A 285,109-nucleotide genomic window follows, 5' to 3' on the forward strand; every position below is an offset into this window, starting at 1 on the left:
CTGAGTGTAAAAATATCTAACATTGGATAGTTGTAACTATCTGGTCAAATGCAAACACAAATATGCAGAAATTATGAATACAAAATGCTTAGAGGATTTACATTAAAGTTTTAGAGAGGAGCAAATATTTTTACACTCTCAGGTATTTTGAAACAATTTTCATTCCACACTGAACTGATTTAAAGAGAAGCTGTTTGTGTTTATTATTCATGTGATAAATCTGTAGATTAGAAACAACCAAGGAAAGGAGGGAATACTTTGTTTACCTCACATTTATTCACATCTTGGAAAATATTTACATATTTTCAGATAATTGACTTAAATTGATGCTGCTGTATTAAAATGTAACTGTTTCTGTTGGACTGAGCTCTAATATTTCAGTTCAGATTCATTTTAAATGTCAAACTGATTCCTGATGTTTCTACATCTGTTCATCTTTACAGGTTAATAAAGTTTGTGGTTTTATCAATGATGGTTTATTGATCATTTATGATCAGAAGGTCAGAGATGTGGATGAACATCATTATTTAGTGAATTCAGCCTCAGTCTGTCTTGGACATAAAGACATTTTATCAGATTTTATATCTGATTGTTTGTAAATATTAAGACATTTAATGATCCTAATATCAGAGTTTTATCAGCCTTTAGTCTCCAATCTGACCTTTGACCTTCTCTCTGCAGGTGTGGTTGGTGTCTGTGAAATGAAGGCTGTGATTGGTTGGATGTGATGGTGGGAGGAGGAACTGCTGGTGCTTTTATAAAACACAGAAACTTTAACTGGACCAAACCATAGAAGAAGAAAGCAGACTTTACCATGAAGATCCTCAGAGTGGATCAGTAGAATATCAGCATCTGTCTGCAGTTTAGTGGCAACACAACTTTCACACCACAAACATCAGATCCACAATAAAACATGGTTTCTTACATTAATCGTTGTATTCTGCATTCAGGATCCTGTAGTAAACCACAGAGCTCCTTCACTCCAGAATCTTTCAGGTCGTTTCCACTCAGGTCCAGTTCAGTCAGATGTTGGTTGGACTTCAGAGCTGAGGCCAGAGAAGAACAGCTGATCTCTGACAAACTGCAGTCCCTCAATCTGAATAAAGAATAAAAGATGTGAGCTGAAGCAACAGGATGCAGGTTAAAACTGAAATATGAACAAATTAATAATAAAAATGTAGAAAATTAATTTCACTGAATGTAAAAGAAACATGATGAACTGATGTTTAATATCTGATCCAGTAAAACTGGTTTATAGAGTCCAAACCAGCAGAACCAGAACATGTTATTATGACGTGTTGTTAGAATATTTCAGTCGGGCCTTCAGTGGTTCTGGTCGGGAATTAAAATGGACTTTTAAATATTAACATAGTTTCCTATCAGAATCAAAGTGAAGGTTGGTTTATCTCAGGTATCTGGTAGAAACCTATGACTCTGTTGATCCACCAGGTGGCGCTGCTCTGCTGGTGATCAGGTTCTCAGTTCTTTGTTCTAAAGTCAAAGTATTTACTGAACTATGGGGACAGTAAATACTTGGAGAACTTATTCTGGTTCGGTCCAGATCAGGGATCTTCACCTCAAGGCCTTGATGACCGTCGTCCTGCAACCTTCAAACCCCTGAGTCCCATCATGAGGTCAAAGTTCAGCAGGACTCTGGAGAACCTGACTGCGTCCTGAGGGACAATTCATCACTTCATTCAGGTGTTGAAGCAGAAACATCTAAAGGCTGCAGGACACCAAACCTGGAGGCCTGGATTTGAAGAGTCCTGGTCTAGAAGCTGCTATGCTGCCTTCTGGCTACCTGCATGTTGCCATGACAACAGCTCAGCCAATCACCAACAAGCAGACGTTGTGGTCCATCTACCTGCTGACATCCCAGCAGAGGATGGACAGCAGAGACAGAGGACAGCTGGAGACGAGGACCAGATGTTTGCTGCAGTGAGACACAGGCCTCCTTTACCACTGATCACATCTGATCATTATTGATCATCAGAAACACGATGGATTAACTCTGAATCAGCTCTAAAGTTTCTGATCAGTGACCTGATGAAGCGTCTCTGAGGCTCCAACCGACTGACAGACTGAAGAGACGGTTCTTCTCTGACCCGGTCCAACAGAACCACAGCTTCAGGACAAAGCTGAGCTGGAGGAACCGGCTGCTGCTGCCAGCCGGTTCCGGGGTCACCCTGGACAGGTCGCCAGTCTGTCGCAGGGCAACACAGAGACACACAGGACACACAACCATGCACACACACACTCATACCTAGGGGCAATTTGGTGAGGCCAATTAACCTGACAGTCATGTTTTTGGACTGTGGGAGGAAACCAGAGAACCCAGAGAAAACCCACGCATGCACAGGGAGAACATGCAAACTCCATGCAGAAAGACCGGGAATCGAACCCAGAACCTTCTTGCTGCAAGGCAACAGCTCTACCAACTGCGCCACTGTGCAGCCTACACAAGGTAAAATGTTTTAGAAATTATATTCTGACATTTTCAGAGCAGATTGTTTTTAAAGGAAACAGAAAAAATGTGAAGATAAATAAATATTAAAGCATCAATGAAATATTTTATAGGATAAATAGAGAAAACAAACCTCAGACTTTTCACTTTACTGACTGAACTCTGCAGGATCTCACACACATGATTCAGTCCAGAGTCCGTAATGGTGTCATCTATGTTGATATGACTTATTTCCAGTTCAGTCAGATGTTGGTTGGACTTCAGAGCTGAAGCCACAACTTCACATTCAGCCTCTCTGAGTTTACAGCCACCAAGTCTGTGATTAAAGAAATAAAGTCAGTTCTAATTAAACCAGATTATCTATATAAACACATGATAACATTGATATCATCTGATGAACATCTGGTCTTCACATCAATTTACTGAGTTTGATCATTTCATAACTAACATCCTGGTTCTGGTTCTGTTCAAAGATCCATTTAATAGAGAAGCTGAGCAACAGATTCAAATAGTTCAGGCTTCATGTTCTCAGAACAACTGAAGGTTTTAGCGGCGGCCATCTTGGCTGCCTGTTAGCAAACCTCCCTGTTTCTTCATGCTGAGCTCTGACTGCTGCAGCAACAATCTGGATCAGAAGCTCTTCATCACATGACTTTAAAACAGGATTTTCATTTTTTTAATTTTTTTAATAACTTTATTTTTATTTTTGTTAATGTTATTAGAACACAATCAAGAAAAAAGATCAAACAATAGAAATTATAAATCAATAAAGAGAATAGAAAATATAAGAAACAAAAAATACAGAATAAAAACAAAAATCACATCAGGGGGGACTCATTTTTGTAACATAAAAAACAAAAACACAAGGGGACCATTACCATCCAAAATTAGTCCTGTCTCGATGTGAAGTTTGTCCATTTTTCCCATTTGTCCATGCATTGCTGTTCCTGTGTCCTCAGTCTATATGTTAGAATCTCCATCTCAAATAATGAGTTCACAGTCTGTATCCATTCCTTTGTGGTAGGAGGTTCAGGTTTGCACCACTTCCTGGTTATGACCTTTTTGGCTGCCACCAACAGAATTTTTAACAAATAACAATCATAATTAAGTACAGCATTGTCCAAATAACCAAGATATAAGACCAGGCCAGACATGGGTATTGAGTAACCCAAAATGTTACAATCTTATTGTGTATTTTGTTCCAGAACTGTGTAATTCTAGGGCAAAGCCAGAAAATATGCGTGTGATTAACATTAAGAGCTCCACAATCTCTCCAACTTGGTTGGTCTCTAGATTTGATTTTACTAGTAATTTGGGGTGTTCTAAAAAATCTAATTATATTTTTCCAACAATGTTCTCTCCAAACTCTGGAAGAGGATGTTGTAATTTGAGTCTTCCAAATATTCAGCCAGCCATCTTCAGTTAGCTGAATACCAAATTCCTTCCCCCATTTTGTTTTAATATTCAATGTATTAGTGCCTCTATTTTCTAACAAATATTTATAGAGTAAAGACACTATTCTATGTTTTTTACCCTTATAGGTCTCTATCAGGATTTTGACAATCCCATTTTCATTTGGGTCTATTTTTTGTTTTATTTCTTTTGTTATAAAAGTCCCTTAATTGTAAGTATCTAAAATGATCTTGAGCAAACTCTTGCTGTAGTTCATGGAAACTTTTAAAGTGCCCATCTTTAAGGACTACGCATAATGCTGTTAAGTCTCTTTCTAGCCATTGTTTAAATTGTGGGTCCTGAATAAAATATTTATTGTAGGCTGGCCACTGGATCAAACATAATTGTTTCTCTAATTTGTATTTTTGGATTATATATAACCATTTACCCAGTGAAAACCTAGTAATAGCATTAACATTCTTAAGTATATTCTTAATGGTCTCAATATCTCCAATAATACTTCGCAATTCTCTTCCATTGGACTTTTTGTTCAATATTTTTCCATTTCGCTTCATAATTTTTGGCACTTATATTTATTATGGGAGCTATTTGGGCAGTGTGGTAATATTTTCTAAAGTCTGGTAACGCCATACCTCCTTTCTCTTTTGGTATTTGTAAAGTTTCAAATTTTATTCTGGGTTTTTTAGCGTTCCATATGAATCTAGATACAATCTGGTTCCATGTTTTAAACTGTCTATCCGGGATTTCTATAGGTAATGCCAAGAAGAGATACAATAACCTTGGTGACACGTTCATTTTTATCGCTTCAATTCTGGAGCTGAAGTCTAGTGTTAGGACATCCCACCTTCTAATGTCCTTCCTAATTTCTTGATCCACTTTAGTAAAGTTAGCTTTATATAGATCACCTCTGTCTTTCGTTAATTGTACTCCTAGGTATGTCATCATAGTAGAGCTCCAATTTAAGTTATATTTTCTACATATCATTTCAGATGGAGTATAACCAAATGTCAAAACCTGTGTCTTTTTCAAATTTAATTTGTATCCTGAATAAAAGCCAAATATCTCTAACTGGTTGATTAGACAAGGCAGTGAGTTTTCAGGGTCTGATAAATAGCAAATTACATCATCTGCAAACAAACCTATTGTATGGGACTCATTATGTATATCAATACCCTTGAGATCCTTATGTTGTCTTATATGTTGTGTGAGTGGTTCAGTATAAATTGCAAATAAAGTTGGTGATAAACAGCAACCCTGATGTGTAGAACGTTCTAGTTTTATATTGTCAGTTAGATTTCCATTAATCTTGATTCTGGCCACTGGTGATTGGTATAAAGTCCTCACACATTGTACAGCTTTTTCATTAAAACCAAATTTTTCGAGTGCTTTATATAAGAAGTTCCAGCCTACGCTGTCAAAAGCTTTCTCTGCATCGAGACCAATTAAGATAGCTGTTATTTTTTTATTTTGAATATGATCTATTATGTGAAGTGCCCTCCTGATGTTATCTCGCGTTTGGCGACCTTTAATAAATCCTGTTTGGTCCTCGTCTATGATATCTCCAATGAATTGCTCAAATCGTTTTGCTAAAATAGAGGTATAAATTTTATAATCCATGTTTAGAATAGATATAGGTCTATAATCAGAGCATGTTTCACTCCTCCTCTTTTTTGGAATGGCTGTTATAATCGCTTCTCTCCAAGATGGCGGAAGCACTGCATGTTCCAATGTATAATTAAATGATTTTTCTAGTAATGGTAGAAAATCTTCACTAAAGGATTTGTACCACTCAGATGGCAATCCATCACTTCCTGGTGTTTTACCATTTTTTAACCTATAAATTGCCTTTTGTATTTCTATTTTTGTTATATAGGAAGTGACATGTTTGTTTTGAGTTTCTCCAATTAAGGGCAGGTCCAGTGACTCCAAGAAGGTTTCTATCTGTCCATCTTTAGCAGAGGGGGGTTGACTGTATAATCTCTGGTAGTATGTCCTAAACCTGTCCTCAATAGTTGCTGGGTCATGTATCATTTGATTTGTTTCATCATCTTTTAATTTATATATATTTCTCTCTGACTGTTGCTTTTTCAGTTTCTTTGCCAACAGTTTTGTTCCTTTAGATCCCACCTCATGATATGATTGTTTAATAAACTTTGATTTCTTCTCGATTTCATATGTAAGCATTTTATCAATGTCGTTTCTAAGTTCTTTTATTTTTATAAACAGGTTGGGATTTTGGGTTAGTTTATGTTGTTTCTCTAGATCTATTAGTTGAGCTCTTTCTTTTTCATAGGCTTCGATTCTGGATTTCTTAAAGGCCGCAGTTTTTGAAATCAATTTTCCTCTTAATACAGCCTTGAATGCGTCCCATAATATCACCGGATTAACCTGTCCGTCATCATTCTCTTCTATGTAGGTTTTTATGTCATGGGAAATTTCAGCTTTGATTGTTTTGGAGTTCAACAAGCCTACATTTAATCGCCATGCTGTTTTGCGTTTTTCAGAGGATAAATTTAGTTTTAATGTTAGTGACGAATGGTCAGATATATTTGTTTCTTCTATTTTACATTCCTTTACCTTATATATATCACATTTATCCATGAAAAAGTAATCAATTCTGTAATAACTTTTATTAGGCGCCGAGTTAAAACAGGATTTTCATTGGAAGATGAAGGAACGGATGAAACCAGTGGAGCTGATATCCTAACAGACCCAACATGGTGGAGCAGATGGTGATGATCAGAAAATAGTTTCAATTCATCCATTTTCTAGACAAACTTCAGCTTCTCTAGTTTGTCTGTGGCTCATTACAGCTGCTGTAGTTTCTGAACGTTCAATAAACGACAGAATTGGACTAATTACCTCGTTCATTTGTGAGTATTAGTCATTCACAACAAACATCAAATAGGACAAATATATTTTATTAAGTATTTAACAAACAAATGGCTCCTACTTCAATAATTATGTGGAATTAAATTAATTTTCTAATATAAAATATTAGTTTGGTTCTCTGGCATCTCACTTTGAGCTCAGAGTCTGAGAGGCTTTTCCTCCATCAAACATGATATTTATTTTTGTCTCTTATTTTGTGGAAATATTGATATTGATGAGATTTTCTCCAAAATAATAACCTTTTTCAAGCTTTATAGCTCCACTGTTAAAAATGAGGCTCTAACATTCACAAATGACATTGAAATAAAATCCAGTCCAACATCTGGTTTGATTCCTCTGGATCCTGTTGGAGGAAAAATATCCCAACTTCACAAGATTTTAACTCAACTCTTTGGTTCCTCCTATCAGTCTGTAACTTCTCATATTGAGGTCAAAGTTCACATCTGCCATAACTGATTGATACCTGCTGGCCTCAGGTTTACAACCAGCTTCTGACTGAGAAACCAGTAACCTCCTCCCAGTGTCAGAATCTCACTGAGGAAGAAACTGCATCAGGTTTTCTATCACTTCCATATGTCTGCTATAACTGATGTATATTTACATATTAAGTTTAATTTACAGTTTCTGTGGGTGAGTGGTAGATCTCAGCCGGCTGGTGAGAGAAAAAGTAGATCCTGGTCTCCAACAGTTTGGTCAGCTGCTCTAGAGTTGCAGCTCATGTCTCTCCAGGTCTTTATGGACATTAACAGATTCATAAAGGCTGCAGATGAAGAGTTGATGAGGAAAATGGTTCCAGCTCTGCAAGCAGATTCTCAGAGCTTTGGGAGGATCTGACAGAAACCAGGACTCCTCCAGAAATTACTTTTTATGACAGCAGACAACAATCACTAATTTATTTATTTAACCTTCATTTAACCAGGAAAATCCCACTGAGACTGAAAATCTCTTTTGCAAGAGAATCCTGACCAAGACTGGCAGCACACAGAGGTTACAGAACAATCCATTCATTTATAAACTCAGAGGAAACTAGTAGGCAGAAGAAAAGTTGGTTCACAAAGTTTCCAACTAGATTAAAGTGCAACAACTTTGATGCAGGAGTTTATTTTAATGGTCCAAGTTTCCATCAAACCTAAACAGAGATTTTTTTTATTTTTTAAAAAAGAGCCAAAGATCTAAAGATGTGAATTATGGGGAAGCAGCCCAATGAGTGAAACTTAAAAAATTGTCTGATTGATTGGATCTTTCAGAAAAACAGTTTTATAGAATTTTATACATGAAGACTGATAAAAAGTGGAATATGTTTAAATACCTCTAAATATTAAAAGCTGCAGCAATGCTGTCCTGGAGAAGCTGAATGTTTAGATCAGTGGTTCTTAACCTGGGTTCGATCGAACCCCAGGGATTCGATGAGTCGGTCTCGGCGGAGCCTCTGCCATGGAGGTAAAGACACACTTGTGTAAAGTCGTGATGATGCCCCGCTTTGCCATCACTTGCTGCAGAGGATCACGTTACATTGCTGAGCCAATCAGAGGATCACGTTACATTGCTTAGCCAATCAGAGGATCACGTTACATTGCTTAGCCAATCAGAGCTGCGGAGGAGCCCTGATTGAAGGAGCTCCACTCTCAGCATGGATTTTAACTTGTGTCTTTATTTACTTCAGCAAAGCTCAGTTTTTACCAAATTCTGTAGCTTTAGGTGAACTTCTAAATCTGCTCCTTAGTCGCATCTTTTCGGGGTTGGTACTGCCTCTAGTGGCGTGGAGGTGATAACACAACTAATATAATTACATTACTAAATCAGAATACCGCAAAGTCTTTATTATTAATTTTTCATTCTCTTAAGAATGTTGAGCTAATTAAATGATCTAAAGACCTTAAAGTGGTTCCAGTTTCTCTCGATGGCCAACCTGTTGAAACTGTGGCACATTTTAAATACCTTGGGTCGTTCCTGGACAGTCAGCTCAACTTTGCTGAAAACACTGAATATATTTTGAAGAACTGTTCTCAGAGACTCTACCTTTTAAGAAGACTTGGTGATCATGGGGTTACCCACCTAAAGTCGCTTACAAATTTAATGATTCACTGGTTGCAGTTTTTTAGGTTTGTTTCTGAACGTGAAGTTTCTCATTTGGGTTTGGAAATAAGCAGAAACGCATAATAAACCCCAGAATTTGTCTGACATCCAGTTAGTTTTAGTCAGACTCTCCCTGTCCATCATTTCAAAGATGATCCGTCCTGCCGTGTCTTTGTTAATGTCAAGTTAATATTTGCTGTGAATGACGTTGAGCTTCACGTTGAGCTCCAGAAAACTGCAAACATTGAGACTAATATGAACAGCAATAAACGTGAAAACAGCCATGAATGAATGAGTCTATAAAGTTGTGCAACTAAACACCATTATAATCATTAATATTAAGATAAGTGTCACTAATCTGTGTGCAGCAGGAAAAGCTATGTGCGCTGCACTATGTCAGCAAACACAGGGCCGTAACACAGAACCTGGAGACTGGGGCAGGGAGGGCTGGGGCGCAAAATACTATTTAGAGTTTCCAGACAATAGAGGAAAACACAAAGATTACTGCAGTTTTTTATGTTGTTGTAACCATTAAACAATCTGCCCTTCAGTGGAGACACATTGTTGATGTTACATTATAAAATAACTTACAATTAAGTTTTGGCAAAGTGTAATGTAATTTTCACAGGTGGTGGAGCGTTGTTGTTAGCAGCTGCTGAAATAACTAAAGAAGTTACTTTTAATGTAAATTAGTTAGTTTCCAAATAAGGTAATCAATAAACTAAGTTACTTTTTCAAGGAGTAATCAGTAATCTGATTAAAGTTACTTTTTCAAAGTATCTATGCCATCACTGATCTGTACTCACCGAGCCTTTCTGCAGTTCTTCACAGCTGGAACCAGTCTCAGTCGCCCCGATTCTGAAGTGTTGTACTTCTCCAGGTCCAACTCGTCCAGAACCTCTGACATCTGCAGCATGAAGGCCAGAGCTGAACACTGGATCTCTGACAGTTCATTCCCTGTTTTCAGGAACTGTTGGATCTCCTGAAAAACTGAGAGGTCGTTCATCTCCATCAGACATTGGAAGATGTTGATGCTTCTGTCAGGAGAGATTCTATCAGAGTTCATCTCCTTCAGATTGTTGGTGATTCTCTGGATGGTTTCTGGACTGATCTCTGTCTGACCCAGCAGGCCTTCTAACAGTCTCTGGTTGGACTCCAGAGTGAGACCATGAAGGAAGCGAACAAACAGGTCCAGGTGGCCATTTTTACTGAAGAAGGATTTAGACATAACTCTGTTCATGAAATCCTCCAGAGATGTTTCACTGTGTTTTTCTCCCAGGAACTTCTCCATCTCTTCTGTTTTCCTGGTGGTGAAACAGTGGAACATGCAAACTGCAGCCAGAAACTCCTGGATGCTCAGGTGAACAAAGCAGTAAACTGGTTTCTGGAAGATCACACTCTCTCTTTTGAAGATCTCTGTACAAACTCCTGAGTACACTGAGGCCTCTGTGACATCCAGACCACACTGCTCCAGGTCTTCTTGGTAGAACATGATGTTTCCTTTCTCCAGATGTTCAAACGCCAGCCTCCCCAGCTTCAGAAGAACTTCCCTGTCAGCCTCCATCAGCTCCTGTGAACGTGTCTCATGTCCTCCATGGTACTTGTTCTTCTTCCTCTTTGTCTGCACCAGCAGGAAGTGTGAGTACATGTCAGTCATGGTCTTGGGCAGCTCTCCTCTCTGCTCTGAGTTCAACATGTTCTCCAGAACCGTAGCAGTGATCCAACAGAAGACTGGGATTCCACACATGATGTGGAGGCTCCTGCAGGTCTGGATGTGGGAGATGATTCTGCTGGACAGCTCTTCATCACTGAACCTCCTCCTGAAGTACTCCTCCTTCTGGGTGTCGGTGAAGCCTCGTACTTCTGTTGCCCTGGAAACACATGAAGGAGGGATCTGATTGGCCACTGCAGGTCTGGTAGTTATCCAGATGAAAGCTGAGGGAAGCAGGTTCCCCTTGATGAGGTTTGTCAGCAGAACGTTGACTGATGACTTCTGTGTGACGTCAGAAACCAGCTGACTGCTGTTGAAGTCCAGTGAAAGTCTGCTTTCATCCAGGCCATCAAAGATGAAGAGCAGTTTGCAGACAGCCAGCTGCTCTGCTGGGAGCTTCTGGAGTGTTGGATGGAAAACATGGAGCAGCGAGAGAAGACTGTGCTGCTGATCTCTGATCAGGTTCAGCTCCCTGAACGACAGCAGAACCACCACACTGACATCTTGGTTCTCCAAGCCCTCGGCCCAGTCCAGAGTGAACTTCTGCACTGAGAAGGTTTTTCCAACACCAGCGACGCCATTGGTCAGAACCACTCTGATGGCTCCATGTTGGCCAGGGAAGGATTTAACGATGTCATGGCACCTGATTGGAGAGTCATGGAGGTTCTGGATCTTGGAAGCTCTCTCCAGCTGCTTCACCTCATGTTGGGTATTAACCTCTTCACTCTGACCCTCTGTGATGTAGAGATCAGTGTAGATCCTGTTGAGGAGGGTTCTACTTCCTGTTTCATCGCTTCCTTCAGTCACACATTCACATCTCCTCCTCAGACTGATCTTATGTTCCTTTAGAACCTCCTGCAGAACAACATCTGCTGAAACAAAGAAACAACAACTGAATTAAAAACATGACTTTGTGTTCAAGTTAAAACAAAACCATCTGGATCAGATTAGAAAGTTTTATACGGTCTCTGACGTCACATGATCTGAAGATAAATTATTGGATCCATTCTTTGAAACAGAATGTTGTTCTCTGTCAGGATCTGATTCACAAAGCAGATCAGATTAAAAAAACCTTACAGAACAGAAACATGTTCATTAAATGCTTTAAGCAACATGAACTCTTCTGCATCATGTCACCATGTCCTCATTTTACAGTTTCTATCTGAGCTTCTCCCACAAACAGCTGCTGCAGAAGAGGCAGAGAAAAAGAATAATGTTTTCTCTTTTTCCAGTCTAAATGAAGGAAATCTATCGAAAAAAACTTTAATCTGCCAAAGAAACTGCTTGTTCATCTGATAACGTTCACATTTAAAATGGTTTTTCTCTATCAGATCTCTGGATCGGATGTTTTTGAAAAAACATTATAGTTTGAAAACGACATGGATTTGATTTGGTCCGTTAGAGGTAAACAACAAATTGTCAGAATTATTACATAAATTACATGGAAACATATAAACTGTAATCTGTGATATATAATCAGAGTAAATAAAGGTTTCTGTCTCAGACTTTCCTTCCCTCTTTCTGTAAAAGCAGCAGGTTGCTTTTTCCACCTTCTTGTCTCCATGCACTGCAGGAGCCAAATATGTGATATATTTCCTCTTTGGTCACTAGATGGCGCTGTAGGGTCAAGAATCTGAGTCAGGGGGCAACAGGTAGCAGGCAGGTGTTGAACTCAGAAGGGCAGCAAGTTTTTTCAGTGCTGTGTGAAGTTAATGTGTGTGGAGTTAATGATTCTGTGCCCTTCATCTAGTCAGAGTTTAATAAAGTGGTGAATTTTTATAAAGATCCTGGGACTGACTTTTACACACCATAATAGGAACAACATTAGCTGACCAGCATGTCACCAGTGCAGAACTAGGCTGCCTAGTTTATACATCAAAATGATCATCAGATTTAATGAAATGTTCAGTTTTAATGCAATTAGAACAAAGAGCTGAGAACAGAGTCACTTATAGTAAAACTATTTACACCAGCTTGAAATACACAGATTTAGTCAACAGGAAGATTTATAAAACCTTAAATGTCCAAATCCCAACTAAAGACATTGAATTGGTCCAACAGACGACAGAAGAAGCTCTGATTGGACGTGTTCAGTCTCACCTGGAGCACAGCTGCTCTGATTGGCTGTCAGCAGTCCAGCTCCTGTTCTGGGTCTTTTCCCGCACTGGGGGCAGGAAGAGGGTCCAGATGGAGCAGACTGGTCCCAGTAGGACCTTATGCACTGTCTGCAGAACCAGTGACCACAGCTGGTAGAGACCGGATCCACCAGAACCTCCTGACACAAAGCACAGCAGGACGGCTGCTCCTCCTCACCAACGCTGCTCCTCTTCCTCCCTCTGTGAAGACATTTCTTCATCACTGAAATAGTTCACTAACAACAGGCTGGAGCCGTCCTGGTACCAGAAGCTGAGTCAGAACAGAACCTCAGAACATTGATGATCTCTGGTTTGAAGTTTTTCATTATATCTGGTGTTATGATGGATCTTTCTCTGGTTGTTTTTGTCCGTCTGAAATCTTTATTCTGTCTGAGTAGAAAACTGTTTCCATCAGAGGCTCAGAGACCAAAATCTGATTCTGATCTGGATTCCAGTGTAGAAACATGGATCGTTATTTAATGGTGGAGCTCCAGTACTTGGAGCACTTGGTTCTGATTTCCATCTGGTTTGTGTAAATAGCTAAAAATATGCAGAAATTTGGTTTTACACAATCTTCTCTGATTAGGCCAAGATGTTAAAAGTCTAATACTTCAGTTTAAAAAATATAAATATTATAAATATAATTGTGTTTTTTTAAAGGATTTTCACATTTTTACATCTCAAAATGTCTGAATTTAATGGTGACTTTACAGAAGAGATTTTAGCTCAGAACCAGTACCAAGGACCAGAATTTGACTCAAATGTCTAAATAAATATATTAAACATAAAATGTGTTATTCAGGTGTTACACTGGCTGTTAACCATTTGAATATATTTTTGGCTTTAATGGAAATATATGATGTATGAGGCCATCAGGTCTCATACATCATAGAACGGGAAGATTTGCAGCAAATGATCCAAAACCGGGACTCAAACCCAGAACCTTCACATCAAGGACTAATGACCTGACCTTTGACCTCCACTTTACCTTCTGAACCAGGGATACTTGAAAGTTGACCAAAGGATTTTTCAAATAATCAAAGGTCCTTTTAATATAAATGGTCAACCCACAAGTCAGAAAGTCTTATATTCAAAGTTTCTTTTCACACAAAAGATAAACATATGGAAATAAAATGTGCTTATTTTATTTCATTTTAAATTATATATAATGAAAACAATGTGGGAAGGGGGCTTAATTATTTTTAAAAAATTAACATAAAAGTCCAAAAAGGGGGAGGAACTCAGGAGCTTAAATAATAAAAGTCTTCTTGTGCCGACCCAACATCACTCTGAGTGAGAACTCCTTTGCTTTCTGTTGGTGAGGAAATTATTTTTTTAAATTCCACAGGAAATTAAAGGATTTCTCAGAAATGTATGAAATAAAAAATTCAGGGTTGTTTTTGATGAACAGCCCTGAATTTGTCTTGAACATTTTTAATGACATTTTGTGGGATTTAATATTTGAGCCGTTTAAGAGATTGTTTTACTTGTTATTAGCAAAATATCAAAATTTTATTAAACTTTAGTCTCTCCTATCTTAACTGTTATTGTTCCCACAGACACAAGACCTCAGTAGAACATGAAGCTGCTAGAGATTCATAAAGACACAAAGGAAACTATTTAGTTTTTCCTCCAGTTTGTTCTGTTCTCTCAAAGATCACAACTGAAATAAGAACTAAAATGATTTAAATGATGTTTTGGTTTCCATGAATCAGCTTCTAAGCTGAAATCAAAGTTAAATCCTGGTTGGTCTCTGCAGAGTCAGTTAGAAACTGGTTTCTTACTCTGATGGTTCTGGTTCAGTACTGAAGTCTGGAGGTTTTGGCATGGACCAGTCACTCCTCATAGAGGGACAGACGGATCCTGCAGGTTCTGCTCTCAGTCTGAGGTTCTGATCTCTGAAACACAAAATGTTATTCAGATCAATCACTGAGAAACTCTGAGATAAAAACACTGAAGAAGATCTGAAGACAAACTGCTGCAGAGAAGCAGAAGGTTTAAAGTTCTGGATCGTCAACCTGGATCACGTGGTCCCAGTGTTCCCAGTATATAAACTGGGCCCAGTGTTCCCAGTATATAAACTGGCCCCAGTGTTCCCAGTATATAAACTGGTCCCAGTGTTCCCAGTAAAGAGGTTTCCCTCTCTCAGTGGGTTTATCTCTGAATTGTTGCTCTTTAAAGTTCTGGTTGTTTCTGTTTCCATGGATCATTTCCATCCATCTCTGACTCACTGAAGCCTCATTAAAACTCCTCTGATTGGCTGACATTCCTCATGTCTACTCAGCTTTAAGTTGGCAGAAAAATTAAGTTTCTTTTTATTTATTTGCTGAAGATAAACAAGTTCATATTAAATAAATCTGTGTGGAGTCACATGAATCATTTAGAAACTGGTTTCTTACTTCCTGTCTGAGGGTCCAGGTTCATTACTGAAGAATGGAGGTTCTTCCTTGGAGAAGTCACTCCTCATAGAGGGACAGACGGATCCCGCAGGTTCTGCTCTGTCCTGCTTTAGGTCCAAATCTTCCATCTTCTGTCACATTTTAGGATTTAAATAATCAGGTAAAGCAGTTTAACAGGATGGAGTATTATGGACACACTAAGAAAATATAAAAAGAAGAAAAGGATAAAGTCTCAAAATTGCAAGAATTAAGTTATAATATCGCAACTTTATTCTGGTAATATTATCCGTATAATATTACCAGAATATTGCCATATGAGTTTATTCTTGTAATATTATGACTTTATTTTCTTCTGCTTTTTTTAAGAAAATAAAGCATCCTCCTAGTTTACAACTTTAATACCTTTTTCGTAAAGTTCTGCTCTATAAAAGATGAATTAATTCCTTAGTTTATTTAGTTTTTATTTTTAAAGTTCATTATTGCACACAAACAGATCACCTACTGTCATGGCGGATCCCACAGTTGATCATTTTCTAGCTGAACTAAGTTCTGCCCACTTGGTGAAATATTTCTCTCGTGAAACATAAATTCATCTGTAGCCTCATATAGCAGCAATTTATAAGCAGCAACGTTTCACAATAAAGTTTTGATTTCAAAATGTATTTTGTGTGAATCTAAACACTTTCTTGAGAAAGTAAATTCAGTAAAATGAAACCCAACTGCTAAGGAACCCGATGAGAAACGGCCGATAGAGCCGTGGAGCCCCGACAAGCCGCTGTGGGCGTCACTTTTATCCGATAGGAAAAGTAGAAAAAGCTCCAGAGACCCGAAAGAGACACGGAGGAACATGGAGCTGCAACACTTACCTCTATTAACAAGACGACAAGTTATTCCCTTCCTCCGTCTCAAAATGGACTCTGAGCTGAAGGAGAACAAAGTTAGTTTCAGTTTCTATTCCAAAGTCACGTGACTTGTGAGTTTTCATGACTAACCGGAAGTGTCTAAATCAAAATTCGTGTGAATAAATATTTATTGTTAACAGTTCAGATAGATTTTATAGGCCTAAAGCAAACAAAGCGAAAGTTTAAAAACCTTCAGATTTTCCATAGTCAGAAGAGTTAAACTACAGTTCCCATGAGCCTCTACGGCAGCACCACATTTATGAAGATATTGTTGTAAACTTCATCTCTAATACAAATTTGACAGACTGCTGGAGAAATAGACATCCTAATACCAGACAATCTTTCAGAAATCCTGAACCTCATTAAGGATATTTCAGTAATCAGATCTGGACCATCTGGACCCGTCAGAGAGCTGCTGATGTCATAAAGCTTCTCCTCAGTCTGATGGACTGTGGTTCTGTTCTGCAGAGCCGTGTTGGATGGAGGCTCAGTGGACCAGGTGAGTTCAGGTTGAGGGTAGATCCCCTCTGAGCTGCAGGTGATCCTGTTTCCATCCTGATGGATCCTGATGTCAGAGATTGGAGCTGAAAACAACATGAGAAAATAAAAAACAAGAATTTCTCAGAAGAAATGGCTCATAGAACCAAAATAAAAACTCAAAACATGATTTGAATGAAATATTTTCAAATGAAGATGTTCTACCTTCTACTGCAAAGTGAACAACATGTCTATAAGAGACGCCAGCTGTTAATGCATCACACCTACAACTGCCCTCATCATCAACCTTCACTCCGTTTCCTCTGGAGATCTGATCCTCAGACAGAGACGCTTTGGATCTGAAGCTCTCAGAGTAGCTGGAGCCACGATGGTCAAACTGTACAATCAGAGATGATTCACGTTTCCATATCATGGCCACATTCTTGTTCTTGAACAGCCCTGGTAAAATGCAGCCCTGGTTCAGAACACGCTGGTTTCAGAATCTGCAATCAGAGATAAAATCAGAGGAAAGTTGAGTTGAATGGTGTTGAGGAGGAAACCCAGATCCTCTGGAGGATCAGAGAAAAACCTGCCTGGAAACAAGATCTCAGCAAATAATCTCCATGATCCACATGATGTTCACTGAACCAAAAGTTCTGGTTCTGATGGGAAAACAGGAAGGCATTGTGTAGCAAAGTGGCCTTTTGAGTTATTTTCATGTTTTTTACATTTGCTATTTTGGATTTATTCAATTTGGCTGTGACATATTGACATTATTTAATTTTGCTGTGTCATCTGTGTTTTGGATTTATTTTGGGTTGCTGAGTTGCTGTGTGCTGATCTCTTTTGCGTATACATATTTTTGTATATATCATTAAAAGTCTAGTTTATTTATAGTTTTGTTTAAAAATAGCAAGTAGATTTATTCTATTGGCTTTTCAACAATTAATTGAAAAAGATTTCTTGACATTAGGAAGGTTCCCATTAGGAAGCAGGAAACCAAATGGCAGTAAAGTGGAAATAAGCCAATTCACTTTAAACCTTGTTAAGGGGTTTTGTTGATATTCACTGACACAAGTCAGTTTTAAGGACATTTTGATTTTGGTGTGGCTTTAAAGCAAAATGATCTTGAATGTTTTTGCATTTTATGTTGAAAAAATAAGTCATTTATAAATGTTTTTTCTCTTTCTCAGCAGGAGGAAATGGCGCCAGCAGCAGGGGGACCATGCTGACTCATCACTTCTGACTTCTCAGCTCTTAAAGCAGAATCAGTGGAAGATATCACTGCATGATTCATACAATCATGTCACATCTATAATCAGTTCAGTTCATAGGTTTCCTCACAAACAGGATAGAAAACCTTCAGCATCTCCTGAAGAACAATTATTGAAATCAAATTGTGTAATAGGAAAAATAATAACTCTTTTAACAAACAGTGGACTGAAGATGATGTGAAATAACAAGTGAATAATGAAAAGAGCTTTTGCAACAGGTAATCAAGGAAGGTGAACACTAACAAACTACGTCTTCTCTTACAGGAGGCTCTCCCCACACAGAAAGTGTGTTTAGTGTGGAGATGAAGGACAATTATAGATCCATGAAAGATGAAGACTGACATGAACTTTACAGATTCAACAGTGAAGAAGACGACGTCTTCCAGACGGGACAGATTTGACAGACTGAGCCTTTATAAGAGTCATGATTAAAAACTGGCCGCCCTGTAACTCACAGCTCACATTAAAAATAAGATTGAATGAATAAATGTAAGTATTTAAAGCAGAATTGGTGAAAACAAAACAATATTAGAATTATTTGAAAATAATGTTTATTTAAACAGCAAAATATAAAGAGTGAAATATTTTAAAAAGTGAGGCAAAATATGTGATTCAAGAAATGAATTTTTGGTTATTTGGTGAACAAAATCAACACAAAATGGGAAACTCCAAATTTACAGTTAACAAATGTTTACCTCAAACATCAGAGTGACAAACAAAATGACTCCGACAGGAATAATGAGAACCTCCTTAAAATGCTGTAAAACCAGTGAATGAATCGATGCTTCTGGGTGATGTAATGCAGACGGATTATTTTAAAACCAAAGATCAACTGATGTGAAAACATATCTTCCATTTCTGGGAATAACGATGTTTCTTTCTGGCACAAGGGGGTCGAGGGCCCAATAAAACCAGCAGCACCCAGTTTCAGTCAGAAACTGGTTACATTGTTAACAGAGTCAATCTTTACTAGTGGATCAGCTCCACAGGGGGACGACCGAGCCATGAATCTATGCCCCCCATCGCCCAGAGCCAAGGCTGGGAGACGGGGCAGAAGAAGACAATGAATGAATACAGAGACCTTCTACACATTCACTGATCCTGCATGTGGTGCAGCTCATTTCACTGCTGACAGGTTTTCCTCTTTACAAATTTTTCCTTCACAGCTACTTTCTCTACCACTTTGTCCTCTTTTTATTTTACATTACTAAATATTTTCAACATGTTTCAGCAATCTTAGTTTAGGATCACAATCACTGGGAAATGTTTCACTGATTTTTATTAAACATGCCATATTTTTGAGATGTTTGATCACCTTAATCTTAGTAAACACATCAGTTTGCTGACACAGGTGGGATGAGACACTTTGGGGTGTTTCTGGAGACATGGCGTTCCTGTTAATTTGGGGGGGACTACGGTTCCACATGACCGCTAGACGGAACGGTCCGTCATGTTATACCTTAGGATCCAATGCACCACTGAGTTCTTGTTCTGGGCTGGGATTTCTACAACCCCAGCAGGGGGTCTGTTGGGAATAAATGATTCTGTGTTTTCCTGTATCTCTTTTAGCTGGTTCCATGATCTTATGCACACACACACACACACACACACACACACACACACACACACACACACACACACACACACACACACACACACACACACACACACACACACACACACACACACACACACACACTCTGAGACAACGCCGAGAGGCTAACACCGTGTGAAGGAAGCTGCATCCTGTCCTGCCAGCTGTTACCTTCCAGCCACACCAGACAGAAAGAAAAAACTAAATCTTAACAAGCATTTCTGTTTAATTTCTACTGCAAATAATTTAGTACGCTAAAAATAAGAAAATAAATTACTTTTCGGCAAGATGTAGGAGCTTGGTTTAACTCAATAATTCCTTAAAATAGATGAAAAAGTTCTGCTTTTACAGGCAAATTATTTGGCTTTTAATATAGGAAAAAATGTCTTGTAATAAATTTACAGGTAATTTTTCATCAATATATTTTGATCAACCTGCTATATTTAGCTAAAAAAATAACTTGTTAGTTAGTTTTGTCTAATATTTCAAGTTGGGAGAGTCAAGTGGCAGTGGGTCTGACACAATAGCTGACTGTGTAGCTCGATGGTTATGTCACCAGGGTTCGAATTCAGGTGGAGGCAAAAATGAAAGATACAACAGTGACGTCAGAGAGAGAGACTCTCTCTTCTCTGTTGCTGCCCTCTAGATTTCAAGACACTCTCGGACCATCCTCGCCAGAGGCTGGGACGAGACTCTCGGACCATCCTCGCAGAGGCTGGGACGAGAGGCTCTCGGACAGTCTAAGAGGCTCTCGGACCATCCTCGCAGAGGCTGGGATCGCCCTAGCCCTAACCCTACCCCTACCCCTATCCTAACCCTAACCCTTTCACCTGGGAGACCAGGGTTCGAATCCAGGCTGAGGCAAAAGTAAAAGATAAAACTTTTATATTGAGCTATCCAGAGAGAGAGAGAGACTCTCTTCCCTACTGCCGCCCTCTGGATCCCAGCAGGACGGCGAGGGCGGGACTCTCTCTTTCAGAGAGAGAGAGACTCTCTTCCCTACTGCCGCCCTCTGGATCCCAGCAGGACGGTGAGGGCGGGACTCTCTCTCTTTCAGAGAGAGAGAGACTCTCTTCCCTACTGCCACCCTCTGGATCCCAGCAGGACGGTGAGGGCGGGACTCTCTCTTTTAGAGAGAGAGAGACTCTCTTCCCTACTACCGCCTTCTGGATCCCAGCAGGACGGCGAGGGCGAGACTTCCTATTGCCGCCCTCTGGAGCCCAGGCGGACGGCGAGGGCGGGACTGGCCATGGAGAAGAAAGTTGCTTATACGTGTGAAAATACTATCACAAATCATTCAACTAGCACTGAAGACATATTTGAAGTATATGTCAAGTTGTAGTACAGGGTTACATTATAGTTGAAAACAAGATGTGGACAGGCAAATACAGTAGGTGGACTTTTTTTTCATTCTTCTCAATAGAGGGAGGACTGTTTTCTACATTGGGAAGAAACTCACATTTAGTGAGTGTTCTTTACATTTCACCAGCCTGACACATGCACTGTGTCAGGCTAGTGACGTGGATGCATGCGGATACTGTTCAACCAACCCTCCAGAGGTAATTTTTGTCTCAATCGACCAACTTATTCTCTAAAATAAATTAAATGAAATGATATTAAGTACTGTTCAAACACATAGGTGTTGTGTAATGCTAAATATATTAGCTGCATAAAAAAGGGGGACTGAGTTTTGAAATTACAAGTATAGAACAATGATAATTACATTTAGAAGCACACATACACACAGGTCCTGTGTAATACTCAAAACGTAAGGAGCAGGAATCGGAGGACTGGGTCATTTAGTGAGTGTTCTTTACATTTCAGATTTCCAAAGATGAACCGTGTCAGGCTGGTGACGTGGATGCATGCAGATCCTGTTCAACCAACCCTCCTGAGGCAATTTTGGTCTCCAATGACCAACTTATTTTCTAAGGTAAAGTCTTTGAAATTATATTAAGTACCAGTGGTCTCCAACCTTTTTATCACCGCGGACCAGTCAAGACTTGGCAATTTTTCTGTGGCTGGGGGTTTTTTTACCCCGAATTTCCCCTTACAACAATCTTACAACGTTGCTCGCGATAATCGTAACCGTTCATCCTGCCGTCTGTGGCATGCTAAGACTGATCGCATCCAGTCGTTGCAACATTGGGACTGCTCCGATCTAAAATCTGGCATATTCTTACAGCTTGTAGGGTTTTCCTTGATTGGGAGATAGAACTCAACCTGTTGAATTTGACAGGTAGCCAATCACAAAGCGCAGTGACATAGCTCATGGAGGGGAATCCCAAACAGCTGAGCTGTCATGTCCAAATGAGTCCGGTAGACATCAGAGATATGTCAAAACAGCATGCATATTTATTCAGCATTTCGTACAAAGAATATCCACAGAAATGATGAGTGGAGTTGGAGAAAAATTGCTACAACAGTTGTTAAATCCGGTAACTTTTCAGCTATCCATCATTAAATTAACGTGACACAAGGTTATTCATTCAGTCAAGGCTTGACGCTTACACTAGCTATATGCATTGCAGGTAGATTGTGACATTATTTTGTACTAAAGCCTGCTCACATGGCAAGATTTGCTCCTGTTATGTGGCTGAACACACACACCTGTTGTACTTTTATCAGCTCTGTGGTCACAGAAGTTTGGAAAATCGTCCGACAATCCTAAAATCATGCTGTGTGAACCAGACTTAAGACTTACAAGCTCTACTCCTGTTGTCTCCATCACTGCCATAACGCTCTCTGACTCTGTTCGCTATGGTAACGTTCACACATCCCTTAAAATAAGATTTGAATATGCCACAAAAACATTTATTTTCATGAAAATTTTAACTCACGACAACGACAAATTAATGGGAGCCCTGAGCTTGTTTCTCTGCAATGAGATGATCCTACCTGGGAAACGATGACACCCAATGCAGAGGGTGCTTGGTCTGTAATGGCAAAGCAGTTTGAAGCTTCATTGCCTCATTAGTAAACCGGTACATATTATGCAGAGTGGGCTTGGAACATGGGAGTCACCTACAGGTCCAGCATAAATACACTCTCCTGTCTCTGGTCCTTCTCACCTTTTCCAAAGAAACTTTCCAAAGATATCGCTTTCTTACTCATTGTGGGCTCAATGTTGATGCACAAGACGTAACCTAGAGAATCCGGTTAAAGGGTTTTCAAAATAAACGATCCTCCAGACTCAGACTATACGTAACATGAAAATATTTTTTTTTGTGCAACCCGGTACCAATTGGTCCACGGACTAGTACTGGTCCACGGCCCTGTGGTTGGGGATGACTTTTAAGTATGGTTCAAACACACAGGTCTTGTGTAATACTTGATATGTAAGCTGCATAAAAAGGAAGGACTGAGTTTTGAAATTACATGTACAAATGAATGAAAGTTACATTTAGAAGTGCACATACACACAGGTCCTGCATAATACTCAAAATGTAAGGTGCAGGAATAAGGAGGACTAAGTTTTGAAATTACAAGTACAAAAGAATGAAAGTTGCATTTAGAAGCGCTCATACACACAGGTTCTGTGTAATACTCAAAATGGAAGGGGCAGGAATAGGGAGGACTGTTTTCTAGATTGGGAACAAACTCATATTCAGTGAGTGTTCTTTACATTTCAGATTTCCAAAGATGAACCGTGGCAGGCTGGTGACGTGGATTCATGCGGATCCTGTTCAACCAACCCTCCAGAGGTAATTTTGGTCTCCAACGACCAACTTATTTTCTGAAATACAGTTTTTGATATGATATTAAGTACTGTTCAAACACACAGTCTTGTGTAACACTTGATATGTAAGCTGCATAAAAGGGGAGAACTGAGGTTTGAAATTACAAGTACAAAAGAATGAAAGTCACATTTAGGAGTGCACATACACACAGGTCTTGTGTAATACTCAAATTGTAAGGTGCAGGAATAGGGAGCACTGACACATTTAGTGAGTGTTCTATACATTTCAGATTTCCAAAGATGAACTGTGTCAGGCTGGTGACGTGGATGTATGCGGATCCTGCTCAACCAACCCTCCAGAGGTAATTTTTGTCTCCAACAACAAACTTAGTTTCTTATATAAAGTCACTCAAATAATATTAAGTCCTCATCAAACACACAGGTCTTGTGTAATACTTATCATGTAAGGTGCAGAAATTTGGAGGACTGAGTTTTGAAATTAGAGATACAAAAGAATGAAAGTTAAATTTAGATGCACACAGACACATGGATCCTGTGTAATACTCAACTGGACAGGTACATACATAAAGGAGGACATTGTTTATTTCTATTTTTTTTTTAGAAACAACCATTCAGCGTTCATCCCTTCATTTTAGCTCTCCATAGAGATGCCTTGTCAGGCTGCTGAGCTGGATGCATGCAAATTATTTTCTGGCAACTCACCTGACATAAGTTTTATCTCATTGACCTTTTTATTTTCTAAAATAGTCATGAGAATATTAAGTACTGTTCAAAAACATGGTTATTACGATTCAAAAACAAAGAATCATAATGATTCATTGGTTTTTATACTCTGCACTACACACGTGTCAAGATCAAATTCTTATCTAAAGATTACACTTTTTTTGGTTAACTGTGTGTGTGTGTGTGTGTGATCATGATCTCATCCATGATGAAATGTCAAGTTTAGAAAAATGTGTTTTATGTGAAGGACTTTTTTCGCCTCTGAAATGGAGTGGTGTGTGATGTAAAGGTAATTTTTTTGAGAATGGGAATTGGGTTCATCTTTTGAATATGATCCCACAGGAACACTTCTAAAAAAGTGTTCCATGTGTAGCTGTGCTGTATGTTGAAAGTGAGTCATAGTGTGGCACCTACATTTTAAATATTTATCATGCTACCTCCCTTTGTCAATTCTTATTTTTGTCTAGTTTACAAGCAGTCCCGGCACAAAAAGTGTTATCGTAAATAAAAGAAGGACATCACTGAACTTCAAGTGGTAAGTTTTTAGTAGAAATATTCTTGCTGAAATGCTTTCAATGTATACAAAATCTGTTTTTAATCAACAGGTCTGTCCAGAACAAAGTTCAAGTAAGGTGACATCATAAAAAGAGGAGTATGTTCCTGATTCCATAGATGATTCAGACATCTCATGGGATGACAGATGCACTCCACAGAAATATGGGCTAGTTATAGTCCATATTTCCATGTTTGGAATTCCTAGTGCACATAAATTGTATGTTTTCTGTATGTGTATGCCGTGGTCCTGATAAATAAAATTGGCCCTGACAATTACTGTTGGTGCCATGTGCGGAGCCAAGCACCTCATTATTGTTTGTCCCTTTAATACAGCATTGCGTCAGGTTCTTTTATTTTGAGTTCTGATGTGTGTATCTAAATTTTTAAGTGAGATCTATGTTGTGTAGCTCAACAAGATTTTTGACAACTTACTACATCTTTCTAGCATAAGTGGAAAGGGGTGTCCGTTTAGTGTTGCAAAAAACTGGTTTGAAAAAGTGTCCCGCTAATACACCAAAACCCGTATAGGTATGTGTTTGTATGTGTGTGTGTGTGTGTGTGTGTGTGTGTGTGTGTGTGTGTGTGTGTGTGTGTGTGTGTGTGTGTGTGTGTGTGTGTGTGTGTGTGTGTGTGTGTGTGTGTGTGTGTGTGTGTGTGTGCGTGTGTGTGTCTGTGTGTTTGGGGGGATGTTTGTATAAGCTACAGAATCAGTTGGAAAGAAAAAAAAGGCAGAAAAGTTCCCCATGTTGTCCAGAATGAAATGAGGGAATTCAAGTTGAGGAACCGGTCAAACCATCGTGTCATTGGCAGGAATCAGACATGAAGTGAATCAAACAGTCAGCAGCAGCAGAGTGAAGCGCTTTTAAACAGTAAAACATTTTAAAAATCACGCTGCACCGTCGCTTGCCTGAGGCGTGAGCGTGTTTGCGAAACCACGAGGGTTCGTGCTGTTCTTGACTTTGTCCACAAGAGGGCGGTGTTGGCAGCGGTATTTCGTCCGCTGCATATCAGGTGTCAGGCTTAGTTTTTGTTTTTTCATGGGGGGGAAACGAGGCGGATCAGTGGAGCGCAGCTGAACTGCAGAGTCTTTTACCCGCTTTCAGTTCAACACGCATAAATATTTCCAGTTTCTTTCTCTTGTGACGCCTTAACGCAGGGTGGCAAACTCAGTTCCGTTTGGGGCCAAATCAAGATCATAAAAGCTTTTTAAAGCACCAGAATGTATTGATAAAACATGTTCACAAACTATTAAAATACCAGCGAATTTTTAAAATTAAATAATATTATTGAGCATCTTTTTTGCAATAAGAATCAAAGTGTTTGTGGTACTAATTTGGAAACATTTGCTATATTTCCTAAATGTAACTGTTACTATTTGCTGTATATTTCATGGACCACAATCTGACATCAATTAAAGTTAAAGCAGCAGTTTAATGCAGGGAAGAAAGTTTTTGACAATTTTTGAGAAAAATCTGAAATAAAGTTTGGGGGATTTGTTGATTTTGCGTGAATTTCCTTGATAATTCTCAAGAAACTGGAAGGACAGATAAAAACTGCGTTGATTTGATTCAAAACATAATATTTAAGCACATTTAGTGTTTAGTATAGAATCTTAATGGAAGTCAGAAGTTTTCTGTTAGTTTTTCCCAGATTTGTGGTACTTCTGGTTTTAACTGAATATCTTTTGATAGATTGAAGATTTGAGGAAAGTTGCTCATTCTGCCTCCACCATGTTTGACTGAATCATTTTCTTTTTCTTAAATTATCCCTCTGCACCAGATCTAACATGACATACCTTTGAAAACATTCCACTTTTGCCTCGGAAATTAAAATATTTTCAAAGACGTTGCAGATAATCCAGAGCTGGAATAGCTGGAAAACAAACTATTATGAATGTTGATTTTGAAAAACACTAGAATTTCTCAAATCTTCGTTAAGATCAATTAAGTTGTTCTTAATCTATGAAAACTAAACAGTGTGTGTGTTAGGCTGACAGACCTGAACACAGATAACCACTGGCTCTACTCTGCCCTCTAGCGTCCAAATAAAAAACCTTCTGTGCAGCATGTCGGAAACATTCAGGAACTCTGTCAGAAATAATAAAATGCAGAGTGAGTGATTGGTTGATTTATCCAGTTCACTCATTCCTTTCTTTAGTCTGACCACCAGGTGGCGCTGGAACACCATCTGCTATGATTTCGGGTTTTTCTTCTTTCTCCCAAGTCTTTCTGTTCTTGGTTGTTGAGTCGTTATTTGCTCTGATTCTGGTGTCAGCTGTTCTTCTGATAAGATATTAAAAATATTCATATCTGCTTGAAGCAGTTTATATTGTGTGGAAAATTGTCACAGTCCATGGGGAGCAAATGCAGGACAAGGGAGTAGACAACTGAACTGGTAATTAAAGTTAAAACAAGGTTAAGCAATCTTTAACTGAAGACATTTTGAATTCCAGCTCATGGCTATAAACTAGTTTATACTGAATCTAAATTCATCAAGACGACGACAGGAAAACTGACAATAATCACAGAGATCTGCAAAGTGCAGCTCAGCTGCTCTGATGTTGAGTTAGTGGTGAAGCACAGAGTAGGAATATTTTACTGGCATGATGCTGAAAAACATGTAAGCGATAATTCAGGGTATTATAAGCCTGGCGGGCCTCCAGGCTTATAATACAGAAGCTACGCCCCACAGAGGGCGCTCTCTCATTTCCTTATTTGTGAATATGTGAGCATTCAAGCAGCTAAATGAGAAGAAAACACAGAATCATTTATTCCTAACAGGTTGAAATATAAAATCAAATTTAGCAGCATTGATATTTTAAATCAAGAAATTATATATTTCTACATCTATGATCTGTATTAAAATATTTCATATTTTAATAAAGCCTGAGTGACCTTAAGGAGTTGATGAATTAATAGGGATTTAACAGAAGTGCAAATAATTGATATTTATTTTAATTGTATTTTTTTTTATTTGTTGTTTTTAAGATTCCGTTGTTTTGGGTTTAGGGATCATCAGCAATGTCTTCCAGTAACATAATTATCCAGTAGTAGTTTTATTTTTTTGTTAACTTTACATATTTTAATACAAAAGCCCAGTGGACCGACCAACGGCAAGTTTTCTAGGGGAAACCTGCTGAGTCACATCACATTAGCTGGAACCAGATATAACTTTACTTGCTGACAGAAATAAAACGGATCTTTCATGAAAACTGTTTAAAGATAATTGTAAGCAAATAGTTCATGTCCCACAGTAAAAGGTTGTTGAGCGTAACTGCTGCACAAAACTGCACCGTCTTCTTCTCCTTCGTCGTCAGTCAGTCATGCATTTATGAATGTTCAGAATGTTGTTTTCCATCGTCTCTAAAACCTTTAACCAGTTTCTGAGTGGCTGTGGTGCATTTCTCAGAACAGAATCTAAATTCTTAAAACTACTTGTTTAATCTTCAAAGCATTGTGTTGCTACTGTATATTAAAAAACACAGTTCTTACTTCTTTCAGCAAGTTGCAAATACTTTTGTACATCAGGCAAGTTATGTACGATTCTCAACTTTTTCTTACATTTTTAGTTGCTTTTGTCATGTTTATCAAAATGTATTCTATTCTTTGAGTCTGTCAACAAATTAAAGTATAAATCTGTATCCTGTCTAGTCTCTTGGTATTGATCTTCCACAGTTACAACTTATTATTCTTGCCATCAATACTTATTTTAGATCATGCATCCCTACAGAATACAATGTTATATTGACAACATGACTAATAAATGTAACTGTTTTATCTTAACATAATGATGAAACAAGGACTTGTCATTCTGAGAGGCATATGTGTTCGTTGACACATATTTGAGAAATGAACCAGTGATTTTCAGAACCTGGATTTTGCAGGTAATACAGGCTGTTTTGTTGCTTGTATGAAGCAACTGAGAAAAATGTAAAGACAAGAAAGAAGAAGTGAGAAAATCTACAGTTAATGTCCTGAACAAGGAGATAAAACTCTTAGCCTCCATCAAACTAGATTTAGCTTGTTTTTTATTCATCAGACTGTTTTTCTGATTAACTGATTGAAAAACAGCGGGCTGCACAGTGGCGCAGTTGGTAGAGCTGTTGCCTTGCAGCAAGAAGGTTCTGGGTTCGATTCCCGGCCTGGGGTCTTTCTGCATGGAGTCTCCATGTTCTCCCTGTGCATGGTGGGTTTTCTCCAGGTACTCCGGTTTCCTCCCACAGTCCAAAAAACATGGCTGTCAGGTTAATTGGCCTCTCCAAATTGCCCCTAGGTGTGAGTGTGTGTGTGCATGGTTGTGTGTCTCTGTGTTGCCCTGCGACAGACTGGTGACCTGTCCAGGTGACCCTGCCTCTCGCCCAGAACGCCAGCTGGAGATAGGCACCAGCAACCCTCCTGACCCCACTGAGGGACAAGAGTGAAAGAAAATGGATGGATGATTGAAAAACAGTGAAATGAAAACAGTCTGTGGCCAAAGGTTGACTGAGTATTAGGTCATTCACAGACAGCTGAGTGAGTCACTTAAAATAGCTTTTCATTGTTTCTTTCATGTTACTGATCCATCTCAGATCCAGTCTTTCACTGGATACAAATAACTAAAAGATGCCGAGTAAACTCTGATGAAAATTGGATCCCTGAAGGCTTGTTCTGCCTCCCATCTGGGCCCTCAGTAGGTCCTGCTGCAACCCCACCCAACCTGTAGGTGAGGAATGCAGCAGGATTTCTAAATCAACACCAGACTGAGTTACTGTTGGTGTTAATTTATAAATCAACACTGGACTGGATTGCTTTTTGTTTAACTCTTTGGAGCTCTTTAGGAAAACTAACACTAACACTCATGTTGTTGAATTAACACTGTATTTTTATCATACAACACTTACACTGGAAATCTAACACTTTTGAATTTGCTGTGCATCTGAACTAAGGTTTGTTTTCAAAGTAACTCTCTTGGCAGTGCAGCTACTTTCCTCTTTTTAATAATTGTTGATCTGAAATCAACCTTCAATAAGCTCAAGTATTAAAATGAAAGTTTGAGACTGTCTCCACTCAGCTCTTCATGGGTGTGCCCAAAGCTTTTATTTTCAATTACGTGACAAACTTGTTTCCAGAAATGAGGCGGGGCTATTAGGAAGTTTAATTACACTGTGAGGAACAAACAAATTCTCTTCTGGTTGCCTGCACAGGAATATGAGCACGATAAAGACCAAGTGCTTCATATTCCTGGCTGTCCTGAGTCTCACCTGGACTCTGTCAGAAGGAGGTGAGTAAAAAAAATACTGAACCTTCATTTGATGTATTCTAATATCAGCATCAATATGTTACATTTTACTTTATGGCACTTTTGAATCCACAAAACATAACCATACAGTAACCCAGTGGTTTCCAAACATTTTCTGGACACCCCCTGTCCCTGCCCCCAGGGGGCTGGGGGCGGGGAGATCGACTTTTTGGGGGGCAAAATGAATGTATGTAGCTGAACATAGACAACAACATCAGTAGCCTACAGGCTACTTGTTAAGTTTAAGGTGATGTATTGATATTAGCTAGTCATCTTTTAGCTAACTTTACCTGCATCCAGCAACTTTACTCAACTCAGTCGGTTAGTTTGGGGGAAAAACTGTGGAAAGTTCTTTGCGTTTTGCTGGTTTGCTGCCATGATCCTAACACACCTGTGTAGCTCTGCACAGCAGCAGCAGGTCCCCTTCACTGCCCCACAGGTGTGAACCCAGCTCGAGCGTCGTAGCATTTAAAGGCGGCTTGGAAAAACAAGTTAAGGCATGTTAACAACGGATTAAACAGTTTTAACTGCTGATAAAAGTGACAGAAGAATAACAGAGAGTTGGTCATTCTAAGGTAAAAACCGAGCGCATACAGCGTTCATGTTTTTTTTCTTCATCCAGACGGCTTCCCGCGCCCTGTCCCCCCAGGGGGCACGCCCCACAGTTTGGGAACCTCTGCAGTAACCTATAAAAACATCTCAAGAGACACAATTGTTTTTAAAATTACGCCTTTAACATTTTTTGTTGTTCTCAGTTATTTAAAGTGAAACTAGAAATAATTACTTTGTAATATTATGAAAAGGTATTTTAAGAATAAATTAAACCATTTTAAACAGGACAAAACAAACAGAGGGCTTTTAACAAGCAGAGGCAGGCAAAGAGAAACTAAAACTTAAGAAAATTAAAAACAAAGCATTAAACTAACCGAATGACATCAGAAAAATGGAAAACAGGAAGAACCAGTACAACAGGAACAATAACAAGGAAACCTTTGTTTTAAAGCCAGTAGGAGCAGGACTCACTGTAAATGACTTACAGACACTGAGGACATCTGGAGGCAGAAAATGTAGAAACAACAACATTATGGTATTGTTTTATTATGTAAAGCACTTAGAACTGCCTTGCTGCTGAAATGTTCTATACTAACTTGACAATAAAATAACAGCCAGTCATGACATTTATATCAAAATCTTTTTCTCTTTCTGTTGATTCAATGTCACATGCTGTTTTTATTTTTTCTTTAATTATGTAAAGCACCTTGAAATGCCTTGCTGCTGAATTGTGCTGAAAAAAATTGATTGATTGATTGATACTTGATGGGTATTTTTCTCGAACCTTCATTAAAAGAACCACAGACAACGTATATGAATTTTATGACCAAGCTTTTGCAAAAGGAGAAAACTCAGCAAGCTGCTCCTCCAAGCCGTTCACTGAGCATCTGAAGACCTTTGGTTTCAGCTTGTCTTTTATTATCAAGCAGAAACAGGGAGGATAGCTAAAGAAGACAGCAGAGATAAATTATTACTGCACACAGGCAGTTTCTAAAATAGGGAGTATTCCGGTTGATAAGGAGGCACCTGTGGAAACGTAATTTAAGGTCTGGGAAACACACAGTTAACTGTTTCACATGAAGACAAACAGGCAGATGGGGCCTCCAGGTCAGTTTATACACACAGAGGAAGAGAACGCTTTAACTGAACATTAGACTGAATATGAACTAAAGTAATAAAATGATAATACCAAAATATCTCTAACAATACTGGGTCATATAGAGATTTTATTTTCTAAATAAATAAATTTTTCATGTGTTTAATGTTTATTTGTTTCACATTGCAGGTGCTGTGGTGAGCTGTGTCTTAAATGAGAGCTGCATTTTACCATGTGAGATCCAGGCTGGCTCAGATCCTCTCATCCACTGGATTCATGTGTCAACCAGGGAAACTTTTGTCCATTCCTTCTACAACAATCAAACCCAGTTGAAACACCAGTTCCATTGGTTCAGAGGCAGAACGTCTCTGTTCACAGATCAGATCCCCAGAAGAAACGCCTCCCTGCTGCTCACAGCGGTGAAGATTCAAGATGAAGGACGATACATGTGCCGCACCAGTACCTCTGAAGGCAACAAAAAAGCATTTGTTGACCTAAAAATAGAAGGTAAATTAGTGTTTTATGCTGCACGGGGGAACAGTTGTCAGTACTGTTGACTCCTGGGTTCAAATCCCAGTGGAGCCTTTCAGTGTGGAGTTTCTCCCCGTGCATGTATGAGTTTGTACTGGTTAAACCCACGAGTCCAGGCATGCATGTTAGGTTAACTGGTGACTCTAAATTACCCGGAATGTGTGTATGATGATTCTTCTATGACGTCCTGTGTGGACCAGGAAGCAGTACAGGGAGAACGCTGCTTCTCAGCGGTTAACCACTGGACGAAGACACCAGGCCTCCCCTTGAACAGGAGTATAAATAAAACAGGATGGCATTTTTTTCTCGCAGAACTGTTTTTGTTCTTAAATATGACATATATTTTGTTATTAATTTCTTCCATGTTTTTCTGTTTTCAGCTCCAGTTTCTGACATCAGGATCCATCAGGATGGAAACAGGATCACCTGCAGCTCAGAGGGGATCTACCCTCAACCTGAACTCACCTGGTCCACTGAGCCTCCATCCAACACGGCTCTGCAGAACAGAACCACAGTCCATCAGACTGAGGAGAAGCTTTACAACATCACCAGCTGTCTGATGGACCATGACCCTAACTTGACCTACTACTGCACTGTCAAAACTCAGACGAACCAAAAGACAGGTTTGGTTAAACCTGGTAAGAACAAGTTAAATAAAAAAGAAATAGATTTTTCTCCATTTCAAGGCTGGATTCACTTTTCATGATGCATCAGCTGCTGAGTCTCCACATGCTCCATTGTGAAAAGCTTTTGGACAGTATTTTCCTTTAGAAAACAAGGGATTTTGTTGATGGAAATTGTGATGAATGTTGGGAAATTGTGTGCAGTTTTTTTTTTAAAAAGTGTGTTTTAGAAGTGCAATTTGAGTGTAAAGCAGAAAATGTGCCTGTAGTTCATCAGAAGTGGTTCAGGGTTAAGTTGTACTGTGTAGGACAGAGACAGGAAATCATTAGACCTGTTATAGTCTACCTGCTCAGTCTTTAACAAATGGAGTGAAAATGTATATTTTAATATAAAATATGTACATTTCTCAGAGACAATGCTAAACCTGATTTATCTTGTTTGGACTTATGCTTAGTAAAAGTGCTAACGTTAAATCTTTGCCTGTAATTCTTGAATACATGACAAATACTAAAATGCTTCCTTCCCTTATCTGCCATCATCCAGATACATCTAATGACGACCGCTTCTTCTTGCTTCACAGAAATGTCAAATAATGTTCAGAAGTTCTTTAGAAAGGGGATTGGGTTTCCACTTGCAGCAGTAATCCTGGTGGTTGTGACAATCGCTATAATTTTAACGATAAAAGGTAAATTACTTTTCATTTTCTTTCTTGTCGATTTCTTGATTTTGTTCTTTTTTATTAATGTTTTCTGAACTCAAACTTTTCCCAGGCTGCACAGCAAACAACACAGAGACACCAAACAATCCTGAAAATCATGAGTAAGTCCAGAACTAAATATATTTACATAGTTTCTGCACTCTAGTATAAAACCAACTAAAAAATGGTTACATCATTTCCAGTTTAAGTTTGATATTTTCTTCAAGACAAAATAATTCTAACTTCTAATTTGAAATTATTTTGATTTCTGTTGCAGGAACTCAGTGAAAACTGTGGACTGCCTGGATGAATTAGACTCTGCTGTTATTGAAGAAATTAATCAAGATACTGTGAACTCCACTGCTGGTCTTTTAGCCGCTGGTCTCTCCTAAAGTCCTACAAACCAGACAAAGTTTCCACGACCACAACAACAATGTCCTCAAGGCAGTTACTATCTTAAGGTTTTAAGATGTTAAAATACTTTCCATTAAATTGATAATAATTATATTGAAATATCCTAAAAGATATAGAACATTTACACATCAGTTGTAATGAATTTTGAAAGTGTCATAGTAGCAGAAATGACTGTACACACGTATTTTTCAGAGTTTTTTTTTTATTTTAAGGAAATAAAATGAACAGACTGGGGAGAGTCTCTGTTCACATACTTAAAAAATTTAAATAGCACAGATTGGCCAATTTTTATTTCTATAGCATGTAGTATCATGGCCCCCCAGTGGGGTTTGATCTGCTGTCCAATCAACCCCCCACATTAAACCCCCACTCTTAATTTGGCCCCTGCATTCTGAGCAGGTCTGGGCCCCACTTAATGTGGAAGATCTCCGTTTTATTTAGAAAAGTGATCAGTGCAGCTAGCCTTCCTAGTTGGTTAAATCATAACTGATGAATGCAATATCATCAATTATGTAATGCAGAGGTGCCCAAACTGTGGGGCTGGCTGTGCCATTGCAGGGGGCCGTCTGAATGAAAAAAAAACAAAAAAACATGAACGCTGTATACGCTGGGTTTTTACATTAGAATGACCAACTCTCTGTTATTCCTCTGTCAGCTTGATACAGTCGGGGCTACATATCCCATATTTGTGTCCTCTGTCACTTTTATCAGTAGTTTAAAACGGTTTAATCCGTTGTTAACATGTGGTAATCTGTTTTTCCGAGCCGCCTTTAAACGCAACATGAGCGCTACGACGCTCGCGCTGGGTTTACACCTGTGTGGCAGTGAAGGAGACCTGCTGCTGCTGTGCGGAGAACCACTGATATAGTGCAATACCAGAATGAAAAATTGTATATATTTATAAATCACAAACCAGAGACTGTGGACTTCAGAGCAATTCCATAGCATATGGAACAAATAATGTAGATTTTAATAATAAATAATTGGTCTATTATATAATAAATGTGTATGCCTCATTTAGAATATAATTTATTGATCCCCAAAGGGAAATGATCTATAAATGAGTGCAGAGAAACTCAGATTTAAGTTACTCAGGCATTGTAGATCCTAATGGCTACAGACAGAAATGATGTTGTTTTGATTGATCTGTGGAGCAAATAAAATGTATTGTTTTATTGATTAATTGATTGATTTTCTGTGCTGCTCTGTGGTGCAATTTGGCCAAATGAGTCTCTGGCTGAAGATGCTCCTGAATCTCATAAAGTGGATATTCGTTGTCGTCCTTTAGGTGACTGTCTGAGACGTCCTCTGTGTGACCTATGACCTAAGATACACCTCATTCAAAGCCTCAATCTTTATGAATTGACTTCATAGAAGAAGCTCTGAAATATTTTCACCTTAAACATCTTAAAGCAAATTTTTATGAAATAAAAAAGTGGTTTAATTAGTGCTGCTGCTGGGGGCCAAGTGCAAACAATGTCATAAAAAATCAATTATTACATATAAAAACAAATGAATGTTGTGTGATTTAACTTGACAAATTATTTAGTTTACTTCAAATAAAGAAGTAAACCAATAAAGCATATTTCTTTTGAAATGACAGCAGCCTGTATTTAGACAGGAAAGTGGCTCATGACAGAGGGAAGACATGCATCAGAGGTCATGAAGCCAGAATCTCTTCTACAGGGTTTGACCAGAAACCAAAGAAAAAGTCTCCAACCTGCTTTCACTGATGTTCTGGGTCCAAACCGTTAAACACAGACAAACTTAAATTACAGACTTTCATTTCAGGGGAAACTTACTATTAGGATCAAAACTCTGATTCCAGCATTTTTAACTTTTTATTTTAAATGTTTGTTTGCAGTTCAACAGGAAATGTGACTCCACCACATTCACATGGAAACGACTAAACTAAGTTTAATTCATTGAATTATTGTTAATCATTGTAAATATATTGATCAATTATTCCAAATAACACAAAGAGTTTAGATTATTTTAAGTTACAATACGGATGTTTTTCTGTGTCTTTACTCTCCATCCATATCTGACTGTTCCTCACCTTTTATCCACATCAGCAGATTATCACAAACTCTCAAGTCTTCCTTCTCCACCCTCGTTAACAATCAGGCTTTTTCATTTTGAACAGAATAAGGAGAAGTTTCTCTGCCTTTACTGTTGACCTGCACCAAACAGAAATGTTTTCACTTTTGATTTAAAGAAAAATTTCTGCTCTGACTGGATTTTGTGCAAACTTTCTTTTCACCATGAATCTCCTCCTGTCTCATGTTTCTGCTGCACCTTTGGCAAACAGCAACTTTTAAAAAAAACTATTAACCGGAGCAATCATGTAGAAAACAAGACATGAGGATCCGACATTTTCTCCGTCTTGCAGATATGGCTGCCAGAGAAAAACTAAAAACAAAGAAAAAGATTCACACAAACAAAAACGGATCTTTTCCCCAGAGATTCCAGATAATTGAAATGTTTTAGTTTTTAGCTGAAAATGTATCTCAACAAATAATTTCATATTTGCTGAAGTTTATCTTGAGTCGTTGCTTCCTGCTGGGTTCTTCATGTTGTCCATCTTGTTGTTCTTCATCTTGGACCAGAACGGCGCCCACTGGGCACTGGGCAGAAATCACATCGCGTCATCACCCAGCGCAGGCCGTCGCGATGCTTTGTTTTAATTAAACAGTCGGATTCCCCTGGTCCGCACCAGTTCTAAGTCAGCTGCTAGGCGCCATCCGAGGACACCCGGCTGGGTGTCGTTAATATATAACTGTTATATATTACTGTTATATATTACTAACAGTAATATATTACTGTTAGTAATATATTACTAAAAGTCTATATTAGTAATATAGACTGTTACTAATGAAGGAAAAGTTTGTTTTTTTGCTTTATAAAACATTTGGTCTTGTATAATTTAGTAAAATAAATGAGATTTAAAATTTAAAAAGACTTTAAAACAACATTTCTTGAGGATTTTCTTACTGTTGGTTTGCAGCTCTGTTTGACCTGAGAAAAATAAAAATAAATGTAAAACATGTGACAAAATGTTTTACATTAAGCTATTTTTCATGCATTTCCTTTACTTCCAAGATAAATATTAACTACATGTTGTTTTTTAGTCACTTACTGTTGATGCGTCGCTGTTTTGGACATGGCTATGAATCGTGAACAACAAAAACCTGAAAAATAGTTTGAATCAGATGACGAAAATAATAAAAAATGTTGATTAAATTACTTAAAAACCAACGTTGGGATCTTATCTTACCTAAAATAATTACAAATATCAGTACCCACAGACCGAATCCTCCAATTATTATTGGAATTACTTTACTCGCCTCCATAACTTTCTCTGGGAAGAAAAAAGTCAGATGTAAACTCCTGTGACTGTAGAGGATCTAGTTTTATACACCCTGAGCAGTGGTGTTAATCTGCCTGTTACTGAAAAATAATGCAGTAATAAAAATATCATCTGTGAACCAAATCAAAGCAAAATCATGTGATGCTGCATTACGTCCTTTGATTCACACCAGATGTTGCCTAAAAAGAAAGATGCAGCTGAATGAAGCTAATATTTAGAAAATGTTAAAAATGAAGTTACTAACTTTTACAGAAAGAGGCTCTCTTCCTGTTTCTGCTGCTGCTGACGGTGCAGCTGTATATCTGGTCTTTGAGACTGTCTGAGACCAGCAGAGAGCTGCTGATGCTGTAAAGCTGCTCTGCAGTCTGATGGACCATCGTTGGGCTGTGGAGATCCAGTTCAGACGGAGGATCAGTGGACCAGCTGAGTTCAGGTTTAGGGTAGATCCCCTCTGAGCTGCAGATGAGCCTGTTCTCTACCAGCTTTATACTGACTTTTATTAAAACTGCAAACCAAGAAAATAAATACATCAAGAATAGAGAAGATAAATCTCACTAACTAAAATCTACCACAGTGTTAGGTATTTTCTGAAACCTACATGGAAAAAGAGAACCACAGACAACGTATATGAGTTTTTAACCAAACTTCTGCAGAAGGAGAAGGCACAGTGAACTGCTCCTCCAAGCCGCTCACCATGTGTTCTGAAAATCTTTGGGAACAGCTTGTCTTTTATTATCAAACTTCAAAGAGGGAGGATAGGCAAGATAGACAGCAGAGGAAAAACAGCAGAGGTCGTAAAACATTTTACCTAAACACAGCAAAGGTCGTAAAACAATTTAACATCTGACCTACGATCTGAGCCCGGTTCAAATCTCGGTCAAACTGTTTCACATGAAGATGAACAGGCAGCTGTGACCTCCAGGTTAGTTCATACACACACTAAAGAAGAGAACACTTTAAACTGACTAACATTAGACTGAATATGAACTAAAGTAACAACAAAATGATAATACCAAAAAATCCCTATCACACAGTAAAGCCAGTCTACCTTGAACCTTCAGCTGAATGAATGTTTTCCTGCTTCCTCTCTCTGTGCTGCTGTAGCATCTGTATCTTCCTTCATCCTGGATCTTCACTCCTCTCAGTTTTAAGGAGGCGTTTCCTCTGGAGATCTGGTCCTTAAACAGAGACGTCCGACCTTTGAACTGCTGGTCCTGCCGTCCCAGCTGGTCCTCAGTATCATAGTAGGAGTGGACATTATGTCCTCCTGATGTTATGAGATCCCAGTGGACGATCGTATCTGAACTGGGATCAACATTACAGGGTAAAATGCAGTTCTGTCTGAAAACACACGTCACTGTGGGATCTGCAGGAGGAAAAGGAGTAAAACCACATATTTACAAAGAGATGTTTGCATTTATTTTCTCTGTCTGGAGTTAAATCAGAATAAACTTTTCTTGTTTCAGCTCAGTTAAAATGACCCACTTTATTTCTATTATTTCTCTGTTAGATCCACTAAAATCTAACGTGTTTGTTTGTCAGAGGTTCATTCAGTGCAGCAACTTTTCTGTGGCATCATGACAGTCAGCAAACATTTGGTGGGACTGATCATCATCTGAGCTCATCAGAACATCTGCAGGTCAAAACTCTTATGAACTTTGTTAAAGCTAAACGTTGTGATGACCTGCTGAAGGCAGAGTATCAGAAAGAGCAGCAACAAAACAGGCCCAATTTCAATAAACTGCTAAATAAAACTTCATATATTCAGCATTTCTATAACAACTGAAGGTAGCAGTTTCTTGACCGTGCTATAAAATGGTATTAAATACGCAACATATTAACTTTTATTCAAAATCTTAGCTTATAAAATTTCAGCTTAGGAAAAAATTCATCTATTTTATCACACACAAAAGAATCTTCACATTTTTGTCAAGAAAAGTTAACTTAATGAATGATTACCTCAGACTCAGTACTGGGTTTTTCTCCACAGGGAAGAAAAACTAAAAGACAACAGTGTTTTTTAGATTTTCATATTACAAAAGCAAAGCCCTGTTTTGATGGCTGGATGTGACGGTTCAGGTTCTGTAATGATTCTGTTTCACTTTGAACACAAAGTTGTGATCTGTGGCTCTCAAACACGAACAGCAGATAAATGTTAAACATTCAGTGCATTTTGACTGAACAGTTATTAAAACAGACATTTCAAACAACATGGTTTCAGTTTGTAGAAGCATTGAGCTTTTAATAAACCTGATGAAACTCAAACTGATTACATAAAATATTCATCACTTCTGGCCATGTTTGCTTCATTCTTAGGTAAAAACATCTCACTCACATTATGCTGGATCTCTGATATTAGAGCTAAATCATTTACTCACCTCCTCTTGAAAGTGGCCAAGTCAAAGTCTGGACCATTAAAAACATGAAGCAGAACATTTTCACCATGAAAAAACACTGATTAAAAATCCTGACACCTAAAAATCTACTCTTAGTTTTAGCTGTGAAGGTGTTCAACCTAAAACTGTCCTGTTTATTTACATTAAAGTTCAGTTCCGCCTTGTAGGTGTGGCAGATGGACCCAAGTCAACCTGTCAGGTTCCATAGAGGATTAAATCCACCTGTTATTATTAGAAACCAACCAGAATGTGGAGATAAAGGAGCAAATACATGACAGTATATGCCACTTTGATTCATCAACGTTTTAAATGATTATCAACCATAATTTAACTGTATTTTAAGCATATTTATGTCTATTAATTCATGGGTATTATTTGTTGTTACAGAAACCTAAACCAGGGAAGACGGAAACACTCTGATTTTCTCATGGAGTATTTAGTTTCACTTTGTCACTTTGTTGTTTCCATTCAACAGAAAGTGAAAGTTTGTTCATAAACCCGTCAGATTGGTTTTTGTCTGGCGAGACAAAAAAAGGTTTGAGAATCCTTGTAAGATGTCGCTCTGCTAAAACTGTCTGAGGAGAAACCATGAGGGCAGGTGGATCCATGTTTTTAATGTTTTTATCTTTTTAAAATCTCTTTCAAAGTCTCTTTCTCACTGTTTATTCAATGTCACATGTTAATTATGTAAAGCACTTTGAAATGCCTTGCTGCTGAAATGTGCTATACAAATAAAATTAGATTTTATCTACAATCAACCTCCAAAGATAAATGCACATTTCAGGGTCCAATCTGTTCTAAAAGACATTGTTTTACCGTTTTACTGCATCTCAGGGAGATGAAGATCTAACAAGACCCATCACTTTCTTTTTTATAATTTATTTATTGATATTATTTTATTTTAAATATCTAAAACAGACAGTTCTCACTATTTAACTTGTAGTTTATGTTGTAAATGTGAAACTTTTAGCAACAGAGCCCAATTTTCATCTGGACTCCCAGGCAGGATGAAATTATTTAGGAAAAAGATGGAAAAATACTGTAAATGACATGTTTGTCATTTGTTTAAATACACTGTAAATTATCCACATATAATAACACATTTAATTTGTCACCAGCCTCTGTTTCATAGACAGGAAGCTGTTCATAAAGATGTTCAGCTGAAACAGCATCCAGAATAAAATCCCACATAAGAGAAGAATGACTGACTGAATTTGTCCTTCTTAGATTTATTTGTTCTTCTTTAGTTAAAGATCTTGTCTACATATTTAGAGTTGGTTGCATTAAATTGTTTCAGGGTTTTTGGAGGCTTTTTTAATCTTCTGCTTGTTTTAGGACGAACATATTCAGACAGACAGACTCAGGCTTGTTAGCAGCTGTTTCTACTTTTCTCCATTAGTGTGATTAAAATTGTTTCTTCCTTTTCGTTCAGGACTTTTTTTTAAAATTCGTCACCAGAACATCAAGCTGTTATAATCTTCTTCCTGAAGGCCTCAGATGACCTTTAGTTATCGCCACGGCGACCACTCTCACCAAGATAAACTCATGGAGAGCTTTAAAACATATTTTCTTCAGTTATGAGCTCGGTCTTTATAAAATTTATATTACATTTCCAAATGTACAAAGATGATAGAAAAAACAAAACCAGGGTGTCCTTACTTTCTCACATGATTTTCAGATGAAAATATTTCCTCCCAAACTGTTAAACTACAGAAACAAAATTATTTCAGTCAAACAGTTTCCATCCCCACTGAGGTGAACATGAGGAAAGTCATAAAAACATTAATTCCTTTGTGTTCATGTGTGGCTGAACTGGCAACATTTCAAAACTAATTTCAACATTTCATTCCTAAAGACTGTATATATTTATTTTATCCATCCATCCATCCATCCATTTTCTTGCACCCTTTTTCCCTCAGTGGGGTCAGGAGGTGGTGGTGCCTCTCCAGCCAACATTTCGGGCGAGAGGCGGGGTCACCTGGACAGGTCGCCAGTCTGTCGCAGGGCAACACAGAGACACACAACCATGCACACACACACTCACACCTAGGGGCAATTTGGAGAGGCCAATTAACCTGACAGTCATGTTTTTGGACTGTGGGAGGAAACCGGAGTACCTGGAGAAAACCCACCATGCACAGGGAGAACATGGAGACTCCATGCAGAAAGACCCCAGGCCGGGAATCAAACCCAGAACCTTCTTGCTGCAAGGCAACAGCTCTACCAACTGCGCCACTGTGCAGCCCTATTTATTTATTTTATTTATCTTTAAATATATTTGTACAGTTGAAAACAATCTAATATTTAAGGATGATATCAATCATTACAACATGATGACTCCTCTAAGACACAGTGATGAAGAAAACTGTTAAAAATAAATGTTTATCTTATTCTCAGTGGATTAAAGTGAAACTATTAACCCTCAACAACTGAAGCAACATTTATATTTGAACGTCATTAATTTAGTAAATCTAAATTTATAGTGAATGTTTGGAGTTTGCAGTCAGGACTACATAGTTCTGTTTTGTTGGAAAATAAATTTTGGGCATGTTTTTCTTTGGACACTTTATTAAACTTAAAATAATACTGTAGATATAACTCAAACAGATTGTACTGGATCTGGAAGATAATCTCTAACTGAGCTGCACTGAAGAAAGCTTTGAAAATGTATTTATTTTATTTTTTCGGAGGGAAACTGGAAGTAAACTCATGAGTGTAACTTCATGATAACAAGTTAAATCCTACAGGATGAGTTTTACTCAATGAAGGACTGTAGAAAAATTTGATGAAGACAAACTGATGAGGCCATTAGTGACGTTTGTCTTACTGTTTGAACATATCATCTGATTGTTTGCTGCACTTTGTGTCATCATGTTTTGTTTTCTGCGCAGATCCATGTTTATAATTGTTAGAGATTTTTTGATATTATCATTTTGTTATTACTTTAGTTCATATTCAGTCTAATGTTCAGTTAAAGTGTTCTCTTCCTCTGTGTGTATAAACTGACCTGGAGGCGCCATCTGCCTGTTTGTCTTCATGTGAAACAGTAAACTGTGTTTCCCAGACCTTAAATTACGTTTCCACAGGTGCCTCCTTATAAACCGGAATACTCCCTATTTTAGAAACTGCCTGTGTGCAGTAATAATTTATCTCTGCTGTCTCCTTTAGCCATCCTCCCTGTTTCTGCTTGATAATAAAAGACAAGCTGTAACCAAAGATCTTCAGGCGCTCAGTGAACGGCTTGGAGGAGCAGCTTGCTGAGTTTTCTCCTTTTGCAAAAGCTTGGTCATAAAATTCATATACGTTGTCTGTGGTTCTTTTAATGAAGGTTTCAGAAAAATACCTATCAATAATCTTATCTGTTGTTGTTATATGACTTTTGAATAAAATATTTCTCCTGTTTTTGCTGCTGTCTTTGACGCTAACATTTCCCTCATTTACTCAGCAGAAACCAGTCTGATGAATCCGAATGACATTCCTGTAGCAAAATATTACACAATGTAAAAGGTTTTATCATTTCATTCAGAACAGAAACAAAAACCAGCCTCATGTATTTTGGTGATCAATGTTATAAAGATGGAGAAGGCATTTACATTTTAGTTGCTTTATTTAAAGAACAAAGTATTTATACAATAACAAAACATTATGTAAAAATCTTTCTACAGAAATGAAAATCATGGTATCAATAAAGATTCTGAGAAAGTTTAGCTGGTAGAATATAAATGCGATGTTTCATCTTCTGCCGCCTGCTGGGCAGAAGATGAAACATACGGTAAAATCTTCATTTAGGAAAAAAATCTGAAATACATGCAAATATGAGAAAGAATTAAAAAATATGAACATATCAAAGTTCATAAATCATGTTGACGGTAAAATGTGAGAATTAAAACATTTTACCATGAATGAATGAAAGGTTTAAAGCTGCAGAGCTTCACTTTCCTCCACTTTCTTCTTGTAGAGCATCATGAATCCAGCAGCTGCTGCTGCTGCAATCACAACACAAACCACCGTCCGTCTGATGAGTTCAGAAACCACCAGATTCTCTGAAACCAAAGAAGTTCAGGAGTTTAGCTTAGAGACTCATTTGTAGTTTAGAACATTAGATTTTTCCCATCTAATGGAGCTTAAATTCTGAATCCCGTTACCTCCAGTCCTCCTCAGATAGAGCTGAGTTATAATGGTCTCCTCATCGTCACTGAGCTCACAGCTGTAAACTCCCTCCTGATCTGAGGTCAGATCCTGTAACGTGAGGCTGCCGGACGCTGAAACGTCCCTCACATGTTTCCTCCAGTCCTCTGAGACGTTGTAGATGTTTCTGTCAGTCTTGGTCAGGATGATCTGAATGTGGTTGAACCTCCAGACCAAACTGGAGGCAGAAATGTTGAAGGAAGAGCAGCAGATTGAGACCTGAGAACCTGAGAAACCCACAGAGACTGAAATGGAAAATAGAGATGAGTTCATGGTTTCTAGACTTTAATGAGAAAGATTGAAGCTTTAACAACATTTAGACAGAAATCAGCAGAGAAATCTTTAATGAATAAAGTGTTGCATGAACATCAACAATAAAAACATCTGCAGAGGAATAAACTACAAATATTATATAAATCAGCATCAATGTAAAAATGTTTCTGTCAATAAATTATATTGACAGATATTAAAGTATGATGAAGTAAATATTGAAGCAATCTGCATGTTTCATGATGAGGTTTACAGTAAAAGTCAAATTAAGTTCATTAAATGTTATCAGAACTTTCTGGACCTGGAATATCTAAAGTTGCTCTCCTCTGGTTCCTCCTGGTTCTGATGCTGCAGCTGTAGATCAGATCTGGACCCGTCAGAGAGCTGCTGATGTCATAAAGCTGATCTTCAGTCTGATGGATCCTGGTAGTTTCATTCAGAGCCGTGTTGGATGGAGGCTCAGTGGACCAGGTGAGTTCAGGTTGAGGGTAGATCCCCTCTGAGCTGCAGGTGATCCTGTTTCCATCCTGATGGATCCTGATGTCAGAAACTGGAGCTGAAAACAAAATGAGAAAATAAAAAAGAGCAACTTTACAGAAAAAAGTATCTGGGAATCCCAAAATAAAAGTGCAACTCTCAGAATCTTATCATTTGAAAGTAATGTTTTCAAATGAATGTGTCCTACCTTCTACTGTAAGGTCAACAAAATGTCCGTCATAGGTGCCATTTATATTTGCAATACACAAATATTTTCTCTCATCATCAACCTTCACTCCTCTCAGCAGCAGATCACCGTTTCCTCTAGAGATCTGATCCTCTGACAGAGACGCTCAGGATCTGAAGCTCTCAGAGTAGCTGAAGTTGCCCTGGTCATACGATACAATCTGAGACTGTTGATTTTCACGTTTCCATGTGATGGAGTCGATCCCGTCATCGATCCGACATGGTAAAATGCAGTCCTGGTTGTGAAGACAGGACACGGTTCCAGTGGCTGCAATAAGAGATAAAAACAGGTGAGAGTTGAGTTGAATGTTGTTGAGGAGGAAACCCAGATCCTCCGAAGGATCAGAGAAAAACCTGCCTGGAAACAAGATCTCAGCAAATAATCTCCATGATCCAGATGATGTTCACTGAACCAAAAGTTCTGGTTCTGGTTCAGCCACTAGTGACACAGTGTGACATTATCCAAAATTTCTCAAGTTAAACGCAATTTGATAAACAACAACTTGAGTGAAGTTAGCCTTCCTGTGTTTATTCTATAGACTCCGGTACATAACAGACCAAACCGCGTCATCATCCGAGCAGGAGAAAACATGGCAACCTCCATGGGTGAAAAATGTAACAAAAGATGTTTATTTTTGAAGTAATTATAAGTTTTAGTGTATCACAAGCAGCAATATTTTATTTAATAGGAAAATCGTGACATATTTAGACCAACATGTTCAACTAATCCTGGTTCCCTTTAAAAGCTGTAGTTTGATGCTAACATCTGAATAATAATAAAATAAAAGCAGCAATAAATGTTTTACTCACCAAAAGTCCACAGAACAGGTAAAAACACTAAAAACAAGAATCTCCTGGTTCTGATCATTTTACTTCTAGTTATCAAGTATTTGCTGCAAAACTATGAAGAAACAAATTATTAACCTGCACCTCAGCTTTATTAAGAATTTACTGTATTCCTAATAATATAATTAATATTCAATCCAGAGTAACTGATGACGTGAAGCTTCATTTATCTCAGAGTTTCTTCTGGTTGTAAGGAGAAAGTTTGTTCTGTTAATTTGTTCTGATCAGCTTTATGATAAAACCACCGGAGGAGAGAAAACATGTCAGGTTGGTGTTTGATGTTTGTGGTTTTCAGAGGAAATCTCACTTTGATAACCGAACAGAGAGAAGCTGCATGTTGGCCTTCATGTTCTGTGATTTCCTGAATATTAAATGCAACAAACTTGTCAGTTTAAACCTGCCTCAGTTTTAGTTTTGTATTATTTAAAACTGTTCAGGTCAAGTAAAGATTAAAACGTTAAAATAATGTTTAGTTAATCTCCTCATTCATCAGTGAGGAGCTTCATGCTGCAGTCCAGCTGCACAGAGTCACAGTTATAAAGATAAAACAATAATCACTCTGATTTCATTTTTTCATTCACAAATTAAGAGTTAACTCAGGTGTTTTCCTGATTTACCTTAAAATAGATTTTAAATCACTTCAGGTTTGATCTTTAAAGTCTGTATCTAAAGAATGTCATGATCTGACAACCAATAAGTGCTTTGCAATTTAATGAGGTTGTTCTGTTACTTCTGTATAAAAAATTTACAATTTAAAATGGCGAAACCATAAATGTGAATTATAGATGTAAATTTACCACCATCTTCAGTGAAACCAGCTGCTGACGTCACGACTTCCTCCTGAAACCATCAAATTTAAAGAGTGAAGCTCAGAGGAGCAGCAGATGATCAGATCTCTTTACTAACAGCAGATGAACCATCGGATGAAGACGTTCCACTGATACTTTGTGATGAATAAATAGTTTCTGCTGCAGGCCTGAAGTTAACATTTGGTCCAATCTGACCTCTGAACCTTCCTGTTCGCTGTCTTCTGCACACAACTTGTTGAAACAGCAGATGTTTCCTTACAGCTGCATTTAGAGTTTCACTGACCTTGGATTTTGTTGTTCTTTTAAATTTCTACAATAAAAAACTGATTTTATTGAATGAAGCCACTGGATGGTTCATCTGCTGACATGCAGCTGCTGTGCTGCATGTTATCATGTGTATTAGTGGCATTACGACACATTTCCTGCTAAAAACCTGTTTGGATTCAGAACCACAGTTTGACAGTGGAGAAGCTGGAGGCGTTCAGAGACCCGTTGAGACATGAATGATTAAAATCCTAGTGAAAATCTTGTTCCATCTCATTTTAACCTCCTGGGTGATCTTCAACTGGATCCTCCTGCAGTTCAAAAGTTATTTGCCGACAGTTGACTGGCCGACTGGTTGGGTGAGAAATAACTACATTTCACATCAAGCTAACAAATAGATTCATGAACACAACAACAAATATTCTAAAGTCTTAGTTTTAAACTCACAGTGTGATTTTATTTAGTTGTAGTTTTTCCCTCATTAATTACAACGTATTAATTAATGGGGAATAATTTTTAGATGCATTTTAAGATTTACAGCCACCTCTGTGGTATTGGTGCATAAAGATGCTTCCTTTTGCTGAACCATCTAATTTCAAAACTCTTTCGAGTTTTTTTTTTTTTTTTTTTTACATCCTCCCCTGCAGCTCTTTACTTTATTTCTTTCAGTAAAGGAAAATGTTTTCTCAATTTCAGTTTTCATTATTTTAGTTAGTTTTATAAAACTATAACCTTGCTGCTCGCAGTGGTTCCTTCCAGGTGCAGCTCTTCCTGCCCTCTGTCCAGAAACGTGGCTGTTTGGTTAATTCGTTTCTCTAATTTGGTCAGAAACACCTCAAGGATCTGGACTTGGATCTTCTTCTCATGTTTCCCAGTGATGGACTGGTGACCTGACCTCCGCCTCTCACTGTTGGAGATAAAGACTGATAAATGTCACACATCGGCCAGAAACTGCAACATTAGAATTGGTGCAGGAGACGATGAAAACCTGCATGATATGAACACAGTCAGAAATGCGTGTTCATTACTGAGGCAATTGGAAATCTTTTGCAATTTTCACAAACATATTCTCTATACTTTGCAATTTTTTTAAAATTAACTCTTAAAATCATAGTCTTTCCAAATATTAAAGATTTGTAAAATACTTGATAAATGGGAAAAATTAAAAAAGGTATTTTTACTTGTTTTTTTTTTGTTAAGTTAGGCTTCAAGATAAAATATACAGGACAGATTTCTGACTTTGATCAGGTGATCTGATCAAAGTGATTTGATCTGCAGTGCATGTATGATGAGAGACTTGAACTTTGACCAGTAAACATCTCTCCTCTGTTTGTAGGTCATGTGATATTTATTCTGCCTGACAAGCAGTTGAGAAGCAGGAATACTTTAGAATCAGAGCGAATGTCATAAATATTACCGTGATGCTCAGAGAAAACTCAGTAGGATCTTTTGTACCAGAACATAAGTTATACAATAACCATGAAAGTAATAATCAAACTTTAGAAATTGTCTTTTTATTAGCTTACCTACTGAACTCAAATTGCTGATTGAAAACACCTTGTCAGCACTGTTCATGGGCGCGCTTCCATGGCAACACATGACCAGGTGACCTCAAAGAAAGAATGATTACAACAAGTAAATAAATCAAGTTACTTCCCCCAAACACAAAATACATGTACCAAATAAATTAGAATATATAAAGTACACAAAAACCATCAGCTGTAAGGGAGAGGGTAAATCCCTCACAAGTATTTATTGGAGTAAAAGTCAAAAGTAGTTCTCAAATCTAAAAGTATTTGGTGAAAAGTCTGGAATGCTGAGAAACTGATCAGAACTTATGATTTAATTTGAGAATAAATTTGAACAAAACAGGTACAGTGAATAAAAATACATTTCCAAATATAACTGTTCACAGCATAAAGCTTCTGATAATACTTTCAGTAGATAACAGGAAATGATAGCAGAACTTGTTTCCAGTCAATTTTAACTTTAAGTGATTTTATGGTTTGAGTTAAACATGTAAAATACCAGGAGGCAGAAAATCAACACAGTACTGAGTCTGTTGGGTTTTAGTTTAACTCTTTCTACACATGTTACACCAATACCTCTGAGCCATTAAACTGTATATTTACTGTGTGGTTACTGACCACCTATTTTAAACCAGCAGCCAGATGAAATGATGTAAAAATATGATTGAAATGATGATGCAGCTTGTTGTCCTCAGTGGATTCTGCACTGAAATCTTTTAAATGAACTAAATGCATTAAAATTCAGGATTTCTGAATGTAATTTTACTGGACTTACAAGGAATAACAGACACATAAAACACTCTGAATGTTTAATATTTAGTAACCATGTGATCCATGTTATAAACGCTCATACAGATTCATTATTGCACATAAAAGTCCCAGTTTTCCCTTCCTGGTTCCAGTTTCAGCTGAGAGCAGCAGAATCCAGTCTGCAGGTTTCAACATGTTCAGATCATTTCAAGCTCGTTCATGTTTTCACATTCAGAGGATCCGGTTGGCTGATCAGAACATTTTTACCATTAAATGACTTCAAGTTTAACAGATTCTGCTGCTGCAAACAAAGCAGGAAATTATAAAACTTTTATTCACTGATTTCAGGGAGATTTTGGTTTTTATGATCATGTTTTTACTCCATAATCTCTATCCATCCATCCATTTTCTTTCACCCTTGTCCCTCAGTGGGGTCGGGAGGGTTGCTGGTTCCTCTCCAGCTAACGTTCCGGGCGAGAGGCGGGGTCACCTGGACAGGTCGCCAGTCTGTCGCAGGGCAACACAGAGACACACAACCATGCACAGACACTCTCACACCTAGGGGCAATTTGTAGAGGCCAATTAACCTGACAGTCATGTTTTTGGACTGTGGGAGGAAACCGGAGTACCCGGAGAAAACCCACCATGCACAGGGAGAACATGGAGACTCCATGCAGAAAGACCCCAGGCCGGGAATCGAACCCAGAACCTTCGTGCTGCAAGGCAACAGCTCTACCAACTGCACCACTGTGTAGCCCCCATAATCTCTAATAGACACTAATTGCATGTTTTAAATGTGTAATTTACAACAGTAAGTTTGTTTTGTTTCTGATGTGACTGAAGCTGTTCACTGATCAGCATTTTTGATTTGATCAAACTTTGTTTTTTATCTGTATTTGGGTTTTTATCCAGGGTGTTAAAGGGAAACAGCTGATCAGTCTAAATGTCTGTAAACACAGGTCTTCAAGTTTTCAAACTTATAAGGTTTAAGTATGAATGTTTAACATGTTTTGTTTTTCTACATATAAAATCTGACCTGGGTCTGATTTTCTCATCATTTGATTTGTGTTTTTCTTAAGTGATGAAAGAATAAAAGTATCTCTTGTTGTCCTGAAGGCGATGTTCATGTGTCATAACAGCAAGTTGTCAAGAAAATGAAGCACGTAGCTTCATAAAAAATTAAAGTACTAAAATATAAAAATTAAAAATTAAGTTTAACATACTGGAGAGTAAAGTTAAAATTGTAACATAAAATACAGATTTTAATGTAATTTCTACACTTTACTCTTTTTTTTGTCTTTTTACTTTCATTAAACTCTTTGATCTGCATTTATGATTCAGAACCAAAGTCTCTGAATTACAGGCTGCAATGATGTGTTTTAAACTGCAGTTTCTAATATAAATGTTGAAAATGTTTGTTTTATTATGTAGATTTAAATAAAGTTTATTTTTCATCATCTCTCCTGTTTTAATTATTTCAATGAACTATAAAAATGGCCCATATTTTAAATACGGAGTATCATTTTATTATTTTACAAAGTAAAGCCATAATGTCTCTTTGTTGTTACTGAGGGAAACTTGATCTAAATGGTTTAAATCCAGATTTGTTTCCATTCCATTCAAGTCTCAGCATGTCGAAGGAGCAGCCGATTTGATGAAGAGATGGAAAAGAAGGAAGTAGATTTTTCTGCTCCTCTTTTCTTCCAGCACATGAAATGCGTCGGGAACATTATGGAGTGAAAATCTTTGTGATTCTTGCGATCACAGAGTGTCTTTTCTTTTCTTTCTCCTCATCAGGTGAGTGTTTTCGGTTCTACTTCCAGTTTTAGACGATTATGATCCTCAGTGAAGGATTAACATGTTTTCTCAGACATCATGGAGCCTGATAACTCTGCACGGTGCAACATGGTGAAGAGTCTATCTGGACCTTCCCTTCATGTGTGCATTACATTTTATTTAAATGCAAACATGGTTTGTTCATGCGAAGATATTCTATTTATTTTAGCTGAGATCCTTTCTTTGTATTTAGATCAGGGGTCCCCAAACTTTTTCCTGTGAGGGCCACATAGCTTTTCCCTTCTCTGGTCGGGGGCCGGAGTCAGTTTGTGACAGAAAAAGTGTAACACGTTTATCACCTGCGCTGCTGGAAATTGTTGACGGTGGGATGGTTGAGGGGGGTTTGCAGCAAAGTAATTTTAACATATGAATTCCTCCTCATATGTTAACATAAAGGCTCGTTTTGAAGTATAAGACACGTGTGTTTATCTGCTCTACCGCTAGCAAACAACCGTACTGATTAAATAACATGAAAGTCCAGCAGTTCCCCAAAAGTCCAACAGATGGCAGCAGCAATGCGCCAAGCAAAACAAAACACCCACAGTTTACAGGACACACCTCCTGCTAAAGAGCCCCCTGGTGGTTGAAGAAAAATCCACATATAAACCGGAAAATACAATATATGAAAAAAAATCTGAATGCTCTCTGGTATTGTTCAGGGGGCCGGACCAAATGTGGCGGCGGGCCGGATCCGGCCCGCGGGCCGTAGTTTGGGGACCACTGATTTAGAGATTTAGGAGGGAAACTAAACTCACATTTTGCACCAACAGCAGTTTTTATTCATGATCTGTTTCCCTTCAGTCAAACTGAATAAATCCTGATTTTTCCTGATTCTCTTCTTTACTGTCTTTCAGATTCAGAGATGTCCTGTCATTTCATGCAGAGCTGCATCCTCCCCTGTAGTTTAGATAATGGAGATGAATTAATCATCCACTGGTTTTATATGAAAGGAGACCTAAATGTTCACTCCTTCTACCAAAACCAAGACCAGCTGGGAAACCAGAACCAGCGCTTTAGAAACAGAACCTCACTATTCAAGGACCAGATTCCCAGAAATAACTTCTCACTGAAACTAACAGGAGTGAAGCTTCAGGATGAAGGCAGATATAAGTGTCTCAAGAGCTCCACCAAAGGATTCAATGAGTTATTTATCAACCTGAAAGTTGATGGTAGGCCAGACTGGATTTAACCAGCAGAATTAAATGTTTTCATTCATCTGTTTCTGTTTCTAATTAATTCACATGTTATTTTCCTATTTGACCTGAATGACTATAAATAAACCTTTTGATCAGCTTCAGATTTACTGAGATGAATTTCTTTATAAGCTGAAATACTGAAGCTAAGATGGAGACCCATCAACTTATGTTAAACACTGGAAAATACAATTTTACCAAGTGTTTGTGTCTTAGTTGAGCTGAAATAAAACAAAACTGACAAGTAACTTTCCAGCAAGATAGGAGATTAAGTCAATAAAGACTTAATCTAGATTTTTAAAGTACTAACTCCACAGGCAGATTATTTAACTTACACCATGTAAAAATGTCTTGTAGTCAGTTGTAATATGACTTGTTATAAGTTAAATAACCTGACAGTTGAATTGTACTTAATATTCAAAAGTTATTGACTTAAAACCAGCTCCTATTTCTTGCTGAAACTTTTCTTGTTAGTTTTGTCTCATTTCAAGTGTCCTAAGATATTTGTGCTAAAAATCAAACCAAAAATACTTTTGATTTTGTGTTTTTGCAGTGCAGCAGCATTATTTACTGACAGTATCTTCATCCATTGAGATGCAGAGATAAATGCTGGTGAGGTTTAATCAATTGTTTCTCCTGCAGCTCCAGTTTCTGACATCAGGATCCATCAGGATGGAAACAGGATCACCTGCAGCTCAGAGGGGATCTACCCTCAACCTGAACTCACCTGGTCCACTGAGCCTCCATCCAGCACGACTCTGAATGAAACTACCAGGATCCAGAAAACTGAAGATCAACTTTACAACGTCAGCAGCTCTCTGACGGGTCCAGATGGTCCAGATCGGATCTACAGCTGCAGCATCAGAACCAGGAGGAACCAGAGGAGAGCAACGTTCAGGGAACAATGTGAGTGTTTTGTCTCTTTAATAAATTACCTCCATGTTAGCTTTAATTTTAGAGAAAAATACTCACAATAACTTTAACCGAATCCTTTCATGGCATCAGAACAAGCAGCAATGAGCTGCATTAAAACTTTTCTGTCTCTAAACTTTATTGTCCCACCTGTCTGCTTCCCTGCAGCAGTGACCAGCGCCCCCTACAGGACAACAACCCTCCACTGCTCTGACTCCAACTCGTCTGCAGCCAGCCTGGTCTGGAGGTTCAACGATCAGATCATCCTGAGTCAGACGGAGCCCAGCGTCTCCCCCAGAGTCTCAGAGGCCTGGAGGAAACATGTGAAGGTCGAGTCAAGGTCAGGAAGCCTCACCTTACAGGATATGACATCACAGCGGGAGGGGGTCTACACCTGCGAACTCAGCAACAAAGATGAGACGATTATTACAAAGACCTGTGTGAGGATCAACCAAGGTGAGGTCAAAGGTCATGGCTGTCTGAACGACAGTTAGGAAATGACAAACACTTTTTATTAAAAGTTATTAATTCAGAAAAACTTTCCTGTTTTTTATTTCAGAGAGTCGAACTCATCATCAGATCAGCATCATCATCGGTGTTGTTGTTGTTGTTGGTGTTTTTATTGTTGCAGCAATAATCATATGGAAGAAATGCTGTAGAAATGGTAAAATAGCAAATTGATTGATTTCTGTATTTCAATAATCTGTTTCTCACTAATAGTATTTTCTCATCTCCACAGCAGGAGGAGCTTAAGCTGCAAAGTGAGTAAAGATTTATGTCCAGATGATGAAAATATATTAGATATATTTTAACATTACATCTCATGTTAAAAATGTTCTTAGGTTGAAACTCACCTTAACATAAATTGAATCATGAATTTTTGGAAACCTGTTATTAATCAGAGAATAATTTTAATATTTTGATCTTAAATTTCAGAGATGTTGAACTTCAGAGTCCTGAAAGTTCACATGAAGCTGCAGCTGAATGACGACTCTGCTGTCCTGGATTTTAATAAGTGATGTTTTGTCAAAATAAGACAATAATTTTTACCAAAATAATTACCATGGATCTTTGGCTTAATCTATAAAGAGGGAAGGAGGAAGCAACAGTCGATTGTTCACAATAAAAATTCAGATTTAGTGTTTTGGATAGAACTATCCTGACGTGTCCTATCAGAGAAATGAGCTGCGCAGTGGAGCAGAGGGTAGAAATGTTGCCTCCCATCAGGAAGGTTCTGGGTTTGAATCCTGAGTCTGTTCTCCCTGTCAGGTTCTTCCTGGGTACTCCAGCTTCCTCCCACTGACCAGAAACATGAGGTGGTGTGTGTCTCCGTGTGTGTGTGTGTGTGTGTGTGTGTGTGTGTGTGTGTGTGTGTGTGTGTGTAGTTGCCCTGTACTATGATGAACTGCTGACCTAAAACCAATGTTTTCTTTATATCACGTCAGTATTAAACCAGTTGGGTTTAAAAAGGAAAACTTAACATGTTTTAAATTTTAAAACAATTTAAATATTTCAACATTATGAGTAAAATAAAAACTTGGCAAAATGTTGACAAAGTTGCATTAAATTCACTGATTCAATTTATACCCAAAACCGCAATAAATTTCTTTGTAAAATCTAGTTGAAGTTTTTATAATTTGTTGAATTATTTTCTTTTCCTGAAATGTTGTGATTATTTTCTCATTAATGTGTTTTAATATCAAGTTGTTTTGTCCTGTTACTGAAGATTTGATGAATGTAGCTTTTAATTTAGAACAAATGATCGACTCCTGAAGTACAAATGGTGCAAATATTTTCTTTTATTATTCTGTACATGTAAAATGATATGTGGCTTTAACTAAAGTGTATTTTTCTTCATCTCTGCTGTTTTATTTAGTGCAGTAAAAATAAAACTTTCAGTTAGATTTTAAAGTGCAGACCAGCATGATTTAACACAGATAAATGTTTTTAATCATTTTCCTTTTTCAAATTAATTTTAAAACATTTTGTCTTTTGTCATCAACCAAACTTTAGGAACACATTTCTGCTGCAGGTCAGTTATTAACTCATCAACCACAGAGACCAAACTTCTGGTCAGGATCAGTTTGAAGCAAAGGTTTCACTGAAGCAACATCAGGATTTTCACTTTAGTCCAAACAGATCCTCTTATTTACGCTGCAGGAGTTTTTTCTGCGCCGGCAGGCGACCGACCAGCACGATGTTCAAACAGGAACTGAACCAGGAGGAACGAGGAGCAAAGCAAAGTGAAGAACTGGTTTCATTTCTGGTTTTACTGTGAAGATCCGTTTGTTCATCAGATCAACATGGAGAAGTTTTGTTTTGATTCTGATTATTGTTTTTCTCACTAAAAAACTTCCTCACTGAAAAAATGACTTCTTGGTTCTGTAAATTTTACCTTCAGTTATTATTGAAATTTTACAACAAATTTTTATGTTATGTTTATTTTAAAATTTCACATTATATTTATTGTGTTACTTGAATTAGCTTGTCATGTTATAAACTTAATCTGTCACACCAAGTATTCTGAACTATTTTAATATTTCTAATTTAACAAATGCATAAAATGTGGTTAGGCAGCAGGAGGGAACCTGATGTAACAGGTTTATGTCCAATAACATTTTATTTGCAAAGTAAGAGAACATTTTGCTTAAATGTGTAAGTAAAATTGACAAACATCTTATTACAGAGTAAAATTAATTCAGAGTTTTTCAAGTGAAAGTTATAAAACATTTCTGAGTGCAAAGTAAATATTACTCCAAATGAACTGGAGCAGTTATTTTTTTATGTTTGATGTTCATCTTTAAGAATAATTCATTCAATAACGTGATGGGTAAAAAAATGAATCAAAATTTCAGATTTATTTTCTAAAATCATTGCATTTATAGTTTCAGCTAATAAAAATAAATCTGTTTTAAAATGTAACAGATCAAACAAACAGTTTCTGAGCTGAGCTGCTGTTTCTGTTTGCAGAGCGACGAACGTCACACAGCAGATGGTTGTTGACTCAACTCCTGTTTGTCCTCTGCGGCTTCCCATAAGGAAAACTTAGACGCAAACATGTCATGTATTTGATATTGATCAGGAAAAACCAGTCAGTCCTCGGAGACAAACTGTTTCTTCCCGTTGAATCTGGTTCATTTGTTCCAATCAGGTCTTTGATGACATGAAGCTGGAAAATGTTGAGCTGCTCCGTCTTTCTGCTGAATCTGCTGTTTCTGTGGCTGAAGGCCGTTTGGCCTGCAGGTCAGTAAACGATTCACTGATGGAGGAATATGATGCAGATTTCTAGGATCGTCACCATCCTGTTATTTATCATTATGAAATCTTAGCTGACGATGTCTTTGTTTTAGTTAAACGTCTAAATGGGTTTTATATGATATAAACTGAACTTAACCTGAATTTGTGACACAAACAGGAACAATAGACCTGATTTTACATTGTTTTACTGTTCATTAATCTGAACCTGTGTAATTATAAATCTACACTACAGGCAGTAACAAAAAGAGCAAAATCAATAATCAATAAGTTCAGATGTTTAACAGACTATTTTTAAAATCCAAGTTATTAAATTAATTTTCATAGTAAAGCTACAGACAGCTGTAATTCTTTACAAAATCAGAAATAAACAATTACCAGAAAATATGCAGGAATTGTTTAATATTAAAGATAATTTTTTTATTAGAATTAAATCAGTTTAAAATATTTAAATTCAGAGTTGAAGCTTCTGTGTATCAGTAAAGATATGAATAATAAACTGTTTATCACATTAACATGTTCTTATTGCTGAATATAATATATAATAACAGTAAATTATTGTTGAAATTTTTTTATTGATGCTAGTTTAGATATTTTTGCTGAAATTTAATGAAATAATTGTTCATCCATGTAAGTAAAATTAAATATATCCTCTAAAATATGGATTTAGTTGTTTTATGTCTGAATTATACATGTAATAAATGTGATATTATGTAAGTGGTTGAAGGGTTGAAACATTGATAAGTTTATTTTTCCTCAAACTAAAATTAATTTATAAAAATAAACATTTTTGATGTTATGCTTCGCTATGTAAATATTTTATTTTCATATTCAAAACAAACATTTGACTCATTGCTGTCAGATTATGTTTAGTTTTTATCACTATATTAATGTAACCGAATTGCTAACATTTAGTTAAAATCTGATATTATTTATTTTCTACAGCTCTGCTTCTCTCTAAAAATGAAATCTTAACCACTGCTGTCCAAACGTTTTGTACATGAACCAAAATCTTCAACTCAGAATTAGTTATTAAATATTTTTATAAAATAAATTACCTGCTTAACAATAAACAAAGCATTTATTTTTTAAAATAAAGATTTATTTTGTGAGCAGGAGAAGTTTGTGTCTTTCTTAAATTGCAGTTTGGATCGTTTAAATTTACATTAATTTAATCTCCTGATAATATCATGAAGAGATAAAAAGATAATTTTATTAATATGTTTATTATAATAACATTGTAAAAGGCTTTATAACTTTACATTTGGTAACTCCATATGAAACAACAGATTATCCTGTATGTCTAATCACCAGTATATGAATAAATAACGATCAGTTATTGAGTAAATCTGATCATTTATCTGTTTCAGATGATTATTGTTTCAGAATCTCCTCAGTTCGTCTCCAGCTGTTCGATTGGTCCGTTTACATCCAGAACAGATTAAATATCCTCCTGATGTCTGACATTATTGATTATTGTTTAATCAATAAGAAAAGATTCACCACATTAAGATGAAGCTGATGCTCTATTTAACATTTGTTTAGTGGTTTGGATTAAAAATCTCCAACCTATAAGGTAAAACTAACTGGTTACTTTCTCTCCCTTCCTGGAGCGACCAGGTTCCTTCCAGGCGTTTAAAGGTTCAGTTCTCAGAACTCGCTGCTCGTTTCCTGACACTTTACTTTGTTTGACTTTCTGAGAAACGTGCAGGATTCCTTCTGCTTCTTATTTTCTTAAAGATTACTTTGCCACTTCCAAGAACCGGACATTTTGAAACATGAAACATTTCATTTCATTGTCAAGCTTCCATTTTTCCCTCAAAGTCTCAGAAACTACAAGTTATTTCTGGATCTCACCTCTAAAGTAGCATTTCAGAACTTAAACATTATTTTGATACATTTACTGAACGCCTGAAATCAGATTTTCACACAGAAACGTTGATATTAAACTCCAGTTTCAGGTCCAAAGCTAACCAGGGTTAGCATCCTGGGAAAGCCCCAGTTTGACTTCCTGATGGTTGAATGTCGACACACCTGAGTTTATCACAGTCAGATCAGCTCAAATTAATTTCTGCAGGACGTTTTAAAACAACCAGCTGAAAAAGATTCGATCCGAGTTTCATAGTTTAAGGGTATAAAAATGTCTAAAACATTAAAACATACATAAAATATATACCTTCTTGTTCTGTACATAGAAATAATTGAGCTAATTATAACTGACAGGAACATTTTAGTCTGATTTAAGTTTTTTATACAGTGTATAAAAATAAATGTGTGAAACACTAGTTTATAGTTTCATACATTTGTTTACTTTTTCATATTTTTATTCAGAATTATTTACTCATATCCTTGTCAATAAATTATTTTTCATGATTTATGCTTAATATTTTTTAATTTAATGTTATTAACATGATAATATCTGATGTATCTAATATCTATTTTTGCTGATTCCACATGTTTGTTGCTCTTCAGCAGTTTTCTAACGTTTAACTTCAAAAACTTAAAAGTATTTTTGTTGAGTTTCTGGTTTAAATATTTTGAGCACTAGAAATAAAACAAAACTAATAATAGATTCACTTATCTTTTTATTTATCTTGGGAACATATCTGTGCAGTGGAACTAATAGTTTTTCATCAACATTAAAGTTTTATTTATTTGTGTTAGTTGCTTTAAATGTTAGTTTTGTTGTATTTTAAGTGAATCAAAAATATTTACACTAGAAACTAGACAAAGTACTTGTTAAGATTTTGTGTTTTTGCAGTGTAGATCATGTTTTTCTTGGTATTTAAGTGTTTTGACATGTTCTAATATGTGTATTTCTATCATGTATTTGCTTTATTTTGTTGTATATTTTAGTTTCATGTCTCCATGTTGTGTTTCAGACGTCGATGTTTCCTGTGTCTACATGGAGAGCTGCGTCCTGCCGTGTCGCTTCCACAGCAGCAGAGAGATCCACATCCACTGGGCTCAGCTGAAAGCCCGGCCGGTTCCGGTCCGCTCATTTCACAGCGATCAGAGTGAGCCGGGTCAGCAGGACCAGCCGGGTCAGCAGGACCAGCCGGGTCAGCAGGACCAGCGCTTCAGAGGCAGAGCGTCTCTCTTCTGGGATCAGATCTCCAGAGGAAACGCCTCTCTGCTGCTCAGAGGGGTCAGAGTTCAGGACGAGGGGCGATATGAGTGCTTCACCAGCAGCTCTGCTGCTAACAGTCACTCATTCATCAACCTGATGGTGGACGGTAGGAGAAACACTCACTGCTGCAGGAAACATTTACAGATCCTCACTTTTCTCTTTCCTTTTTTCTCGCAGCTCCGGTGACTGAACTGAAAATGGAAGCGATGGGGAACAGGATGAGCTGCAGCTCAGAGGGGATCTACCCCAGTCCGGAGCACAGCTGGTCCGTTAGGGCTTCGTCCAACACCAGCGTACAGAGCGCCATCATAGTGAGCCGCACCGCAGAGCAGCGCTACGACATCAACAGCTCCCTGACGCTGTCGGAGGGCGTTTCCTTCCTGACCTTCAGCTGCAGCTTCAGCACCAGGAGGAGCAGCAGGAAGGTCACCGTCTTCACACCAGGTGATCTGACTGCAAATCACCAAATATTAACAAGGATTTATGTCGATTTTTAGTGCAAATATCTCGGCAGACCTGAAATAAGGCAAACAAATTATTATAAGTATATTTTCAACAAGATATAGCAACTTATTTATGTGAATAATTCCTTAATATTGATTTTTAAAAGTACTAGTTTTACTTGCAGATTGTTTTACCTTCAATTCTGGGAAAATATCTTGTGTGGAACAATTACTTTTTAATCAATATTAAGGAAAACGAAACTAACTTTTCAGGAGGAGCTTATTTCAGGTCAATAATTCCTTAATATTGATTGAAAAAACCTTTTAAATCCACTGACAGATTATTTCTTTATTAGACATTTTTCTCTTGTTATAAGTGAAATAAAATGGAAACATGGTGAAATATTTGCACTACAACTAGATACAAATATTTTGTGTTTTTACAGTGTAAATTTGCACACCTGATTTTGGGTCCTGGTTTAAGTTTCTGTCAGCGTGCCGGAAGCGGAAGTGACCATCAACTGCTCGGCCTGGAACCTGACCGTGACGCGGCTCGTTTGGAGGTTCAACCGCAGCCGGATCGTCCTGAGCAGCAACCGGACGGACGGCGGCCACAGCGTGACGGAGGCCTGGAGGAAACACGTGAAGGCCGTGACGGCGTGGGGCGGCCTGACGCTGCGGGGTCTGACCGCCCAGCAGGAGGGGCTGTACAGCTGCGAGATGAGCAACGAGGAGGAGGCGGTGATCAGCGGCACGGTGCTGAGGATACGGAAACACCCGGGTACGAACCCAACCTGGCAACCCGGGAAACACGGAATCACCTTAAAAACAGCGAATAAAACAAACTGAGTGAATTAATGAGGGTCGCAGGCTCAGATGTCTACATACACCCCATTAATATTACAATACTTCAAAAACCTGAAGAAATTTACATTTATTAAATTCGGTTAAGTGACGTTAACTCAAATCCAATTGAACTGAAGCAAATGTAACTGGAAAAATTAAATTGACTTGAACAGATTTAAATTAAATTACACTGAACTGAATTAAAAATATATTGAGTTCAGTTACTTGAGTTTAACTGAAGTAAAACACATTTTATTAAATTAATTTGAGTAAATCAAATCGAATTGAGCTGAATAGTTTGTCAGGATTTATGCTGAAAATCCTTCAATTTTTTCCAAAATTAAAATGTTTCATCTGCAGAAACTCAACAGGAAATAAAACAACAGCATCATATAATATTAATATAATTTACAAACAGCAATTAAAACATAAATATAACCAGAAGACTGACTGAGGACAATAATCAAACTGAATAATAAACAAAGAAGAAAAATGCTAAAAAATACCAACATATAGTAATAATATTCAAGCATATAATTAAATGTTCAGATGAGAAAATGTAAATGTTTCATATTTATGATGCAGATCAAAGTATTTACTGTTATGGTGTCAATCTAATTACATATTTGTCATAGTAATGATGAGGGTATGTAAACTTCCGGCCACAAACGGTTCTTCTGTGACAGAGTGTCTTCAGTCAGAGGTCTCCTTCAAACCGCTGCAATACTGACTGCTACAGTCTTTGAAGAAGCTTGTCTTCAGAGCTAAAGCCTTTACTTTGAAAGGGTTTTTGTTGATGTAGTTGCAGGTTCCTCCTGGGTTCCTGCTGCTGTCGGCGCTGCGGCTGCTGTGGCTTTACTCACAGGAACAGCTGCCCTCCTGCTGCTGCGCTTCCTCAAATCACAAAGGTCATTTCACTCATCATTACCTCCAACATGCTGTGACGTCAGATACAACGTTCAATAAACATGCAAAAATTACTTTTAAACATTCATTGCACTTATTCCAATCATTGGAAATGTCACACAGACAGAAACGTGGGAATATGTAAGAATCGTGATACTGAAGTTTTAAACACAGAATCTAATTTGTCTCCCGTTCTTTTCCTCTCCAGGAGAGTTTAGGAAGCAGCAGCAGCAGCAGCGGCAGCGGCAGCGGCAGCAGCAGCAGCAGCAGCAGCAGCGGCAGCAGCAGCAGCAGCAGCAGCAGCGGCAGCAGCAGCAGCAGCGGCAGCGGCAGCGGCAGCAGCGGCAGCGGCAGCGGCAGCAGCGGCAGCGGCAGCAGCAGCAGCAGCAGCGGCAGCAGCAGCAGCAGCAGCGGCAGCGGCAGCAGCGGCAGCGGCAGCAGCGGCAGCGGCAGCAGCAGCAGCGGCAGCAGCAGCAGCGGCAGCGGCAGCAGCAGCGGCAGCAGCGGCAGCAGCAGCAGCAGCGGCGGCAGCAGCAGCGACGTCCTGACGTTCCTGCTGCTCCTCTGAGGAGGAAAACATTTCATCTCCCAACCGGGAGGTAAAACCCATGGGCTGGTTGAGCAAACAGAAAAAGTCCAACCTCAGCACCAAAACCAGGGCGGCTTCTGACGGTGAACAAAGATCTCTGGGATTTTAATCTTCATGTGAAAAACTGATGGAAACGTGACGACAGACTGACTGATCGTCCTTCTGCTCCAAACTCAACGGTTTCCTGTGGATTTAAGTTTTTATTGTCTGTTTCTGTAAATAAACTTTTGGATAAAACAAATTTAACCTGAGAATCACATGACCTGAGCTCTGTTTTTACAAAAGATGTCTAACAAACTGGAAAATTTAGAGTTGATTAGAAAGATTCAGAGCAGCCGGTTCAGTCAAACCCTGATTTAACATCAAAGAAACTGATCATTTTAAAAGGTGAAAAAATCTGAGAGAAGAAAAGAAGAAAATCTTACAGAATCGTTTTTGTTGAGTTTCTGGTGAAAACATTGTTTAACACATAAAACCACAGAATAACTTTTAGTGTCATTGTGCATATAAAGCACAACCCAATTTAAAAGTAGCAGCTCTGAAAGACGTGTCAAACAACTGAATAAAATAATAATAAAAAATATACTTAAATAAAACAAAACTAACTTATTAGGAACTTGAATAAAATATAGAAGCTTGTATCATGTCAATAATGAAAAAGTATTTGTTACAAGTAAAATAATCTGCCAGTAAATACAATATATACTTTTTCATCGATATTAAGGAATATCAAGTCAGTCTGGGTGAAAAGTTACTTCTAAGTTAGTTTTATTAAGATATTTAAACTGGAAATAAAGACCAAAATATTTGGTAACATTTTGTGTTTTTTCAGTGTAAAATTCAGTACAAATAAAAACTCCCTTAGTTCGTTTGGGTTCGGTAGATTCACTTTGGCTTCCTGCCGGTTTGGTTCCGGTCCCGGAAGCTTCACCTCCACGCCGCCGCCTCTCCGTTCATGGCGAAGCGGCGCCACGTCTGCAGCGTCTTCCTGGACCAGACCCAGAATCCAGACCCGATCCCCACCGTGAAGGTCGACAGGTACTTGATCATGAAGACCGTGAAGTTCGGCGAGGCCGGCGGTGAGTTTCGGGTCGGACATGGAGTAGCGAAGTGTTTGCAGGTCTGCATCCGCCAGGCGGCGTCCCACTGCGGCCGAAACGCCTGTTCATACACCAGGCAGGCGATGGCGGTCGCTTTGGAGGCCGTGTAGACCGAGCCGAAGACGCCGATCCGCACCATCAGCCTCTCCAGCTTCTCCGTCTCGGTTCCGTTGTGCTTCATGATGGACCGAACCCGGAGCAGCGACACGAAGCCGGTCAGCAGGAAGGAGGCGCCGATGAGGAGGGAGACGCAGAGCGGCGCCAGGATGAAGCCCCGCAGGCCCTCCAGGCTGTGGACTCCCACAGAGCAGGCGCCGCTGAGCAGGTCGCCCTCCACCCGGCCCACCGCCAGCACCAGGACGGTCTTCAGCGCCGGAACCACCCAGGCTGCCAGGTGGAAGTACTGGGAGCTGGCCTGGATGGCCTCATGGCCCCACTTCATCCCGGCGGACAGGAACCAGCTGAGGCCCAGGACGACCCACCACATGGAGCCGGACATGCTGAAAAAGTAGAGGACGACGAACAGGACAGTGCAGACGTCCTTCTCTGTCCCTTGGACCACCAGCCGGTACCCCTCCTTCCTGAACCGGGCCACACACACCGCCTTGTCCTCCAGCAGGAAGGCGGCGCTGTAGGCCAGCCCCACCATGAAGCAGCAGCCAGACAGGAAGATGATGGGTCGCTCCGGGTAGACGAACCTCCTTCTGTCCAGTAAATACGTCAGGATGGTGAAGAGCGTGCTGACGCAGCACAAAATGGACCAGAACCCGACCCAGACCCGGCTGAACTTTAATTCCTCCTGGCTGAAGTGCATCAGTCCGCCGGGTTTGTCGGACTCGCAGGGGGCGCCGCAGTCTTCCTCCCCCAGGAAGCGGTAGCTGAGGCGGGACGGAACCTGGAGCTGCGGGGGGCAGGAGAACCGCTGGCCGCTCCAGAGGAGCGGAGGCCGGGCGGTCGGGTTCGGCTCGGCCGGACCTGCAGAATCGCTCCTGTTCTGACCCACGCAGATTTCTCCGGCTCCGTGGGGCGGGAAGTTCTGGCAGCGCAGCCGGTCCGGCCACTGGAAGCCGAACTTGTTCATGAGCTCCTCGCAGCCGTTCCGGGCCTGTTCGCACAGAGACCTGCAGGGCGGGATGGCCCGGTCCAACACCGTGCACACCGGCGCGTACAGGGTGCAGAGGAAGAACCGCAGCTCCGCCGAGCACTGGACCTGGACCAGAGGGTAGAACTGGTGGACCTCCAGCCCCGCGTCCTCCTGGCTGCTGTGACCCAGCAGGTTGGGCATGATGGTCCGGTTGTAGGCGATGTCGGTGCAGAGCGGGATGGAGATGGGCTGGCAGAAGCCGGGCTCCAGAACCGAATTCCCGTCTTCATGCTGAGCCGATCCGGGCGGGATGAGGAGCGTCAGGCAGAAGGTGGACCTCCAGAACCAGCTGCAGGTTCTCATCACAGGTGTGTATTAATGTTCAGAGAAGAGAAGGAGAGACTTTCTGAGACCTGCAGAAACTCGGATCATTTCAGGAAGCAGCCGGTTTTCCTGGTTTCATCCTGAATGACAGAATTTGGATCAAACATCCAGATTTCAGCTGCTGCTCCTTCCACTCAGCAGGGGGTCGGTGCCGCTCCATCCTCCAATCAGAAGCTGTCTCTTCTCTGATTGGTCCATGCAGATATGGAGGTGAGATGTTTCAGGTTTTTCCTGCAGATAAATCCTGAACTTGTTTCACACAAAGTTACTGCATCACGTCCAGTTCTGTGAATTATTTTGAGACAGCAGCTGTCACTGAGAGAAAAAAAGATCTAATAGTTTTATTTCACTACTTTAATCATTTTATGTAATTTATTTATAAATATTTGGAAAACATTGGGTTTTGCAAATAAACCTTTTTTTTTTCTTAATATTAATTTTCAGGTGTCCAAACCAGTTGACAAGAATGATTTCTCAAAATATTAACAAAAAATTAACTAAACTTTTTTTTGTAAAATAAAAGTAATTTAATATGAATATAGATAAACTGTAGAAGTTTATCCATAATAAACTGAATAAACTTCAGTGTATTGTGGATAATAAACTGTGATTTAATGGAGAAAAAATAACTTTCAAAAAAAGACAATAATAAACTGTTTGCTATCATATAAACAATAAAAGGCAACAATAATTAAAAAAAGAATAGCAACAAAAATAAAAGAAAATAAATAAATTTTCCAGACGTTGAACTGAAATAAAATTTAATGTTTTCACACTGGAATTAAACCATAAATAAAAGATAAACTCCTTTTTGGTTCAGTTTTTAAATAATCTTTTTGTTAAAATTAAAATTCCTGTTTTTAGCATGAGCATTTTTCTGTTCAGAAATATATTATTTCTGCTGTATTTCACATATATGTCATATTAATATTTGAACATAAACAATATATTTACATTTTTAAAATAAAGAAATGTGTGTATATATATATATATATATATATATATATATATATATATATATATAATGTGTGTGTGTGGAAAACAAAAATTAAAAACCGTTTTAAAAAATAAAATGCAACAGGGAAACATTATGTAAAAGTCAACATATTTTTATTTTTAATCTTTGTTTCTGCTGATGAGGAGGAAAAGGACGAACCGTCTCTGCACACCTTCACCTCCTTAAACTCATTTTTATTATCAAAATGTATCTGAGTTTTAATACAGACTGGTGGATGTTGCTGGATGTTGAGAAACTTTACATTTAGATTTTCTTGTTCAAATAAACAAAAAGAATAACAGGAACAAGGAAAACTGTTGTTAAAATAAAATTAGCATCTCAAAGTTCTCAACTCTAACAGTTCAGATGCTGCAAATCAAAGACTTCAGAGCGTTTTGGTTTATTAATTACTCCAGTCATTGATGCATTTTCTCCCCAGAAACTCAGAAAAACACAAACAGATTAAAATATGCACCAAACTTGTTTGGTCTCTTTCATCTCTGCGATCAATCAAACGTCGTCAGTAGATCTGATTTTCTGTCAGTCACAAGGATCTAAGAGTTCTGCTGCCAGATACTGAATTATACATTTATTATGCATGAACTGTTCAAAACAAAGAGAAAAAACTTCTGAAACTTTTGTTTTTGAGCACAAACATGAACATTTGACTCCTTTGATAAATCAAAACTACAAAGAAATGAAAGGAAACTGATTAATTACAAAATCAGTTGTTACAAACAGAAGGTTGAATGTGAGAGAGAGAAAAATGTTTTTACTCTGGAGATTAGAAATATCACAACAAATAAAAATAAATGTTACAGAAGTCTGAGGAACAAAACTTTTACACTTATAAATTAAACTTTTTTCAGAAAACTCATCTGAAAATAATGAGCTATAGTGAGCAAAGTTTAGAAATAAACGCATCATGAACTCACCTGCGTTGCTCCACATGGAGACGAACACGGAGCATTTTCGTAAATGATTTTTTTAAGTGTCCATAAAACAGGATCACTGAAAACTCTGTAGTACACACCCAGACCATTTGGTGGCGCTGTAATACTGCCACAAAACACTACAAACACCGGACAATACAAAACGGCGCAATGTTTGTTTGTGAGAGTGAGGGAAACATGCGGGTTTCAGAGAAACGCAAAAAGATTAAAAGATTTTTTTTTTTAAACGCAGCTAGTGTGCAAATAAAATCATGAAATCAACTTTTTTAAATTCTCCAGTCAGGGACTCTGTTTCATAAATGATCGTTTCTGGATTCTCAAAATGCAAAGCAACAAAAACCTTTACAGATAATCCTAAAATGACCCTGAGGCCGAAATCTGTTTTTACTCCTTGGTTCAAGATTCATGGATTAAAACACAGCAGGCGTCAAAATTTCAACAAAAGAAACGTCTCTAGCAAAGTTGGAAATAAATACAGATGGTCCAAGTTGTTTCTCCACAAGGAAACAACGTTTATCATTATTATACAAACTGGAGTCTGTAGTTTCAAATTACAACAATTTTTTATTTAAGTGAGAATTAGACAAAGTTTCATTTTAGAGTTAGAAAGATCTGCCTTGATTTGTGTTGGTAGATTTGGACCCGACTGAAGAACTTCTTTATTTAGAGAAAAGACAACAAACCAAATGAGACGAGAGGAAAATGAAGAACAGCGGAAAGTATTTTCACCAAAACCCTCAAAACGAAAAGCAGAAAGACGACCAGAGGATCTGGAAAGGAAACAAGCGAGTGAAGGAGTATTAAAACTCAGGAGGCTGATTATTGAAACCAGGACATAAACCAGGGCAGCAGAGGGAGGATAATAACTTTGGGATCAGGAAAACTCAATAAATATAATTATATTGTAAGATAAAGTAGAGAAACGCAAAACTAAACATCAAAATGATTAAAACTCCAATCAGATTGTTTTTTTCCTTAAACATGAACAAATCAAATGGATTCATCACTGATAACTTCATTTATTCATCCAGTATTTATTAGGAAATGTGAAATGAGAGGCACCTTCAGACTGCCATCAAGTATTTAAAAAAAGTTTGGCTGAATTAGTAACGTTGCACTGAAACTCAGTCAACTGAAACTCTGCTGTGAGTGAGAATCTGAAGGGAACTTTAATAAATCATCTGCATTTATTCATGAAGCCGTTCAGAGACAAACATGCTCATTAATCTGCTGAATGCTAATGAATGCTAACAGGAAGTCCGGCGGGAGCAGAGAGCAGATTTACATGCAGGAGCGTTTTGTTTGTTTGTGTCTGCAGGGATTGTTTTGCCCCTCAGCTTGTCTGCTCAGGCTCAGTCTGCAGAAAACTTTAAAATAAATGTGTGGAGGTTCACATGTCTCATGTGTTCATGCAACTCGAATTATTTCCTAATTAGGCCCGAGCAGCTAAGTGCTGCGAAGGCCTATTGTAATTTTCCTTGTTACAACTGTTACTGCACATTTTAACAACTCAAAAAGTCAGTTTTGCCTTCAGTCCAGCAAAATAAAAAACTTATGGAGGCATTAATGTTACATAACCTGTTGGGGGGGGGAGGGGAAGACACTTTGATCAACATGGAGCAGGAAATGTTGACATTCCCAAAGAAGAACAATTTAATTCCAATTTTATGAGTTTTAAAAAATCAAAAGCATAAACCTTTTGCAAAAGCAGGATGGATACATTTTCTTCAGTGAGATTTTGTGGATATTTTGAGAAAAAATATAATAAAACTAGTTTTTAAAATCAAAACTTGAGATGAAAACATGTTGCTGTCTTAGTGTCATTCTGTTGTGGGAATTATTCCATGACAAAAATGACTAAAACCAACATTTTCTAAATGGAGGCATATTTAAAAATATTAGCTGGTTCTTCATTATTTTTATATATCTTAATTAGAGTCATTGGGGAAAATAAAACTGAGTTCTGGTGGATTATTACAATAACATTGAACACAAATTAGTTTCTCCTTCGGCAAAAGATTCAACAATTACCTTTTAACTTCTAATAATAGACGTTATAATTAACTCAGGGAAGTATATATTCACTTGATTTAACTGTGTGTATATATATATTAATATTGGTTCTGTTCTGTCCTTTATACTGCTGTAACAATGTTAATTTCCTCACTGCGGGATTAATAAAGGAATATCTTAACATTTAAGTGAAAAATATTCCAGCTAAATGTATTTTGAGCTGTTTTTATGGGTGATAATAAATATTGTGTTGCTGATGTCATGATGATCCTGACTTTTGAATAATTCTCTCCATTGAATATGATTTATGTTTATTTTTGTCATTTATCTAAAATGATTTATGGTGTGCCTCACATATTAGCTTTGTGTTTTAGCAATAAAGGTAATTTCTCATTTTTGTATGTAAAAAAACAAACTAAGCTTAAGTGGAAATGCTTTGAACAGCCGAGTTCAGTCGGGATTAAAGTCAGAACCTCTTCATGTGGTTTGTGGGAATGTGGAGGTTTAGAGGCATCGTGTGCATAAGTTTGCACATTTACACAATGAAGATTATTTCTTTTCATCAAAACGGATTCACAAACCTGAATGGCTCGACTGAAGGACGACTGTCTGACCTGCAGCAGCTCCAGCTGGACCGGTACCGGTACCATTCAGGCCCTTCTTTAAGTTCTGCTCAGAGCTCCAGGATTATCAGTCTGGATTAATCTAAACGCTGTTAAACCATGAGATCAATCTGATCTCTGAATCCATCACATGTTCTCCATCAGAGCCAAAGCTCCTCAGGTAGCTGCTCACCTGGATGCAGCTACTGATGGACCTGAGATTGTCTCCACACCTGATCACCTTAAATAATCTGACCTGTTTGGAGTTAATCTGCTGATCCAACCAGTTTTCTTTTGTAGTGAGAATGAAATTACCCTGCAGGTAATGTCATGTCATGCGCTTCAGAGTTACATATTTATATGACAAAACTGAGGAAATGCAACATTTATATTTGAGTCAGGGTTTCACATCTTTTATTTTATTCTGTGTTCTCTGAGGATATATGTGGTTCAGTTTCATTTATGTTTAAACAAAAGATTAAAATCATAATAAACATCGGGTTGCATTAGATTGAACACTGAATGGACTCAGATTTCAGTGTGTTCAGGTCAGTTGTTGCGGTTTGTAATTTAATATCCATAAAAACATTTGTGTGTCTGCTGCACATCTTCAGGTAAAACGTTTTCCTGTAAGTAAACTTTCACCTCATGTTCTTTGTTATTCTTGTCGACTTGTGTGTAAAATATGGCGCCACATGTTATTTATATGTACGCTTTACACATGAGGGCCCTGATCCTGGAGCAGTGATGTCCGGCTCTTTAAGTTCTGGTTCTGGAAACCCAGTGATCTCAGAGTGAAGCTCAGAGTTTCCAGCTGAAACTTTGATCCACTGATGATCAGAGTCAAACAGGAAGTGACAGAGAAACGAGCAGCTCTCTGGAAACAGCAGACCTGTCTGCAGCATGGCAGCATCACATTAAAGACTTTTTAACGCATTTGTAAATATTGTTTATAATATTTGATTCTTATGTGTTGCTGAGGAAGTTCCATGTGTTTTTACTGAGATTCAGTTTAATTGAAATACAACCTGAAAAAACTAAAATCCTGCTAAATGCAGCATGATTTGGTTTGTAACTTAACATAAAACTTATTGGATAAAACTAACACAAAATGTAATATAAATGTAATATATACATGATTGAACAACTTTTCAAGAACATTTTCTTTAACGTGTGAATAAAACATAAACTTAGTAAAGCAACTGATAGAAATAAGCTGAGAAAAGAAACAGATTATACAGTAAAAGTTTTTATCACCTCCATCAGACGGTCAGAAACACGCAGAACTTTATGTCAGATTTTATAAACACAAATCAACAAAATGTCAGGAAACAGAAACTTTTATTTCTTCTTCTACCCAGAAAGTTTTACATTCATATCAACCAAATTAAGCTAAAAGCTACTTTTAATCTGATAACTCTGTGGTTCGGACAGCGACCCATTATCAGTAGAACCAGCGTCCTGAGAGGCGTCCAAACTCCTCTGATCTGAATCTGTAAAACTTTGAGGTTTCAGGAGGAAGTCAGAGCTGCAGCTGCAATTAAAATTTCCTCTAAAACAAGAGAAAACATGTTGATATATGTGTAGCAACTGTAGAAATGTGTAAATTGCTGCAATCAATAACTCCACGTATTTAGAAACGTCTGAATAATCTGTAACATATTTCTGAGGCAGTGTGTGTGTGTGTGTGTGCGTGTGTGTGCGTGTGTGTGTGTGCGTGTGTGTGCGTGTGTGTGTGCGTGTGTGTGCGTGTGTGTGCGTGTGTGTGTGTGTGTGTGTGTGTGTGTGTGTGTGTGTGTGTGGTCGTCTATTCTCTGTGAAGGACTGGTGGTCGGTCTGGGATGGACCCAGCCTCTCACACTGACCACTGGGATCCATCTGTGAAATCTCCCAGAACCTCGAGTCCGACCAGAACCAGCCTCAGCTGGATTCTCAGGACGGTTAACTTCCAGCTCCACCACCATCATCGCTGTAGCTCCTGTCACCCAATGAGCTAAAAATGTTTTTCTTCCTCCGGTGGTTTTATCATCAAGCTGATCAGAACATTTAGCAGAACAAACTTCCTCCTTACAACCAGAAGAAACTGAGATAAATGAAGCTTCATGTCATCAGAGTTACTCTGGATTAAAGACATTTTATAGGAATAATTTAAATTTTTAATAAAACTGAGGAGCAGGATCTATTTATAGTTCAGTGTTTTAACAGTTAATAATTTGTTTCTTCATAGTTTTGCAGTAAAATGATCAGAATCAGGAAATTCTTAGTTTTAGTACTTTTACCTTTTGTGTGGACTGCTACTCTTAGAAGTGAGTAAAACATTTATTGTCAACTTTATTATGATTATTATTATTCTGATGTAAAAATGTAGAATACTACTTTCAAAGTGAGGATAAAATAGAATTTTTTTTTTTAAATAATGAAGTTATTTTTCATAATCCGTGTGATTTCTGATCTCCTATATTAGTGATAATTTAATCACCAACACGTCTCACTCTGAGTAATAAACAGAAAATTAAAAATTTGTTTGAGAGAAGATTTAGAAAACTAAAAACCTAAAACACGTTTTTGTTGCCATATTCTGGAAATGTAACCTTTTTATTTGATGTTTTCACTGATGAATTCAAAATTACTCTTCGGAGTTTGAGGTGAAAAATTTTATTTTAGAAAATGAGTCTTTTCTATCTCATTACAAAGAAGAGTGTATAGTGTTTTTAATCAAAATATAAATAAACCATGATTCCTTCCTGATTTCCCATCAGAACCAGAACTTTTGGTTCAGTGAACATCATCTGGATCATGGAGATTATTTGCTGAGATCTTGTTTCCAGGCAGGTTTTTCTCTGATCCTTCAGAGGATCTGGGTTTCCTCCTCAACACCATTCAACTCAACTTTCCTCTGATTTTATCTCTTATTTCAGGGCGTGATCCCAGGGGTCCTGATGCCAGCGTGTCCTGTGTTCACAACCAGGACTGCATTTTACCATGTCGGATCGATGACAGGATCGACTCCATAGATTGGTCGTATGGAATTCAACGGTCTCAGATTGTAAAGTATAAGGACGGTAACTTCAGCTACTCTGAGAGCTTCAGATCCAGAGCGTCTCTGTCTGAGGATCAGATCTCCAGAGGAAACGGCGATCTGCTGCTGAGAGGAGTGAAGGTTGATGATGAGGGCAGTTATAGGTCTGATGTACTTGAATATGAGCAGCACAGGGATCTGGAAACAGTTCAATTTATAAGATATGTTCCACCTCGCTTCTATTATACATGTGTTGTTCACCTTGCAGTAGAAGGTATGACGCCTTTATTTAAAAACATTTTGTTCAAATCATATTTTGAGGGTTGTATTCTTTGATTTTAGGATATTTCTTCTGACAAATTGTGCATTTATGTAATGTTTCTCCTGCAGCTCCAGTTTCTGACATCAGGATCCATCAGGATGGAAACAGGATCACCTGCAGCTCAGAGGGGATCTACCCTCAACCTGAACTCACCTGGTCCACTGAGCCTCCATCCAACACGGCTCTGAATGAAACTACCAGGATCCATCAGACTGAGGAGAAGCTTTACAACATCAGCAGCTCTCTGACGGGTCCAGATCTGATCTACAGCTGCAGCATCAGAACCTGGGGCAACCAGAGGAGAGCAACTTTAGATATTCCAGGTCCAGAAAGTTCTGATAACATTTAATGAACTTAGTTTGACTTTTACTGTAAACCTCATCATGAAACATGCAGATTGCTTCAATATTTACTTCATCATACTTTAATATCTGTCAATATAATTTATTGACAGAAACATTTTTTACATTGATGCTGATTTATATAATATTTGTAGTTTATTCCTCTGCAGATGTTTTTATTGTTGATGTTCATGCAACACTTTATTCATTAAAGATTTCTCTGCTGATTTCTGTCTAAATGTTGTTAAAGCTTCAATCTTTCTCATTAAAGTCTAGAAACCTTGAACTCATCTCTATTTTCCATTTCAGTCTCTGTGGGTTTCTCAGGTTCTCAGGTCTCAATCTGCTGCTCTTCCTTCAACATTTCTGCCTCCAGTTTGGTCTGGAGGTTCAACCACATTCAGATCATCCTGACCAAGACTGACAGAAACATCTACAACGTCTCAGAGGACTGGAGGAAACATGTGAGGAACATTTCAGCGTCCGGCAGCCTCACGTTACAGGATCTGACCTCAGATCAGGAGGGAGTTTACAGCTGTGAGCTCAGTGACGATGAGGAGACCATTATAACTCAGCTCTATCTGAGGAGGACTGGAGGTAACGGGATTCAGGATTTAAGCTCCATTAGATGGTAAAAATCTAATGTTCTAAACTACAAATGAGTCTCTAAGCTAAACTCCTGAACTTCTTTGGTTTCAGAGAATCTGGTGGTTTCTGAACTCATCAGACGGACGGTGGTTTGTGTTGTGATTGCAGCAGCAGCAGCTGGATTCATGATGCTCTACAAGAAGAAAGTGGAGGAAAGTGAAGCTCTGCAGCTTTAAACCTTTCATTCATTCAGAGACTGGTTTGGTTTTAATTCTCCCATTTTACCGTCAACATGATTCATGAACTTTGATGTAGTTTCACTAAATGATCAGATCTTCATGTCATCTGAGGTGATTCTCAGATTTGGAGATATTTCTGTTGTTTCATTTTCTGCCCAGTAAAAAATATTCTTTATATTTTCATCCATTCATCCTTTTTCTTACACCTTGTCCCTAATGAGGTCGGGAGGGTTACTGGTGTCCACCTCCAGCTAACGTTCCGGGCGAGATTCTTTATATCTTATCAGATACATTTTCTCATAACTTTGTCAATAAAATGTTTATTTCTCTAAAAAATATATTTTTATTACATAAATAGCTGATTATGATGTATCTTATGATGTATCTTTACAATATTTGTTCACACTGGAACCTGAAGTGACCTAATTCCGAGGTTTTTAACGTAATGCGACGTGTATCCGATCTTTTTATGACAGTCTGAACGACAGAGGTCGGATTCTTTTCAAATGGCCACTTGCATGTCCGATACGTATCGGATTCAAATGCGACCCAGGTAACTTGCATGTCCGATACGTATCGGATTCAAATGCGACCTAACGTCCGCGTCGCCTTCATCCGACCTGAACGTCACTGATACTCGACAAGCGTCACTATTCTGCGTCCTGATGCGCAAGCAGGAAGAAAAACAACAACCATGACGAAGTGTAGCGAGGATTAAGTTGTTAATATGTTGCTGCGGCCGGACAACAACTTCAAATGTGTAAGCTAAGCTCCACCGTTAGCCTCCATGTTTACTTCCGCAAACTCTGAGCACTTCTTGTTTTTATGGCGGTTGGCAGAACGCTGACGCTATTGCGCCCTCTAGTGTGGATGCGGGACACTTTCAGGTCGTTTCTCCGTTCACACTGGAGAACACAGACAGGTCACATTTATTTAAGGTATGAACGACCACGGCAAAAAAAGGAAAGAAATCGGGATTAGGTCACTTCAGGCTGCAGTGTGATCGCAGTGTGTTCTTACTTGTTTCTCATATTTGTAGATATTTCTGTTTTCTTCTCGAAATGTAAAGATTTTTACTGTGGTTTCCATTTCTGTCCAGCAGATGGCGCAGTTAAGCATTTATACGAGCTCAAAAATGTTTTTCTGCCAAATGACTGATGTCATCACAAATATTTTGTTCTTCAATAAATAATAAATGGTCACTAAATATTGCCAAAGATTCTTTGTTATTCAGGTCAGGGCTTTGACTAGGCCATTCTAAGCCCAAGTTCAGTCCTTGAGAGTAAAACCCTGAAAGGTTTTGGATGCAGCCCTGCAGCAACACGCCTACGTTCCTCCATCAGCCGTCAGTGTTTCAGCTCTGAAGAGCCGATCATCTAATAAAATGTTAATATTGATGTTTATCTTTCTGTCACTTTTTCCATCCCATTAATAAATCTGTGATGCATCACAATATTTCTTTATTTGAATATTGATGTTCAAATAAACTATTTCCTGACCCTTTTTTATATATCTTCTGAGGAACAATTATTACACTCAGTTAAACATTAAACCTGCTTTAATTAAAACTCTCAGGCCTTTCTTTGATAATTTTTTTGTTTCTTTGACAAAAGGTTATAAATATTTTTATGAACTAGCTCACAGAAATTTGATCCCTCTGACGCAGCGCGTCTGTTTACTTTGAGTCTCTGCGTTCAGGTCCCTCCTCTCCATGTCTCTTGGGGGGAGAACGGTTTTACTTTGACTTCATGTGACTGATTGGTTTGGTTTCCATCTGCAGCACTTCCACTTCAACCGTCTCTTAGCTACGCTGGTTGATGAAACGCGACACCTTCCTGCTTCTCCTTTCAGTTCATCTTCATGAGACAAAGAGCCAACATGCTGCAGGATGAATTCATCTGTTTTTACTGATCATTTATAAATCCATCATATCAGCTGATGAGGACAGAGGTTATGATCCACCCCAACAAGTAAGCAAAGTTTATTTACTGATATAATTTAACATTTAAATAAAGTGACTCAAAGCTGTGGAGTGTTTCATATTTCATTAATAAAGTAGGAGTGTTATTCCATGTTTCCTCGTCTCAGATTGTGAAACTAAACCCAGTTTCTCCTCCAGTTGCAGCTTTTCTCTACAGACACACAGAGGACAAACAGCAGGATGTCTGGATTTAACTCCTCTGTGTTTTTAACGTTTGTTTTTGTGCTTTTGACGGTTCAGGCTAAACCAGGTGAGTTTGGAGGAGAAGAAGCTTCTGTTCTCTTTTTGAAATGTCAAAATGATTAGCATCTTTACGTTGTAAAACTTGGATCTACCCAGAACAGTGAATGTAGTTATATAGACATTAAATAATTTTCTCCTGCAATATAAAAATAGTTATGCACCTTCAGTGTGAATTAAATGTTTCTGTTGTTCAGGGACTGAAAAGTGACTCAACGCCTCCCAAAGAGGAGAAACAATGTTGTGTTTAACAGCAGCAGCTGCTTCACTGAATGAGATTTAAAAAAACTGTTTTCATGGAGCAGCTGTTTGTTGTTGTGTTGGATCATAAAGATCATTTATTTTTCCAGTTCCCTCATTTTGGTTTCTTTTTACTTTCATTTAAATGAACCATTTTCTAACCTTGTTCTTAAAACATTGAAAATAATTTTATTTCTCTTAGTAGTGAGATATTTTATGAATATTAGAGATGATCATAGAAGTTTTTTAGAGCAAAGTGTAGAGATCCTCACCTTCACCAGTAAAAGGGAAGTAGAGAAACCAGTTAACCAAACTGGTTCTGATGTGAAACCAGAGAACCGATTCAACAAAACTTCATATAAAGTCACATCCTGGATTTCAACCCAGAACCTTCTTCATGTTTTTAACAATCTGCTGCATAAGTTCTGCCTGCTTTTAGCTTCAACATCACAGCTGTGTTTAAAATTTGAATGTTTTTTTGCTCATGCAAATATTCCCCTCTCTGTCTGCACCAGTCTGCTGGAGGCAGTTTCATTTTATGATTCACTCAGCAGATTATTTTTAACTCTGCAGTTTAATTCTGTGAAGCCACAGCAGACACTGAGAACTGGGTAAAATTCAAATGTTTGTTGTTCAAAATGATCCAGTTTATTTTAATCCTCATGGCTTTCAGCTTCCAATAAATTCTCAGAAATTATTTACAACAAAAACAGATTTTTATTATGGAAACATGGACCTACTGGAAGCTTTGCATCAGCTCCCTGTTCCTGGTTTGGGCTCCTTTTGTTTTTATCTATTACTGCATCAATGCAGCGTAGCATGGAGACCAGCCCAGGTTTAAATATCTGCCTTCAGGTCTTCGTCTTTCATCTTTTTATAAGGGACATTTATTTTTAAAGCACATTTTCAGCAACAAGGTGCTTTACATGAATTAAAAGGAAATACAAAGAACATAACAAACCAAAGGAAAGAAAAAGAAGAAAAATAATCTATTGCTTATATAGTATGTAAACAAGGTGCTTCTGCTCAGGATTTGTAAATAAGTATAACTGAGTTTCCTCTGGTCTAATTCCTTTTCTGGTTTAGACAAATGTCCATTTTCCAGCAGCTGTTGGTTCTATTAGCTGTGTGGGTCAGTACTTAGTCCAACTGTGAAATGAAATCAGCATCTCCATAAAGCTGGGCAGCAGAAGGAAGCATGAATTTCTCTAGAATATTCTGGTAGATGATTCTTTTAACTGTGAAGTAGCAACAGAGCAGAACATTCATTCAGTCTGCAAAATAAAATAAAAAAATCCCTGCAGACAGTTCAGAAATGTTTTAGATGAAATATTACTGTGAAGATAATTCAAAGTAATTATTTTGTGTGTTTTGTTACCATCCGCTTGGGAAATTCAACCCAGCTAACGATGATCAGGCCAATCAGTCTGATCTGCTTCAGATAAATGAAGTGTAGGAGCCATTTATTCTTTCTTGGGTTTATCGCCACCAGGGGGCGTATTTATTTTGAGTTCTGAGTGTCTGATGGGGGGGATGGGTTATTTAAGGTCAACCATGATTCTGTTCAGGTGTGGTTAATAGGTAGAGGCAAACAGTTTTCTATTGTGCTTGATTTTGGATGTATGTCGAATTTATGTGGATCTAAATGGAAACAGTGAGACAATGGACATTTGTACTGGCAATAAATGACTTTATTTATGTCAAACGAAAGATCGGCATCCTGAATCTTAATTGAGCGCACGTAAAACCAACGCCTTTCAACAACAACCACCAGTAGCCTGAAATATAGGATTTTAGCCGCTACATTTAGGTAGAAAACTACCTCGTTTGGAAGATCCACCGATCCTTCTGCATTGGGATTCTACGTGGCGGTAAAGTAACGCCGCACAGAACCAGGCTATTGGCGCCGCCGGATAAAGTAACGCCACGCCAGACCCGCAGAGGAGCGATCGGGACACCTGACATCGGAACCGAGCCGCACAGGAGCGATCGACACCGCACGCTTGAACAGAGCTGCATGGATCGAGCTATTGGAGCTACTGAGTTTCGTAGCAGCCGACATCAGAGCGCAGATCATCAATGCCGGCCAACGCATCATTGGGGTATGTGAGTCAGCGCTGATATCTATGAATGGCCATTATTATTATGTGCGCACACAAAGCTTAAATCCAATGCATTGGTAGCAGACTGAAGACTGCTTAAAACAAAGAGAGCTCTCTATAAATAAACAATCTACAATTTGCGAATAAATAAACTTATAAACTGTCGGTCATTATGGCAGAAGAGGAAAACATTGACCTGAATCAGGAGGGTCAAAATAACATTGTGGATGAAGAGGAAAATCTTCAATGGGAGTCTGAAAAAAGACAGGTGAAATTAACAGCCAAGGCTTTGTTGGTGAAAATCAGTAACTTGGAAAGTGAAAGAAAAACAAAGTTAAGACAAACTATTACAGTGTTGAAAAATGACAAAGGGTGTGTGAATGACATTGAGGGAGAATTTAAAAGGTTTTTGGGTTTGTCTGAAGAAACACAAAAGGTACACCAGGTTTTGTTGGGTTTACTGCCTGTGGATGAAGCACAGAAACATGATGTATGGTTTCAAGCTAAAATGTTGAATGTTAATGATTTTGTTGCTGCTACTCATAAGTGGTTGACTGAGGCTCAAGGTTGCTCAACTGGTGTGCCTGATATTGGAGAAAATGAGAGTAAAAATAATAAGGAAGCTGAACCAAATGCTACCAGTGGTGGCACGATGGAGGAGGAGCTACAGATTGAACCTCATGACAGCATTTTAAATGTTTCCGTAAGGTCTTCTAGGAAAAACTAGGAGTCAAAGGGGTTCTTCTGTAACAACCAGCAGATCGTCAACACTTTCTGAACAAATAAAAGCAGAAGCAGAAAATGCTGCACTCCTGGCATGTGCAGCTGCTTTAAAGGAGAAGCATGCATTGGAGGAACAGAAATACCTGTTAAAGAAAAGAAAGGAACAGCTTGAGATGGACACCAAAATAGCTGCTGCTAATGGTGCTAGAGGGCAGCACTAAAGGCAGCATTGCATCCAAGCATTCTGATGGAATGGATTCATGTTATTAAAGGTGCTAGACCCAAGATAAAGCCTACTTTACTCCTTCCACAAGCTTCACAGTTGGTTACCAAACCTGCAAAGAAGCTTCAACAAGATGCTGGACTGCTGTTGGATAAAGAGGTTGAGTCAGATCTAAACACAGCCTATAAAAAGCATGTTCCACCTCAGGTGGACAACACTGTTTTCAATACTTTGGTGTCACAAACAGTTCCCTCTGTTGTTCAAACATCTAAAGCTTCTATTATCCAATCCCAATGTTGCCACTCAAAACAGTCTGCTTCCATCAAATCAAAATCGACCTCCTGGAGATCTCTACAACGTGTTGAAACAACAGAATGACATAACGGCTCTTCTGGTTCAAATGCAATCAAGCCAGTTACTGCCACACCGAGAAATTACAATTTTGCAATCTTGCAAGATTACTTGCAAGTAATTGCAATCTTCCCATCCTGCCTGTGAAAGTGAAAAGTTCAAAGGGAACTAAAATCATTAAAACATACACTTTTCTGGATCCAGGGAGCACTGATACATTCTGTTCTGAAAGACTTCTTAATGAACTCAACATTCAAGGTCAAAAGACTCGGATTCATCTCCGGACAATGGGTCAGAGTAAAACGATGACGACCTCTGTCATTAAAGGTCTGGAGATTTCAGAAATAAATGGAGGCCATTTCTATCACCTTCCCGTTGTGTTTACACAAAAGGAAATGCCTGTCTCCACCAACAACATCATCAGTGAGGAGGAACTGTCTAAATGGTCGTATTTGAAGGACATCAACTTTCCTCGTATACATGCTGGTGTAGACCTACTAGTGGGAACCAATGCATCTAAATTAATGGAACCTTGGGAGGTGGTTAATAGTCACCTCCTGATTGCATAAGGCTTCTGATTGCCCTATGCAATCAGAAGCCTCCTAGGATGTGTTGTAAATGCTTCAGCAGAAGATTACAATGATTTTGAAAATGGCTACCCTTCAGTTCAGGTCAACAGAACTACAGTTGATAAAATTGAAGAGCTTCTGATCAGTCAATACAACTATGACTTTAATGAAAAGTCATTTACAGAACAAGAGGAAATGTCAAGAGGAACAAAAATTTCTAGACATAATGGATCGCTCTGCACAGATGGAGAATGGACATTACAAGCTGAAACTGTCTTTCAAAAGGGAAGAACTCTTTATGCCAAACATTTCTGTTGCCCTGCAGCGCTTACATGGGTTGAAAAGAAAATTCAAAAAGAACAAAAGAGTCCATAAAGAGTACACAAACTTCATGACTAATGCCATTAATAGTGGACATGCAGAAAGGGTTCCACAGCATCAGCTGACGACACCAAAAGGCAAGGTGTGGTATATACCCCATCATGGTGTATACCATCCACAAAAACATAAGCTGTGTGTAGTGTTTGATTGTGGAGCAGAGTATAAAGGGGTCTCTCTTAACAGTAAGCTTTTACAGGGCCCAAACCTAACTAGCTCATTGGTGGGGGTTCTAGTGAGGTTTCGGCAGGAACATGTGGCATTAATGGCAGACATAAAATCCATGTTCCACCAGGTTAAGGTGGCTGAGGAGCATGTGGACTTTCTACGTTTCATGTGGTGGCCTCAAGGTAATCTAGAACAAGACCTTGAGGAATACCGTATGACTGTCCACTTATTTGGTGCAGTCTCCTCACCGAGCTGTGCTTGCTATGCTCTCAGAAAGACTGCTGAGGATAATCAGTCTAACTTCTCAGCAGATGTTGTACTAACAGTCAACAAAAACTTTTACATGGATGACCTCTTAAAAGGTTTGCCATCAGAGGAAAGTGCAGTTATCATGGCCCAAGATCTTGTAGCTATTTGCAGCAGAGGAGGGTTTACGCTAACCCAATGGATTGGTAACAGCCGGGAAGTTCTCCAATGTATCCCAGGAGAGCTCAGGTCCCAGACTCTTTGTGAGCTAAATCTGGACAGTGATGAGCTACCACTAGACAGAGCACTAGGTTTACAATGGTGCACAGAGACAGACAGTTTTAAGTTCAAGCTGAAAGTCAAAGAAAAGCCTTCCACTAAAAGAGGTATGCTGTCTACCATCAGTTCCATTTATGATCCGCTAGGATTCCTAGCACCTCTTATTCTTCCTGCCAAACTGCTGTTACAAGAGTTATGCAGGATGAAATGGGGCTGGGATGATCCTATACCTCTAATTTTCCAGAAACGGTGGAACCGGTGGCTGACTGACTTGGAAAAATTGGCTGACTTCCAAGTCAGCAGATGTATCAAACCGGAAGGGTTTGGAGAAGTCATTAGTGCCCAGTTACACCACTTCTCTGACGCTAGTGAGAGTGGGTATGGTACAGCTACATATGTCAGAATGCAGAACGGCAACAAGAGAGTTCATGTATCATTCTTGTTTGGCAAAGCCAGAGTAGCTCCACTCAAATCTGTGACTATTCCTCGTTTAGAGCTCACAGCTGCTGTTATGGCCGTTAGAATGAATAACATGCTTCAGTTAGAGCTTCAGCTGCCATTGGAGAAGGCTTGCTTCTGGACTGACAGCACATCTGTTCTAAAATATATAAAAAATGAAGACAGAAGGTTTCAAACATTTGTTGCCAACAGAGTAACAATCATTAGAGACAACACAGACATTTGAGCAGTGGAGACATGTGCCTTCATCTTTAAACCCTGCTGATGATGCTTCCCGTGGATTTAAAGTTGACAGCCTTTTGAACCAAAAATGGATAGAAAGTCCTACATTTTTGTGGGAACCTGAAGATTAATGGCCCAAGTCTCCAATGGATTTCAGTATGACTGCTGATGACCCAAAACTAAAAAAGACTCCCTTGATTAACGCTACAGTCATCAATTCAAATGGAACTTGTCAGCTAATATCATTCTTCTCAGACTGGCAAAAATTGAAGTTTGCAGTTGCTTGGTTCATCAAACTAAAGGGAGTTCTACTGAAACTGAGTAAGAGAAGAAAGGAATTGCAGCTGACCAATTCATCAACACTGGAGTTGACAAAAGAAATGCAAACTCTCAAAAACTCGCAGGGAAATCAAAGTGTGTCTCTAGAAGAGCTCACACAAGCTGAGACGGCCATAATTTCCTTTTGCCAAAAGGAAAGATTCCCTGATGAGTTCGCTGCATTAACATCTCGCAACTCAGAAATACCCAGAAGCAGCCCAATTTACAAACTGGACCCTGTGCTGCAAGATGGGCTTCTGCGTGTTGGAGGCCGGTTGAGTAAAGCAGCCATCCCTGAGAACATTAAACATTCTCTCATTCTAGCAAAGGACCAGCACATCTCCTACCTTATCCTCCGACATTTTCACTTGCAGCTTGGTCATGGAGGTAGAAATCATGTCCTCTCGGTCGTAAGAAGAAAATTTTGGATAACAAATGGAGCTTCAGCTGTGAAAAGGGTAATAGCGACATGCTCTTTCTGCAGGATGTATGGAGGACAAACCGGTCAACAACAAATGGCAGACTTGCCAGAGGAAAGGGTGGTCCCTGATCTACCACCATTCACAAATGTTTGTGTAGATTATTTTGGACCCATTGATGTGAAAAGGGGACGCAGTGTTGTAAAACGCTATGGAGTAGTGTTCACATGCATGACAAGCAGGGCCGTGCACCTTGAAGTGGCTTACTCTCTAGATACCGACTCATGTATCAATTCACTGCGGCGATTCGTCTCTCGAAGAGGGTAAGTTTCACACATGAGATCAGATAACGGCACCAATTTCATAGGAGCAGAAAGAGAGCTACGAGAAGCTCTAGCCTCTCTAAATAATGGGAGAATTGAGAAGGCCATGGCACAGAAAGGGATTAAATGGAGTTTTAACCCACCAGCTGGATCACATTGTGGCGGGGTTTGGGAGCGCCTCATCCGAATGATCAGAAAGGTTCTGCACGCAGTGCTCCGTCAACAAATGTTGGACGATGAAGGATTCCACACTGTACTTTGTGAAGCAGAGGCAATACTTAATGATCGTCCCATCACAAAGTTATTGGAGGACCCCAATGACCTTGAGGCTTTAACACCCAACCACTTGCTACTCATGAAGGGAAATCCAGCTCTCCCACCAGGACTCTTTGACAAAAGATCTTTATGCTAAAAGAAGGTGGAAACAAATCCAATATATTTCAGATCTCTTTTGGAAGCGTTGGATTCGAGAATATCTACCGTTGTTACAAGAAAGACAAAAATGGATAAAGAAAAGGAGATGTTTCATTCCTGGAGATGTGGTGGTGGTCATGGACTCTACAGCACCTCGAGGCTTATGGATATTAGGGAAAGTTATTAAAACTTTTCCAGATAAAAAGGGTCTGGTACGAGTGGTTCATCTTCAAACAGAAACAAACATTATTGAAAGACCTGTAACAAAAATCTGTCTTTTATGTGAAGCTACAAACTGATAGGATAATGAATGAGTAAACCTGATTTGCCTCTTATGTATATTTTGTATATTTGTATGGAGATATGTCTTTATTTGTGGCTCCTTTTGATTTAAGTTTGATAATTGCCACACGCAATTAGGGGCTGGCTTGTAGGAGCCATTTATTCTTTCTTGGGTTTATCGCCACCAGGGGGCGTATTTATTTTGAGTTCTGAGTGTCTGATGGGGGGGATGGGTTATTTAAGGTCAACCATGATTCTGTTCAGGTGTGGTTAATGGGTAGAGGCAACAGTTTTCTACTGTGCTTGATTTTGGATGTATGTCGAATGTATGTGGATCTAAATGGAAACAGTGAGACAATGGACATTTGTACTGGCAATAAATGACTTTATTTATGTCAAACGAAAGATTGGCATCCTGAATCTTAATTGAGCGCACGTAAAACACCTTTCAACAACCACCAGTAGCCTGAAATATAGGATTTTAGCCGCTACATGAAGAGATCTGGGATCTGGACAATAATAAAATGAAAGAGAAAACTTTAAACTTGTTTCAGCTTTTTCTTAAAATAAAGTAACAAATCAGATTATTTCTAGATGTTTTTATAAAGTTTCATGAAAATCATGTTCATTATTTGTAGAAGTTCTTTATTTCATTTTTGTTCATCTTTTATATTTAGTTTTAGTTAGCTTTTTTTTTTTTACTCGGTATGTGTGTTTACTAGATTTAAGGTTTATTTTTTTGTATTTAGGTTAATTCCAAATCCATCAGATGCTTTCTGTCAGAGACAAACAACAAAACACAGAATGATCAGCCTGCAGCGCAAACTACTCGCTAAAACCAAGTTTAAAAAAAAAAAAAACATGACAGTAACATGTTGCTAACACCTCAAAACCATGTAAAACATGGAGACAAGCTAAGTGATGCTGCATAAAGATTTGACCTGTGTAATAAAAACACTAAAGCGTCTAAAATCTGCTTTTCTGTCCTCCTTGTCTATAAACACAAACATTAATAAAAATAACAACATATAGATCAACAAGATGTGTGTAAATATCTACTGTGGTTGGACATCATGTACCAAGACCATATTTAGAGACTTCCTGTCTGAAATCGTAAGACTTTGTTCATGTGATCTATTTATTAAGATAAAAACTTACTGCAGAATGCTAGAATAACTGGAGCTCAACAATAATTATGTTTAATGCAGTAAATATATTTCCCCTTCATTTTACTATGTTAATAGTAATAACTTTGTTTATGAAGTTCTTAAAAATTACAAGGAGATATAAAAACTAAAATTAAACAATACAGTGAAAAGCAATAAGACAAAGGGTATAAAAATAACGTACCGTATTTTCTGCACTATAAGGCGCATCGGATTATAAGGCTCACTGTCGGCTTTTGAGGAAATTAGAGGTTTTTACGTGCGCCTCGTAGAGCGGAAAATACGGTTCAAATGTCAGCTGTTCAGGCTTTTTATTAAAAATCCAACATAATAAAAGTACAACATTGTAAACTTTTTGATTATTCTGTGAGATAATCTGAGATATTAATAATAATTTTTCTTCAATATTCCTGCAGAAACTGAGATCTTCTGCATTTTCATGCAGCGCTGCATTTTACCGTGCAGCTTCCAAGGCGGCTCTGATGTGTACATCCACTGGTTTCAGCTGAAACCAGAACAACTTCCTGTCCACTCGTACTATAATAATATGGACCAACTGGGTCTCCAGAACCAGAACTTTAAGAACAGAACATCCCTGGTCCAGGATCAGCTGTCCAGAGGAAACGCCTCCCTGCTGCTGACTGGTGTGAAGGTGGAGGATCAGAGCAGATACCGCTGTTACTGCAGCACCGTCAGCGTAGACGAGAACACAATTCTTCAGCTGAATGTGGACGGTGAGAACAACCGATACGTTTCCTGTGTCTGTTCCTGTGGTGGTTCAGTCTGCAGCCACATACTCTGACCGCTGCACTGTAAAACATTTGAGCCGCATTTAGTTGCGTCTACTATCTTCTCTTTAAATCAAATAATTTCAGTGAGTTTTAGATTTTGAACCTAAATGTGTGAGTTTCATTTTTAAGTTAAACATCTTCAGATGTTTTACGGTGCATGTTCTTCTTCCTGTAACTTCTTGTTGTCATTTTTCTTTGTAGCTCCTCCTTTGATCACATTCCCTCATATTTGGATACCTTTTCTTTAAGGCAAGCTGTTGTATAATTAATTCTGCATTTGTATTCATCACCTTTCCTTCTGCATGTCTGCATTTGAACCACAAAGTGTCAAAATGTGGCTCTATTTTACAGAAACATTATGTAAACAAATGTTAACTAATTACATTGTTTCTTCTGCAGCTCCAGTCTCTGACATCAGGATCCATCAGGATGGAAACAGGATCACCTGCAGCTCAGAGGGGATCTACCCTCAACCTGAACTCACCTGGTCCACTGAGCCTCCATCCAACACGGCTCTGCAGAACAGAACCACAGTCCATCAGACTGAGGAGAAGCTTTATGACATCAGCAGCTCTCTGACGGGTCCAGATGGTCCAGATCTGACCTACAGCTGCAGCATCAGAACCAGGAGGAACCAGAGGAGAGCAACACTGAGACAGAAAAGTAAGTCACTCATTCAAACTGCAACAAAATGTAAATAATTTTAAACTAGTAAAAGTTAATAACTAAAGTATTGTAGTCGATATGTTTTCACAAGAAAACAGAAAACTTCACACAAAGGATCAACAGTTGTGAGTCTGTGCAGAAGAAAAGTGAGAACAATGAAAAAAGACATTTTAATTTATAAATGAAAATTGTGCACCTAACTCCAGTTTATTCTGGTTCATGGAAAGTCAGAGCTGAATTTAGCAGGAAAATAAAAATGCTGAACCACAGAATTTGATACACATCTTTCCTCTAATGCTGTGCTGTTGATTTTTGTTGTTTTGTTTTGTTCTTGCATGTCCAGCCAATGGGGGAGTAAACTTACTGGGTCAGCACTCTTACTGGGTCACCTTTAAAAGTTTTCCAATAGTGTACATTTAATCTTAATGATCCAGGCTCAGATAGATTGTAGATCTCCTCTTTACTAATCACAGACTGACAGGAAGCAGCTGCTGCTTCTTTCAGCTCATTGCTGATGTTTTTCATCTTGTTGACGCCTCAGCCGTCTGACCGAAACTAAGAAACAGTTAAAACTCCTGCTACTGTTAATAAAGAAGTGATTTACATAACTGAATCTGGAAAAGTAGAATTTGAAAGTTTTATTTACTAAAGTAAATTTTATTAGTTTTTATCAACCAGGTGTGACTGAACCCTCCTGTGATGTGATTCCAGGTGTGATCGTCTCCAGCAGACAGACGTATCTCTCCTGCTCCGACTCACAGGTTTCTGGATCAGAGCTTCTCTGGATGTTTAACCACAATCAAGTCATCCTGAGCCGGAGCAGCCAGAGCAGAGCCACGGTGACGGAGGAGTGGAAACGTCACGTGAAGAACGTCTCAGAGTCCGGCGATCTCGGTCTGCAGGATTTATCTGCAGAGCAGGACGGGATTTACACCTGTGAGCTCAGCAACGAGGAAGAAACCTTCAGAACCAGCATCTTCTTGAAGGTGGAGGACGACCCAGGTGAGTCACATGTTAGAAATGTTTTACTTTCAAATCAAAATCAGGACATACTGTGGTGTTTTTCATCCAGTAACGTCTCAGTTCATCTGTTTTTACTCAGGAGGAACAAAACGCCATCCAGTTGGTCTCATCTTTGTTGCAGCAGCAGGAATAGTTTGTGTTGCTCTGATCCTCCATTCCAGGAAGAAAAAAGGATAAAAACACTTTTCCTATTGATTCAAAGGTCGCTTTTTTAACCAGCTGTTTATGATTTTTATGAAGCAGATATTTCTCTGCTTTACAGGATTACTGCTATGAGGAGGCTACACGTTAGCATGTAAATTAGCATTGCACCTTCCTATTTCAGCCTCCCAACCTGCATTACATATCAGTTATTTTAGAAAAAACTCACAAATAGGCAGAATTTCCATAAATAATTTGGAATTTGCTCAGCTGATGCTCTACAAGTGATTAGATAAGTTTACGCTTCACTGGCCTCGGCATGCAGGATGCTTGATCCTGAGGGTGAAGCTGACGACTCGCTCCACTGTTTAATTCAGCTGATGGTTATAGTGATTATATACTAAATAATAATTTCATCATAATAATGATTTGAGTAAAGCTAAGTGGTGTCACTCGTAGAGCTTCAGCCTTACAGGTAACACACCTGGTCCAACACAGCAGAACACAGCAGAGCACTTCCTCCATCCTGGTTTTCATATTTAAAATAAGAGCAAATCAAAAGTAACTCACATATTTCAGACATAATGTAACTCCTATAGCATCTCCTTCATCTGCTCATATTTATATCCATGAAGCTCTCAGCTTTCAACAGACAGGAAACGTGATGAACCGCTAATGGATCGCTGCATTCCTTCTTCAGGCTAAATCACAGTCAAATTGTGTCACTGTTTATTTTTTTTTATCAATATTTATCAATATGAGGCTTGTTTTAATGGCTGCCTTGTCAATTTTGTCCATCTGCGAGTATTTTTTAGTTTTTAGCTGCAGATTAGCCTTAGCATGCTGCGATAACAGATCAGTTTTAAAGTGATGCTTGAAGACGCATTTGTTCAGTTTAGCTTTTAATTTTTTTACTGTTTTAGCTGATTTATTTTATCATCTGTATTTTTTATTTCTGTAAAGCTCTGATCTTTTAAAAGGTGCTGTATAAATAAAGTTTGCTTACTTTAAAGGAAACCAATCTATTTAAAAAACGAGCATTTTACTAAAATGATGTTTATAATGGACTTTCTGTCTATTATAGACTTTCTGTGTTCTCTTCCGGTCTATAATAGACTTTCTGTCTATAATTTTTCTGTGTCAGATTTCTGTGTAGATTTTCTGTGTCATGCATTAATATAATTACAGTTTTTAGTAAACTGCACTGATTACAATCAGCTTTACCTCAAGATTGTGGAGCATTTATATATTATTCAATTAACAATATTATGTGTTATTATCTTGTTTAATTATTTCACTGTGAACTTTCTAATGTGTCTGGAATAAAGACATGATGATGATCTTTATTTTTTTTGTACTTGCATTTTTTTCTTGATACAGATTTTTTGTGAAATTCTTGGTTTTTAATGCATTCTTTACTTTTCTTAGAGTCCTGCTGCCATAACATGTGAGCTTCACTTTCTGAAACGAGACAAAAAATTACTTTCACCATAATATTTGTTTTGTCTGTATCCGTTATTGATTTCTGAACAAGAAAACTGATGGAGGCTGCTGCCCTCTAGTGGACAGACTGGACTATCCTCTCCATGAGCTTATTTGAGTCTTTTTTTTTTTCATATGGAAAATTATTAAAAACCTAAAACTGAATTTGTTTCTGAAGGTGATTTTTATATTCGCATCGTTCATGTTGGATGAAATAAATGGGATTTTTTTCCCCTCACCGCTGCGTCATTTCCACATCATTCAAAACAAAGATCTGTTGGTCAGTCCCGCTCCGTTATGACCGGTTCCTCTTCTCTTCCGGTCGTGGTTCGGTCCATGAAGGTTCTGTTGAGCAGATGAACCGGGAATAAAACTGAAACCAGGATGGTGGATTAACGGGAATCGGATATGAGTCTTCAGGACTTTTCTGCTGGTTTTCCTGAGATCTGCGGCTGCAGATGGAAAAAGTGGGATCACATCCGGTGGAGCTGCTCGGATCCCAGAACAGAAACATGATCCAACATTTAAAGGATCCAATATATCAGCTGGTCATCCTGAAATAAAACACAACAGAGTTTTAGGCGGAGTGACGCTGCGTGATTTGGGCGCGTCCTTTTTATTTCTTTGTTTGTTGTTGTTTTACGTGTTTGTTTGTTTTGTTGTGTTTTTGTTTATTTTTATTGTTACGAGTGGTAAATACAGAGAAACGCCCCGAGTTCTAATTTTTAAAGTGCAGATTATAAATTACACACTAGTTTTTAAATTACATAAGTAGATAAAATTCCACTTATGCTAATATAATTTAAAAAACATTTAAATTCAGAAAATCAGAGAAATAATAAAAGCTGACTTTAATGAGAATGAGCTAAAAACATAACATGCTACTGGACATTTCATATTATAGGATCTTTTTCTCTATTTTCAGTTCAATTTGATATTCAAGCCTAAAATAGCATCTCAATGCTAAAGCTAGTAGCTAATGCTAATGTCAGCGTTCAGTTAACATTCAGTTCCTGAAACTCTGGAAAGATTAATGATGGAATAAAACTTTGCTCCAATCTGATGGTTGAAAACATAAATAACAGATTAAAAGTTATAAATATTTTCATTTTTGAGTTCATATGTTTATTCATTAAATGATTTGGCAGCAAGAATGGAAAATGTTGCTTATTTTGTCAATACATGGTTTTCAATTAAAATATAAACTAATTACAGATCCTTCATAAAATCTAAACATTTTAATCTAGTTTTAAAATATATTTTATGGTAAATTTGGGGGGAAATTAGCAGATTGATGTTCCTGAGGTCTTATTTTCAAGAGCAACAGAGAAATAAAAACGTTGAAAAAAGTATTAACTCTTTATTTGCTTGAAATTAAGAGTTAATGGATGAAATCAGAATGATTATTAAATCAATCCAGAAGGATAAATAATACAGATTATTGATGAATATTTACTGAAATAATCTGACATCTGAAAATTTATCACTAATAACTAATCTAAACTATTTCTTCCTCCTCCGGTGGTTTTATCATCAAGCTGATCAGAACATTTAGCAGAACAAACTTCCTCCTTACAACCAGAAGAAACTCTGAGATAAATGAAGCTTCATGTCATCAGAGTTACTCTGGATTAAAGACATTTTACAGGAATAATTTAAATTCTTAATAAAACTGAGAAGTAGGATCTATTTATAGTTCAGTGTTTTAACAGTTAATCATTTTTTCTTCATAGTTTTGCAGTAAATATGTGATAATTAGGAGTAAAATGATCAGAATCAGGAGATTCTTAACTTTAGTACTTTTACCTTTTGTGGACTTTTGATAGAGGAGGTGAATAAAACATTTACTGCCGCCTTCTTCTTCTTCTTCTTCTTCTTCTTCTTGTTCTTGTTCTTCTTCTTCTTGTTCTTCTTCTTGTTCTTCTTCTTCTTCTTCTTCTTCTTCTTCTTCTTATTATTATTATTATTATTATTATTATTATTATTATTATTATTATTCAGATGTTAACAGCAGATTATTGCTTTCAAAGTGTGGATGAAACTGGAAATGAAGTGAAAATAGAGATTTTGAAATTAGATTAAAAGTTAGAGTAATAACTCTGTGATCTCTGATCTCTTATTTTATGATCATTTAATCACCAACACGTCTCACTCTGAGAAATAATCATACAATTCAGGTTTTGTTGTTCCTGAGAACATGTAGAAAATTAAAACACAGAAAACACATTTACATTGGCAAAACCATCATTTTTATATATTTGTTCCTTTGCCTTGTTCAAGAAATTTGACTTTTTTGCATGTCGCTTCCCCACCATATGACAGATAAATCCACAATTACTCAAAGGAGATTGAGGATTGAGGTATTTTAGCAAATGAGACTTTTCTATCTTAAAGAAATAGTTACATTTAATATCAGAGCAGCAAAAGTTCTGACTTGAAGGTGAAAAATGGAGCTAAAGATTAGGGTGATGGCAAAGAGGCCCTCCAGCCTCCAAGATCTAGAGCTCATCACTAAAGATACATAATCAAAGTAGCAGCAGGAGCAAACAAGAGTTTCACTGCTGGAGTGTGCAGAGAATTATCCTTTGTCCATTTAAGTTCTTAATGTTTGAGGTTCAAGACGAGTCAGAGAGTTGAATTCATGAATTCAGCTCAGGTCCATTATCCTGCTGAGCAACACAACAAAATGTCTGAGCTACGCCTAAAGAGACCGCTCCCTGGTGTGTGTGTGTGTGTGTGTGTGTGTGTGTGTGTGTGTGTGTGTGTGTGTGTGTGTGTGTGTGTGTGTGTGTGTGTGTGTGTGTGTGTGTGTGTGTGTGTCAGTGTATGTGCCTGTATGTGTATGTGTGTGTGTGTGTGTGTGTGTGTAGGAGCATGGAACCAGCTAAAAAAGATGCAGGAAAACACAGAATCATTTATTCCCAACAGGCCCCCTGCTGGGGTTGTAGAAATCCCAGCCTAGAACAAGAACTCAGTGGAACTCAGAACTCAGATATGCTCCAACAAAGAACCTGGGAATCTGTAAAACATGATCATAACCAGCTGAATGCGGCGACTAAAATAAACTTTATCACCATTGAAGTTTCCAGAATTTAGCCTCCTCACTGGATGAACGAGCTTCTTGCTGAAAAAAACAATTTTTGCTCCTTACAATAAAGAAAAGTAGCCTTAAGTTTAACAATATTTTTAAACCCCTAGTATGGAGTGAAAGTAATGACAACATGAAAGAAACACAGTAGTTGTGCAAAACCTAATTTCAGGAACGATGAGCAGGAATGAGGTAACATAGCCAGTAGCAGCTGGATGGTTTAGTGCGATGGCCCTTTAAACAGATACAAACATAACATACCAGACCAGAGGGAGTAAAAGAAAAACGACACTGTAATTATTCAGGGTCCGCTCTTCGATTGTGGATCAGGTGTGCGTTTGCCTCGGCTCCTGGCTTCCTGATCCAGGGGCCACTGCTCATCCCGGGCGAGCACAAATGGAGCCCCATAACACTTTAGGTTAACTAATGCTAAGTGAATTTGAAGTATACTCATAAATAGTCTGACTTAAACTTTGCTCAAGTAAACTAACATTTAACATACTTAGTATATCAATTTTCCACCAGGGAAGTTGAAACAATAAAGATTAAAATCATGAAATGCTCCCACTGAAGCCTGTTGGGAGATCATGACCTCCATGTTGTTAAGGGACAAGGTTGTTGTGCCGTAGAGGCTCATGGGAACTGTAGTTTAACTCTTCTGACTGCGGAAATACTGAAGGTTTTTAAACTTTCGCTTTGTTTTCTTTAGATCAATAAAATCTATCTGAACAGTTAACATTAAATATTTATTTACACGAAACAAACTTTGATTTTAGACGTTTCCGGTTAATCATGAAAACTCACAAGTCACGTGACTTTGAAATAGAAACTAAAACTAACTTTGTTCTCCTTCCGCTCAGACTCCATTTTGAGACGGAGGACGGGAATAACATGTCGTCTTGTTAATAGCGGTAAATGTTGCAGCTTCATGTTCCTCCGTGTCTCTTTCGGGTCTCTGGAGCTTTTTCTACTTTTCCTATCGGATAAAAGTGACGCCCACAGCGGCTTGTCGGGGCTCCACGGCTCTATCGGCCGTTTCTCATCGGGTTCCTTAGCAGTTGGGTTTCATTTTACTGAATTTAAGGGCGGATCAAGAAAGTGTTTAGATTCACACAAAATACATTTATTTGAAATCAAGACTTTATTGCTGCTTATAAATTGCTGCTATATGAGGCTACAGATGAATTTATGTTTCACGAGAGAAATATTTCACCAAGTGGGCAGAACTTAGTTCAGCTAGAAAATGATCAACTGTGGGATCCACCATGACAGTAGGTGATCTGTTTGTGTGCAATAAGGAACTTTAAAAATATAAACTGAGAAATTAATTCATATTTTAAAGAGCAGAACTTTACGAAAAACGTATTAAAGTTGTAAACTACGAAGGAAGATGCTTTATTTTCTTAAAAATAAAAGAGAAGAAAATACAGTCATAACATTACAAGAATAAACTCGTACAATAATATTCTGGTAATATTTTACGTATAATATTCCCAGAATAAAGTTGTGATATTATAACTTAATTCCTGCAATTTTGAGACTTTATCCTTTTGTTCTTTTTATTTCCTTAGTGTGTCCATAATACTCCATCCTGTTAAACTGCTTTACCTGATTATTTAAATCCTAAAATGTGACACATCTCTCCTTCCTCTGCAGTCTGGGGTTCATCAGAAACTGATGTTTCTCTGATCTGTGGAGTCAAACCAGATTTAAACTCAACAGATTTCCCTCTCTTCCTCCTCTCTGAGTCGTTTCTTTTCCAGTTGGACTTCTTGTTTCTCCTGGCAGCAGTGAGAAACTCTTTGTCTCTCTAAGCGCTGCTGGAAACCTGAACAGATCTGCTGGAAGCTGAGAGTGATCAGATCCTCCTCATGATCTCCATGGATCACCTGATCCTGAATCTCTCTGATTGTTGGTCCGTCTGGAAAATATTCCTTCCACATATTCCTGCCTCTCTGACTGAACCGACTCTCAGCAGGAGGACTGGCAGCCCGTCTAAAGGAGGTCTGGACCCCAAAGGTTTCAGAACCGCTGCTTTAACTGAGCCCATCTGTTCAGGACCAACACATCACCACTTCATAGGAAATGTTCACTCCTTCATTCACTACATCTGACCTCACTCTGGATGTTTCTGCAGACCTGGAACATGATTCCAGTTCAAGTTTCAGGTTTTAAATGTTGTTAATAAAGTCAGAAGTTCTCCAGAAGGTTCTGGATCAGCCAGCAGACATCAGAAGGTCATGAAGAAGTGAAGGAGAGAACAATTCAAACCCAGATGGTTCCTGCTGGATCAGGTTCCTCTGATCCTCTGAACACATGATGGGATCAACTTTCTGCTGACTGGATCACTGGGAACTGACTGGTACTGGTTTCTCTTTCAGACTCACTGAAATCCAGAAGATGGAAGATTTGGACCTAAAGCAGGACAGAGCAGAACCTGCAGGATCTGTCTGTCCCTCTATGAGGAGTGACCGGTCCAAGGGACAGAATCCAAACTTCAGTAATGAACCTGGACCCTCAGACAGGAAGTAAGAAACCAGTTTCTATCTGATTCATGTGACTCCATACAGATTTATTTAATATTAACTTGTTTATCTTCAGCAAATGAATAAAAAATAAATAATTTTTTCTGCCAACTTAAAGCTGAGTAGACATGAGGAATGTCAGCCAATCAGAGGAGTTTTAATGAGGCTTCAGTGAGTCAGAGATGGATGGAAATGATCCATGGAAACAGAAACAACCAGAACTTTAGAGAGCAACAATTCAGAGATCAACCCACTGAGAGAGGGAAACCTCTTTACTGGGTCCAGTTTATATACTGGGAACACTGGGACCAGTGATCCAGGTTGACAATCCAGAACTTTAAACCTTCTGCTTCTCTGCAGCAGTTTGTTTTCAGATCTTCTTCAGTGTTTTTATCTCAGAGTTTCTCAGTGATTGATCTGAATAACATTTTGTGTTTCAGAGATCAGAACCTCAGACTTAGAGCAAAACCTGCAGGATCCGTCTGTCCCTCTATGAGGAGTGACTGGTCCAAGGAACAGAATCCAGACTTCAGTACTGAACCAGAACCAACAGACCCAGAGTAAGAAACCAGTTTCTAACTGATTCATGGAGACCAAAACATCATTTAAATCATTTTAGTTCTTTTTTCAGTTGTGATCTTTGAGAGAACAGAACAAACTGAAGGAAAAACTAAATAGTTTCCTTTGTGTCTTTATGAATCTCCAGCAGCTTCATGTTCCACTGAGGTCTGGGGCCTCATGTATAAAAGAGAGAGCAGTTTTTACTCCAACACGGAAAACTTTAGAAAAGTGTAGCGCACAAAAAATTAGGATGTATAAAACTGTACATATAAACCTGCACAACTTTACTTTATAAATAACAATTTATTGGAAATAAAGCAGCTGCTGGTCGGCCTGTCGCCTCCATAAATACATATTAATGTAAATTAGTGTAAATTCCCAGAAGTCTGCCACCTTTGAAGCAGTAACCATGGCAACGTCCTTGTTTTTAGCAGTATAAGTATTTATAATAATAATAACTATATATTTTATTTAAAAGGTGCTTTCAGGTCACATGAGGTCACTTCACAAAACATAAAAATAATAATTTTTAAATAAAATATTTCAAATAAAAAAAATAAATAAAGAGATCTAAGTGCAGCAGATCGTTCAGCTGGGATTTAAAGACAGTCAGAGAGTCTCTGAGTGGGAAAGTGGACGTCTATTCTAAATAGTAGAATCATGTTTATAAGTTTACATTTACAGAATAAAGATGTTTTATGTCCATAAGGCTCATTCACAAAGCGGCTCGACTGAAGGATGACTGCAGCTGGACCGGTACCGGTACCGCTGGGCTCCTTCTTTAAGTTCTGCTCAGAGATCCAGGATGATCTGTCTCAACAGATTAATGTATTTAATGTCTTTGGTGACAAATAAAAACCCAGAAACAGACAAAACGAGCAGAACCAGATGGAAACCAGAACCAAGTGCATTAAAGGATCCAGACCATCAATAAAGATGGACTGTAACTAAACTAAAACTTTAAACTATTAATCAGGACAATAAAACTACAAAGTGAAAACGGAACCAAAGTCCAAAGAATCATCATGATGTCAGATTTAGCAAAAAATAAGACAAATTTAAATAACTTGTTGTTGCTCTGCTAACATGTCCAAATAATGCTCAATGCTCACAATTCACGGTTCTTTATAAAGTTCTTAGATAAATGCAAACTGGACCTGAATCCTGTTTACTGGATCTCCACCATTAAATAATGATCCATGTTTCTACACTGGAATCCAGATCAGAATCAGATTTTGGTCTCTGAGCCTCTGATGGAAACAGTTTTCTACTCAGACAGAATAAAGATTTCAGACGGACAAATACAACCAGAGAAAGATCCATCATAACACCAGATATAGTGAAACACTTCAAACCAGACATCATCAATGTTCTGAGGTTCTGTTCTGACTCAGCTTCTGGTGATGAAGAAATGTCTTCACAGAAGGAGGAAGAGGAGCAGCGTTGGTGAGGAGGAGCAGCCGTCCTGCTGTGCTTTGTGTCAGGAGGTTCTGGTGGATCCGGTCTCTACCAGCTGTGGACACTGGTTCTGCAGACAGTGCATCAGGTCCTACTGGGACCAGTCTGCTCCATCTGGACCCTCCTTCTGCCCCCAGTGTGGAGAAAGACCCAGAACAGGAGCTGGACTGCTGACAGCCAATCAGAGCAGCTGTGCTCCAGGTGAGACTGAACATGTCCAATCAGAGCTTCTTCTGCCATCTGTTGGACCAATTCAACGTCTTTAGTGTGGATTTGGACATTTAAGGTTTTATAAATTTTCCTGTCAACTAAATCTGTGCATTTCCAGCTGCTGTAAATAGTTTTACTTTAGAGTGACTCTGTTATCAATGCCTTGTGCTAATTGCATTAAAACTGAACATTTTATTAAATCTGATGGTCATTTTGATGCATGAACTAGGCAGCTTAGTTCCACATTGGTGACATGCTAGGTGGGTAACCATCCGTCTCTTAAAATACTGAACCATCCCGTATTTGGCTGTTAAATGAACCGATTGAACCGATATGGGTAACGATTTGTTCCGTATTTCTGTAAATGTCTGATAGACACACCAATCACACACATCAACACTAATTATAACAATAATGACCAAAATAAAACACTGGATATATTAAGGTCAGCTATATTGTTGTGGTGGGAGCTAAAGGACCCCAGAACGCTACGGACCGACGCTGCCGTCACAGTTGCCTCGAGACGGACACTATGCAGCCACGGTGAGCCGCTATCAACCAGCATTGTTTTAAAACGTATCCAAAGTCGGTTCTAGAGGCCAGGTGTTACAGGTGTTGCACCGAGAAACGCAGGCCTGCAGAGAATTGCCTGCCTTGTCGCGGGAGCGCACGTCGCTCTAAACTCTCGCATATGGATGAGAAAACAGACTGAAATATGACCAAAGAGGAAACTTTTGAAGATATTTGAAAGATGATCATGTTTCTTAACCTTGTCAGTCTTAAAACAGTGGGTTTTATTTCAAAGATTAACTGAAATAAATATGGTTTTTACACCTTTGAGACGTGTGAGTCGAACATTTTTCAGTCAGTGTCTGATAAAAATGTTCTTCACAGATGGTTTAAAATCCCCACGTTTTCTTATAACACCATAATAGCTTAAAGCATTGCAAAACACAGGCCCATTATGTAGAACATTTTATATCATCCTGAACTGTCTAGTCCAGTGTCCCCAAACTACAACCCGCCTCCACATTTGGTCCAGCCCCTGAACAATACCAGAAAACATTCAGATTTTTTTTTATATATATACCATATTTTCCAAACTGATCATTATGAGAATTTGAGGTATAGATATTAGGATCCAGTAGATGGCAATAGAGCAACAATAATGGATGCAAGCTGCCGTTGAAATCTAAAGAAGAAGAGAAGAAAGTGCCCATTTTCATTTAGCACATGCTAGTAGCAGACATGAAGGATCAGCACTTTTACTGTTACAGTTACCATTCAGAAACTATCGTAATCAGTTCAGTTAAATTTAATCTTGGCACCTTTTTCTTTTTCAACTGTAATAAATGTGATATTCAATTGACCTGTTATGACTCAGGTTTTGGGTGTCCGCCCCCCTCTAATGTTGCTGCATCATTGTGGAAAACCTGGAGTGGCAGAGATATCTGTGGCTTAATATGTGTACGTGTATGTTTAGGCCTGTCGCGATAAACGATAAATCAATTAATCTGACGATAAATTAAACCTATTGAGCTCATTTTAATTATCGTCTTTATCGTCTCTTCCGGCCTTTTTTCTTTCTGTTGATGACAACTGAATGAAAAAAGGCTCAGCTCCGGTGCTCTCCCTACCCTCCCTTCCTCATTTCCTTAGTCTAATGTCCAGTGCACACGACACTAGTTGTCGGCCGATTGTCGGCCCATTTTCAAAACCTGAGACCACACCTTAGCCGACAAATGCTAGGTATAACGGTTCGATCGGGTTCGTAGTACCGTGTGATGTCCAGCCACAAAGGCACAAAATAATGACTACAAGTCCAGTTAACTAATTTTAAAATCAGGCATTAATCAATGCTTTACTAGAATCTACCTGTGATGCAGGTGGCTAGAGTCAGCATAAAGTCCTGACTGAATGAAAATCCTTATAACCTATTTATGTCACGTTAACAAAGAAAAGCTGAAAACGTACCGGGTTTATCAACTGCGGTAGCAATTTGGGTCCAACTCCTCCCATTGTCATTTCTATATTCTTTGCACAAAACTGTTGTTTCCACATATCATCTCCAATGTCCGCTGGATTTTGGGTTGTGCCGTGTCATTTGTTTGGGATTCCCCTCTTAATTTCCCATCAGAAAGCACGTAGGAGAATCCGCGCTTTCTGATTGGCTACCTGTCACATTCAGCGTTAAGTTCGCAGTCGGGGAAAACCACTATTTGATTGTGCTTTCTGGAAAACAATTTTTTTTTACATTTAGGCATTCCTGCAATCACACTGTCACACTTTTTCTGTTACAAACTGACTCCGGCCCCCCACCAGAGAAGGAAAAAGTTTTGTAGCCCTCACAGGAAAAAGTTTGGGGACACCTGGTCTACTCTATTAATGTAGCAGGGGATGTATTTTAATTTATGAGCCTGCTAATATTTGCATCCACAGATTTGGAACAAACTTCCAGAAAACTGTAAAACACCTGAAACACTGGGTGCCTTTAAATCTCAACTTAAAACCCACCTGTTTAGAGTTGCTTATGGCTAAAATAGGGTTAGAGTGCATGTCTTCGATGTTTTTATCTTTACTTTTTATCTATTTAATTTCTTTTTATTTCTCTTTCTCACTGTTTATGTTTTAATGATGTAAAGCCCCCCGGAGAGGCACGGGTACTGTCCCCCACTGGTAGAAAACGTGGGTAAGAGTCCCAGTTAAACGATGTTTAACTAAAGTCCTAAAAGGGGTGCGGGTTTTAATGTTTTTATCTTTTTTAAACTTTTTTTTAAATCTCTTTCTCACTGTTTATTCAATGTCACATGCTGTTTTTATTTTAATTATGTAAAACACTTTGAAATGCCCTGTCTATTGTCCTGTTGATATGAAAGTCTGAGACAAAAACCTTTATTTACTCTGATAATATACCAAACAAACAATTTGTTGTTTACCTCTAAAGGACTAAATAAAATCCATGTCATTTTTGACCTATAATGTTTCTTTAAAACATCTGATTTGATCTTATGGAAAAAACATTTTAAATGTGAACAATATCAGACAAACAAGCAGTTTCTTTGGCAGTTAAAAAAAAAATTTTCTCTAAATTTCCTACATTTAGGCTGGAAAAGGAGAAAACATTGTTTTACTCTCCCTCTTCTGGTGCTCTTTGTGGGAGATAGAGTACATGGACATGGTGACATGATGCAGAAGAATTAATGTTGCTTAAAGCATTTAATGAATATGCTTATGTAAGGTTTTTCTTCATCTGATTTGCTTTGTGAATCAGATTCTGACAGAATAAATTCTGGTCACAAAACAGACAGATATATTCTGTCTGACAACAGAACAATATTCTGTTTCAGAGAATGGATTTGATCATTTATCTTCAGATCCTGTGACGTCAGAGACCGTAAAACAATTTATAATCTGTTCCAGATGGTTTTGTTCCAACTTAAACACAGTCATGTTTTTAATTCAGTTGTTTCTTCTGTGTTTCAGCAGATGTTGTTCTGCAGCAGGTTCTAGAGGAACATAAGATCAGTCTGAGGGGGAGATGTGAATGTGTGACTGAGGGAAGTGATGAAACAGGAAGTAGAACCCTACTCAACAGGATCTATACTGATCTCTACATCACAGAGGGTCAGAGTGAAGAGGTTAATACCCAACATGAGGTGAAGCAACTGGAGAGAGCTTCCAAGTTCCAGAACCTCCAGGACTCTGCTATCAGCTGCCATGACATTTTTAAATCCTTCCCTGACCAACATGGAGCCATCAGAGTGGTTCTGACCAACGGCGTCGCTGGTGTTGGAAAAACCTTCTCAGTGCAGAAGTTCACTCTGGACTGGGCCGAGGGATTGGAGAACCAAGATGTCAGTGTGGTGGTTCTGCTTTCATTCAGGGAGCTGAACCTGATCAGAGATCAGCAGCACAGTCTTCTCTCGCTGCTCCATGTTTTCCATCCAACACTCCAAAAGCTCCCAGCAGAGCAGCTGGCTGTCTGCAAACTTCTCTTCATTTTTGATGGCCTGGATGAAAGCAGACTGTCACTGGACTTCAACAGCAGACAGTGGGTCTCTGATGTCACACAGAAGTCATCAGTCAACGTTTTGCTGACGAACCTCATCAGGGGGAACTTGCTTCCCTCGGCTCTCATCTGGATAACTACCAGACCTGCAGCGGCCAGTCAGATCCCTCCTTCATGTGTTTCCAGGGCAACAGAAGTACGAGGCTTCACCAACGCCCAGAAGGAGGAGTACTTCAGGAGGAGGTTCAGTGATGAAGAGTTGTCCAGCAGAATCATCTCCCACATCAAGACCTGCAGGAGCCTCCACATCATGTGTGGAATCCCAGTCTTCTGCTGGATCACTGCTACAGTTCTGGAGAACATGTTGAGCTCAAAGCAGAGAGGAGAGCTGCCCAAGACCATGACTGACATGTACTCACACTTCCTTCTGGTCCAGACAAAGAGGAAGAAGAACAAGTACCATGGAGGACATGAGACACGTCCACAGGAGCTGATGGAGGCTGACAGGGAAGTTCTTCTGAAGCTGGGGAGCCTGGCATTTGAACATCTGGAGAAAGGAAACATCATGTTCTACCAAGAAGACTTAGAGAAGTGTGGTCTGGATGTCACAGAGGCCTTAGTGTACTCAGGGGTTTGTACAGAGATCTTCAAAAGAGAGAGTGTGATCTGCCAGAAACCAGTCTACTGCTTTGTTCATCTGAGTATCCAGGAGTTTCTGGCTGCAGTTTACATGTTCCACTGTTTCACCAGCAGGAAAACAGAGGTGATGGAGAAGTTCCTGGGAGAAAATTACAGTGAAACATCTCTGGAGGATTTCATGAACAGAGTTATGTCTAAATCCTTTAGCAGTAAAAATGGCCACCTGGACCTCTTTGTTCGCTTCCTTCATGGCCTCACTCAGGAGTCCAACCAGAGTCTGTTAAGAGGCCTGCTGGGTCAGATAGAGATCCATCCAGAAACCATCCAGAGAGTCATTGACAATCTGAAGGAGATGAACTCTGATAGAATCTCTCCTGACAGAAGCATCAACATCTTCCAATGTCTGGTGGAGATGAAAGACCTCTCAGTGTTTCAGGAGATCCAACAGCTCCTGAAATCAGGGAAAGAGCTCTCAGAGATCCAGTGTTCAGCTCTGGCCTTCATGCTGCAGATGTCAGAGGTTCTGGATGAGTTGGACCTGGAGAAGTACAACACATCAGAATCAGGACGACTGAGACTGGTTCCAGCTGTGAGGAACTGCAGAAAGGCTCAGTGAGTCCAGAACAGTGATGCCTTAGTTACTTTGAAAAAGTTACTTTAATCAGATTATTGATTATTCCTTGAAAAAATAATTTAGTCAGATTATTGATTACCTGATTTTGAAAGTAACTAAGTTACATTAAAAGTAACTTTTTAGTTACTTTCAGCAGCTGCTAACAACAACTCTCCGCCACCTGCAAAAATTACATTAACCTTTGCCAAAACTTAATTGTAAGTTATCTTATGTTGGTAACATCAATAATGTGTCTCCACTTATAAGGTTGAACTGAAGGACATATTGTTTAATGGTTACAACCCCATAAAAAACTGCAGTAATCTCTGTGTTTTCCTCTATTGTCTATAAACTCTAAATAGTATCTTATCCCCCTCTAACCCCCCTGCCTCCAGGTTCAGTGTTATGGCCCTGTTTTTGCTGTCATAGCTCAGCACATAGAGCTTCTCCTGCTGCTCCACAGCTCAGATCACCTTCTGCACAGATTTGTGAACCTTATCTTGATATTAATGATTATAATGGTGTTTAGTTGCACAACTTTACAGACTCGTTCATTCATGGCTGTTTTCATGTTTATTGCTGTTCATATTAGTCTCGATGTTTGCAGTTTTCTGGAGCGCAACGTGAAGCTCGACGTCATTCACAGCAAATATATTAACTTGACTTTAACAAAGACACAGCAGGACGGATCATCTGGGAAATGATGGACAGGGAGAGTCTGACTAAAACTAACTGGATGTCAGATAAATTCTGGGGTTTATTATGTGTTTCTGCTTATTTCCAAACCCAAATGAGTAACTTCACGTTCAAAAACAAACCCAAAAAACCACAACCTGCGACTCATTAAATTTGCAAGCGACTTTAGAAAAACAAGCCCAGAGTCGCTTATAATAATCAGACTTGGTGACAGAAACTCAGTAGTTCCTGATTTTCCAGCAACAAAATGTGCATCTCCCTGATTTGTTTACGTTTGTGTCACTGCTGATATTGTTGCATAGAAACGGCGGTAGCTCCCCAAGACACGTAGAAGTAACTTTAGTCTGATTACTGGATTTGAAAAAGCAGTGTTACTGAACAAACTGGTTCAGATGTCTTCGTTGTATTCATTCACACAATGAATGCTGTGTGAATGCAGCATTCATTGTTTGCATTGTTGCTCTGTTTCTTATTCATTGCTCAAATTGCTTCTGGTCGTTTTTAGCCTTTACTTTCTTCATTCTTTGGACGATTTAAATCATGTAAAAATTCAGCTGCTCCAGGACAGCATTGCTGCAGCTTTTAGAATAGAATAGAATAGAAGTACTTTATTCATCCCAGACAGGAAATTACTGTGCAGTTCCAGCATACACATACACACAGATCAAGTTACCAATAAAAATAAAAAACAAAATAAAATAAAATATTAAAATTCTATAAAATGTAAAATTTAAGATGTAAGGTTCTGTACAATATGAACAGTGATTATTAATAATCTGTACAATCTGTACAATAGTGCTTTGTGAACAATCTGTACAATATGGATTTATGGACAAATCTGTACAATGGTGACTTAACGTTTATTATACAAAGTGATGGCCTGTGGCAGGAAAGATTTCCTGTATCTGTCCCTACGACAACGGAGCTGAAGCAGTCTGTGTGAGAAAGTGCTCCGCTGTCTGTCCACTGTGTGGTGGAGAGGGTGCAGCTTGTTGACCATGATAGACAACAGCTTCTTCAGTGTCCTCCTCTCCACCACATTTTCCAGGGTCTCCAGTTTCAGTCCAAGTACAAAGCCAGCTTTCCTGATGACCCTGTTCAGTTTGTTAGAGTCACTGGCTCTGATTTAATGTTTTTAACAATATTGCACTTTTTATCAGTCTTCATGTATCAAATTCTATAAAACTGTTTTTTCTGACACATGATCCAATCAATCAGAGACACATTTTTAACTTTCACTCATTGGGCCGCAACCCCATAATTCACATCTTTGGATCTTTGGCTCTTTTTTATAAAATCCCTATTTAGGTTTGATGGAAACTTGGACCATTAAAATAAACTCTTGCATTGAAGTTGTTGCCCTTTAATCCAGTTGGAAACTTTGTGAACCAACTTTTCTTCTGCCCACTAGTTTCCTCTGAGTTTATAAATGAGAGCAACATGAATGGATTGTTCTGTAACCTCTGTGTGCTGCCAGCCTGGGTCAGGATTCTCTTGCAAAACAGATTTTCAATCTCAGTGGGATTTTCCTGGTGAAATGAAGGTTAAATAAATAAATTAGTGATTGTTGTCTGCTGTCATAAAAAAGTAATTTCTGGAGGAGTCCTGGTTTCTGTCAGATCCTCCCAAAGCTCTGAGAATCTGCTTCCAGAGCTGGAACCATTTTCCTCATCAACTCTTCATCTGCAGCCTTTATGAAGCTGTTAATGTCCATAAAGACCTGGAGAGACATGAGCTTCATCACTCTAGAGCAGCTGACCAAACTGTTGGAGACCAGAATTGACTTTTTCTCTCACCAGCCGGCTGAGATCTACCACTCACCCACAGAAACTGTAAATGTAACTATTTTATATGCAGATATACATCAGTTACAGCAGACATATGGAAGTGATAGAAAACCTGATGCAGTTTCTTCCTCAGTGAAATTCTGACACTGGGAGGAGGTTACTGGTTTCTCAGTCAGAAGCTGGTTGTAAACCAGCAGGTATCAATCAGTTATGGCAGATCTGAACTTTGACCTCAATATGAGAAGTTACAGACTGATAGGAGGAACCAAAGAGTTGAGTTAAAATCTTGTGAAGTTGGGATATTTTTCCTCCAACAGGATCCAGGGGAATCAAACCAGATGTTGGACTGGATTTTATTTCAGTGTCATTTGTGAATGTTAGAGCCTCATTTTCAACTGCAGAGCTATATAGGTTCAAAAAGGTTATTATTTTTGAGAAAATATCAACATTTCCACAAAATAAGAGACAAATATAAATATCATGTTTGATGGAGAAAAAGCCTCTCAGACTCTGAGCTCAAAGCAAGATGCCAGAGAACCAAACTAATATTTTATATTAGACAATTAATTTAATTCCACATAATTATTGAAGTAGGAGCCATTTGTTTGTTAAATACTTAATGAAATATATTTGTTCTATTTGAAGTTTGTTGTGAGTGTCTTATACTCACAACTGAACGAGGTAATTAGTCCAATTCTGTCGTTTATTGAGCGTTCAGAAACTACAGCATATGGGTTAATATAGATTATCTGGTTTAATTAGAACTGACTTTATTTCTTCTCTATTCACAGACTTGGTGGCTGTAAACTCAGTGAGGCTGAATGTGAAGTTGTGGCTTCAGCTCTGAAGTCCAACCAACATCTGACTGAACTGGAAATAAGTCAGATCCACATAAATAAAACCATTAGAGACTCTGAACTGAATCATGTGTTTGAGATCCTGCAGAGTTCAGTCAGTAAAGTGACGAGTCTGAGGTTAGTTTTCTATATCTTATAAAATCTTTCATTGATACTTTAATATTTATTTATCTTCACATTTATTCTGTTTTCTTTAAAAACAATCTGATCTCGAAATGTCAGGATATAATTTCTAAAATCTTTTGCTTTCTAAATGAATTATTTTCTTTTTCAGACTTTGAGAATATTGATCTTTATTTTTTACTTTAAAATGTTTTGGGCTGATGAACAAAAATAAGTAAAATGATGATAATTAATGATGGAGATGTTTCAGTTTGTTCTGAAAAGATTCAGATGATCAGATTGATTTATTTCTCTTTTCTTTTTCACATTAATAATGAAAAGTTCCTCCGGACTAAAACCAGAACCAGAACCAGACCAGTTATGTTTTATAACCAGAAACTATAACATGAATAAAAACTGGCAGCAGCAGCCGGTTCCTCCAGCTCAGCTTTGTCCTGAAGCTGTGGTTCTGTTGGACCAGGTCAGAGAAGAACCGTCTCTTCAGTCTGTCAGTCGGTTGGAGCCTCACAGACGCTTCATCAGGTCACTGATCAGAAACTTTAGAGCTGATTCAGAGATAATCCATAATGTTTCTGATGATCAATAATGATCAGATGTGATCAGTGGTAAAGGAGGCCTGCTGAACTTTGACCTCATGATGGGACTCAGGGGTTGAAGGTTGCAGGACGTCGGCCATCGAGGCCTTGAGGTGAAGATCCCTGGTCTGGACCGAACCAGAATAAGTTCTCCAAGTATTTACTGTCCCCATAGTTCAGTAAATACTTTGACTTTAGAACAAAGAACTGAGAACCTGATCATCAGCAGAGCAGCGCCACCTGGGGGATCAACAGAGTCATAGGTTTCTACCACATACCTGAGATAAACAAACATTCACTTTGATTCTGATATGAAACTATTTTAAAACTTAAAGTCCATTTTAATTCCCGACCAGAACCACTGAAGGCCCGACTGAAATATTCTAACAACACGTCATAATAACATGTTCTGGTTCTGCTTGTTCGGACTCTATAAACCAGTTTTACTGGATCAGATATTAAACATCAGTTCATCATGTTTCTTTTACATTCAGTGAAATTAATTTTCTACATTTTTATCATTAATTTGTTCATATTTCAGTTTTAACCTGCATCCTGTTGCTTCAGCTCACATCTTTTATTCTTTATTCAGATTGAGGAGCTGCAGGTTGTCAGAGATCAGCTGTTCTTCTCTGGCCTCAACTCTGAAGTCCAACCAACATCTGACTGATCTGGACCTGAGTGGAAACAACCTGACAGATTCTGGAGTGAAGGAGCTCTGTGGTTTTCTACAGAATCCTGAATGCAGAATACAACGATTAATGTAAGAAACCATGTTTTATTGTTGATCTGATGTTTGTGGTGTGAAAGTTGTGTTGCCACTAAACTGCAGACAGATGCTGATATTCTACTGATCCACTCTGAGGATCTTCATGGTAAAGTCTACTTTCTTCTTCTATGGTTTGGTCTAGTTAAAGTTTCTGTGTTTTATAAAAGCACCAGCAGTTCCTCCTCCCACCATCACATCCAACCAATCACAGCGTTCATTTCACAGACACCAACCTCACCTGCAGAGAGAAGGTCAAAGGTCAGATTGGAGACTAAAGGCTGATAAAACTCTGACATTAGGATCATTAAATGTCTTAATATCTACAAACAATCAGATATAAAATCTGATCAAATGTCTTTATGTCCAAGACAGACTGAGGCTGAATTCACTAAATAATGATGTTCATCCACATCTCTGAGCTTCTGATCGTAAATGATCAATAAACCATCATTGATAAAACCACAAACTTTATTAACCTGTAAAGATGAACAGATGTAGAAACATCAGGAATCAGTTTGACATTTAAAATGAATCTGAACTGAAATATTAGAGCTCTAATTCCCGACCAGAACCACTGAAGGCCCGACTGAAATATTCTAACCACACGTCATAATAACATGTTCTGGTTCTGCTGGTTTGGACTCTATAAACCAGTTTTACTGGATCAGATATTTAACATCAGTTCAATCTGGAAAGTCTCAGACGGCGAAAAAGGAAATATTAAAATATTTAATGACAGGAATGAATTAACAGTTCTTTGGCGCTCGGGCCCCGGCAGCTGATTTGAGCTGAGATTTGATATGAACTCGATGAACATCCCGATAACCGGTTAGGGATGCTCTCCCCCGTAGCCTGACACTGGTGATGAAGATCAGGAAAGGGTGCTATCCTGGAAAGAAGGGGCGGTGGTAGGTTGAACGCAGCTGGGAACCGGCTGACGGCTTGGGTGTGGATCCTTTTATGCAGAGCTTGATTAATGATTGGATGCGCTGGGTGAGGTCCAGCGCTGAGGTCAGAGATGAGCATGACGTCAATGGGCAAACGGAGGGGACGGAGTCTTCCAGCTTGAACTTTTGCTCTAGTTCCATATAGCGATTTGTTCATATTTCAGTTTTAACCTGCATCCTGTTGCTTCAGCTCACATCTTTTATTCTTTATTCAGATTGAGGTTCTGCAGGTTGTCAGAGATCAGCTGTTCTTCTCTGGCCTCAGCTCCGAAGTCCAACCAACATCTGACTGAACTGGACCTGAGCTACAACAACCTGAAAGATTCTGGAGTGAAGGAGCTCTGTGGTTTACTACAGGATCCTGAATGCAGAATACAACGATTAGGGTAAGAAACCATGTTTTATTCTGGATCTGATGTTTGTGATGTGAAAGTTGTGTTGCCACTAAACTGCAGACAGATGCTGATATTCTACTGATCCACTCTGAGGATCTTCATGGTAAAGTCTGCTTTCTTCTTCTATGGTTTGGTCCAGTTAAAGTTTCTGTGTTTTATAAAAGCACCAGCAGTTCCTCCTCCCACCATCACATCCAACCAATCACAGCGTTCATTTCACAGACACCAACCACACCTGCAGAGAGAAGGTCAAAGGTCAGATTGGAGACTAAAGGCTGATAAAACTCTGATATTAGGATCATTAAATGTCTTAATATCTACAAACAATCAGATATAAAATCTGATCAAATGTCTTTATGTCCAAGACAGACTGAGGCTGAATTCACTAAATAATGATGTTCATCCACATCTCTGACCTTCTGATCATAAAGGATCAATAAACCATCATTGATAAAACCACAAACGTTATTAACCTGTAAAGATGAACAGATGTAGAAACATCAGAAATCAGTTTGACATTTAAAATTAATCTGAACTGAAATATTAGAGCTCAGTCCAACAGAAACAGTTACATTTTAATACAGCAGCATCAATTTAAGTCAATTATCTGAAATAATATGTAAATATTTTTCCAAGATGTGAATAAATGTGAGGTAAACAAAGTATTCCCTCCTTTCCTTGGTTGTTTCTAATCTCCAGTGTTTGAGGTGAAGCAGCAGGAATCCTGTGAGTTTGTGACAGATGTAGCAGGAAGTTGTGACGTTGACAGAAGGAGCTGGATGGACGACGGAGGGACAGCTGATAGCAGAGCAGCTTTATTTCTAGACAACTTTAAACCAAAGAAGACATGAAGCATCACATGATCCAATAATCAACCAATAAACCATCAATAGGAGATAAACATCAATACAACAATTCATTAATAGCTCTAATGTCTCACTTTGGTTCTTAAAGTCCATTTTAATTCCCGACCAGAACCACTGAAGGCCCGACTGAAATATTCTAACAACACGTCATAATAACATGTTCTGGTTCTGCTGGTTTGGACTCTATAAACCAGTTTTACTGGATCAGATATTAAACATCAGTTCATCATGTTTCTTTTACATTCAGTCAAATTAATTTTCTAAATTTTTATCATTAATTTGTTTATATTTCAGTTTTAACCTGCATCCTGTTGCTTCAGCTCACATCTTTTATTCTTTATTCAGATTGTGGCGCTGCAGTTTGTCAGAGATCAGCTGTTCTTCTCTGGCCTCAGCTCTGAAGTCCAACCAACATCTGACTGAACTGGACCTGAGAGGAAACAACCTGAGAGATTCAGACGTTCAGCAGCTGAAACATTTTGTAAAGGATGTAAAGTAAGTAAATGTTATCAGTGAGTCCAGCTGCTGTCAGCATGTTGAACTAAACCAGTTCCCATCAAAGCTCCAGTGTTCCCAGTAAAGCTGCAGCTTCTCAGTGGGAGGGAATGGTTCAGGCTTCCTGATTGGACACAGAGACAGCAATCAGCCAATCAGAGCAGCAGCAGCTTGCTGTGTTCCTGTGTTTGTGTTGGTGTGAAGATGAGTGTTGTTGCTGTGTCCATGTCTCCAGGACGTCCAGCTGGACTCCAGCGTCCAGCCGTCCAGCATGTCTAGAGACAGTGGTCCTCATTCATCAAACTGTGGCAGCAGCAGATCTGATCTCAGATCTGCTTGTTCTCTCAGTTCAACAGGAAACAAGTGATCAGGTTGATGTTGGTCACAGCTCTGAGATCAGTCTGACTGCAGCCTGGAAACCACTGGAAACTCTGGTTTCACAAACCATCATTCGTTTAGTCAGCAGCTGCTCTTCCTGCTCCAGTCCAGTCCTCACATGTGGACATGTGTCCTCCTGTCCTCAGTCTCATCCAGATGTGTTCAGGGACAGACAGCCTCCATGTTGCTCAGTCAGCTGATGTCCAGCAGCAGATGTTTGTTCATCAACAGCAGTTTGTGTTGAAATGCAGCAGCAAATCCATCCCTCCAGTGTTGGAGCAGCAGTGAACCTTCAGGCTCTCAGCAGTTTGTTTCCACTGTGGACTTGAGTGGAACCTGCAGAGGAAGCAGACTGGATGCTGAAAGTGTGTGTAGTTGTGTGAGCTTGGAGCTCAGTGTGTTCACTGCAACACATTAAGATGGAGCTGAGAAGAAGCTGTCTGAACACGACTAAAGGCCCTGCTGCTCTTTCTGGAAACTCACTGATCTGATCTCTGATTCTTTCTTCTCTCTGCAGGATCTGATCTCTGTAAAGCAGAAAATCGTCTCTGTTTCCTGCTGATCCTCAGAAGCTGCAACAGTTTGAGTCTAAAGAGACTCTGACTGGATCATGATGACCTTTGACCTGAATGGTTTCCATCCTGTGTATTTTCTCCTGTCTGTCATTTTGTATCTGATGTTGTTTTTCTCTTTGGATGGATGAAGATGAAATTGTAACTCGTGATGTTAGAATATAACATTATCAATTTTAAAAGCATCAGTGTGGATATCTTCCTGTTTTGTTGGGTTTCTCTGTACTAAGTTTGACATAAAGGCCTTTAATAGACCGTTGCAGTTTTTAGGGGATCAGAGAAATGGGTCATAAAGAAACTCAGGTTCTGACTTGAAGGTGAAAAATGGAGCTAAAGATTAGGGTGATGGGAAAGAGGCTCTCCAGCCTCCAAGATCTAGAGCTCATCACTAAAGATATATAATCAAAATAGCAGCAGGAGCAAACAAGAGTTTCACTGCTGGAGTGTGCAGAGAATTATCCTTTGTCCATTTAAGTTCTTAATGTTTGAGGTTCAAGACGAGTCAGAGAGTTGAATTCATGAATTCAGCTCAGGTCCATTATCCTGCTGAGCAACACAACAAAATGTCTAAGCTACGCATAAAGAGAGCGTTCCCTGGTGTGTGTGTGTGTGTGTCAGTGTATGTGCATGTATGTGTGTGTCTATAGAGACACGCATACATGCACACACGTGTGTGTGTGTGTGGGGGGGGTGCATGTGCGTGTGTGTGTGTGTGAGTCAGCATGGAACCAGCTAAAAGAGATGCAGGAAAACACAGAATCATTTATTCCCAACAGGCCCCCTGCTGGGGTTGTAGAAATCCCAGCCCAGAACAAGAACTCAGTGGTGCATTGGACCCCCCACCCCCCTCTATGCATAAAAGGTAGGTCTCGGCCTAGTTATTGAAGGGGATTTTTAGTATCGAGATTTTTTTGGGGACTTGCTTGATTTTTTTCATAGATCTAGGACGTCTAGAAAGGGTGGGCCCCACAACTCACCATTCTACTTTCTGACCCCGCAAAGTGTATAAACAAGAATGTGTGTGTGCGTGTGGAGCATGGAACCAGCTAAAAGAGATACAGGAAAACACAGAATCATTTATTCCCAACAGGCCCCCTGCTGGGGTTGTAGAAATCCCAGCCCAGAACAAGAACTCAGTGGTGTGTTAGATCCTAAGGTATAACATGGCGGACCGTTCCGTCTAGCGGTCATGTGGAACCGTAGTCTCCCCCCCCAAAGTCACAGGAACGCCATGTCTCCAGAAACGGCCCAAAGTGTCTCATCCCACCTGTGTCAGCAAACTGATGTGTTTACTAAGATTTAGGTGATCAAACATCTCAAAAATATGGCATGTTTAATAAAAACCAGTGAAACATTTCCCAGTGATTGTGATCCTAAACTAAGATTGCTGAAACATGTTGAAAATATTTGCTAATGTAAAATAAAAAGAGGACAAAGTGGTAGAGAAAGCAGCTGTGAAGGAAAAAGTTGTAAAGAGGAAAACCTGTGAGCAGTGAAATGAGCTGCACCACATGCAGGATCAGTGAATGTGTAGAAGGTCTCTGTATTCATTCATTGTCGTCTTCTGCCCCGTCTCCCAGCCTTGGCTCTGGGCGATGGGGGGCATAGATTCATGGCTGGGTCGTCCCCCTGTGGAGCTGATCCACAAGTAAAGATTGACTCTGTTAACAATGTAACTAGTTTCTGACTGAAACTGGGCGCTGCTGGTTTTATTGGGCCTTCGACCCCCTTGTGCCAGAAAGAAACATTGTTATTCCCAGAAATACAAGATATGTTTTCACATCAGTTGATCTTTGGTTTTAAAATAATCCGTCTGCATTATATCACCCAGAAGCATCGATTCTTTCACTGGTTTTACAGCATTTTTAGGAGATTCTCATTATTCCTGTCTGAGTCATTTTGTTTGTCACGCTGATGTTTGAGTTAAACATTTGTTAACTGTAAATGTGGAGTTTCCCATTTTGTGTTGATTTTGTTCACCAAATAACCAAAAATTCATTTCTTGAATCATATATTTTGCCTAATTTTTTAGGCTCAAATATTTCACTTTTTATATATTGCTGTTTAAATAAACATTATTTTCAAATAATTCTAATATTGTTTTGTTTTCACTAATTCTGCTTTAAATACTTACATTTATTCATTCAATCTTATTTTTCATGTGAGCTGTGAGTTACAGGGCGGCCAGTTTTTAATCATGACTCTTATAAAGGCTCAGTCTGTCAAATCTGTCCCGTCTGGAAGACGTCGTCTTCTTCACTGTTGAATCTGTAAAGTTCATGTCAGTCTTCATCTTTCATGGATCTATAATTGTCCTTCATCTCCACACTAAACACACTTTCTGTGTGGGGAGAGCCTCCTGTAAGGGAAGAAGTAGTTTGTTAGTGTTCACCTTCCTTGATTACCTGTTGCAAAAGCTCTTTTCATTATTCACTTGTTATTTCACATCATCTTCAGTCCACTGTTTGCTAAAAGAGTTATTATTTTTCCTATTACACGATTTGATTTCAATAATTGTTCTTCAGGAGATGCTGAAGGTTTTCTATCCTGTTTGTGAGGAAACCTATGAACTGAACTGATTATAGATGTGACATGATTGTATGAATCATGCAGTGATATCTTCCACTGATTCTGCTTTAAGAGCTGAGAAGTCAGAAGTGATGAGTCAGCATGGTCCCCCTGCTGCTGGCCCCATTTCCTCCTGCTGAGAAAGAGAAAAAACATTTATAAATGACTTATTTTTTCAACATAAAATGCAAAAACATTCAAGATCATTTTCCAAAATCAAAATGTCCTTAAAAACTGACTTGTGTCAGTGAATATCAACAGAACCCCTTAACAAGGTTTAAAGTGAATTGGCTTATTTCCACTTTACTGCCATTTGGTTTCCTGCTTCCTGATGGGAACCTCCCCTCCCCCCAACGCCCCTTCAATAGTTACTTCATTATGCAAATCAATCTCAAAGGTTATCAAGTTGAACTCAAAGGGGGAAGATCCTTTGGTCTATATAACAAAGAACATTGTGTTTATATGTGACTAACAACATAAATTTGTCAGTATAACATCCACAGATCATTTCATAGTTGTTTATTATATTTCCTGTTCACCATCCACCAAAACAACAAGATGAACAAACAAAAAGCCCAAATCAGTCAAACTTGTCAGACCAACAGCTCCACATGGATCCTCTGTGCCAGCAGAGAGGCCTGGCTCACACAAACCAGGAAATTAAAACGGTGAGGTCGGCATCTTCCAAAACACATTTTTTGTTTCCATTTATTCTTTAGATGTCCCAATAATCCTATAAATCAGAGAGACTCTTTAGAGGGTCCCACTCCTCGCACTGAACTGTTTTGCCGACACCTTGTCAGGTTTAGTCTGCTGAGGACTGCAAAGTCCAGAGACGCACTTTCCCCTTTGTTTTCTTCTTATTTCCATTAAATCCTGTATTTCACCATAAAACGAAGCTGCAGCCTTGAATTTAGGACCGTAATAATTCAGACACCAGCCTCTTAATTTGGTTACGTTCAAATACTCAGTTAAAAGTTTCTATTTACCTTTTGTTCCTGTGGGTCAACCCAGAGTTTGGCGTCTGCTGAGCTCTGCTCAGTTTCTCACTAACCTCCATACATCTCAGCAGAGCCTCCAAACTGTGGAGAATTATTCTTTCTCAGTTTAGCTTCTCAATGTTTGAGGTTCAATGAGTTGAATTCATCAACTCCATTAATTAAGACTAAAATGCAGAGCTGGTTTATTATCAGGCTGTCGTTATGGGCTGAAACAACAAAAAGGCATCTAGCAACAGTTTCTGGTTCCTTTTGTTGGCTTATTTTTAGCTTTGTGCACATGTGCACTATTACTGCACATGTATACGAGCATGGAAGCAGCTGGAAGAGATGGAGGAAAACATGGAATTATTTATTCCCAACTAATGTCAAGAAATCTTTTCAATTAATTGTTGAAAAGCCAATAGAATAAATTTACTTGCTATTTTAAAACAAAACTATAAATAAACTTGACTTTTAATGATATATGCAAAAATAGATATACGCAAAAGAGATCAGCACACAGCAACTCAGCAACCCAAAATAAATCCCAAACACAGATGACACAGCAAAATTAAATAATGTCAATATGTCACAGTCAAATTGAATAAATCCAAAATAGCAAATGTAAAAAACATGAAAATAACTCAAAAGGCCACTTTGCTACACAATGCCTTCCTGTTTTCCCATCAGAACCAGAACTTTTGGTTCAGTGAACATCATCTGGATCATGGAGATTATTTGCTGAGATCTTGTTTCCAGGCAGGTTTTTCTCTGATCCTTCAGAGGATCTGGGTTTCCTCCTCAACACCATTCAACTCAACTTTCCTCTGATTTTATCTCTGATTGCAGATTCTGAAACCAGCGTGTTCTGAACCAGGGCTGCATTTTACCAGGGCTGTTCAAGAACAAGAATGTGGCCATGATATGGAAACGTGAATCATCTCTGATTGTACAGTTTGACCATCGTGGCTCCAGCTACTCTGAGAGCTTCAGATCCAGAGCGTCTCTGTCTGAGGATCAGATCTCCAGAGGAAACGGTGATCTGCTGCTGAGAGGAGTGAAGGTTGATGATGAGGGCAGTTACAGGTGTGATGCATTTACAGCTGGCGTCTCTTATAGACGTGTTGTTCACCTGCAGTAGAAGGTGGAACATCTGGAAATATTTCATTCAAATCATGTGTTGAGTTTTTATTGTGGTTCTATGAGCCGTTTCTTCTGAGAAATTCTTCTTTTTTGTTTTCTCACGTTGTTTTCAGCTCCAGTCTCTGACATCAGGATCCATCAGGATGGAAACAGGATCACCTGCAGCTCAGAGGGGATCTACCCTCAACCTGAACTCACCTGGTCCACTGAGCCTCCATCCAACACGGCTCTGCAGAACAGAACCACAGTCCATCAGACTGAGGAGACGCTTGATGACATCAGCAGCTCTCTGACGGGTCCAGATGGTCCAGATCTGATCACTGAAATATCCTGAATGAGGTTCAGGATTTCTGAACAAAAGGTTTCATTATTCAGCAGGTTACTGTTAAACTTCCAAGCTAAGTTTGAAGCTGGTTTAGATTCATTTAGAGAGAGAAACAAGGTGACTGAACAATGATCTGTTAGAGGAGCCGCAGAGATTTCACAGCTTGAAGATTATTTACCATATTCTGAGGGATTAACCAATAATCTGGTTTAGAGCTCTGGCCATTTCCAGAAGGATTGAACCAGGAGTATTGGCTGGTTTCAGGATTTCTAATTCTCCACAGTCTGTCAAATTTGTACTAGAGATCAAGTTTACAAAAACATCATTGTAAATGTGGTGCTGCCCCCTAGAGGGGAGACGGTCGATTGATCCATCTGGAGCTACATTGAAATCTCCTCCTAAGATAACCTGATCAGTGGAATATTTTAATTTCCAATGTTTTATTATTCCCCCTGTGACACGCTGGCGACGTGTCCAGGGCGTATCCCACTCGCCTCCGAGATGTTCAACTGGCGAACTGGCATTTCGTCCGAAACGTTACCCCCTGTGGGGGCACCCCACAGGGGGATCAAGGGAAAACTGGATGAATGTGGGGGCTGCACAGTGGCGCAGTTGGTAGAGCTGTTGCCTTGCAGCAAGAAGGTTCTGGGTTCGATTCCCAGCCTGGGGTCTTTCTGCATGGAGTTTGCATGTTCTCCCTGTGCATGGTGGGTTTTCTCCAGGTACTCCAGTTTCCTCCCACAGTCCAAAAACATGACTGTCAGGTTAATTGGCCTCTCCAAATTGCCCCTAGGTGTGAGTGTGTGTGTGCATGGTTGTGTGTCCTGTGTGTCTCTGTGTTGCCCTGCGACAGACTGGCGACCTGTCCAGGTGACCCCGCCTCTCGGCCGAAACGTTGGCTGGAGAGGCACCAGCACCTCCCAACCCCACTGAGGGAAAAAGGGTGCAAGAAAATGGATGGATGTTTTATTATCACTCCGAGGTCAGCAAAAAATATACTATTTATCGCTTTATTATTGTATCCATATACATCCATATACATCAACAGGGAAGTTGAAACAATAAAAATTAAAATAATTAAAATGCTCCCCCCTGAGGCCTGTTGGGAGATTATGATCTCGATGTTGCTGAGGGACACGTTTGTTGTGCCGTAGAGGCTCATGGGAACTGTAGTTTAACTCTTCTGACTACGGGAATACTGAAGGTTTTTAAACTTTCGCTTTGTTTAGTTCAGATTATAAAATCAATCTGAACTGTTAACAGTAAATATTTATTCACACGAAACAAACTTTGATTTTAGACGCTTCCGGTTTGTCATGAAAACTCACAAGTCACGTGACTTTGAAATAGAAACTAAAACTAACTTTGTTCTCCTTCAGCTCAGACTCTGTTTTGAGATGGAGGACAGGAATAACTTGTCGTCTTGCTAATAGAGGTAAGGTTCTGGATCAGCCAGCAGACATCAGAAGGTCATGAAGAAGTGAAGGAGAGAACAATTCAAACCCAGATGGTTCCTGCTGGATCAGGTTCCTCTGATCCTCTGAACACATGATGGGATCAACTTTCTGCTGACTGGATCACTGGGAACTGACTGGTACTGGTTTCTCTTTCAGACTCACTGAACTCCAGAAGATGGAAGATTTGGACCTAAAGGAGGACAGAGCAGAACCTCCAGGATCCGTCTGTCCCTCTATGAGGAGTGACTGGTCCAAAGATATGCCTCCACATTTCAGTAATGAACCTGGACCCTCAGACAGGAAGTAAGAAATCAGTTTCTAACTGATTCATGTGACTCCACACGGATTTATTTAATATTAACTTGTTTATTTTCAGCAAATAAATAAAAAGAAACTTAATTTTTCTGCCAACTTAAAGCTGAGTAGACATGAGGAATGTCAGCCAATCAGAGGAGTTTTAATGGGGCTTCAGTGAGTCAGAGATGGATGGAAATGATCCATGGAAACAGAAACAACCAGAACTTTAAAGAGCAACAATTCAGAGATAAACCCACTGAGAGAGGGAAACTTCTTTACTGGGAACACTGGGACCAGTTTATACACTGGGAACACTGGGACCAGTTTATATACTGGGAACACTGGGACCAGTTTATACACTGGGAACACTGGGACCAGCTTATACACTGGGAACACTGGGACCAGTTTATACACTGGGAACACTGGGACCAGTTTATACACTGGGAACACTGGCTCCATGTAATCCAGGTTGATGATCCAGAACTTTAAACTTTCTGCTTCTCTGCAGCAGTTTGTCTTCAGATCTTCTTCAGTGTTTTTACCTCAGAGTTTCTCAGTAATTGATCTGAATAACATTTTGTGTTTCAGAGATCAGAACCTCAGACTGAGAGCAGAAGCTGCAGGATCCGTCTGTCCCTCTATGAGGAGTGACTGGTCCAAAGATAAACCTCCAGGCTTCAGTACTGAACCAGAACCATCAGAGTAAGAAACCAGTTTCTAACTGATTCATGTGACTCTGCAGAGACCAACCAGGATTTAAACTTTGATTTCAACTTAGAAACTGATTAATGGGACCAAAACATAATTTTAAAACATTTTAGTTCTTTTTTCAGTTGTGATCTTTAAGAGAACAGAACAAACTGGATGAAAAACTAAATAGTTTCCTTTGTGTCGTTATGAATCTCCAGCAGCTTCATGTTCCACTGAGGTCTGGAGCCTCATGTATAAAAGAGAGCAGTTTTTACTCCAACATGGACAAATTTAGAAAAGTGCATCGCACAAAATATTAGGATGTATAAAACTGTACGTACAAACCTGCTCACCTTTACTTTATAAATCACAATTTATAGGAAATAAATGGTCGGCCTGTCGCCTCCATGAATACATATTAATTTAAATTAGTATAAATACCCAGAAGTTTGCCACCACTGAAGCCATAACCATGGCAACGTCCTTGTTTGTAGTAGTGTAAGTATTTATAATAACAGTTATTTATTTTATTTAAAATGTAATTTCAGGGCACATAAGGTCACTCCACAAAAAATAAAAATAATAAATTTTGAAGAAAAAATTTCACGTACAAAAAATAAAATAAAGAAATCTAAGTTCAAATGGCTGTTTGAGCAGCAGATCGTTCAGCCGGGATTTAATGACAGTCAGAGAGTCTCTGAGTGGGAAAGTGGACGTTTATTCTAAATAGTAGAATCATGTTTATAAGTTTACATTTACAAAATAAAGATGCTTTATTCTGTAAGGCTCATTCACAAAGCGGCTTGACTGGAGGATGGCTGCAGCTGGACCGGTACCGGTACTGCTCGGCTCCTTCTTTAAGTTCTGCTCAGAGATACAGGATGATCCGTCTCAACAGATCAATTTATTTAATGTCTTGGGTGACAAATAAACCCAGAAACAGACAAAACGAGCAGAACCAGATGGAAACCAGAACCAAGTGCATTAAAGGAACCAGACCGTCTAAATAAAACAGGAACTGGACTCAATAAAATTGGACTGTAACTAAACTACAACTATACACAATTAATCAGGACAATAAAACTACAAAGTGAAAACAGAACCAAAGTCCAAAGAATCATTATGAAGTCAGATTTAGCAAAAAATAAGACAAATTTAATAAGTTGTTGTTGTTCTGCTAACATGTCCAAATAATGCTCTGTCACAGTTCAAGGCTCTTTATAAAGTTCTTAGATAAATGCAAGCTGGACCTGAATCCAGTTTACTGGATCTCCACCATTAAATAATGATCCATGTTTCTACGCTGGAATCCAGATCAGAATCAGATTTTGGACTCTGAGCCTCTGATGGAAACAGTTTTCTACTCAGACAGAATAAAGATTTCAGATGGACAAATACAACCAGAGAAAGATCCATCATAACACCAGATATAGTGAAACACTTCAAACCAGAGATCATCAATGTTCTGAGGTTCTGTTCTGACTCAGCTTCTGGTACCAGGACGGCTCCAGCCTGTTGTTAGTGAACTATTTCAGTGATGAAGAAATATCTTCACAGAGGGAGGAAGAGGAGCAGCGTTGGTGAGGAGGAGCAGCTGTCCTGCTGTGCTTTGTGTCAGGAGGTTCTGGTGGATCCGGTCTCTACCAGCTGTGCTCACTGGTTCTGCAGACAGTGCATCAGGTCCTACTGGGACCAGTCTGCTCCATCTGGACCCTCCTTCTGCCCCCAGTGTGGAGAAAGACCCAGAACAGGAGCTGGACTGCTGACAGCCAATCAGAGCAGCTGTGCTCCAGGTGAGACTAAACCAATCAGAGCTTCCTTCCTTCCTTCTGGTATAAGTTTCATATCAATAGAATAATATTTGGAGATAATATATAAGGCATGCAGATATCAGCAGGCTATTAATTTGCTATGCCATAAAATGCTTCCCCCTGCTAACATGAAGAGATGAAGAGTTAAGAGGGATTTCACCTTTTCTACATAATGACACTTGTTCTCTGAGCTTCTGCTATAAGCTTCATATCAACAGGACAACAGACAGGGGATGTAAATATTGGGAGGTTCAAAAATTAAAAGGCATCCCCTCATACATTAATAGACTAGACAGTTCAGGATGATATAAAATGTTCTACATAATGGGCCTCTGTTTTGTAATGCTTTAAGTTATTATGGTGTTAAAAGAAAAAGCAGGGATTTCAAACCATCTGTGAAGAACATTTTCATCAGACACTGACTGAAAAACGTTCAACTCATGTGTCTCAAAGGTGTAAAAACCATATTTATTTCAGTTAATCTGTGAAATAAAACCCACCGTTTTAGGGCTGACATGGTTAAGAAACGTGATAATGTTACGAATATCTTCAAAAGTTTCCTCTTTGGTCATATTTCAGACCGTTTTCTCATCAATATGCGAGAGTTTAGAGTGATGTGCGCTCCTGCGACAGGCCATGCAATTCTCGGCAGGCCTGCGTTTCTCGGTATAACACCTGTAGCACCTGGCCTCTAGGACAGACTTTGAACACCCCGGTTTTAAAACGTCCTCGACCCCATTCTCCACCGTCCTTAGAAGTAAAACCTCTTGTAAAGATACAGACGTGAAAAGAAAAACTCAAATCCCAGGCTGAACATGTTAGTCAGAATAAATAAGGTCAATTAAAACAAATGTGTCCGTCGTGGTGCAGTTTGCTGATAGACAGAATGGATCAGGACTGGAACACAAAAGATCTGGTTAGAACCTAAAGAACCAGAAATCAGCATCTCTTCCTCCTCAATCATCTCCTGAGGCTGATATGGTTCAGAACATTTTGCTATGATTAAGTTTCTTATTGTGGTTTTAGTAGACCGTTATGGTTTGATTATTAGGTAATCAATTATTTGCTTATTTAATGTATAATAACATCAGCCCAACTAATACAAATGGCGATTTAAAGAACAAATCATACTTAGAGATTAACAGTAAATACATAAATATTTCCTACTTTAAAAGGTCTGTTAGGTTTTGTGGGTTCACTCTTTGGGTTTTCTGTTTGTTTATTAAGAAATGTTGACCTTTTGTTTTATTAATTCAGTGTTTAGTGATCGTTTAATGTATTATTAATGTCAGACACAGACTTGCAGCCCAGGGGCGGTTCTAGATGGGGGCCAACAAGGTACAGAAGAAATTATGCTAAATAAATGTATTTTGTTAATATTCAGAAGTGGATTTTTTTTAACCTTCACAATTTTACTTTAACAATGACTTCAAAATTATAGTGCTGCACTTTTAGCTGCTGTACAGGATCATGGTTTCCATCTACTAGATCAGGATCTGCAACCTGAATCTCTGGAGACACAAGTGGCTCTTTGGCTTATTTATTATATCAAAGGATGAAATGTTGCTCTGTTTTTTAAGTGTCCCCATGAAATAACACTGACTATCCTGGCCCTTGTGGTAAATTTTGTCTGGAATCAGCCTCCAAACCTAACTATTTATTTGTATAAATATTTTAGTGATATTTTTTACAATACCAGAGTTTTCACATATCTTTTATACATTTGGCTGTCTGAGGATACATTTTGGTTACTAAATTAGATGTTATGATCAGTTACTCAGCATTTGAACAGTTTACCAAATACTTTTTACACTTGCTTAATTAAACTTGTTTAAGGTGTGCTACTCTGATTGGAGTACAGTTTTGGAGTACTCGAAGTATGAACGATTGCATGGATCACTTTTTAAAAACAAAAAACAAAAATATTGTCTATCACTGCAGCGACCATCCCGCCCCATGACAGTAGGATGACGCGCCGTGGGGAGCGCCCCTTATTTTATTTTCTGAAAGATGACAACACCTAACCTATTATGGTGTGTAAAAGTCACAGTCCCAGAAATCTTTATAGAAATTCACCACTTTATTCAACTCTGACTAGATGAATAGCACAGAATCAGTAACTATAAAAGTAAACAACAAAAGTGATAACACAGCGCTCAAAAAACTTGTCTGCTCTTCTGAGTTCAACACCTGCCTGCTACTTGTTGCCCCTGACTCAGATTCTTGAGCCTACAGCACCATATAGTGAGCAAAGAGGGAATATATTACATATTTGGCTCCTGCAGTGCATGGAGACAGGAAGGTGGACAAAGCAACCTGCTGCTTTTACAGAAAGAGCGAAGAAAAGTCTGAGACAGAAACCTTTATTTACTTTGATAATAAAGCAAAGATTAGAGTTTATATATTTAAATGTAATAGTTATAACAATTTGTTGTTTACCTCTAAAGTACTAAATCAAATAAATCCATGCCATTTTCAAACTATCATTTGTCTTTAAAAACATCCGATCGGATGGCGAAAAACCATTTTAAATGTGAACATTATCAGATAAACAAGCAGTTTCTTTGGCAGTTAAAAAGTTTTTCTGTAGATTTCCTAAATTAAGGCTGGAAAAGGAGAAAACATTATTCTTTTTCTCTGCCTCTTCTGCAGCTGCTGATTATGGGAGAAGCTCAGATAGAAACTGTAAAATGAGGACATGGTGACATGATGCAGAAGAGTTCATGTTGTTAAAGCATTTAATGGACATGTTTCTGTAAGGTTTTTTTTCATCTGATCTGTTTCTTGAATCAGATCCTGACAGAACAAATTCTGGTCACAAAACAGACAGAAATATTCTGTCTGACAACAGAACAACATTCTGTTCCTAAGAATGGATCAGATCATGTGACATCAGAGATCGTATAAAACTTTCTAATCTGATCCAGATGGTTTTGTTCCAACTTAATCACAAAGTCACATTTTTAATTCAGTTGTTTCTTCTGTTTCAGCAGATGTTGGTCTGCAGGAGGTTCTAGAGGATGATAAGATCAGTCTGAGGAGGAGATGTGAATGTGTGACTGAAGGAAGTGATGAAACAGGAAGTAGAACCCTCCTCAACAAGATCTACACTGATCTCTACATCACAGAGGGTCAGAGTGAAGAGGTTAATACCCAACATGAGGTGAAGCAGCTGGAGAGAGCTTCCAAGATCCAGAACCTCCATGACTCTCCAATCAGGTGCCATGACATCTTTAAATCCTTCCCTGACCAACATGGAGCCATCAGAGTGGTTCTGACCAACGGCGTCGCTGGTGTTGGAAAAACCTTCTCAGTGCAGAAGTTCACTCTGGACTGGGCCGAGGGCTTGGAGAACCAAGATGTCAGTGTGGTCTTTCTGCTGTCGTTCAGGGAGCTGAACCTGATCAGAGATCAGCAGCACAGTCTTCTCTCACTGCTCCATGTTTTCCATCCAACACTCCAGAACCTCCCAGCAGAGCAGCTGGCTGTCTGCAAACCCCTTGTCATCTTTGATGGCCTGGATGAAAGCAAACTTTCACTGGACTTCAGTGGCAGGCAGCTGGTTTCTGACATCACACAGAAGTCATCAGTCAACGTTCTGCTGACAAACCTCATCAGGGGTATCCTGCTTCCCTCGGCTCTCATCTGGATAACTACCAGACCTGCAGCGGCCAATCAGATCCCTCCTTCATGTGTTTCCAGGGCAACAGAAGTACGAGGCTTCACTGACGCCCAGAAGGAGGAGTACTTCAGGAGGAGGTTCAGTGATGAAGAGCTGTCCAGCAGAATCATCTCCCACATCCAGACCTCCAGGAGCCTCCACATCATGTGTGGAATCCCAGTCTTCTGCTGGATCACTGCTATGGTTCTGGAGAACATGTTGACCTCAGAGCAGAGAGGAGAGCTGCCCACGACCATGACTGACATGTACTCACACTTCCTGCTGGTCCAGACAAAGAGGAAGAAGAGCAAGTACCATGGAGGAAATGAGACAAGTCCACAGGAGCTGATGGAGGCTGACAGGGAAGTTCTTCTGAAACTGGGGAGGCTGGCATTTGAACATCTGGAGAAAGGAAACATCATGTTCTACCAAGAAGACCTGGAGCAGTGTGGTCTGGATGTCACAGAGGCCTCAGTGTACTCAGGAGTTTGTACAGAGATCTTCAAAAGAGAGAGTGTGATCTTCCAGAAGTCTGTCTACTGCTTTGTTCATCTGAGCATCCAGGAGTTTCTGGCTGCAGTTTACATGTTCCACTGTTTCACCACCAGGAATACAGAAGTGATGGAGAAGTTCCTGGGAGAAAAATACAGTGAAACATCTCTGGAGGGCTTCATAAAGAAAGTCATGTATAAATCTCTCAGCGGTAAAAATGGTCACCTGGACCTGTTTGTTTGCTTCCTTCATGGTCTCACTATGGAGTCTAACCAGAGTCTGTTAGGAGGCCTACTGGGTCAGACAGAGAACAGTCCAGAAACCATCCAGAGAATCATCAACAATCTGAAGGAGATGAAGTCTGATAGTATCTCTCCTGACAGAAGCATCAACATCTTCCACTGTCTGGTGGAGATGAACGACCTCTCAGTTTTTCAGGAGATCCAGCAGCTCCTGAAATCAGGGAAGAAGCTCTCAGAGATCCAGTGTTCAGCTCTGGCCTTCATGCTGCAGATGTCAGAGGTTCTGGATGAGTTGAACCTGGAGAAGTACAACACACCAGAATCGGGCCGACTGAGACTGGTTCCAGTTGTGAGGAACTGCAGAAAGGCTCGGTGAGTCCAGACCAGTGATGGCTTAGTGACTTTGAAAAAGTAACTTTCATCAGATTATTGATTACTCCTTGAAAAAGTAACTTAGTTTGATTACTGATTAAGGTTTTGGAAAGTAACTAAGTTACAATAAAAGTAACTTTTTTAGTTACTTTCAGCAGCTGCTAACTACAATGCTCCACCACCTGTGAAAATTACGTTAAGCTTTGCCAAAAATTAATTAAAAGTTATATTATAATAGTAACATCAACAATCTGTCTCCTCTTATAAAGTTGAACTGAAGGGCAGATTGTTTAATGGTTACAACATAAATAACTATTAATCTTTATGTTTTCCTCTATTGTGTGTAAACTCTAAATAGTATATTATGCTCCCCACCCCTCCCTGCCCCAGCCTCCAGGTTCTGTGTTACGGCCTTGTGTTTGCTGTTATAGCGCAGCGCACAGAGCTTCTCCTGCTGCTCGACAGCTCAGATCACCTTCTGCAAAGATTAGTGACACTTATCTTAATATTAATGATTATAATGGCGTTTAGTTACACATCTTTACAGTCTCGTTCATTCATGGCTATTTTTAAGTTTATTGTTGTTCTTATTAGTCTCAATGTTTGCAGTTTTCTGGAGCGCAATGTGAAGCTCAATGTCATTCACAGCAAATATATTAACTTGTCATTAACAAAGACAGCAGGATGGATCATCTGGGAAATGATGGACAGGGAGAGTCTGACTAAAACTACCTGGATGTCAGACAAATTCTGGGATTTATTATGTGTCTCTGCTTATTTCCAAATCCAAATGAGTAACTTCACATTCAGAAAGAACCACAAAAAACACAACCAGTGACTCATTAAATTTGCAAGCGATTTAAGAAAAAACAAGCCCAGAGTCTTTTATAATAATCTGACTTGGTGACAGAAACTCCATAGTTCCTGATTTTCGAGCAACAAAATGTTCATCTCCCTCCATTATTCATGTTTGTGTTGCTGCTGATAATGTCACATAGAAACGGCGTCGCTCCTCAAGACACGTAAAAGTAACTTTAGTCATTACTGGATTTGAAAAAGCAACGTGTTACTGAACAAACTGGTCCAGATGTCTTCATTGTATTCATTCACACAATGAATGCTGTGTGAATGCAGCATTCATTGTTTGCATTGTTGCTCTGTTTCTTCTTCGTTGCTCAAATTGCTTCTGGTCGTTTTTGGCCTTTACTTCCTTCATTCTTTGGATGATTTCAATCATCTAAACATTCAGCTGCTCCAGGACAGCATTGCTGCAGCTTTTAATGTTTTGAGGTTTTTAAAAATATTGCACTTTTTTATCAATCTTAATGTATAAAATTCTATAAAACAGTTTTTTTATGACAGATTCAATCAATCAGAGACATTTTTAACTTTTACTCTTTGGGCCGCTATCCTATAATTCACATCTTTGGCTCTTTTTTTAATAAAATCCCTGTTTAGATTTGATAGAAACTTGGACCATTAAAATAAACTCCTGCATCAAAGTTGTTTCCCTTTAATCTAGTTGGAAACTTTGTGAACCAACTTTTCTTCTGCCCACTAGTTTCCTCTGAGTTTATAAATGAGAGCAACATGAATGGATTGTTCTGTAACCTCTGTCTGCTGCCAGTCTTGGTCAGGATTCTGACCAAGACTGGCCATTGTTCGTTAAATACTTAATGAAATATATTTGTCCTATTTGATGTTTGTTGTGAATGACTTATTCTGACAAATGAACAAGGTAATTAGTCCAATTCTGTTGTTTATTGAACGTTCAGAAACTACAGCGGCTGTAATGAACCACAGCAAAGGTAAACAACGCTAAAATAACCTGAACAGGTTATCAACTCAAAACCACTCCTACCTTTTTACTCTCTTCGTTATTTAAGCACACTCGTTGGCGTTGCAACTGCCTGAGCTGCGCAATCAGAGCAGAGATTATGTTAAAAACAAAACATTCAGTCTGTTACAATATCAGGTTTTAAGGCTTGATGCTTATTTTATGATTATTAATAATCCTCCCCTGAACACAGCGAAGGTTGATGAGCTGATTTAATCTGCTCCTCTGCTACCGGTAGTTAGTCGGTTTTTGAGTCACTTTTTATTTGTTAGTGGAACAAAAATACACTGAATTGTGCAACACCTTGTTGAAATAATAGTTAGAGATTATTATTTTGCTGAGTCATTAAACACACCTTGTTGATTTTGTTTTAAATCTTTAATAAAACTACAAACCTTTTGGATCTTAGTGAATATTTTTGATAAGTGCGTCGGAAGAGGACCTGTTGGTTTCAGCATCCTGGTTGGTTCAGTTTGTCACCTGCTGCCAAGACCGACTCAAAACCTTCAATACGTCGATCACAATCGACGTATTGATTATCTGCTTTAGACATTCCAGTCTCTTCTAGTTACTGGGAGAACTGGTTCATCATGAAAGATGCTTGCACTGTGGAGCCACAGTGGATAATCTGATGGGGAGAGAAGAGGACAGCTCTGCTGGAAGCATCAGGCTGCTTTTAGCAGAGCTGCTGGATTCATTCATTACCATCTGGGTCTTTCCATCATGATCTGTAATTCACATCTATAGTAAGTGGTGGGGGGCACCTACGATAGACTGATGGAAGATCTTCAACTCTGCAGCTGAAGCTCCTGGTTTCCTCAGGAAGGAGAGCTTGGTGACTGTTTAGTGTCAGGAGTTCATCTGGATGTTGGATCAGATGAAGAAGCTTTGATCACATTTACATCCAGCACAGTCAGATCCTAACATGGAGGCCTGAAGATATTTACTGAGTTCTCCTGTTTTACAGCAGATGGTTTTAATATTTAATAAAATCATTGATTGCTCAGATGAATTGTCCTGCTGTCCAGAATTTCTCCTGCCTCTGAGCCATTGGCTGCTGGAGACAAGAGAGGAGCCATGATCCTAGAAGCTGAAGTTTGTCTAGAAAATGAATGAATAGAAACTATTTTCTGATCATCACCATCCGCTCCACCATGTTGGGTCTGTTAGGATATCAGCTCCACTGTTTTCATCCGTTCCTTCATCTTCCAATGAAAATCCTGTTTTAAAGTCATGTGATGAAGAGCTTCTGATCCAGATTGTTGCTGCAGCAGTCAGAGCTCAGCATGAAGAAACAGGGAGGTTTGCTAACAGGCAGCCAAGATGGCCGCCGCTAAAGCCTTTAGTTGTTCTGAGAACATGGAGCCTGAACTATTTGAACCTGTTGCTCAGCTTCTCTATTAAATTGACATTTGAACAGAACCAGAACCAGATGTTAGCTATGAAATGATCAAACTCAGTAAATTGATGTGAAGACCAGATGTTCATCAGATAATATCATTGTTATCATATGTGTTTATATAGATTATCTGGTTTAATTAGAACTGACTTTATTTCTTCTCTAATCACAGACTTGGTGGCTGTAAACTCAGAAAGGCTGAATGTGAAGTTGTGGCTTCAGCTCTGAAGTCCAACCAACATCTGACTGAACTGGAAATCAGTCAGATCAACATAGATGGAAACATTACAGACTCGGTACTGAATCATGTGTGTGAGATCCTGCAGAGTTCAGTCAGTAAAGTTAAGAGTCTGAGGTTTGTTTTCTCTGTTTGTCCTATAAAATATTTCATTGATACTTAAATAATTTTTTCTCTTCAAATTTATTCTGTTTTCTTTAAAAACAATCTGCTCTCAAAATGTCAGAATGTAATTTCTAAAATGTTTTACTTTGTAACTGAATTATTTTTTCTTTTCAGACTTTGAGAATATTGATCTTTATTATTCACTTTAAATGTTTTGGACTGATGAACAAAAATAAGTTAATAAGTCAAAGGATGATAATTAATGATGGAGATGTTTCAGTTTGTTCTGAGAAAGATTCAGATGATCAGATTGATTTATTTCTCTTTTCTTCTTCACATTAATAATGAAAAGTTCCTCCAGAGTAAAACCAGAACCAGAACCAGACCAGTTATGTTTTATAAACAGAAACTATAACATGAATAAAAACTGGCAGCAGCAGCCGGTTCCTCCAGCTCAGCTTTGTCCTGAAGCTGTGGTTCTGTTGGACCGGGTCAGAGAAGAACCGTCTCTTCAGTCTGTCAGTCGGTTGGAGCCTCAGAGACGCTTCATCAGGTCACTGATCAGAAACTTTAGAGCTGATTCAGAGTTAATCCATCGTGTTTCTGATGATCAATAATGATCAGATGTGATCAGTGGTAAAGGAGGCCTGTGTCTCACTGCAGCAAACATCTGGTCCTCGTCTCCAGCTGTCCCCAGCTGTTGCAGGACGCCGGCCATCGAGGCCTGGAGGTCCCCAGTATGGGGACTATGTTCAGTCCCCATACTGAACTATGTCCCCATAGTTCAGTAAATACTTTGACTTTAGAACAAAGAACTGAGAACCTGGTCACCAGTAGAGCAGCGCCACCCGGTGGATCAACAGAGTCATAGGTTTCTACCAGATACCTGAGATAAACCAACCTTCACTTTGATTCTGATATGAAACGATTTTAAAATTTAAAGTCCATTTTAATTCCCGACCAGAACCCCTGAAGGCCCGACTGAAATATTCTAGCAACACGTCATAATAACATGTTCTGGTTCTGCTGGTTTGGACTCTATAAACCTGTTTTTGTAATGATCAGAACTGAGGACCCGAAATTTCAGTCAGACAAGATGTAAAAATCAGAAAATTCTTTATTGAAGACCAGGGTAAGGAGAGGCAAGCACGAGCAAGGAACAGGAACCTCTGAGGACAGAGAAACAGGTTAGGGATGGTTCTAGGGAGGGGAGGCCAAAGGTAAAAAATAGAAAGAGGATCACTAACCTTCCTTGTGTAGTGGGGAAAGAGGGGTCCAGGTAATACAGTGGTAGCGGCCCGTAGCACACCCAGGGATGGACAGAGCTTGGAGGGCAAGGGATGGGGGGCAGACAGATCAAGGCAACAAACTCTCAGAGGGTCAGACGAGGAGCAGTGGTCAGGGTGCGGAAAAAGGGTCAGACACTTGTAGGTAATATCAGGCAGACTGAATCCAAGGGCGAGGCAGGAGGCAGAAGTCAAAAGACAGAAACGGGGTCGAGACCAGAAGACCGAGGCTGCAGCAGCATGCAGGTGAGCCAGATGAGCTTGATGAGAGGAGTAATAAGGAGAAGAGCATAGCAGGCAGACAGGCCAGAAACATGACAGTTTTACTGGATCAAATATTAAACATCAGTTCATCATATTTCTTTTACATTCAGTGAAATTAATTTTCTACATTTTTATTATTAATTTGTTCATATTTCAGTTTTAACCTGCATCCTGTTGCTTCAGCTCACATCTTTTATTCTTTATTCAGATTGATCAGCTGCAGTTTGTCAGAGATCAGCTGTTCTTCTCTGGCCTCAGCTCTGAAGTCCAACCAAAATCTAACTCAACTGGACCTGAGCAGGAACAACCTGAAAGATTCTGGAGTGAAGGAGCTCTGTGGTTTTCTACAGGATCCTGAATGCAGAATACAACGATTAAAGTAAGAAACCATGTTTTATTCTGGATCTGATGTTTGTGATGTGAAAGTTGTGTTGCCACTAAACTGCAGATCGATGCTGATATTCTACTGATCCACTCTGAGGATCTTCATGGTAAATTCTGCTTTCTTCTTCTATGGTTTGGTCCAGTTAAAGTTTCTTTGTTTTATAAAAGCACCAGCAGTTCCTCCTCCCACCATCACATCCAACCAATCACAGAGTTCATTTCACAGACACCAACCACACCTGCAGAGGGAAGGTCAAAGGTCAGATCGGAGACTGAAGGCTGATAAAACTCTGATATTAGGATCATTAAATGTCTTAATATCTACAAACAATCAGATATAAAATATGATAAAATGTCTTTATGTCCAAGACAGACTGAGGCTGAATTCACTAAATAATGATGTTCATCCACATCTCTGACCTTCTGATCATAAATGATCAATAAACCATCATTGATAAAACCACAAACTTTATTAACCTGTAAAGATGAACAGATGTAGAAACATCAGGAATCAGTTTGACATTTAAAATGAATCTGAACTGAAATATTAGAGCTCAGTCCAACAGAAACAGTTACATTTTAATACAGCAGCATCAATTTAAGTCAATTATCTGAAAATAATATGTAAATATTTTCCAAGCTGTGAATAAATGTGATTTACACAAAGTATTCCCTCCTTTCCTTGGTTATTTCTAATCTCCAGTGTATAGATGAACACATGAAGAATAAACACAAACAGCTTTTCTTTATAAATCAGTCAGTTCAGTTTCCACTCATGTGTTCATGGATGAGTGAAGTGTAATTATTGCAGCTGTTGATCCTCCAGATGATGAATCAGTCAGTTCCTCTAAATAGCAAGTTACTGTCACTGTGGAAATGAGCTGCTTCATTAAATCACTGCAGCATCATTAACAGCTATCATGTCTCACTTTGGTTCTTAAAGTCCATTTTAATTCCCGACCAGAACCACTGAAGGCCCGACTGAAATATTCTAACAACACATCATAATAACATGTTCTGGTTCTGCTGGTTTGGACTCTATAAACCAGTTTTACTGGATCAGATATTAAACATCAGTTCATCATGTTTCTTTTACATTCAGTGAAATTAATTTTCTACATTTTTATTATTAATTTGTTAATATTTCAGTTTTAACCTGCATCCTGTTGCTTCAGCTCACATCTTTTATTCTTTATTCAGATTGAGGAGCTGCAGTTTGTCAGAGATCAGCTGTTCTTCTCTGGCCTCAGCTCTGAAGTCCAAACAACATCTGATTCAACTGGACCTGAGCAATAACAACTTGAGAGATTTTGGAGTGAAGGAGCTCTGTGGTTTACTACAGGATCCTGAATGCAGAATACAACGATTAGTGTAAGAAACCATGTTTTATTCTGGATCTGATGTTTGTGGTGTGAAAGTTGTGTTGCCACTAAACTGCAGACAGATGCTGATATTCTACTGATCCACTCTGAGGATCTTCATGGTAAAGTCTGCTTTCTTCTTCTATGGTTTGGTCCAGTTAAAGTTTCTGTGTTTTATAAAAGCACCAGCAGTTCCTCATCCCACCATCACATCCAACCAATCACAGCGTTCATTTCACAGACACCAACCACACCTGCAGAGAGAAGGTCAAAGGTCAGATTGGAGACTTAAGGCTGATAAAACTCTGATATTATGATCATTAAATATCTTAATATCTACAAACAATCAGATATAAAATCTGATAAAATGTCTTGATCTCCAAGACAAATTGAGGCTGAATTCACTAAATAATGATGTTCATCCACATCTCTGACCTTCTGATCATGAATGATCAATAAATCATCATTGGTTTAATTCAAACAGACAAAAGTCAACATTTGTTTTCAAGCAGGAATTTATAATCAAACTGGGATATTGATCCTTAGATAAATCAATCAGTTCAGTTTCCACTCATGTGTTCATTTGTGTTCTGTAAAATTTTGAACAGGATCAGACATAATCAGCAATAAAAATGAGTCAACACGCTGGTCTGCTAGAATAAATGTGTCTTTTATTCCGCCACAGATTTCAGCAAAGCAAAACAATCATTCACACATGAATACGTGATGCTATACATTTCCTTTAGTATATTGCTCTTACTGTGACACAAGGACTGGAGAGCCGTCAGTCCGGGCAGAGCAGCAATCACGTGGCTGGGCGTCCGTACGCAACCCACAGCAGACTCCGCCAAGACGAGGAACTACTCCTGTCTTATACTCTTTCATTGCGTGAGAGTGAAGAATGGCAATTTCCTCTCTCTCAGGCAGAGAGAGAGGAAACAGGAAGTGCGGCCACTTCCTGTTTCATAATGACCATGAGCTCCAGCCATTGTTCAAAACCCAGAGCGTGATCAGGTTAGAATAACCTCTTATTGTCTCAAGGTGTACACAACATTGTTCAGCATGGGCACAGAGCATGATTAGGTTATGAAACACGGAATGACCATTCAACTGCCCATGAGCTCAAGACGTGTACTTAGCATGTCTGCTTAGCACGAGCTCAGAGCGTGATCAGGTTATGGAACACACTATGTTATATAAGTACAAATTATGCAGCATGTTATGAGAAATCATTCTATTGTCATACATATCAGGTTATATTGTCATAAAACATGATCAAATAACACATTTAACATTTCTATATCAATGTGCCACTGAACCACTGAAGGTCCGACTGAAATATTCTAACAACACGTCATAATAACATGTTCTGGTTCTGCTGGTTTGGACTCTATAAACCAGTTTTACTGGATCAGATATTAAACATCAGTTCATCATGTTTCTTTACATTCAGTGAAATAAATTTTCTATATTTTTATTATGAATTTGTTCATATTTCAGTTTTAACCTGCATCCTGTTGCTTCAGCTCACATCTTTTATTCTTTATTCAGATTGAGGCGCTGCAGGTTGTCAGAGATCAGCTGTTCTTCTCTGGCCTCAGCTCTGAAGTCCAACCAACATCTGACTCAACTGGACCTGAGTGGAAACAACCTGAAAGATTCTGGAGTGAAGGAGTTGAAGCGTTTTGTAAAAATTGTAAAGTAAGTAAATGTTAGCAGTGAGTCCAGCTGCTGTCAGCATGTTGAACTAAACCAGTTCCCATCAAAGCTCCAGTGTTCCCAGTAAAGCTGCAGCTTCTCAGTGGGAGGGAATGGTTCAGGCTTCCTGATTGGACACAGAGACAGCAATCAGCCAATCAGAGCAGCAGCAGCTTGCTGTGTTCATGTGTTTGTGTTGGTGTGAAGATGAGTGTTGTTGCTGTGTCCATGTCTCCAGGACGTCCAGCTGGACTCCAGCCGTCCAGCATGTCCAGAGACAGTGGTCCTCATTCATCAAACTGTGGCAGCAGCAGATCTGATCTCAGATCTGCTTGTTCTCTCAGTTCAACAGGAAACAAGTGATCAGGTTGATGTTGGTCACAGCTCTGAGATCAGTCTGACTGCAGCCTGGAAACCACTGGAAACTCTGGTTTCACAAACCATCATTCATTTAGTCAGCAGCTGCTCTTCCTGCTCCAGTCCAGTCCTCACATGTGGACATGTGTCCTCCTGTCCTCTATCTCATTCAGATGAGACAGAGGACAGGAGGACACTGTGGACTTGAGTGGAACCTGCAGAGGAAGCAGACTGGATGCTGAAAGTGTGTGTAGGTGTGTGAGCTTGGAGCTCAGTGTGTTCACTGCAACATGTTAAGATGAGAGCTGAGAGGAAGCTGCTCTGAACACGACTGAAGGCCCTGCTGCTCTTTCTACTGGATGTGCTGCGTCACTGACTGCTGCTGCTGGAGAGAAGCTGGAAACTCACTGATCTGATCTCTGATTCTTTCTTCTCTCTGCAGGTGGAAGACATCTTTATTAAATTAGAGAATCGTCTCTGTTTCCTGCTGATCCTCAGAAGCTGCAGCAGTTTGAGTCTAAAGAGACTCTGACTGGATCATGATGACCTTTGACCTGAATGGTTTCCATCCTGTTTATTTCCTCCTGTCTGTCATTTTGTATCTGATGTTGTTTTTCTCTTTGGATGGATGAAGATGAAAATGTAACTAGGCTCCATTTCGAGTCTTCATGGAGTTTTGATCTGAACTGGATTCAGTTTTTAAAGTTGATCATTTTTCTCTGATTCATTTTCATCCTGGAAGCTGAAATATGAAACATGTTTTAAAATAATCCGTCTGCATTACATCACCCAGAAGCATCGATTCATTCACTGGTTTTACAGCATTTTTAGGAGGTTCTCATTATTCCTGTCTGAGTCATTTTGTTTGTCACTCTGATGTTTGAGGTAAACATTTGTTAACTGTAAATTTGAAGTTTCTCATTTTGTGTTGATTTTGTTCACCAAATAACCATAAACTAATTTCTTGAATCTCATATTTTGCCTCATTTTTAAAAATATTTCACTTTTTATATTTTGCTGTTTAAATAAACATTATTTTCAAATAATTCTAATATTGTTTTATTTTCACCAATTCTGCTTTAAATACTTACATTTATTGATTCAATCTTATTTTTAATGTGAGCTGTGAGTTACAGGGCGGCCAGTTTTTAATCATGACTCTTATAAAGGCTCAGTCTGTCAAATCTGTCCCGTCTGGAAGACGTCGTCTTCTTCACTGTTGAATATGTAAAGTTCATGTCAGTCTTCATCTTTCATGGATCTATAATTGTCCTTCATCTCCACACTAAACACACTTTCTGTGTGGGGAGAGCCTCCTGTAAGGGAAGACGTAGTTTGTTAGTGTTCACCTTCCTTGATTACCTGTTGCAAAAGCTCTTTTCATTATTCACTTGTTATTTCACATCATCTTCAGTCCACTGTTTGTTAAAAGAGTTATTATTTTTCCTATTACACAATTTGATTTCAATAATTGTTCTTCAGGAGGGCTGCACAGTGGTGCAATTGGTAGAGCTGTTGCCTTGCAGCAAGAAGGTTCTGGGTTCGATTCCCGGCCCCGGTCTTTCTGCATGGAGTTTGCATGTTCTCCCTGTGCATGGTGGGTTTTCTCCAGGTACTCCGGTTTCCTCCCACAGTCCACAAACATGACAAACATTGGTCTGTCTAAATTGCCCCTAGGTGTGTGTGTGTGCATGGTTGTGTGTCCTGTGTGTCTCTGTGTTGCCCTGCGACAGACTGGTGACCTGTCCAGGGTGACCCCACCTCTCGCCCGGAACGTTAGCTGGTGATGGGCACCAGCACCTCCTGACCCCACTGAGGGACAAGGGTGAAAGAAAATGGATGGAGGGTTCTTCAGGAGATGCTGAAGGTTTTCTATCCTGTTTGTGAGGAAACCTCTGAACTGAACTGATTATAGATGTGACATGATTGTATGAATCATGCAGTGATATCTTCCACTGATTCTGCTTTAGGAGCTGAGAAGTCAGAAGTGACTTGTGTCAGTGAATATCAACAGAACCCGTTAACAAGATTTAAAGTGAATTGGCTTATTTCCACTTTACTGCCATTTGGTTTCCTGCTTCCTGATGGGAACCTCCCCTCCCCCCAACGCCCCTTCAATAGTTACTTCATTATGCAAATCAATCTCAAAGGTTATCAAGCTGAACTCAAGGGGGGAAGATCCTTTGGTCTATATAACAAAGAACATTGTGTTTATATGTGACTAACAACATAAATTCATCAGTATAACATCCACAGATCATTTCATAGTTGTTCATTATATTTCCTGTTCACCATCCACCAAAACAACAAGATGAACAAACAAAAAGCCCAAATCAGTCAAACTTGTCAGACCAACAGCTCCACATGGATCCTCTGTGCCAGCAGAGGCCTGGCTCACACAATCCGGGAAATTAAAACAGTGAGGTCGGCATCTTCCAAAACACATTTTTTGTTTCCATTTATTCCTTAGATGTCCCAGTTATCCTATAAATCAGAGAGACTCTTTAGAGGGTCCCACTCCTCGCACTGAACTGTTTTTCTGACACCTTATCAGGTTTAGTCTGCTGAGGACTGCAAAGTCCAGAGATGCACTTTCCCCGTTTTTTTCTTCTTATTTCCATTAAATCCTGTATTTCACCATGAAACGAAGCTGCAGCCTTGAATTTAGGAGCGTAATAATTCAGACACCAGCCTCTTAATTTGGTTAATTACTCAGTTAAAAGTTTCTATTTACCTTTTGTTCCTGTGGGTCAACCCAGAGTTTGGCGTCTGCTGAGCTCTGCTCAGTTTCTCACTAACCTCCATACATCTCAGCAGAGCCTCCAAACTGTGGAAAATTATTCTTTCTCAGTTTAGCTTCTCAATGTTTGAGGTTCAGTGAGTTGAATTAATCAACTCCATGAATTCAGACTGAAATGCAGAGCTGGTTTATTATCAGGCTGTCGTTATGGGCTGAAACAACAAAAAGGCATCTAGCAACAGTTTCTGCTTCCTTTGGTTGGCTTATTTTTAGCTTTGTGCACATGTGCACTATGGCTGCGCATGTGTATATACGAGCATGGAAGCAGCTGGAAGAGATGGAGGAAAACATGGAATTATTTATTCCCAACTAATGTCAAGAAATCTTTTCAATTAATTGTTGAGAAGCCAATAGAATAAATCTACTTGCTATTTTTAAACAAAACTATAAATAAACTAGACTTTTAATGATATATGCAAAAATAGATATACGCAAAAGAGATCAGCACACAGCAACTCAGCAACCCAAAATAAATCCAAAATACAGATGACACAGCAAAATTAAATAATGTCAATATGTCACAGCCAAATTGAATAAATCCAAAATAGCAAATGTAAAAATGTAAAAACCACGAAAATAACTGTTTCCCCATCAGAACCAGAACTTTTGGTTCAGTGAACATCATCTGGATCATGGAGATTATTTGCTGAGATCTTGTTTCCAGGCAGGTTTTTCTCTGATCCTCCAGAGGATCTGGGTTTCCTCCTCAACACCATTCAACTCAACTTTCCTCTGATTTTATCTCTGATTGCAGATTCTGAAACCAGCGTGTTCTGAACCAGGGCTGCATTTTACCAGGGCTGTTCAAGAACAAGAATGTGGCCATGATATGGAAACGTGAATCATCTCTGATTGTACAGTTTGACCATCGTGGCTCCAGCTGCTCTGAGAGCTTCAGATCCAGAGCGTCTCTGTCTGAGGATCAGATCTCCAGAGGAAACGGCGATCTGCTGCTGAGAGGAGTGAAGGTTGATGATGAGGGCAGTTATAGGTGTGATGCATTTACAACTGGCGTCTTTATGGTCAGAAACTTAGTATTTCACAATTTTTTACCATAGATTTACGGATTTTTTTGCATTGTTGACTTACGGTAGTTCCATGTAATTTCTACGATAAAATGTTTTTGGATATTACGATAAAGACTTGTTGGTATTTTACCGTTTTTTACCGTAAATTTACTGACTATTTTTACAGTGTGGGAAAATTATCATTAAATTCTCCATGTAGTAAAAATGTCTCTTTCCTTCCAGCTGCAATGCTTGTAAATTAACATGGTGGCTCACAGAAACTAATGGAAACATTTCTTACCAGGTGGTTAAAGTTAGCTAACTTTAGTTAAAACTGGAGACACTAGTTTACATGACAAATAACAGAAACTGCATTAAACCTGCAGTTCAACACAATGACATCATGAAAACTGTCTGACGCCTCGTTGTCCTGCTGCCTCTTGGTTTCTACAACACGTTACAAACGACGGTGGCGTCGGCGGTGGGAGTTCGCCTGAGTAGCGGTGGATCATCAGATCGGTTCTGGTCGACCCGGCCTCGTCGTTTGGGTCGGTCAGACACTTCACCTCCTTCCTGCTCGTGTTGGTCAGAAGAGCCGATGTGTGAATGCGTCCCTTGAGATTTAAATTTGATATAAACGACATTATAAATAAAATTAATTATTAAAAAATAAACCAAAATATCATACCAGCATTCTTTTCTCTAAAGTGATTTATTCAGTCTAGTTTATGGTTTTACATCATAGATATAAATCAGCAAAATGTGTATTTTTGTCTGATTAGTAATTTTAGGATAATTAACTGCTGATAATATTACAGAATTTTTCAATTAATTTTACAACTTCTAATATTTTCACAATAAATTTCTGTGTTTTTTATATTTAATAACTGTAAAAATTATTTGAAATTTATGTTTCTTGAGTTTTGGTAATTCCATGTATTTTCTACTGTTATAATGTTTTGGATGTTACAGTCTGTAACTGTTGGTAACTTTTTTAAATTACTTTAAATTGTACAGATATTTTTTACAGTGTACATCAGCAGGTGAGCTCCTCCTCCTCACCTGTATCAAGCAGATCACCTGGATCGTCTCCATTTTGTGACCCAGACGTCTCAGCAGCAGGTCCAGTGAGTACACACTTTATATAAAACTGGTTCTGACCCGTTTTCAGGCTTTTCTCTGTTTCCGGGTCAGAGAAGCGAGAACAGACCGAACCTTTCAGTCACAGTTTGAACTAATCTGAGCAGCTGTTTAAATATAATCTCTCTGTTTGTGTAAAAGTGTTTTAATGTCAGATTTATTATTGCGCTGCTGTCATTTAAAGCTCTGAATAGAAAGTTTGTCACTTTTCCTCTGGAAATAAACGTCTTTAAGTTTTGACGCCTGTTAGACAGCGAGCGGCCTGTTGGACGTTATGATCTCAATGTTGATCAACAGGTTTGTTGAGCCACTAGAGGATCATGGGAAATTTATTTGAACTCTTTTGAGTGCAAATCCTTTTAATATAGAAATTCTGAAAGTTTTTAAACTTTATTGTTAAAATCTATCTGAACTATAAACTGTAAATATTTATTCCACAAATCAAGTTAGGACTTTAGACGCTTCTGTTATGATGAAAACACACAAGTCATGTTACTGAGTGAAATAGAAACTGAAACTAACTTTGTTCTTCAGATCAGGCTCCATTTTGAGACGGAGGACAGAAATAACTTGTCGTTTAAAGACATAATGTTTTTATTATCATGTTTCTAGAACATAATGAAACTGGAGTGGTGCCTCAGTGATCAATAGATGAATCAATAAAGTCTTAATCAGCCCTTAGGGGCAGCATGAGGCTGTGGCTGTGTCTGCAGGGGGCAGAGAGGATGGAAGGAGGACAGATTGATTCTCAGCTCTGGGGAAAAAGCTGATCTTTATCCATAAAGTGGTTGTTCACCTTATGTACCTGCAGCGTTTCCAGACGGTACCAACAGTTTGTGTCCTGGGTGGGTGGATCATCAGCAGCAACACAACTGGCCTTCCTCTGCAGTCGGCCAGTAGATATCAGGTCCAGGTTCAGTAACTGATCCCATGATCCACTGGGCCGTTCTCACCACCCGGGCCAAGTCCTTTTGGTCCTGGGTTGTTGTCGTCCCACCCAGTCCTGCTGAGGCAGAGGATGCTCTTCATCACGGCTCTGTAGACAGGAAGTCCAGCCCTTTGCAACTTCCTGAGGAAGAAGAGTCTTTGTTGGGCCTTCCTCATCAGAACAGAGGTGTTCAGTGACCAGGTCAGGTCCGAGGTGACCTGGATGTCCAGGAGTCTGATGTTGTCTCCCTACACACTCCACCACCTCCACCTGGATTGGAACAGGTGGTGCCCTGTCAGATTTTCCTACCGTAGAGCATCGATCTGCGCTTCCCCTCTCGGTGGGACGGATAGAAGACCGTCTGTCATGGGTCCTTTAGGGGTCGAGCTTTACTGGATTTATTTTAATTTAAGGGCTGATCAAGAAGGTATTTAGACAGACGGATAATTAAATTAATTGAAATAGAGACTTTATTGTGAATCGTTGGTGATTATAAATTGTTGTTACATGAGGAAACACATTTACATTTCATGAGAGAAATATTTAACAAAGTGTCACAACTTAGTTCCTGCGACTGAGAGATCTACAGGATCCCACATGATCCCACGTTTAGGCAGCACCAACACCTGGAGGTGATCTGATTGTGACCAATAATGATATGAATATAAACTAAATAAGAACTTAATGAGTCTTTTAAAGAGCAGAACTGGTTTTATCTTAGTAGGAAAAACCAGAACAAAATCACTTTAAACTACCACAGAGTATTAAAACCATAAGATAAAAATAAAATATTATTTTTTTTGGAAGAAATTTAGAATAAAGTTGTAATATTCTGACTTTATTCTCATAATTTCATGTTTTATTTTCTCAGTGTGTCCATAATACTCCATCCTGTTAAACTGCTTTACCTGATTATTTAAATCCTAAAATGTGACACATCTCTCCTTCCTCTGCAGTCTGGGGTTCATCAGAAACTGATGTTTCTCTGATCTGTGGAGTCAAACCAGATTTAAACTCAACAGATTTCCCTCTCTTCCTCCTCTCTGAGTTGTTTCTTTTCCAGTTGGACTTCTTGTTTCTCCTGGCAGCAGTGAGAAACTCTTTGTCTCTCTAAGTTCTGCTGGAAACCTGAACAGATCTGCTGGAAGCTGAGAGTGATCAGATCCTCCTCATGATCTCCATGGATCACCTGATCCTGAATATCTCCGATTGTTGGTCCGTCTGGAAAATATTCCTTCCACATATTCCTGCCTCTCTGACTGAACCGACTCTCAGCAGGAGGACTGGCAGCCCGTCTAAAGGAGGTCTGGACCCCAAAGGTTTCAGAACCGCTGCTTTAACTGAGCCCATCTGTTCAGGACCAACACATCACCACTTCATAGGAAATGTTCACTCCTTCATTCACTACATCTGACCTCACTCTGGATGTTTCTGCAGACCTGGAACATGATTCCAGTTCAGGTTTCAGGTTTTAAATGTTGTTAATAAAGTCAGAAGTTCTCCAGAAGGTTCTGGATCAGCCAGCAGACATCAGAAGGTCATGAAGAAGTGAAGGAGAGAACAATTCAAACCCAGATGGTTCCTGCTGGATCAGGTTCCTCTGATCCTCTGAACACATGATGGGATCAACTTTCTGCTGACTGGATCACTGGGAACTGACTGGTACTGGTTTCTCTTTCAGACTCACTGAAATCCAGAAGATGGAAGATTTGGACCTAAAGGAGGACAGAGCAGAACCTGCAGGATCCGTCTGTCCCTCTATGAGGAGTGACTGGTCCAAGGAACAGAATCCAGACTTCAGTAATGAACCTGGACCCTCAGACAGGAAGTAAGAAACCAGTTTCTAATTGATTCATGTGACTCCACACAGATTTATTTAATATGAACTTGTTTATCTTCAGCAAATGAATAAAAAGAAACTTAATTTTTCTGCCAACTTAAAGCTGAGTAGACATGAGGAATGTCAGCCAATCAGAGGAGTTTTAATGAGGCTTCAGTGAGTCAGAGATGGATGGAAATGATCCATGGAAACAGAAACAACCAGAACTTTAAAGAGCAACAATTCAGAGATAAACCCACTGAGAGAGGGAAACTTCTTTACTGGGAACACTGGGACCAGTCTATATACTGGGAACACTGGGCCCAGTTTATATACTGGGAACACTGGGCCCAGTTTATATACTGGGAACACTGGGCCCAGTTTATATACTGGGAACACTGGGCCCAGTTTATATACTGGGAACACTGGGCCCAGTTTATATACTGGGAACACTGGGCCCAGTTTATATACTGGGAACACTGGGCCCAGTTTATATACTGGGAACACTGGGCCCAGTCTATATACTGGGAACACTGGGACCAGTTTATATACTGGGAACACTGGGCCCAGTGATCCAGGTTGACGATCCAGAACTTTAAACCTTCTGCTTCTCTGCAGCAGTTTGTCTTCAGATCTTCTTCAGTGTTTTTATCTCAGAGTTTCTCAGTGATTGATCTGAATAACATTTTGTGTTTCAGAGATCAGAACCTCAGACTGAGAGCAGAACCTGCAGAATCCGTCTGTCCCTCTATGAGGAGTGACTGGTCCAAGGAACAGAATCCAGACTTCAGTACTGAACCAGAACCAACAGACCCAGAGTAAGAAACCAGTTTCTAACTGATTCATGGAGACCAAAACATCATTTAAATCATTTTAGTTCTTTTTTCAGTTGTGATCTTTGAGAGAACAGAACAAACTGAAGGAAAAACTAAATAGTTTCCTTTGTGTCTTTATAAATATCTAGCAGCTTCCATGTTCCACTGAGGTCTGGAGCCTCATGTATAAAAGAGAGCAGTTTTCACTCCTACACGGAAAACTTTAGAAAAGTGCAGCACACAAAAAATTAGGACGTATAAAACTGTACATATAAACCTGCACAACTTTACTTTATAAATAACAATTTATAGGAAATAAAGCAGCTGCTGGTCGGCATGTCGCCTCCATAAATACATATTAATGTAAATTAGTGAAAATTCCCAGAAGTCTGCCACCTTTGAAGCAGTAACCATGGCAACGTCCTTGTTTTTAGCAGTATACATAAGTACTTATAATAATAATAACTATATATTTTATTTAAAAGGTGCTTTCAGTTCACATGAGGTCACTTCACAAAACATTAAAATAATAATTTTTAAATAAAATATTTCAAATAAAAAAATAAATAAAGAGATCTAAGTGCAGCAGATCGTTCAGCTGGGATTTAAAGACAGTCAGAGAGTCTCTGAGTGGGAAAGTGGACGTTTATTCTAAATAGTAGAATCATGTTTATAAGTTTACATTTACAGAATAAAGATGTTTTATGTCCATAAGGCTCATTCACAAAGCGGCTCGACTGAAGGATGACTGCAGCTGGACCGGTACCGGTACCGCTCGGCTCCTTCTTTAAGTTCTGCTCTGAGCTCCAGGATGATCCGTCTCAACAGATCAATGTATTTAATGTCTTTGGTGACAAATAAACCCAGAAACAGGCAAAACAAGCAGAACCAGATGGAAACCAGAACCAAGTGCATTAAAGGATCCAGACCATCAATAAAGATGGACTGTAACTAAACTACAACTATAAACAATTAATCAGGACAATAAAACTACAAAGTGAAAACGGAACCAAAGTCCAAAGAATCATCATGAAGTCAGATTTAGCAAAAAATAAGACAAATTTAAATAACTTGTTGTTGCTCTGCTAACATGTCCAAATAAGGCTCTGTCACAGTTCAAGGCTCTTTATAAAATTCTTAGATTAATGCAAACTGGACCTGAATCCTGTTTACTGGATCTCCACCATTAAATAACGATCCATGTTTCTACACTGGAATCCAGATCAGAATCAGATTTTGGTCTCTGAGCCTCTGATGGAAACAGTTTTCTGCTCAGACAGAATAAAGATTTCAGACGGACAAAAACAACCAGAGAAAGATCCATCATAACACCAGATATAATGAAACACTTCAAACCAGACATCATCAATGTTCTGAGGTTCTGTTCTGACTCAGCTTCTGGTACCAGGACGGTTCCAGCCTGTTGTTAATGAACTATTTCAGTGATGAAGAAATGTCTTCACAGAGGGAGGAAGAGGAGCAGCGTTGGTGAGGAGGAGCAGCCGTCCTGCTGTGCTTTGTGTCAGGAGGTTCTGGTGAATCCGGTCTCTACCAGCTGTGGACACTGGTTCTGCAGACAGTGCATCAGGTCCTACTGGGACCAGTCTGCTCCATCTGGACCCTCCTCCTGCCCCCAGTGTGGGAAAAGACCCAGAACAGGAGCTGGACTGCTGACAGCCAATCAGAGCAGCTGTGCTCCAGGTGAGACTGAACACGTCCAATCAGAGCTTCTTCTGCTATCTGTTGGACCAATTTAACGTCTTTAGTTGGGATTTGGACATTTAAGGTTTTATAAATCTTCCTGTCAACTAAATCTGTGCATTTCCAGCTGCATTTTTAGAGTGACTCTGTTCTCAACTCTTTGTGCTAATTGCATTAAAACTGAACATTTTATTAAATCTGATGGTCATTTTGATGCATGAACTAGGCAGCTTAGTTCCACATTGGTGACATGCTAGGTGGCTAATCACCCGTCCCTTAAAATACTGAACCACCCCGTATTTGGCTGTTAAATGAACCGATTGAACCGATATGGGTAACGATTTGTTCCGTATTTCTATAAATGTCTGATAGACACACCAATCACACACATCAACACTAATTATAACAATAATGACCAAAATAAAACACTGGATATATTAAGGTCAGCTAAATTGTCATGGTGGGAGCTAAAGGACCCCAGAACGCTACGGACCGACGCTGCCATCACAGTTGCCTCCAGACGTACACTATGCAGCCACGGTGAGCCGCTATCAACCAGCGTTGTTTTAAAACATGTATCCAAAGTCGGTTCTAGAGGCCAGGTGTTACAGGTGTTACACCGAGAAACGCAGGCCTGCAGAGAATTGCCTGCCTTGTCGCGGGAGCGCACATCCCAGAGAAAACAGGCTGAAATATGACCAAAGAGGAAACTTTTGAAGATATTTGAAAGATGACCTCGTTTCTTAACCTTGTCAGTCTTAAAACAGTGGGTTTTATTTCAAAGATTAACTGAAATAAATATGGTTTTTACACCTTTGAGACGTGTGAGTCGAACATTTTTCAGTCAGTGTCTGATGAAAATGTTCTTCACAGATGGTTTAAAATCCCCACGTTTTCTTTTAACACCATAATAGCTTAAAGCAGGGGTGCTCAATACCTCGATCGCGATCGACCTGTCGATCACGGAAAGGTTTTGAGTCGATCTCTGCAGGTGACAAACTCAGGACGCTGAGTCCAGCACTTCCTCCTCTGCAGGCTTATCAGAAATATTCACTAAGATCCTAAACGTTTGTAGCTTCATTAAAAAAGAATAATTATAAAAAGTCAATGAAACATGTTAAAATTAATAATCTCAGTAATTATTGTTTCAACAAGGTGTTGCGCAATTCAGTGCGTTTCGGTTCCATTAACAAAAAAAACAAAAAAAAGATTTAAAAAAAAGGCGACTCAAAGACTGACTGACGAGCAGAGCAGGAGTTTAAATTAGCTACTCAACCACCGCTGTGTTCATGAGAGGCTTATTAATAATCGAGAAATAAATATCAAGCCTCAAAACCTGAGGCTTGATATTTGTGTTTTTATTATAATCTTTGCTCGGCTTAAGCGCAGGTGGTTGCCACGGCAACGGGTGTGCTTAAACGACAAAAAAAGAGAGAGAGAGAGAGAGAGAGAGAGAGAGAGAAGGGGGGAGATAAAGAGGGTAGGAGTGGTTTTGAGTTGATAGTCTGTTCGGATTGTTTTACCTTTGTTTACATTCGCTATGGCTCATCACACCTGCTGTAGTTTCTGAACGTTCAATAAACGACAAACTTGGACTAATTGCCTCGTTCGTTTGTGAGCATACGTCACAACATCAAATAGGACAAATATATTTCATTAAGTTTTAACAAATTCTACCGTGATAATTATGTGAAATTAAATTAATTATATCCCGACTTCAGAAGATTTGCCTTTACCCTTACTGGGCTCTTTGGTTCCTCCTATCAGTCTGTAGTTTCTCATATTGAGAAAAATCACATTTCAGATCTACCTTGACACCTGCTGGCATCAGGTTTGCAACCAGCTTCTGACTGAGAAACCAGTAAGTAGCTCCCAGTGTCAGAATCTCACTGAGGAAGAAACTGGATTAGGTTTTCTGTCACTTTATTATTTCTGCTATAACTGATGTATATTCACATATAAAATAAGTCAATAGAGTTTAATTTGCTATTTTTATGTCTTTGTGTCATGAAGTAGATCTCAGGCGGCTGGTGAGAGAAAAAGTAGATCTTGGTCTCAAAACGTTTGGGCACCCCTGGCTTAAAGCATTGCAAAACACAGGCCCATTATGTAGAACATTTTATATCATCCTGAACTGTCTAGTCTAGTGTCCCCAAACTACAGCCCACCTCCACATTTGGTTCAGCCCCTGAACAATACCAGAAAGCATTCAGATTTTTTTTAAATATATATACCGTATTTCCCGGACTGTAAGCCGCTTATGTGGATTTTTCTTCAACCACCAGAGGGCTCTTTAGCAGGAAATGAATTATTGGAAGTCAAAATTGGAAATAAAAGAAAAAGGCTCCCATTAAAACAGAATTAAGTTTTAATAGGGAATTGAAATTTGAAAATGTTGTCGATCAGTTAAATAACATTGAGGGGAAAAAGAAGATTTTTTTAACAATACTGGGATCATTATGAGAATTTGAGGTATAGATATTAGGATCCAGTAGATGGCAATAGAGCAACAATAATGGATGCAAGCTGCCATTGAAATCTAAAGAAGAAGAGAAGAAAGTGCCCATTTTCATTTAGCACATGCTAGTAGCAGACATGAAGGATCAGCACTTTTACTGTTACAGTTACCATTCAGAAACTATTGTAATCAGTTCAGTTAAATCTAAATTTGGCTCCTTTTCCTTTTTCAACTGTAATAAATGTGATATTCAATTGACCTGTTATGACTCAGATTTTGGGTGTCCGCCCCCCTCTGATGTTGATGCATCGTTGTGGAAAACCTGGAGCGGCAGAGATATCTGCGGCTTAATATGTGTATGTTTAGGCCTGTCACGATAAACGATAAATCAATTAATCAGACGATAAATTAAACCTATCGAGCTCATTTTAATTATCGTCTTTATTGTCTCTTCCGGCCTTTTTTCTTTCTGTTGATGACAACTGAATGAAAAAAGGCTCAGCTCCGGTGCTCTCCCTACCCTCCCTTCCTCATTTTCTTAGTCTAATGTCCAGTGCACACAACACGAGTTGTCGGCCGATTGTCGGCCCATTTTTGAAACCTGAGACCACACCTTAGCCGACAGAAATCCTATGTATAACGGTTCGATTGGGTTCATTGTGCCGTGTGGTGTCCAGCCACAAAGGCACAAAATAATGGCTACAAGTCCAGTTAACTAATTTTAAAATCAGGCATTAATCAATGCTTTACTAGAATCTACCTGCGATGCATGTGGCTAGAGTCAGCGTAAAGTCCTGACTGAATGAATATCATTATAACCTATTTACGTCACGTTAACAAAGAAAAGCTGAAAACGTACTGGGTTTATCAACTGCAGTAGCAATTTTGCTCCAACTCCTCCCCTTGTCATTTCTATATTCTTTGCACGAAACTGTTGTTTCCACATATCATCTCCAATGTACGCTGGATTTTGGGTTGTGCCGTGTCATCTGTTTGGGATTCCCCTCGTAATTTCCCATCAGAAAGCACGGAGGAGAATCCGCGCTTTCTGATTGGCTACCTGTCACATTCAGCGTTAAGCTCGCAGTCGGGGAAAACCACTATTTGATTGTGCTTTCTGGAAAACAATTTTTTTTTTACATTTAGGCATTCCTGCAATCACACTGTCACACTTTTTCTGTTACAAACTGACTCCGGCCCCCCACCAGAGAAGGAAAAAGTTTTGTAGCCCTCACAGGAAAAAGTTTGGGGACTCCTGGTCTAGTCTATTAATGTAGGAGGGGATGTATTTTATTTATGAGCCTGCCAATATTTGCATCCACAGATTTGGAACAAACTTCCAGAAAACTGTAAAACAGCTGAAACACTGGGTGCCTTTAAATCTAAACTTAAAACCCACCTGTTTAGAGTTTCTTATGGCTAAAATATGGTTAGAGTGCAGGTTTTGATGTCTTCGATGTTATTAATATTTTTATCTTTGCTTTTTATCTATTTAATTTCTTTTTATTTCTCTTTCTCACTGTTTATGTTTTAATGATGTAAAGCCCTCCGGAGAGGCACGGGTACTGTCCCCCACTGGTAGAAAACGTGGGTAAGAGTCCCAGTTAAACGATGTTTAACTAAAGTCCTAAAAGGGGTGCGGGTTTTAATGTTTTTATCTTTTTTAATCTTTTTTTTAAATCTCTTTCTCACTGTTTATTCAATGTCACATGCTGTTTTTATTTTAATTATGTAAAGCACTTTAAAATGCCTTGCTGTTGAAATGTGCTATACAAATTAAATTTGATTGATTGATTGATCCCCTGTCTATTGTCCTGTTGATATGAAAGTCTGAGACAAAAACCTTTATTTACTCTGATAATATACCAAAGATTACAGTTTATATGTTTCCATGTAATTTATGTAATAATTCAAACAATTTGTTGTTTACCTCTAAAGGACTAAATAAAATCCATGTCATTTTCGACCTATAATGTTTCTTTAAAAACATCTGATTTTATCTTATGGAAAAACCATATTAAATGTGAACAATATCAGACAAACAAGCAGTTTCTTTGGCAGTTAAAAGTTGTTGTTTTTTCTAAATTTCCTACATTTAGGCTGGAAAAGGAGAAAACATTGTTTTACTCTGCCTCTTCTGGGGATCTTTGTGGGAGATAGAGTACATGGACATGGTGACATGATGCAGAAGAGTTCATGTTGCTTAAAGCATTTAATTAATATGCTTATGTAAGGTTTTTCTTCATCTGATTTGCTTTGTGAATCAAATTCTGACAGAATAAATTCTGGTCACAAAACAGACAGAAATATTCTGTCTGACAACAGAACAACATTCTGTTTCAGAGAATGGATCCGATCATTTATCTTCATATCATGTGACGTCAGAGACCGTAAAAAACTTTATAATCTGTTCCAGATTATTTTGTTCCAACTTAAACACAAAGTCGTGTTTTTAATTCAGTTGTTTCTTCTGTGTTTCAGCAGATGTTGTTCTGCAGCAGGTTCTAGAGGAACATAAGATCAGTCTGAGGGGGAGATGTGAATGTGTGACTGAAGGAAGTGATGAAACAGGAAGTAGAACCCTCCTCAACAGGATCTACACTGATCTCTACATCACAGAGGGTCAGAGTGAAGAGGTTAATACCCAACATGAAATGAAGCAGCTGGAGAGAGCTTCCAAGATCCAGAACCTCCATGACTCTGCTATCAGGTGCCATGAAATCTTTAAATCCTTCCCTGACCAACATGGAGCCATCAGAGTGGTTCTGACCAACGGCGTCGCTGGTGTTGGAAAAACCTTCTCAGTGCAGAAGTTCACTCTGGACTGGGCCGAGGGCTTGGAGAACCAAGATGTCAGTGTGGTGGTTCTTCTTTCGTTCAGGGAGCTGAACCTGATCAGAGATGAGCAGCACAGTCTTCTCTCGCTGCTCCATGTTTTCCATCCAACACTCCAGAAGCTCTCAGCAGAGCAGCTGGCTGTCTGCAAACTGCTCTTCATCTTTGATGGCTTGGATGAAAGCAGACTTTCACTGGACTTCAACAGCAGTCAGCTGGTTTCTGACGTCACACAGAAGTCATCAGTCAACGTTCTGCTGACAAACCTCATCAAGGGGAACCTGCTTCCCTCAGCTCTCATCTGGATAACTACCAGACCTGCAGCGGCCAGTCAGATCCCTCCTTCATGTGTTTCCAGGGCAACAGAAGTACGAGGCTTCACCGACGCCCAGAAGGAGGAGTACTTCAGGAGGAGGTTCAGTGATGAAGAGCTGTCCAGCAGAATAACCTCCCACATCAAGACCTGCAGGAGCCTCCACATCATGTGTGGAATCCCAGTCTTCTGCTGGATCACTGCTACAGTTCTGGAGAACATGATGACCTCAGAGCAGAGAGGAGAGCTGCCCAAGACCATGACTGACATGTACTCACACTTCCTGCTGGTCCAGACAAAGAGGAAGAAGAACAAGTACCATGGAGGACATGAGACAAGTCCACAGGAGCTGATGGAGGCTGACAGGAAAGTTCTTCTGAAGCTGGGGAGGCTGGCGTTGGAACATCTGGAGAAAGGAAATATCATGTTCTACCAAGAAGACCTGGAGCAGTGTGGACTGGATGTCACAGAGGCCTCAGTGTACTCAGGAGTTTGTACAGAGATCTTCAAAAGAGAGAGTGGGATCTGCCAGAAACCATTCTACTGCTTTGTTCATCTGAGCATTCAGGAGTTTCTGGCTGCAGTTTACATGTTCCACTGTTTCACCAGCAGGAAGACAGAAGTGATGGAGAAGTTCCTGGGAGAAAATTACAGTGAAACATCTCTGGAGGATTTTATGAAGAGAGTTATGTCTAAATCCTTTCGCAGTAAAAATGGCCACCTGGACCTGTTTGTTCGCTTCCTTCATGGACTCACTCTGGAGTCCAACCAGAGTCTGTTAGGAGGCCTGCTGGGTCAGATAGAGATCCGTCCAGAAACCATCCAGAGAGTCATTGACAATCTGAAGGAGATGAACTCTGATAGAATCTCTTCTGACAGAAGCATCAACATCTTCCAATGTCAGGTGGAGATGAACGACCTCTCAGTGTTTCAGGAGATCCAACAGCTGCTGAAATCAGGGAATGAACTGTCAGAGATCCAGTGTTCAGCTCTGGCCTTCATGCTGCAGATGTCAGAGGTTCTGGATGAGTTGGACCTGGAGAAATACAACACATCAGAATCAGGACGACTGAGACTGGTTCCAGCTGTGAGGAACTGCAGAAAGGCTCGGTGAGTTCAGACCAGTGATGCCTTAGTTACTGTGAAAAAGTTATTTTAATCAGATTATTGATTATTCCTTGAAAAAATAATTTAGTCAGATTATTGATTACCTGATTTTGAAAGTAACTAAGTTACATTAAAAGTAACTTTTTTAGTTACTTTCAGCAGCTGCTAACAACCACGCTCCGCCACCTGCAAAAATTACATTAACCTTTGCCAAAACTTAATTGTAAGTTATATTATGTTGGTAACATCAACAATGTGTCTCCACTTATAAGGTAGAACTGAAGGACAGATTGTTTAATGGTTACAACCCCATAAAAAACTGCAGTAATCTTTGTGTTTTCCTCTATTGTCTATAAACTCTAAATAGTATTTTATCCCCCTCTAACCCCCCTGCCTCCAGGTTCAGTGTTACGGCTCTGTTTTTGATGTCATAGCTCAGCACATAGAGCTTCTCCTGCTGCTCCACAACTCAGATCACCTTCTGCACAGATTTGTGACACTTATCTTGATATTAATGATTATAATGGTGTTTAGTTGGACAACTTAACCGACTCGTTCATTCATGGCTGTTTTCATGTTTATTGCTATTCATATTAGTCTCGATGTTTGCAGTTTTCTGGAGCGCAACGTGAAGCTCGACATCATTCACAGCAAATATATTAACTTGACCTTACAAAGACACAGCAGGATGGATCATATGGGAATTGATGGACAGGGAGAGTCTCACTAAAACAAACTGGATGTCAGATAAATTCTGGGGTTTATTATGTGTTTCTGCTTATTTCCAAACCCAAATGATTAACTTCACGTTCAAAAACAAGCCCAAAAAACCACAACCTGTGACTCATTAAATTTGCAAACGACTTTAGAAAAAGCAAGCCGAGAGTCGCTTATAATAATCAGACTTGGTGACAGAAACTCAGTAGTTCCTGATTTTCCAGCAACAAAATGTGCATCTCCCTGATTTGTTTACGTTTGTGTCACTGCTGATATTGTCGCATAGAAACGGCGGTAGCTCCCCAAGACACGTAGAAGTAACTGTAGTCTGATTCCTGGATTTGAAAAAGCAGTGTTACTGAACAAACTGGTTCAGATGTCTTCGTTGTATTCATTCACACAATGATTGATGTGTGAATGCAGCATTCATTGTTTGCATTGTTGCTCTGTTTCTTCTTCATTGCTCAAATTGCTTCTGGTAATTTTTAGCCTTTACTTTCTTCATTCTTTGGACGATTTAAATCATGTAAACATTCAACTGCTCCAGGACAGCATTGCTGCAGCTTTTAGAATAGAATAGAATAGAATAGAAGTAATTTATTCATCCCAGACAGGAAATTACTGTGCAGTTGCAGCATACACATACACACAGATCAAGTTACCAATAAAAATAAAAAACAAAATAAAATAAAATATAAAAATTCTATAAAATGTAAGATGTAAGATTCTGTACAATATGAACAGTGATTATTAATAATCTGTACAATCTGTACAATAGTGCTTTGTGAACAATCTGTACAATATGGATTTATGGACAAATCTGTACAATGGTGACTTAACGTTTATTATACAAAGTGATGGCCTGTGGCAGGAAAGATTTCCTGTATCTGTCCCTACGACAACGGAGCTGAAGCAGTCTGTGTGAGAAAGTGCTCCGCTGTCTGTCCACTGTGTGGTGGAGAGGGTGCAGCTTGTTGACCATGATAGACAACAGCTTCTTCAGTGTCCTCCTCTCCACCACATTTTCCAGGGTCTCCAGTTTCAGTCCAAGTACAGAGCCAGCGTTCCTGATGACCCTCTTCAGTCTGTCGCTGGCTCTGATTAATGTTTTTAACAATATTGCACTTTTTATCAGTCTTCGTGTATTAAATTCTATGAAACTGTTTTTTCTGACACATCCAATCAATCAGAGACACTTTTTTAACTTTCACTCATTGGGCCGCAACCCCATAATTCACATCTTTGGCTCTTTTTTATAAAATCTCTATTTAGGTTTGATGGAAACTTGGACCATTAAATTAAACTCCTGCATTGAAGTTGTTGCCGTTTAATCCAGTTGGAAACTTTGTGAACCAACTTTTCTTCTGCCCACTAGTTTCCTCTGAGTTTATAAATGAGAGCAACATGAATGGATTGTTCTGTAACCTCTGTGTGCTGCCAATCTTGGTCAGGATTCTCTTGCAAAAGAGATTTTCAGTCTCAGTGGGATTTTCCTGGTGAAATGAAGGTTAAATAAATAAATTAGTGATTGTTGTCTGCTGTCATAAAAAGTCATTTCTGGAGGAGACCTGGTTTCTGTCAGATCCTCCCAAAGCTCTGAGAATCTGCTTCCAGAGCTGGAACCATTTTCCTCATCAACTCTTCATCTGCAGCCTTTATGAAGCTGTTAATGTCCATAAAGACCTGGAGAGACATGAGCTGCAACACTCTAGAGCAGCTGACCAAACTGTTGGAGACCAGGATCTACTTTTTCTCTCACCAGCCGGCTGAGATCTACCACTCACCCACAGAAACTGTAAATTAAATTCTATATGTAAATATACATCAGTTATAGCAGACATATGGAAGTGATAGAAAACCTGATGCAGTTTCTTCCTCAGTGAGATTCTGACACTGGGAGGAGGTTACTGGTTTCTCAGTCAGAAGCTGGTTGTAAACCTGAGGCCAGCAGGTATCAATCAGTTATGGCAGATGTGAACTTTGACCTCAATATGAGAAGTTACAGACTGATAGGAGGAACCAAAGAGTTGAGTTAAAATCTTGTGAAGTTGGGATATTTTTCCTCCAACAGGATCCAGAGGAATCAAACCAGATGTTGGACTGGATTTAATTTCAATGTCATTTGTGAATGTTAGAGCCTCAATTTTAACAGTGGAGCTATAAAGGTTGAAAAAGGTTATTATTTTGGAGAAAATATCATCAACATCAACATTTCCACAAAATAAGAGACAAAAATAAATATCTTGTTTGATGGAGAAAAATCCTCTCAGACTCTGAGCTCAAAGTGAGATGCCAGAGAACCAAACTAATATTTTATATTAGACAATTAATTTAATTCCACATAGTTATTGAAGTAGGAGCCATTTGTTTGTTAAATACTTAATGAACTATATTTGTCCTATTTGATGTTTGTTGTGAATGACTAATACTCACAACTGAACGAGATAATTAGTCCAATTCTGTCGTTTATTGATGGTTCAGAAACTACAGCAGCTGTAATGAGCCACAGACAAACTAGAGAAGCTGAAGTTTGTCTAGAAAATGGATGAATAGAAACTATTTTCTGATCATCACCATCCGCTCCACCATGTTGGGTCTGTTAGGATATCAGCTCCACTGGTTTCATCTGTTCCTTCATCTTCCAATGAAAATCCTGTTTTAAAGTCATGTGATGAAGAGCTTCTGATCCAGATTGTTGCTGCAGCAGTCAGAGCTCAGCATGAAGAAACAGGGAGGTTTGCTAACAGGCAGCCAAGATGGCTGCCGCTAAAACCTTCAGTTGTTCTGAGAACATGAAGCCTGAACTATTTGAACCTGTTGCTCAGCTTCTCTATTAAATGGACCTTTGAACAGAACCAGAACCAGGATGTTGGTTATGAAATGATCAAACTCAGTAAATTGATGTGAAGACCAGATGTTCATCATATGATTTCAATGTTATCATTTGTGTTTATATAGATTATCTGGTTTAATTAGAACTGACTTTATTTCTTCTCTAATCACAGACTTGGTGGCTGTAAACTCAGTGAGGCTGAATGTGAAGTTGTGGCTTCAGCTCTGAAGTCCAACCAACATCTGACTGAACTGGAAATCAATCAGATCCACATAAATAAAACCATTACGGACTCTGAACTGAATCATGTGTGTGAGATCCTTCAGAGTTCAGTCAGTAAAGTGACGAGTCTGAGGTTTGTTTTCTCTATTTATCCTATAAAATCTTTCATTGATACTTTAATATTTATCTTCACATTTATTTTGTTTTCTTTAAAAACAATCTGATCTAGAAATGTCATGCTTCATCAGGTCACTGATCAGAAACTTTAGAGCTGATTCAGAATTAATCCATCATGTTTCTGATGATCAATAATGATCAGATGTGATCAGTGTTAAAGGAGGCCTGCTGAACTTTGACCTCATGATGGGACTCAAGGGTTGAAGGTTGCAGGATGCCGGTCATCAAGGCCTTGAGGTGAAGATCCCTGGTCTGGACCGAACCAGAATAAGTTCTCCAAGTATTTACTGTCCCCATAGTTCAGTAAATACTTTGACTTTAGAACAAAGAACTGAGAACCTGATCACCAGCAGAGCAGCGCCACCTGGTGGATCAACAGAGTCATATTTTTCTATCAGATACCTGAGATTAACCAACCTTCACTTTGATTCTGATATGAAACTATTATAAAATCTAATGTCCATTTTAATTCCCGACCAGAACCACTGAAGGCCCAACTGAAATATTCTAACAACCCGTCATAATAACATGTTCTGGTTCTGTTGGTTTGGACTCTATAAACCAGTTTTACTGGATCAGATATTAAACATCAGTTCATCATGTTTCTTTTACCATCCATCCATTTTCTTACACCTTTGTCCCTCAGTGGGGTCGGGAGGGTTGCTGGTGCCTCTCCAGCTATCGTCCCGGGCGAGAGGCGGGGTCACCCTGGACAGGTCTCCAGTCTGTTGCAGGGCAACACAGAGACACACAGGACAAATAACCATGCACACACACACACTCACACCTAGGGACAATTTGGAGAGGCCAATTAACCTGAGAGTCACGATTTTTGGACTGTGGGTGGAAACCTGAGTACCCGGAGAAAACCCACGCATGCACAGGGAATGTTTCTTTTACATTCATCCATCCATCCATCCATTTTCTTCCGCTTATCCGGGGTCGGGTCGCGGGGGCAGCAGCTTCAGAAGGGAGGCCCAGACTTCCCTCTCCCCAGCCACTTCTTCCAGCTCCTCCGGGGGAATCCCAAGGCGTTCCCAGGCCAGCCGAGAGACGTAATCCCTCCAGCGTGTCCTGGGTCTTCCCCGAGGCCTCCTCCCGGTGGGACGTGCCCGGAACACCTCACCAGGGAGGCGTCCAGGAGGCATCCTGACCAGATGCCCGAGCCACCTCAACTGGCTCCTCTCGACGTGGAGGAGCAGCGGCTCTACTCTGAGTCCCTCCCGGATGACCGAGCTTCTCACCCTATCTCTAAGGGAGAGCCCAGCCACCCTGCGGAGGAAACTCATTTCGGCCGCTTGTACCCGTGATCTCGTTCTTTCGGTCATGACCCAAAGCTCATGGCCATAGATGAGGGTGGGAACGTAGATCGACCGGTAAATCGAGAGCTTCGCTTTTTGGCTCAGCTCTCTCTTCACCACGACGGACCGGTACAGCGCCCGCTTCACTGTAGACGCTGCCCCAATCCGCCTGTCGATCCCCCGTTCCCTTCTTCCCTCATTCGTGAACAAGATCCCCAGATACTTAAACTCCTCCACTTGAGGCAGGACGACCCCCCTGACCCGGAGAAGGCACTCTACCCTTTTCCGGCTCAAGACCATGGCCTCGGATTTGGAGGCACTGAGCCTCATCCCGGCCGCTTCACACTCGGCTGCGAACCGCTCCAGTGAGAGCTGCAGATCACGTTCCGATGAAGCCAACAGGACCACATCATCCGCAAAAAGCAGAGATGCGATCCTAAGGCCACCAAAACGGATCCCCTCAACACCTCGGCTGCGCCTAGAAATTCTGTCCATAAAAGTAATGAACAGAATCGGTGACAAAGGGCAGCCTTGGCGGAGTCCAACTCTCACCGGAAACGAGCCCGACTTACTGCCGGCAATGCGGACCAGACTCTGACACCGGTCATACAGGGACCTGACAGCCCGTATCAAAGGGCCCGGTACCCCATACTCCCGGAGTACCCCCACAGGGCCCCCCGAGGGACACGGTCGAACGCCTTCTCCAAGTCCACAAAACACATGTAGACTGGTTGGGCGAACTCCCATGCACCCTCCAGGACCCCGCTGAGGGTGTAGAGCTGGTCCAGTGTTCCACGACCAGGACGAAAACCACACTGCTCTTCCTGAATCCGAGGTTCGACTATCCGACGGACCCTCCTCTCCAGGACCCCTGAATAGACCTTACCAGGGAGGCTTAAGAGTGTGATCCCCCTGTAATTGGAGCACACCCTCCGGTCCCCCTTTTTAAACAGGGGGACCACCACCCCAGTCTGCCAGTCCAGGGGAACTGCCCCCGATGTCCATGCGATATTGCAGAGTCGCGTTAGCCAACACAACCCCGCAACATCCAGAGCCTTAAGGAACTCCGGGCGGATCTCATCCACCCCCGGGGCCCTGCCACCGAGGAGCTTTTTGACCACCTCGGCGACCTCGTCCCCAGAGATTGGAGAGCCCAGCCCAGAGTCCCCATGCTCAGCTTCCTCAACAGAAGGCATGTTGGTGGGATTGAGGAGGTCTTCGAAGTATTCCGCCCACCGGCCCACAACGTCCCGAGTTGAGGTCAGCAGCGCACCATCCCCACTATAAACAGTGTTGGTGCTGCACTGCTTCCCCCTCCTGAGACGCCGGATGGTGGACCAGAATCGCCTCGAAGCCGTACGGAAGTCTGTCTCCATGGCCTCTCCAAACTCCTCCCACGCCCGAGTTTTTGCCTCAGCGACAACCCGAGCCGCATGCCGTTTCGCCCGCCGGTACCTATCAGCTGCTTCTGGAGTCCCACAGGCCAACAAGGCCCGGTAGGACTCCTTCTTCAGCTTGACAGCATCCCTCACCGAAGGTGTCCACCAACGGGTTCGAGGGTTGCCGCCGCGACAGGCACCAACGACCTTGCGGCCGCAGCTCCGATAGGCCGCCTCGGCAATGGAGGTACGGAACATGGTCCACTCAGACTCAATGTCCCCCACCTCCCCCGGAACGTGTTCGAAGTTCTGCCGGAGATGAGAGTTGAAGCTCCGTCTCACAGGGGACTCCGCCAGACGTTCCCAGCAGACCCTCACTACACGTTTGGGCCTGCCAGGTCTGACCGGCTTCCTCCCCCACCACCGGAGCCAACTCGTCACCAGGTAGTGGTCAGTGGACAGCTCCGCACCTCTCTTCACCCGAGTGTCCAAGACATACGGCCGCAAATCCGATGAGACGATGACAAAGTCAATCATCGAACTGCGGCCTAGGGCGTCCTGGTGCCAAGTGCACATATGGACGCTCTTATGCCTGAACATGGTGTTCGTGATGGACAATCCGTGACGAGCACAGAAGTCCAACAACAGAACACCGCTTGGGTTCAGATCGGGGGGGCCGTTCCTCCCAACCACGCCTCTCCAGGTCTCACTGTCATTGCCCACGTGAGCGTTGAAGTCTCCCAGTAGAACAAGGGAGTCCCCAGGAGGGGCACTCTCCAGTACCCCTCTAAGGACTCCAAGAAGGGTGGGTAATCTGAACTGCCGTTCGGCCCGTAAGCACAAACAACAGTCAGAACCCGTCCCCCCACCCGTAGGCGGAGGGAGGCCACCCTCTCGTTCACCGGGGTGAACCCCAACGTACAGGCGCCCAAATGGGGGGCAACAAGTATGCCCACTCCAGCCCGGCGCCTCTCACCGTGGGCAACTCCAGAGTGGAAGTACGTCCAGCCCCTCTCAAGGAGACTGGTTCCAGAACCAGAGCCATGCGTCGAGGTGAGGCCGACTATTTCTAGCCGGAACCTCTCAGCCTCGCACACTAGCTCCGGCTCCTTCCCCACCAGAGAGGTGACGTTCCACGTCCCGAGAGCCAGCTTCTGCAGCCGAGGATCAGACCGCCAGGGTCCCCTCCCTTGGCTGCCGCCCATAGCACAATGCACCCGACCCCTTTGGCCCCTCGGACAGGTGGTGAGCCCATCGGAAGGGGGACCCACGTCTCCTCTTCGGGCTGAGCCCGGCCGGGCTCCGTGGGTAAAAGCCCGGCCACCAGGCGCTCGCCATCGTGCCCCACCTCCAGGCCTGGCTCCAGAGTGGGGCCCCGGTGACCCGCGTCCGGGCGAGGGAAAACGCAGTCCAAAGTTCGTATTCATCATAGGGGTCTTTTTGACTGAATGTCAAATTAATTTGACATTCAGTCAAATTAATTTTCTACATTTTTATTATTAATTTGTTCATATTTCAGTTTTAACCTGCATCCTGTTGCTTCAGCTCACATCTTTTATTCTTTATTCAGATTGATGAGCTGCAGGTTGTCAGAGATCAGCTGTTCTTCTCTGGCCTCAGCTCTGAAGTCCAACCAACATCTGACTGAACTGAACCTGAGTGGAAACGACCTGAAAGATTCTGGAGTGAAGGAGCTCTGTGGTTTACTACAGGATCCTGAATGTAGAATACAACGATTAGGGTAAGAAACCATGTTTTATTCTGGATCAGATGTTTGTGATGTGAAAGTTGTGTTGCCACTAAACTGCAGACAGATGCTGATATTCTACTGATCCACTCTGAGGATCTTCATGGTAAAGTCTGCTTTCTTCTTCTATGGTTTGGTCCAGTTAAAGTTTCTTTGTTTTATAAAAGCACCAGCAGTTCCTCCTCCCACCATCACATCCAACCAATCACAGCCTTCATTTCACAGACACCAACCACACCTGCAGAGAGAAGGTCAAAGGTCAGATTGTAGACTAGAGGCTGATAAAACTCTGATATTAGGATCATTAAATGTCTTAATATCTACAAACAATCAGATCTAAAATCTGATAAAATGTCTTTATGTCCAAGACAGACTGAGGCTGAATTCACTAAATAATGATGTTCATCCACATCTCTGACCTTCTGATCATAAATGATCAATAAACCATCATTGATAAAACCACAAACTTTATTAACCTGTAAAGATGAACAGATGTAGAAACATCAGGAATCAGTTTGACATTTAAAATGAATCTGAACTGAAATATTAGAGCTCAGTCCAACAGAAACAGTTACATTTTAATACAGCAGCATCAATTTAAGTCAATTATCTGAAAATATGTAAATATTTTCCAATCTGTGAATAAATGTGAGGTAAACAAAGTATTCCCTCCTTTCCTTGGTTGTTTCTAATCTCCAGTGTTTGAGGTGAAGCAGCAGGAATCCTGTGAGTTTGTGACAGATGTAGCAGGAAGTTGTGACGTTGACAGAAGGAGCTGGATGGACGACGGAGGGACAGCTGATAGCAGAGCAGCTTTATTTCTAGACAACTTTAAACAGGACCAAAGGAGACATGAAGCAGCATCACATGATCCAATAATCAACCAATAAACCATCAATAGGAGATAAACATCAATACAACAGCCCTGATTAAAATAATAAGATAATCATACAGTCAGAATGAAGTAAATGGAAATAGAGCAAAATAACAATAAATTGATTTAATTCAGACAAAAGTCAACATTTGGTTTGAAGCAGGAATTTATAATCAAACTGGGCTATAAATCAGTTCAGTTTCCACTCATGTGTTCATGTGTTTATGAATGAGTGAAGTGTAATTATTGCAGCTGTTGATCCTCCAGATGATGAATCAGTCAGTTCCTCTCAATAGCAGGTTACTGTCACTGTGGAAATGAGCTGCTTTATTAAATCACTACAGCTTCATTAACAGCTCTAATGTCTCACTTTGGTTCTTAAAGTCCATTTTAAATCCCGACCAGAACCACTGAAGGCCCGACTGAAATATTCTAACAACACGTCATAATAACATGTTCTGGTTCTGCTGGTTTGGACTCTATAAACCAATTTTACTGGATCAGATATTAATCATCAGTTCAATCTATAAAGTCTCAGACGGAGAAAAAGGAAATATTAAAATATTTAATGACAGGAATGAATAACAGTTCTTTGGCGCTCGGGCCCCGGCAGCTGATTTGAGCTGAGATTTGATGTGAACTCGATGAACATCCCGATAACCGGTTAGGGATGCTCTTCCCCGGAGCCTGACACTGGTGATGAAGATCAGGAAAGGGTGCTATCCTGGAAAGAAGGGGCGGTGGTAGGTTGAACGCAGCTGGGAACCGGCTGACGGCTTGGGTGTGGATCCCTTTATGCAGAGCTTGATTAATGATTGGATGCGCTGGGTGAGGTCCAGCGCTGAGGTCAGAGATGAGCATGACGGCAATGGGCAAACGGAGGGGACGGAGTCTTCCAGCTTGAACTTTTGCTCTAGCTCCATATAGCGATTTGTTAATATTTCAGTTTTAACCTGCATCCTGTTGCTTCAGCTCACATCTTTTATTCTTTATTCAGATTGAGGTTCTGCAAGTTGTCAGAGATCAGCTGTTCTTCTCTGGCCTCAGCTCTGAAGTCCAACCAACATCTGACTGAACTGGACTTGAGCATCAACAACCTGAAAGATTCTGGAGTGAAGGAGTTCTGTGGTTTACTACAGGATCCTGAATGCAGAATACAACGATTAAAGTAAGAAACCATGTTTTATTGTGGATCTGATGTTTGTGATGTGAAAGTTGTGTTGCCACTAAACTGCAGACAGATGCTGATATTCTACTGATCCACTCTGAGGATCTTCATGGTAAAGTCTGCTTTCTTCTTCTATGGTTTGGTCCAGTTAAAGTTTCTGTGTTTTATAAAAGCACCAGCAGTTCCTCCTCCCACCATCACATCCAACCAATCACAGCGTTCATTTCACAGACACCAACCACACCTGCAGAGAGAAGGTCAAAGGTCAGATTGGAGACTAAAGGCTGATAAAACTCTGATATTAGGATCATTAAATGTCTTAATATCTACAAACAATCAGATATAAAATCTGATCAAATGTCTTTATGTCCAAGACAGACTGAGGCTGAATTCACTAAATAATGATGTTCATCCACATCTCTGACCTTCTGATCATAAATGATCAGGAAATGAGCAGGAATCCTGTGAGTTTGTGACAGATGTAGCAGGAAGTTGTGTCGTTGACAGAAGGAGCTGGATGGACGACGGAGGGACAGCTGATAGCAGAGCAGCTTTATTTCTAGACAACTTTAAACAGGACCAAAGACGACATGAAGCAGCATCACATGATCCAATAATCAACCAATAAACCATCAATAGGAGATAAACATCAATACAACAATTCATTAACAGCTCTAATGTTCACTTTGGTTCTTAAAGTCCATTTTAATTCCCGACCAGAACCACTGAAGGCCCGACTGAAATATTCTACCAACACGTCATAATAACATGTTCTGGTTCTGCTGGTTTGGACTCTATAAACCAGTTTTACTGGATCAGATATTAAACATCAGTTCATCATGTTTCTTTTACATTCAGTGAAATTAATTTTCTACATTTTTATTATTAATTTGTTCATATTTCAATTTTAACCTGCATCCTGTTGCTTCAGCTCACATCTTTTATTCTTTATTCAGATTGTGGAGATGCAGTTTGTCAAAGATCAGCTGTTCTTCTCTGGCCTCAGCTCTGAAGTCCAACCAACATCTGACTGAACTGGACCTGAGCAACAACAACCTGGAATATTCAGACGTTCAGCAGCTGAAACATTTTGTAAAGACTATATGGTAAGTAAATGTTATCAGTGAGTCCAGCTGCTGTCAGCATGTTGAACTAAACCAGTTCCCATCAAAGCTCCAGTGTTCCCAGTAAAGCTGCAGCTTCTCAGTGGGAGGAGAATGGTTCAGGCTTCCTGATTGGACACAGAGACAGCAATCAGCCAATCAGAGCAGCAGCAGCTTGCTGTGTTCCTGTGTTTGTGTTGGTGTGAAGATGAGTGTTGTTGCTGTGTCCATGTCTCCAGGACGTCCAGCTGGACTCCAGCGTCCAGCCGTCCAGCATGTCCAGAGACAGTGGTCCTCATTCATCAAACTGTGGCAGCAGCAGATCTGATCTCAGATCTGCTTGTTCTCTCAGTTCAACAGGAAACAAGTGATCAGGTTGATGTTGGTCACAGCTCTGAGATCAGTCTGACTGCAGCCTGGAAACCACTGGAAACTCTGGTTTCACAAACCATCATTCATTTAATCAGCAGCTGCTCTTCCTGCTCCAGTCCAGTCCTCACATGTGGACATGTGTCCTCCTGTCCTCAGTCTCATCCAGATGTGTTCAGGGACAGACAGCCTCCATGCTGCTCAGTCAGCTGATGTCCAGCAGCAGATGTTTGTTCATCAGCAGCAGTTTGTGTTGAAATGCAGCAGCAGCAGCAAATCCATCCCTCCAGTGTTGGAGCAGCAGTGAACCTTCAGGCTCTCAGCAGTTTGTTTCCACTGTGGACTTGAGTGGAACCTGCAGAGGAAGCAGACTGGATGCTGAAAGTGTGTGTAGGTGTGTGAGCTTGGAGCTCAGTGTGTTCACTGCAACATGTTAAGATGAGAGCTGAGAGGAAGCTGCTCTGAACACGACTGAAGGCCCTGCTGCTCTTTCTACTGGATGTGCTGCGTCACTGACTGCTGCTGCTGGAGAGAAGCTGGAAACTCACTGATCTGATCTCTGATTCTTTCTTCTCTCTGCAGGTGGGAGCACCATCTTGATTAAAGTAGAGAATCATCTCTGTTTCCTGCTGATCCTCAGAAGCTGCAGCAGTTTGAGTCTAAAGAGACTCTGACTGGATCATGATGACCTTTGACCTGAATGGTTTCCATCCTGTTTATTTCCTCCTGTCTGTCATTTTGGATCTGATGTTGTTTTTCTCTTTGGATGGATGAAGATGAAATTGTAACTCGGCTCCATTAATATTTTTGTAACATCGTGATGTTAGAATATAACATGATCAATTTTAAAGAATCAGTGTAAATATCTTCCTGTTCTGTTGGGTTTCTCTGTTCTAAGTTTGACATAAAGGCCTTTAATAGACCGTTTCAGTTTTTAGGGGATTAGAGAAATGGGTCATAAAGAAACTCAGGTTTTGTAATCAAGTCCAGCCAAATTAGTTATAACATACTTTACTGATGAATTTAATGTAACTTAAAATAATATGTACAATGGAAATTAACTTTAGTTTTGTTATATAATTAAAATAATGCAGAATTAAAGCACAATATTTAAAACAAATACTTATTTACATTATTAATAAACCTTTTGTCTTCATCCAGGTGGCTACAATCTTATAAGCTCCGTTATAATTTATCTTTTTTATTTTTGATTGTCGTTAAGCTGCTTTTGCACTGACAGTTAAACTATAAATTGTCTCTTCAAAACAAAAGCATCACAACTCAAACGGGAAGTTAACTGTATGTGAAACTAATTCAGAATCTTCTAAGTTATTAATATAATTATTTTCACATTGTTGTCAACATTTTAACCCCATACTTCCCAGAAACTGCAAATGTTCTTATATATAATCTGTTGTTCATGTTTGTTCTGTATAAATAAGTTGTGGATCAGAAAAGAGTAACATGAATTAATCTGGTGCCAGATTCACTCGTTATATTAACTTCCACTGTTAATAAGTTTAAAGTTTATTTGAGCAAAGGACAATAATGATTTTTTTTTTTTTTTATTAATGGTTTAGGAATGTATGTTTTGGGCTAATTACACATTTAAATGAGCCGCTATCATTTGCTATTGTAGCAGTTTTTTTATTGACTATGATAAAAATTAAATTCCTCATAATCCTCCATCAACATGTTGGTTTGGTGAACGCAGTTTATCTACTGTAGCATCGATGAATCTGTGATCGATCTCATTGATCTGAAATCTGTTGATGCGCCTGAATTATTTAAACCTGTATAAACATAAAATCTCCTCCTGAATCTGGTTTGGTCTTTGTGAAGCTGATGGATCCTGGATGAAAACATGGAGTTTTGTCAAACCGGCTTCATCTCTGATCCTGGATTTCAGAATCCGACTTTAGTGAAACAAAATCTACACAAAAAACATCAAACTCTGAAACAAAAACACTTTCATCATAATTTATTTAATAATAACTCTGTGGCTCATTTACACTTCTCAAAATATCATAAATAATAAAACCTTCTGTACAAGTTCAGGAAAATAAATAAATTTATGAAGAACCTCAGATAATTCAAACTATAAATTCTTACAGTTCGTCCATAAAAACTGAGTTTTAACGTTTTTATAAACAATGCATAGAGAGAATGTAAAGCTTTAAACATACAGAAACACAGAGTCAGATTTTATATCCAACAGCAAAATGAAGAGAGGAAACTTCTTAAAATAACAGAAATATTCAGATTTTCACCTCATTACAGAGGAAACAGGACCAGCCATCAGGAAACACCGGAAATAGAAAAAGAGTCAATTTCAGGGAAAAACCTCAAAATCTCAGATTAGGTTCAGAAATTGAGATTAATATCATGAATTGTCAAGAGATGAAAAAAAACTCAATTCTGAAACTAATATGAGTTTGAAAAATTTAATATTTCAGAGATTAATCACAGAATTTCTGAGTTTTTTCTAGAAATTTCCTTTTTGTTGTACGATTTTTCTGATTCGCCGTCAGAAAATTGAAAATTTGACCCATTTTTACAGAAAACTAGAAATAAGTTACTGTTCTGTTTTTGTAGTGTTCAGCTCCTTTCACTGATTCTGCTTACTTTGACTAGACCTCATGACTCAAGAAAGACGCTGCAGATTTTCCAGCATTGCTCCTAAAATTCCTTCCAGTTTCATAACTTTTTAAAAACTCCAGCAGGATGTTGGATTCGGGTCAGAAATGAAACCTTCTAGTTGTGCATCTGTTTGCAGGAAGGCGGGTCCAGATGAGAAGCTAATGTTTGTGTTTCTGCGCCGCTGGCAGCCTGGTCCGACTCTCAGCTCATTAAATCATTTATATTCCTAATAAAAACAGTTTCAGGTAAATAAATCCTGGCAGGTTTGATTCACAGTCAGGAAGTTTCAGCTGATGGATTTCAGTTTGGACCAGGGGTTCGTCCCGCGGACCTCCAGCGGCGGGTCGTTGGAGAAAATATGGCTGCAGAGCTCCTCCAGCGGCGGCTCGGGGTCAGAGGTCGCGAACTGAGCCGCCTCCTCCACCTCCTTACGGATCTGGATGTCCATTTCCTGAAACAGGAGAAGATTTTCACCGGTTCCTGCAGGTTTTTCATGTTTTCAGAGCTTTTTTTCCAGTAAAACTAGAAACATGTTGCAGCATCTAAAGCAAAATAAAAAACGTTCCAAACCGTTGAGGTTTCTGGATTTCAAAATTCCTGATTTTATGAGCAACAAAACGGAGCTGGTTCCTGTTTCTCTTTCTACAGAAACAGATGCAAGAACTGAACCAGAAAAGAAGAAACTGTTCACAGGAACCAATCACAGGACTGATTTCAGGAGATTAAAATAATCGACTAACCAGGGCCGTGCAGAGGCCACTAAAGGGGCAAGTCCTAAAAAAAAAAGGCCCATCTAACCTCATTCTAGGACAGAATATTAACAGCCTCTCAGCTTTCAGAGTTTAATAAACAATGATAAATTACACAATTGTGAGACATACAATAAAAGCTAAGGATAATCTCTATATAGAGCATATAACTATACCTATGTAAGATATTTTATTAGTAATTTCTTTCTGCACGTCTATTTTGTTATAGGAAAGTATTGCAATAGTCAAACCTGAAATTTAGCAAGTTATGTAAATCAGAGCTGGACCACCAGACATATTTAGTCTTTACAGAATTACACTATTAAAAATAAACAAGGGCACAATGCAACCTTTTAGTGACTGTAATCTATAAAACAAAGATCTGCCTGTTTGCTGCAGTGGAGATGAAGACGGTCCATTCAGGAAAGCAGAGCTGCAGCAAACTTTAACGTGGAACTGCAGAAAAACAAAAAAAAACAAAAGCAAATATTGAATTGTCACCATGAGAAAAGCCCACTGAGTTTTAAAAGAAAGAAAACAGTTTAACATTTTCTATCATTTTTATCTCATTTGTTGTCTGGATGGTTGTGCCTGCAGTCTTTGACACTCTGATGTCTAAAACAGGTCAGACGCTTTGTGTCTCAGGCAGATTTACCTGAACAGGTGAAGGTGAGTAAAAAGGTTTCTGCTGGTGCAAACAGCTACCTGTGGGCTCTACTGTGGTGGAGGAAAGTTCTCTGGAAGGATGAATCATGCCTCTGTGTCTGGTGATTTGACAGAGCAGTCTGGGTTGGATGGGTGTCAAAGTGGAAAGTTTGGTGGAGAGAAGATCTTGCTGTGGCGCTGTTCTGTAGGAGTTGTTCCATATTGTGGATAAATTCACTGAACCGAGCTGCGGCGCCATGGAGACGGCTCCTTCCTGCTCCAGATTTAGGCTACGTTCATGGAGGAAGTGATGCAAATCCAACCTTTTCACCGCTTCCACATGCGGAGCTGAATCTGATCGTTTCAAACCATCTGCAGTCTGAACCATCATATCACATTTTGTCAGACTTTTTACATCAGTGATGTGAGACACGGGTCATAAATCAGGATGTAAACAACATCTGAAAATTATAATGATGAAATTCTGAAGCAGTCTGGGTCAGTGAAGGCGTCACCACCTCTCTTCTTTCTGACTCCACATCCAGTCAGACTTTTCTACAGGAGCTGCAGCTGAAGGCAGATAACCTTCCTCTGATCAGCTTCCTTCTTGTCTTTTTGATCTGTTGACGAATAAACTTAAAAAACGATCCATAAACGTCTCCTTACATGAACAGAGAGCTGCTCTGTGGCGTCAGCGTTCTTCTGTGGATCGCTTTGGGTCGTAATCTGTTGCTGATTTAATTAGTAGCTTCAACAATCATGGAGAAAAAAAATCAGATTTAAGCAACAAATCAGAATAGATTCTCACCTGCTGAGTGAATGTTTCCATGAATCAGTTTATTTGGAGAGGCAGAAGTTTCCTGATCTGACCGCTGGCCTCGCTTGGCCTTCTTGTCCAACATCAGTGTCTGACCTCAAGAATGCTTAAATATTCCCAAGAATATCCTCCTAATCCCGGTTTTCCCAGAGGAGTTGGAGGTACTGCAGGTGTTTTCTCTCCTCTCTGTGTTTTAAAGATGCTGCCAGTTTGTTTTGACTGTTTGTTTATCAGGAGGTCACAGCGGGGTCGCAGTAATCGTCTCCTGTCTGCTGACAATCATCCTGTTAGCTGTGCTGCTCATAGCCTCCCTGATGGTCTATAAAAAGGTGAGAAACATTCACATTTCAGCTGGTGGTTGGAGTCGCTGCTTCATGTTCTGACATGTGTCTGATCCAGAACCACCAGATTGAGTTGGAGACGCTGCAAAATGCCAGCAGACGACGTGAGGTCAGAGTTCAACCTTCTGCTCTGTTCTAGTCACAGTTTCACCAAAAATCTGAAACTTACAGCAAATTTGTGGAAAATTCTAAATCCTTAAAGAATATTTGATCACAGAAATGAAATCAGCAGGATCAGGAGATTTCTGCTGGTCTAACATCTGTAACATCCTGTTTTACTCTGAAAGGTTCACACAGCAGTTTAAAAGCGAAGCGTCTCCATCTGCAGGGTGGACATCACCACAGAAGAAGAAGCTTCTCTGCAGAACGGCTTCATTAAACTGAACTAAACCGCTTCAGTTAAAACACCAACAAAAGAGCTGAAACTCCAAATGAGTCAGATGAGAAAACGTTTCCCTGACTCAAAGGTACCAGGATTTTCCTTAAAGCTTTTGATTAAATTACTGTCAGATCCACAAAGTTTGCCAGTTATTCAGAAGAGACAAGAACATCCCGCTAACAGTATCATTACAATCTGAGCAAAATGCTAAACCTTCAAATTAAATAAATGAGGTAAAATGTTTGATCAGATTGGAGGACGTTTGAGCTGGTCGTGTCTCAACCAGCTGGTTTCAGACCTGAGAAAGCACGAGGCGATGGTGGGCAGGAACAACTCCCATCAGAACCAGGATGTGTCTTCATCGAGTTTGGACCTGGAAATGTTCGGATGCAGGAAAAGAACCTGAATCTTCCCGTTATATTCTGGAAAATCTCACAGTTTTCCACCTGAATCTCAGAGGATCTCGGTCACCTTTGTTGAAAATGTCTGACTTCATGCAGTCAAAGCACATCTTAGTTTTTATTTTTGCTTTTAGTCATGAACAACTGTTAATTTCTTTTTCCTAATAAAAATGTGAATTTAGTTTTAAAACTTCTGAGTTTTGCTCAGAAGTTTGATCACAGAAATTTACTCCTCTGTGATTTTATTTTATTTTTTCTACAGTGAACTTAGAGCTGCTCTATAACTTTCCTAAAGGTTTTCTTTGCTCTAATTCAATGTTACCATGAAACTCAAACTTTCTGTTGTTAAACCATGATGTGATGTCACCATATTGACGATAACGTTTGTATATGAGCATTTGTGCAGCTTTAATCTGTTTATAGATGCAAACAGAAATATGTTCAATGTTCTTCATGAGTTTTTGAAGTTTTACAAAATATATTTTTACTCATTTTGTTTGCTGGCGTTTCCTGAGAATAGAAATATTTGCTCAAATGTTGCCAAACCAGAAATTGTCTGTGGATTTTAAAAACATTAGAATAAACCAAACTGCTGCTGAGTTTATGTGGCTTTTTACTGACTCAGCAGGATCAGTTAAATGAATATGAATTATTTCTACCCAACAGCTCTCTGCTCTTTGAAAAACTAATAATGTCATTGATAATATTTAATTATGTATGGATGGCTGTTTTATGCATTTCTCATTCAGTTGTATATTTATGATGTTTTAACTTCAAGCTAATAGAGATGGAAATGTTCACTAATATTCATTAAAATGGGACAATAGAGAAGGTTTTTGGTCTTTTATTTTGTAGTACACGATGTTTTCTTTGGAAGTGGGTGGTTTCTTTTTATAATCATTAAAGTCCAAACATCTGGATAATACAGGACATTGTTTTAATATGTGGAATTAAATACAGCCAGAAAAGTCCGAAATAATGAATCCGACATGACATGACGTCCACGGGAGATGGCGCTGTTTCCTCATGATTTATGGTGTTTTTATTGCAGTACATAAGAAGCTGAACTCACACATACAGACGCAGGATGAGTTGGCGCAGCAGGAGCGGCGGTGCCGCCATATTGTGAGTGGCAGTATGATAGAAACGCGTTCAAAAAGCGGTGGGAGCCTCATGGAGGCGGGTTTAGGTCCAGCTGTTTCTGTTCCCACATTGTGAGACTTTAGTAGCTCTTCTGTTTCACAATAAAGCAAAAAAAAAAACTTGTCTGTTTTTTTCCATCAGTGTCAATATAAATGTATTTGTTATTTAGAAGAAACTGCCTCTCACAATATGGCGGTCGCGCTGACGTAACGTGCAGAGGGGCGTCTACTGTGATGTCTGGTTCGGGTGGAGCAGAACAACTCAGCCAGCAAAATGTTTCACGACGGAACCGGGGAATCACTCGCCGCCGCCATGGATGAAGTCTGTGAGTATCACCGTCTGTTTCTCATTATTTCTCCCCAAATGACGTCCTGACTGGAGGAGGCTACTGAGGCTGCGCAGAGCAGCGCCTGTCCAAAGTGCTGAATAAGGACCTGATGGGAGCTGGAGACAGGGGACACTTTGTCTCACTTTGTGTTTCCTCCAGATGTCTTCATGCTCCTGCTCATCCTGGCTGTGGTGTTTGTTGTTCTTTTAATTATTGGGCTGATGGTTCTGCTGTACTGCACGTATTTAAAGGTTAGTCAAAAATATTACTTTTATTATTGTTGTTTTGTTTTACATTATAATCATGACTCTGATGTGTTTTGGACACAGAGTAGAGGACCACAGCCCGGTCAGCCTTTCTGGTAAGAATAACAGATCAAATCAACGTTAAGTTTTTTCTCTCGTTGACTTTCTTTAAATTTCCCCTCAGTTGTTGCTGCAGGAAAACCCAGCAGGAGGCCATCTCTGAGCTTCCACCAACATATTTCCTGTTCCCGCTCAACCCCACCGACGGTGTCCCGGAGGACAGCCTGTCCTGTCCTGGCACCCAGTGGGTGATGTATCCCGGACGAGCCCCCAGGGACCAGATGCTAAATGTTCCAGCATGCGGACCAGCTCCATATTTTACTGCCACCATCTGAGGAATTTAAAAACTGTAATCTGACTTTCTGTGTTGCTTCTGGAATGATGGCTTCTTCATCGCTGAGCGGCTTCTCTGAGTGTTGATTGTGGCCAAACAAATCCTCTATGCTGCCAAAGAGACACTTGCTGCTGTAGTCAATCAAAATGTTTGCCTGAACACGCCTTGCCCGAGTGCCTCTGGGCAAGGCAGCAAACCCTACGTTGCCTTTCTATCTGGGTTTTTCTATGTTAAAGTCAAAAACAAAAAGAAAGTAAAATAAATCAATAAAAGCTCAAAATTAATCTTAACATTCACATCCAGGTTTAGTGAAAGAAACTTCACAGCAAAACATTTCTACAAATTACAATATTCTGATTTATAAACATGTTTTTTGTTTCTACTGATTTTATATTTTATATTCTCAGGATCATTAATGTTGTTTACCAAATTTATTTAACTTTATTTCTGCCACTGTAGTCACTGTGAAGACATCTGATTCACATTAGAACATGATTCACTTTGCACCTTTATCACTTTTGCACCTCAATCCCTTTACTTTGCACTTTATTTTAGCACCAGATGTGGATTTGCACTGGATTGTGATTTGCACTGGATTCACTTTTGCACCGTGTTACTGTGAGTTTTCTTGAACTGTTAATATATTTAACAGATATTCAGGGATTTGCTGCTCAGCTTTATTGCTAATTTTCATCAGATGGAAATTTATAATTCTAATTTGTGTTAGTCTGTCTTTTATTACAATATTCCTTTTTGTGATTCCTGTTTATTTGATCTTTGCTGCATATTCAGTTTTTACATCTTTTCCTTAAATATCTTTTACCCGGTAGCACATGTTTATTTAATAGTTTTGTTATTACATATTTATTGAAACATTAATTTATCAGATTTTAATGTTTTTTGTTTTTACTGTTTTTATTTACAAGTTGATTTAAAAGAGAAAACAAAATATATTCTCTGTTAATATTAAAGTTACAGTTTGATTCACTGCATCGTTTGACTTTAGAGAAATTCATAAAAAATTATTATTAGATTTAATATAATTATATTTTATTTATATTATTATTATATTTTATGTTTCCTTTTCTCAGCCTTAATATAAAAAACTTATGAACTCATCATTATAACTTTTCAATCAAAGAAATAAAAGAAAAATCCATTTAAAAAATTTATATAATGGCTTCATGTTTTAATTTGGTTTTATTGTTTAGAAAATACAGGATGAAATTAACTTTGTTACACATTTAAAATACAAACCATGCAGTAGTTTTATTTTCCTGAGGAAGTATTGAGTGATTATTATTAATCAACAATCAAACTAATTAAAGAAAAATAAGTTTAGAAAATGAAAAACAAGAAAATAACTAATGGTTTCATGTTTTTATTTGGTTTTATTGCTCTTTACAAAATAAAGGATAAAGTAGAATATTATACATTTAAGGCAAAACCATGCAATAGTTTTATTTCCCTGTGATGTTATTATGATTATTATTAATAATCACCTGATTCCCTGAACATTTTGATTTATGAATCTGTGTGATAGAAACTGAAGAACATCTGAAGTCAAATCAAGTATTTTGGGTGATAAAAATCACATTTTTGTTTTTCATTCAGGATTTCATGTGATTTTTAAGACAAACTGAGAAAATCAGCAGCACTTTTTTTTATCAGTTTGGATTTTTTTTTTTAACACTTCAAGTCCTATGAAGTTTTTGATTGAAAACAAAAAAAAACTTCAATAACTACAGCTGGCATTTAAGAATTTTAAAATTCTGGAAATAAAACATAAAACATAATCAGAAAATTATTTTGGCTGCCAAAAAAACTTTTTCTCAATTTTCAAAAATATATATATATTTTTAGAAACAATAAAATGACATTTATATTGTTATGTTTGGCGAATGCAAAAGTAAATGATGTAATTCATTGAAGAATAAAACTTATGAAATACTTCTAGGTAATTTAAATAAAACTGTGTTTTGGAGACACAAACTGAACTCAAAGTAAATAAAACCAGATATAAAATATTCACTTCAACCTCAGAAACTCAGAAATGAATGAGTGAAGCCGGAACCGGCTGTCGGGTCGGGTCACAGCAGGCGCGGGTTGTCCTCGCTGTAGTCGTAAGGGTCTCCCTGGAAGGGCAGGCGGGGCGGGTGGTTACAGATCCCCATGAGGAAGATGATGATGGTGCCAAAGGTCATCACCGGGGTGATGAGGAAGAGGCAGAGCCGGTCCACCGTACGGGCGATACCGCTCCAGTTGTCCTTCTCCTGCAAACACAGAACATCTGGATCTAGACTCTGCTGCTGTGAGCGTAGATCTATGATCCTAGATCACCTCAGCTCTAGGAGGAGACGGGAACCTGATCTACCTAAACAGATCAGTTTAGGCCCAAAATGGGAAATTAACTAAAAAATAACCCTAAATAAATAAAAAACAAGTTTCAGGAAAAGACGCACCAGGCAGTGATGCTAACGCGCTAACAGCTAAACTAATTTTTAAACTAATTTATTTTTGATAACTTTGAAAATGTTTTTAAATAATTTTTCCAGATAAATCCTACAGCTCTAATTTTCTCAGCTGTTTTGTAACTTTCAGTTGAATAAAGTTCAACATCTGGTTGAAGTTTTGATGGACTGCAGAGTTGATTTTGGGTAATTGGACGTCAGACATTTGTCTCCTCTCACCTCGTTGTAGTCGTTCTTGTTGCGCATGTGTTGGACGATGTAGTTCGCTCCGTCCACCGCCGGCTTCATCTCTCCGTACAGCTGATCCATCGCTCCGTCGCTTTCCACCGGCTTCAACACTGAACACACGCAGCCTGTCAGTGCTGACCGACCTCACGGTTCTGTCTGGTTCTGGTTCTGTCTGGACGTACCTGAGGCGGGCGTGGGCCGTTTGGACAGCCCGTGTCTCTCTGACTGCCTCTCAAACATCAGCTCGCTGCGGGACTTGATGCTGTAATATTCCTCCGCTGCAGCGATGTATCCCACCGAGCTGGATCGCCGTGGCAACGCTCCGTCCCACGGCGGCTCGTTGTCCGCTGGGTGGGTCATGTGGAGGATCCGGGGCAACCGCTCCAGGAAAAACTGCACAAAAGGTTGATTCATATTTATGTAATGTTAAAACAGAAGAGACTTTAAAATCCTGTAGTTAGTTTATAATCACTGAATGGAACCAGAACCAAACATGGAGAAGCTTCAGCTTCTATGCACCATAAATCTGGAACAAACTCCAGTCCAGTTCATCCTAAAAGTTCAGCAAAAACTCAAAATCTCACCAAAACTTTTTAGTGAAAATAACTTAGTTTAAAATAAACTTTTCAGCAAGATATAGATGTTTGTTTTAAGTCAATAATTCTTTAATAATAATAATAATAATGATTAAATCCACTGACAGATTATTTCACTTATAGGCTACATCAAAAATCTGGAACAAACTTCCAAAAAAACTGAAAAACAGTTGAAACACTGACCTTCTTTAAATTAAGGCTGAAAATCCACCTGGGTTGAGTTAATAAATTAAACATTAACCAACATTTGTTGATGATTTTAATGACAACAATCATCAAAATGTAAAGTTTGTTTCTGACTCTTTGATGTTTTTATTGCTGAAATGTGCAACACAAATAAACTGATAGTTGACTAGATATTCTCCCATTTCATACGTTAAATAACCAACCAGTGGAACTAGGAGTTTCATCTTTTCATCAATATTAATCAAATTAACTTGATTGATTTAGTTTTTCAGTTTTCTGACTGATTGTCCTCAATTTATTCTCCTACTACTTTCCTCTGACGAACTTTAACTTCTCTGTTCTGTCTTTTCTTTCTTCCCTTCCTGTGTAAAGTTTCAGTTTGTCTGTCAGTGTGTGTGTGTGTGTGTGTGTGTGCGTGCGTGCGTGCGTGCGTGCGTGCGTGCGTGCGTGCGTGCGTGCGTGCGTGCGTGCGTGCGTGCGTGCGTGTGTGTGTGTGTGTGTGTGAAATGAGAGCCATAAACATTTTAAATGTTGTGATGGTTCTTCACCTTCTTGGTCCACTCAGACATGACGTGTGTGCTGGGCGTCCTGAAGTGCAGGTTGAGAACGACGACACAGTTCAACACCACGATGGTAACGAGAACCATGATGAACATCAAATATCTGAGAAAACACATAAAAACATCAGTAAACGTTTAAATTCAACATTTCCAAGTATTTCTGTCTAGTTTCTACTGCAAATATCTGAATACGTTTGATATGAAACAAAACTAACTGAACTTTTCAGCAACATATATGAGTTAAGTAAATATTTCCTTAATATTGATGAAAAACAAAAGTTTTAGTTCTACTTGTAAATTATTTCACTTATAAAAATATTTTGTAATCAACAACAAGGCAGTTCAAAGAGCTTTACTTCATAAAAACACAAAAATAAAGAGTCATATAAAAATCAGTCACTAATTAAGAAACCTGAAACAGATGTTACATATTAATGTAATGTTTGATCAAACCCATCAATACTTATCAAACATGTTGCTTAATTTATTACGGTTCTGAGGTAAATCTGCCCAGGTGGGATTTCAGCCTGGATTTAAAGGAGGTCAGTGTTTCGGCTGTTTTTCCGTTTCTTCCAGATTCGTGATGCATAAGTGAAATAATCTGCTAGTGGATTTAATCATTATTATCAAACAATTATTGACTTAAACCAAACCTCTATATCTTGCTCAAAAGTTACTTTTAACTTAGTTTTACTCATTTATTTGCACTAAAATCTAAACCAAAAATACTCGGTAAAATTTTGTGTTTTTGCAGTGAAACCAGCATAAGAACCAAAAAAATCTAATTTATTGCTGCAAAGTCCAATTTAATCTTTGTTATAACTTTTATTTAAATTATTTTTATGCTACAACAAAAACTCCAGTTCACCGTGAAAGCTTAGAAAGTCCTACACTAAAAACAAGTGAAAAATATGTTTTACTTTTTTTTTAAAAAAACAATCAGGAACTCTAAATTGTTTGTTCTTGTAGATATTGAAAAACAAAATGATTTTTTTCCTACTTGACTATGAGGGGGACGGACATGGACGTCTCCGGCAGCCGCTGGGAAATCAGCAGGAGGAAGACAGACTGAGCCAGCAGGACGGAGATGGACAACGTCATCTTCTCCCCACCTAGAGGAAAAACACACAAAACTTCAAATCTGTGGCTCAGAGTTTAACTGGACGAAACCAAAACAGTTTACAGGACAAGTCTGAGAAGTTCTAACACTTTATTATGAAGGAGTTTAAATTAAGACACTGTTATAAACATGGAGACTTCATGAATGTTTACAGCTGTTTTCATGTCATTCAGTAAATAATGACATTTTAATGCAAAGTTGTGTTAAATGTTGCCTTAAAATCAATTAAAAGTGTTAATTATAATAATATTTTAGTGCAAAATGACTTAAAAGTTAAGTAAAAATCAATTAAAACTGTCAACTTTGGTAAATAATCTTAGTTTAATGCAATGTTATGTCAAAACTTCCATTTAAAAAGTATCAATGTTGCTTTATTCAGTAAATAAAGATATTTAATTTAAAACTTGCATTAAAAATCCATTAAACTTTGTATTAAAAGTGTCATTACTTACCAAATTAGGCAAAGTTGAAGCTTTTAACGCAGCTTTGCATTAAAATGTCATGTTTTATTGAATGACACTTCATGACAGTCATAAATATTAATGAAGACTCCTTCCTGTTCCTGACAGGAAGTCGTATTCAGACCTTCAGAATAAAGTTTAATCTAGTTATTAACAGCAGATATGTAAATCTTCCAGCTTTGCAGGATAATTTTTCCTCTGAGTGACCTCTGAGTGACCTCTAAGTGACCTCTGAGTGACTTTCAGAGTTGGTAAAGCGGCTGAGGGTTGGGCGGAGCGGCTGTGCACTGACTGTCAGCAGGCAGGTAGTAGACCAGTGAGGCCATGAAGGAGATGAGCACACAGGGGATGATGATGTTGACGATGTAGAAGAGCGGCTTGCGTTTGATGACCAGGTAGAAGGTGATGTCCTGGTGCTTGTTGCTCTCCATGGGAATGTGTTTGTAGATGTTTTTCTTGGCCGGCCGGTGGATGATCTCCCACTCGCCGTTCTCTGCAGGCACAAACTTCACATCATCAGATCCTAATTTACAGATTATTCTCAATCTAATCTCCATTTTGATTCCCATCAGAGTTCCTGCTGCAGTTTTTCAATAAATCTGCAGGAGGATTTTAATTACATTTTGATATATGAGTTTGTCTGATTTTCTCTGTGACAGAATATTTCTAATTTAATGGATATCAGAGGTAAAAGAAAAAGTTCTGGATGTAAATGTGAAGACATTTTGGTTATTGTGTCAGATAAGATTCATGTTTTTCAGATGTTTAGCAGAATGTGAATTTCTTCAGAGACAAACTGTTGCATCCTCAGTGCACTAAGGAGCGTTATCACAGATCCTTCCTCTGTCGCTCAACATGTTCATGTTTTCATAACCGACTTTTACCAAAAAGTAAAACCAAGTTCATCCAGAAACTTTTACCGAAAAGCCGACTTTGTTGGAACCAAATCAGCTCTTATTTTTTTCTTAAATTTGGCTAAATATAGCAAACGTTTTGAAACAAAGTCACGCAAATCCTGTTCTTAAACTGAAGTAAATGTATTCAAACTAGAAACATTTATTTTAATACAACATGCTTCTGAATGTTGTATTAAAATCTCCTTTATATACAAATTTCTGAGAGTTCCACCAAAAACTCAGAAATTTTGTGATTAATCTCAGAACTTTTCTAGAAAAGATTTCAAAAGAAAATTTTCAACACTTTTTGTAGAAAATTTCTGAGTTTTTTTGGCATAAATTTATTACTAACTACTGCTTTGATTCTGCATGTTGTATTAAAATGTTTCTAGTTTGAATGCATTTATTTCAGTTTAAGAACAGGATTTGCGTGACTTTGTTTCAAAACGTTTGCTATATATATATATATATATATATATATATATATATATATATATATATATATATATATATATATATATATTTGGAAAAATCCCTTTCACGTTTTGGGTCTACAATAAATATCTGGCTACTTTATTAGTTTTGGCTGCATTTTCGATGGAGTCTAACATTTTGGCCATGATGGCAGAAAGTTTGGACGCTCCTGGTTAAAAGGATAAAAAGTTGCCTGTGAAGCTGGCCGGGTCGATGACGATCCACTCCACGGTGTGCTTGTGAGTTTCGTTCCCGTCTTCCTTCAGCAGCATCTTGATCTCTTTGGCGTTGTAGGTAAGGGAGCTGCAGAAACACACAGAGCGTTTACGTCTCCTGACCTGCAGGAGGCGCCGTTTCATCGCCACCTACCTGAATTTGAGCGTACAGTTCTGCCAGTCGAAGGGGAAGAAGTTGACGTTGATGGAGCAGGAGGAGCGGAAGATGGCGGGAGGCAGCCAGTAGCAGAGACCAGACGGATCCACCAGGACGTTGCTGTAGTAGGCAACCTGGAACTGGGCGTCGTTACTAAACACAGGGAGCGATGACATCACAATGACATCACTGCAATCAGATAAACTATTCATACCCCGGCCTACAACATGTACTTTTAAAAAAAAATTTACTATTTATTTTTTTAACAATATATTCAATGAGTTTTTGCATTTATGAAACACAGAACACACCAATAATTAACCCTCAGAGGATAAAACGTAAAGAATTAAGCTGTTTCAATGGCCTAGTCAAAGTTCAAACATGCTGAAAGCCGTGTGGTTTGAACGTTCCTGGAAAGTCAGATTTACTCCATCTTTAAACGTCATGGGGAAAAATAAATAGCGGTGAGTTTTTATCTAATAACGACAGAAACTAGTGAGTAAATTGAGTTATTCACTGGTTTGATGTCAGGATGGAAAATCTCAGCTTGACTCATTAGAGTCTTTGTGTCGAGTCGGACCTGGAATAAAAGCTTCCCCAGTGATGGATGAGGAAATACGCCGCCCGCCCGTCCCGAGCCCCCTCCCCCCTTCCCACGCCGCAGCAGGCTCACCTTCGTCATCGATGAAGTCCTTGAAAATAAAATTTTACTTGTCTAATTTCAATTAACTACAAACTAGACTAAAGTAGTGTTCATCTGTACTATTTTGCTAATATTCTGTAGTAAAACAAGTTTGTCAAACAAAATGGCTGCCCTGCGCCTGCTGATGTCACTGAACTACCGAAACCCAACGAGTGCATTTCTGAAAAAATGTAAACTTTAAACAACAAAACTTTGTTTAATATTTGCCCTGATCTGTATAAAACATAGTTTTACTTGTTTTCCAGGACGATCTCTGGCAGCCACACCATGCTGGGCGGCAGGCGCAGCATCTCGATGCCGTCGAACTCGCTGGCGTTCCACGAGAGCCGGTAGTCGGTCCATGTCTGCGTCAGAGAAACGCAGATCAGACCGGAGGCTTGGTTTGACTTAAAAATAAAAAAACACTAACGTACGTGTTCAATCCACACGTTTGTCAGCAGCGTCTCGTCTACTTCTTTCTACAGAAGATAAAAGTTACATCATGTCAGAAGCACGGTAGTGGCAGCATCATGCTGCAGCTGCAGGACGGAGAGAACAGATGCATGCCACACTTTTCAGGTAGGGCTACAACTAATGGTTATTTTAGTAATTTATCATTCTGATGATTAATTGATTAATCGAATAAATTTTTTTTTTTATGTTTTACAGATTTTTTGTTTAACTGCTTAAACTTTTTTATCCAATATTAAAAATCCATTAATAGATTCAAATAAACAAATAACAGGATTCCTCTAGTGCCTTTATGTGTCAAACTCAAGGCCGTCAGCAGCTTTATTTCCAGACTGAGCCACTCCAGATTTTTGCGATTCCACATTTGCAAAAATTTCTGCAAAATCCACAGATTACTGCATTGTTTCACACTAATTCATAAATCAATGCAAATTTTCTGAAAAATGGTCAAAAACGTTGGATTTAAGTGACTGCTAACTCCTGCCTGCAGGTGGCGCTGTTTCTTACCTTACCACGCTGCTGCCTCAGGATTATTTCATATCAGCCGTGATCAATAAGTTATATTTACATCAGCACAAATATTGCTATTGTAAAAATAGCAAATGTTTTTGAATCTGTGATTTTTATTGCCAAAAAAAGACAAAAAACAATCTCTAAATCCTGATGTGTGTTTTTAAGAATGTAGAGGCAGATATTTATTGATAGGTGATCAGTTTGTTAATGGTTTTATCGTTACATTCAGGCACTCGGCCCATGAACATATTCATGATCTCTTTATGGTTTGATTCTGAGCAGATGAAGATAAATTTGCTACTTGAGGGATTTTGGGTAAAACCTTCTACAGACAAAGGTTTTTTAATTTAAAACGCAAAATGTACATATTGTGCAGCTTTGGCTTAATTGCTGCTCTTCAGGTGTTATTTTTTAGTAATTTGTAAAGTCTGCATATTCCAGTTAACGATTAACCAAATCTGAATTAGTTGATTATTTCAGTAGCTGGTTTATCAGGATTAATCGCTCCAGCCCTAATTTCAGGTAAACACGTTTTTCCGGTTTCCCACCAGGGAGATGAGGTTGGAGAGCGTCAGCGCCAGGGAAACGTCCACAACCTCCTGCTGCTTCTCCACGGGTCGCAGCTCCTTGTTGTATCCTTTCTCCACGAACAGGTGGTTGATCAGACGCTCCTCCTCGTTCCGGCACAAACACTCTGACAGGAAAACAGATCCAAGACGAGAACCTTAGCTTCAACTCTTAGGACTTTATTTCATTTTTAAATTAATTTATGAAGCACCTTTGACCTTCAGAGAGAGAATGACCTTTAATGACCCCCACAGAGTCTAGAAAGGAGAAATATTCTCTGTAGAACAGAAAGAGATCTGCAGCTCTGCACTGTGACGCTGCGTGGCGAATAGTTATCAAAATATCCTCATAACCAGAGAAGGGCAGAGTACTATGATGAGTACTACAATGAGTACTACAAACTGTACTATAGTAAGAGTAGAGGTACTTCAACATGATTTTACTCAAGAAAAAAAATAAAAAGTCTACTGCACTGAGTAAATGATCAAATTATTGATAATTTACTATTTAACCATTACATAATAAGATTGACAAAAATGTAAAGCTAAGTGAAAATTTTGGTATTTTAAGGAACAAAATGACAATAATTCAGATAAATAACAAAAAACAAGAAAATCAGCCAAAAGAAAATTTTCCACATCAGTTTCGTTCAATAAAGAAACTTTTTAATAAAACCTGCAGTTTGTTTCTGTCTGCTGGATTTAAAAGATCCGTTTGGTGCGTCGCTCCGTCACACAGCAGGAGGGAAACGGATCAGGTTTCTGAGGCCTGAACGGCTGGAGGCCACATGCTGAGAGAGCAGGACTGATACCACCAGAACCGACCGGAACCGAACAGGACCAGCAGAACCAGCAGAGCCGACCAGAACCGACCGGAACCGAACAGGACCAGCAGAACCAGCAGAGCCGACCAGAACCGACCGGAACCGAACAGGACCAGCAGAACTAACCGGAACCGAACGGAACCCAGAACCGACCGGAACCGAACAGGACTGACTGAAACCAACAGGAACCAGCAGAACCAGCAGAACCGACCGGAACTTAACAGGACCAACAGAACCAACAGAACCAACAGGACCGACCGGAACCGAACAGCACCAGCAGAACCGAACAGAACCACCAGAACCGACCGGAACCGAACAGGACCAGCAGAATCGATCGGAACCGAACAGGACCAGCAGAGCCGACCGGAACCGAACGGAACCAACAGAACCGACCGGAACCAGCAGAAATCAAAATTTTGATCCTTAAAATACCAACATTTCCACTTAACTTTATATTTTGCTCCGTCTGATGATGCAACTTTTTAATTCTGAATGATTAATAATTTGATCGGTTACTTCAATACTTTTTACAAAATACGATTTTTTTTTTCTGCTAATGTCCTAGAAAGTTTATATTTATAAAGAAGAGCTTCTTAAAATGTGACATTTATGAAGAGTTTGTTTGGTTTAGGGTTTTAAACAGAAAACATGTTTGGATGGAAAATGTGCAGAACACTGCAAAAACACAAAACCAAGTATTTTTGGTTTAGTTTCTAGTGCAAATATCTTAGTACAGCTGAAATAAGACAAAACTAAATCAGAAAAAACTTTTCAGCAACACATAGGAGCTGGTTGTAAGTCAATAATTCCTTAATATTGATTTTAAAACCGTCCATTTGCAGATTATTTCTTTTATAACTTGGTAAGTTTTAGTGTTTTTGCAGTAAAATATTTTCATTTCTTTAGAAGCATGTTTACAACCAAAATGCTGGAACTACAGCAGAGATAAATCAGACAGCAATAGAAACCAGCCGGAGTTTCAGGTGAACTGACCTGAGGAGATGAGCGTCAGCAGCAACAGGGCGACCAGCGCTGCTCGGTGCAGCTCCATGGCGGACCGGACCGCCTGACTGGACCAGAACCCGCTCTACCCGCCGACCTTCAGGCAGGAAACTCTGAGTGACAAGCAGCAGCTGCAGAAACACAGAGGGCAGAAAATAGAAAAGCGACAACAGGCTGCCGGACCGGCTCCTCTTCTCCTTACTGGACGCAGAACGAGACGAGCCGGAAACACGCAGAACATTCCCAGGATTTATTGGGATGTTAAAAACAAATATGACTCCACTGTGTTTACAACACTGCTTCAATTAATTATATTTACATTTAATCGGATTAATGGCGACAAAACTGGAGTATTCAGGCTCTAAAAAGGCCAGCTGCTGAAACAACAGCTGCAGGAAGGCTGCCTGCTAGTCTGAAGGAGCTGAATGAAAAATTCACCGACATGTTTCACGATGACACTCTATAAAATATAATGTTTATTGGTTTTCTCAGTTGATGACTGTGTGGTGTCTCTTGTATTTTTGTGTTTTTAGGATGTAAAACACTTTGAACTGCCTTGTTGCTGAAATGTGCGACACTAATAAACGTGACTGACTGACTGAGTGAAGGAGGGCCTGGAAAACTGCAGCTTGGAAAACTGCAGCTTGGAGGAAGATCCGCGGGCGCCTCCTGGTGGTCATCCGGGTACTGCAGGTAAACAACCGTTTATTTACCGTGACGTCATCTCAAAGTGCGACGCTACAGCTAGCTTACCGAAGGATTGTGTTTAAAAATAATAATGGATAAGTGGGTTAGAACCGGGTCACTTAAAGTCTTAAGATACCGGTGGAAAGAAAACATCTCCAGGATTACAATGACAGGAGGAAGCTAAGTTATACCTGCTAACAGAATTGATGTCGTTCATGAACGATTCGATTCTTTTGATCGGCTCTAGGCCGTGAACGGTAGGACTCAAGTTTCAGTTAATAAAAACTTTTCTTTGTTTTTTACTGCTTTGCTCGCTTATGATGCTCTGCTCACAGCTCAACAGCTATTGTTATTTAATTAAAAATTATTAAATTAATTAGATACAATAGATAAATAAATAAGTGCTTTTTGGTGAAGGTGAATTTTTGTTTCTGCCAAAGCTACTCAAGTCCATTTTTTTTATTGTGGTTCTAAATTACAAATAGGCCTGAATCTTTTTAATGCTCACAGTAATAAAGAATAACTTTTTTTATTATTTTCATGTATTTGACATAATTAAAGCTTAGAAATAGCATTTTACACAACATGTAAATAGTTTATAACAATAAGTGAGTTAAGTTGTTTTTATTTCAGGTTGTATGTATTGTGCTGTTGTGGGGAACTGAAATCAGTGTCAAGTTGGTCTGTCAGTATTTATTAAAGGGTTAAATGGTCTTCGGCCTGAAAGAGTTTGAGAAACATGGCTTCTGATTTATCACCAGTTGTTGTTTTGGAAAAAGTCACTGGAGTCTGAAAAACTGATAACTGTAAGAAAACATGACCATCTTCACATCCCCGCCGCCTCACGCTGCGCCTCTGGGCTGGAAGTGTTCGGTTTGCCAGCCTGGTTCACTTTTCAGAGCTCAGTTTCACTTTCATGTCTGAACTCTGACATGAAATTCATTGTTTGTGCAACAATCCTGGCCAACAAACTGAATCTAACATGTGAATTAGCTCAACATAAATAAACAGATTTAAAGTTAAAGCTCTGTAATCCTCTGTGGACTAACAAACAGAATAAATCAGGTGTTAAACCTTTTAATGTGTCGGTTCTGATTTGTTTCCGTCTCACTGACTCAGAAAGACGTTTATAGGATTTCTGTTGGTAACGGTGAGAGGAATATTAGAAATAGAATATAAATATTCCTTTTAAATGCACTAATATGGATCTGGGTGATAAAGTTGAATATGACAAAAGTTTGGTTGGTTTACTTACGGTTAACAATCACAATATATTCCTTTGTTCTGTGTAACTGTCACCATTTTTAGTTGATTATCTTACTATCAGTTTTGTTTGTATCAGTTTTATTAAACTGGAAAAAAAACTTTTTGTTTAAAAAGTTTCAAACTGAAAACTTTTCAACTTAAGAAGAATTTATACTTGCATTGGAAAAGAGTTGGCAATTATTCAGATGTTTGTTCTTTACAACAGTGATTATTATTATTAGGGGCATGCCATAGCAATGCATAAGGAGAGCAGTGACTGACTTGCGAACTGCTCTCCTTATGCATTGCATGGCAGGCACCTAATGTTCTACACCTAATAGAATGTCTCTATATTATTTATTTTTCTTCCATCACCGTTAATGCGGCTCGTACCGCTGCATGCCGACCCACAAAAGTGGTATCAAAATCGTGTGGCTCAATGCCGAGAAGGGAGCTATTATTTTTATTGGGGATCGGAGTTACGTCGGCGACGTAAAAAGCGAAAAACGAGTGAAATTTCCAACTGTCAAAACGCAGAGTGTAACTGACACCAACTGCCACTTTTTTAGAGTGAGAAACCGGGTGACATTTTGACCCCAAAATAATTTTGAAATCACTCTCATGGCCACAAAACTTGTGCTATTGGTATGAAAGTTGGTCAGGAAATAGCACAGCATGTCTGCTCCGGTAAAATGTTTTCGATATTTCTCTAGGGCTTACGGTTTTCTGTCCAGGTGCTTCAGAGCAAAGTGATGGGACATGACCAACTGACGCTCCCCCTCCGTGTTTAATATAGGTTTTTGAAAAATTACTGAGCTCACCACACACCATATTTCTCTCATTAGTGCAATTCCTGTGAATGACCTACAGATATGAATCACGGGACTATTGGAGACGACAAGTAGCCCTCTCATACGCTTCAAACGGTTTTTGGATCGGCCTTACGGATCCAGAACGGGAAGAGGTCGTTCGGACTGCTTTTTTCATTAAAAGTGACTGGGTGTTCTCAAAGTTACATGAAGTGTCTCTCACACACACAGCAGTTGGCAGAGGCTTGATCGCTATGGCAACTGCTGGTTTGGCCTACAAGGTCACTGTAGTTCTAAACATGGTGGAACACATTAATACAGAGGGCAGAGCAGAAGGTCAGAACTACAACATGGCGGATCATTCAGTTATTACAGAGGAGGGCTGAGCTGGAATGTAGAGCTACTTGCTGTTTTGGGCATTATATTGGTGGATTAACCAAACCACTGTTACACATTGGATTAGTGTGTCTATTTAAAATGAAGCCTACTGAAACTTTCAAAATAAAAGCCTGCATATTCCTCTCATGTCAGTGCACCGCCATAGGCGGTGCAATAATATGTAGCTTTTTTTTTTAACCTTTTTTTTCTCAGTATATTAGCACAAAGAGTAGCACTTCACTGCCCCCTAGTGCATTGCCTTGCGCAGTAAAATTAAAACAACATGGTCCTGTTGCTCCACATGCTACTGCCAAATCAATGGATTATGTTCAAATGTAAGTACAGCTTATTCAACATGCTTCTGCCTCTCCGTAGGATATTGACTACATTGCAGCTTTCTTTAGCATTAATGCTAATTTTTAGCATCATAACGCTGGGTCAAAGCCGACGGGCACACTTTGGCATGCCCCTTTAAAATTTCTGCAGGAATTTTCTAGTTATTATTATTGTTATTAATCTGTAGATTTTAAAGTCTTGCTATGAGAGCCGACATTTAGAAATATATTTAATAAATTGAGATGAGGTGGTTGGGTTAGATAAATTTCACTTCTTATTTTACATTTTCTCATTATTCAAAGAGAAACATTTTAAAGAATTTGGTCATAAAGTTGGACTTTGTGTTAAACTGCAGCGTTTTACTGCCAACTCAGTAAAACGCTGAGTAGGCAGCGTTGGCTTAATACGCCAACTCAGCGGCCAACTCAGCGTTTACAGATCTGTGTTTGTACCGAGGTCTTTCATTTTCATCTCTGTTCCGTTTGATTTTCATTCATTAGTGTTTATGATCTGTTTGCTGAAACTGTCTAGGATTTGAATAAAACCTTCTGGTTCTGGTTCTGCTGAAACTTCTGGACTCTTCAAACTGAGAAAACTGCAGTCAGACTCACATCTTTAACGCTGAACGTCTCCTTAGTTCCCCTTTCTTGACTTCCCTTTTCTCTAAGTGTTCATTTGTTTTATATGTGCAACATTTCACCTTGACAATCATCTTAGTTGTCTAAAATTAACATCTTAGTCTTCACAGAAATGATGCGGCTGAGAGGAAACGTGTGAAAAACAAAGGAGCAGAATATGTGCTTCTAGGTTACATTTCTCTTTTCTCATGCATTTTGTTGCTAGACCTGCAACAATAAACAATAAATCAATTAATCGCACAATGAATTAAAATTAGAGCAATAATTTCAATTTGCATGATTTATCGTTTGTCTTCATGTTTTGGTCTCTTTTTTCTGAAGGACAGTTTTGTTTACAGATTCTTCATGATTCATTTTATTTGTTGCTTCTGTTGTTTTGTTTATTTAGGATATTTAAAATGTCTTCCAGTTTTAAATGTTTATTAAAATATAATGTTTATTATCTTTGAGACTGAGTTCTTGCATTATTATGCTGTTATTACCACAACAATATTATTGTCTTTGTTTATCTCAGTAACTTCTTAAACTGAAATGAAATGTTTTCTGATCCAATTCTGCAAGGTGCAAATAATGTGCATATTTCTTAAATGTCAATCTATTATCATGTCTATTGTGACAAAAGTATAAAAAAAAATACATCATTTGTCTTTTTTAGACAAACTATGTCTAAAAATAGAAGTTTTATTGATTCATTAAAATCAACCTGATAATTCCTGTTTTGTTGTTTTTCCATCAAAACAAATTAAAAACACACCAGCAAGTCAAACCTCTGACTGAAAGAGAAACAAGATGAGACTCTGGAGTGGTCTAGTCAAAGTTTCCTATGTGCATGTTGTTCAAACAGGAAAACCCCAATGTGGCTGAGTAAGAACAGTTCTGCAGAGCAGAATCCCACCACAGCCGTGTCAGTCAGACGGCCAGTAGAACCAGTACTGAGTTTCTGTTAGACCATCTCTTTTCCACACAGTCTGAATATTTTTTATAAAGAAGAGAAGTCACATTCTTTAGAAAAGGACCAAAATGTAAGCAGTTTCTGCTGTTTAAATGACATATGGATTTATTTTTCAAACATTTTGGGGATTTATTGCTAAGCAATGTTCATTAAAGACAAACGCTTTGTCTCGTAAATGAATAAATGTTTTAAGAAGATTTATTTGTCTGTAAAAAAGGTGAGCTAATTGTGAATTTGCCACATTGTTAAATTTCGGCCTGCAGGCGACACTTTGCTAAAATAAATGTTCTGAATAATTATTCAGAACATTTCTAACATCTTGTCCCTGAATGGGTTCGGGAGGAGCTGCTGCCTCTGCAGCTGCTCCGGGCGAGAGGCGGGGTCACCTGCACAGGTCGCAGGTATTATCATTTGAATAAAATACATCTGATTTTGTCTACAGATAAATCATAATGCAGGTGCAGTTCCGCTGCACAGACATGAAGTCATACCTCTCACTTGGCATGTGAGCCAAACAAGGAAGCGAGAACAGAGAACTGGAAACATCAGAGACATGAAGGAGAAGATCAGCAGCGTTCTGGCGCTTTCTGCGTTATTCACTCTGACGTGTTTCTCCGTGTTTTTACTCCACAGCAAAGACACTTCTTTGGTTTTTCCTTCGGTGCCGCAGCAGGTGGTGAAAAGCAACAGGAGTGTTTTTGGAGCGATGATGGATCGTGTTTGGGTAACAAAGACCCCAGACGTCTCCCTGAAAACAGCAGCGACCTCTAAACCTCTGGATCCGTGTCCCGACACGCCTCCGTCTCTGGTGGGTCCACTTCTGGTCGAGTTTGAAACCAAACGAAGTCTGGAGTTGGTCAGGAATCAGGTGGGGTCTCTGCTGCAGCAGGGAGGACGGTACAAACCCCTGACCTGCACCGCAAGGCACAAGGTAGGCAGCGGCTTCAGACCGGAAACCTTCCCTTTTAATATATATATATATATATATATATATATATATATATATATATATATATATATATATATATTTTATTTTATTTTATTTATTTTTTTTTTGTGATGTAAAAAATGACAGCAAGACACATACTCTATACTTTCACAACTTTTTCCACCTTTAATTTGACCTATAACCTGTACAATGCAATTGAAAAACAAACTGAAACCTTTAAAGCAGAGAAATACAAAGTTAAAAACTTACAATAACCTGGTTGCATAATGTGCACGGCCTTAAAGTAATACTTTGTTGCAGCAGTCAGTCTTTTTTGCAGGAGCCTATCAGTGGCACATCTTGATGTGGCAATATTTCCCCATTCTTCTTTACAAAACCGCTCCAAAGTCAGTCATAATGACTCCACATCAGAATCTCAAAGCTCGATTCTGAATTACTTCTAATTTACTGTTTTCACAGCCTGCCTATAAACTACACATCCACAATCCAACACTGATCTGATCAAGGCAACATAAATCTTAAATTAATTTTATTTGTGCCCCAATCTGATCCTGTTAAACACCTCAATATGTTTATAACTTTTTTACATTTCCTTTAATATACCTTATATGATCACCACATAATAAAGGACTGATAATTATTCCCTGTGGATTATTGGATCTTGTTATTCCCATCTGTACCTGTTTAACTCTATTAAACACAAAAATATTTAATCCAACCATAAACCTGTAATCCTGTAATCCCCATTTTATATAATGTTATAAGTTTTCTTTCTCAATATCAAAGTTATTGCTACCAATAACTTGATCTTTTCTAATATCTGATTCCAAACACACAACTGGATCCGTTTTCTTCCTTTTCTGAATCCACATGAAGACTAAAGTCCTTTAATCTCTATATAATATGTAATCCTGTCAGTGATCATTCTGTCCATAATCTTTCCTAAACATGAAATAAGTGCAGTTTCTCTATAACTTGGAGGGTTTTTGGATCTTTTCCAGGTTTAATAATTGGCACAATATTTGCTTCCTTCCATTTAGAAGATAATCTTCCTTCATCCCAGATCTTGTTGTATAAACCTAAACGTTTTTCTTCAGCTTTATTCCCTAAGTGTTTTAATATAATACAGTACATCTGGTTTTTCCTGGTGCTGTTAATCTTGATCTAAATTTTGCTTTCTTCATTTCTTGCATGGTAAAAGAAACATCCATGACATCAGCTGGAGTTGTTTCACCTTCTAAAATAAAACCATTTGGCCTTCTCGTCTGCTCTCTTTCCCCTGTTGTCAGAGTGGACACCTATTAACACAGATTAAATAACACAGGAAAGACAAGAGAACGTTAGATTCTGAATACTCATTTGTGCTTTCAGTTACAATCTCCTACGGCTCTGAAAGCTCATTTTCCTTTTATTGTCTTTAGGATCCCTGATCACAGAGCTGTAACTCTGAAGGGAGGGAAAACACTTCATCACACAGTTACAGCGCCAAGATTATCACTAACTAACAACACAATCTAACCTAGATTATCTAGTTCCTGACCCAGGGTCAAACAGGTCAAGTTGTACGTCGTCATGGTGATGGTTTCACAGCTAACAGGTCAAAGCAGGACGTTCTGTGAAGAGCTGCTGTCACTGCAGCTCTGAGAAAGGAAATCAGAGAGATGAACAGTACAGGAACATTTCTTAACCAATAAGAGTACATAAAGCAAGAACATTATGAAGGTATAACAACATTTGATAATAATATAATTTACCTAACATTCCCCCCTGTTTATCAAATATTTGTCTCACATCCCTCCTAAACAGCCTCTTCAAACGATTTTCAGCTGGAGTTCATTTTTAAGAACGCAAATATTTTTACACTCGAGGGTTGAACTCAGTCCAGAAACAAGTCAGGGGATCCTCAGCAGAGGATTCTGTGTCAGCTTCAGCATCTTTGACCAATAAAGGATACATCTGTGGCATCCGGTCCTTCATGGGCGAAATTGCTGTGGTGATGATACGGTTAAACAAAGAACACAGGCAAGGAATACAACAGCATCCACACAAGGTTAGAATGGCAGCAAAGATGCCACTGATACTAGAGCAGAGGACACCAGGGTTCAGTACCTTCCAAAAACATCCAACCAGGCATCCCACATGGAGGTGTTCGTTCCAGAGGCTTCCTTCATTTTGCCATTAAGGGTACGGAGCCCCATAATGGCCTTCGTCAGGCTCCCATCGGCTGCTGCATTGTTTGGCAGGTATATACAACATCTTTCTCCAAACATAACACACACACCCTTTTTCTCAGCTAGCGACATGTCAAGAGCTTTACGGTTTTGGAAAGCCATCAGTGAAGTAGCGACCAGCTGCTCATGAACTGCCTCGAACTCAGCCTGTGTCCAGTTGCCCAGTTTTTGCACGTCGTAATGAATGAAACTGATCCTGTCTACGTTTTTGTTTACAGTACACCACCAACAAATTGTAGATTCAAAACCTGATCGGTCAATTTATATTTGTGAGGGACTCGGATGGCATGGATGTATGCAGACGCATTATGTTCCCATGAAAGCTCTCGTGTCTGCAAATGGTAGGACAGAACATGTGTTAGATCGGTGGCTGACATAAACAGATACAGGAAATAGTAAAACTAGAGCACAGAAACCCGTAATCCTTCAGGGTAACTTATCAAAAACTTAGTCATCATCGCTCCGCCACCAGACGTCTGCATCACAGATGGGATTAAAGTCATTTGTCACAGAGAGAATGGTAGCACAGAAAGATGTACTAATCTCTCCCACTCCCTGTTATGTTGATACATGTGAAATTCCCTGGAGCTTTTTTTTTTTTTAGAAAAGAAAGGTTTCTTTTCATCAGCTGCTGCAAGAGGAAATGTTGAATCATAAATCCTACAGGTGCTATTAGGATTAGTTTTAGTCATCACATTGCTTTGTAATGGTTGCTGTTGTTACACGTAGTAAAGGTCTTGGTTCCATTCATGCTACACAATCTGGCTTGGCTAATTCAGCAGCCTGCTCTACCATTAATAACCAGTTATTATTTTGTCCAGGATGAAAACGTTTTTATTGGCCATTTCAGTAATGTGTAAGTTCGTTCGGCTCCTAAGGATTCTCCAGGGTTGTGGACAATCTTCACCAGTTTTGAGACGGTCAAACTATTTGGTTTGGCCTCCTTTGTACGCTGACCTTTCCCTGGAGGTCACTGAGCATCCCGAACTTTCCTTTCTACCCCTGAGCTGAAATGACCTTTTTGCAGTGTGCTAAATGCGCCCAGGTTGACCTTTCTGCTATTTTACAGCTGTGGGAGTCAGCAGCACCTGGTGCGGCCCGTTGCACTTAGGAGAATACGCCGCGATGAGAGTACAGACGAGAATAGTTAGTTTTTGTTTTTCTAACTTGGCTCTCATAAAATCAGCTAAATTAGCTTCCTCGTCTATTTCCCATTGATTTTTAAACTGTGGCAATCTATACGGCCTTCCGAATAATGTTTCAAAAGCTGTGAGCCCTGATGTACTTGTAATGTTAATGTATAATTTTACTAAGTCTAAACATTGCGTCCAGGGCCAACCAGTTTCTCCAAAGCACTTTTTTAGTCTGTTTTTTATTGTAGCGTTCATCCTCTCCACTAACCCAGCACTCTGAGGGTGATGGGCACAGTGATTCTTCAAATCTATGTGGAACATGATTCTGAATTTCTTTATAACTTGATTTACAAAATGAGTTCCATTATCGCTATATATTTTTTCAGGAATTCCATATCTAGGAACGATATCTTTGCAAAGCGTTTTTGCTACCGTTAGAGCATCAGGGTTTTTTGTTGGAAAAAGTTCAATCCATTGCGGCCAGATTTTTAATCTAAATGTAACACAGTTATTTGTCCTTCAGCTGCCCTTTTTTTTGCTATTTTGTCATCAAAAGCATTCCCTAGTTCAATTTTTCTTGAAGAACCATCCACAAAAAGTGTTTCACCTTTATCTAATGACCCGCCTCACCTGCTGGAATCCTTCTAGTATGTTGACATCCGGCTCGAAGGACCAAATTATGTCAGAGTGGACACCTATTAACACAGATTAAATAACACAGGAAAGACAAGAGAACGTTAGATTCTGAATACTCACGAGGAGAACAGACAGATTTGTGCTTTCAGTTACAATCTCCTACGACTCTGAAAGCTCATTTTCCTTTTATTGTCTTTAGGATCCCTGATCACAGAGCTGTAACTCTGAAGGGAGGGAAAAACACTTCATCACACAGTTACAGCGCCAAGATTATCACTAACTAACAACACAATCTAACCTAGATTATCTAGTTCCTGACCCAGGGTCAAACAGGTCAAGTTGTACGTCGTCATGGTGATGGTTTCACAGCTAACAGCTCAAAGCAGGACGTTCTGTGAAGAGCTGCTGTCACTGCAGCTCTGAGAAAGGAAATCAGAGAGATGAACAGTACAGGAACATTTCTTAACCAATAAGAGTACATAAAGCAAGAACATTATGAAGGTATAACAACATTTTATAATAATATAATGTACCTAACACTGTCATTTACAAAATGGCAGAAAAACAACAACTAAAAAAACAAAAACATACACCGAACAACACAGAAATAACAAAACACCAGCCTAAAAACAGACTGCATGGCTCCGGGTGGCTTCAAATGGCCCAGAGGGGAACAGAGGAGATAAAATCACAATCATTAGTTCTTGTTTCTTTCCTTCAATTATTATCTTTATTAACCTGTATTTCTTTATAAACTTCTAAGTCAACATTTGCATATGGAAGCAACCTGGATAAGGCACCGCAGCACAGAATCTCTTTCCCTGTATACCATTAGTTTATCACATTTATCTGATGCCCATGCAAAACAACCTACTTTAGCTTTTCCCTTCTCCCAACAAGGTCTCAATATTCCTACTGCTTGAATTGTCGTCCTCCTTATGAGGAGGAGTCATAAGGACGACTCCTGGTGATCTTAAGCTTGTCTCTGCAAACTCACCCAATAATTCAACATAATTTGCTTTCGTCTTAAATGTAAAGGAATCTCCTCCATTTCCACCTGCACTGCCAGAGATGGACGTGATGTCTTCAAAGCTCCACATCAGAATCTCAAAGCTCGATTCTGAATTACGTCTAATTTACAGCCTGCCTATAAACTACACATCCACAATCCAACACTGATCTGATCAAAGCAACGTAAATCATAAATTAATTTTATTTGTGCCCCAATCTGATCCTGTTAAACACCTCAATATGTTTATAACTTTTTTACATTTCCTTTAATATACCTTATATGATCACCACATAATAAAGGACTGATAATTATTCCCTGTGGATTATTGGATCTTGTTATTCCCATCTGTACCTGTTTAACTCTATTAAACACAAAAATATTTAATCCAACCATAAACCTGTAATCCTGTAATCTCCATTTTATATAATTTTATAAGCAACCCATCCTTCCATGTCATTTTCTTTCTCAATATCAAAGTTATTGCTACCAATAACTTGATCTTTTCTAATATCTGATTCCAAACACACAACTGGATCCGTTTTACTTCTTCCTTTTCTGAATCCACATGAAGACAAAAGTCCTTTACTCTCTATATAATATGTAATCCTGTCAGTGATCATTCTGTCCATAATCTTTCCTAAACATGAAATAAGTGCAGTTTCTCTATAACTTGGAGGGTTTTTGGATCCTTTTCAGGTTTAATAATTGGCACAATATTTGCTTCCTTCCATTTAGAAGATAATCTTCCTTCATCCCAGATCTTGTTATAAATGTTTTTCTTCAGCTCTATTCCCTAAGTGTTTTAACATAATACAGTACATCTGGTTTTTCCTGGTGCTGTTTGCTTTCTTCATTTCTTGCATGGTAAAAGAAACAACCATGACATCAGCTGGAGTTGTTTCACCTTCTAAAATAAAACCATTTGGCCTTCTCGTCTGCTCTCTTTCCCCTGTTCTGATAAATTATCTGAACTGTGGATCTTTGCTAATGTTCTTGCCATGACTTCCTTTGTTCCTGCTGTTTCTTTTTCATGTTTTAGAATCGGGTTTGTTCTGTTTCCCCTCGTTTTCCTAATCATTCTCCATACATCAGCTGTTGTTCTGCCCATTGAGTCAAAAATCTCTCCATTTTGTTTTCTTTGCCTTTTTAATAACTTTCTTTGCTTCTGCTTATCTTTTTATTTACAGTTACATTTTTAAATTATGTTCTTTTCAATAAAGCTCAATTTCTTTTCCTTATTACTTGTCACTTTATACTTTCCTTCTTCCTTCATCCTACATGCTCTGTCTTTTTATTCTATATTATCATTAAGTTTCCATTTCTGAACTTTTGCATTCGTGATGTCCCCCAACTTGAATCATCTTCAGAATCATGGATAGTTTAACTGGACTGATCATTTGCAGAGCCCTTGACTCTAATAATCACTTTAAACTCCCTCATTTCTCCTCCATTTCTTCTTCACTCATCCCAGATTTTCACCCCTCTTCCCTTCTTCCCAACACCTGCCGTCTCTGAAGAATTTCCTCTTTTTGGACTCATCCTTTCATTACTCGATGTTTCACAGCTCCTGTCACTCTGGCCCAGCTGCGTCTACCCGCTTTAGAATAATCTTCATCTTCTTCCTCTCTTTCAGTTCTCAGTTTCAACTTTTTAACCATCAATATAAATCTGCTTCCTTTTTCCTCATTCCAATCTCAGGACAAGCCAACTAGACTAGACAAGCCAACTTGTCTAGACAAGCCAACAAGGTATTTTCCTAGAACCTACATAAAAGAACCACAGACAACGTATATGAATTCTATAAGCTTTTGCAAAAGAGAAAACTCTGTTAACTGCTCCTCTGAGCCGTTCACAGAGCGTTCTGAAAATCTTTGGGTACAGCTTGTCTTTTATTATCAAACTTCAAAGAGGGAGGATAGGCAAGATAGACAGCAGAGGAAAAACAGCAAAGGTCGTAAAACAATTTAACATCTGACCTACGATCTGAGCCCGGTTCAAATCTCAGTCAAACTGTTTCACATGAAGATGAACAGGCAGTTGTGACCCCCAGGTTAGTTCATACACACACTAAAGAAGAGAACACTTTAAACTGACTAACATTAGACTGAATATGAACTAAAGTAACAACAAAATGATAATACCAAAAAATCTCTTATCACTGAACCTTTTCAGAGGCACTTTAATTAGTGACAGGTGTGTGCTGACTCCGATTTAATAGGAGTTTGAATGTAATTGGTTAAATCTCCTCCTCCCGTTTTAAAGGTGTGCATACTTATGCAACCACATTATCTCAGTTGTTTATTTGTATACCAAGTATGTTAAATGCTAGCATGATTGATGCTAAACTAATCATCAGTGTACTTATTTTAGAACAACAAATTTTGTGCTTCGTGTATTTTAATAGTAATTTATAGAAAATGACCATTTGAAGTGTACTATTATGCTTTTTTGGAACAACTAAAGATATACTTGGTATGTTTGAAGTATACGGCTTTTTATGTCATAAATGTGCTATATTTATATTTAAGGTTTACTAAACTATACTATTTGGAAATACTACCAAAAGTACACTTTCAGAAAAGTATTGTTTATATATATTTGTAATATATTTTTGAAATGTACATTTAAAATATATTTTTACAAATACATTCAAAGTGTATTTTTAAAAGGATTATCCAAAGTGCTATTTTAGTAATATATTAAATTCAGACATTTGATCTGTTGGAGTAAGGATGCATCTAAAAGCTGCAGGACGGTATGGAGGACCCGACCTGACCGGACCTCCAGCGTTGAGCACATTTAGTGTCTCTCTGGTTCTGCTGATTCAAACTTTACCTGCATCCCTCCGTTAGGTGGCTGTCATCGTCCCGTTCAGAAACCGCTCTGAACACCTGAACCACTGGCTCTACTACCTCCATCCGGTCCTGATGCGTCAGCAGCTGGACTACGGTGTGTACGTCATCAACCAGGACGGAGACGGACCGTTCAACCGGGCCAAGCTGATGAACATCGGATTCAATGAATCGCTGAAGGAATACGATTACGACTGTTTCGCCTTTTCGGATGTAGACCTGGTGCCAATAGACGACAGGAACCTCTACAGATGTTCTGACCATCCCAGACATTTGTCAGTGGCTATAGATAAATTTAACTACATATTATCCTCAAAAACAGCCTTTGGTGGCGTCTCCCTGCTGACCCAGGAGCAGTTCCTGAAGGTCAACGGTTTCTCAAACACGTTCTGGGGCTGGGGCGGCGAGGACGACGACCTGTACAACAGGATCCTCCACAGAGGAATGTCCATAACTCGGCCGGACGCTAAGATTGCAAAGTACAAGATGATTAAACATGGAAGAGACTTGCACAATGAGGTGAATCCAGAAAACGCTGTGAAAACACAAAAAACAGCAGAGAATATCGACACTGATGGACTAAATTCACTCAACTTTACTGTCAAAGAGATTATGAAGGATGTACTGTACACTTTAATCTCTGTGGATGTTCAGTCGCCATGACGATGATTTAAACACTGGATCTTACTTGGAATGGTGGCCGTTATGGCTTAATTCTGACAGGCGTTTTCTTAAACCATGCATGGGTTTATTATCTTGGAAAATAACAATCATGATATGAAAGTGTAAGTAAAATGTATGAACTTTGGTTACCAGAAAGCACAGATACTTTTTACCCAAATGATTTTCACAGTCAACAAGAAATCGTTTGGCTTGCTTGTTTTTTGTGGTCAGTTTGTTTGACTGGTAAAGATGTGGTAGGAAACCACGTCTGTTGCTTAGGCAACAGACGTGTTGCTTAGGCAACAGACGTGGTTTCTGAATTTTTGTAGTTTGAAGCCATTTTACTATAAAAGGTAAAGAATTAAAGTAAAGTTGAACAATGGTGTGTGAGAATAAGGAGATAATTTAAATGCACAAATAATATCTTGATATTCTGCCGTGTTTTGCTGTTGTGTGTTTTTATCTCAACATCCTACAACTTGTGGATAAACAACCTTTTTGAAAAAAATGGCAGGTTTCAATTTTTTTTCAGTTTCAAAATTTAGCAGTTTCAAATCTTTTGTTTAGCTTCAATTGTTTTTCTTTTGAGCAAACTTTATGGCACCAATTTAGCTCCATAGAAATGTAGGAATTCTTCCACTGTTGTCATTTTTGATATTTTCCTAAAATGAGAAGATAATCTCAATTTAATTTCAAGATAGATTCCCTTTCAGCAGAGCACAGGAAACACAAGGGCGGTGAATCTTGGCAACATTTTTGCTCCTAACTAGTTAGCTGGTTAAATATCAGCTCCTATTTGCTTTAGTGTCTGGGCTCTGGATTGCTAATGTTTCACTTCCTCCACCGCTGGCAGACAATAACTCTAAAACAGAGCAGAAATTTGATGTCATAGTTCACAATGTCTTCTGTTCTCCGATTGGCCGGTCAGAATTCGGCTGGAGGAATCCAAGTGAATGGGAGAAATCCCAGACTGTGCTGGAAGTTTCCTAAAGACTTCATTAACTCTGGGGAACAGTTATTGCCAAGCTTACCTCCTGGATAAATTAATAACAAACTGATTAAACTTTTTTTTCTTAGCTGAATTCAGACCTGATCGTTTTTCCTGACTTGCAGATATGATAAATTATTTAAACTGCACCTCATGTGCAGCTGAAAGCCTCGATGAAAAAGAATGAACCAGTTTTAGTTAAAAGTTAGTTATTTTAACTCATGATGTTGAGAGTAAATTATACACTTGTTACATTTAGTATCTCAGACAAAAAATTGGTATTGGCAGAAAACTAATCGGTGCACATCTAGAATTAAAGTTTTTATTGTTTATACGTATAGAAAATTTGATCCAAGGGATTTTTCTTCACACATTAATTTATTGAATACATTTACATTCAAATATAAACAATAAAAACAAACACATAAAAAGTACAAGTTCAGAAAAAAGGATGTTCATACATGTGTTTTATTGAGTCTTAAAAAGTGAATTAATGTTTAGAATGGAGCTTTGAGTTCATAAGTGCAGCTCCTGCCCCGGCCTGGTGGGGGCGCTGCGGTCAGAGCGACAGGTTGACCTCGCTCTTCAGCTTCCCGCTGCTCAGGCTGTGGATCATGGCGATCATGGCCGAGTGTTTGTTCAGCTCGTCTTCCTTCTGCTTTAACTTGCTCTCCAGCTGGCTCTTCTGCAGCTCCAGAGACGATGCCTGCCAGAGGTCAAAGGTCAGAGGAACACAGAGCATCACTAAGCTTTTACAAACTGCAGTTTAGATTTTTCTATCATCAACTGTTTTCCTGCAGGAACCTCTGCCCACCAAGGGGGAAAATGTTAAAAACCTTAAAATAAATGTAGCTTTTATTCCAGAATCTAAAATATTCTCCAAGTTGATTTCAGACAAAATTCAAATATAATTTTGTGGTAGAAAAACTGTTTCACTGCAAACAATCAGATCAACGACAGCAGCTGCCTTTTCCTGTTAATTACAGCAGGAGGCCATCAACAAACAAACAATGAATAATAATAGATCGACTATTTGTAATCATTAGCATAGCTTTGGATCAATAACATTTGTCATTTGGCCAATAATAAGTTCATCTAGTATTTAATAAGCTCCAGCAAATGGCCACGGATGAAAGTCTTCAGTCAGAGGATTCTTCAGAGTCGTTGGAAGACTGACTGCTACTGGAGAGTCTTCCTTCTATCCACTGATTTGTGTAGAGAAATCGACTTTCTGATGCTTTGTGATTTTGTACAGAAACTCTGGTTTACTGGAGGCGGCCATCTTTAGCAGATTTGTGCAAATAAACCCAAAACAAACGAGAAGCGAGCTTGTTTTGTCCGACTGCTAACCGCTAACAGCTGCTAGCCGCTCACCTTGATGCTGACGTCCTTCCTGGCTTGCTCCGTTTTGTTCAGCTCCTTCCTGAGGACGTCCACCGTCTCCTCCAGGTCTCTCCTCTCCTGGTGCTTCTCCCTCAGCGTCTCCTCTCTGGACAGCAGCTCCGCATGCAGACCTACAACAAACCAGCAGAAACATTTACAAACTAATAACTGCAGTGTAAGTCTGTCACAATAATCAGTAAATCGCATAATGAATAAAAAACGAGCTCATTACTTCCATTTTCATGATTTATCGTTTCTCTCCATCAAAAAACTGGATGATAAAAATCTTCAATCTGTTGTTTTGGTCTCAACCAGCTTCATAATCCGTTTCATTTGTAGTTTCTGTTTTGTTTATTGTAGAAATTTTAAATGTCTTCTGGTGTTAAATGTTCATCAGAATTTAAAGTTTATTGATCTTTGAGAATATGCTCTGGCATTTTCATGCCTTTATCATCGATACAATACTAGAAATTTGTCTCAAAACAACAATAATATTGTTTATCATGATTTATTATCATGGCCTCCTGCAGAGGTTAGATCACTGCAGGAACGTCTCATCTGTGATGGTCAAACCGACCTGCAACGTCGCTATTCTTCTTCTCTACTTCCAGCTGCAGGGATTTGATCTCCTCCTCTCTCTCCTGCAGCTCTGATGTGATTCTGAAACAGACAGAAACCAAACCAAACGTCTACTTGGTTCAAATGAAGAGAATAAAAAGCAGCTGAAAGGCTCCAGCTGTCGGCTTCCTACTTGTCCTTGTGGAGCTGCAGAGCTTCGTGGTTCTTCCTCAGCGTGTCGTTCTGTTTGCTCAGAGAGATGTGAGCCGCCTGCAGCTCCTTCAGCAGACGCTCCGTTTCAGTAAGCCTGCACAGGTAAAAGCGTCTCGGGTCAAAACGTCTGACCTTCACTTGAAACAAGGCAAAACTAACTTACAAGTAACTTTTCACCAAGAGACAGTAGCTTGTTTAAAGTCAATGGCTCCTTAGTGCTGATGTAAAAAAGGTCCCACTGTCAGATTATTTCGGCTGCACAGTGGTGCAGTTGGTAGAGCTGTTGCCTTGCAACAAGAAGGTTCTGGGTTCGATTCCCGGTCTTTCTGCATGGAGTCTCCATGTTCTCCCTGTGCATGGTGGGTTTTCTCCAGGTACTCCGGTTTCCTCCCACAGTCCAAAAACATGACTGTCATGTTAATTTGCCTCTCTAAATTGTCCCTAGATGTGAGTGTGTGTGTGCATGGTTGTTTGTCCTGTGTTGCCCTGCGACACTGGCGACCTGTCCAGGTGACCCCGCCTCTCGCCCGGAACGTTAGCTGGAGGCAGCAGCACCTCCTGACCCCATTAAGGGACAAGGGTGTAAGAAAATGGATGGATGGATGTCAGATTATTTCACTTATAAAAAGACATTTTTACATGTTTTAAGTGAAATAATTTAAGTTTTTTCTCATCAATATTAAGGAATTATTGACTTAAAACAAGCTCTTATTTATTGCTGAAGTTACTGATAAGCAGAGCATCCAAACAGTATAGTGTAGTCATTAAAGTGAATGAAACTAGTTACTAACAAACTCTGACTGTGGTTTAGTTTGGTCTTAATTCAAGAGTTTTAGGACATTTGCAGCAGAAACAGCCCACAGCTGCTTGGTGAGGTTTGTGTCAGGATGCATTAGGATGTCATTTAGCCTCTGACCTGTTGAGCAGAGCGTTGTAAGCTCCTTTCAGGGTCTGGTGTTCCTCAGAGTCCCTCTGCAGCCGAGCGTTGTGCTGCAGCAGCTCCTCCATGTCGGCTCTGGACCGCTCCACCTCCAGAACCTGGTTCCCCAGCTCGCCCTGCAGATCCTCCCGCCGGCGCTCCACGTCCTTCAGCAGGCAGGCCAGCTTCCGCGCCTGCAGGAGGGAAACCAGAGAAACTGCAGATCTGGAGGATTTTACCAACAGGTTCAACCTAAGAGACGCCGTTGATAAAGCTACAGTCAAATTTAACGGCAATAATTTGAGTTTAGTCTGTTACAGTCTGTTCATCTTTCACCATGTTATTAATTCATTTATACATTTCACAGTTTACAAACTCTTCAGTTTACTTAAACTGGTGAGTCTGCAGGTCATTCAAACTGAAGCATTTGTTTATTTTCTTATTCGCTGAACAACCTAAAGGTTTCCAGGCCTGAGAAGCCGAGTTAAAGTGTTACAGATTATTCTGTTATGTGGAGAGTCTGAGGTGTTTCCTCTTCACTGATGTTCATTATGAAACAGAATGATTCAGTTCACCTCGATGTCCATAATGAGAATGATTCAGTTCACCTCGATGTCCACAATGAGAACGATTCAGTTCACCTCGATGTCCACAATGAGAACGATTCAGTTCACCTCGATGTCCACAATGAGAATGATTCAGTTCACCTCGATGTCCACAATGAGAACGATTCAGTTCACCTCGATGTTCACAATGAGAATGATTCAGTTCACCTCGATGTCCACAATGAGAATGATTCAGTTCACCTCGATGTCCACAATGAGAACGATTCAGTTCACCTCAATGTTCATAATGAGAACGATTCAGTTCACCTCGATGTCCACAATGAGAACGATTCAGTTCACCTCAATGTTCATAATGAGAATGATTCAGTTCACCTCAATGTTCATAATGAGAATGATTCAGTTCACCTCAATGTTCATAATGAGAATGATTCAGTTCACCTCGATGTTCATAATGAGAATGATTCAGTTCACCTCGATGTCCACAATGAGAATGATTCAGTTCACCTCGATGTCCACAATGAGAACGATTCAGTTCACCTCAATGTTCATAATGAGAACGATTCAGTTCACCTCGATGTCCATAATGAGAACGATTCAGTTCACCTCGATGTCCACAATGAGAACGATTCAGTTCACCTCGATGTCCACAATGAGAATGATTCAGTTCACCTCGATGTCCACAATGAGAACGATTCAGTTCACCTCGATGTCCACAATGAGAACAATTCAGTTCACCTCGATGTTCACAATGAGAATGATTCAGTTCACCTCGATGTCCACAATGAGAATGATTCAGTTCACCTCGATGTCCACAATGAGAACGATTCAGTTCACCTCGATGTCCACAATGAGAACGATTCAGTTCACCTCGATGTTCACAATGAGAACGATTCAGTTCACCTCGATGTCCACAATGAGAATGATTCAGTTCACCTCGATGTCCACAATGAGAATGATTCAGTTCACCTCGATGTCCACAATGAGAACGATTCAGTTCACCTCAATGTTCATAATGAGAATGATTCAGTTCACCTCGATGTCCACAATGAGAACGATTCAGTTCACCTCGATGTCCACAATGAGAACAATTCAGTTCACCTCAATGTTCATAATGAGAATGATTCAGTTCACCTCGATGTTCATAATGAGAACGATTCAGTTCACCTCAATGTTCATAATGAGAATGATTCAGTTCACCTCGATGTCCACAATGAGAACAATTCAGTTCACCTCAATGTTCATAATGAGAATGATTCAGTTCACCTCAATGTTCATAATGAGAATGATTCAGTTCACCTCAATGTTCATAATGAGAATGATTCAGTTCACCTCAATGTTCATAATGAGAATGATTCAGTTCACCTCGGTCTCAGCTTGAGCTCTCTGCAGTCGATACTGAGCGATGAGACGGTCGGCCTGAGACAGAGCCAGAGCTTTGGCCTCCAGCAGGTCCTGCAGGCGGCTCTCCTTCGACTGAAACACAGACAGACAGGCAGCAGGAGATCAGCTGGAAGATCAACAGCAGATCTAAAAGCAGCTGATCGGGTATTTTACTGACGTTTTGTTCAACTTACAGCACACCCAGCCAGCTTCTGCTCGTAAACGTCGATGATCTCAGAAAGAGGCGAGTCCTTCGTCGGTTCCTGCAGCTACAAAAATAAAATCAGAACAAATAAATTATACACTGCAAAAGCACAAAATCTTACCAAGTATTTTTGGAGTAGTTTTCAGAGCAAAAATCTTAGTATGCTTGAAATACGATAAAACTAATTTGAAAGTAACTTTTCACCAAGAAATATCAGCTTGTTTTAAGTAATGAATACATTTCAGCTTCTAATTTAGGAAAACTTTGGTAGAAAATACAAATCAGGACAAATAAAGTGCCTTCATTCATACTCTGAAGTTTTTTCCCCAAAGGTGTCGGATATCAGTCCAGATTTTCATATCGGTGCATCCAGAATCAATTCATTTTGTCCCATTTTTAAAAACAAACTTGAGCTTTAATGTTTTTGACAGCTAGAGATTTGAGATGCACCTGGGATTTGCTCTCCCCTTCACTTTGATGCCTCTAAATAAACTCCAGAGGGTTGGAGGAGAAACCAGAAAACACCTGCAGAGTCAGATGAAACTCCGACAGTCTGCACTACAGAGTTCATCGCTGTATTTGTTAAAACAGGAGAATCAGAACATTTTTCTCCATTTTGTCCCATAAAGTTCCATGCAGGTGAAAGGTCGTTGCTGTGGAAACGGCTCCAGGGTCCTTACCTCCATGCCAGTCTGCAGCTTCTCCACCAGATTGCTCACGCTCTTGTTGCCGCCGGAGGCGTCCGTCATGCTGGTGCTCATCAGGGGAGGCGGGACTTCCTGCACGGCGACGCGCTTCGCTGAGAGCTCCGCCTCCCTCTGGCGGTACGCGTTGTTGGCGGCGATGCTTTCCCCCAGGCTGGCAGGACAAACGGACTCAGTCAGCAGCAGATCCTGCAGCCCTAACGGCCGACAGGAAGCCAAACGGCAGGAAACTATTTCTGTCATTTCTTTTCTAAAAAGTAAAAACTGAGATTTTAATGTTCATAGCCGAACTGTGTGAATAAGTTATTTTCATCATGTTTCCTAGTAGTGACTCACAGTCGCAATAGATCAATTAATTGAATGATAAATTAAATTGAACTCAATCATTTCCTTTTGCCTGATTTATCATTTTTCTCTCTTTCGACTAAAAACCAGAAGATAAAACTCTTCAGTCTGCCGCTTTGGTCTCAATAAACATTTTTTGAAGGACAACTTTGCTTGGATAAACTTTATAATTTATTTTATTTATTGTTTCTGTTTTGTTTGTGGATATTTAAAATATCTTCCAGTTCCAGTGTCAAACGTTCATTAGCATTAGAAGTTGGAAATGTTCTTGTCTTCACAGATATGACTGATTATTGCATTAACATCAACCGATCGTCCAGTAAAGTTCATTATGGTGACTGGTTCACTCACACCAGTGCTGGGAAGTCTGGGAGGGGCGTGGCCTCCAGCAGCAGGGCGAGTCCGGTCTGCACGCGCTCCCTGCGGTGTGAGGTCAGAGCCAGAGACAGGGGGGTCACCGTCCTCTGGTCCTGCAGGGTTTCAGGAGAGAGGCTGAGCATTTAGACAGGAAGTGGCGAGGCGTGATGGGAGCGGCTGCTCACCTGCAGCATCCTGTAGAAACTCGTCTCCATGTCCTGCACCTGCTGCCTCAGGCGGCTCATCAGCTCCAGGACCTTCAGCAGAGCTTCTGCACACAACTGGCTGGAAGGAAAACCACAAGGTCACGATTTCTGCTCCACTACGGATCAATTTAAATAAAAACATTTACAGCTTTAGTGACTGGAAAACAACATCATTTCATAATGAACATCTTTCCATAATGTTTTATGTTGACTCACCTGAGGTTGTTACTGGAGTCGGGAGGCAGGCAGGTCAGGGGGCTGTTGCTATGGCAACAGGAGAGCAGAGTTTCCACCTGAGAGAGGCAGAGCTGAGCGCTCACCTGAGACGACACCAGAGACCTGGTGGCGTCCTGGCAGCACAGGGGTGGAGGAGTAGGTGAAGGAAACAACCCGGTTTAGTAAACCATTTAGCTTACTAACTAAATGTTTAGTTTGGTAAATCATTTTAAGTTGCAGCTAAATATTTAGCTTTCTTAGTATAAATACTGAGTTTGAAAATGTGGCATTTATAAATGACTGAAGGAATAACAAGATGAAGATGAACCCCATGTTGCTGTCATGACTGTTCATCTGTACACACTTAGTTCCACAGAAAAGGACATTCGTTTTAAAAAATGCAGAATTTTAAGTCTTTAAATCTCCCAGGCAGCATCACGGCGCTGACAGGCCTGTGGGTGAGGATATTGAGCAGCAGGGTGCAGACGTGGGTGATGCGGTGGCAGTGTTTCCTGAGGTGAGCGTCTCCCTTTGCAGGATCGAGGCCCTTCAGGAGCCCCAAGGCCACTGGGAGCAGCATCTCCACGAAGCTCAGCGTGGATTCAGACATGCTCTCTGCTCCCAGCGACTCCTGGATGCACAGAGACGCCCATCAGGACAGAAGAGAACAGGAAGACTCAAAGGTACACACACATAAAAACTAAGAAAATCTTTATTATGCATCAACAACATTCAGATTTCAGGTCATTTACTGAGAAAGACACAGCAGTGGATTAAAATAAGAGCTTCAGGTGTTGGTCACTAAAAGACGCCTATGCAGAGCTTGTCCTCTAGGGGGCAGAGTACCACTTTACAAAAGCTGCTGAAAACATTTCATTTTTATCCTTTTTGTCCTTAAAATACTCTGAACTTACATCCATACATCATAGTACATAACTAGCAGTAACTAGTTACATTTACTCAATTACATGTACTTGAACAAATAATTTTAGTACTTTTATTGTGAAGGATCAATTTTCTACCAGCTGAATGAAAAACAAACAGATTTTAACCAGAAATCCACCAGACAGACACACACCTGCAGATTCTGTTAGTTTCAGACGTTTTTTATTGAAAGAAACTGATTTAGGAAAAAAACATTTTTGCCTGAATTTGTTTTGTTACTTATATAAATTATTGTCATTTTGGTTCTAAAATACCAAAATTTCCACTGAACTTTATATTTTGGTCCATCTGATGATGTAATTATAAATATTAAATGATTGATAATTTGATCAGTTACTACTTCTTACCAAATACTTGTTTACTCTTACTTGAGTACTTTTTGGATGGATACTTTTTACTTTTACTTGAGTATACATGAGTTAAAGTGTCTCTTCAGTAAGTGTACTCTGCCCTCTGCTGGGAAAACTGGGAAATGTAATTTAACAGCAGAAACAAATGATCATCATCCTCTGAGTGAAATCAGGTGAATGAGGTCAGGTTACCTCCAGCAGCTCCGTCAGCAGCTGCAGCGTCTGCAGGGAACATTTCTCGGCGCCCTCCACAGGCGAGCTGAGCCACTGCACCAGAGCCAGCCCACACTCGGCTTTCCGGCCCCCGTTCTGCTCGCCCGCCTGCCTGTGGCCGGCAGCTCTGAGTTTGGCGCCGGCCGGCCGGAAGACGACGGCGCAGAGCTGCGAGCGCAGAGCTGCGACGCTGCACATGGACAGGAGGAGCTGCAGCACCTGCAGCGACACACAGAAGGGGCTGCATCATGTTTTCCAGACACATGGAGCCATTTTATAGCACAATCCAGTAAATATTTAAACTTTAGCTATTATAAAAATGCTCTGTGTACCAAATATGATTGAAAAGAAATCTGACTTCCTGATTTAGCGCCTGAATTCAGGCGGAACAAACTTCCAGAAAACTGTAAAACTGCTGAAACACTGAGTTCCTTTTAATCCCACCTGGTTAGAGCTGCTTTTGATTCATAACTGGAATATTGACCAATATGCCTGATGATGTTTTTTTATTAAATGTCATATTTCCTGCTTCTTTCATAACTGATGACTGAATTTATGTTTTTATTATCTAAAGCAGCTGATGCCTTGTTGCTGAAAAAAGTCACAATAAAACAGGATATGCATGATAAAAACCTGAAACATTACATGCATCTACAGCAAAACCTGCAGAACATGAGGAGTGATAAGTGTCACATCTGGACCACAAAGTTCCTTTTCTCCACTTGCTGATATAAATCAACCAACTGTTTTTAGGTGTTAAGCTCTCGTGGGAAACATTATTATCTGCTGCTGCTGCGTAACGACTCACATCAGCCTGAATCAATCCATCTGGAGAAAACAGTCATGTTTGGTCGGGAAAACTTGACGTAAAGGTTTCACTGATTATTTTATAGAAATAATTACCATTGCTTAATATTTCTGTGTAAAGGAGGTAAAGTATGAGGAAATGTTTCAAGATAATATATCTGCATACATATGAATGGTTTAGACCGTCTTTAGATGCATCTATCAGTGGAGCCGAGGAGGCTTGTTGTTTTTTGTAAAGTAATTCACCACAAACTACTTCCTGTTCTGCTGATTCATGTCGATAAGATTAAAGCCATCAGAGCAGAAAAAGCGTCAACACATGCAAAGGCTGCGATAAGAGGCCTAATGAACAAAGTGTCATTCACAGATCTGCCTGATCCAGACGCTGCTGCTGGCGTTCTGACTAAAACCAGGAAGACAGAACCATCAGCCCGGTTCTACAGACCTTCACTGAGAGAGTAAGATCCTGTTGGTAGTTTATATTAAAGATCTGCTGCTGCTGATCAACCTGCCAGACCTCTCAGGTCCAGAACCAAACATGGAGAAGCAGCATTCAGCTTCTATGACCACAAATCTGGAACAAACTTCCAGAAAACTGCAGAACAGCTGAAACTCTGAGTTCCTTTAAATCAGGGGTGTCAAACTCAATTTCACCGAGGGCCACTTCAGCATATTGGCCTCCCTCAACGGGCCACATCGACGGTACAAATCAGGAGTGCCCAGGTCCAGTTCTCCAGACTGCAACTTTTACATGCATCCCTGTTAAAACACCACAGACAAAAGGTTGACTTCCCTCATCAGCAGCAACTCAGTTCTGTGGAGGCTGATAATGAGTCAATGATCCAGGTGTGATGGAGAAGGAACGCATCTAAAGTTGCAGATAGTAGCTCTGGAAAACTAGACTTGGGCAGCCCTAGCATAAATGTATGAAAATACAATGTTAAAAATAGATTAAACACCTCATATTGTTAAATAACGCTTTGGACCGTCTGGTTAGGAAGCGCATTCAAACCTTTTGGTTGAAATGGCGCGTTAAATTCAAGTCTCCATTACAGACTAGATAAAACTAAAGAGAATGTAACGTTGTGTTAATCCATTTGAGGAGCCGGTAATTTATCTTGAGGAAATAAATGACGACGCAGAAGTTAATTAGACTGTAACATGCGCAGTCCGCTGCTCAACCACTGCGGAAGAATTAAAAACCGCTGGAAGTAACTCATCCAGAAGATTTAACAAATGGAGCCTTCTTGGTGCACATTACCCAGGAGAGCGGCGTCCTGGAGGAGCTGCAGACGTAACATCTGAACATCTGTCCGTTTCGGAGAAGCAAAAACACGCAAAACAACAAAAAATCCTGGTCAAAGCGCAAACCGGACCGCGCACAGGGCAAAACACTCAGAGTTCAGTTGATCTTTTTGGATCAGACAGATCCAACTGACTGATGAATTAGCGCAGATTTTTCTGCAGAGGAGGAAGTGCGTTCAGACCCCAGCGGGTGAAGTGATGCTAATTTAAGTGAAGTCGCTTAATTTATTTTATTAAAAGTTACTGAGGCCTCAGTCAGAGGTTTTTGTCACTACGGAGAAAAATGTAGATACATTTACCTGCTTAATTTGTGATGGGATCTGGATTCACGGTGAATATCAACTAAACCGCATAAAATGCGGCTAAATAGCCGATGTTAATATGGTTGTAATTTCACGAATAAAAATAGTACATGAACGATTTTTTTTATATTGTCGGTCAAGATAACGAATAACAAAAAAAGTCTAGCGCGACCTGCCGCCCTGACACCAACTCACACACATCTTCATTCACAGTCTTGTAAATCGATGTTTCTTTTCTTGGACATTTTGACGTTAGCTTGTGATGTCTCAGTTTTATTCGCTGGGAAAATCAATAAGCAGCTTGAGGTGACTCTACTGCTCTCTAGTGGCGAGAAGCCATAATGTTGGCTGGTAACAATCGGAATGCATTATGGGAGATGTAGTTTGTAGTCAATTCGTGCTGAAAACCTATTTTAAGTCAATCATGGGCCTATAAAACGCTCGGGGGGCCACATAAAATGACATGGCGGGCCACATGTGGCCCGCGGGCCTTGAATTTGACACATGTGCTTTAAATCAAGGCTAAGAACGTGTTTAGAGTTGCTTTTGAAACAAAATAAATGAAACACTAATCAATATATTGATGTGTAAACACAAAATGTAATGCTTCAATAACTGACTGTCTTCTATGAATTTGTACTTTTGCATTTTTCTGATGTAAACTGAAATGAACTGTTGCTGAATTGCAAATAAACTGATTGACTGATTGAGGTTTTCTGGACTCAAAGTGTCTGTGCATCTCACCGTGTCTGCCGAGTCGGCGTCTTTCAGGTGCAGCAGCCCCAGAACCTGAGAAACGCAGGCAGAGAAGTGCTGATACCTGGAAGCAGAGCAGCACAGTCAGACACAGCGGCGCAGTCAGACAGAGCAGCAGGTGAACGTCTGGGCCTGAAGAGATCTACTCCACCTGCTCAGGTAATCGGCTACTTTGGGGCTCTTCAGCAGGTCGATGAGGAGGTCGACGGAGTACTTCCTGGTCAGCGTGCCGCCGCCGTTCACGATGATGTTGAACACCAGCTGGAAAGTCTGATGGATGTTCTTCGCCTCAAAAAGCTGCAGATAAAAAAAGCATAACAAGTTCAAGGTGGAAACAACCAGAAGCTTTTTGTGATGCAGACAGGAAACAAAACAGGAAGCTGAACTAATAATCAGTGTGACAATTTCCATGCATTCAGATGCAACATTTAACCAGAAACGACTTACGGCTGCATCATTTATCATAAACCAAACAGTAAAGGATCCAAAAATCCCCTAAAATGAGTAAAACTGGATTTTATTCACGTTGGAAAATCAGAAAGTTTCTGCTCACCTTCTCGCCAACCTTCTCGTTCAGAGTCAGGCTGGCCAGGATGGACAGCGTGAAGATCACCACCGTCAGGCTGTTGTGAGCCAGGAAGTTGATCAGAGTTCGGTAGAGCTGCCTCACGTTCTCCTGTACAGTTAAAATACACGTTTACACACAGGAGGAACCAAACATCCAAAAACAGCAGGGGGCCAATTCTTCTATGTGGAGTTTCTTCCAGATTTATACATAAATAACTAACTGAAGCTAAATCATCAATGATCTCCTCAAAATGTGTCTTAAATTCCATGAAAAAGTCATTTTTTGGCATAAATAAAACATTTAACATCTTGTTGTGAGCTTGGAGTCTGAGGCAGAGCAGAAAGTTTGAATCTGGTCTCCCATCTAGATATCTTTATTAGAGAGGCACTGATCCACAGCACCGATATCTGAGGTTTAGAATCGGCCGATAAGCAGCTGAATCGACTCGAAATGTTTCTTTTTTTTAAACGCAGACATCTATGTACTGATTTACACATTTATTTGATGACTCTGCAGCAGCACAGAGCATTTAGACACCAATAGCTTCACAAGTTTGGTCAAATATGTAAAAACAACTTTAATTTGTATTTGTTCAGAGTCAGAGCAATTAGGAATAAAACAGCCAATTTAAAATAAATAATAAATAAAATAACTGACAAAAACAAACATGTAAAACTAAAGTTCAACAAACTTTTGTAATGGTTCAGAAAGTGAAACCAGGAATAATAATGTAAAATAAAAACTAAAGCATGATGTCACTCAGAGTATAGAATCAGAGTGAATAGATCTGCCCTCATGGATCAGAAATATCGTCACCAAATTGTTTTCAGAGTCGATACAGATATTAGTATCGGATCAATGCACCTCTAATCTCTATCGTCTTTAGTTCTGATCATCACATCCGGCTAACCCGTTTCGTGAATCCAACATTTTTATTTGGCTTTTGGCAAAAGAAATCTATTAATCTCATTTTATATCCAATTATTAATTAATCTGCTAATCCAAAAAATAATCCCTACACTTCAACCCAGCAGAAACGCCTGAGATTTTTTCACATGTTGGTGTTTCAAGGATTTTCTTTAGCTGCTTTGCTACAAACATTCACTAAAGAAATGTTGCTATTGCATTTTAGGCAATAAAATGTTTATTTGAATTACTTTCTTACATTTTAATGTATGTGTTGGTCTGTCACAATAATTTATCTGTCGAGGTCAATAATTTTCATTTGCACAATTTATTGTTTTCTCTTTCTACCGTAAACTGGATGATAAAGTTTTCAGTCTGCTTGGGCCTCAACTAAACATTTTTTAAAGCACAATTTTGTTTAATTAATTTTATTTGTTGTTTCTGGAGATTTAAAATGTCTTCCAGTGATAAATGTTTGTTAGAATGTAAAGTTTATTAATCCTAAATAAAGTCTTCTTGAATTATTTTGCCTTTATTACCATTATATCAGCTGAAAATGGTCTCAGAATAACAATATCATCGTTTATCATTTATTATTACAACTTCTGGGACAATTTATTGCCCAGAAAAATTAGTTATCGTGACAGGCCTTTCTTTGTGTGTATTTAAGTGAAGTAATATTTTTTTATCAGAGTCCAGAACCACTGCTGGCCCAAATGACTCAAAGCTCCCCAGAATCATCACAGATAAAATATTCTGTGGTCTGAAACAACAGAAGTGGAACTTTCAAGAAGCGAAATCGGGTGTTAATGTTTTAATATGACGTGTGAAGCTCTATGCCAGCGGTTATCACAGCTTGTCTGATATCTTTAGTCCCGAAACCTGAGCGGCGCTGGTAACTCACCATGGACTTGATGTGGCTCTGCACTGACGGATTGTCCCGGCACAGGTTGGCCAGCAGGCCGAGGCACGGCATGACCACGACCTCGTTCTGCGACTGGCTGAGGGGAAACGGTGGAGATGAGATTAGCAGATTATCGCTCATGTTTCATCGGCAGATTACGGCTCTTACATGTTGATCAGGAGAAAATTGATAAGTTCGCGGATGTAGTTTGAGAACTGGAAGGTGCAAGTGTTGTACGTCAGTTTCTGCAGCACCTGGAGACACTGAAAAACAAAATTTAAATCATTAAAATCATCTGCAGTTTGACTGCAGAGCAGACGTGTTAACGTGTTAATTTAAACAAGTGAAACAGGTAAAAGGTAAGTATTGGCCTCTATAATACTGAGCTTCTGCAGAGCTGACTGTGAGTCCATCTTGATTTGCGAAACGAGAATAAACTCTGTTTTTCATCAGGCTTTATGATGAAAAATCATATGTAAAAACCAAAATATGAGTCAAAAATAAAAACAAAAGCAGGTTATTTCCTCGTTAATATGTTAGTACTTTAAGAAGAAGTGTTGTATTTTAAATGTTAGTTTAAAGGTTTCTCCATGTTGCTGCTGTTTGTCTCCACCTGCAGCACCAGAGGGTCCCCAGGTGAGTTGCCATGGTGATGGATGACAGCAGCCAGCGTGCTGGTCAGGTTGAAGCTGCTGTGAAGAACTTCCCGACTGGCGTCATCACTCCCTGAGAGAGGAGAACAAAACGCAGCGATGCAGAAAGAGAGCAGGAATCAGACCCGACCCGACCAGAGTGGCAGAACTCACCCAGCTGGGCCAGCAGGGAGATGATGGCGCTGGTCAGGGCCGGACTGGTGCTTGGGTTTCCTGCCAGCTCCACCAGTCCACTCACACACTCTGTGGGTAAAAACTGACCCGAGGACAGCAGGCCGTCACATTTCAGGCCCGAAAGCTCCTGGAAGCAAAACAGAAATCACAAACTGACAAGTTTTCAAACCACCATGTTGGTTTCATTTCACCAACATGGAGCCAGCAACTAGAAGGAATATAAGATTTTTGTTGCAGCACAAACAGAATCCTGATCTGAAACTGATCTGATCTGTGCAGGGAGCTGAAGATCAGGTCGATTTGAAAACCTTGAGCTCATCACTAAATAGAAAAGAAACAAACAAAAAGCTGCTCAGTAGTTATAAAAATAAGCTAATGCACTGATGAAACACTGAAACTTCCCACATTGATCCTGCATAGAATCAGCAGGACAGAAATATTAAAAACTGCAATAACCTTTAAACTACCATGTTTATTTTTAGCATTCAGTTCATTATAAGTAGAGAAATTTTCAAAAGAATTTGATCCAGAGCAGCAACAATGAAAGACGCGTTTAAATTAAGCTATGATTAATGTAGTTACAGTTCTATCCACGTTTTAATGTTGCAGAGCTCAGGCATTTAGCAAACAAAATCTAATTTATTTATTTCTTGAAAGAAACTGATTTGGAAAAATTCTCTTTTGCCCGATTTAATATTTTGCTGCCTACGTGAATTACTGTCATTTTGGTTCTTAAAATACCTAAATTTCCACATAACTTTATATTTTATGATTATGTCATTTGATTGTGTAATTTTTAAATATCAAATGACTGATAATTATATCCGCTACAGTACTTGGGTAGACTTTTTGCTCTTACTTCAGTAACTTCCTGGATGGATAAAATATGTTGAAGTGAAGCCCAGCGTTTGGGTTCTCCACCTCTGGAGTCAAGAAGCTTCTGACTGTTGCTCTATGATTTACTAACAGCTCAACCTCCAGGCAGCAAAGACGAAAATGTCACAGTAACGTCCAAGATGACACCATCAGTTGCTGGTAGCTCTGCTAATCCACCTCCTTTGCTTTTGCTGCTCCTCTTTAGATCTACTCCAACATGCTGTGACCATGAGCAGAACATTTCCAGAATTATGAAGCTATAAAACGTATTTATTTTCGCTCTACCTTAATAAGAGACGTGTGTGAGTGTGTAGGTATCCGACTCAGAGAAAACCCAAAACAACCGCCTTAGCGCTCACCTCCACCTGCTTCTGCAGCTGCGCAGTGTGCTGAACGGTCCTGCTGTCTCTGTACTGCTGGATGGCCACCAGCAGAGACTTTAAACACGTCGCTATGTCCATCCTGTAGGAGGAAAAACCGCCAGTTAAAACGATTTAGCAACCAAATTCTACTACTCGTTTCAACTAGCGTCCATCTTTGATCCCTCAAGCTGCCAACAATTGTTTGTGGATTGCGCTACATTTTCACAACATAAGACGAAACGAGGAGTATAGTTAAATAATAAATATATTTCAGGTGTTTATGTGTCACAGTAAATCTTTGTTTGCTTGTTTCTGAGTACCTGGGTTGTTTTTTTCTGTCTTCGGGAAACATCAACAGCCTCCCCGGCAGTAACGTCCTCCCGCTTCGGTTTCGAATGGAGAAGGAACGAACCATGTAGGGAGAAAAGGGGGGAGACCGAGCTAACTCATTTTCACATAAAAGTCATATTTTACTTCTATTTATTATCAAAGTCAATTTTGTTCGAACAAAATTATATTTTCCACTGAAATTTGAATTATTATCATGAATAAAAACTGTTTTATCCTTCAAACTAAAGCCCTCTATTTCGCCGAGTCCCTCTCTCTTTTCAGTCGTTCAGAAGGAAGGAAGTACGTCATATGCGGAAGTGCAGCAGCCGCCGACTTTAAAATGACAGAATCAAGTTTGGATGAAGCATAAAACAAAACAAACTAGAACAAAAATCAAATAATTAAAAATGTTATTTATTTGTAAATTAAAATGAACAAAATGACGTAAAAAGTACCGCAATTCAATTATATCACGGCAAGTCGTACAAAAAGTAAAAATATACTGCTGCAATTTATTCAATTATTGTTTTTCAGGCCTGGAAAAAATATTTTGCTTTAGTGTTAATTTTTCATATATGTCATTTTGAAGCCCATTTGTATCATACAGCAAAAGTGTAGCACTACTTCAACAAATCTTTACCTAAGTAAAAGTAAAAGTTGCCATCCAAGAAATTATTCACATAAGAATTAAAAAGTATTTGGTAAAAAGACTACATAGGTACTGAGCTGATCAAAATATCTGATTATTATGACAATGAGACAGACTAAAATATAGCACTATATGTAAATGTTTGTATTTTAGATTAAAATGAAGACATTTATTTTAGAACGGGGTAAAATAATTCCAATGGCAAAATGTAATGTTTACTGTATATTTTTGAAATGACCCAAAGGGCTGTAGCAGATTGAAAATGACATCAGAACAATAAATATTTTTGTGCGAACAGGAGGTCTCACCATAAAGTGAAGGTTTGTCTCTGTATCTGTTGTACTTTTGGTTGAAACATGTTTGTTCTTCATTCAGTGACGGTACCACAAGTTTTAAGATTAGCAACACTTATTTTTACTTCTATAAGGAGAAGTAAAAAGCTTCTTCCTATAGATTTGTTTTCCCAAAAAGTTACTCAATGTAACTATAAAAGTTACTCCCAATTTCTGTTTATTCCTCATTATCTGCCTCATATTTTGAGGAAATTCTTGTAAGGAAGAATAAAACTTTAAGATTTTAATAAAATTAAATGAGAACAAAGACTGATCAGACAAATTAAATGCTTAATTCAATTTAAAACAAATAAAACAAAATATGACCAAACATGTTAATATTCTGTAATTTTAGATTTTAAATAAATATTTTCATTATTTATTTTACTGTGATTAAGTTTCTAAATCCACATGATAGCACAACATCATTATGTTAAAGAAGGTTATTTTTTTCAAAGATCTATTTATTGTGCTTTACATTTCAAAATGGACACACAAACATGTAACTTAAATTTAATTATAGCCTGTAACCCTAACCCTACCCCAAGAAAGTTATTTTTATTATTTTAGATAAAATAAAATATATCTAAAAAAATACATTAAATGAACTTATAGCAAAGGTGCACTTTGGTAAATTATATATATTTAATTGATTAACCATAACTGGCCTAGAAAAAAAATAGTAAAAATTAAATAAATAATTTCATCAGAATGAGTTGGTGTTGGTTCTGAACAGTTGTGTCTATAATATAATGGTAATCGCCTCGTTTGTGAAAAGAGTATGTTGTTTAATTTGACCTAAAACAGTAAATATCTCGGGTTTAAAAACGATAAGAATGAATAAACTCCCCGTCAGTGGGCCTCTGTGATTCAGCTCTGCTGCTGATTCTTCTGAACACGTCAAACTGAGAAAACTGTGGTTAAACCAGAGCTACAGTTTGACAGCCTCTCTCGTTTTATTTGTTTGAGTTCCCCTCTCCCCTTGTTGTATTAGAAATAAAATATTAAACATTTTTAAACGTGCAGCCTGAAAGTAATCTGAACAGTAAAACTGACAGCTCAGTTTTCAGACGGTTCGATTTTAGAGAAGATCTATGAAAAACAACAAAAGGGGCTTGAAAGCAGCGTCACTAAGAGTTGTGAAAACAGGCAGGAGGTGTGGTTATGTTTTTGTCCATACAGCCACTCATATTTCAGCCTCTTCTCATGCACTTTGATGCATGATCGTAACGAGGTTTTTAACATGCAAAGCATAAGGAAGCCACATGAGATCCTATTGTTCAGGTTTTCTGCCCTCAAGGTGCAAAAGTCGCATGTGCACAGCGCCTTTAAACTGAAGCACAAGCTTCACATGCTAATAAACGAGGAGAGCATCACTTCAGCTGACCAGTAGATGGTAGAGTGAGGAATGTGATTCACACCTTCAGCGCCACCCAGACCCAAAAGGCTTTTTTAAACCTTCAGAAAGTACAGATAGTGTAGAGGGCTGAACAGTTAAAAATACAGCTGAAGGGTTGAAGTAAAAGGAGGTCAGGGTGTGTGTGACAGAAGAGAACATCTTGGTTTGTCATTTCCGTTATTGTTTGGCAGGTTCTTGGTAAGATTGTGCATCATGAACAGATCACCTACTAACTCATTTTTATATTTAAACATTTTAAAACAACATAAAAAGTCATTTCTTTAAATTATTTATGTTAGGTATTTTCTGAAACCTACATGGAAAAAGAGAACCACAGACAACGTATATGAGTTTTTAGCCAAACTTCTGCAGAAGGAGAAAGCACAATGAACTGCTCCTCCAAGCCGCTCACCGTGTGTTCTGCCAATCTTTGGATACAGCTCGTCTTTTATTATCAAACTTCAAAGAGGGAGGATAGGCAAGATAAGACAGCAGAGGAAACAGCAAAGGTCGTAAAACAATTTAACATCTGACCCATGATCTGAGCCCGGTTCAAATCTCGGTCAAACTGTTTCACATGAAGATAACAGGCAGCTGTGACCTCCAGGTCAGTTCACACATACAGTTTAAAGCAGAGAACACTTTAAACTGACTAACATTAGACTGAATATGAACTAAAGTAACAACAAAATGATAATACCAAAAAATCTCTATCAATTTACGTCTCTAAAAGCCGTTTAAATGCGGAAAATGTTTAATTTTGACCCAAATAAAGGTTCTTGCATGCAACAGTCAACTTCCTTCAGCAGCTTTAAGTTGGATTAAAATGATCATTAATAACGAAAAGCTGCCGTGTTTTTATCTTTTTCAGGGAACTGAAGCTCAAAATGAGCATCTGAACAGAAAAAAGAGGATTTCAGTGATTTTGAAGAGGAATTCGGTTTTCCATTCATAACCATGTTTACAGAAAAGAGAAAATATTCCAATCAATTCAATTCAATATATTTAATAAAGGACAGAACATTAAGCAATGTTAATGTGAGAAACAGAGCAAGAAATCTGCAAACCCAGTTTAAGCTTTGATACAAGACAGTAGAACCTCCCAACCCGACTAAGGATGGATGGATGGATGGATGGATGGATGGATGGATGGATGGATGGATGGATGGATGGATGGATGGATGGATGGAAGGACGGACGGACGGACGGACGGACGGACGGACGGACGGAAGGAAGGAAGGAAGGAAGGAAGGAAGGAAGGAAGGAAGGAAGGAAGGAAGGAAGGAAGGAAGGAAGGAAGGAAGGAAGGATGGATGGATGGATGGATGGATGGATGGATGTGTGGATGGATGGATGAATGGATGGATGGATGGATGGTGGATGGATGGATGGATGGATGGATGGATGGATGGATGGATGGATGGATGGATGGATGGATGGATGGATGGATGGATGGATGGATGTGTGGCAGTTAAAACAGAAAATAAAAATTCCTGTCACAAACGGAACATTATGCTGAATTTCATGAAAATGTATTTTACACATGTGGCTTTGCTGATGTGAGGGTTGAATAGAGAAACTGGTTTTCAGGTGAGCAAAGAACAGAAGCTACATATCAGAGAACAACCTTTAAAGGAAAACGGGGGAAGAAGAAGAAGAAGATCTGCAGCAGCTGAGAATCACAACGAGCTGCGCAGCATCGCCGGGTCATCGGAACCGGACAACAGACTGTACAGAAGTTACCCGGTCCGATCCGGTTCCACTGCAGCTGCAGCATTCATAAAGGTCCAGTCTGACAGATTCAAACTCTTCAGTTTGGAGCTGAATGTTTAGTTTTCTTTTAGAAGTAATTTAAATATTTAGTTTATAGACTAAATATTAAATTCTTAGTTTAAACTATTTACTTTAGAGCTTAATATTTAGTTTTCTACCTAAATATTTAGCTGAAGACTAAATATTTAGTTTTTGGTCTAAATATTTATGTTGATTACTAAATTTGTAGCTTCAACCTATTTAGATTGAATCTAATTTCCTAAATTGTAGGCTAACTATTTAGCTATCTAAATATTTAGTCAGATATCGCTACGTGTGACTGTTAAAGTTAATGGTTGACCAAAATATATTTCATATTTCTTCGGCTTCAGACTTGATTTAAATCTTTAAACTCAGCTGGACTCGAGCAGAGAAGAAAGTCCAGTTCAGCTGGGTGAACACGATGAACTGCAGCGATCTGTTTGCACGTAAAGTCGTTTGTCCTCATGACTTCATGAGCTAAAGTGTGAATCCAAAGCGGTGGCAGCATCTGGTTGTTTCTGCCGCTGCGTTTCTCTCAGTTCCTCCAAACACGCTCCGGTTTGCTGCTGCGGCTCAGGAGTGACTCGTTGTTTTCTTTGGTTTCTTGTTATGGACTCGTATGACAATGTAAAAACGATCTACTTCCACATTTAACTGACATATACGTTCTGTTCTGTGTCCAGTTCTTCTTTTCACAGGCTCACATTTTTCTGCATGCTGGGTGTCTTCTTGGTGGAATTGGCAATCCATGCACCAAAACACCCCAAAAACCTAAATACAAAACAAACACAATCTGCACAAAACTTGGTGTTTGTTTCTGGAGGAACTGAATCGGAAGTGAATCGGAAATTTCTGCACAGAACCAAAGCTTTTTCACACTGCAAAAACTAATTCTTACAATTATTTTTCTTGAGTTTCTGGTGAAAATATCTGCACTTGGAAAAAAAGAACAAACTATCTATAAAACCTTACATTGGAGTGGTAATCTAAAAATATCTACTAAACATTTAGAAATTATTTATTGAATCAAGTTTTAGGTTTAAATGTCCTTTTACTTTCTTTGGCCTTCTTGGAGACGCCACATGTCAGCTGAACGTCTCAGTCTGAACTTTTTCTGCATTTCTGGGCCTCAGGTTTGCTGATTCGATCTAAGATTTCTTTAAACTGATTTTATTTTCTGAGGTTTCAGTTTTATTGTTGAGAAAAAGTTGCTGTCAAAAGCAAACTGCAAAAACAGAAAACGTTACCTTAAATCATAAATGGTTTGTTTATGATCTTTGTACACTTTAAACAAGACAAAACTGGTTAACTGGTAACTTTTGATTAGATATAGGAGCTTGTTTTATGTCAATAAAGTTCTCGTTCATGAGGAAATGTTTTGCTGATGTTAGCATCACTTGACGTCCTTCTTGGTGTTGAAAGAAGGAATTTAAATTCTTGCAGATATTTTTGTTGCTTTTCAGCTTATGACCCTTTAATGTCGTTCAGGTAAAGTTTATTTTATACACATCAGAACAAACAGCACAAAAATGTATTATTAAAATGAAATGAATATTAAATATCAATGTTTTGACTGACAGGAGTAAAACAAAATGCCAAGCTAAATGGAAAGTTTTTTCATTTCAGTGCAGTACTTCTCCTCCTCTTCCTCTTTCTTCTTCTTCTGCACTGACAGGAATGAGGTGAGAAGAAACAATTGGGAGGAAATTCACTCTGCATTAACACACCTTTTCAGTCTTTTTAACCGAAATTGTGCAAATGCAACAAATCTCCTCAGAGCTTCGTATAAAAAATAAAGCATCTCTAATCCCAAATAAAGTTCAGTCTGTGTTTTTGTTGTCCTTCGGTTTGAGGTTTGCTTGAGAGTTAATCTGGAATAACTTCCACATAATCTGAATTTGGAGCATCTGCAGTAAAACAGAGAAGTTAAATTAGAAAACAGACAGTAAACGAACGCTGCAGGTAACCAAGAGAAAACATTTCACATACTCTCATAGTCATTATCCTCTTCAGGTAAAGGAGCAGCTCCTCTCTGCAATGAGTGTCCGCCTGACGCTCCGCCCCAGGCTCCGCCCCACACTCCACCCGATCCTCCAGCTGTTCTTCCAGCTGATCCTCCAGATGATCTTCCAGCTGATCCTCCAGCTGATCCTCCAGATGATCTTCCAGCTGAAGCTTCAGGTTGTGTTTCTGGTCTCCTCGGCGGCTGGATCAACATGGGCGTTTTCTTTTTCACCGCGTGGCGCAGATGAACGGCCAGACCCTGGTTCTTCCTCTTGTAGTTACGGATTAAATCACCCAGAGTCTTAAAATATGTTTCCTGCAAACCTCCTGCTGTCTGTGGAGCGACACAGAAAAACGACATGAAGAAGCTGAAGGTGCAACAAATCTGGGACCAATAACTTAATATTTTCATCAGCAAATACAGTAAAAAATGTCAAAACAAAATGTTTTAAATGCACAATCCAACATGAAGCAACAGGTAAACTCAATAAGAAAAATTTTAACAAAATGTTAAAACAATAAATGAGAACAAACCATAGAAAAAGAGGATTCATGTAAAAATAATAATACATTTCATATTGTGAATATGGAAAAATAACTGTATTAATAAAAACTTAATACAAATTGTAAAAATCTGAGAACAAAGCTATGCAAAAGATAATATTGATGAAAAATACGTTAAGAATTTAAACTGCAAATGTGTCACAAAACAAAAATGAAGAAAAAACTGAAAACAAAGTGATGCAAAAAGATAAAACAACAATATTAACAAAAATATATTAAAATGTTAAGTTTCAAATGTGTAACAAATAATCATAAAACAAGATGAGCAAAAAAATTCTATATATATATATATATGTGTGTGTGTGTTTAAAGCTTAAATATTAATTTAAAATTAAGTAGAAAAAACAGAATAAAATGGAAATAAATATTATAATTTTTTTATTAAATAAAAAGCAAAATAATCAAATGAAGTAAAACTGGGTGGCGCTGGGGAAAATCACAATCCCTGTATTGAGGCCATAGGCTTCATGCCGGTGGTCGCAGGTTCGATTCCCAGCCTAGCAACATTTGCCGCATGCCTCCTCTCTCGTTTCCTGTTTCCTGTTGAACTACTTTCAAATAAAGGCCACCAGAGCAATGAAACCTTAAAAAAATAAAGCTGGGTGACGTAAAGATAAGAAATATTGAAACTTTCCTAAATCCTTTTATGAATCAATTAACTGAGTTTTGTCAAAACAACAAACCCATCCTTTTTCCATGCATCTACCTCATTTGACCTTTAACCTTAACATGGCACGTCTGGCACGTGGGCAGCGCCAGCATCGCCTGGCCGACGCTCGTCGTGTTTTATTAGCTCTGACGTCACTCAGTGTGTGGAAACAAGCTAAATGTTTTCCTCTGCTGTGGGGGAAAGTTTCCTTCATGGGGGTGAAATGCTGATTTCTTCCTGAAATACTCTGACATCTTAATGAAACCCAAAATTTCCAATCTATTTTATTCATCTGTTTGATGACATGAATCAAATTAAGATCCTTTTAAATAATTCTGTGCTAGAATTTGATATTTCTGTAACAGGAAACAGAGTTTCTGCAAAAACTCAACATTTTACCAGGTATTTTTAGTCCAAATATCTTACTACACTAGAAATAAAACACAAATTTATTTACAAATAACATTAAAACAAAACATAAGAGCTTCTTTAAGCTAGTAATTCATTACTATTAATGAAAAGTTCTAGTTCCACTGACATACAATTTAACCTTCAACAACATATTTTCCTCATGTTACAAGCGGAATAATCGACCAATAGAACCAGAACTTTTTAAATAAGTAATTATTGACTGAAAACAAGCTGCTGAAAAATCACTTGTAAGTTAGTTTCATCTAAGACCAAAAAAACTTGTTTTTTCACACATTTATTGAACCAGAATTAGTTTAATGGAAAAGCTGTGGGTGAGCTGCTGCCAACCAAACGCATTATTTCATTAACGGATCATAATCAGTGTGAGAACAGCTGTTAAAAAGCGTTTTGCATTTTGTTGCTGTGGAAATAGAGTTTGAAGGTGGTTGAACCTCAAAATGATTTTCACCTCCAGGCATGAAAATTCAACTAAACTCAACTAGAAAAATAATTGTGAGTTGCTGTAACTCCATAGAGATGAGCTGATCGATCCAAAGAGAAGATCAATAATACTGAACTTTACTCAGAAACACAAACATTTGCTTTGTTTTTCTACTGGTTTGTTGTGTAACTGGGTAATTAAAGTACAGAACTTAAACCAAATAGCTCAGCGTTATATTCACTCACATTATCAATTTTAATTATTTAAGTTAGAAGAACATAATTTCTTTATTCAACTTGCATGAAAAAAAATCTTAATTTTCTAAACTTAACACTGAATTTTGCTCAGAAACATTTAGTTTTAACAAACCTTAAAGGACGTTCTCCTTAATCATTTAAATTAAGCAATGAGCATCAATAGTGGATTTACAGCGCAGGGCATTCTGGGTAAAAACAATCAAAGCAAACGCCGTGGCTTAGCGCTAGCGGGAGAAATAGCTCGTGGTCTTTTACCAAAGGCAAAGCGGATACAATCGCTACAATCTGACGCCACTCCATTTTTTTACGTTTTGTAAAGAAGGGAGTTGCGCTCAGTGTCTTCAGAAGATTTTTGTGTCATTTCCTTTGGTGGTTCTTGGTGCAGCGCCCCCACAGGTGAGGAGGGGAACAGGTTGTTCAATGAGTTTAGTAGGTTTGATTCAGGGCAGTTGAAAATATAACAAACGTTGCAAGTTTTGTTCCCCAATTGAACCGAGTCTAAAGTAGCTAAGTTCATCTATTAATAATCACGAATAAATAAGTATGTAATGTGGAGCAGGGAGAGAGCCAGAGGCAGCAGCTTATTAATCAAAGAGACGACATATTGAAAATGTAAAGGTGTTTTTGTTACCAGCAGGGTGTAGTTTCCGTTGTGCGCCTGCAGGATTCTGTAGGTATAAACCACCTTCTGTTTGCTGCAAAGAGAAAACAAGACGTCTGTTAGTGAGGGATGAGTTGGAGGAAGTATCGCAGAAAACCGTTTTCCGTGTTAATCAGCAATGATTCTGCTTTAAAACTGAAGATTAAAGTCACTCACCATGTTTGACGCAACATTAATCATATCTCTAGTGTTTGACTGGGCTTTTATTATATCGTTTACCATTTATCGTGATAAATCTATTTCCAATTAATCATGTTTAAAAATTCCTAAAACGGTCTGTCGGGATTATTATTTTACTATTTTTAATCCACTGCTTCTTCAATAAAGGTGTATGATTAAATATTGATGAATTTGACAATGTGATTAAATCCTACAGAGACCTAAAAGAACTAGTTAATTTTTTTTATCGTCATTTTTATTGTGACACAGTTTTGTGATAAAGCTTTGCATTCATATCCACCATCCCTAGATCCAACTTCACTCGAGTTTCTGCACACAAACAAGAATGACATTTTAAACATAAATATATGAAAAGGGAGATAAAATAAGCTGTTTTTTTATACTAGCAACGACCTGACATTCTAAACAGTTTGTGTCCAGCATGTGTGGGGTCTGCAGAGATGTTAGCTGCCCCCTTCCTGACCTTAAACCAGGTCCAGAGAACCAGAAGTGACCTGCAGCAGACACAGAGTTGATTGACCTTTGACCCCTGGCAGGAAGAAGAGTAGATCTAGTCTGTCTGCATCATCCGATGCCTTTCATCACCCGGCCACGGCGTCTGCATGATTTTCGGTGCGTTAGATGCATTTTTCTTTGTGTGAAAATACACTTGCAAGCACGTTTTGGAACAAGATGAATGCAAAGCTCAACCGCAGCTAAACCTCAGCCTCACCTCATCAAAGTGTGGAGCAACGACGGCGACGACGAGCTGGGGTTTCTAAAAATATAAAGAACAAAGAAACCAACCGCTTCTCTGGCGGCAGCCAGCCATGCAAAGCAGCTTCACTCACAAAACTCAGCCAGACTCACTGGTTCCACTCAGTTTCCATTCAATGAGCAACCAGCCCTTCAAGAATCCAGATGTGTGTTTTTAAATAAAATTTAAAAAAACGCAGAAAATGCAACTGAATGCTGAAAACTACACGAGAAACACTGCAAAAACACAAAATCTTACAAAGTATTTTTGGTCTCGTTTCTAGTACATTTGAAGTAAAATAAAACTGACTTAAGGTCACTTTGCAGCAAGATAAAGGAGCTTGTTTTAAGTCAATAATTCCTTAATATTGGTTAAAAAATCACTAGCTCCGCTAAAATCACAGCTAAAATGAAATTTTTCCAGTTTTAAGTGAAATAATCTACCAGTGGAGCTAATAATATTTCATCAGTGTTAAGATATTATTTACATAAAAGCAGCTTCATGTGGCTGAAATGTGGTTCATCAGTTAGTTTTGCCGTATTTCAAGTTTACTGAGACATTTGCACTAAAAACTAGACCAAAATCACTCAGGACTTCTTATTTTGCAGTGAAATATCACATCTAATCACAGTCAGTCTCATGAAGGAACATTTTCAGGTGGATTGTTTTTAGAAAGGTGCAGCAGCTCTGATTGGTTCTTTCTCCACACTTTTGATTTTCATTTGCGTGTTTGGAGGATTGTGGGTCTGGATGCTGTGCAGCTCAATAGATTTCTACTTTCACTTCCCTTATTTAGGGCAGTTGCTATGACGCGTAACCATGGTAACCACGTGTTGTTTTGCAGCTGGATTTAGGTCATTAGCATCATAAATGTTCAAATAATACCTGACCTTTGACCACAAATCCCAGAAGAGGTGAATGTGAGCAGAGAGAAGAGGAAGTTCAAACCGTCTCTCATAGTGACGTCTCTCTGCTTTCTAACCAAAAGTCCAGAGGCAGATTTAAAGAGGAACAAAAGCAAAGGAGGTGGAACAGCAGAGTTAGATAGCAGCTGATGGCGTCGTCTAGAACATGTTGCTGTGGAATATAATCTCTGCAGGGCTGATATTGCAATGTTAGCATGTCATAACAGCCATACGGCACTGGCCTTCAGTCAGAGGCCTATTCAGAAACACTGCAAGACTGACTGCTACTGGAGCATCACAGAATCTCTTATTTAGACGTACTAGGACAATTCGAGTCAAGACTACATTTTATTTTGATTTATTTTGAACTGAACTGACTTGAAAATGAAATAAATGAAATAAAAATAACAGTTATTTTTTTATTGAGACTAATGAATACAGTTCAGCAGGTGATTTGGTTCCAGCTACACGTTTTTATTGATCTTGCTTGTCTAGAGATAAATATGGATTTTACAAGAATCACACCAGGAATAAAAACGTGAAAATGCAAAGACACATCTAAACGTTCAGGCTTCTTCTCTGCTGTCGTGCTTCTCTGCTCGGTGCATCATGTTATTCTTGTTGGTTCTGTATTCTGCTGCTGGCTTGATGGTCAGTTAGCTATAAGTGGTTCCACCAACAGGATCGGTGTAAAACCACCGCTGTATGGTGTCCCTCAGGGCTCAGTTGGTTTCCTCCTTTTATTTGATATTCCTGAGTAGGTTCAACACCTGCACTAGACATGATTAGAGTTTCTAAACACCCACATATAATTTATGTGATTGTCAGATTTATTTTGGGATTTCTGTTTTTATTTGACTTGTGGGTTTGGTGACAGTACAGTAAGCAAGTACAATGATTTAATAAAGAATCAGGAAAATAATTTGAATTTAATTTGGATCAAAGTCTACAGGGAACCGTTTGCAAAGTTACACAGCAAAAAAATTAACAGCAATAATTAGAGTTATTTAGCCTGTTAGAAGGTTATTCATTCATTTACAAATGTCACAGTTTCAGGCAAAATATATAGACAGCAACATATTCAGTTTGCAAACTAAATATTTAGCTCTAAATTATTTAGTTAGCAAGTAAAAGATTCAGTTCCATTCTAAATATTGAATGAACAAACTAAATATCTAGTTTACAGGTTGATTATTTAGTTAGAAAGCCAAATATTTAGCTACAAACTAAATATTCAATCAGCAAGCTAACTCTTAACTTCACAAGCTAAATAATTAGCGCCAAACTAGCTAATTAGTTAGCAAGATAAATATTTAATTCACAAGATAAATATGTAGTTTTACAAACTAAAAATTTAGTTTGTAAAACTACATATTTTACAAACTAAAATATGTTTGTAAAATATGTACAAACATATTTTGTACATATTTTACAAAATATGTACAATGTGCCAAACTAAAAATTTAGTTTGTAAACTAAACTGCAATAAATTTTTCCGCAGTGTTTAAATGTTTGAAGTGCTCATCTTCTCTCCTGCATCTTTTTGCGTTTGTAGCCTTAAAACTTGACTTTCTGTTAATTTGACTTGACAAGGGCAGATTAAATTATGCCAGATTAACATTTTTCTTAATTTCTGCCCTGTAAGTGGTTGGTGATTATCAACAACACAAAAATATAACTTAAAACATAATAATTAGTCATGGCTGGCACTTGCCTTTTAATAGTTGTGAAAGTGTAAATACATTTAACTGTTAAAAATCCTCATATTTGTCTAATTTTACCATAAAATGTGCCAGAAACACTCACAGCTCCAATTTGTGGTTATTGCCATTAAACTACCACAACTGTCAACAGATCACATCAAGATATTAACAACAGCTCTGAACATCATCCAACTATTTTCTTGCTCCCTTGTCCCTCAGTGGGGTCAGGAGGTGCTGCTGCCTCTCCAGCTAATGTTCCGGGCGAGAGGCGGGGTCACCCTGGACAGGGTCACCCTGGACAGGGTCACCTGGACAGGTCACCTGGACAAGTCGCCAGTGTGTCGCAGGGCAACACAGAGACACACAGGACAAACAACCATGCACACACACACTCACACCTAGGGGCAATTTAGACCGACCAATTAACCTGACAGTCATGTTTTTGGACTGTGGGAGGAAACCGGAGTACCTGGAGAAAACCCACCATGCACAGGGAGAACATGGAGACTCCATGCAAAAAGACCGGGGCCGGGAATCGAACCCAGAACCTTCTTGCTGCAAGGCAACAGCTCTACCAACTGCACCACTGCGCACTGTAAACTTCATAAAATGCTAAAAACTAAGTGAAATAATTCAGTTTCTTTATGTTAACTCATCATCTGGAGGATCTTTGTGATTTCAGTTCATCCAGTTATCAACTTCAGTTCATCGGTGAAATTAGCTGAATTTCTATCCAGGAAAAACCAGCAGGTTGTGTCGACTCATTTGTGAATGACCTGCGACATTCACAAACTTCCTTCTCTAATTTTTGTTCAGTTCACTTCCTGCAGATGCTATTTCTATTTTTCTGTCCACTTCAACAACACATGCAAACTAATCTGCATGTATCACGTCAAACGTTAACACCCTGCCAGCAGCCACAATGAAACCCGAGTTCCTGGAAGGTCACCAAATCCAAACACTAAAAACACTAACTTATGAGAGTCTCCTCTCTGCAGCAGATTCACTCTTTGGGTTTTAGAAACCAGATGCTGCTCAGAGGCAGTAAGTCTGAAAATTAGGTTAGTGTTTAAGTCCTTCTTCTCTACATACTCGCTTTTATTTTTTAACAGCTCTGATTGCAATATTCAGCAGGAAAAGCTTTTAGCATTCCTGCTGTTTGAAGTTTCTAATTTCAGAGGCCAAAAGAAGAGAAGTCTCCACACTTCTCTTTTTTAAGGTTTCTCTGTCACCGGTGGCATTTATTCTACAGAATCCAGACAGAGAAATGGGAAAACCTGCCGCAAAGGTCACAAGGCTGACCTTGTGCAAAGCGTAATTTAACGTCAACGTCTCGCTCTGTGCCAACATTGAAGGGAAATTCACCCAAATAAACTTTTTCCCTGATAATCTGTGGCTTATTTAAGGTTCTATCTTTTTATTTTTTGTGCAAATTTTGACATTTTTGTACAATAAATTTAGTTTGGCTTTATTTAGCCTAAAAACGTCTCATTACTGGTTTCTTTAGACAAACGGTTCGGAGGCAAATGAATTACAGACCCGGAAAATTATTTAACTCAAAACATAGAAAAATGTCTTTTTATAAGTTAAATAATCTACCAGTGGAACTAGAATGTTTTTATCAATATTAGGGAATTATTGGCATAAAATAAGCGTCAATTTCTCACGAAAAATGTACTTGTAAGTTCGTTTTGTCTTATTTCATTTACCGTAGAAACTAGACCAAAATACTTGGTCAGGTTTTGTGTTTGCTAAACCAAAACATGGTTGATGGTCTAAAACATAAGAAGCAAATAAATCCATGGGGATGAACATGTTTCACAAACAGGATTGTTTTAAAGCCAAAAACTGCTCAAACATTCACATTTTTAAGTGATTTATCAGCTGCAAAAACACAAAATCCTATCAAGTATTTGTGTTGTTTCCAGTGTAAATATGTTAGAATGTTTGAAACAAGACAAACTAACTTACACGTAACTTTTCAGCAAAATATAAAAGCTTGTTTTAAGTAAATAAGAAGTAATAATATCGGCAGATTATTTTACTTATAAAAGGGAAAAATGACTTATTATAAGTGAAATAATCTGCCAGAGGACCTGGGCCTGTTTTCATCAATATTAAGACATTATTGGCATAAAACAAGCTTCTGTGTATTAGTTTGTCTTATTTCAAATGTACTGAGATATCTGCACTGGAAACTAGATTCAAAACTCGGTAAGATTTCGTCTTTCAGTTTATGCTGCACATCACATTTTTACTGTACATTTCATACTAAAGATCAAGACGATAAATATTGTCGTTTTTGATAATTAATCACAAATGCTGTTCAGGCTGGTTGACCTCTACATCTACAGTGGAAATAAACTCATTAGTTTGCATTTTAACAGAAGCAGCTGCAGTACAGAACCAAGCGCCCTGCAGGGGATGGTGAGGGGACGCTCCGTCCAACATCTGCACTGTAAAAACACAAACACTTACCAGCTATTTTCGGTCTAGTTTCTTGTGAAAATATCTCAGTAAAATAAGACAAAACAAACTTACAAGTAACTTTTCAGGTTACAAATAATTTCCTTCTGAAGGAAAACAAGCCAAAGATCTCAAAAAAAACTTTAAAAGGCTTAAAAGAAGCTAAAATAATTAGGTGAACGCTGCAAAAGTACAAAATCTCACCAAGTAGTTTTGGTCAATATCTTATTGCACTTAAAATAAGACAAATTAAACTTGTTGAAAATGAATAATTTCCTACCATTGCTGAAAAAGTTCCCGTTCCGCTGGCAGATTATTCCACTAATAAAAAGACATTTTTCCAGGTTATTATCTGCCAGCGGAACAAATACTTTTTTATCAATATTAAGGAATTATTAAGAAATTGAAAGATCCCTATTAATGTTTCATTTAAGGTTAATTAAGTGAAGAAAGATATTTGCACTATAAACTAAACCAAATGATTTTTTGCAGTGTGTTTCAGATCTGCTTTGTTGAATCTGAAACACAGATCAGATCAATAAACCACCTGATTTGAGTTTTACTCACTAGACACAGAGACACAGCGCTCCCTGGATGGTCTCGCTCTCTCGGATCAGGTACGCGCCGTCCTTGTTCTTCCTCCCCAGAACCTCCTCACACTCCCTCTTGGTCATGGCGCCATGGTAACACTCCGGCAGAGCCGCTGCCATGGCAAACGGGGGCCGCGGGCCGACAGGCCGACATCCACCTGCACGGCGCAGGAGCTTCTGCTTTCACAAACAGCCCTGAAAACGGTAAGAACCACGACCCGGTTAAACCCAGAACTGCTCCAGAACAGAGCCGGCCCGGTCAGCTCTCGCTGCTGCCTGGAGGTGCAGAGCAGAGCGCTCACTGAGAGGGCATCAGGAAACAAACATGTGGTTCTCGCAGTTTCACAGGAAGTTAGGTGTCACAATGAGACACATAAATGGAAACTAAAAGATGAGCAGCAGATAACAGCGAAGCTTACCGGCAGAACGGGTCAGAAACTGTCAGAAACTGTCAGAAACTGTCATGGTGCTGAGGAAGCAAGAAAGCTTCAAGCTCCCTGAAGGGAACTGAGCTAAAAAATATTATCAAAATAAAAACAGTTATTGTATGAAAATGAACGACCAGGTTTCATAAAAGCAGCAACTTCACACGTAGTCACTGTCCTGCAATGTGTGGCAGAATGGTTCACTTAGATTCAGTTCAGTTCATTTAGATTCAGTTCAGTTCATTTAGATTCAGCTCAGTTCAGTTAGAATCAGTTCAGTTCATTTAGATTCAGCTCAGTTCACTTAGATTCAGTTCAGTTCATTTAGATTCAGCTCAGTTCATTTAGATTCAGCTCAGTTCAGTTAGAATCAGTTCAGTTCACTTAGATTCAGTTCAGTTCACTTAGATTCAGTTCAGTTCATTTAGATTCAGTTCAGTTCAGATCATTTAGATTCAGTTCAGTTCATTTAGATTCAGTTCAGTTCAGATCATTTAGATTCAGTTCAGTTCATTTAGATTCAGTTCAGTTCATTTAGATTCAGGTCAGTTTAATTCAATTCAATTCAGGTAAATTTTTCATTTCTTGCTTTTTTCTTTATTATTATTTTTTAAAACTATTCACTTTACTGTTCTAAACTACATGCCCTTTTGGGTATAGCCGGCCCAAAGCAATGAAAGTTAAGCGACTTTTTAGGACGCCCCCCTCTCCTCCCCCCCCCCACACACACGCACACACACACACACACACACACACACACACACACACCCCACCCCGCCTCTAAGAGGACAACGGTAAAATTCTAAAGAATTTTGTCTTTGACTTCATCAAGAAACAGACAAAAAATATATATTTATCTTGATTAACTTTTTATTTTCCTAGCATGCGCTTTTAGAAAATTTGCTAAGATGTGCAAAACAAACTATTGATAAGATAATATCAGTCAGCCTAGAAAGTTTCAGTCACAACGGTAAAAGGCTCCCATTTATTCACATTCAAGCCTATACCAGCAAGTTAAAATTAATCTAATCATCTAATTATTGATCCAATAATAAGACGCAGCAGGCCAATAGATGCACAAGCAGTGAGCAGGGAGCCCTCTTCTGGTTGACTGTGATTAGTGAGGAAACCATGTTTATTTACTCTCTGTCTCTCCAGTCAGAGTGAATAAGTGAAGTCAGTTAGACCATGTTGACACTTCCGATTCCAATTAAACTGGAAACCATATTGTGTGTGAAATAGTGTTGTTATAAAATACAGAATATAAATTTACACATATTCCACAATAAAAAAAAAACATGTTTTATGTATGTCATTTTTAGAAAGTCTCATGTTTTTACTTAAAACGGTGGGGAAAATTGTTTCCTTTGTATTTCTTTAAGTAATTTGGAACAATTGAGTTTTGCTAAAGATTTTCTAAACTTTGCAGGTTTGCTTTTGATCATTACTATTATTATTATTAATTTGCTGTATTTCCATTTATTTTATTCTAAGATAAAATAAAATGTTTTATTAAGTTGGTGTTGTGTCATTTACTGATAAACTAAGCCGTAAATAAGAACGAAAATAATCTAAACGTTTCCCTTAGGTAAATACCGTAACTTCTCATTGTGACCTGAAGAGGGCGCCCACGGCTCTGAGGACGCATCCTCCGGTTGCTAAGTGACAGCTCGCCGTCTACATCCCGTGGGGGCGGGGCAAACGCAACACTGTTGCAAAAACGTTTTTGAAAGCTATTTAATTTAAGTGTAATGAAATAAGACGTTTATCATGGTTAACATTGAGGACACATTTCCAGTTGTTTTTAGTGAAGCTCTATGTTGAAACAGACATATTTATCAGTAGTTTGAAGGATAATGACCGGTATTTATAACAAGGTTGGAGTTGCTGGTGGTTCCGATCATGGAACAGGTCGCTACATTTAGCCGTTAGCGGGATTTTACCGTGATTAGCTGGAGGTGAAGGGTGGTTTAACTGCCTCTGTTGGTGTGTGCAGGTGGAGAAGTGAGACGGGGCGGTGTTTTGGGCGTCTTGGGGGCGGTGTTGACGTTCCTGTCGGTGCTCTTCATCCTCCTCACCTTCCCCTTGACAGCGTGGAGCTGTGTTCAGGTAACGCAAAAGCAAACGGAAGCACCCGGTTAAAGATGGCTGCCCCAGTGCGTTCAGCTGGCCCGGACCGCCTTCTGTTCGCTTTAGTCATAGATATAAAACACTTAAATGGTCAAACATGAGCCGGATCATTTTGTAACAGTCTATTTAATCATAAATTATATAATTAAGTTGAAAAATCTCAATGTTGGACAGAATTTGGGAATAAAGAACACGAGATTTGAAAATAACGAAACTTTAAAAAAAATATCACACACAACCTACACAGGTCAGACCTTTGCTTTAATATTTTACATTAATGACAGTTTCCATAAAACACTATTCTATATACTTGCAACCTTTAATACTTGTAGGAAGATGTGTTTTTTGGCTCTAAGCAACCTGATATGGGGTCCATAGATAAGTTAAACCTGGTCAGAATTATTCTATGGCGATTCTCCTAAAATATATGTAGTTTTGTTTTAACTTTCAAACTATTTTTTAAAAAAAAGGGGAATAGTTTTTAGACTTTGTTTGGATTTTTCACTAAAATATATGTCTAGCTTGAACACTACACAGTCTAGAAATGATTATTTTACAGTAATGATATTTTCTCTTAAATCTTGAGATTAGTGTGAATTTTATTAAATTTATAAAGGGTGATAACTGTGCGTTTTTAAGGTTTTTAACCAGATTTATTTCAAAATCTTGCTGCAGACTACAATGATTACCAACTGCACCATCATGCAGGCACCATGAGTTTTGTTTAAAATCATTTATAAGCAAGAGTAGAGCACAACTTTGATCAAATGTATTTCATTCTTCACTCATTCCTAGATAAATATCCTCACTTGTCATAATTTGAGCCCATTTTGAAAGTGTTTTCATATCCTTTCTGAATCAGTGTTTTAACTGATGCAGAGTGTCTGTGGTGCAGGTTGTCCTGGAGTATGAGAGGGCTGTCATCTTCAGACTGGGCCGGGTCGTTAAAGGACCAGCGAAAGGACCTGGTATTTTTTTCTGTTTAACTCAGACTGCAGTCGTTTTGTTTTTAATTATTTTACTAATGAATACATTGATTACTCTGACATTTTAAGACACTGAACAGGAAAACTCTTCTCTGAGGCTGTAAAACATATGTTGTTGGTTTGGTTCCGACTCTGGATCTGCAGGTTTAATCTGGTTCATTCCCTGGTTGGACGACGTTCAGAAGGTTGACCTTCGAACTTTCTCCGCCTACCTCTGCCCTCATCAGGTCTCTGCTCATTAAACAGTTACTGCTGCATGCATTTATTTACAGCTACATGTTAAATGTGTTTGTGTCAAACAGAGTATAAGTTAGAATAAGGTTGTTGATTTTATTCTTGAACTTAACTTCACTTTTCCTCAATATATCAGTTACATTTCTGTTCAGCATACAACACCTTCTAAATGCAAACTCTATCTGCAAAATTCTAGAAAAACTCAGAATGGAAATGTAACATTCTGGAAAAGATCCAGAGATGCATCTCCATCATTCATCATCTCATTCTGAGGAGATATGCCACTTTTTCTTGCAAATGTCTGATTTTATAATGTCAGAAAATATCTTAATGATTTAAATACTGTTTAAAATTATGTCTTTAGTGATGAAAAGATTTTTAAATTTACTAATTTTGGCATCAGAGAATTTGGAAATACGTTATATTAATCTCAGCATTTTGGTTTAGATTTATTTCTCCTTGGCCATTTGTTGTTTCTCTTGTTGTTCACTGGCTGTGACCGTCTGTGGTAAAACCTGAAGGTCATATCAGACGTTTCCTCCTCCGTCCTGCAGGTTCTAACAGCAGACAGCGTCCCGTTACTGGTGGACGCGGTGGTGTTTTACCGCGTGGTGGATCCCACCCTGTGGTTCACCCGGGTGCAGAATGGCTGTGTCGCCACACTCTGGCTGGTTCAGGCGAGCCTCAGGGCGGCGCTGGGCGCTCACACGCTGACAGACCTGCTGACGCAGCGGTCCAGCATAGCCACAAGAATGGAGGTCAGACACAGCCAAGCTGCCACAGTTCAGCTCTACATCAGGGTTAAAAATGATTTTACTGCTTCACGTACTGCAGGAGGTGCTGCACACCAGCTCCTGGCTGTGGGGCGTTCAGGTGCAGCGAGTGGAGATCAGAGATCTGAGGGTTCCCATCAGCCTGCAGCGCTGCCTGGCCGCAGAGGCCGAGGCTGAGAGGATGGGCCGGGCGATGGTACCGCTGCAGTAACAGCACCTACCCTGTTCACCACGACAACACTCACTGTTACCTGAAAGCTGCAACATGAAACTTTAAAAAATAGGTTTTACATATTTGTTCAAACCTCCGACCTTCCTGAACTACTGAAGAAATGCAAAGACAAACAATCAGAGCCAGGAGGCTGTCAATCAATCTCATGTATGCGCCTAGCAAAGGCTATGCTAACTAGCCTTAGCATTCATGACAGCCTCTGCTAGCTTCAGCTTAGCACAGAGCAAGGAGGAGGAAGGATATGAGCAACGCCACACATGATCTGCTGCCTGATTAAAAGAAAAACAGGTCATTTCCACATTTTTTGGGTCATTAATTGTTTTGTTGTTTGCCAGATTTTTGCCGTTCATGACTTGTGGTTGTGGGCCAAACAAAATCATTTCAAGCCCCACGAATGGCCCACAGGCCACACTTTGGACACCCCTGTTTCTTGTTTCTTTGCCATTAGTTTCAGTTCATCAATTGAGTTTTTTTCTTTCAGTTTCTGTTGTTTTTGTTTTCTGAGTCCCTCATTAATGTCAGTAACTAAAGGGAACGATGAGGATTTTGTACTAAATAATGAACTTATTCACATTTTGTTAAACACGAATGTCTGATATTTCTATGTGTGGAGTTGTTGTCATGCTAAGGGTTGGATTATTTGTGATGTTTGTGTTGGCTTTTAAGCATCTCTGTGTTTCAGATGATCGTGGCTGAAGGGGAACTGAAGGCGTCTCGTACTTTGAGGGCGGCGGCGTCCGAACTGTCGCCGGTGGCTCTGCACCTCAGATACCTGCAGACGCTGGCGTCTGTGGACAGCAGCGCCTCCATCGTGGTCTGGATCGTCCCCACAGAGATCCTGCAGTAAAACCAAGACGCAGCAGGTACCGCTGAGTTATCCGACCCAGAGAGACAAGAGTTGCTGCTGAACAGAACCGAACCAATCTGAGCTCTCAGGACGTCCGTCTGTCTGCTCAGATGTTTGTTAAATTGTCACATTTTTATATTTAATAAAAACAGAAGTGTTTGCAAATTATTCCATGGATGTTTTTGTGGTCCTTAACTCTAAAAGTACACATAAAATTTTTTAGCTGAAACAGTAAAAACGTTGATGTTAAAGACTTTAAAGTTTATAAATAATTTAAGTTTAGACTCAAACGTCCAGCAGGTTCATTCTGGGAAACTTCAGAAATATCCTTTAATATAAATCAGTTAAAAGAGTCAAAGTGGATTGACTCCATCCATCTTTTCATCCGTCCATCTGTTCATCCATCTGTTCATCCATCCATCCATCCATCATCCATCCATCATCCATCTGTCCATCCATCCATCCATCCATCCATCCATCCATCCATCTGTTCATCCATCCATCCATCTGTTCATCCATCCATCCATCCATCTGTTCATCCATCCATCCATCCATCCATCCATCCATCCATCTGTTCATCCATCTGTCCATCCATCCATCTGTTCATCCATCTGTTCATCCATCCATCCATCCATCTGTTCATCCATCTGTCCATCCATCCATCCATCCATCCATCCATCTGTTCATCCATCTGTTCATCCATCTGTTCATCCATCCATCTGTTCATCCATCCGTCCATCCATCCATCCATCCATCCATCCATCCATCTGTTCATCCATCTGTCCATCCATCCATCCATCCATCCATCCATCCATCCATCCATCCATCCATCATCCATCCATCCATCTGTTCATCCATCTGTCCATCCATCCATCCATCCATCCATCCATCCATCCATCCATCCATCCATCCATCCATCCATCCATCCATCCATCCATCCATCCATCCATCCATCCATCTGTTCATCCATCTGTTCATCCATCCATCCATCCATCCATCCATCCATCCATCCATCCATCCATCTGTCCATCCATCCATCCGTTCATCCATCCATCCATCCATCCATCCATCCATCCATCCATCCATCCATCCATCCATCCATCCACCCACCCATCCATCCATCCATCCATCCATCCATCCATCATCCATCTGTTCATCCGTCCGTCTGTTCATCCATCCATCCATCCATCCATCCATCTGTTCATCCATCCATCTGTTCATCCATCCATCCATCTGTTCATTCATCCATCCATCCATCCATCCATCCATCCATCCATCCATCCATCCATCTGTTCATCCATCTGTTCATCCATCCATCCGTCCATCCATCCATCCGTCCATCCATCCATCCATCCATCCATCCATCCGTCTGTCTCTCCATCTTGTCCTTCATTTATTTTCTCGTTCCTCTTCCTCAGTGTTCATGAACAGAACTGAACCCAGAGAAAGTTCTTCTGTTTTCCAGCTTCATTCTGGGTCACATTCTGCTGCTCTGGGATCCTAAATGTTTTACGGTTTGAAGGGATAAATCGTCTGGATCTCCTCCCAGAGTGGCGACCCCAGGTGACCTCCACCAGCAGCCATCTGGCAGCATCCTGACCAGCTGACCAAACCTCCTCACCTCCACAGGTTCATCACCTGTCCGGGTGGATCTCATAGATCTGGATGTTTCAACCTGATGCTGCATCAGAGGAGAGCAGAGAACAAACTCAACCTGAGGGAGTTCAGAGTCTGATCTATGATCTCATCAGGAAATCCACTTTGACCTGTAAGCAGCCAGGTCAGGTGGCAGGTGAGGGGGCGTGGCTTAGAAAGGTAAGCTCTTTAGTGATCTGAACACTGTGGCCTAACAGTGACCTTTAACCTGTCCACTCAGTAGGGCTGACATCAGGATGCAGAACCGTCTCTACAGCAGACAGAACCAGTAACAATCAGTTCACTGCAAAAACACAAAATCTCACCAAGTCTCTTTAGTCTACTTTCTAATATCTTATTACTCTTAAAATAAACAAAACTAACTTACAAGTAACTTTTCATCAAAACATAGAAGCTTGTTTTCAGTCAGTAACTCCTTAAGAAGACGAGGTCTAAATGGTCATCCCAGTCTCTCTTCTCTGTGCTCGCTATGAAGCCATAGCGATAGCTGGAAAAACTACTACTAACCCTGCACACATCACGAACTCTAACTAACACACTTATAGTCTAAAAAACCCAGTAAAAGCCACAGCATCGCTGCGCCCTGGTCTCTTGCCGTATCCAAACCCCGCACCCTCCACCCCTCATCCTCCCTGCGTGTCTCCGTTCTACCTAGCAACAGACCGTCAGCACATTTTCATTGGTTGTTTCGAAATGTGGTACATTTAGACCCCACAAAATAAGACGGAAATGATTGATCTTATTTCTGGCTTCTTTTTTTTTTTTTAAGTAAATAACCACAAAACCAATATAAAAACAGCACTTTTATAAAGTTTGAAGTCCGTGCTGTCCAACAGAGTTGAAATGAAAACTCCGTTCGTGTTATTACGAAGCCTTATAAATGCGTCACTTGCTTGAACGCTTCACAGCGGGCAGCGACTGCATGATCATGAAATGAGACAAAATCTGAAGTTGGTTGCAGAAACTCTGTCGCTCAGGCTCCACTGTCATTTGCATCCAGCTCTGATTGCAGTGTTACAACGTTCACTCTAACATTACTGACGTTCACTCTAACATTACTGACGTTCACTCTAACCTCGGCTCTCTGTTCGTGGTAAATTACATGTGTTTGTGTTGGATGTGCAGGGAGGGGCGGATGGGTGCGGCGCATCTCTCTGCAGCTATTAATAACCATCACAGCCTTTCTGACAACCCAGATCAGGCTGTTTATCAGACTCCCTTATTAATTTGGTTTGCTCCAATAAACTTAAAATGTATGCTGCAATAAAAACCTCTTACATTTCTTTAATAATAATTTCTAATAACATTTCAAAACAAAGCTGGTCTGGTAGCTGATGTTAAATTAAAAACACAACCATCATCTAAAATATTAATGATCCTGCTTCACATAAAGGTTCTCAATCCTTTGATCACATTTTAATTACTGCACATTTTAATAAAGCTCTGTTTCAGTTGTTATTTCTGCGCTCAGCTCCGACAGCCAGAAATAACCTAAAAATAGTTTTAAGATCCATTAATAGGACAAAATGTGTCAAACAGGTGAAGTAATCAGTTCATGTTTCACCCCACAGTGATTAAGCTCTGATTTCTCCCTCATGTGTAGAAAGTTCTCCCTCGTTCTTCTTCTCCTGGTTTGATAAATCACTCATCTTCCTCCACCTCGTCTTCTAGAAAGCGTTCCCTGCGTGAGGCTCCGCCCCCTTCCCTCCCTCCTGGTCCGTCCAGCCGCCCCATCAGTCTGGGTCCAGACCGTTTCTGTAGCTGAAGGAAAGATGTCGCTCCGCAGCCTGCTGGCTCTGCTGGGACTCCTCATCCTCTGCAAAGGTAAGAAACTCCACCAGCTCCCTGACAGACTTGCTGCAGCTTCCATCCTTCAGGCTGATCTCCCATCGACTCAGCAGGAAAACAACAAACTGCTGATAAAAGTGGAGCATGAAGAAGGAAGGCTTAGCAGGAACAGATTATTCACAGGCGTCTCCATCTGTCAGGAATCAGACGGTCTGTTTGTGTCTGGACCCCTGCTGACCTCTGACCCCAGCCTCATTATTCAACAGGCAGCTGTAATCAGCGGCTGGCGCCATGAAGGTGCAGGTGGTGGCGGGATGAGGCGTTTTTTTATAGCAGCTTGATCCTATTGAGGCCACCGTCTCACTTATATGTGCTACTTGTAGAGCAGGAAACGCCACCTGAGGCTCAGCGGTCCGGAAAACGTTCGTCTCATTTAGAGCAGCAAATAATTCAGTAAACCCAGAGAAGATGGTGCAGCTGTTCACCTGCAGCTGCTGATGGCCGAGGCAGGGAACGAGGGTCACTGAGGACAGCGAGCTGTTCGGACAGGATCCGATTCGCCTGCTCAGATTGGGACTGACGCAACAATCAGTTTAATCATGTTACACCTGAAAGTCAACAAACCGCAGAGCCAAGTGCTCAGTTACCATGGTAACTTGGTTTAGCCATACACGTCAACTACGAATATACACAAGTCAACATTATTTATGGAGAACATGAATAACCCTAACAAAGTGCTTCACAAGACACCAAATACAGTTAGTTATGAGAGTACAATCACTGTTATTATGAGTCAAAAGCAACTCTAAACTGATGGGTTTTAAGTCTGGACTTAAAGGAACTCAGTGTTTCAGCTGCTTTACAGTTTTCTGGAGGTTTGTTCCAGATTTGTGGCGCATAGAAGCTGAATGCTGCTTCTCCATGTTTGGTTCTGGTTCTTGGGATGTAGAGCAGAACCAGAGGACCTGAGAGGTCTGGAAGGTTGGTACAACAGCAGCAGATCTTTAAACCACTCAGTTATTTATAAACTAATAATAGTAGTTTAAAGTATTTTCTCTCAGTGGAAGGACTTTAGAACTGGGTGATGTTTTCTGTCTTCCTGTTTTAGTGAGAACAACAGCAACGTTCTGGATCAGCTGCAGCTGGAGGATGGATTTTTTTAGGCAGACGCTGTTGCAGTAATCAAAGAAAAGATAAACGCATGGATGAGTTTCTCTAGATCTGAGACATCAGTCCTCTGATCCCGGAAACGTTCTTCAGCTGATAGAAGGCCGACTTTGTGACCGCCTTTATGTGACTATGAAGGTTCATAGTCACATAAAGGACCTGAAAGTTCAGGTCAGAGTTCAGCCTGATCTCTAGTTTCCAGCTGTAATAACTGAAGCTGTGTGTTGGCTCTAGGTCTATAGCTCTAGATCTATAACTCTAGATCGCTCCTTTTAGGTCCAACTATAAAAACTTCGTTTTGTTTCTTCTCAGCTGGAGAAACTTTTGGCTCACCCACACATTTATCTGTTCTCAGCATCTGCTATTTCAGTGTTTGATGCATTCATAATGTTCCCAAACTGATTATGTTTTATGCTGATTGCGTGTGACACAAACTGTCAAAAGTGAAAATAATCAACTTTTTACTACAACTTTAACTCTGTAAAACTAGGTTATAAGCAGCCGCCATATTGGATTTTAGGTTTGGTGTGAACACTTCAGGATTTTCTCCAGTTTGTTTGATTTCAACTCAACGGTTGGAAGTTCAAACATCCAGTTATTAAACAAATGCTTCAGTTGGCAACAATTCAAACGGATGAAAAGTTGGAACTCGCACATCGTGATCTAAGTTCCAACATGTCTTATCTTTACTGAAAACATCAAATAAAATTAATTAAAATTCTCCATCCATCCATTTTCTAACACCCTTGTCCCTTAATGGGGTCAGGAGGAGCTGCTGCCTCTCCAGCTGACATTCCGGGTGAGAGGTGGGCTCACCTGGACACGTCACCAGTCTGTCGCAGGGCAACACAACCATGCACACACACACTCACAGCTAGGGGCGATTTGGAGAGGCCAATTAACCTGACACTCATGTTTTTGGACTGTGGGAGGAAACCGGAATCGAACCCAGAACCTTCTTGTTGCAAGGCAACAGCTGTACCAACTGCGCCACTGTGCAGCCCAATTAAAATTCTCATTCCTAGTAAAGAAATATTAAAGTTAAAACCCCAGATGGTTTGGTTTCCTACGCACCAAATGACAGGAATTAAAAAATGTCCAAGTCAGAAAGAAATGAAACTTTGACTCTTCTGCATTTGTATTGGTAAAACAAAACAATAACAAATGGATATTTCTGTTTCAAACACTAAAGAGTCGAATGTTTCACAGAGATTCAGTCAGAATTTCAAATAAACATCTTACTGCAGCAGCCATGTTGGATTTGAGGTCACATAGTTTCAGCCTCTTTAGCTTCATTTGTATTGGTTTATTTTTGTTAAACATTAAACTTAGAACACGGCATTGCAGTTCCCTGGTGTGCAGACAGAGGGCAGCATCAGCATTCAAACACATTTCTCCAGCTTAACTTTTTCTCCTGCTTTTTAACTAAACATGAAGCAGAGACTTCTCCTGCTGTTTTAACCCTTTGGGTGGCTGATCAGCTGTTTCTAATGTAGCTGCTGATATATTTGACATCCTGACATAATACTGTTATTTCCACAATATTTCCTAATATTGTACAGTTTTTTTAATCTCTCTGTGTTTGATTGAAAGTTAAAACCAGCAGACGTTGTTTAATGTTGGCGCCACATTGATCCTCTCAGGAAGAACATTCTGTGGTGATCGGATCAGAGATGCTCAGCGCTGCGATCCGCTGGGACTCCCAGGTTTCCCTGATCACTAAACAGATAACGCCCTGATCCGATTAGCCTGAAAGTAATTCCTCATCTACAGGAAGGCTTTAATATTTGTTTCCTTTGCGGTTTTTATCCAAGTTAGTGTATTTTAAGCTTTAATGCCATCTGAGGCATCCATCCATTTTCTTACACCCTTGTCCCTCAGTGGGGTCAGGAGGTGCTGGTGCCTCTCCAGCTAACGTTCCGGGCGAGAGGCGGGGTCACCTGGACAGGTCGCCAGTCTGTCGCAGGGCAACACAGAGACACACAGGACACACAACCATGCACACACACACCTAGGGGCAATTTGGAGAGGCTAGTTAACCTGACAGTCATGTTTTTGGACTGTGGGAGGAAACTGGAGAACCTGGAGAAAACCCACCATGCACATGCAAACTCCATGCAGAAAGACCGGGAATCGAACCCAGAACCTTCATGCTGCAAGGCAACAGCTCTACCAACTGCTCCACTGTGGAGCCCTCATCTGAGGCATAAAAACAGAAATGTCCTGATTTAAATCTTCTGGGATGACGAAGTGAGATTAGATTAGGAGGCTTCAGATTCTTCAAATAGGCTGAATATTTATCCTGATTATTAAACTGATCCCTCACTGAAACAGCAAAGACTTGATCCCTTTAATCACCGTCTGATCTTTTATCTCTGCACATTATTAACTGGATCCAAGATTCAATAGGAAAAACAATCAATTTAGGACATTTAGGAGGTTGGAAATGTTTTTATTATTACTCAACATACTTCATATGTTTTAATGGGATTTATTTTAAATTCCCACAGTTTAGATCTTTATTATTGTGCACAATCATGCCTTTGTTTCTTCGTTTAAATGTATCATTTTGTATGAAGAAGTTACTGATAGTTAATAAATTAAACTAAAATGTTGGATTTTTATTTTTAAACTTGTTTTAAATTTTTTTTATAAAATTGTGAAAAAAAGACTTGAGTGGTTACATGAAAAATCTGGAGAATGTACCAATTTTTTAAATAAATTGTCAGAATAATCAATAAATTCATCAATTACTAAAATAAATACATATAAATACAAAAAAGTGAATAATATTTTCCAAACAGAGCAACAGGTAGTGGAATTATTCTTCATCTTTTTTTTAGAGCAGACTCAGATGTGGCTCTAATTCTCATTTGACCCCTGACCTCCATGGTGTCCGTCCAGGTGAGTCCGGTAACGAGGAGCCCTGCGATGACTTCACGGACTTGGACCTGTCCCACTGCTTCATGGGGACCAGCCTGTACGTCCGCCTGCTGCTCTACACGCGCTCCAACCCGGACTGCGGCCGTGAGGTCGCCCACCACCGCCTGTCCTCCCAGCCGCTCCTGGACCTGCGGCGCCCCACCGCCTTCGTCATCCACGGCTACCGGCCCACCGGGGCGCCGCCCATCTGGATCAACCACATCGTGCGCCTGCTGGCCGAGCAGGAGGACATGAACGTCATCGTGGTGGACTGGAACCGAGGAGCGGCCAACCTAAATTACTTCACCGCCGTGTCCTACACCAGGGAGGCGGCGCTCAACCTGACGGGCTTCATCAGAACCATGGAGGTGAGACGGGGTCACATTCTGTTAACACAGAGAGCGAGAGGTTCTGGACCGGGATGCTTTCAGCTCAGATTCTGACAAGGAGATCCAGAAAATGTTTTTGCTGTTTTAAACTCTGATAAAAAACAGACAAATCTATAAACATTAGCTTCATTCACACAGCAGGTGAAAACGGCCCAAATCTGACTTTTTCATGGCTGTATGAGTAACGCAAACCAGATATTTTCACCCCAAATAATTTCATCTAATCTGTTTTTCTTCCACATGTGAAACTAAATCAGATTGTTTTCAAAGTGTCTGAACCGTCATGTCACCTTTTATTTCACGTCATTGATGTGAGAGACCTTAATAAATCTGCACTAGAAGAAGCCAGACGCTGTAATCAGGATGTAAACAATATCTGAAAATTATGATTATGCAATCATGAAGCAGTCTGAGTCAGTGAACGCATCACTGTCTTAATGACCCCACATTAAATCACACTGCAGCTGAAGCTTCGCTCCACGAGTTTAATCAGTAGAATAAAACCTGATTTAACCTGATTAGCTCTCTCGCCTGTCAGCTCCTGATGTTGCTTGAACGTATCGCTGCAGGAGGAAGGCGCCCCTCTGAGCTCCATCCATCTCATCGGTGTCAGCCTGGGAGCTCACCTGGCCGGGTTTGTTGGAGCGAACCTGAAGGGAGCGATCGGCCGCATCACAGGTAAAACTGTTAGCATCCAACCAGAGAAGCTAACGGATCAACGACGAGAGGAAAGACTTTTATTCAGTCTGTCCATGAAAATGACCTGCAGTCACAAATACTCAGCATTTATCTGTCTACTTCTGTAGTATTTACAATAATAAACAGTACTTAGCAAAAGTATTTATATGCTTTTCATATTTATTCACGTTACATATTTTAATCTATTTATTGAGATTTTATCTAACAATCCAACACAAAGTTATTTCAAATGAACTTTTCATTTTCGTTACCCCACCTCTTTACTCGGATGCCACTAAATAAAATGTAGTGTGATGACCTCACAGGTCTTCCTTGTCTCATTGGCCTGAAACTCTTCTATAGACTGGCTGACGTCAGTGTGTGTGCTGCAGGTTTGGACCCAGCCGGGCCGATGTTCACCACCGCCACCCCGGAGGAGCGGCTGGACCCGTCGGACGCCATGTTTGTGGACGTTCTGCACACCGACATGAACTGTGAGAATCACACACTGACCTGAACGATTGGTGGAAACGGAGCTGAGGTTTCATTTGTTCCTGACACAAAAACTCCAAAGCTGTTAATCAATCCCATCATTTTGTTTCTAACTGATAAAACCTAGCGCTAAAGTACCCATTCTAATGTTTATAACTATGGCTGCACCGATTGCAGTTTTCTGATTACCGATCTTTGGCCAATTTTGATTTTGGCTAATATTGACTTTTTTTTCTGAAATGTTGCTAAATTTATCAAGAAAATCACTAAGTTGGCAACAGTGAGGTGATTATTATTACCTGTAAACATTCAGACATGACCTGATGGTCAAACTCCTCACTGCAGATCAGAACAGCTGATGATTTTTACACCTTTTCTGAGGTAGATAAGATCAGCTTAACCTGTAAGAACCGCCCGATCACCGATCTCTCAAAGTTAAGGAAATCAGCACCGATAAATCAGCTGGCCGATAAATTGGAGCTCCCTTATATATAAACAGTTTGCATATTAATTGATACCTGAATATTTGATCAGTTTTCCTCCTGGCAGCGTTCGGGCTCCGAGGAGCTCACGGCCACATTGATTTCTATGCCAACGGTGGAATCGACCAACCAGGATGCCCCAAAACCATCTTCTCAGGTAAAACCCTCTGGCTCCGCCCCCACAGGCTCACACAGGTATCATTACCCCTCACCTGCTCGGCTCCTCCTCCTCGTCCTCCTGCAGGTAAATCGTACTTTGTGTGCGACCACCAGCGCTCCGTGTTCCTGTTCCTGTGCGCCCTGAACCGGACCTGCCGGCTCACAGGATACCCCTGCTCCTCCTACAGCCGCTTCCTGGACGGACAGTGTCTGCAGTGTGACGCCTTCAAGCCGGCTTCCTGTCCTGTGCTCGGTACGCGCACACACACACGCGCACACACACACACGCACGCACGCACAAACAGACACAGACACACACGCACACGCGCACGCACGCACACACAGAAAAAACCTCACCTTCTGTCTTAACCAGGGGAGTCCAAAGTGTGGCTCATGGGCCATTTGTGCCTCTTGGAATAATTTTTGTGGCCTCCTGCCTAATGTGTATATTTATGACTTTATTCTCGTACAAGTTTGTTTTCATAATAAGATTTTTATCTCATAATTTTACTAGTTTATTCTCGTCATTTTGTTCTTCTTCTTTTTTTATTTCTAGCATGACCCTAACATGATGTCATAAACATCCAGGGACTTTTTACTCAAATAGAAACTTGTTTAAACTTTATTAATGAAGGGTTTTTGTGGAGAGTTCTCATTTTTGTTGCTGGAAATGGACAAAAACATTTTCCAGACCAAATAAACTGAAAAATAAATTACCCTAAAAGTTAGAAAACTCTTATTAAGCTTTAGCAGAAGGACACTTTTCTTCATGTGTGTTGTTAAAATTAAGAAAAATTCTGAAAAAAACAACATATTTTCCAACTTAATGACAAAAAATAAATCGAAAACAATATCGCTTATATTTTTAGTGTGATTCTCTTGTAGAAATGTAGTTTATTACATTAAATCCCAGGTAAAACTGTTATAATTTGATTCCTGGATTGTGCCTGCAGGCTACAACATCAGCCAGTGGAGAGACAGTCTGGTGAAGATGGGACAGACCAAAGTCTTCTTCAGCACCACGGCCGCCCTGCCCTACCAGAGTGAGTCCTGCTAAGGTTTTCACTCCCCAACCTGGACCTGCAGTAAATACATCCTGTAATACTCTGTGTGTCCTGTGGGGGCAGAGCTGAGCTACAGAGTGGACATGGTGACCTGGAACCAGTACCTGCGCTGGGGGGTCGTCTACATCCGCCTGCACAGCGGCAGGAACTTCACAGAGGCCCGGATAGACCAGTGAGTCCGACTCCTGACTGGTACAACACCAGGCTGGAAAAGTCCTGATCCAGATCGCCTGGTTCTGGTCCGGACTAGTCTGGACCAGAACTTCTTCAGGATTCCTGAAAGTATTTCTAAGGTTTTAGCAGCTGTAACTCAGGTATCTTCAAATATTTGTTGCGAGTGGCAATTCTGTGGGCAGCAAAGGTCTCCAGTAGCAGTCAGTCTCCCAACAGATACATAAAGACCTCTGACTGAAGACAGCTGTTACCCAGCTCTGCTAATCCACCTCATTTGCTCTTGCTGCTCCATTTTTAATCTATATCAGGCCGTTTAAAAGCAAATTTTAAAAATGATACTTGGAATAAGTTGGTATTAAAACTAGCGGCAGGACTTTTGATTAATTACTTGGGTAGATTTCAACACGTTAAAATTTTTAACCCAATTAATCACTTTTTTTTTAACATATAGAAGTCCCGAAGACGGATTAGTTTGTTTCTGGTACACCCATAAATCTGACGTGCAAGTGACATCCGCTAACAGCAGCGATGGAGGCGCGGGTTAATTTCTGCCTCTGAACGATCTGACTGGACACCTAGTCAAGCTAAAATAGCACCTCAATGCTAACATAGCAGCTAATGCTACATGTTAGCATTGGACAAACCAGAGTCACGAATGATCAGAATCAGTGGATTGAAAAATACTTTGAAACGATCTGACGGTTAAAGAACAGATTAAAAACTACGAATATATTTGGTGTTCAGCTCATGTCCAGTTTAGCAGAAAAAAAGAGTTTTTATTCTGAAAATGTTGCTAATTTTATCTATATAAATATGTTTACAGACCCTGCCAATGAACTGTACTAATTTTTAACTGAGTTTCTGATTTAGTTTAGATATCTGCAGTTTTTGTGATTTAGTTTAAATATTTCAGGTTTTTGTGATTTAGTTTAAATATCTGCAGTTTTTGTGATTTAGTTTAAATATTTGCAGTTTTTGTGATTTAGTTTAAATATTTCAGGTTTTTGTGATTTAGTTTAAATATTTCAGGTTTGTGGCAGTAAGCTGCAGCGGCTGGAGCAGTACACCTCCACTCGGCTGCTGGCCCAGTTCGACGAGGATCTGCAGAACGTCCAGAAGATCTCCATGAGGATCAACACCGGGAACATCATCGGCCCTCGCTACAAGATCAGGCTGCTGAGGATTCGCTTCACTCCGCTGGAGCGACCCGACAGGTCAGAGGTCACCACACTCATCATCTAAATTGATGGTTTTAAAACTTTTATGGTTTATTTTTGGACTTGTGGCTCAGTTCTCTCAGTTTCCCTCCTTGTTTCAAACTGTTTTTACATCATTCTGATTGTTTTGTGCCTTAAATTTAAAACCAGTAAATTAACCAATCAGATTTCAACTCCAGTAACAGATAAAAGTACAAGACTCCTCAAATAGATAATCAATAAAACAACAAAGAATGGATTATGATGTTATTTTACAACTTTATTCACGTTTTATCACAATTTTATTTTGGAGTTTTTACAACTATTCTGGCATTAATATGTCTTTATTCTGATATTATTATGACTTTTTCTGGTATTACTAATGAAGTCATATAACTAACAATGTGGTATGAATAAAGTCGCACCATAATATGACTTTATTCTGGTATTATTATATTTTATTCTGGAATTATTGTGACTATTTTCATAACATTATGACTTTGCTCTTGTAATAAACAAATAAATTCTCATCCAGGCCCTAATACTCAGTCATATCCTAAGCTTAGCTTTATTTTTGTTTGGAGAATCAGAAAACATTTAATTAAAATAAACTCTAGAGCTTATGAAAAATAAATTATGCATATAGGACTGAAGGTTATTGATTCAAACTAAGATCTTTGGGGGATCTCTCTAAGTTCTTAATCAGTTCCCGTCTTTGTGTTCGAGAGGAAAACTTTGTTTTTCTGTCGTTTCGCCGCCATCAGGCCGGTGATGTGCCGCTTCGACATCATCATGGAGGAAAACACGGAGGTGGCGTTCAGACCCCTGCCCTGCGACTCTCGCCTCTGACGTTTCCATGGAAACCAACCCGACTGAAACCCGGGTCGGACTCGGCTCTGACTGGTGACCTGCCACCGCTGTCGGTCGCCCCTGGCAACCAGAACCAGGAAGTGGACGGTTGATGCTGAGGACAGATTAGAACCAGAGCTGAAACTCTGGATTATTAATCCAATAGGCTTCAGTTACTCTGTGGCTGCAGAGGCTCGTTTAATAAACAGGTCCGTTATAGACATAGCTGCTAAACAGAGAACTACACATTCATTACTTTAATGCAGTCTGTTCATTGACTGCATGTTACCTTTTAAAGGAGCCTTGATAATTATCTCTGAAGCCGTTTTTTGGCGACTGGCTGCTGTTTTGCTCAGGTATAAACACACAGAAACTTAATAAACTCAGCAAAGAACCAGTTTGAACTGGATCTTTAGTTAGCAGCAGCTCATCACAAAGACAAAAACTATGATTTTTCATGTTATTTTAGGAAAGAAGATCATTTGCAGTTCATTTTTAGCTTGATCCACCCTTACTATTGACCTGCCTGCTGTAAAATCAAACACTCTTCAGTGTGGAAGGAATGGTGTGCATAAACAAATCAAATGAAACACAAAAGCAGCAGGAAGTTTAAACTGTTCATTCACGCAGAGAACTGATGAACGTTTCACTGCTTTTCATTTCATATTTACAGTTTTACATGTTTCCTGTTTGACGTAACAAGGACTTTTTGCCAATTTGATAAAATACCAAAGATGCAGAAATTTATTTTTATAGTGCATTACTTATCTATCTTCACTTTTACAGTCTGAACAGTCTGATCTCATGATCTGCTAAATGTCTTAACTCTTCCTGTCCAGATTATGAGAATATTTGAAGCCATGTTGCTTTTTATTTGTAGAAACTTCAGATCAGCCTCAGGATTGTAAAAACACATTTCGTCTGTCTGTGCCTTTTTTTTCAGCAGCTATGACTATTTTTAATCTGCGGCTCCTTTTAAAGATCCATGTGAAGATGATAACATTTCTCCTGCAGTGATGTGAGAAATCCTACCAGGATGTTATTAGAAGTGAATGTGACACACTGAGCAGCAGATTCTCTTCTGTATGATTCATAGAAAATATCTGCTTTTTTGTGCATTATTTTCACACTGTGTCAAAAAATACAATAAAAACCAATGAATCAATGTCTGATTTGATCTTATTGGTTGAAGAATTAAAGTTGGATGTTTGTATCTAACCACAAAGGTGGCGGATCTTAAAGCAATCAGGAATAATTGGTTACTAATTCCTGAGATGTGTTTATGGACAAACTGAAGCTCAAACACAAAGAAAAGGTCAAACTAGTCACATCAGATTGTAACCGTGGTAATACAAGAACCTGATTTTTTACCATAATAAAAAAATCTTTTAGTTTAATAAAGCACTTTCATGGTAGTGTTTATGCAGTCCTGGTTGATACCGATTGAATTTCAAAAACGTTTAGAACAATTACAGAAGCAGTGTTTAAATTAAAAATATTTTTAAAATTGCTTGGCATATATTCTGAATAATAAGTTTGAGATATCCTCATTTCTTTAAAAAAATAGATTTTATGTGTTTTGTTTAGGTTTAATTCGTGTTGACAAATGTGATAATCACAGATTATATAAATTGCCTTGCTGTATTTTCTGTGGCCTTTTTTAAAGTCTCTTTTGGTTATTTTTAGCGCTGCCATCGGTTGTGACTCACTAAACGTGTGTGTGAGCAGCTAAAACTGCGCTGACCCTTATTACAGCTGCCAGCTTCGGTTTGTAATAACTGTGACGTAACACCGCCGCTGGGGGGGCCTGCTTGTGCCTGGCACGTGCGCGCCGACACGAGCCAATTTGATGGCCGCGTGAGGAGAACAGACGAAGGAGGAGGAAGAAAACGATGCAGTTCAACCTGAAACTACGTTATGCTGTACTTATAAACATATGACGAGTCATTTTTAACGTTTTATTTATACAGAAGAAGGTTTATTCTACCGCCACGCAGTTCCTCTACCTGGTTGCTAGGAGACGCAGTGCGGCGTGAGCTGGCGCATTAATATGTAAATTAGCCAAATGGTGATGCGGCCACAGATTCGAAAATATTTAATTTGAACAAAATACAAATTTGTTCCCGTTTTTATTCAAATATGGAAGACATTACTTTCCTTTTACTAGATAAACGTCCTTTTAATTATTGTGTCTCTATATTCATGTATGTATTTTCTAATACATAAAAAGTAAAAGAAGTTGTTAGCTTAATTTTGAGCAGTTAGCTTATTTCATTTGAGACAAAAACCTGAAATATGGTTAAAATATTGCCATTAATTTTCGGTTAGGCTCAGAGGAAACTGTACAGGGTTAAATAGAGGTAATGTTTGGCAGCTCCCCCTCCCTTTTCTGCCTCTCCTCTCACAGCATCTCTGTTATTCTTCGTATTTTCTCTGAGTCACTGTGTCGGTCGAACCGAACCGGAGCTGTTCAGCAATTTTTCCTGGTTCTGTCTTGTTCCTGTGGTGTATACTCGATGACCCAGGTGGTTCCGAGGCGTGTGGACATGACAGGTAAGGTAAAATGGGGTTGATTAGGGTTTTTCCATCTTACTCGGGGTAATTGTTCTCATAATATGATGAAATAATCGCAGAACTACTTTACAGTGCTGGCTGACAAAAAAAACAATTCTTGATATTTTAGTTTATAAATAAGATTTAAGTGAGAACAATATGTGTTTGTTGCATTAACTGTATGGATTAAATAATTTCCCGCCCTCTTTTTGTGTAAAATGTTCAAATTTAGCATCTGAGAAACATTTAAGTTGGATAAACACTGCTGGTCCTTGATGCAATGTTTTTATTATTGTTATTATATTAAGTCTTTTGGTCTGTGCTGTTGGAAGATAAATCACCCATAACATTATGACTACTGTCAGGTGAAATTATTGACACTATTGGAGTGGGATGTGTTAACCAGCAAATGGACATTTTGTTATTTAATTTGACGGGTTAGAGGCAGGAAAAATGTGTAGAAATTTGAATTATTATGGTGAGATGACTGGGATAGACCAAGTTCAAATGAGGAGCTCTGGTAGGATCTACTTTATTGTTCCCAAAGGTAAATTAGATGTTACTGTAAGACATATAAAAATTATTTTAAAAAGTTATTGTAGATGTTAATGGCTGCAGGCAAGAATGATTTCCGGTAGCAGTCAGTACAACAGTGTTTCTGAATAAGCCTCTGACTGAAAACACAGTCTGATGAAGAGGATACTCGGGCTTATTACACAAGATTTATCCAGTTATAAATGAAATAATCTGACTTTTTGAATATTAATAATTATATTACTTAAAATGCTTATTTATCTTGATAAAAAGTTACTTCTTATTTGAACTTATTTAAATTGTTCTAGGATATTTGCATTAGAAGGTTAACAAAAATGCTTGGTGGTGATATTGTTATATCTAAGCATTTGTTTTCTGTAAAGTCATTTATCCAGCTTATCATTATAAAGTAAGATGTCACCATATGACGGTAAGTATGTAAATATTTCACTGTTATGTAATTTCATTCTGCAGTTAATTCGAGTGGAACCAGAACCACGGTCGGGTTGGGGCTAAACTGAGATTTGCATATATTTGCATGTCTGATGACTGAGCTGAGAATCTGTTTTTAGATGTTCGTGAGCCTCCATCTGTCCTCTGACGTCTTCTGGCTGACTTCATGTCAGTCTGAGAAACTGAATATGAAAAAAGACAACATGGCTGGAGGTTAGGCTCCGAAGGTTCTGCTCAGACAGCTCTGCTCTGACCCTTGACCCTAACCTCCACAAACGGATGACAGCTGATTCATTTTATTTTGACTGGCGGCTGTGGATGCGAGCAGAAATTGGATTTATATTTAATGTTGATGATGTGTTTATCTGTTAAATCTCAGCTTTGGTTCCTCCTCCTGCTACACTGACCAGCAGCAGACATACATCACCTGTTCAGTCACCGTCCAGCCCTACAGGTGAACACCAGGAACTCTGCTGTTTACCTAAAATAATGCAATATATACATATAGTTTTTAATATTTGTGATTACTCTGACATTTTACAGGAAGTGAATATTTAACTTCTTTCTCATTTCTCCAGGCTCTCGGCTGAATTTATCTAAAGAAAGACAAGAGAGCAGACAGAGAACACAAGGTCAGTTCTCCAGCAGGTGGCGCCACTTCCAAACACTTTAAAACACTTACAGGGAAGAAAATCATTTACAATTTAAAGGCAGCATTTTTTAGTGGAGCTGTGTGAAAAATTTGATCATTTGGGCCGTAATGATGATGCGTGTGTTTGTCTTCCTGCTGGGCGGCCATCAGAGCGGTCGCTGCAGGATAAGGAGCGGCGCGCCCAGCAGCAGCTGGAGCGCCACGCCGAGGAGCGAGGCAGGAAGATGGAGCAGCAGAGGAGGAAGGAGCAGCAGCGCCGGGCGGCGGCCCAGGAGAAGAGACGGCAGCAGAAGGATGCAGAGAAGGTCAGAGGTCACCACAAGATGGGGAAGATAAAGCTTAACTTAAAAGTACTCTAACAAAACAGAGTGTAAACAGAACGGCAGCCATGTTTCCTGGTTATAGACTGAAAGGTGGAGCTAAAGCATCCAACCATCCGTTGATACATCCATCCGTTCACTAATGCATCCATTCCTCCATCTTTCCATTTGTTGGTTCATCCATCCATCTGTTTTCTCCACCTCCTTTCTTCTTCTCCTGTGTTGCTGAATTACCTGAGCTGAGCTGCAGCTCAGTTTCTGTTTACTGAAAGTGAGGAAGAGGAGACTAATAATGCCGAAGCTCCAGTAACTTCCTGCCAGTTCACCAAACTTTGTTCATCTGTCCAGATGAAACATGAAAAGCTTGGCTGAGTTTCTGCATCATGAGTCAGATCAGTTTCCTGCAAACAGCAGATAAATAATCCAGTCTGTCCCGATAATCCAGGCAGAACTTCAGTTTTAAATGCTGCTGGATTTTTAAAGTTTCTTTCTGTTTCTTTTACCTTCCAGTTAACGACTATTTGGCTTTTCCCAAAGTCCCATTCGACTCCAACTATACAGTAAAAGCACTGCAAACCGGGAAGCTTTTGTCTGGTTTTATGGCTCTGTGGCCTTTATTTGAGAGAGCAGTGACATGCAGCGAATGGCCGGGTCAATAGAGACTGGACCTGGCTCAGATCTCCATTATGGTTAACCTGCTGCACTTTAAAGCTTTTTATTAACAAATACATCAAATTCATGTGAAATGTCAGTATTCACATGGTTGGTCCTCCATCTTGCTTCTGAGTGACTTTAAGGACGTTTTGGTGATTAAATTGAGCAGAAAATACAGAAATAGGATTTTTTATAAATGAAAGTTTAGGTTAACGTAGTAGGGAGTTGATCTGGATCTGATGTGTCAAACATCTGGACACGACTGCAGCTGTGAGGTTTTATCCTGTTCATTCAGAAGTTAATTGTTTTTAATACTGTTGAACCTCTGCATGTCACTGTAAGGTCACTTTAGTTTTCAAGTATCAAAAATTACAAATAATTCTGAAAATATAGTTTTTTAATTTCAAAACCGGGTAATAAATAAAAAACTGAAAAGGCTTTTCCTTGTTTTTAAATAACTAATTTAAACTGGTCACTAAACTGACAAACATTCTTTCTTTCTGGCATCACTTTTATTATTTACTTTATGAATATCAAACATAAAAACATAGATAAGTAAATATATCATTTGTGTCTGTTTTCGTTACAAACAACTAACAAAGCCATATTTGTTCTTTCTGCTCATATTTTCTTAATCCTACAACCAAAATATTCAAAAAGCCGAGTCTGTAAAGTTTATAATGATTTTAATCTGAATCCTCCTGCTTTTAAATCAAAATATTATCTTATTGTACAATTATATATATCTTTGTATCAAGTAGCTGTTTTGTGTTGGCAAGTCCAGTGTTTTATTGTCTTTAGTTTGTCAGGTTTATATGAAGGACTAATACTGCCAAAATTTTCAATAAATAATTAAATGAGAAAATAAATAAATTAAGGTAGAAATTACAACATATTTAATTTATTGTTTTCCGATATATTTGTTCATTTTCAATTTTATTTTCTCATTCATGCTTTCTGTTTTATTTTTCTTTTAATTCTTAATTTTTTAATTTTATTTCTTCATTAATTTTTATTTCCATGTTTATCTTTGCACTTCTTATTTTCAGCTTTATTTCCTTATTTATTTAAAATTTTATGGGGGTTTTTTTGTCAGTTTTGACAGGATCAGTCTTCCATATATAAAATACTTTATGAAGTTGTTAGTGGAGGACGGAGGGACATTTGGATGTTATGTTTGTAGGTGTGTCATTTATCCGCTGTCAGTCAAATCCATATGCATAACCTGATGACATAACGATTGATCGGCCACCTGGGGAAATGACATCACTCTAATTTTCCATTTCCTGGAGCAGACGGTCGATGACAGCAGAGCAAAAGACAGATATGAGATCGATGTGTCAGAATACAAAGAATGAAAACCTGAACATAGAAATTTGAGTAAAAAGTAAAAGTAGAATTGAAATGTAAGGAATTATTTTATCTGTAATGATCGTCATGTTTACAAGCAAACCACATAAATTAGTTTTGGTTCTGATCATTTTAGCGCCATATTTGTTTTTAAAATCCTTCTGTCAGCTCACCTGCAGTTCTCAGCTGATATTAATCATTATTAGGTTATAATGTGCAGGCCTGCTGAAATAAGCAATAAATTAATTAATGACAATGATTTCCATTTGCATAATTTTTTTTCTTTTCTCTTTAAAAACTGGATGATAAAACTCTTCAGTCTGGTGTTTTGGCCTCATTTGGCCGTTATTTAGTTTCATTTCATAATTCCTTTTAATTGTTTTGTTTTTTTATTTTGGATATTTAAAATGTTATTCAGAATTTAAAGTTTATTTGAGAATGTGTTCATGCATTATTATGCCATGAAAATTGTCTCAAAGCAACAATATTATTGTTCTGGAATAATTTATCGTCCAATGAAGTTTCTTATCATAACTGATATGTAAATAAACTTCTTCTCAGTCAAGTATTTAACCTGCTAGTTGTCAGAAAATGGCTCTACAGATTTAAATTGGTTAATTACGGCTACAGAGGCGCATTAGCCTTGTAAATATTCTGGATTAACACAGATTTGCTCCTCATTATTCCAGCCGGTTCTTTATTATGGCAGAAGATGAAAAGTGACAGATTTGATTAGATCCTTCATGCCTACATTTCATCCTGATAGCTTTCAATGGGTAATTTTAGCTGTGATTGGAGTCTCTCCCTGTCCTGCATCAGGATGCAGCAACAGCCTCTGCTGCAGTTTGCTAATCCATCCCCAGCCGTCGCTCCGTCTTTGATCTGCTTCTGTTTCAGTTTCTGTCCACTTCTGCTCGCTCTGCCCCCGTTCTCTGGCTGGCGCTGCACCCCCTCCGTCCTCCTGCAGTGCGTGACTCTGCATGCACCTTCAGCAAACCCCCCTCAGTGCTGAGCCGGGGCATTTCCATCCCGTATAAACAGGCAGTTAACTGGAGCAGCTGGCAGAGTGACGGCGAAGCTGCTGCAGGTCTGGGGAGGAAAATATCTCAAGAAAACCTTCAGAATAAAACCAGAAACCAGGGCTGAATGTTTACAGAATACAAAAACAAATTAATCATTTAAAATACAATAATTCAGATTTTAAAAACCAGGAAAGTCTGAGCTTTTCACTTGTTGATGTTAGAATTATTTTTTTAGCTGCGGATGCATCTTTTCACTAAATCAATCAATCAAATTTATTTGTATATCACAAGGCAAATCAAAGAGCTTTACATTAGCAAAGCTATAAAGAAAACACCAAACAACGTTACATTTTAATGAACCATCACCAAATTATTCACATCAGATCCGTTGGTCAATGTAACCACAGAGTGCTGTTACTGAACTTTAGGGAATAAAAAGGTGATTTTATTATTTTAAAAAGGAGTTTAATTATGTGATTATTTGTAATTTTATGTATTTCTAATGTATAAAATAAGCTTTAGTGGTTAATTGAAAAATATGCAGAATGTTTTTTGTCTGATTAATTAATTAATTAATTAATTAATTATCAGAATAATTTATTATTAAAATGATTTTTAGTTGCATCTCTAGTTTCAGGAGGCAAATTAATGACACATGGAATAATTATTTGAATAATTGATTAATCACCAGAATAATTGATTAATCACCAAATGCATCAATATAATAATCAATTACTAAAACAATAATTAGTTCCAGTCATAGAAATGCCATTTTATGTTTTTAAGTCATAATTCAACTGCTTCTTTATATTTTTTTATTTTTGCAGTTTTGTTCTGCTTTTGTTTCTAATTAAATATTTTTTACTTGGAAAAAAATAATTTAATGAAAATATATTGAATAATGTCGTGTGCAGCTCGTTTGTATGTTAAAACAAATGTCAGAATAATTGCATGAAAACACAATATGGAGTGTTTTCATGCATGTGTGTGTGTGTGTGTGCGTGTGTGTGTGTGCGCGCGTGCGTGTGCGTGTGTGTGTGTGTGTGTGTGTGTGTGTGTGTGTGTCGGGGGTTGGTGACAAGCTGCAGCTGGCCCCTCCTGCCAGGCAATGTGCTCTGTCATTAGAGAGGGAGTGGGCGATCGAGGTAAAGAGAGGGAGGAGAGAGAGAGAGTTGGAGCCGGCAGACGGACGAGCGAAGGCGCGGCGCTGCCGTATCATGACCCTCTGACTGACAGACAGGAGGACGCAGGGGGAGACGCTGCTGTTGCACGCGGTTGCCATGGCGCATCCGTCTCCGAGCGCATCGCCCGGCGTCCGTCGCCGTAGCGATGGCTCGGTGAGAGAATGTCTCTTCTTCCCTGTTTCTGAACGCAACGAGCAGGAGAGGCTGGAGGCCCTGGTGCGCCGGAGAGCCGGGGGCGCCGAGCGGCGCGGCGGCGGTGGCTGCGGCGGCGTGGAGGCCCGGGAGCAGCTGGACAACAGGCCCAAACGCTGGACCTGGGGCGGGCCGCCTGACGGAGCCGAAGGTGAGTTCAGCCTCAGCCGGGAGCTTTGTTGTGATGGTGATGATGTCATGGGAAGACTGGGAGTAATGGAGGGATGGGGGATGGAGAGGAGGAGTGGAGGTCAGGTGGAGAGGAAGAGGGGGATGGTGGGATGGAAGGGTGGAGACATGAGAGAGGAGGAAGTGATGATGTGAGGAGGAGAAGTGATGTAGGAAGAAAAGGGTGTGGAGGCTGCAATGCAGGAGCAGCAAACCTCACTGGGCTTCGCATCATCCGACCTGAGCAGGTAACGGCTTCACCGCTGCTGGTCGGGGCTACAGGTGTGTGTGTGTGTGTGTTGTGTGTTTTATTCCCCTGCTGGGAGACACAGAGTCTCACCTTGAGCACAAAGCAGAAGCTCAAAGTGCGACATTACGGCTCGTCTCCTTCCTGATTCACGGCGTTCTGTTGGTTGTTTCTCCGTTACGTCAGCGATGAACCGCCGCTGATTTTATCCATCAGTTGTCCTCAGCTGAGGCTCTGGTACCGATCAGGGGACGGGGTCCGTCCGGCGGCGGCTCTGGTTCCTGTCCGGGGACGGGGTCCGCCCAGCGGCGGCTCTGGTTCCGGCCCGGCTGCCTGATCTGGGATCTGCGGCCCACTGCAGCAGAAACAGCAGCGTCTCATCTTACAGCTCCAGGACGGAGATGATGAGCTGCGTCCTCAGAAACTCACATTTTCTGCATTAGAAATGCTTCAAAACTGATTTATTGGATGGGATGAACTGCAAATATAATCTGTTAAATTGGGAATATAATGGATTAACTGTGGAAATGCATCCAACTGTTGGAGCTGGACTGTTTTGTTTAGGTTTTTAAAGCATCAACATTACGAGTCGGTGTCTCCTGTTCGGAGAGTTTCCACCAAACCTGATTTCCAGTTTTAATCGGTTTTCTTTTTCTCGCTTTCTTTTCTGAAAAAGAAAGAAAACATTTATTATTTCAGTCATCCTTCTGGGATTTGACAAATAAATAAAAGCTGTCAAACAAGATGATGGCAGAATGATGGGGGAAAATTATTCCCCGTCAATTTTCTGTTGGATTTAAAACTCCTGCCTCCGTCAGCAAACTTTAAGGAAGTGTTTTCTCTTTTGTTTCTAAAAAATGTGTTTCTTTTCTAAAGTGTCAGGTACTGACTGGCTGCAGGAAGCGTTAGCAGGATGGGATGTTTAGCTGAGTGTTTTAATGTGAACAGTGACCCGTCAGTCGGTTCTGGTTGATCAGGAAAATGTTTTTATTCAGCAGGTTGGAGCGATTATCTTCCAGTTTGGTGTTGATCTTTGATCCGCCTCCTCATCCTGTTTGCTCTGCAGTTGATTAGGATGCATGACGACCTAATAATGGCTGACAGATCAGACATGTAGAGTAGAATCAGTGCAGACGATTAATCAATTAATCCTACGATAAATTAAAACAAGCTCAATAATTTTCATTTTCATAATTTATTATTTTTCTCTCTTTCTACTGTATGATAAAAGTTTTCAGTCTTTGGTCTCAACTAGAGCAGTTTTGTTTACAAAGACTTTATAATTAATTTTATTTTTGTTTTGTTTATTTATTTGGGATATTTAAAATGTCTTCCAGTTCCAGTGTTAACTCTTCATTGGGATTTGAAGTTTATTTATCTTTGAAATCTTGCATTATTACGCTGTTATTATCATTATGTTACTTTAAAATGGCTTCAAGACAACAATATTATCGTTTATCACAATAATTTCTGGGACAATTTATCGTCCATCATAATTTGTTATTGTGACAAACCTCTGAGTTTATCTGTGTGTCGCACTGCAGTTTGGACTGATTTCCTCTCTAATCGTTAATAGAAACCTTATTTCATGCTTTATTGGGTTCAGATTGAGTCCAGCATCACTGCGTTTAGCTGCAGAGATAAACACGAACCTCCTTCCTCTGTTCTGCAGTGATTTAATATTTATATTCACTGGATTTACCTCCATATTTAACCACTTACTTATTGTGATTCTGTAAATGTTACACAGTCCCAGCTGCATGAAATAATTACATGTCTGATAAACGATTTAAAGAAAAATCTAAAAAAGTTGAAAATTATTTAAGCAAATAAAAAAACAGGATACAAATGACTAAAAAAGTGAAACAGAAATGGAAAAAATAAAGAGAACAGATTAGTTTAGTCCACATATTTCTATATATTTTAGCAGATTTAGTTATTTCTTTTGCTTCTTTTCTAACTACGTGCGCTAACTCCAGCTTTCTGGATGAGGAAGTGACATCAAAGCTTCTTTACACCGAATAAAAATGGATCCAGATGAGAAAGTCTGAGTCTCTGCTTGTGCGTTTTGCTGTCATTTCACGGCGGATGTTTCTGTCCGAGTCGTTGCTGCTTCCTGCTCAGATGGACGATAACTCCCGGAGTTTGGCCGGATTCTCGGGTGTGTGTGTCGGTGTGTGAATGCGTAACGCTTTGCTTTTTCCGCTCTGCTTCGCCTGCTGCCCAGGTAACCCTCAGACCCCGCCCTGCCATGCCATTGGCTCCGCTCAGCCCAATGAGCTTCCTGCCGCTTCCAGCGCCAGCCAATCCCGTAACGGTACTGACCTCATGACTGTGTGCCACGCCCATCCCGCCTCCTCTGCAGCTGCCTGCATGCATGCGCCGTCTTTGTGTCGTCAAACTGGCTGTGGCGTCGTCCTGAAGTGTGTCTGTGACGTTCATTGGCTGTAAATCAGCAGCAGTGATGCTGAAAAAGGCCATTTCACGTCTACGTCCATTTTTTACTTTATTGCAGTTTCCAGCTGAACTCACTACTTTTAATGCAGAATCTGAATCTGCAAATGTTAAGGAGTCCCTGCTACATGAAGTTATTACATATTTTACTATTTTACTGGTAAAATAATAAATAAATAAAGAAATTAAAACAGTAGAAGTAAACAAAAATGATTAAAAATGCAAAACACAAATGGAAAAAATACAGAATCAAGTCCAGTGTTTCTGGAACCATCATTTTACTACGACGGTAAAATAATAATAAAAAAAGAAACAATGGAAAATGAACTAAATAAGTTCAACACATGTTTACAAATTATTAAAAATACAGAACAATAATGGAAAAAACAGAGACGAATATAAAAAGAAGGAAAATAGATTAGGTTTGTTTATAAATATATATTTCTCCTATATTTTCCCATTTTTTTAGCAGATTTAATAAATAACTCCATCATGTTGCCTTTCCATCAGTCAGTTTTTTGTCTAATTATTAATAATAAAAAAAAAGCGTTTTTGATTAATTCTGGAGATAAAATGCAGAAATCCCATCGGATTTGATTCAACCTCCTTTCCATTGTGGTTCTGATCCGTATTCGGACCCGTCAGTTGTTCTCTAAATGCCTCCTGCTGCTACTCGATGTTTATGGGAGTCATGTGACTTCATTTATAGATTATAGATTATAGAAAATGATTTTCATTTATTTGTTGTCTAAGAGGAAACAAAACATCTAAATTTATTCATGTCTGGAACAAAATGTTCAGTTCCGGATGTTTGAACAGATAAAAACTGCTAAGATGATATTTTGCTCTCATGTTCTCATTTTATACCTGTAAACAAACAATTTAGTGATAATTTTCTTATTTGGCTTATTAGTTTGATGTTTTTCATTAATCATGTAAATAGATGTGAAATGTTCTGCCGACTGGATCACATTATTTTTCAGAATCTCATCCCTGATTGAAGAAAAATCACTGTAATTGATTTCCTGCTGGTTGATATCATTTATTGACTTTATTTCTGACTAAAAGCAGATTTAAGAAATTTACTTTAATTGGTTATTTATCAAAGCAGTAAGAAATGTCTCGCTATGCAATATGAATTTAAACGTCCCACCCAGACGGATCCATTTTCCTCTAAACAGTCTGTAAAGAACAAGATGGTGAAAAGATTAAAAAAATGAGTAAAAAATAAAATAACTATTGATCAGCAAAGTGAATCTTTGTCTTCACAGTAAATAAACTGAGGAGACAATCAGGACTCAGTCATCCTGATCACAGGCGGCGCCGCCTCTTCCTGTCCTCCCTGCTTTGGTTAGCCAGGCATGAACACGACTCTCAGCAGGGAGTCCATCCTATGAGCCACTGTGCTTCACACACACACACACACACACACACACACACACACACACACACACACACACGCACACACACACAGCCAGACATTCAGCCTGTAGCTATCTATCACCAACGCCCAGACCAGACAGCAGCTACACATATTTTAATCGTTACTGACCCATTTTACTCACCAGCAGCTGCAAAAATCCAGATTTTTATTTTCTTCATTTGTTTTCTCATTTTGCTGCTACAGAAAATATGTGCAAATTTACAAACACTGTTATGAAAATGCCTCTTGTCGTGCTTTCCTTACTCTGGTAACCATGGTTACGATATCGTTACCACAATGTTGAATAATTAAGGATCCAAACAGAATCTAACACTGTCAAAATTATTAATTGTTCAATTTGTGCTTAAATCAAACTACTTAAAAAAACTGATATATTTAACACAGAATAAAGTGTAGTTAAAATCTTAGTAAGTGTTTTATTTAAGTAGATGAATAAAAATGAGTTTGATAATTGAGCTACAGCTAAAATAATATCAGAAATAAAAACATAAATGACAAAGCTAGACATGCAACAATATAAAAGAAATAAAAATGCAGTAAAAACATAATAAAACAGATAAAACCAATACTAATATCTGAAAATACTTTTAAATTATTGCCACAAAATCAGTGATTTTGATTTGAAAATAATCACAAGAACAAAGATGAAATCCTGGAGGAAATGTTTCAAGTAGTTGAACTTTCAGCCTGAGATCAAATGAATGTTAAATGTGAAAAATAAAGACGAAAAACCAGATAATAATACGATGATAAAAAGTAACTTATCCCGTCATAACAGAAACTTTTAGCTCTTCATTGTAGTAAACACATCAGACAAAATGATAACGACAGTCAAACCTCAGAGACGTCAGGATTGCTGCAAACATTTGGGTTAAACTTGAAGTTTTATGTAATATTATTGTTTTTTAAATAAGAAAAGTGAGTGAAATATGTTTAAAAAACTTCTTCATCTCACTTTTCATTCGTTTCATTTTTACACAGGAGTCATAATAAATGTAACTGAATGAAATTACTTGGTGCAGTATTTTTTTATTGAGCTGTCTGATAAAATTAACTCTGAACATAGAGAGATTAAAAGAGTTTAAAGCCGACCAAACAGACTGAAACTACATGTTTTATGAGCTTAGGGACATCAGCTGCTTACAAACTTTAATACGAACCTTTAATTATTCATAAAACGCCTCAAAACAGGAAGTACAGTTTGCACAGCTTGTTATTTATAATAAATTAATCCATTTTCTGATCAGGCCGAGTCATTTTTATTAGATGCGGATCCATGGTGCCTTCAGGCGCTGTAGGAAACGTTACCTCTCAGTTTCTCGGTGACTGATTTTCTGCCATCATCCTCCATTTCATGACGAAGCGCCTCTGCTGCTTCACGCCTGCCTTGCATCTCCGAGGTTAATTCATGCAGCGGCTCATCGACCTGCAGGATTATCTTCTGTGTGAGCAGTTTGGTGTTTGATCTCCGGTGTTTCCAACACATTTTAGTGTCACAAACGCAGCGGGAAATCAGCCGTGGATATTTCTGTGGAAATAACTAACCAGTGGGGTTTTTTTGTTCTTTTTTAATAGTTGTTGACTTCCTGTCTCCACCAGCGATGGATCAGCCAATCAACAAGCAGCTTTCCAGCTCCTCAGCAGCTCTCAGCTCCCCAGAGAGAGGTGAGACCAAACATGGCTGAACAGGAAGCAGATCAGGGCGATCGATGATTTAACAATCACAGTCTGGTTAAAAAAATCAGATTTCACTTTAAAACAGACAAAATAAGACTGTTGTAATATCTAAAGCTGCAAACAGTCAGAACATGTGACTGTGATGTTATTATTCTGATCAGGTTTTAAAAGCAAAGCTTTGGATTAAGATAAACACTTTAATTAGGATTTTATTATTTCTTGATTTCTTTCGTTTTAGAATTAAAATATTTTTACCAACTTTTGCTTAAAACTTTCGTTTTATGTACATTTATGATTAAACAAATGCTTCTATGCTGGATGTGGCATTATGAATGTTTTTGTAACATGTTTTCTTTGTGTCATTATGTCTGTTATTTATTTTGTGCCTGTTGGTCTGTGACCTGTCAGTGTCCTCTGTGTCCCGTCGAACAGCTTCCCCCAACAACAACAGATCCTTCAGGAGTTCCTCCAACCGCAGAAGCATCGCCGGATTCCCCGAGGAAAAAGCCAAAACACCAACGGTCAGAAGAAAAGAATGAGCTTTTCTTGTTTTATAGTAACCAGATCATCATCATTAACAAGTCAACTTATTTCAATTCAACATCATACTCGTCAGCAGCCGCTGCATTAAATGGGTGTTTAGAGCTAAATTATCTTATATTACCTTAAGAGTTATGATAGGTATTTTCTAGAACCTACATAAAAGAACCACAGACAACGTATATGAATTTTATAGCCAAGCTTTTGCAAAAGGAGAAGACTCTGTCAGCTGCTCCTCCGAGCCGTTCACAGAGCGTCTGAAGACCTTTGGGTACAGCTTGTCTTTTATTATCAAGCAACAAAGAGGGAGGATAGGCAAGATAGACAGCAGAGGAAAAACAGCAGAGGTCGTAAAACATTTTACCCAAACAACTAGCAACCCAGTTCCAGATGTGATATCTGATCTACGGTCTGAGCCCGGTTCAAATCTCAGTCAAACTGTTTCACATGAAGATGAACAGGCAGCTGTGACCTCCAGGTCAGTTACACTAAAGAAGAGAATACTTTAAACTGACTAACATTAGACTGAATATGAACTAAAGTAACAACAAAATGATAATACCAAAAAATCTCTATCAAGTTATATTATCTTAACAACTATAAGATAATATGTAAAAGGTTTTAATTCCAACCAGGCCTGTCACAATACCAAATTTTGGTGTTTTAAGGACCAAAATGACAATAATTCATATAAATAACAAAATCAGGCAAAATGAAACTTATGAAACTTTAACAAAAACTGCAGGTCTGTGTCTGGTGAATTCTTGGTTAAAACATGTTTGTTTTTCATTCAGTGAGTAGAAAATCCAGAAATTTTACTCAAATAAGAGTAGAGATACTTCAAAATAAAAGTACTCAAGTAAAAGGATTAAGTAGCGTAGTAAAAAATACTAGTAAAAGTAAATCTTTTCAAAAGTTCCTCAAGTAAATGTAACTAGTTACTGTCCAACTCTGTCTATTTGTATTGCTGGATGTGATTACTAATAATTTAGTTTAGTTGATAATAAAAAAAGCTGATTTATGTCATTAATAATTCTGAACTTGACCTGTAGGGGGAGACACCCAACACTCCGGTCCGTAGTTCTTCCTTCAAGGCCAACAGTAAAGGCCACGCTGCGTCGAAGCGGTACGTAGTCGCACAAACTCCTCCGATCCTGTTCCTGCTCAAGATGACGGCATGCTGTCCTTACAGGGTGAGGTCCAACCGGAGCCGCGCCCAGTCGCCCTGCTCCCCTGGACAGTACCCCCCCTCCCCGCTGCGGCAGAGAGCCCCCACCCCCGGCGCCGACGACAGGGGCAACAACAACAACAAAGGACACGGCACTCTGGAGAGGAAGTCTGCCAAATCTGAAGCTCCAGACAACAAGAAGATCAGCAAATCCAGCAGCAGAGAGCTGAACGCAGGTAAGGTTATTATTATTATTATTATTATTATTATTATTATTATTATTATTATTATTATTATTATTATTATTATTATTATTAGTGTGAAAACAAGCCTCATCTTCTCTTAGACAAACACAGATATAGCATTTACCATAAATGTCATGAAAACAGTGAAATATAAGATCATGTTTACAGTCTAATGACGTCTTAAAGGGGCAGTATCATGTAAAATCTAATTGTTTTAGCTTTCCATCATGTTCTAAAGTTTTTCCCTCATCAAAAACAAACCTGTAGTGTTGATTTGATTCTTTTATACATGTTTGAGAAATCCTTTAATCTCCATGGTAACCATTCAGCTGCTAGACGCCTGGGTGAACCTAGCTCCGCCTTTGAGGTGCTGCTCCTCCCCCACTCAGCTCCTTCAGACTAGCCAGCAGCAATTAGCTTATGGAACTGCTGAGCTCATTATAGGAGCTACTTCTCACTGAAACGCTGATAAAAACATCATTAAAGGGTTAATAGAGGAGCCATGAGGAAATAGATGCAGCATACGCAGACTTCAAAATAAGAGCATGAATATAAACGTCTTAACTACTTGAAAAATTCGTAACTTTAAAACAGACGTCAAACTTTCTCCAAATGAAAGATTATAAAAATATAAAAGTAATTGAGCTCTTTAGAATTTGTCCAGAAAACGTAATTCATAAATTTAATAACCCCACAGAGTCACCAGGCACGCCCAGCGGCCGCAGCGTCGGCGGGACGACGGACGCCGAGGAGGCGTCCCGTCTGCTGGCGGAGCGACGGCGTCTGGCCCGGATCCAGAAGGAGCAGGAGGAGAGGCAGCGGCAGGAGGAGGAGAGGTGAGAGAGTCAGTCGGCCTCTCTGGTATCGGCTTGTACTGTCTGAGCCCAGAGGAGGAGAGGCGAGAGAGTCAGTCATCCTATCTGGGATCGGATTGTACTGTCTGAGCCCAGAGGAGGAGAGGCGAGAGAGTTAGTTGGCCTCTCTGGGATCGGATTGTACTGTCTGAGCCCAGAGGAGGAGAGGCGAAAGAGTCAGTCATCCTATCTGGGATCGGCTTGTACTGTCTCAGCCCAGAGGAGGAGAGGCGAGAGAGTCAGTCATCTTATCTGGGATTGGCTTATAGTGTCTGAGGCCAGAGGAGGAGAGGCGAGAGAGTCAGTCATCTTATCTGGGATCGGATTGTACTGTCTGAGCCCAGAGGAGGAGAGGCGAAAGAGTCAGTCATCTTATCTGGGATCGGCTTATACTGTCTGAGGCCACAGCTGCTAGGAACAAACTATGAAAACCTGCTGGAGTTCCTATCAGGAAACTATCACAGAACAGGAGAAAGAAAATCCAAATGATTATCAGGTCAGGATCTGAGCTGTGGAACATCATTGTTTGTGTTTTCTTCAGACTGAAGGCGGAGGAGGAGCTGAGGAGGCAGCAGGAGGCCAAGGAGCGCCAGGAGAGAGCGGCACGGGAGGCCGAGGAGGAGAGAGCAAGGAAGGAAGAGGAGAAGAGGAACAGAGAGGAAGAGGAGAGACGACAGAAGGAGCAGAGATGGAAGAACATGCAGGACCAGCTGGACAGAGAGGTCAGTAGATTTATGTGGATCAGATCTGAACTGAGCCAATATTCCCAAACCGCAGCCAATAATCAGGTCTCCTTCCAGGTCAAGGGTCAGGAAAATGGCTGCTAACATATTTGCAGATCCCGCAGATGCTGGACATGAGCTGCCTTTTTTGTCTTTTCTTTATATATAAAACATGGCAGTATGTAGATGTACATATTCTAACTGGTTCATTCATCCTTTAATTTATTTCCTCTAAAGCAGGGGTGTCCAAACTGTGGCCTCTGGGCCTCATGTGGCCCATGAAAGGATTTTGTTCGGCCCTCTGGCCACAAGTCAAGAACGGTAAAAAATTGGCAAACAAAATTGACACCCTGAATAATTTGGAAATTTTCTTTAAATAAGGCTGAAACTCTTTATAATTTTAATCTTTATTACACAGATTTTATAAAAGTTGGTTATAGTTGAGCAGATAAAACAAAAAAAAGTAAAATAAAAAAATTGCATCTTTTTATTTGTGACCTGCCAGTAGTTTAGATTTGCCAAATTCGGCCCTGAGGTACAAGGTCTGGACTCCATATTTATACTCAGAGTCCATTTAATGTGAGTGAAATTCATTCTGCCCACTAAATTACTAAATATAATTTAGTAATCTAAAAAATGTTCTCGCCAAGTTTTCTGCCGTTTAGCGAATAAAACTCATTTTCATACCCCTAACTAACCTGGAACAGGAAACATTTGGTCTGATTTAACTTCAGACAGTGAGATATTTATTTTTTTATCTAGTTAATGTAAATTTGAGGGTTTGGCTGCTTAAAGTGAGCGACTGCGTGTCTTTCAGCGGGAGGAGGCCTTCCTGCGGGCGCAGAGGGAGGCTGAGAGGAAGAGGCAGGAGAGGGAGCTGCTGCACATCCAGGAGGAGCAGGAGAGGCAGCAGAGGAAGAAGGTACCAACCGTCACTGGGCCGGACCAGATCATGTCCAAATCAGACCTCTGTCCTTAATAGGTTGCCTAAGTAAAAACAGTTTTCTTTAGGAAATTATACAAAAACAAACCGAAACCTTTTCATATTTAATCAGTTTTTTATTAAAGCTGCAGCTCAAGCAAAGCAGCATCACAGGAGAGGTTTTAAAAATACCTTTAGATACTTTGTCAGTTTCCTAAAATCTGCTTCCTGAAACCAGGACTGCAACTACACATTAGTTTATTAATCAATTATTCTGTCAATTATTCCTACAATTAATTCATTATTTTGATCACCAATCAATCATTTTGACGACTAATCAATTATCCTAACGATTAATCAAACATTGCAAATTTTTCATTTAATCTTTTAAGCCTTTTACATACATTATTAGGAAATACAGGCTGCACAGTGGTGCAGTTGGTAGAGCTGCTGCCTTGCAGCAAGAAGGTTCTGGGTTCGATTCCCGGCCCCGGTCTTTCTGCATGGAGTTTGCATGTTCTCCCTGTGCATGGTGGGTTTTCTCCAGGTACTCCGGTTTCCTCCCACAGTCCAAAAACATGACTGTCAGGTTAATTAGCCTCTCCAGATTGTTCCTAGGTGTGTGTGTGCATGGTTGTGTGTCTCTGTGTTGCCCTGCGACAGACTGGCGACCTGTCCAGGTGACCTGTCCAGGTGACCCCGCCTCTCGCCCGGAACGTTAGCTGGAGATGGGCACCAGCACCTCCTGACCACCCTGAGGGACAAGGGTGTTAGAAAATGGATGGATTAGAAAAGAAAAATAAATGTTTAAATATTTCTTTGCCTAAATTGCAGTAGGAACATCACTTTAGTGAATATTTGGTCATTTGTAGCAAAGGATTCGTCTGCAGCTAATCAAATCCTTCTGACATCAACATGTGACAAATTCAGCCGTTTCTGTTCAACTTCACATCAATGCAGCGTCGAGCTGATGATTAAGTTTTATCGGTTAAATGATTAATAACTGAACAGCAAAAGGTGCTTAATAAGAGATTTATTTATGTTTTTCACTGAATTTGAACCAGGCGAAGCTAAAAAGTAGAACATATTTCCAAACTAAGAAGGTTTTTCATCTTAAATACTAAATGTATATATTTTTGTACAGTTTTAACTTAGTTTCTGCTCTGACTGTATTTCAGCAAATGACCTTTTTGGAGTCTGTATAATTGGTTAATCAATGATTATTTCAATAATTGATTAATCTGATTAGTCATTTCAGCCCTATTTGTGTTGAATCTACTTTACAGAGAATTGAAGAGATTATGAAGAGGACGAGGAAGAGCGAAGTGGATCCTCCATCCGGAGCATCGGGTAAATATTCAGTCAACCAACCGCTTTAAATCACTGTGTGTCAGTTTATTTTCATGTTTTGGGCCAATTAATCCCTAATAAGATGTGGCTTATTCTGACTTATTGGAGATCGCTCCAAAAGCAGGAAGTGTACTACAACGCAGGGCATTCTGGGTAAATACAATCAAAACAAACGCATTAGCATAGCACGAGCGTGACAAATGGCTTGTGGTCGTTAGCTAAAGGCAAGGAATAAATCCTCCAACCGCTAAAATCTGCATTTTGTTTACATTTCATGAAGAAAGTTGCGCTCAGAGTCTCATTCAGAGATTTTTGTGTCGTTTCCTTTATGGGTTTTTAGTCCAGCGCCCCCACAGGCCAGGAGGGGTTTTGGTTTGTGAAAGCAAATCGCAGCAGCTCAAAATATAACAAATGTTACAATTTTAGTGGAAAAAAACCTTATAAGACACTGAGAGAACAAAAAATTAAAAGTCGAAAAAAAACACCAGATAACGCAAAATTGGAGAGTAGTAGGAAAAAGTATCAAGTGAGAAGTGGTCAGTTTGTTTCCTCCAGTGGCAGCATAATTCCAGATAGCTCAGAATAACCAGTTTGACTATCAGCTTTATGAAGAAGGAAAGTTTTAATCTGGAAAGCATCAGGGTGTCTGCCTGACCGTCTGACCTGGACGCCAGAGGAAATGGGATATAAATGACTGAAACGGTAAAACTTCACCTTGATGAAGGAGAAAAATGAATCTCACAATCTGCACAGATTATTTCTGATTCCCTTCCATTATTAGATGCATGTCCAGGTTTTCCAGAGCTGCTTCCTGTGATATTTTCCTCCTGACAGTTTTAGTCTGCAGTGTGACTCAGCAGTTGGATGAGCAGGGAAACGTCGCCCCCTGTCTGCAGGCTGGAGGAACAGCAGCGTTCCTGGCTTTACCTCAGCGATGCAGGAGGAAATGATGATCAGTGCAGATTGAAAGCTTCTCCTTCATGCTTCACTGCTGCAGTATTCATCATTTTTTCTCTGCTGCTTTCATTTCCTCTGACTGATTCTTATTCCTGATCACATAAAAGCTGCTGAACTGGACCTCAGATCAATAAGCATATTTACTCCCTGTAATTTTATTATTTTTTTTACAGTGTGTGATGCTAAAGCTGAAGCTGTTGGCATCTCAGAGGAAGACGCTCCGACTCCGGCTGGAGCCCCCGTCATCATGCTGGGCCCCCTGGAGAATAAAAGCTTTGTGGACGAGCTTTCTGACGGAGTCCAGTCCATGGACGTCAGGTAAACCCACAAACGTTTCTACTCAAACCGGTGACAGGTGAATTACAACATATCAGGCCTAAGACTGACTCAGAAACCATAAAGTTAGCTTCACTGTTTCAAATAAATAAAAAAATTTATGAATTTATTGTTATTTTTGGTGGTTTTATTTGTGTTTTTGCTTTAAACATAGATTAAGACTTAAAGTGTTGTGATTTATTAATAAAATCTGAAAAGACTTACAAACAGCAAACAGAAATAAACTGAATCTGGATCTGATAAGAACCAAAGGAAACAATGTGAGTTAGTTTATCTCAAGATATTTGCACTAGAAACCAGACAAAAATACTTGGTAATATTTTGTGTTTTTTGCAGCGTGGTTATACAAAGTCGTGATGAACTAATTGGTTATTAGAGCTGTTGCAATAACAAATCAATCAATTAAAACGAGCTCAATAATTTCCATTTGCATGATTTATTGTTTTTCTCTTTTCTCTCTTTAACAAACTGCATGATAAAAATCTCCAGCGTTGTGTTTTGGTCTCAACTAAGACAATTTTGTTTAGATAAACTTCATAATTCATTGTATTTGTTTTTGTTTATTTAAATTCTTCCAGTTTCAGAGTTAAATATTCACTAGAATTTAAAGTTTATTCATCTTTGAGAATGTGCTGTATTGTATTACTTGGAATTGGTCTCAAACAGCAATATTATTGTTTATCACAATAAACGTCCAGTTAATCTGTTATTTACTGAGTTTGCTAAATGAAGCCCCAGTAAAGTAACGTGTGGTTGGGGATCAGCGTTTGGTTTTGTTTTCTGATTCCCGGTGTTGAACTAAACGTTGTGTCTCTCTGTCGTCGTCGTTGTTCCTGTAAGTTCTCCATCTGTCTCCATCAGCCCCGTCTCCAGGGACGAGCAGGCCAGCGCTCAGGAGTTCTCCCCGGTGGCCGAGGGGCCCGACGGCTACCCGCCCGACCAGCCCATGGACCTGGACGCCCCTGGGCGGGGACGCCCCGGGGCCGACACGCCGCCGTACCCCAGACTGCAGGCCGGCAGCGGCGTGGGAGACCTCAACAAGAACCTGCTGATCCAGGCGTACAGTGCCGCCTCCGAGTCCGCGCAGCTCATCCACAGCGTCGGCCCGAGCAAACTGGACGTCTAACACCGGTACTGGTTCTGGAAGTCCTCCGAGACAATTCAGGCTCAGTTTGAAGCAAAATGTTTTATTTCTGTGTAAAATAGAGACGCGCAGATCCACGTTTTTCACTTTCATATCGGTACCGGAGGTTTAGTATCGGCCGATACGATACAGAAAAACAGCTGAATTAAATTAAAATGCTTCTTTTCTTAAACACAGACATAAATGTACTGAAATACAAATTTATTGTAAAAACACAAAATCCTATCAAGTATTTTTGGTCTAGTTTCTAGTACACTCAAAATAAGACAAAACTAACATGCAAATAACTTTCCAGAAAAATACAGGAGCTTTTTAACTCAATATTTTCTTAATCCATCCATCCATCCATCCATTTTCTTCCGCTTATCCGGGGTCGGGTCTCGGGGGCAGCAGCTTCAGAAGGGAGGCCCAGACTTCCCTCTCCCCAGCCACTTCTTCCAGCTCCTCCGGGGGAATCCCAAGGCGTTCCCAGGCCAGCCGAGAGACGTAATCCCTCCAGCGTGTCCTGGGTCTCCCCTCCTCCCGGTGGGACCTGAACTCCTCACCAGGGAGGCGTCCAGGAGGCATCCTGACCAGATGCCCGAGCCTCAACTGGCTCCTCTCGACGTGGAGGAGCAGCGGCTCTACTCTGAGTCCCTCCAGGATGACCGAGCTTCTCTCTCTAAGGGAGAGCCCAGCCACCCTGCGGAGGAAACCCATTTCGGCCGCTTGTACCCGTGATCTCGTTCTTTCGGTCATGACCCAAAGCTCATGACCATAGATGAGGGTGGGAACGTAGATCGACCGGTAAATCGAGAGCTTCGCTTTTTGGCTCAGCTCTCTCTTCACCACGACGGACCGGTACAGCGCCCGCTTCACGGCAGACGCTGCCCCAATCCGCCTGTCGATCTCCCGCTCCCTTCTTCCCTCATTCGTGAACAAGATCCCCAGATACTTAAACTCCTCCACTTGAGGCAGGACGACCCAAGTACCAGTTCAAATGTAAAATGGGAAAATGTCTTGTTCTAAGTTAAATTATCTAGTAGTTTTTCATCAGTATTAAGGAATTATTGATTTATTAAAAAGTTTCCATATCTTGCTGAAAGGTTACTTGTAAATTTTGTCTTATTTCAAATATACTGAAATATTTGAACTACAAACTAAAAATCACTTGTTAAATTTTGTGTTGTTGCAATTAACGATTAATCAATTACTGATTAATTACTGAATTAGTTGATGATTATTTTAATCGTGATTAATCTGATTAATTGTGATTAATCATTATTAGTCACGATTAATCAGAAGGTTTCAACCCTAATCACAAAATAAATTGTAGATAATCAAATTTGAAACTGTTTTTATCTCCAAAGTTTTGGAAAAGTTTGAAAACTTTCCTTGAAAATGCTTGAATTTTGAACCCGGTCGAGACGTTTTAATTAATTTAAATTCTGATTTTGCTTCTTGTCTCGTTTCAGGAGCTACAACAGGAGCAAACACAGCCACCTCCCTCTGCAACAGTAGTCATCCTTCCCACCAGAAACAAAGTTTAGCATCTGATCTTTCATCCGTGTTTCCGAACCGCACCGGAGGCGGCGCAGACGGGGAAGTCCAACTCACAGAAACATGCTAATAATGTCAAGTTTATGTTTCTGACTGAAAACAAACACTTCTGCCTGCTCAGCAACGTATTTAGGACATGAACGTGTGAAGGTTCGGGTGTTTAAACTGTTAATGCTCATCCATAAATCAGAGGTTCTGATGAAGCCCGGTTTGCATCAGCTTCTCCAAACGCTGTAAATAGATCCGACCGCAGGACGATCAGCAGAGCCGCTCCGACGTGTAGCATCTGAGAGCCGGACTAGCCGGTTCCACAGCGTCGGTGTTTTCTGACGGTGTTTACCTTCAAACTGCTGGCAGACGCTCCCGAGTCTGCAGAGGACGACGGCGACTTTGGGCCACAGCAGATGGAAAAACTGAGTAAATTTACACCAAAACATCTCAGACAATTTCTAGACAAAACAAGGAAATGTCAAAAAGTTGCTACAAAAAACTCAGAAACTTTTAGGTTGGGCTCAGAAATGTTCTTGAAGGTTTCAGACGTAAAATAAATTCAACTGTTTAAACTCTGAAATTTCTGTTTCTGCTAAAACAAATTCTGAGATAGATTTAATTTTTTCATTTGTTTTTTCTTGCAAATTTTCAACTTTTCAAACTCAGAAATGCCCTTGGGTTTTTTTTTTAAGAGATTATTCTCAAAATTCCTGAGTTTTTGTTGCAAATTTTCAACTTTTCAAACTCTGAAATTTCCATGTTTTTTGTAGAAATTTTCTGAGATTGGCCTCAAAATTATTGAGATTTTGGGAGAAATATCCTCCTCTTGTTTCTGTCTACATTGGCCCTGACTCGCTGTTTAAACTCCCAGCAGACGGTCGTATAAACATGCTAACAATTAGCCCGTAGCTTTGGTTTCGCTGCTGCTTCTCGTTCCACCTGCAGGGGAAACGGAGGGGAAACAGCTCCATGTTCTGTGTTTTTTCCTGCAGGATGAAGATGTAAAGTGTAATTGTCTGGCACTGACTGTAACCACACAAGCTGCAGTTTCTGGCGCACGCAGACGGTAGTTTCGTTCCACATCTGCACCTCACAGCCGTCACCTCTGAGGCCTTAAAACCTCTGTGCATCAACTCACTGATAGTTTCTGCAATGATCCAGAAACCAAATTATCTGAACCTACAAATGACTTTAATTATTTACCAGCAGCTCAGACTTTAAAAAGATGGATAATTATGTTGTTTTCTTTAAAATTCATTATTTATTCCTATGGATTTGAACAGATTGTGATGTACAGCTCTGCGTTGGGAGAAAAACAGCCTTTACTTTTGAATTTCTGTGCATTTATTAACATTTCTCTCACCTTCGGCTCATCTTTCACCATAAATTTGCACATCATTGAAACCAGTTGGTTCCCATGTATAAACATAAAGGACTTAGCATTTATCCTAATAATTAAACTCTGTGACACTGCAGCTTGGTGGAATATATCATTGTAGATGTGGTGCATGGATACTTGCTGAAAAAGAACAATAAACGTCATCAAACCATTTCCTTCAGTGAGCTGGCTGCATTTATATACAACAAACAGACATTTTTCATACATAAATCATCAAAAATCACTTCTGAAGTATTAATCATTTTCTCTGCAGCTGGAAAACTCAATCACATTCTGCAAATTTTCTAAAAATATTTATATTTAATCCACAAGATTCCTTATTAATCACATTAATATCAATTTTCTGATTACTTAACCAAATAAAATTAAATATACATTAATTTTCTAATCTACATCTACAGGGAAAAGACAAACTTTATAAATTAAGATGCAAAATACATCAAATTACAATCACTGCACTGCAAAAACAGAATATTTTTGGTATTAAAAATACTCCATACATCATCCACTGATCTGCACTAAAAAAAGAGAATGGGAATCCAACTTACTTTATTTACATTGGTTTAACATAACAGCTTAATAAACTTCATGTATTTACTTGGATAAACTTAATCTGATATCTTGTTTTCTTTTTGCAGTGTAAGCCCAGTTTCCTGTCTGTTTACATTATAAATCCATTTATGAGACTCATTGATGCTAACAGCAACGATAATTCACCTTTCGATATTTCTTTATTTAACGAGGAAACAGTGATTATCTTCTCCAGGTTTTAAGAGTTCTGTAAGTTCTTCATATAAAAATGAAGAGTAATATTTAGTAATAATTAGTACTTTAACTATTTCCAGAATATCTAATACATAATGTGTCGTTATGCTTAATGAGGACATTATGACTGAAATAATTAAATTAACACACTTCTAAAAATATGAAAACATTTTTAGATTCTCCTGAAATTAGCCAGAAAAGCATCATAAATGACAAAATCAAAGACTAAATTCAAACTAAGCCAACTAACTAAATTAAAGCTTTTCAGCAAATGAAAACAAATTCAAGAAAAAAAAACCTGATGATATAATTACATTATTTTTAAAATAGAAAAATAGTATTTTTTGGGCGAATTTGATCATCTTTACAGACAAATATGTTTTTATCTTAAATTCAGAATATACACTGATTTTTTACTTTATGGCTTCATTACTGCTCTGTTGGGGTTTTTTCAGCAAATGCACATTTATAATGATTTATCGATTACTAAATTAGTTAATGGTTATTTCAATAATCAATTAGTGTGGTGTGTCATACACTTTCCCCACTGTATTCTGTTACTATATATATATATATATATATATATATATATATATATATATATATATATATATATATATATATATATATATATATATATATATATATATATATATAAAAGCCTGAAAAATTTTACATTTTTATGACTTTGGATACTTATTTCAAGTTTCCTACATTTTACATTCCATTTTATTAAATTAAAAAAAGTGTTTCACATTTCCAATTTTAATTACTAAAAAAGTTTTATTGTTTTTCACTAATCACCAAAAATAAAATTGTTAAAATAAGGGACACTTTAAGAATTATTTACTGACACGTAATGCAAACCTTTCTTATTCTTATTATAAAGACTGTGTTTATTTTATATTTTAAAATAAAACAAATCTGAGCTAAAAATGGAATAAAATTATTACTTTTTTGGATAAAAGAATCCTGATATAGTTTTAAACTTAGCAACCGACTCTTATAAAATAATGGTTAACAGAAATAATTCAGAGTATATGTTATATATTCATCACCCACTGAAAAAATGGGTTCATAAATTTTCGAACAATAACACACACAAAATATATATATATATAATTTTACACGGTTTTGTTTTATTTCGAAAACGCCTCGCCGGAAGTGCCGTGCCGGTCCGGCCTAACTCATCTCTACGGTTTGTTGTTGATGGCGGTGCAGCCATTTCCAAGCAATGCTGAGCAGAATACTCGACCTATTTAGTGAGGTTATGCGAAGTGTTATTAAACAATGGGGTATCTTTTTAATTTATAGGCAGTTATAGCTTTATTTTCCGTTTGTTTGTCTGCGTATCACGTAGCATTAGCCTCCGTAGCTCTACGGATCTCGTGCTTAAAGGTAAGAACAGCTGCTGCCTAGCTAAGAGGCTAAGGCTAGCAAGGATTATTTATTTTAATGTGTACATTATTCTCTGGTAGCATGTTGAGCCGCATGTTTGTTGGTATCGCAGGGTATTTTCACTGTTGTCGCCAGCTGGCATTAGTTATAAATAACCTGTTTAATTATTCATATTTTAGTTAAATGAAACGAGACTGTTTAGATTTTCACTAGCGGAAAGAGGCTGAAGCTAACTAAATAAAACCCAATACAACATAAAATTTTTAAACAACGAGCATTGTGAAAACCTTTTATTTTGAAATTGGCGTGTTTCCATTAAACAAATGTATTTTAAAAACAAACATATGGTCAGTAGAAACGCAGCTAATGACGGATGATATTCTTCCTTCAACAGAAACAAATTAATCTTGTATTATTACTTAAACATAAGTACTTTCTAAAATAAACTTTTTCCAATGTTTTTAGGATACCAGAGTTGCATGAGCCGACTAGAAGGTCTGAATGTAGAAGTATAAAATCAGATCGCATGTTTCCCTTTCAGGTAGAAAACATGTCCAGACCGAGGTCCAGATCTCCGCATTACAGGTATTTTATCCACCCGAGTCAAGTTACCCCACTTCTTCAAATCTAAAGAAACTGGTGTGGAACATTTGTGCAGCAACATTTTTAGTTTGTGCTGCTTTTGCTTAGAAGATGTTACTGAAAGTTTCTCCACATTACCCAAAATCTAAATTAAAATCTACACAAATCTAATAAAATTGGGCTGAAATGTTTGTGCTACATTTGTACAGTAAAAATGTTCCTGTCTGTCTTTTAAGGAATTAAGGGAATTTGTGTTGGTAAATTAGTTTGCCCCTATTTTTATTGCACAAACAAACCAGTTTTGTTGAATTTGCAGTAGGTGGGGTAACTGCACTCAGGTTCTTAACTCCATTTAAAACCTGTAAAACTGCAACATTTATTCCACTTTTCTTATTTTGTCACATTTGATGACGTTTGTTTGCTTCTTGTTTCAGGAGATTCCCCTGGGAGGAACCGGACTTTGATCCCCGGAAAGTAATTGCAGAACTGGACGGGAATCCTCGGGACAGGGGCCGCCACCCCAGAGAGGGTCCGGATGACTATAGGGGCCCCTACAGGGAGGACCGGTACCGAGACGACCCGAGAAGATCTCCGTACCGAGACGAGCCTCACTTCAGGCACCAGCGACACCCGGACCATGACGAGTTCGACCACTGGGGGGCGTTGCCTCACCACGACGACATGCGTTTTGAGAACCACAGGTTTTTCCCGCGGGATGAACGGTTTGACGACTTTCAGAGGTTTGATGACAGAAGGGACGGTCCGCCGCCGCTGCTGCCGGGCTTATCGCCCAACCCGCGGTCGGACCAGCAGCAGAAGAAGGCAGGGCCGGGCTGGAGGAGGGAGGAGGCGGGCCGGGATCAGGGCGGGTTCAGAGGCTTCAGCTCCGGTATGAGGGCAGACCCGGGGAAAGGAGGGCGGTTCCCTCAGCAGCAGAACAGACACTACGACAGGAACCCGCATTTCAAACGACCACGGCGACAAACGGACGCCGCTGCCGCCGATCACCCTGGGTAAATCTGTGGGAGCAAAATCTGGAAAAATCAAGATTGCAAAGGATTCTCACCTTTCCCTCCATAACTGGAGATTCCTCACTGTTTCAAATCCTGTTAGCTTCACTAATGAGTAGCAGAGTTAGGAGTCATTGCATGATTTACTTTTTAACCCGTTTCTGTTAGCAGTAATGCATGAATCTTCCTGTCGCTGTGTCTCCATGTCTGAACCGTGTCACCTCCTCTTATGCCACCACAGGTTCAGGGAGGAAGAGGAGGATGAGGAGGAGGACTTTGGGGGCCGCGGTTACTCTATGGACAGACCCAGAGGTGGGTTTAGAGGACGCAGTCGGGGCAGCTTTCCCCGCCGGGACGCGGGGCAGTTTGCCAGAGACCTTGGCATGGAGGCCGATGCGAATCGGTTCAATTACGATGCTAGCTTTGAGCGGCCGCCGAGTCCGCCGGAGCATTTCAGGAGGGAAGATGGCGCCCGCCGCCCACATTTCCACGAAGACTCTCAGGAACCCGGCTATCAGGAGCCGAGCAGGAGGAGCCCTGAGGTTCACAGATACGGTAACCATGGAAACCAGCGTTGGAGGGGGCGAGGGCGGTACAACCACGGTCCAAGAGGACGGACCGGACTCCACAGACACCAGCCGCGGTACGCGGACCCCCCACAGGCCGAGCAGAGGCACGACTACCCCACCTTCAGGGACGGCGAACCCGGCTGGGAGGACCGAGATGCCCCGTCGCCATGGAGACGCAGCCGCTCCCAAAGCCTGGACCCAAACGAACGGCCGCTGCCGCCGCCGCCACCGGCCAAAAGGGGATGGAACGAGCCGCAAAACGATGGCGTGGCAGTTGTAACCGAGGAAACGCTCACCATCAAGGTGGACATGAGTCGACCCGTTAACAAGAGCAGGTAAGAGGTCAACCTGGGGTCAGGGGTGAAAGTTCACACTTACTTTTTCTGATAAACAAACCCAACATGGAGGACAAAGAGGAAGCGATTGATCAAGATGGAGCTGAGTGCAAATTACCCGAGTTAATCCTCTGTGTGCATCTTCGACTTTAAACATACAAGATGGACGACGAAGAGGAAGGGTTTGGTCAAGATGGAGCTGAATCTGGGGTGAGGGGTGAAAGTTCACACTTACTTTTTCTCAAAACAAACATGGATGGACGAACATCCAAACATCCGTGGATGGAGTCGAGAAGGAATTGAACGTAACTCACCCAAGTTATTCCTCTGGGTGGATCTTTGACTTGATTCTCTCAAAACAAGATGGACGACAAAAGAGGAAGAGATTGGTCAAGAAGGAGCTGAATGCAGGTCAAGCCAGGGTGAGAGGTGAAAGTTCACATGTACTTTTTTCAAAAACAAGCACAAGATGGAGGATGAAAAGGAAGGGATTGGTCAAGAGAAGCCGAATGCAGCTTGCCTGAGTTATTCCTCTGCATCTTTGCCTTCTTGTCCTTTTCTCTCATAACAAGATGGAGGACGAAGAGGAAGCACACGGAATTGAACACGTCTTATGTTTTTTTTTCATTTGGAAGTGAGGAACGGTGAGTTCATCTGGATTAATCCCAGATGTTGTCATGGCAACGTCGTCATGGCAGAGTCCGACCATAGCGCCATGATGTCTCGTTCTCTACCTTAAAGCCCCAATTCATCCCTCTGGTCCCAACGGGATTCATGAGGAATAATGTTGGAAAGCTTCAAGTTTTAACAAAAAGGAGAGAAATATAAAACTTTTCCTGCCATAAAACCAGATGAAGCTCAAAGCCTCAAGAACTCATGAATGTTTAAGGAAAGCGATCAAGTCGATGTGGACGAGACTTTGTTCTTTTTACAAGAATCATGTCCGATTCAAACTGTTCACTCAGCTAACCTGAGACTTCCTGCTGGATTTTATCTCATACTTTGCTGTTTCACGTCGTTTTTAATCTGGATTAAATCCTACTGGTGAGACACGAGGAGTGACATGATGGAAAGAATCCTCCAGACGATTCGTTCTGCTCTGATGGATGCCAACACGGCGGAAAGCTTCACTTCAAAGTTGATGTCACTCAATCAATCAAGTTTATTTCCATAACGCGTTTTAGCTACAAAGTGCTTTACATCATAAAAACACAAGGATAAAAAGTTATAAAAATCATACAGCCAATGATCGAGAAACCGGTGACCAAGTCTGGCTGAGAAAATGTTTATTTCTCCCCTATAAGAGGGAAGCAGATGATTCCTGCGGAGCTTCAGTTCATCCATAAACCAGGATTCAACCCTCACTGACCATAAAATGGTCTCATGATTTTCAGATTGGAGATCCGGAAACAGAAACTTGGTTCTGTTGCAAAGAAACCTGGAGATCTTCTCCTTCTGGAAGCTGGAACTGGACACATGTCTTCTGCTTTGATACTCAGCAAAGCTGCAGGAGGAACGAAGGAACCTGATTGGTTGCTGCTCACATCTGTCCTGGCAGGAAGTTCTGGGATTCAGGCTTTTAAAGGTCACATTGACTGACAAGCTAGTGAGAAGAAACCTGAAGTTTGACGATTGCAAGAAGAAAAATGTGGAAATCAAATGGGAACCAGTCATCAAAGGCGAGAAGCTTCATTTTTAACGTTTTAACATCCAAACGGGACAGAAGCAGATCCCAGACGTTCTGCCTGATCCATTTTTAACAACGTTTTCTCAAAGTGAGGACCTGGAATAATAAAACTCCTGAACATGGCCGATCGTTCTTCCTTCACTCTGATGCACTTGGACAACGAATCATAAACGATCCAGACTGATGGATTTATTTTTTTTACTTAAGCATCTCTATTGATTTTAACAAGAGCAAAAGAAATTCCCAGTTATACATGAAAATAACCGCAGACAAAATACACCACGGAGGAAAAAGAAAAGATCAGACCAAAGAACATAAAGAACAGAGATTTTCTCTAAATGACTTTTGACACGTCCTCTTCGTTGAGTTGGAGATAATTTTGGACCAAGTGTAAAAGACGGCCCAGATTACCAACAATTCATCAAGCTGCTTCTTATTAAAACAGACGATTTTCTCAATTGTGAAATTCTACATAATGTTTGTTTCTTCCATGAAGATGCAATGCAACTTTTAACTTGAGATAAACAATTCAGGATAGATATTTAAGATTCACGTCTTTGGACTTAAAGAGCCATCTTCACCAATCATCTGACCAATCACAGTCAACGCAGCCTTCCAAAAGGATAATACCTGGAGACCCAAACAGACTTTTACTGGACGATGTCCGCCTCATCCTCTGGGATCAGGAAAATAACGACGATCCAAACCCAAATGATGAAGCAGAAAATAATCAGTTCTGGTTTCTCTGGAGGAGAAAGTTGGGTTGAAATCAGGAGATTTCAGTTGACGACTCGAGAGATTTCTGCCACTGCTGATACTGAAGAATCAGGACCTCAAGGAAAAAGAGCTTCAATCAAGACAATAAAACAAAGGATGGATAATTATTGTGTATCTGATGACTAGCCTGCTAATCAAGTGTTGAGAAATCGTCCCATCATCCATAAAGAAACACCAATCAGTGAGAATCACGCCTGCCAGAACAAATTCAGGGAAAAATCTGGAAGTTCTCCATCATAAAACTCAACATTTCTGCAGAAACGAGTGAAACGAAGGAGCTTAAAGACAAAACAAGTTGCTGATGTGTTTCAAACTGAAGCTTTCTGAGGTAGAAATGGATCCACCATGATGAGGAAGCAATCTGGACCCGAGAGACGATCCAGAAGCTGGAGAAGAACCTCCACATGGAGGAAGAGGAAGATGATGAAGAAGCAGCCTGATCCTCCTCTGGGATGCTTCATTCTGGCTGGAAAGCTGTTAATCTGGACCAGAACGCCGATATGAGATACTAAAAGAAGTGTGAACTTTCACCCAGACCTGAACTCACCTGGTAGCCGTACCTGTGCTTAGAGCCCCTCTATGCTAACTTAGCTAACCTGTTAAACAAGCAGCCGAGCCTCACTGCCCCGTTTGACTCATGAAAGCTAAAGTTACATGTGGATGTCATGAGAGGAAAGGTGAGTTATTGGGTAAGGTAAAAGTCTTTCTGCTCCGTTTACAGCTCAATATTTATCATAATCAGCATTTAGGTGTAGAGGAAAGTTAACTTTTTGGTCTTTCAGAGACATTTTAGACGTTGAAACGTCTTTTTAGATGAATTTTAGATTGGCGGTATTACCGTATTTTCCGCACTATAAGGCGCACCTTCAATGAATGGCCTATTTTAAAACTTTTTTCATATATAAGGTTCATAGAATAGATGCTGCAGGAGAGGCTGGAGTTACGTTATGCATCCACTAGATGGAGCTGCACTAAAGTGAATGTCAACAAAACAGTCCAACTCTGGTTGGCGAGGAGAGCCTTCCTGGGCCGGGGCGTGGCCGGACGATGGTCACCCTTCTCTGTTCGCGCAGAGCAAGTTGGTGGAGAACGTGGCGCTAAATGACCTGCAGATGACCTGATTCTAGACGGTCGGTAGGTAGATAGGTCAGTCAACCTTTATTAACAAACCAGCGTTCTGACAACTATCCCAGCATGCACCACACGCTTCTTCTATGGGGGGAAATGAAGTCGGCGGCTGCTTACCGTAGTTGCTAGACCAGTTGTGGCTCATTATTGGTCCATATATAAGGCGGTCTGTCGGCTTTTGAGAAAACTGAAGGTTTTATAGTGCGGAAAATACGGTAAATCAACCTTTTTAATCTTTACATCCTGCTGAAATGTTTTTCAAAAACAAACATGGAGTGTTTTGATTCCTTCATGCATGTTTGAGAAATCATTTAATCGCCATGGCAACCATTCAGCTGCAAAACACCTGGGTGGACCTAGCTCCACCTTCAAGATGCAGCTCCTTCAGACTAGCCAGCAGCAATTAGCAAACATCTGCTGAGATCATGTAAGAGCTTCTTTTCAGAGCAATGCTGCTAAAACCGTTAAAGGGTTAATGGAGGACGACGACTTCCTGGAGGCGGAGCTTCAGAAAGCAGGAGTTTCTAAAGAGACAGGCCCAATTTAAAGGCATAACATAGAAGTCAGATTTCTTTTAAGTTATGTTTGATATGTATTTTTATAACAACTGAAGTGCCTGGAAATCTCTTGGTACTGCTCCTTTAAGGCCGACAGTAGTTTGACTCTAAATGAGTGTAGAAAGCAGCGGCTCACTGCTCTGCTGACGGCTGGGTCTCGTCCGGCAGCGCGCTCTGCTACTCCTCAGACCGGCAGCTGTCTCTGGACCTGGTCAACGTGGGCCGCCAGCGCCTCGACTTCCTGCCCCTGCTGGAGCACTCGGGGACGTACCGGGAAAACGCCACGCACACCGGGACTTTTGCACAGGAGATCATCACGCTGGTGCACTTTGTCAAAGGTTAATGTGCATTAAGTACTTTATAGGACCAGATAACCTGAATATTTAGGGGAAAAGTAGTTTTTCCATGAAAGTTATTAAGGAAAATTCACATTTTGCGCCTTTTTGTACGTCTGTTTTGGTTTCTACTGCTTCTAAAAACAGACCAAAAAACAAAACGCCAAACTGGTTTTGGGAAATAAGTTGATGTTTTATGGCGTCTGGAAAGTGAGCCAATTCGACAATTTCTGGAAAGTAACGTCACAAATCTGTACGCACTGCGCTGTTACCTAGCAACTATTGCCAAGTTGGGTTACCTAGCAACCCAAGTGGAAATGAAACCTGTTTGGTCAGCTGGTTTTACTGCTGTATGCACTGTACAATGGCTGCTGGAAAAGATGTTTTTTGTGGACTTGAAACAAAAAGTCAACAGCAGCCAAAAACAAGAACGCAGCAGCCACTTGCTGCGTTCTTGTTGGTTCCAATTTAGTTTTTCAATTTAAAAATTGCATATCTGTTTGGAGCCATTTTCACGCATGAGTGTAGATGTGGAGTTGGGGACGTGGCCAGCAGCAGCTGATGTGGATTTAAATAAGCTGCTGATTCTCAAATTAGACTGAAATCTCATCTAAGAATGATTTTGTTGAAAAAATGTATTGATCATGTTTTGTATCAACTAATTTTGAATTGTTTAATCATGATTCCTTGAGTCTCATTTAATTTCCATTCATAATGGTCCTTAAAAGTTTTGAAGTTGACTTGATGAAACCCAACTTTTGGCCACGCCCCTTAGTCTATTGGCTCCGCCCACTTTGCAGGAGTTTTTTTTTATTTTGGTGAGGCGGAGTTACACTTTCATCAAATCAAATTAAATTGTGTTTTTAGTGATACCCAGCCTTGTAAACAATGAAGTCCATGTTGTTCTGAGTCTACCGTGTCACTTCCTGTCTCCACAGAGCAGTACTTCCGGGGTGATGGGGTCACCCTCACCGAGCGCTTCTCTGCGCCTCAGAAAGGAGGCTACGCTGAAGACGAGCTGGAGGAGCTGACGCTGCACCAGAGGTTCAGCTCCAACAGGTCGGGTCACGTGACCTCGCTCTCATGTAACTTTGTAACTGACAGCCATCTTGGTAGGCAGTTGCCACGACAACAATAAACAACCCAGAAGATTAGAACTAGCTCATGCCTCATTCCTATCTAACTTATAATCAGAATAAGTTCATTACAGCTACATGAGTACTCTACCCACCTCTGTGTAGTACTAAGAGAAATATCAGTGCAGTACTTACTGTGAGTTAGCAAAATTAGCTAAGCTAATGTAGCTTTTATCTGCTAGATAAGACATAAGTCGTTTACAAATCCGTTTGAGCATTTATGTGATTTCAGGCTGTGAAGCTCCTCCATGTTGTCAGTATTCTTCATGTCATCGGAGGAGATCAGAGGATTATCTGTTATCTGTTTCCTGGGTCGATCCCAACGGCAGCCATTTTGCTGATATATATTTCTCTTCCTCATTGGTCATTAGCGTCAGTATTTGTTTTCGGTCTGTAAGATGTGCGGTTCAGCTATTCTGTGTGCGTTTGCCTACCAAGATGGCGGCAGATCACTTCCAGTTCAGACCTGTCCTGGCTGCTGATGCGACGGCGTAACGTTCTGTTCTGGTTCCAGAGGCTTCAGTCTGAACATGGACTCTGTTCTGGATGATGAGGATGACGAGCCGCTCTTCTTCAGGCTGGGATCCATGCAGGTGGGGATGAAGCTGGTGAAACTGGTGACGGTTACTGGTCTCTAACACACGGGTCGTCCACTGACAGGAAGCGAACAAGCAGCCGCAGCGAGGTCCAGGCGACCTCCGGCACGACCTGGAGCGGCGGCGGCAGGAGAAGCTGGAGGCGGTGAAGGTCACCATCGCCGGCAGCAGCTTCTCCCAGCGTTCCCAGTGGTCAGTTCATACTGGGAAACTGTTACCAGGATGAAAACACGCGGCTAACGCTTGTTTGTTTCAGCGAGCCGGACCTGACGCCGCCGATGGACCCGGACGGGTTCTGGCCCGCAGAGCA

At 39.5% G+C, this 285,109-nt stretch overlaps 17 protein-coding genes and 2 long non-coding RNA genes across 95 annotated transcripts in view; 13 read left to right on the plus strand and 6 right to left on the minus strand.

Annotated features, from left to right (window-relative positions):
- Positions 1–16,268, minus strand: part of LOC103457040 (NACHT, LRR and PYD domains-containing protein 14-like) — an 86,223-nt gene extending 69,955 nt beyond the window's left edge. For 12 of the 24 annotated variants that reach the window (XM_081601790.1, XM_081601792.1, XM_081601786.1 and 9 more), the window contains exons 1-7: positions 15,957–16,093; positions 15,091–15,221; positions 14,476–14,589; positions 12,657–12,892; positions 9,652–11,428; positions 2,598–2,780; positions 926–1,096 (exon numbers count right to left, since the gene is read on the minus strand). In XM_081601790.1, the coding sequence (XP_081457916.1) occupies positions 926–1,096; positions 2,598–2,780; positions 9,652–11,428; positions 12,657–12,892; positions 14,476–14,589; positions 15,091–15,218 (2,609 nt within the window). In that variant the 5' untranslated portion in view covers positions 15,219–15,221; positions 15,957–16,093. Of the gene's footprint in view, positions 1–925; positions 1,097–2,597; positions 2,781–3,342; positions 3,531–8,078; positions 8,199–9,651; positions 11,429–12,656; positions 12,893–14,475; positions 14,590–15,090; positions 15,288–15,956 lie in introns of those variants that run through there. The other 12 variants (XM_081601777.1, XM_081601788.1, XM_081601785.1 and 9 more) reach the window with 10 other exon arrangements.
- Positions 16,269–20,176: 3,908 nt separating this feature from the next.
- LOC145549470 (uncharacterized) lies at positions 20,177–23,632 on the plus strand. The gene is made up of 3 exons (XR_014085463.1): positions 20,177–21,270; positions 22,970–23,041; positions 23,307–23,632. It is a non-coding gene; the product is annotated as an uncharacterized LOC145549470 (long non-coding RNA).
- A 590-nt stretch (positions 23,633–24,222) lies between these two features.
- On the plus strand, positions 24,223–24,616 carry LOC145549464 (uncharacterized). Its single transcript, XR_014085455.1, has 2 exons — positions 24,223–24,295; positions 24,366–24,616. It is a non-coding gene; the product is annotated as an uncharacterized LOC145549464 (long non-coding RNA).
- A 4,858-nt stretch (positions 24,617–29,474) lies between these two features.
- LOC103457019 (V-set domain-containing T-cell activation inhibitor 1-like) lies at positions 29,475–34,689 on the plus strand. Its single transcript, XM_008396924.2, has 6 exons — positions 29,475–29,574; positions 31,430–31,747; positions 32,152–32,409; positions 32,976–33,080; positions 33,166–33,214; positions 33,370–34,689. Exons 1-6 carry the CDS (start codon positions 29,502–29,504, stop codon positions 33,482–33,484), a joined length of 918 nt encoding a protein of 305 aa, XP_008395146.1. The 5' UTR covers positions 29,475–29,501; the 3' UTR covers positions 33,485–34,689.
- Positions 34,690–42,860: 8,171 nt separating this feature from the next.
- On the minus strand, positions 42,861–45,057 carry LOC103457039 (neural cell adhesion molecule L1-like). Its single transcript, XM_081602021.1, has 6 exons — positions 45,012–45,057; positions 44,635–44,721; positions 44,416–44,559; positions 44,032–44,286; positions 43,418–43,705; positions 42,861–43,315 (listed from the first exon to the last, which is right to left on the minus strand). The coding sequence occupies exons 1-6, from the start codon at positions 45,055–45,057 to the stop codon at positions 43,188–43,190; spliced, it is 948 nt and encodes a 315-aa protein (XP_081458147.1). The 3' UTR covers positions 42,861–43,187.
- A 5,217-nt stretch (positions 45,058–50,274) lies between these two features.
- LOC108165689 (CD276 antigen-like) lies at positions 50,275–61,434 on the plus strand. 4 transcript variants are annotated; one of them, XM_017301817.2, is made up of 7 exons: positions 50,275–50,448; positions 51,342–51,656; positions 52,323–52,586; positions 52,761–53,048; positions 53,152–53,256; positions 53,332–53,353; positions 53,529–54,449. In XM_017301817.2, the coding sequence occupies exons 1-6, from the start codon at positions 50,367–50,369 to the stop codon at positions 53,343–53,345; spliced, it is 1,068 nt and encodes a 355-aa protein (XP_017157306.2). In that variant the 5' UTR covers positions 50,275–50,366; the 3' UTR covers positions 53,346–53,353; positions 53,529–54,449. The 4 variants fall into 4 exon arrangements, with proteins under 4 accessions (XP_017157306.2, XP_081458004.1, XP_081458005.1 ...); XM_081601878.1 differs by lacking the exons at positions 50,275–50,448; positions 51,342–51,656; positions 52,323–52,586; positions 52,761–53,048; positions 53,152–53,256 and adding exons at positions 58,730–59,083; positions 59,155–59,421; positions 59,905–60,201; positions 61,069–61,427 and having other exon boundaries at positions 53,263–53,353; positions 53,529–55,835; XM_081601879.1 differs by lacking the exons at positions 50,275–50,448; positions 51,342–51,656; positions 52,323–52,586; ... (2 more) ...; positions 53,332–53,353; positions 53,529–54,449 and adding exons at positions 57,950–59,083; positions 59,155–59,421; positions 59,905–60,201; positions 61,069–61,174; positions 61,381–61,434.
- Positions 61,435–62,505: 1,071 nt separating this feature from the next.
- On the minus strand, positions 62,506–65,083 carry LOC103457021 (frizzled-7-A-like). The gene has a single exon (XM_008396927.3). It carries the CDS (start codon positions 64,306–64,308, stop codon positions 62,689–62,691), a length of 1,620 nt encoding a protein of 539 aa, XP_008395149.1. The 5' UTR covers positions 64,309–65,083; the 3' UTR covers positions 62,506–62,688.
- A 5,494-nt stretch (positions 65,084–70,577) lies between these two features.
- LOC103457038 (butyrophilin subfamily 1 member A1-like) lies at positions 70,578–74,374 on the plus strand. The gene is made up of 5 exons (XM_017301792.2): positions 70,578–71,200; positions 71,813–72,187; positions 72,304–72,558; positions 72,886–73,173; positions 73,276–74,374. The coding sequence occupies exons 1-5, from the start codon at positions 71,134–71,136 to the stop codon at positions 73,398–73,400; spliced, it is 1,110 nt and encodes a 369-aa protein (XP_017157281.2). The 5' UTR covers positions 70,578–71,133; the 3' UTR covers positions 73,401–74,374.
- An 812-nt stretch (positions 74,375–75,186) lies between these two features.
- Positions 75,187–89,763, plus strand: LOC103457022 (HERV-H LTR-associating protein 2). 2 transcript variants are annotated; one of them, XM_008396929.3, is made up of 6 exons: positions 75,187–75,373; positions 75,523–75,634; positions 84,923–85,240; positions 85,697–85,960; positions 86,675–86,965; positions 87,066–89,763. In XM_008396929.3, the coding sequence occupies exons 2-6, from the start codon at positions 75,565–75,567 to the stop codon at positions 87,161–87,163; spliced, it is 1,041 nt and encodes a 346-aa protein (XP_008395151.1). In that variant the 5' UTR covers positions 75,187–75,373; positions 75,523–75,564; the 3' UTR covers positions 87,164–89,763. The 2 variants fall into 2 exon arrangements, with proteins under 2 accessions (XP_008395151.1, XP_008395150.1); XM_008396928.3 differs by lacking the exons at positions 75,187–75,373; positions 75,523–75,634 and adding an exon at positions 75,648–77,966.
- Positions 89,764–92,506: 2,743 nt separating this feature from the next.
- On the plus strand, positions 92,507–163,773 carry LOC103457036 (NACHT, LRR and PYD domains-containing protein 12-like). Of its 39 annotated transcripts, none has more exons than XM_081601799.1 (14): positions 92,507–92,608; positions 94,079–94,225; positions 94,663–94,782; positions 96,207–96,442; positions 99,935–101,711; positions 104,987–105,169; positions 106,343–106,513; positions 107,682–107,852; positions 129,548–129,718; positions 130,924–131,094; positions 158,262–158,432; positions 160,310–160,480; positions 161,437–161,586; positions 162,112–162,528. In XM_081601799.1, exons 2-14 carry the CDS (start codon positions 94,098–94,100, stop codon positions 162,257–162,259), a joined length of 3,768 nt encoding a protein of 1,255 aa, XP_081457925.1. In that variant the 5' UTR covers positions 92,507–92,608; positions 94,079–94,097; the 3' UTR covers positions 162,260–162,528. The 39 variants fall into 39 exon arrangements, 38 of the variants coding, with proteins under 38 accessions (XP_081457925.1, XP_081457928.1, XP_081457958.1 ...); XM_081601802.1 differs by lacking the exon at positions 92,507–92,608 and adding an exon at positions 92,615–92,754; XM_081601801.1 differs by lacking the exon at positions 92,507–92,608 and adding an exon at positions 93,239–93,716.
- Positions 163,774–169,308: 5,535 nt separating this feature from the next.
- On the plus strand, positions 169,309–170,863 carry LOC145549433 (uncharacterized). Its single transcript, XM_081601894.1, has 4 exons — positions 169,309–169,392; positions 169,555–169,646; positions 169,725–169,756; positions 169,825–170,863. The coding sequence occupies exons 1-4, from the start codon at positions 169,341–169,343 to the stop codon at positions 170,033–170,035; spliced, it is 387 nt and encodes a 128-aa protein (XP_081458020.1). The 5' UTR covers positions 169,309–169,340; the 3' UTR covers positions 170,036–170,863.
- Positions 170,864–171,399: 536 nt separating this feature from the next.
- Positions 171,400–181,605, minus strand: chrnd (cholinergic receptor, nicotinic, delta (muscle)). The gene is made up of 12 exons (XM_008396869.3): positions 181,448–181,605; positions 179,613–179,758; positions 178,515–178,559; positions 178,336–178,445; positions 177,396–177,551; positions 177,220–177,329; positions 175,949–176,149; positions 175,076–175,187; positions 174,064–174,178; positions 172,916–173,126; positions 172,725–172,843; positions 171,400–172,307 (listed from the first exon to the last, which is right to left on the minus strand). The coding sequence occupies exons 1-12, from the start codon at positions 181,503–181,505 to the stop codon at positions 172,125–172,127; spliced, it is 1,566 nt and encodes a 521-aa protein (XP_008395091.1). The 5' UTR covers positions 181,506–181,605; the 3' UTR covers positions 171,400–172,124.
- A 19-nt stretch (positions 181,606–181,624) lies between these two features.
- LOC103457033 (beta-1,4-galactosyltransferase 1-like) lies at positions 181,625–196,008 on the plus strand. 2 transcript variants are annotated; one of them, XM_081601883.1, is made up of 3 exons: positions 181,625–182,149; positions 187,135–187,432; positions 195,315–196,008. In XM_081601883.1, exons 2-3 carry the CDS (start codon positions 187,208–187,210, stop codon positions 195,975–195,977), a joined length of 888 nt encoding a protein of 295 aa, XP_081458009.1. In that variant the 5' UTR covers positions 181,625–182,149; positions 187,135–187,207; the 3' UTR covers positions 195,978–196,008. The 2 variants fall into 2 exon arrangements, with proteins under 2 accessions (XP_081458009.1, XP_081458008.1); XM_081601882.1 differs by lacking the exon at positions 181,625–182,149 and having other exon boundaries at positions 184,770–187,432.
- Positions 196,009–197,415: 1,407 nt separating this feature from the next.
- Positions 197,416–213,742, minus strand: cip2a (cellular inhibitor of PP2A). Its single transcript, XM_008396870.3, has 22 exons — positions 213,459–213,742; positions 213,136–213,238; positions 211,880–212,027; positions 211,687–211,799; positions 211,242–211,336; positions 211,074–211,170; positions 209,249–209,371; positions 208,847–208,992; positions 208,684–208,759; positions 205,505–205,744; positions 204,486–204,648; positions 204,018–204,165; positions 203,781–203,880; positions 203,590–203,708; positions 202,870–203,047; positions 202,179–202,253; positions 201,967–202,077; positions 200,036–200,232; positions 199,100–199,213; positions 198,926–199,008; positions 198,340–198,479; positions 197,416–197,671 (listed from the first exon to the last, which is right to left on the minus strand). Exons 1-22 carry the CDS (start codon positions 213,551–213,553, stop codon positions 197,525–197,527), a joined length of 2,811 nt encoding a protein of 936 aa, XP_008395092.2. The 5' UTR covers positions 213,554–213,742; the 3' UTR covers positions 197,416–197,524.
- Positions 213,743–218,955: 5,213 nt separating this feature from the next.
- LOC103456982 (SH2 domain-containing protein 1B) lies at positions 218,956–231,717 on the minus strand. 2 transcript variants are annotated; one of them, XM_008396871.3, is made up of 5 exons: positions 231,579–231,717; positions 229,188–229,405; positions 222,601–222,664; positions 219,632–219,980; positions 218,957–219,549 (listed from the first exon to the last, which is right to left on the minus strand). In XM_008396871.3, the coding sequence occupies exons 2-5, from the start codon at positions 229,328–229,330 to the stop codon at positions 219,509–219,511; spliced, it is 597 nt and encodes a 198-aa protein (XP_008395093.2). In that variant the 5' UTR covers positions 229,331–229,405; positions 231,579–231,717; the 3' UTR covers positions 218,957–219,508. The 2 variants fall into 2 exon arrangements, with proteins under 2 accessions (XP_081458018.1, XP_008395093.2); XM_081601892.1 differs by lacking the exon at positions 231,579–231,717 and having other exon boundaries at positions 218,956–219,549; positions 229,188–229,524.
- LOC103456983 (stomatin-like) lies at positions 231,302–235,005 on the plus strand. Its single transcript, XM_008396872.2, has 7 exons — positions 231,302–231,546; positions 231,632–231,744; positions 232,661–232,733; positions 232,896–232,978; positions 233,540–233,743; positions 233,820–233,954; positions 234,673–235,005. The coding sequence occupies exons 1-7, from the start codon at positions 231,492–231,494 to the stop codon at positions 234,835–234,837; spliced, it is 828 nt and encodes a 275-aa protein (XP_008395094.1). The 5' UTR covers positions 231,302–231,491; the 3' UTR covers positions 234,838–235,005.
- A 1,518-nt stretch (positions 235,006–236,523) lies between these two features.
- On the plus strand, positions 236,524–249,018 carry lipib (lipase, member Ib). Its single transcript, XM_008396873.3, has 11 exons — positions 236,524–236,652; positions 238,165–238,317; positions 242,353–242,738; positions 243,329–243,437; positions 243,830–243,931; positions 244,479–244,568; positions 244,656–244,823; positions 245,524–245,613; positions 245,698–245,806; positions 246,849–247,022; positions 247,769–249,018. The coding sequence occupies exons 2-11, from the start codon at positions 238,266–238,268 to the stop codon at positions 247,851–247,853; spliced, it is 1,365 nt and encodes a 454-aa protein (XP_008395095.2). The 5' UTR covers positions 236,524–236,652; positions 238,165–238,265; the 3' UTR covers positions 247,854–249,018.
- Positions 249,019–250,183: 1,165 nt separating this feature from the next.
- Positions 250,184–274,079, plus strand: map7d2b (MAP7 domain containing 2b). Of its 9 annotated transcripts, none has more exons than XM_008396879.3 (17): positions 250,184–250,406; positions 251,773–251,847; positions 251,972–252,025; positions 252,196–252,350; positions 256,774–256,918; positions 259,410–259,499; positions 262,680–262,745; positions 263,190–263,278; positions 264,350–264,423; positions 264,490–264,701; positions 265,408–265,546; positions 266,106–266,286; positions 267,104–267,208; positions 268,495–268,558; positions 269,689–269,833; positions 270,692–270,982; positions 272,450–274,079. In XM_008396879.3, exons 1-16 carry the CDS (start codon positions 250,217–250,219, stop codon positions 270,975–270,977), a joined length of 2,070 nt encoding a protein of 689 aa, XP_008395101.1. In that variant the 5' UTR covers positions 250,184–250,216; the 3' UTR covers positions 270,978–270,982; positions 272,450–274,079. The 9 variants fall into 9 exon arrangements, with proteins under 9 accessions (XP_008395101.1, XP_008395099.1, XP_008395098.1 ...); XM_008396877.3 differs by having other exon boundaries at positions 250,186–250,406; positions 263,166–263,278; XM_008396876.3 differs by having other exon boundaries at positions 250,189–250,406; positions 262,656–262,745.
- A 1,750-nt stretch (positions 274,080–275,829) lies between these two features.
- zgc:112982 (BCLAF1 and THRAP3 family member 3) overlaps positions 275,830–285,109 on the plus strand; it is a 9,926-nt gene continuing 646 nt past the window's right edge. The window contains exons 1-9 of one of the 2 annotated variants that reach the window (XM_008396885.3): positions 275,830–276,087; positions 276,629–276,672; positions 277,104–277,682; positions 277,921–278,583; positions 282,901–283,070; positions 284,006–284,126; positions 284,718–284,796; positions 284,864–284,991; positions 285,056–285,109. The exon at positions 285,056–285,109 is cut by the window's right edge and continues 25 nt beyond it. In XM_008396885.3, the coding sequence (XP_008395107.1) occupies positions 276,638–276,672; positions 277,104–277,682; positions 277,921–278,583; positions 282,901–283,070; positions 284,006–284,126; positions 284,718–284,796; positions 284,864–284,991; positions 285,056–285,109 (1,829 nt within the window). In that variant the 5' untranslated portion in view covers positions 275,830–276,087; positions 276,629–276,637. Of the gene's footprint in view, positions 276,088–276,598; positions 276,673–277,103; positions 277,683–277,920; positions 278,584–282,900; positions 283,071–284,005; positions 284,127–284,717; positions 284,797–284,863; positions 284,992–285,055 lie in introns of those variants that run through there. The other variant, XM_008396884.3, reaches the window with a different exon arrangement.

Source organism: Poecilia reticulata, chromosome 20, assembly GCF_904066995.2.
Source record: "Poecilia reticulata chromosome 20, P_reticulata-male-v2, whole genome shotgun sequence".
NCBI lineage: Eukaryota > Metazoa > Chordata > Actinopteri > Cyprinodontiformes > Poeciliidae > Poecilia > Poecilia reticulata.

Bases quoted from the DNA above. Each gene is read 5' to 3' on its own strand.
- LOC145549433 (XM_081601894.1), top strand. From the start codon at position 169,341: ATGTTTCACGACGGAACCGGGGAATCACTCGCCGCCGCCATGGATGAA. The intron at 169,393-169,554 runs GTGAGTATCACC...TGTTTCCTCCAG, and splicing joins CGCCGCCATGGATGAAGTCT to ATGTCTTCATGCTCCTGCTC. The intron at 169,757-169,824 runs GTAAGAATAACA...ATTTCCCCTCAG, and splicing joins CAGCCCGGTCAGCCTTTCTG to TTGTTGCTGCAGGAAAACCC.
- LOC103456983 (XM_008396872.2), top strand. From the start codon at position 231,492: ATGACCGGTATTTATAACAAGGTTGGAGTTGCTGGTGGTTCCGATCAT. The intron at 231,547-231,631 runs GTCGCTACATTT...TGGTGTGTGCAG, and splicing joins TGGTTCCGATCATGGAACAG to GTGGAGAAGTGAGACGGGGC. The intron at 233,744-233,819 runs GTCAGACACAGC...CACGTACTGCAG, and splicing joins GCATAGCCACAAGAATGGAG to GAGGTGCTGCACACCAGCTC.
- LOC103457038 (XM_017301792.2), top strand. From the start codon at position 71,134: ATGATCAGAATCAGGAAATTCTTAGTTTTAGTACTTTTACCTTTTGTG. The intron at 72,188-72,303 runs GTATGACGCCTT...TTTCTCCTGCAG, and splicing joins TGTTCACCTTGCAGTAGAAG to CTCCAGTTTCTGACATCAGG. The intron at 73,174-73,275 runs GTAACGGGATTC...CTTTGGTTTCAG, and splicing joins CTATCTGAGGAGGACTGGAG to AGAATCTGGTGGTTTCTGAA.
- LOC103457033 (XM_081601882.1), top strand. From the start codon at position 187,055: ATGAAGGAGAAGATCAGCAGCGTTCTGGCGCTTTCTGCGTTATTCACT. The intron at 187,433-195,314 runs GTAGGCAGCGGC...TCCCTCCGTTAG, and splicing joins CCTGCACCGCAAGGCACAAG to GTGGCTGTCATCGTCCCGTT.
- LOC108165689 (XM_081601877.1), top strand. From the start codon at position 58,657: ATGTGTATTTCTATCATGTATTTGCTTTATTTTGTTGTATATTTTAGT. The intron at 59,084-59,154 runs GTAGGAGAAACA...TTTTTCTCGCAG, and splicing joins CATCAACCTGATGGTGGACG to CTCCGGTGACTGAACTGAAA. The intron at 59,422-59,904 runs GTGATCTGACTG...TCCTGGTTTAAG, and splicing joins GGTCACCGTCTTCACACCAG to TTTCTGTCAGCGTGCCGGAA.
- map7d2b (XM_008396874.3), top strand. From the start codon at position 250,217: ATGTTTGGCAGCTCCCCCTCCCTTTTCTGCCTCTCCTCTCACAGCATC. The intron at 262,746-263,165 runs GTGAGACCAAAC...GTGACCTGTCAG, and splicing joins TCTCAGCTCCCCAGAGAGAG to TGTCCTCTGTGTCCCGTCGA. The intron at 264,702-265,407 runs GTAAGGTTATTA...ATAACCCCACAG, and splicing joins CAGCAGAGAGCTGAACGCAG to AGTCACCAGGCACGCCCAGC.
- LOC103457022 (XM_008396928.3), top strand. From the start codon at position 77,882: ATGGATCGAGCTATTGGAGCTACTGAGTTTCGTAGCAGCCGACATCAG. The intron at 85,241-85,696 runs GTGAGAACAACC...TTTCTTCTGCAG, and splicing joins TCTTCAGCTGAATGTGGACG to CTCCAGTCTCTGACATCAGG. The intron at 85,961-86,674 runs GTAAGTCACTCA...ATGTGATTCCAG, and splicing joins AGCAACACTGAGACAGAAAA to GTGTGATCGTCTCCAGCAGA.
- LOC103457036 (XM_081601799.1), top strand. From the start codon at position 94,098: ATGGAAGATTTGGACCTAAAGCAGGACAGAGCAGAACCTGCAGGATCT. The intron at 101,712-104,986 runs GTGAGTCCAGAA...CTCTATTCACAG, and splicing joins AGGAACTGCAGAAAGGCTCA to ACTTGGTGGCTGTAAACTCA. The intron at 107,853-129,547 runs GTAAGAAACCAT...TTCTTTATTCAG, and splicing joins TGCAGAATACAACGATTAGG to ATTGATCAGCTGCAGTTTGT.
- cip2a (XM_008396870.3), bottom strand. From the start codon at position 213,553: ATGGTTCGTTCCTTCTCCATTCGAAACCGAAGCGGGAGGACGTTACTG. The intron at 209,372-211,073 runs GTGAGTTACCAG...TTAACTGTACAG, and splicing joins AGAGCCACATCAAGTCCATG to GAGAACGTGAGGCAGCTCTA. The intron at 202,254-202,869 runs GTAAGGACCCTG...TTATTTTTGTAG, and splicing joins AGCTGCAGACTGGCATGGAG to CTGCAGGAACCGACGAAGGA.
- lipib (XM_008396873.3), top strand. From the start codon at position 238,266: ATGTCGCTCCGCAGCCTGCTGGCTCTGCTGGGACTCCTCATCCTCTGC. The intron at 238,318-242,352 runs GTAAGAAACTCC...GTGTCCGTCCAG, and splicing joins ACTCCTCATCCTCTGCAAAG to GTGAGTCCGGTAACGAGGAG. The intron at 244,824-245,523 runs GTACGCGCACAC...TTGTGCCTGCAG, and splicing joins GGCTTCCTGTCCTGTGCTCG to GCTACAACATCAGCCAGTGG.
- LOC103457039 (XM_081602021.1), bottom strand. From the start codon at position 45,057: ATGGAGGTTGCCATGTTTTCTCCTGCTCGGATGATGACGCGGTTTG. The intron at 44,722-45,011 runs GTCTGTTATGTA...CTCTTATTGCAG, and splicing joins TCGGATGATGACGCGGTTTG to CCACTGGAACCGTGTCCTGT. The intron at 43,706-44,031 runs GTCCAGAAAGTT...TTTCCATTTCAG, and splicing joins AGCAACTTTAGATATTCCAG to TCTCTGTGGGTTTCTCAGGT.
- LOC103456982 (XM_081601892.1), bottom strand. From the start codon at position 229,330: ATGGCAGCGGCTCTGCCGGAGTGTTACCATGGCGCCATGACCAAGAGG. The intron at 222,665-229,187 runs GTGAGTAAAACT...TTCTCTTTGCAG, and splicing joins GCGCTGTGTCTCTGTGTCTA to CAAACAGAAGGTGGTTTATA. The intron at 219,981-222,600 runs GTAACAAAAACA...GTCGCTCCACAG, and splicing joins ACGGAAACTACACCCTGCTG to ACAGCAGGAGGTTTGCAGGA.
- chrnd (XM_008396869.3), bottom strand. From the start codon at position 181,505: ATGGAGCTGCACCGAGCAGCGCTGGTCGCCCTGTTGCTGCTGACGCTC. The intron at 179,759-181,447 runs GTCAGTTCACCT...TTTTCCTGTCAG, and splicing joins GCTGACGCTCATCTCCTCAG to AGTGTTTGTGCCGGAACGAG. The intron at 177,552-178,335 runs GTAAAACTATGT...CCCTGTGTTTAG, and splicing joins GAGATCGTCCTGGAAAACAA to TAACGACGCCCAGTTCCAGG.
- LOC103457021 (XM_008396927.3), bottom strand. From the start codon at position 64,308: ATGAGAACCTGCAGCTGGTTCTGGAGGTCCACCTTCTGCCTGACGCTC.
- LOC103457019 (XM_008396924.2), top strand. From the start codon at position 29,502: ATGAGCACGATAAAGACCAAGTGCTTCATATTCCTGGCTGTCCTGAGT. The intron at 31,748-32,151 runs GTAAATTAGTGT...TTCTGTTTTCAG, and splicing joins TGTTGACCTAAAAATAGAAG to CTCCAGTTTCTGACATCAGG. The intron at 32,410-32,975 runs GTAAGAACAAGT...CTTGCTTCACAG, and splicing joins GACAGGTTTGGTTAAACCTG to AAATGTCAAATAATGTTCAG.